Consider the following 219098-nt stretch of genomic DNA (forward strand, 5'->3'; position numbering starts at 1 on the left):
TCTTTGCTTCCCTGAGAGAGAGGAGGCAGAGAATGGATGGAAGAGAGTAAAAGCCTGGAACTAATGCTTATTCAGTGGGACACTTTGCCGCTAATTACGCTTCACTTGAATAACAATACGTGGGAGGTGGGCAGTTTGTTCCAGCTAATGGTGCACCATGGGACAGGTATTGCCTGATGCGGGGAGGGAGGCTGGAACAGCCACCCCAGGGGCCAATAAAACCAGTTTTATGGAAGAAGCCACCTTTGTTAAAAACCAACCCCAACCACATGTGGAATTCTCCGATGGTAGATTCGGCACTGACCACACTCTTCTCAAATTCATTCAGTACAAAAGGCCCATGGGCTCTGAGTCTAGAATGAACCAGAATGTCCTATCCTGTGTGTAGAATGTAGACTTCTGTGATTTAGGATGATCAGTGTTTTACACAAACAGCTGAGTATCTACTGAGACCTAGAGACCCTGATCCAAATCATTCCACATAGATGAGGGTCTGGTTTATACAAAAACAGAGGGGGTTGCTCACTATTTAAAACAATCCATTCCCTACTATAGGTTTGGTTTTTTTTTTATTATTATTATTAAATCTAACTCATGGTGCATTTAAAACACAATGCGGTTCACACTCAACGCGTCAAGGGTATAGCAATCATGTAAAGTGAGGCACCCTGTAACACTGTTAGCCCTCAGCAACTCCCTGGGCTCCAAGGCCCTGGGCAGCCCAGCTGTCACTGCCACAAACAGGTGGTGTAAAACAATAGCTCCACTGAGTCGACTCACTTTCCAAACCCTCCAGCAGCCAAGCTTCCAGCCAGAGAGTGCCTGCAAGCAGCACAAACCACCGCTCTGACCCCAGTCCACACCGGCGTCCACGGCCCATGGAGCCCTGGCCGCTCCTCCTGCTGCTTGGGCTCTGCTCAGGTAAGTGCCAGGGCTGAGGGGCTCTCCAGTGAAGCATCAGAAGTCCCCAGGCCAGTTTCTTGCTTCTTTGATGGGAACACAGAATGGCAGGGCTGTATCAGCCCGAGGCTCCTCTGTCGGTTTTTCACTCCTGCTGGCTTGATTCAGTTTGTGGATAAAGATTGCTAGTTGGTGTTATCCCATTAAAATAGGAGCTGCCGGGTCAAAGTCTATAAAGTGGACATGAAGATCTCTGCCTCCATCAGTGCCTGGCATCGACTCACCCAGCTGATCAGACTCAGCACCCCTTCCACCCTCCCAGAGCGGTTTTCATATTTGAACAACTATAGGGACTCAGAGTGGCATCTTTTAATTACAGACAATATGGTGAACAAGTCCTTTTGCTGCTCTGGGAGATTTCTGATCATGAAGAGGACTGATTGACAGCTACATGTGCCAGAGAGAGAAACCTATGAATAATTGCAACTAAACTCTTTCCATAAGAGATGAAATATTTGGTCATTTTTTTTTTAACTTCTGAAGCTTAAAAAAAAAGTTCGTATGAATGCACTTCTGCCTACTGTTTTACTCCATGTGGGTTTGGGTTTGAATTGAAACTATAAAACCTTGCACAGCCCTTGACCTGCATTCCCCTCTGGAATGTGTTACAACACAGCAGCTGAAATGCAATCCTTAATCCCAAACTTCCGGTAGGGGGAAGTAGGAGATGTTTGCTGATTGCTTCATATAAAAGTTTACTGGTGATATCATCCCACCTGAGAAACAAGGCGGCTGACATTCTGTGATTTCTCTAATATTGCTCTGACACAAACACAGGCCTTCTGGGCAAAAAAGGTAAAGAGCTTTATTATTAATGTTTTTCAAGAGTAGAGTTCAGGGAAATAATCTAAGCTCAGATAAATTACAGCCTGTGGGATTTGGACTTGAGCCAACCCAAACTGGCCTGGTGGTGGTAGTGTGTGTGCAAGAATGCGTGTGTGTCTACGTGTGTGTATGCATGTGTGTGTGAGCACATGCACGTGTGTGTCTACATACACATGCACCTGCAGACATTACACTCAATGAGAATTCTTCAGTGATATACTTACACATAAAAATCCTTAAGCAATCTCTTAGGACACCAAAGACCTCTGGAAAACGCATGTTTACCTATCTAAATAGGTATGTGAGATATATCTAGATCAAACCTAGAGTTTCCTGGAATCAATTCACATAGAGGATCACAGAAATTTTGAGCTGATGAGGCAGTCGCACAACTTTGATTTGTTATTACAGAGAAACCGAGGCTGAAAGACATGACCTGCCCGAGGTTACTTAGTTTATAAATGGTGGAATGTGATCAGTGGGAGACTCGGTTTATTACGTGCCTAGTCAGAAAACAGCCTGGAATTGCCAAAAGTAGCAAGAGATACAGCACCAGTTTGAGGTAAGAATGACCCAAAGTGACTGGTAAACATAAAATTCTTTTTGCCCAATCCAGCAGGCTGTTCCTCCATAAAAGTGCAAATCGAACCAGTATGGTACAGAAAGAACACTGTGAAACTGTGGCTGGGTTCCCCTAGTTAGAATCAGTTCTTTGTGGTCAAAATTCTCATTCACATCAAGGACACTTTTTCTTATGCTAGCTTACCATATAATGACCTCTGTTCTACTCACACACCACCTTTCATTACAACCTTTTCTTCTCTTTCCATCTCTGGAATCCTAAGGATCGCACTGCCATATTACTTTCCAGCTTGTTCCTAGCTATTTATGTAAATGACAAATGTCAATTTCCATGGGGTAGAAAGACAGGATCCATATCAGATTCACCTCTGAATATCTCAAAGCTCTTAAAGCAATGCTTTGTATACAGTAAAAGCTCAATAAATGCTCGATGAGTGAATTAACGTTACCACCACCTGAATCAAGATTACCCATATGATCTCGCTGAAAAGAAAGACTTTGACATTTTTATTTGTCTGTACGTTTATCAGTTTACACCCTGTCTTTAAGAAAGTATTTACTGTGATTCATTGACTCCATGGAGAATTGGTCCAACTTTCCAGACCACATTGGAGCTGAGGACAGAATCAAAGAATTCTTTTTTTTTTTTTTGAATCAAAGAATTCTGACCTCAAGTCCTGTATGTTTTCTCTCACTCTGCCCTTTGTCCTTTTTCCTCCCCCCAAAGAGGAAGAAAACAAAAACAAAACAAAAAAACCCCAAACACCACCAATGAATCCAATCTAAGAAATGGAGACTTCTCCAGAAATTCCTTAGAAATGCCTTAGGGAAGGAGCAATCTCCCTTGCTATTAGTGAGCCTGAGAGAGAAGACGTGAATGTCGTGAATGTCGTTGGAATGGAAGGCCTGTCTCCCCAGTCCTCCCCTGGTGGACCAGAGTTGGCCTGCACAGTTTCCCTGCTTCATAGTGTGGGCCATCTGCTCTATCTGATGCTCTCTAGTATGTTCTTCCTGTTAACAGGAAATAAACAGTTACTTAAAAATAAGCAGCCCAGGCAGTGTCAAAGCAATAGTTTCAAACTCAGTGGCCAAGGCACTTGGTGACCCAGGCCAGTACCCTGCCCCCCACCCTGGGCCAGGAAGGGCCTAGGGCGGACAGGTGTGGAGGACAGAGGATTGCCCTGTCCCAGGGGCTCAATAGGGTGACAGCAAAAACTGGATCTTTGAACAACATGGCCCCTTGAAGTGTCATCAAATGCAGGGGTTTGGGCGAGATGTTATGAGTAACTGCTGCGCATGGATGCTTTTGGGTTCAAAAAGCTTGGGAAACTAGAAATGAGGTAGGTTAGGTCAGGGATTACATGCATAGAGTCCCAGAAGGTCATAATGGAGACATCTAAATACTGAAAGTCTCAAAAATCCAGATGGAAATGATACATTTATCTTGAGGGAGGTAGGAAAGAGCACAGACCTGGGGTCAGACTGCCTGCATTTAGAGTCCCACCTCCAAATAGCTGGGAACCATGAACACAAGCAACTGTCCAAATATCAGTTTTCTCACTTGAAAACTAGCGGTAAAGACTTATCTTGTAGAATTATTATAAGGATTCCATAGAATAATACACATACAGGGCCATCAGTGAAGCTCGACCAACAAAATACACATTTCTTTGTGAGGATGAAAATGTTTCAACTCATTGCACAACACTGGTAACTTCAAGATGATCCAAAATTCTGGATGAGAAATAACGGCTGAGAGCAAGAGCTCTGGGCTTGAATCCTGGCTCCACCATTTATGAAATCTGGACAACTCACTCAACTTCTCTATGGGCCAATTTCCTCCTCTGCAAAGTGAGGACAAGAACAGTACCTACCCCACCCAGTTATGAGGATTGAAAATAGTACATATAAAGCACACAGAAGAGCGTCTGCTACGTTAAGCTGGATATGCTAATTATTTTCCTTAATTAATAAAAACAGGAAAAGTAATTACTTTTTACTTATTTTGTTGACCAACTCTCACACTTAGGATTCAAGGAGAAAAATTAAAAAAAAATAAAATAAAATAAAATAAAGGAGAAAAATAATAACCTGTCTTAGAGGCAATAGACTCACACTACAGGGGAAAAAAGGAAAGCATCTCACTCATTCCATTTTTAAAGTTGTCTTGGCTGGAGGAGAAGGTATGGTGGCTTCAGCAATAACCTGCGGAAAGGGGAGATCTGGTTACATGCATTAGGGCAACTGGATCGTGTGTCTGCTTCCTCTCCTAACCCCGAACAGGCAATCCCCAATCCGCGTAAGGCTTGAGTTACAAAGATCCTTCATAAGGCATTTGTTGGAATTTGGAACGCTTTTTCTCATGGGAATAATGCTAGGCGCAGTTGTGCAGTTTCCAGGACAGCCCACAACACACTCTTGGTTATCTCGAGTTAGTGCAGGAGCACAGAGCGAAAGGACAGGGCTCCCTCCAAGCTCTGCCCTAGCCACGGGACCTTGGAGACGTCTTCCAGCCTCTCAGATCTCAGGTGAGAATGCAGGTCTGCCTGCCTCACCAGAGGCTGATGAGAACCGTGTAACACTAGACATAAAAGGGCGGTGGGGTCTAAGAGGAGTAGGTGACATTGCTCACCATCCTGAAGGGAAATGCAGTAAAGATTCCTAGGAGTCACTCATGCTCCAGATAGTAGCCCCAGATCCAGGTCAGAAAAGCACATGGTTTTTACTCTATGCTCATTTAACATGGATGTATACTCACCAGCAGTGACTTTATTTTTTTAATTACAGAAAAATACACATTATATCGAATTTGCTGTGGTAAAATATACGTTACGTAAAATCAGCATTTTTATTTTATTTTTATTATTTTTATTTTTTTTAAAGATTTTATTTATTTATTCATAGAGACACACACAGAGAGAGAGAAGCAGAGACACAGGCAGAGGGAGAAGCAGGCTCCATGCAGGGAGCCCGACATGGGACTCGATCCCAGGTCTCCAGGATCACACCTGGGGCTGCAAGCGGCACTAAACTTCTGAGCCACCCAGGCTGCCCTAAAATCAGCATTTTTAAAAAGATTTATTTATTCACAAGAGGCACACACACACAGAGAAGCAGAGACACAGACAGAGGGAGAAGCAGGCTCCATTTAGGGAGCCTAATATGGGACTCGATCCAAGGACCCTGGGATTATGCCTTGAGCCGAAGGCAGACACTCAACCGCTGAGCCACCCGGGCGTCCCTAAAATTACCATTTTAAAGTGTATGATTCAGTGGCATTAAGTACATTCACAATGTTATGCGACCATCACTGCTATCTAATTCCAGAACATTTTCATCAGCCCAAAAGGAAACCCGTACCCATGTACCCAGTAACAGTTACCCCCCTCCCTGTTCCCTCAGTCCCTGCTAATGACTAATCTGCTATCTCTATGGATTTACCTATTCTGACTATTTCATATAAGTGGAATCCTCCAATATGTGCCCCTTTGTGTTTGATTTCTCTCACTTGGCATATGTTCTCAGGGCTCATCCACATTGTAGCATAAATCAAAACTTCATTCATTTTTATGGGTAATACCCACTGCACGGATATGCCACAATTTGCCCATCCATTATCTGCTGATGGACATTCGGATCGTCTCGATCTTTTTTAGCTCTTACGGACAGTGCTTCCGTGAACACGGGTGAACAAGTTTCCGTGTGGACAGTCCTTTGGGGGATACTCCTGGGAGTGGGATCGCTAGGTCAGATGATCACCCCGCATGGAAGCCGTGTGCCAACCTGTCTCCCACAGCGGCTGCACCGTTTCACATTCTCACCAGCAACACATGAGGGCCCCAGAATCTCACCAATATTTACTGTTTTTTGATTTTGTGAATTCTTGCCATCCTAGTGGGTATGAACCGGCATCAATTTTTGGCTGTTCAGAGCATTGTGAGAGCTGAGGCCAGCCAACCGGAGATTTCATTACCCCAAGACTAGACTCTGAAATACGGAGACTGGCTTTTGTGTGGACTCCTCTCCTTGTGTGTGTGCACCGAGCAAACCTGATTCCACCAGCAGCTGTATTAAGGAATGTCATCTGTTCAAAGCACAAGTGTCATGATAATCTGGCACACCCACTGGGAAGGGACCACACCAGCAGCTGCGACTGGAAAGGAACTTAGAACCAGAAAAGCTGCACTGGGAGCCCTTCAACACGGGGGCCTGCGTGCCTTCCATTAGCTGGTCACGCCTCCATTACTCATGTCAGGGTTTGTGGAGGGTGGGGAGCGGAATCTGACAGCATGTGTGTCATTTGCTGTCCCAGCTGGCGTCGTCGTGGGCTCTGAACATGAGACCCGCCTGGTGGCAAAGCTATTTGAAGATTACAACAGTGTGGTTCGGCCAGTGGAAGACCACCGCCAGGCCGTGGAGGTCACCGTGGGCCTGCAGCTGATACAGCTCATCAACGTGGTGAGACAGCAGCCCTCGGGGCTCCCCACGCCTCTCACCCTAGAGCACCCTCCCCTCTGCTCCCCTCCTTACCCCTAAATATGGGGTCTTATCTTTTTTCAGGATGAAGTCAATCAGATTGTGACAACCAATGTGCGGCTGAAACAGGTATGGAGCTAGATAAGTGCATTGATGTCATCTGTATTCAGTCTGGAATGTAACCTGGGCCCAGAGGGGATCAATCTGGGTAACGGGGATGCATACCAACATGATGGAAGTAAATATTTCCATGTCATGGGATTATGGGTCATATTTGCTGGTATCTGTGTGTGTGTGTGTGTGTGTGTGTGTGTGTGTTTTACTTTGTGCTTTGTGCGTGTTAGTTCGCTAGGCTACCGCAAACAAAGCCACAGATAAAGAACTTTATCTTCTTGCACTTCTTGGGGCCAGAAGTCCAGAATCAAGGTACTGGCAGGACTGGTTCCTTCTGAGGGTTGTGAGGGGGAATCTGCTGCAGGCTTTCCTTCTTTGCATATAGTTGGCCAAAGTCACGTTCGCATGGCATTCTTCCTGAATGTGTGTGTCTTCAAATGTCACCTTCTTTAGGGACATGACTCATGTTGGATGAGGGCCTACCTCAATGACCTAATTTTTTTTAAAGATTTTACTTATTTATTCATGAGAGACAGAGAGAGAGAGAGAGAGGCAGAGACACAGGCAGAGGGAGAAGCAGGCCCCATGCAGGGAGCCCGATGTGGGACTCGATCCCGGGACTCCAGGATCATGCCCTGAGCCAAAGGCAGACTCTCAACCACTGAGCCACCCAGGTGTCCCTCAATGACCTAATTTTAACCTAATTACCTTGATCAAGACCCTGTCTCCAAGTAAAGTTATATTCTGAGGTCCTGGGGATTAGGACTTCAATATACAAATTTGGGGGGAGACGGTTTAGTTCGTGACCTTGTGTCATCTGAATGTGCTGCACTGGACACACATTATTTTTATAATGTAGGAGAAAATAGAATTTTTTAAAAAGATTTTTTATTCATTTATGACAAACACAGAGAGAGGGGCAGAGACACAGGCAGAGGGAGAAGCAGGCTCCATGCAGGGAGTCCAACGTGGGACTCGATCCCGGGTCTCTAGGATCACGCCCTGGGCTGAAGGCGGCGCTAAACCGCTGAGCCACCAGGGCTGCCAGAAAATAGAATATTTTTAAAAGATGACATTGCCTCCTTGAGGGAAATGTTCACAATAGGGTCATTCTCCTATGGGCAGTGGTGGGTAGTGTGACATGGCAAGATGTGCCACCACCCAGGGGCATAACCTGGGGTACTTTGTTTTCCCATCTGTAAAATGGGGTCAATAATCACTCTTCTCTCATAGGATTGTTGTGAAGACTAAATCATGAATATATGTAAAATGTTCAGAACAGTGCCTGCATGGAGTCAGTACTATAGGAGTGTTGGCTGTTATCATTTATTAAAGTAAAGCTTTAGTTAAGCTGAATTCTGAATCAAATCTTTTTTACTGGAGCACAATTTTTGTCAATATCTGAACTATCATACCCATCAGGACTCTTGATAACTTTAGATTTTATTTATTTCTGAAAGTTTTATGTATCTTAGAGAGAGAGTGAGAGCGAGCGAGCGAGCGAGAGCAGGGAGGAGGGGCAGAGCAAGAGGGAGAAAGTCTCAAGCAGACTCTGCGCCAACCCAGGGCAACATCCCATCATGATGTGAACCAAAATCAAAAGTCGGACACCCAACTGACTAAGCCACCCAGGTGCCCCTTGATAACCTTAGATTTTTTTAAAATGTTTTTTAAGCTCTTTTTATTAGTGAAATATCTTCATTTCTAGCAATGGGTGGATTACAACCTAAAATGGAATCCAGAGGACTATGGTGGCGTGAAAAAAATTCACATTCCCTCGGAAAAGATCTGGCGCCCAGACCTCGTTCTCTATAACAAGTAAGCAAAGCACACAGGCTGCGGAGGGGGACATTCCTGGGGCAGGTGGAGCCCAAGTGCCCTATCGGAAGGGCTGCCACTCTCAGTATGCTTCTCACCAGCGTTCACATTAAATAACCCTTAAAAACCAAGAGCCAAGTTGACATGCTAGGGGTGCCATATGGTGTCTCGTGTTATGAATAGAAACAATTATCAGAGCCAAATTGAATCGGGGCTGTGGGGTGGGGGACATTTAATCCCCGAGAGCTCCTGAAGGGTGTATGGCAACTATCCAAGGAACCCAAATTCATATAATTGAGTTCCTTGGAATTAAATGTCCTTCCTACCAATAGGTCTGAACCTCCCGGGGTTGTTATCCATCACAGCCTCACGGCATCCCAAGACATCGTGTGCTGCTGATGGCCTGGGATGCCTGCGTAGCCCATCCACTGGGCTCCGTGACAGACTGCATGTTGTGAAATTATAATGTGATTCAAGACACTCTGGTTTAATGACAGGTTCATTATCATATGCCCTTCATTTGTCAGGGAATGTTCATTTCAAAGAGCATCCTTCCCAGGGAGGAGCATCGGCCGTCGGCCTAGAGGATTTGCAGTCTGACATTCTACAGCGGGTGTCGGTCGGTCCAAGCAGGCTGCGCCTTCTAGCAGAATGACCAGGGAGGGCGGCAAGGGCTTGGGAATGGAAATGACACCCTTTAAGGCCGTCCCTCCTACACTGATTTTCTACTACATATTTCCCAATTATACCTGCGATTCAAGCTTGAGTCAAATTAACCAATCATTTGTGTAACCTTTTTGGACAAATACGCTGAGAGAGCAGAGTGTCTTGTGTTAAGTTTCTCTTTCAGTAAGAATCTAAGAGAAGCAATTAAAATCCTCAGGTCCTCTTGACAAGCTCCCTTAGAAACACCCTGGTGTGGAGAGAACCGTGTTTTGCTTGCTTATAGAGACAGATCTAGATGATCCTGTGGCCCTCTGCTCTTTGGGGCTCTTTTGAGAAGGTTTAAAACCAGTTTTTTGGATAGAGCCTCACCTCTGTCCCAGGGAAAAATCAGTGGGAAGAAAATCTCTTGAATTATGAAGTGAGGCACCAATATATGCCATATGTCCCTGAAAGTCCCCCAGGGCAGACCCCACCCACCTGTTCAGCATCTATTCTAATACCTTTGGCCAAGGCTCCAAGACACAGACTGTTTGGAGTCAAGTGGACTGCCCACTGAATATGGCCTGCACAAGTGGCTTGTTATATTTTATTATCTACCACGGTAGATTATTTATTTATTTATTTTTAAATTTGAAAAAGATTTTATTTATTTGAGAGCGAGAGAGGGAGAGCGCACAAGCAGGGCGGGGGGTGGTCAGAAGGAGAGGGAGAAGCAGGCTCCTTGCTGAGTGGGGAGCCCAAACACATGGGGCTCGATCCCAGGATCCTAGGGTCATGACCTGAGCCAAAGGCAGTGCTTAACTGACTGAGCCACCCAGGTGCCCTTCTACTATGGTGGATTTAAAAAAATTTTTTTTTATTTATTTATGATAGTCACAGGGAGAGAGAGAGGCAGAGACAATATAGTCAGAGGGAGAAGCAGGCTCCATGCACTGGGAGCCCGACGTGGGATTCGATCCCGGGTCTCCAGGATCGTGCCCTGGGCCAAAGGCAGGCGCTAAACCGCTGCGCCACCCAGGGATCCCTATGGTGGATTTTTAAAATGAAACTTAGTGCCAACATCTGATAATTGAAAAATATCACATTAAACTCTGGAGTTTTGTCTCTCTAGAAAAATCCCTATTCACAAACATGGATATTTTGGATTTTTAAAAAACCTAGATTTCCAGCTTCCGAGGAAGAAACCAAGTATCTGGCAGTATTAGGCCTTCACTCACAAGAGGACACCACTGCAAAGCTGAGTGGTGCCCTCCTGAGAGGAGAGAAGGCTCTCCCCTCACCCCTCACACCTTCCTCAGCTGCCTGGCCCTGGAGGCATCTGAGTTTGTGTCTCCACCCTGAGTTCTAGATATTTCTGAAAAAGAAAACAGAACCCTTCTTTATCTCTTTACCATAGTCATGAGCCACTGGACGTGTTTTTATTAAAAATTCCTGGTTTTTTTCCCAATTAACTTTCCAAGTATATTGGGGAAGGGATAGATGGAGATCAACACTACAAATACTACTGAGAACTGGGAAAAACACATCTGGTATATAGTGTTACCTGTTATTTCTTTAAAACTGTAGATTCCCAGGTTCTTCCCCAGATATTCCAATTTAGTGCTTAGATGGTGCTCAGAAATCTATATTTTAAACAAACACCCCAGTGATTATCAGACAAATTTGGGAAATGCTGCCATGAATAAAAAGTGACACTGCACGAATGAAAGCATCTATAATTAGCACCTGAATAATTAACAGCTGTCTCCTGCTAACATCCCCAAGCAGAACCGAAGGCTCATCCGTCACTTAGAGTCATGTTCCTCTTTGATCCCAATTGCAGTGCAGATGGTGACTTTGCCATTGTCAAGTTCACCAAAGTGCTCCTGGACTACACGGGCCACATCACATGGACACCTCCGGCCATCTTCAAAAGCTACTGTGAGATCATTGTCACCCACTTTCCCTTTGATGAACAGAACTGCAGCATGAAGCTGGGCACCTGGACCTATGACGGCTCGGTGGTGGCCATTAACCCGGTAGGTGCCAACCTCACTTGATGAGGCTGGATGTGGAAGCGTAATCCAGGTGTCCACTCTGTCCCTCCAGAGTCGCAGGCTCTCAGCACCAGTTAGAACTTTGGGGATCATCTAATTCAGCGGTTCTCTCTCTCTTTTTTTTAATTCAGCGGTTCTCAATTGATGGGTGCGCATGGGAACACCCGGGAGCTTACAGAAATTCCTATACCCCGGCTCAGTCCCAGGAATTTTGGCTTCATCAGTCTGGGGTGGGACTAAAGCACAGATATGTTGTCAAGTTCCCATGTGACTTGAATGTGCAGTCAACGTGGAGGATCCCAGTAGTCCAAACTCCTCTTACCTTATAGAAAAAGACTCTAAGACCCAAATTGGAAGAGATCCTCCTGGGTTCCTTCCTGGATATGTGATGGCACTGGACTCCGTTGCTCTAGTGCAGCTGAGAGTGAAACCCAGCCCTCCTCAGGGTGACACAGCTTTTCAAAGTTTCATTTCATCTTCTCAGGAAAGCGACCAGCCCGACCTGAGCAACTTCATGGAAAGTGGAGAGTGGGTGATCAAGGAGTCCCGGGGCTGGAAGCACTGGGTGTTTTATGCCTGCTGCCCCTCCACCCCCTACCTGGACATCACCTACCACTTCGTCATGCAGCGCCTGCCTCTCTACTTCATCGTCAACGTCATCATTCCCTGCCTGCTCTTCTCCTTCTTAACCGGCCTGGTGTTCTACCTCCCTACGGACTCAGGTGGGTGTAGACGCCGTGGCCGCTATTTGTGGATGCCGCTGGGGTGTAGACGCTGCTGCCGCCGCTGACACATCCCATGCTGCTGTTTTGGGGGAAGCCATAAATAATCATGGGCTAATAAACAAATACAGGTGGACAGGCCCAAATCATCACCACTGGGAGGATGCACTTCCTGAGTGGCCACGTTCAGTGGCGAGTCACCGTGCGTAGCGCTCACAGCTGGAGCAGTCTACAAGGGTGGGCACAGGTGGACGTGACCCTGGAGGCGCACACACACAGTGCAGTCGAGTTAAAGTGCATAACCACCAGTACTTACTTGCTGAATACTTACGGTGTGCCCAGAAACGTGCCGGGTAAGGCTTGGGTCACAGGTCACTCCCGCTATGACACCACTTGCTATATGCTGATGAATCCAAGTCTTGCCTCTTTTGCCCACTGCTTGACACTTGAAAATAGCTTCTGCATGTCTGTTTTCCAGATGGCAGTATCTTTATCCACGAGACCATACTTCCCAAGTGGCAATTCTCTCTCACATATCAGCCCGGGCAACTTCCCTACCTCCTACCCGGTAATCACATCTGTGACATAATTTCATCGAAGACCAACAATCCACAGCAAAGGGGAAAAGGGGGCACGAGTACCTGCTTGAAGGCACTGCTCATAAACAATTTAGGGCAGACAAGTAGGGACAAAGAAAGGTGGTCCCAACAGTCATCAAACTTATGACAGGTAACAATTATATCAAAATGATAAACACAGACACAAGCCCAACTTTTTTTTTAAAGATTTCATTTATTTATTCATGAGATACAGAGAGAAAGAGGCAGAGACACAGGCAGAGGGAGAAGCAGGCTCCATGCAGGAAGCCCAATGCGAGACTCGATCCCGGGACTCCAGGATCAGGCCCTGGGCTGAAGGCGGGCGTTCAACTGCTGAGCCACCCAGGTGTCCCCCAAGTCCAACTTTCTAACAAGGAAAAAGGAAAAAAGATTCATATGCGCTCACTCATTCAACATATTTGCTGAACAATTATTATGTGGCAGGGCCACAGTAGAGAATAAGAGAGAATTTGCCCCACAAGGGGTGCCCGTCTGGCTCAATCAGTAAAACATGCAATTCTCGATCTCAGGGTTGTGAGTTCAAGCCCCATATTGGGTATAGAGATTACTTAAATAAATAAATACAATCTTAAAAAAAAAAGAATTTGCCCCACAGAATGCATGTTGTACTTACAATTGTATTTATCTTTAAACAAATGATCACAAACACAATCTTTGTTTTTTGACTTTCTAATCAAATGAAACTTCTTAAAGTGAAGAGAGAAAATGCCAGGCAGGGTAATATGGAAACCAATCAGAGTTTCTGTAAATGTGAAATGGTTTAGGCTTAAAAAGCATTTAGAACAGTGGGAATGCTTGATAAATGCTAGCTCTTATTATTATTAATTGAGAAATTTGGTATAACTTGATCAATATTTCATATTTATAATTCTGCCCCTTTTTTTCACTTTTAAAAACTTTCCTACCCACTAGGTAGACTTCTCCTCATTGGGTAGAATTCATTATTTCTTGTTTGCATCCACTCTGTATCCTGTAGATACTCCTAGCATCTGGAAGCATCCAGTATGGGAGGAGAGTAGGGCAACCCAAGGGTTTCCCAAAGTGAACGGCAAGATCAGCCCCAGGAAAGTCCCTTCCAAAGGCTCTTTAATGGGCACCTGGTTGGCTCAGTGGTTGAGTGTCTGCCTTTGGCTCAGGTCATGATCCTGGAGTCCTGGGATCGAGTTCCACATCGGGCTCCCTGCAGGGAGCCTTCTCCCTCTGCCTGTGTGTCTGCCTCTCTGTGTCTCTCATGAATAAATAAATAAAATCTTTAACAACAACAACAACAACTGCATCTAAGGTGGTCAGTCCCCACAAAAATACTCCAGTGCTATTTAGCCCCTCCCTCTTTGCTTGCCACACCAAGACCCTACCAACAACTCAACAGGGAGTTGTTCCCCTGAAAGTATACGGCCTGGTGAAAATATCTTGGGGCAGGGAAATCCCAAATTACCCTCTTAGATGAATTTGAAAAACTAAGTAGTTTATTGTTTTTGATCCTGTACCTTCCTTTCCTAATGACAAAATGACACGCCTACTTCTGGGTTGCCCATCCACTGGTGGGTACCAAGTAGATCAGGTTCAGTTTTGGAAGGTTTATGACATTCTGCTGTAGATGGAAAAACTGCCACCTGGAGTCTAGCTTGTCACTCAGCTTGGTGCACTTGGTTCCTGAGTTCTTCCAAGCAACAGAATTCTGGAATATCAAGGGTAGATCACTAACTGCTGGGCAGCCTCTAATGAGAAATGCCAAGTGTGCCATTGTCAGCACACTTAACGGTCCTTACGGTCTCATAGGACCAAATTCTGCTTAAGAGATTTCCCCAGCATCATGTGGGCCACATTGCTCTCACCCTTGGGTTCTGTGGTACATGAGTTTGCTAGAGCTGCCATAACACAGTACCCCGACTGGGTGGCTTAGGCAACAGGAATCTATTTCCACACAGTTCTAGAAGTCAAGATGTCAGCAGGTTTGGCTTCCTCTGAGGCTTCTCTCCTTGGCTTGCAGATGGCTGCCTTCTCCCTGTGTCTTCACCTGGTCTTTCCTCCGTGTGTGTCTGTGTCCTAATCTCTTCTTCCTAGAAGGACACCAGTCTTACTGGATCAGGGCCCTCCCTAACGAGCTCATTTTGACTTAATAACCTGTTTAAAGGCCTCGTCTCCAAATGCAGTCACTGAGGTGCTGAGACTGAGGGCTTCCACAGATAAAACTGGAGGGTACGACGATTCAGCCCATGAGTCAGCCCATAACAAACGCACGCTTGTATCTCTTCCTCATTTTGCCCAGGAGAGAAGATGACTCTAAGCATCTCTGTCCTGCTGTCTCTAACCGTGTTCCTCCTGGTCATCGTGGAGCTGATCCCTTCCACCTCCAGCGCCGTGCCCTTGATTGGGAAGTACATGCTGTTCACCATGGTGTTTGTCATCGCGTCCATCATCATCACCGTCATCGTCATCAACACACACCACCGCTCCCCCAGCACCCACGTCATGCCCGACTGGGTACGCAAGGTGAGTGAGCGAGGCCCTGCAAAGTCTCGCCCTCCAGAACGCGGCCCGTGGAATTCTGGCTAACACTCGTGGGTACTTAGGACCTGAGAGTCCTTTCTGGGGATTTTTAGGGGATTTCTGGAAGGAACTTCCTTTAGCCTCTTTCTAGGGATAAATAACTCGTAATCTCTCCAGACACAGAAGAAAAACAGAATTACCAGCCCCCTTCAAATTCAAGCTTAAATAATCTCTTCGATGAGAGAAAGTGAATAAATCACTTTTTCTTCAGATGCTGTGAAATTCTTGAGATTTCTGTTCATATGTCTTCCAATCTCTGAACAGACTGCTTATATTTTGCGGGGAAAATCATCTGCCGAGAATAGAATAAGGGCTAGAGATGGAGGGGGTGCTTGACAAGAAATTGTCAAAAAGTGAGTTTGGGTAAGGGACTTGGTCTCAAATATTTACATTATTGAAATTTAAAATGTGTTAACATTTCAAATATGCCAGTTTTTTAAATAAAACTTCACAGAGACGCTAACGTCCACGGTCTTTTCTGTGGAATGCAAAAGCTTTGTCATGAATTGACAGAGACACTGCTGCTTGCAACGTATCCTGTGGGGAAGATAATCAGGCCCTGCATCTATAGAGACTCTTAGGACCCCTGGCAACCCCTATGTTGCATTTCTTCAGGAACAAGAAATAGAAGAAAACAGTGTAGCTGTTAAGGAGGCCGGACCCTTATATATTCTTTTAGCCAGGAAGACCTTTTCTTTAATCATACTGTCCTGCTAACACATGGCTTTGAAAGAAGCCGGTACCTACAGGAGGGCTGGAAGCTCCAGCCTCACTGGCTTCTCATGGAGTCCAATAGCTGCACGCAGGCTCTCTCCAGTGGCGAACTGCTCACATTACAGAATCATCTCTATTAACTATAGTCATTTGACAGGCCACAGGGTATGCCTGCAGGAATCTTTGAGAAAATCTCGTGTAGTCCTTTTATTTTAAAGACAAAGAGGCTAAGGCCCAGAGAAGCCGAATGACTTGTCCAAAGTCACATTGCTAAGTTCAAAGTTAGAGTCTGATACTTGCCCTGCTGGCAGTAATTCTCATGCATGGATTTCTTTTTTATGTTAGGTTTTTATCGACACTATCCCAAATATCATGTTCTTCTCCACAATGAAAAGACCATCCAGAGAAAAACAAGACAAAAAGATTTTTACGGAAGACATTGACATTTCTGACATTTCTGGGAAGCCAGGGCCTCCACCCATGGGTTTCCACTCTCCCCTGATCAAACATCCCGAGGTAAAAAGTGCCATTGAAGGAGTCAAATACATCGCAGAGACGATGAAGTCAGACCAGGAGTCCAATAATGTAAGTTCTATGGTTTGAAACCCACACCTCCAGGTTTAGATGATCAAACACTTGACCACGGATGGGCGGGTTTGTCTTGATGGGTAGGCTGGCATGCAAGAGGCTGCTGCTGACCTGTGATGTGCATCAGTGACCATCTAGCTCTAAGCCGCTGAGCCATCCCATTGTGAACCATCTTTTGGAAAATAAAGATCACAATGCCAGCCAAGGGATGTCAAGGGCTTTGAGATCTACAGTTGAATGGGCCATAGACGATGCATAACATGAACACTGTGTGTCGAATGACCACCTTTAGGAAATTCTAACACTTTTCTCTCTCCCAGGCGGCTGAGGAATGGAAGTATGTTGCAATGGTGATGGACCACATCCTCCTTGGAGTCTTCATGCTCGTCTGTATCATTGGAACCCTGGCTGTGTTTGCAGGTCGGCTCATTGAATTAAATCAGCAAGGATGAGCAGAGCTGAGCACCGCACAGAGCAGAGAAAGGCGGGGAGGACAGAAAGATCTGTCTTCTTTGATACAAGCTCACTTACCAGACATTAATTTTCTGTATTTACGATTAATGCCAATGACTTATATTTACATAAGTTTATGGCCTCAAGTATTTGCACGTTGCTTCTCCTTCAATCCTGCTCTGTCTGCCTGGAGAATGAGCCCGTTTTAGTAAATGAAATAGATCACTAACAGGAACTATTCATTTCCAAAGGCATCTGGAAGAGTTTTGCCCAGAATAACCAGAATAACAGGTTTTCTATTGGTATGCTTTTTTTTTTTAAGTTTTTAAAGCAAAGAATGTACCCTTTGCTTAAAAGTCAGTTTTGCACCTACAAGTAAGCCCATCTGCCAGTCCCCAAAAGATAAAGCATTTCATTCAGAGAGAAACTTTAGAAAGGCAAGAGGTAAGTTCTAGAACAGCCACCAAGATGCAAACTGCATCAAAACCCCAAACTTTAAAGCAGATTTCTAGAACTGGGAGGTGAGGGAAGGGCTTCCCAGTCTAACACAGCACCTCAGTGTGATGCTCAGGACTTGAGGAACATAGCCAGCTAGTTTCCTGAGCTATACTGAGTGTGAGGGCCAGGCACTGTGAGAATCATCTCACAAATGTGGTTTTATTCCATCCTCCTGACTTTTCATGCTGTCCCCATTTTACAAGTGAGGCAACTGCACTTGAGAAGCTGAAGCTCATTGCCCAAGCTAGCAAGTAGAAGAACTGAGAGTTGAAACCAGACCAAATGTGGATTCAAAGCAGCTCACGGCTGGGTCAGCTCATCTGTTCACTAGCTCCTGTGGCCCCTTCCCACCTGACCTAGGCCAACCCTAGCTCTGCTCTGGGTTCTGAGAGCTTCAGTCTTAGTGTCAAGCACTTTCTGCCTTCCCAGTTAAACCTCCTGGCCTTTCCCCTCCCCAGTCCTCAGGCAGTCATGTTTGGGGTTTTAGTTCTATCAGTGAAATCAGAAATGTATGCACATATCACCACCATTTCTAAAATTCCAGACAAGTGAACAGGAGAGAAAATGATTTTTCTTCATAGCCACTTCCCAGCCACAACATAGTTCACTCCAGAAGTGGAAAGGGGGTAGCCCTGGGCTCTAGGTGGCCTCTCAGAACCCAGGTGGCTTCAAGCTGCTTCTCCAAGGAATTCTCAAGCACACACCCATGGCAGGGCACAGTGCCTTCGTTTTAGAGTAAAGTCAAGGGAAAACAGTTTGGTGGTTCCTCAAAACACTCAAAGAATTGTCATACGATCCAGTAACTACTCCTAGGGAGATAACCCACCAGAAGTGAAAGCAGGGACTTGAACACACCCTTGTATGCCAATGTTCACAGCAGCATTATTTATGATACTAAAAGGTTTCAGAAACAACCCGAGTGTCCATCAGTGGAAAAGCAGTATATACATACTATGGAGTATAATTCAGCCTTAAAGAGGAACGAAATCCTGATGTATATTACAATTTGGACCGACCTTGAAGACATGCTTGATGAAATAAGCCAGACGCAAAAGGACAAATCCCATGATTCCACTTAAATGGGGTACCTAGAAAAAGCAAATCCATAGAGAGAGAAAGTAGAATAGAGATTGCCAGGGTTTTAGGGGGAGGGGTGGGTTATTGATCAATGGTTAGAATTTCAGATTGGGATGATGGGAAAGTTCTGGAACAGACAGTGGCAACAGTTGCACGCCATTGTGAATGTACTTAATGCCACTGAATTGTACACTTAAAAATGGTTAAGATGGTAAATTTTAAGCATATTTTGACACAATTAGAAATAAAGAATGAAAATAATGGTAAAAACGTGTCACATTATATACATATGTTTACCACAGTTAGACGCCAAAAAAGATGGGATGCCTGGGTGGCTCAGTGGTTGAGTGTCTGCCATTGGCTCAGGTCATGATTCTGGGATCCTAGGATCGAGTTTCCTATGGGGCTCCCCACGTGAAGCCTGCTTCTCCCTCTGCCTATGTCTCTGCCCCCCACCCCCGTGAATAAATAAAATCTTTAAAAAAGAAAAAAAAGACAGATGACCAAAAAAGAATTTGCTCTTTGCCTAATCTGGTCTAGTCTCCCAGGACTGACTATTGATTTGGAGAAGGAACTGAAAAGTCACTTCCATTCTCCTTGTCTTAAGGATGAGGAAACAAAGTTTTAGGGAAGTGACCTCCCTCAGGTCACAGAGTGATGTGATAACAAACCAAATCTCCAAACTCTGTTCTTGCCCTATGTCGGTTACATCAAATAACCCCTCTTCCCCCACAAAGCAAAGCCCCTCAGCACATACCCCTTGGCCCAGCAGAGCCAGCCTAAGTGGATGCCACAGTGCTGCGGCATGTAGCTCCATCAGCCACTAAATATGTCCCATCAGTGTCACCATGTCAAAGGCTTTCATCTGGGGCACCAGGGTGGCTCAGTGGTTGGATGTCTGCCTTTGGCTCAGGGCGTGATCCTGGAGACCCGGGATCGAGTCCCGCATCGGGCTCCCGGCATGGAGCCTGCTTCTCCCTCTGCCTGTGTCTCTGCCTCTCTCTTTCTCTCATGAATAAATAAGTAAATAAATTTTTTAAAAAAGGTTTTCATCTTTGGAATCTCTTCCCTTAGTGTGGGCTTGGTCTCCAGAAGACCACTGACACAACGGGAAGGGAAGCAGGGGGTGCTGGGATCTGTCTCCCCACTGAGAGGCGAGAGGCGTTTGCTGAGGGCCTGGCCCCCCTGTGCCCACCCGTGCAGCTCTGTCGATGAGCAGCTCTGTCTGCATAGCAGGAGGCCTTCTTGGGAAGTAAGGAGCATCCTGGAACTGCGACGCAGGCAGGTAAGTGCTGATGGGGGTGCATTTATAGACTGAGGGTGGACGCAGAACTATCCAGAGCTCTGATCTCTAGGTCTTCTCTTTTTCTGCCCCTAGGTGTCAGAACTGGGAGGTTGTTTTTGTGTTGTTGTTGTTTTTTTAATCAGAAATTATGTTAACATTTAAACGAATCAGATGGGGTCATCAGGGAGCGATTTTGAGGCTGGGTGGCAGCTGGCAGTGTTGGCTTCGGCCACTAGGGACCACATGGCCATTGTATTCCTCCTGGGGGTAGTGGCGCCAGGCAGAGGGGCTCAGGCATCCTTGCCCGCTGCCCCCCTAAACCTACCCCACCCTAGGAACCGGGTCTTGTCTTCAAGCCTCAGTTTCTTCCCCTGGCTCTCAAACCACCATGTTCGAGGTCATTTCTCCCAGAGCTGCTACTTGAGTTCTAGGCCCACGCCTGTTCTTGGGCCGCCGCAGCCACCTGAGGTCTCTCCCTCCACCTCTACCCAAATTCCTCCAGTCCCACCACTCAGGGCTGTCCCTTGCCCAAGGGAGAGTCTCTGCTGCCCGGGTTTTCCAACTAAACCTCCTTGCTGCTGGCTAAGGGCTTCCCCCACCACCACCCACCTTCGGATCACTGCTGCCAGAGGTTATGCTCCTATTCCTACAGCCTGAGTTCTCCGACTCTTGCCCCCAAAGTCACCCAATGCTGCCACCTACCGCCGCCTGCGTATACCAGTCACCACAGCCATGGTCTCTCCTGCACCTGTGCCACTGCCTTAATTTCTTCCCACCACCCCTGCTGGGTCTGTCCTCACTGCAGCCCATGTTCTCCCTCTGTGGCAGCCCAAGGTCGGCCTCAAGGCTCCCCTTCATAGCTCTTCCCCCCTTTCCTGCCTGCTGATTTACCCCGGCCTCCCAGCTGGGTGGCTTGGTCTTTCCCCGACTCCTCATCCTGTCACTGTCACCACTGCGCTGCAAGAGCCAGGCAGGGGTGGGTTGGGGCCCAAGCATGGTGCCACCTGCTGGGGTGCGGCCACAGGTGGGGGGAGGGTAGCAGGCTCTGAGCCTGCTCGCGGGAGGATCTCCAGCAGCTCAGCCGTGTGGGGCTCCTGGAGTAACCAGACCGTGCCTGCCTCTTCGCGGATGGTGGCCACATGGCCTGGGCAGTGGTCCTTGTCATTTTCAGCCTGCAGCTTCCGGTCCTCCTCACTTTCCTCTAACTTCTCCAAGCTGGTTCTTGGGTCGCTGCTAAGGATGTGCTTGGGCCCTGAGTAGGGAGGGGTCGGGTGGGGACTGGAGCCATGCAGGCAGCAGGCCAGGAGCACACCGGGTGGCCCATGCTCTGCTGTGGAACCCAGTGTGTGCCACACAGAGCTTCTGCACCATGGATGCCTCTGCAGGCTGGCTGCTAAGTGCAGGGCTGTCTGGCCCAGCTCGTCCTGCAGGCCCAGGTACTCAGTGCCAGCTGCAGAGCCTAGCAAGAGACCCAGGAAGGGTCCGTGCCAATGAATCACCTTCAATTGTAGTACTGGGGCCCTATCTTCAGTGCTGTAGCCAAAGACAAAGTGTGTCCACAGCAGCAGCCCTGGCCCACTTCTGCCCAGCGCTGGTCCTCCCAGGGTCAGAGTCTGGATCCCATGAGCCCAGGTCACTGTCACACCATTCATGTGCATCCACAGCCTCCCCAAGCCAGTGCCCTTGCTGTGACCCCCAAACCATAGCCCCTAAGTCTTTTGTTCCGGTGGTTTCTGTGAGGAAAGGGTGCCACAAGCTGGGTGGCTTAAAACAGAAATTTATTCTCTCCCAGCTCTGAGGACTGCTATGGACTGAACGGCAAACTCCCCAAATTTGTACACTGAAGCCCTAACCCTCGGTGTGATGGTATTTGAAGATGGGGCGTTTGGGAATTTAGGCTTAGATGAGGATGACAGAGTAGGCTCCCCACAACAGGATCAGTGCTTTCGAAGGAGAAACACTTGTTCTCTTCCCCACTCGCTGCCATATGAAGACACGGCGCACAGGCGGCCACCTGCAAGCCAGGAGAGGGCCCTCACCAATGCCCAGCCACGCTGGCATCCTGACCTCAGATTCCCAGCCTCCAAGACTGTGGGAAAATAAATTTGTCGGTTAAGCCACCCACTCTGGTATCTGGTTATGGCAGCATGGCTAAGACAAGGCCTGAAGTCCAAAATTGTGGTGTTAACAGGCTGATTCCCTCTGGGGGTTCCGGGGAGAATTAGTTCCATGCCTCACTTGTGCTTCCGGTGGCTGCTGGCAGCCCTTGGGATCCCTTGGCTCATGGCAGGACTCCACCCTCTACCTCCATCTTCACGTGCTGTCTTCTCTGTATCTTCTCCTTTTTTTTTTTTTTTTTTTGAAGATTTATTTATTTATTCATTCATTCATTTATTTATGATAGACACAGAGAGAGAGAGAGAGAGAGAGACGCAGAGACACAGGAGGAGGGAGAAGTAGGCTCCATACTGGGAGCCCGACGTGGGACTTGATCCTGGGACTCCAGGATCACGCCCTGGGCCAAAGGCAGTCGCCAAACCGCTGAGCCACCCAGGGATCCCCATCCTTTTCTGTCCTTTATAAGAACACTTGTCATTGGATTTAAGACCTACCCTAAACCCAGGATGATCTCATCATAAGATCCTTCACTCGGTTACAACTGCAAAGACCCTATTTCCAAACAATATCACATTCACAGGTACCAGGGGTTGGGACTGAGACATACCTTTTGAGACCACTAGTCAACTATAAGCACTAAGAAAGCAGTGTTGGAGAGAGTGGCTGTGGGAAGATGGGAAATCCTTCCAGGAAACCCCAGAGGGAGCCAAGATTGGAGAACGCATGCCAAGCTAGACTCCTGCAACCTCCCAAAATAGACTCAGCATTTCACCCCTGTACCCTCAACCCACCACCCCTCCCCTTCCCCAACCAGGAGAGAATTGAAAAGCAGCTAAGCCAACTCATGGTGCTCTGTGGCCTGCTGGCACTGCACTGGTCATTTCAAAAGCCCAGGGGAGAGCAGAGTCGGTAACCTCCAACCTCCTCCACCCCAGCTTGAAGCTGGCAGCACCCAGAGGAGCTTTTCAAACACACAGGAAGCACTGGGAGGAGGCCCCCCAAAGCCCTTGGTCAATCAGGTGATATCCACCCCCCAATCAGCCTACAGGGCCTGGAGCACCAGGAGTCCCCCAGCTAGAGCAGGCCTGGTAGGAAAGTCTCCTTCCAAAGCCCATGCCAGCTAAGTCAGCAAGAGGCCTCAAACCCAGTGGCCAGTGGTGAAGAGAGGACCCTGCAGGCTTCAGTAAATCCTTTACACTGGTGTGAAGCTTTACAGCTCACAAAACGCTCTCCACTCTCCTACCCCCTTCAATCTTCACTGTGCCTGGTTAGGTGGAGACTGCACTAAAGTGGTTCCCACTGGACACATGAGACAGCTAAGGACTAGAGAGCAAAGTGCCAGGAGTGTCTCAGCAAATATAAAGCAGAGCTGCTAACTGCCATGTGTATTCTGGATTGGAATCTGGAACAGAAAAAGGACCTTGGTGGAAATGAGGGGAGATCTGAATAAAGTCTATTACTTAGTTAAGATTATTGTACCAATCTTAATTACTTAGTTTTGACAAATGTACCATGGCTCTATGAACACTGATGGATGCTGGGTGAAGGGCATTTGGGACCTCTTGGTTCTACTGGTATAGTTTGCAGGCTTGTATCTCCCCAAAACTCAAGTTGAAAACTCAGACCCAGTGTGATGGTATCAGGAGGTGGCGCCTTTGGGAGGTGACTAGTCATGAGGGTGGAGCTCTCATATGACATGGATGATCTTGTTAAAGATGCCCCAGGGAGCTAGCTCATCCCTTCCACCTCATGAGAACACAGCCAGAAGACAGCAGTCTGCAACTCTAAAGAGTGCAGTGGAACCAGAACCTAGTGAAGCCCACACCCTGATATTGGACTTCCAGCCTCCAGAACCGTGAGAAATAAATTCCTGTTTATTAGGCCACCTAGTCTGTGGTACTATGTTACAGCAGCTCAAACAGACTAAGACAACTATATCTGTAAATCTAAAACAGTTCCCAAAAACTGCAAGCCATAGACATTGTTTGGTGACACCAGGAGTGGGAGGAGGGGTGAGTTATTGCTTAATGGTATAGTTTTATTTTGGGGTAATGGAAAGTTGTGGAAGTGGAGAGTGGTGATGGTTGCAGCCTTGCAGATGTACTTAGTGCTGCTGAAATGTGCACTGCAAGATGGTTAAAGTGGTAACTGTTGTGTGTACTTTGCCACAATAGAGTTACTAGTTGCCTCTTGGAGGACTACTACCATCTCTCCCCACCAACATCCCAGGCTCCTAGCTCCCTCCTCCAACCAAGCCCCAGCCCAGGGGAAGTGTCCCACTTCAAATTTAAACCACTTTGTGGAAGTGGCCCACCCAGCACTCAGGGGGCCTACAACAAGGGGAGGGTGGTGAGCAGAATGAGGAGGGGTCTCCTTGTTCTCTCCTCCTCTTGGGGCACTTCCCCAAATCTTTCTTCTCCCACTATCAGCCCGTGAAGGCCCTCCTAAGATAGTCTGTCAAGGGTGTATTCTTTAGTTAGAAAAGTAAACCTCTTGAACAATCTTTATTTTTTGAACATCAACTTGACAAAATGTTTTTAAGCCTATGGTTCCATTTTCCTTTCTAGAGCCTGTTGCCAGAGACCATGTTTCATTTTACAGTATTTCCTCATGTACCTGTCTGCTTTCGACTTCTACACTTTGGAATCTTCCCAAAGAACAAAGATTGTAGTTTATTTATGTTTATACTCTCAGGTATTAAGTAGGTGCTCCAAAAATTTGTTGAATCAATGAAGAGATGAATGAATGGTTAAGCAACCTACATCGTCTTTAGAGTCCCCTTATTCTCCAACATCCTACCTTGGTATAATTGGTCCAAACAGTGCCTACAGCTTCCGGCTTCCGTTGTGTCACTGTGAATTCCTTACATATGCATGTTTGTGACTATGCACACCATAAGGCTTTCCAACCTGAGAATATGTATAGTTCTAGGAAAAACAGATCCATGAGCCCTTCTTACAACCCCTCTAAAGCCATCTACCTGGACTGCAACTGATCCGCATCACAAACACCAAATCCATCTGTAAAGGCCCTTCTCAAAGGCCTTTGACTCCAGAACTCCCCGCATCCCAACCCGGCCTGCACCCACCATCCCTTCTGGCAGGTCATGGCCTATATACTCTTATTTTTCTTATCACATATACGAGGCCTGATCTCCAGGATGTCTGCTTCACTGAGTACTTTATGGATGTACATTACCTGTCCTCAGTAAGACTTCCCTACCTGAAGAAGGCAGTTTGGGTTCCTGCTACCCACACTTCTTGGGGGACCTTGCCTGGGCAAGTTACTTAACCCTTTTGAGTCTCAGTAAAAAATGTGGATAGCAGTGTCTCCTCCAGGGTGCTAGAAGAATTGGGCAATGCTTTGGAGGTGCCCCTGAGATAATACCCTCCAGGGCAAAGGCTGTGTCCTAAACACAGCCTTTGGTATTTCCTCCCTGAAGCCCAGGAGAGGACAGGGTACATATATTCATTCAATTTTTGTTATATTTTTATTGAGGTATAATTTATATATAATAAAAATCACTATTTGAAAGTGTACAATTCAGTGTTTCTAAAAGTATATTCATGAGGCTGTGTAACCATCAATTCCAGATAATTCCAGAACATTTTCTTTTTAAAGATATTTATTTATTTATTTATTTATTTATTTATTTATTTATTTATTCATTCATTCATTCATTCATTCATTCATGAGAAACACAGAGAGAGAGGCAGAGACACAGGCAGAGGGAGAAGCACTCGACCCTGAGACTCTAGGATCATGCCCTGAACCGAAGGCAGACACTCAACTGCTGAGCCACCCAGGCGTCTCCCAGAACATTTTCATCAACCCAACTCTGATACATTTCTTTCAAGTTTTATTTGGCTTTTAATGAATCAAAGTATATTTTGACTACATCTCACTAAGTATAATTACTCTATTTTATAATTACTAATAGTATTTACTACATACCAGGCACTGTTTTGAGGACTTTACAAGTAATAAATCCAGCATGCTACGTTCTCATGAAGAAGCTGAGACATGGAAAGGACAGGAATCGTGCCCAAGACCACAGAGCTAGAAACAGCCCAGCTGCAATTTAAACCCAAGACACCTGAGTCCATGTTCTTCACCACACTTACTACCTCTTGACTAGAGCATTAAGATTTAACAACCAGCCAACCAAAAACAAGGAACAAACAACTTTTAAGTATTAAGACCCCAATTCTTCCTCCTTTTTTAGTTTATCTGTCACCCTTGGGTGTGATATTTTTTCTAAACACAAATGAATTGCCCCCTGACCTTGGACTAGGCTCTGCAGGGGACACAAAAATCAAGAAGGCCTGGTCCTGGAGCGCCTGGGTGGCTCAGTCCATTAAACATCCAACTCTTGATTTCTGCTCAGGTCATGATTTTAAGGTCATGAGACTGAGCTCCACGCTCAGCACCGAGTCTGCCTGAGATTCTCTCCTTCTCCCTGTGCTCCTCTCTGCCTCAAATAAATTAATCTTTTAAAAAAAGATCTTATTTATTTATTTGAGAGAGAGAGAGCAGCACGAGTGGAGGATAGGGGAGGAGCAGAGGAAGAGGGAGACGCAGGCTCCCCACTGAGCAGGAAGCCAAACATTGGTCTCTATCCCAGGACTCAGAGACCCAGGCACCCCCACACCACTAAGTTCTGATTACTATAAATACCATGTGTTCTTTCTTTTTTTTTTATTTTTTTTATTTTTTTATTTATTCATGATAGTCACAGAGAGAGAAAGAGAGAGGCAGAGACACAGGCAGAGGGAGAAGCAGGCTCCATGCACCGGGAGCCCGACGTGGGATTCGATCCCGAGTCTCCAGGATCGCGCCCTCGGCCAAAGGCAGGCGCCAAACCGCTGCGCCACCCAGGGATCCCCATGTGTTCTTATTCAAGATATACACTTGGGTTCTGGCTACCTCATTGTCTTTTTTTTTTTTTTTTTTTTTTTGCAGCTCCTGGTGAAAGAAACCATACATCCCAAGTTTGAAGGCCTGGACTCAGCCAACATCTCAGGTAGACTTTGTTTTTTTTTGTTTTTTTTTTTTTAAAGATTTTATTTATTTATTCATAGAGACACAGCTAGAGAGAGAGACAGAGACACAGGCAGAGGGAGAAGCAGGCTCCATGCAGGGAGCCCGATGTGGGACTCGATCCCGGGGTCTCCAGGATCACACCCTGGGCTGCAGGCGGCGCTAAACCGCTGCGCCACTGGGGCTGCCCTCAGGTAGACTTTGACCTTCATGAAAACTTGATGGAAATGGCTGTTATCTCAGGTTTGTGGCCAACATATGAGGCCTTGAGGCAATTTCCTTTTTTTTTCAACTTTTTTTTTAAGATTTTATTTATTTATTCATGAGAGACCCAGAGAGATAGAGAGAGGCAGAGACACAGGCAGAGGGAGAAGCAGGCCCCATGCAGGGAGCCTGACATGGGACTGATCCCCGGTCTCCAGGATCACACCTCACGTTGCAGGCAGCGCTAAACCGCTGCGCCACCGGGGCGGCTCTTGAGGCATTTTCCTAACAGAGCTTCCAATACTGGGAAACCCTGGATTTGTTTATGGCCCTGAAGAACCCCCTCCCCCCCCAGCCTGGTCTAAGGTGTTTATAATATATTTCAAATGCTACCTTTTCTTCCTACTAATCATATAATTTAGGAGAAATTCCTGTAGGAAAACAATGCACCACTGATAATAATGCTATTATATTGTAATAGGATTTTTCGGTTGGTGGGCCATTTTAGGGAGGGTGACACAATACACTGCACTGTAATTTGAGAAGATGGGCCAAACCTAGAGAAATACCATTTTAGTTAAATAAACTAGGCAGCAGCTCCCTCTTGTGCTGAAAAGTAAGTATCGCAGCCACTGAACTAATGGAAAATCATCCCTTAACGCACATAAAACTTGCTTAAACGAAGAGCTGTTCCCAAATATTTTAAGCCTAAGAAAAGCTCAGTAAGTAACCAGTAAGTAGTGCTCAGTAAGTCATTTTTAACCAGAACACCCATGCCAATAATGTTTGATTAATCCTTCAAACATTTATTGAGAAAAAAACAAAAACAAAAAAACAAACATTTATTGAGGACTTACTGGATACCAGATCCTCGGAACGCTAGAGCAATGTACACGGTCGCTGCTCCCAAATTGCGCACAAGGGCTGGTCCACCGAGCTGTCATCTTTCTCAGAATGCTTGTCCTGGCCCCCTGTCCACTAGCCCTCTATCTCCTCGGAACCTCCCCCTCGCACCCAAAGATAGGCTTCTCATGCCTCTCCCCTCTTCTTCCCGTTATCAAGCAGTTTCTTATCACCCTATTGGACTGGAACCTCTTTGAGGGCAGCAGCCACATCTGATTCACTCGGTTTCCCCACAGCCCCTCATTCTGACTTTGTCCAGTTGGTATCCAAATGCATATCTGTTCAATTTAATCTAATTCAAATCAGAAAGCAATAAAGCTCCTCAGCTAATTAAAAACAGATTCTAATGGAGAACAGTATTTTAGCAGCTTTGTGTACATAACTCTCAGAAATGGAGATGTAGCCATGTGTTTAGTTGCTGCCAAAATGGATGCTGAATTCTTCTAATCACATTTTTTTGTGGTATAAGGGTACAAAGGGAAACTAAGACTTATTTTACCCTAGAATCCATGATGTCAGAAAGAGCTTGCCCCACACCTTCCCTTCTGCCATGAAAGGATGCTGGACTGCACAGGTGCTCCCTGCAGGCACCATGTCAGATACCTGAATGCCTGCTCTGGCCTCGCCACCCGGGGCGGACAACATTCTGAACCCATGGTGCCCAGACTTGGGGATTTCACATTAAATATATTCTAAAAAATCTTTTTTCAGGGACTGACATATAGTTACCGATATCATATTCTGTTAACTATGAATAGAGCTTCAAGTCATCATTTATGATTCTTCATTTTATGGAAAAAAATGAATTTTAACACCAGGAAGTAAAAAAAAGTCATAATCTCAGAATACTTTTTTTTTAAAGATTTTATTTTTAAGTAATCTACACCCAATGTGGGGCTGGAACTCACAACCCTGAGATCAAGTGTCGCATGCTTGGACACTTGGGTGGCTCTGTGGTTGAGCGTCTGCCCCTACCTTTGGCTCTGGTTGTGATCCCCAAATCCTGGGATCCAGTCTCACAATGGGCTCTGTGTCTCTCATGAATAAATAAATAAAATCTTAAAAAAAAAAAAAAAAAAAAAGGAGTCGCACGCTCTACTGAGTTGGCCAGGCCAAGAATTTTTTTTTGTTGACTACATTGAACTCTAGATCGGAACCACACACTTGGATCAGGGAACTGGAGAAAGTGGAGGGTGCCTGGGGGCACCCACCTAACACATCTTCTGCCCACCTTTCTCCTCTATTGGATTCAAGAGTTTCTTTTTATGTGCTAATTCTCTCACTCAGCGGTGCCTTGTAGTATGTGAGAATGTTCAAGAAACCACCTCCTAGAGAAGAAATGGGTAGGAAATATCAGAAAGGGCGACAGAACATGGAAGACTCCTAACTCTGGGAAACGAACTAGGGGTGGTGGAAGGGGAGGAGGGTGGGGGGTGGGGGTGACTGGGTGGCAGGCACTGAGGGGGGCACTTGACGGGGTGAGCACTGGTGTTATTCTGTATGTTGGCAAATTGAACACCAATAAAAAATAAATTTATTATTAAAAAAAAAAGAAACCACTTCCTGGGGGACAGGAGCTGAAATGGAAATCAGCTGATGCCAAAACCCAAGCACGGAAAGAGGTAGGTGGCAGATGGGTGTTAGGTGGGTGCACTTCTGTCCACCCCTCACTTCCTCCCATGTTTGGGTCCAAGTGTGTGGCCTGGGTGGCCGGGCAGCAGGGGGTTTGTGGGAGAGCCTTGTACGGGTGAGGGGGAGGATGGGGAGAGAGAAACAAAGGAACTGACCCCACGTTGGGGAGTGGCCTTCTCTCCTCTCCCGACCACCAGGCGAACAGCACAGAGTAAGCGCTTGCAGCTGCACCAGCTTTGCTTTTTCAAAAAGCCTTTCAGATAGTTCTTTATCCTGATTGCAGCCACACAACCCCACCAGCTGATTTCAGGAAGGGGCTGAGGTTGGCTTTCTCTCCCTTCCACTCCAGGACTCAGATTAGAGAAGAAAAGGCTCTCGGTGGCTCCTCTCAGACAGAGCTACAGGGATGCTTGCACATGTGTGTGTAGGAGCTTAGACTGAAGGCCTGTGGGCAGCAATATGAAAGAAACCCACCAAGAAGTGCTAAAGGACCTTAAAATTTGCACCCCTCACGTCACTCCTTCCATCATGCTACATACACCACCCTCTCCCCAAAGAGAGTCCCTCTGTGAGGTGTCAGAAGGGGCTGACAGCCCCAGGCCCGACTGAGAGGCCAGCCCTCCCAGGGACAGCCCAGGTGCTCACATTAGTTAGTCATGGCTCTGCAGTGTCCCAGGAGAGCCCTGTCACAAAGGGCAGGTGTCCCTGTGAGTCAGGACTAAGGCCTTGGGGCAGCTGCCCCTCCCGAGGGGCCCATGGAAGCCCAGTGTCCACTCCTTCCTATAGCCTGAGGGTGTACTGCCAAGTGTGTGGGTGGCTGTGGCTCATCTCCCTCCTTTTCTCACACCAATAGGAGAGGGAAAGCTCTTAAATCCACTTTTGAGCTAAAGAAAAAGACCTGCTAGCCTTTTCTGGCCACACCAAGTCATTAACTTCAGCTGAGAAGGTTAGGTTCCAGATAGACAACCCCAAACCTTTGTATCAGTTGCCAGCCACTACCCTCCCACCTTCACGGCATTGAAAATACAAGTCATCACCTTGACCATTAGCTTTCCAATCGCCTCTTCACTCTTTCCCCCATAAGGGTCGTTCTGTCCTTAGTCTCTCTCTTTTTTTTTTTTTTAACTTATTTTTATTTATTTATGATAGACATAGAGAGAGAGAGAGAGAGGCAGAGACACAGAGGAGAGAGAGAAGCAGGCTCCATGCCAGAAGCCTGACGCGAGACTCGATCCCGGGACTCCAGGATCGCGTCCTGGGCCAAAGACAGGTGTGAAACCACTGAGCCACCCAGGGATCCCCTGTCCTTAGTCTCTTAAGAAAACCTCTAGGCCCTGAAATCAAAGGGGGTCCTCTTTTGGAGGACCTCATCCATCCTCAGCAGGATCTCTCAGTCACCCTTTTTTTTTTTTTTTTTTTAAAGATTCTATTTATTTGAAAGAGAGTGAGTGAGAGAGAGAGGGAGAAGCAGACTCCTTGCTGACCAGGGAGCTCAATTTGGGGTCATGACCTGAGCAGAAGGCAGACACTTAACCTATGGAGCCACCCAGGTGCCCTCTTCGTCACCTTCCATCCTTTCCATCACCTCCCTCGCCCTCATGCAGGTCCTCTTCCCCTTCTCCAAAGACCAGCCTCAAACTCCGGGGGAGAAAAACAGTAATGCAACAGTTTGCTTCCAGGAGGCAAGCCCTTCCCTGGCATTAGTTGCAACAGAGTTTTACTTTTACCATTTAACTTCCTGCGGCCCAATACTCAGACAAGAGTTGCCAGAGAAAGTACAGTATAGCCACTTAAGCTGGAATTTCAGATAAACAAATAATTTAGCATAAGTACATCCCATGCAGTATTTCAGACAGGCTTTCTTTTGGTAAACCTGGCAATCCTATCTTAAGCAGATGTAAAAATCAAAATGATTTGAAACTATCCCTCACCTCACAGCTCGCATGTGCTCTTTACTTGGGGAGACCGTGGGGCCCGCTTTGTGGGCACGCTGGTGGTCCTGGTGTACTTACTAACAGCACCCCCATTTATGCTCTCATGTGTCGACCTTACACACTTGCAACGCACCTTCCACTTTAACTCCCGCTACAGCCTTACGAGAAGAGGTTTTATTTTCTTCATTTTGCAGACAAACCAATAATTTTCAAAAGAAATAAACAAGTAGTCTAATGTCCTACGGGAAGCGAGGAAGCAGCAGTACCAGGATACGTGGGCAGGTATGGCCAACTCAAAGCCCTTCTTGGCACAGACCTCGCCTTTAAGAGAGAGGCTGTTGGAGCTGCTAGGAACAGAAGTCCCCACCTCCCGCAGTGGCTCACCCTCTAGACTAGTCACCATCCCTTCGGGACCTGGACCCAAAATGATGTGCAAGATTCTGCTCCTAGCAATGGCTTCTGCCCACAGGCCATGATTTAGCCGAAAATGATGACGGAGCCTCGCTCTGTGAGCAGAGCCCAGGCCGGGTGTGAAGACCCTTCATACCTTAAAAGGGAATGTTTCTCTAAGTGGGGGAGAGGGTTGGGGGCGATGAGGATCAAGGAGGGCGCTTGTTACAATGAGCGCTGGGTGGCTGGGTGTTGTATGAAGTGCTGAGTCACTACACTGTACACTTGAAACTAATGTTACAGTGCATGTTAACTGGAATTTTATTTTATTTTTTAAGATTTTATTTGTTCATGAGAGGGGGGGGGGGCAGAGACACAGGCAGAGGGAGAAGCAGGCTCCATGCAGGGAGCCTGATGTGGGACTCGATCCCAGGACTCCAGGATCAGGCCCTGGGCTGAAGGCAGCGCCAAACCACTGAGCCACCCGAGCTGCCCACTAACTAGATTTTAAATAAAAAATTTTTTAAAAGGATATGCTTCTTGTGGTGACACCAGAATTATCAGGAGGAACTGTGCAAGAGGGTGTCAGAGGCAACCATGAGATGGGGTGCACGCAGTCGTCTCTCTTTCAGTCCTAACATCGCAGTCTGGCTGCGCGGGAAAGACCCAAGACGGAGAGAGGGCGCCCCTTTGGCCATCACGCTTAGAACAATATTCTTCTTTCACCATCACCTGGCACACCTAGACTATGCACTCATCATGTGGCAGGCAAAACACTAGACACCCCATAAACCTGATGGCGAGCTCGGCAGAGGCGGCCCAGCCTCACGGGGCTTAGGGTCCCCTGGGGAACCAGGGGAGTCGCCCGGAGAGGGTCAGGCCCGTGTACTCACCTGGCCGGCCTGCACTCCCTCCTCTGCCTGTAACAGTGTGGGTCCTGTCCTCCGTGGTACCGACGTTGTAGCCCAGGAAGCTCCTGCCCTTGCTCGGTGGGCAGCAAGGGGCCCAGGGCTCCCGTGGGACAGGGACACACCTGAGCCTGAAGTGCGGCCTCCAATCAATACATGCGCACTGACAAAGCTAAAATGCGCCTGCAGCACCAGCCCCTTGGCTGCACATCCCACTCTACGCTCCAGCATCCGCAAGAGCTAGGCACGGTCATCGTTAAGCTAGAAGCACAGAGGAACCGGGGACTCGGGACACTGAAGTGACCGTCTAGGTTACACGGGCAGACCCCGCTCCAGGGGTGGCAGCTGGGATGTGACCCCGGCAGTCTGGCTCCCGCTGAACCTGGCCCACATGAGGCTCCGTGAGGGGCCAACGTGGCATAAGCGTGGGGCTGGAGAGCACAGACAGCAAACGCTGAAGGGCATTTCCACGTGCCGGGGCCATCCTGGCTCCCACCACGACCCTCGGCGCTAGGGTTTTACAGTTGACACACACACAGAGGCTAAGGAACTTACCCAAGTGACACGGTGAGCAAGTGGCAGATGTGTCAGTGCTTCTCAGTCAGATCCTCCTGACTTTTACTATGTGTATGAATCACCTGGGGAATCGCGTTAAACCACGGGTTCAGACTCAGTACGTCGGGGGCTGGGCCCCAAACTCTGCGTAACTAAGAAGCTCCCATGTGATGCCGATGCTGCTGGTCCATGGGTCATCTTTAAGCAGCGAGGCCTTATGCTATCTCGCCTCCTGGTCGTTCAGCTGTTTTATCCTCAACTGAGCATTTCCAAATGACTCAGCGTGTTAGCGGCATCATGTTAGCCAATTTTCATTGAGGGCTTCTCTGTACCAGGCCCTGTATGGAGAGCTTTCCATTAAATGAAGTAGGATACAATTAGTGTCCCCATCTTACACATGAGGAAACCGAGGCCCAGAAAGTCTAGAGAACCTGCCCAAGGTCACAGAGACAGCAAGTGGCAGAGCCGGCCCCACTGGTTCCGGCAAGATGCCTGCAAAGCAGAGAAGCGGAAGCGTTTCTAGCTCATGTCTGTGGAGAACACCCAGGTGGAGAGAGCGTTCAATGTTTTAAAGCAAGGCCTAGAATCCATCTGGTTCTCGTAACACAGAGTCCAGTGCCTCTTCCCTCTTCCCTTCCTGAACCTTGAGCAAAAAGATTTCAGTAAGAGATTTCTTCTTTCAGACAGAGCTGAAGGAGTCCTTAACCAAGCCATCATCATCCCTCAGGGACTTGAACTTGCCTAGCTCAGCTGTCTCCCTTTTCAAAGTCCATTATGCTGGTTAGAATCCCTGGAGGCCTGTAGCATCAGGGGAAGTAACCAGAGGCCTCCAGAGCTCCTGGGGAGCCCCTGCCATTGCAGACCAGAGTACACCTTCCCAGTTACTTATCACTAATTCAATTCAACAGCAGTGGTGACAGCTCCTCAAGCCCAAGACCTGCTGTGAACCTTCAAGGACTCTGTGGTTCTCCTGCCCTGAACCCTTGGGCCCCAGCTACTATCCCCTCTCCTCTCCCTGCTTTATTAGGTACTCATCTCTTCTTTCCTCAAACTGGCTTTCCAGAAAGGATCCTTTGAATTCTAAATTGATGCCAGATAATGCTCAAACAATTGCATCAGTTATGTCAGGTGCAGGGTGGGGGGTGGGATGGGGACAGAGGTCTCCGAGATTCCAAAGATTCCTGCCCTTGGGAAGTTCACAGCTTAGTGGGGGTAACAAATACAGGAGGAATTTCCTGAGAGAGGTAACTTCTCAGATGTAAGCACATCAAGGGCACTGCGGAGGCCCAGAGGCATCGGAGATGCTATCACAGGTGAATTCTGAAGACTGGGTCAGAGGCAGCCAGTGCAAAGGTATCTCCAGCAGAAGCAACAGCGTGAGCAAAAGCACAGAAGGACAGACAGCTCAGGTATTTTGTACTTTGGGGGCATAAAATACAAAACAAGGAGTGGCCAAAAACGAGACAGAAGAACAAAATAAGAGTAACGTCAAGGAAGTCCCCAGTTACCACATCAAGGAGCTTGGACCTGCTTCTCCAGGCAGCTGTTCTCAAATCATTCCTGAGGGTCCCATTTGGAAGGCTGAGCACAGACATGTGAGCGCCCACCCTGCGGTCTCCACCGCCACCAGGGCAGCTTTTTGCCCCCTTCTGCTTTACATATTCAGCGCTCTGCACACTCTGGTGTGAAGACAAAGTTCTGTTGCCAAAAGACATGGGCAACCAACTTCTGTACCTGATAGGACACTGAATCCTGATAGGATTTCAGGGATAAGGGATCCCTGGGTGGCTCAGTGGTTTAGCGCCTGCCTTCGGCCCAGGGTGTGATCCTGGAGTCCCGGGATCGAGTCCCACATCAGGCTCCCTGCATGGGGCCTGCTTCTCCCTCTGCCTGTGTCTCTGCCTCTCTCTCTCTCTCTGTGTCTGTCATGAATAAATAAATAAAATCTTTAAAAAAAAAAAAAAGGATTTCAGGGATAAGGAAGAGGATGCACTTGGGGTTTTGTCTAATTGGTGGACGCCTGGGAAACACCCTCTTGCCAGAGGCCAGGAAGTGGCTGTTTCGTTTTCTAGTTCGATTCTGTGATGAGTAAGGAAGCAGGAGCTGCTTCCTTCCTTCCTTCCTTCCTCGCTGGACCCCACAGTCCACAACGGCCCCCCACGCCCATTCTCTCCAGCCCAGCCTGCAGGGTCTTCTGACTCCAGTGACCCTGGATACGAAGCTGGCGCTTACAGGAAACGGCAGGCCCCACAGCACTGCTAGCACTGACCCTGCTGACAATATCTGTCCATCCTAAGGCTTTTCTGGTGTCGGCCACTGCTTACCTCGATTATTAACAGCACATTTAAGCTGGTCTCGTCTTCCCTTGCAGCCAGAGACTTGGCTCTTCCAGACTCCACGCCTCCCCCACCCCACACCCCATCACTTGGTCAGGTAATGATTATTCCAGTTCTCTTAAGCTTACCACATAGACCCAGTCTAGTCCCTCAGCCCCTAATCACGGCTGCTGCTCAGCCGGACGCCCCCCTCTTCATACCGCCTGGCTGGTGCTGCCTCGGCCCCAGAAGGCAGCCTCAGTAAATCATCCTCCAGCACCCCCCTCCGAGGGTGCTCATCAAGCCACCGCCAGGGAGTCCCTGAGCCAGCTGAAGCTTACTTTCTCCGTGGGAAAGCATCCCTCCAGACAGCAACAAACATTTTGAAGGTGCATGGTATCCATAAAAATGTCTGAGGATGCAAACCCCCAACAGATTGAGATTGATTTCCTTATAGATTATAATTATGTATTGCTGTACATATTTAATGTACACAAATACAAATTAAAGCAAGTGAGTTAAACAATATTTTTTAATATTTTATTAACGACACGTTTTTGCTCTCACTAAAAAATGGAAATGTTCTAAGAGGGTTAGACTTAAATATGCCTCACTTAAAGAAATCAATAGACTCTAGTTTGCAGAGCAGTTTTAGGTTTATAGAAAAACTGAGCAGAGAGTACAAAGAGTTCCAATGTATCCACTCAACACTTTCCCCTTCCCAGTGGCCCATATTAATAATATCTCATATTAGTGTGCTGCATTTTCTATAAAATTATAAGCCACTGTTGATACATTATTATTAACTAAGTCCACAGTTTACCTTAGGGTTTACTCTGTGTTGCACATTCCATGGGCCCTCATAAATGTGTAACATGTATCCACCATTACAGTATCATATAGAATAATTTCATTGCCTTAAAAATCCCCTATGCTCCACCTATCCATCCCTCTCCCCTCCCCTCAACCCCTAGCAGCCATGATCTTTTGTCTGCTATATTATTATCACACCCTGGGCTGCAGGCGGCGCTAACCGCTGAGCCACCCGGGCTGCCCCACGCCTTGCTTGTGAAGCACCTGACTGGCACAGCAGAAGTTGAGGTCTCACAGAGGTTAGTGGCTACAGACGGGGAAGGCCAGCATTGGGTGTACTGAGGAAATCACAATTAATTTTTCAGTCCCAGTGACCTGTTATGTAAAGATCTTTGTGAAATTTGGCTGGCAAATTTCTCTTCTCCTAAAGTCAATCATTTACTCATACAAGCTCATTAGAAGCAGATACATTTTATAATTTCAACAAAGGGCCCAGATCTCTCCCTTTCTAAAATACTTTGGAAGATGTCAAGCAGATTAAAAATTCCTCTACAAGCTTTTAAAGTATACAGATATAACAGTTTTAACGGGGGCACCTGGGTGGCTCAGTGATTCAGCGACTGCCTTTGGCTTAGGTCGTGGTCCTGGGGTCCTGGGATTGAGTCCCGCATCAGGTTCCCCACGGGGAACCTGCTTCTCCCTCTGCCTGTCTCCCTCTCTCTCTCTCTCTCTCTCTCTCTCTCTCTTTCTCTGTGTGTCTCTCATGAATAAATAAAAAATTTTTTAAAAAGTTTTTAACAAGTAGTAAACTTGCTTATTTTCTTTAAAACTAAACCACTGGATGATGGAAACATTTCTAAATGCTTGTTTTCAAAATTACTTTTGCCATAGTATAAATTTCTTTTCAAAGGCTATTTCTCTCTCATCATTAAAACGTCACTTTACATTAAAGGGACAGATTAAGGGAGCTTTATTATTTCTAAACTATTTGGATAGGGAGCACAGTGCTTAGTGCCACTTATGGAAAAGATCAAATTTAGAACCTTGCCTTTTTGAAAAAGAAGAGTGTATATAAATTTGAAGTTAAAAAAATTTTAAGTTTAATAATATCTTTAAGTACTTTCACGTAGATAATAAATTTTTGCAAATTAAAGATTTTCAGTCTTCTCCATCATGAGATGGAGAACCTATGAAGATTCTGTTTATTAATTTTAATACTCTTATTTCAACACATTTTATATATATTTAACTTTTGTGACTTTTAAGAGTTTTTTTTCCCCTAAAGATTTTTATTTCTTCATGGAGAACACAGAGAGAGAGAGGCAGAGACACAGGCAGAGGGAGAAGCAGGCTCCCTGTGGGAAACCTAATGTGAGACTCAATCCCAGGACCCGGGGATCACAACCTAAGCCAAAGGCAGATGCTGGACCACTGAGCCACCCAGGTGCCCAACTTTTAAGAGTTTATTGCAGAATGTTAAAATTCATTATTCTCTGGGGTCTGTGACACATCATCATTTTTTCAAAAACGCTCTTGGGGGGCGTCTGGGTGGCTCAGTCGGTTAAACGTCCAATTCTTGATTTCAGCTCAAGTCACGATCTCAGGTCCTGGGATCCAGCTTCATATCAGGTTCCATGCTTAGTGAGGAGTCTGCTGGAGCTCCTCTCCCTCTGCCCTCCCCCTAGTCTCTCTCTCCCTAATAAATAAATAAATCTTAAAAAAAAAAAAAAGATAAAAAAACACTTAGGATATTTTAGCAAGTACCTGTCACCTTTTATTTTTATTTTAAGATTTTATTTATTTATTCATTAGAGACAGAGAGAGAGAGGCAGAGACACAGGCAGAGGCAGAAGCAGGCTCCATGCAGGGTGCCTGACGTGGGACTCGATCCCGGGTCTCCAGGATCACACCCTGGGCCGACGGCGGCGCTAAACCCCTGAGCCACCCAGGCTACCCTACCTGTCACCTTTTAAAGAATTGTCTTCCAGGTCATATTTTGACAGCATCTTCATAAAGCACCTTTTTAAAAAAATAAAGAAATTAAATAAATTTAGCCTTTCCCAACCCTTCCGGTGTCCCTCACTTCAGCAGGCTGAAAGCATGGAAACAACAATTCACAACTGCCCACACTTCCCCAGGCACTCCTTGAGAATGCAGGGACAGGCCCACCCTGAGTCTCTGGGTTCACCCCATTGTCCTAGGTAAGGCATTAGTGTTCTAGTTCTCCAGCTGCACTGCCTTGTCTCACTAAAGTGAAATTCCTGGATCCTTGTTATGGAGGATAATGATGCTTGGAAAACCATTTGCCTCTGGAAGCACCTAAATCTTCACAGGTAACTGAGCTGGTACCTGACCAGTAAAGCAAGGTTTAAACATCCAGGTCATCAGACAGTGTGAGCAGAATAAACACCTTCCATGTCATTAAGTTCATTTCCTGAATGAGTAAAACCTACAGCCTGCATGAGCTTCCTGAAACACTTACTCTGAGCCCACCCACCAGCTATGAATGTAAATCCCTGTGTCTTCCTCACTGGCCCAAATGAAAGCTCCTCAAGGGTACCATAAAACAAAAAATGGAATCAAACCCCTCTGGAACCATGTTCCCTGCCACCACCCATCCCTGACTCCTATTCTGGAAACTCAAAATTAAGTAACTGCCTTTCAGTTACTCTTATGTGAAGAGATCATGTTCCAGGAACTATCCCATTGGTGACTAGCTGTACCTGCTGGATATTTTCACCTCTCCAGTCCTGGGGGCTGACCTGTATGGGATAAGATGGTGGGTTTCCTTGTCCTCTGGCTCCTGACTGGGCTCAAATGGTGGGCGGCACTGACAGGAGAGGAGTAAAGTCAGGTATTTATTCCTCCAGTCTCACCCCACTGGGTCACCGTGGCTTGGCACATTGTTCTTCTGAAGGTCACAACTCCTGCCAGGAGCTTTCTCCTGGAACTGAAGCTTCCCTCTCTTGGTTCTGGTTAATATTCTCTCCCCTTCAGGGTTAGGAGAAGCAAAGACTCTCTGCTCTTTCAGCCTTGGAAGCATGGCATCATCCCTTGTTCCTTTTTTTCAATAACTTTGCAAATAACTCCTTTATTATGCTTTCCTATATTATTTCATTTGAGAAGATACCTATTTTCCGAGAGGGCAACTGCCTGCCATACTGGCCAAACAGCAGCTTTAGTGTAAATGCCATTCTTTGGTTCTTGATGTGATACTAAGTCAAAAAGAAAAATGGATGTGAGTAGAGGATGCTGCTACTGCTTACAATAATGATAATCAGCTTTTCTTGCATGCTTACTAAGAGTCCAATATCATGTGTAATACTTTATACAAATTAATTCACTTTAACTTACAACACCTTCACGAGGAGAATAGTAGGTGAAGATGATCTTTAGATGAGCCCAGTGGCCACTGCCTACTGATATTAACACTCTGTTAACACTCTCACACTAAGTGTGGACTGGATTTACCAACTCGCTTCTAATGATTAGAATATGGAGAAGTGATGGGATGTCACCTCAACATAATAAAGGTCATACATGACAAACCCAAAGCTAACATCAAACTCAATGGTAAAATGCTAAAAGCTTTTCCTCTAAGATCGGGGACGAGATAAAGATACCCACCCTGGTCACTTTTATTCAACACAGTACTGGGAATCTTAGCTACAGCAATCAGACAAGAAAAAGAAAAAAGCATCCAAATTGCTAAGGAAGATGTAAAACTGTCAACATTTGCAAATTATATAACACTATATATATATAAAAAACTCTAAAGACTTCACCAAAAAACTATCAGAATAAATGAATTCAATAGTGTATTCAAGTTAATACATAGAAACCACTTGCATTTCTATACACTAAGAATGTAGAACAAAGGGAAATTAAGAAAACAATCCTATTTACAGTTGTATCTGTTAAGAATAAAATAGGAATAAATTTAACCAAGGAAATGAAAGACCTGTACTATGAAAAATACAGGGCACTGATGAAAGAAATTGAAGATGATACAAACAAATGGAAAGACATACTGTGTTCCTGGATTGGAAGAATACGGTTAAAATGTCTATATTACCCAAAGCAAGCAATCTACAGATTCAATGCAATCTCTATCAAAATACCAATGACATTTTCCATAGAACTAGAACAAATAATACTAAAATTTATATGGAGCCACAAATAATGCCAAATAGCCAAGGCAAAACTGAGAAAGAAGAACAAAACTGAGGTATCACATTTCCAGATTTTATTTATTTGGGGGTGGGGGAGAGAGAGAAAGCACACAGCAGTGGGGGTGAGGGAATGGGGTAACAGGGAGAGACAAGCGGACTCTGTGCAGAGCCTGGAGCCAGCTTGATCCCACGACCCTGAGACCATGACCTAAACCAAAAACAAGAGTTGGACACTCAACTAACTAAGCCACCCAGTGCCCTGCAATCTCATATTTTAAACTATACTACTAGGCTATAGTAATAACAACAGTATGGTATTAACTCAAAAAACAGACACATAAATCATTACAACAAAACAGAAAGCCCTGAAATAAACCCACATTTATGTGGTCAATTACTTTACAACAAAGAGGACAAGAATATACAATGAGGAAAAGACCATATCATCAATAAATGGTGCTGGGAAAACTGGACAGCTACACGTAAAAGAATGATACTGAACTCCTTTCTTATACCATGTACGGAAATAAACTCAAAATGGATTAAAGACGTAAATGTGAGACCTGAAACCATAAAACTCCTAAAAGAAAACATGGCAGTAAACTCTTAGACATCAGTATTAGCAATATTTTTTTTGGATCTGTCTCTCCAGGCAAACGCAACAACAGCAAAAATAACAGACAGGACTACATCAAACTAAAAAGCTTTTGCACAGCAAAGGAAACCACCAACAAAAGGAAAAGACAACCTACTGAATGGGAGAAGATATTTGCAAATGATATATCTGATAAGGAGTTAATATATAAAGAACTTACACAATTCAACAAAAAACAATTCAATCTAAAAAATGGACGGAGGACCTGAATAGACATTTTTCCAAAGACATCCAGATGGGCAACAAATACATGAAAAGATGACCCACATCACTAATCATCAGGGAAATGCACATCAGAACCAGAATGAGGTATCACCTCACACCTGTCAGAATGGGTATTATCAAAAAGATAAGAAATAATAAGTGTTGACCAGGATGTGAAAAAAAGGGAACCCTTGTGCACTATTGGTGAGAATATAAATTGGTACAGCCACTGTGGAAAAAATAAAGAAGATTCTCAAAAATTGAAAAAGAGAACGATGGGGCTCCTGGTTTAGTTGGTGGAGCATATGACTCTTGATCTAGGGTTATAAATTCAACCCCCATGTTAAGTGTAGAGATTAATAAAAGTAAAATCTCTAAATTTTTTAAATTTTATTTATTTATTTATTTTTATTTATGATAGTCACAGAGAGAGAGAGAGAGAGAGAGAGAGAGGCAGAGACACAGGCAGAAGCAGGCTCCATGCACCGGGAGCCCGACGTGGGATTTGATCCCGGGTCTCCAGAATCGCGCCCTGGGCCAAAGGCAGGCGCCAAACCACTGCGCCACCCAGGGATCCCAAGTAAAATCTCTAAAAAAAAAAAAAAAAAAAAAAAAAAAACAACCCAGAACTACAGTATGATCCAGCAATTCCACTTCCAGATATTTATCTGAACAAAAACACTAATTCAAAAAGATATATGCACTCCTATGTTCACTGTATCAGTATTTACAAGAGCTAAAATATGGAAGCAACCTAAGCGTCCATCGAGAGAGGAATAAAGAAGATGCGGTACGCACACACAGAGAAATATTACTCAGTCATAAAAAAGAATGGATCTGGCTATTTGTGACAACACCGGTGGACCTAGAAAGAATTATGCCAAGTAAAATAAGTCACAGAGAAAGACAAATGCCATATGATTTCACTTACATGTGGATTCTAAAAAACAAAACAAACCAAACAAAACAGAAGCAGATTCATAAATACAGAAAACAAATTTGTTGTTGCCAGAGGGTGGAGAGGTAGGAGGATAGGCAAAATAGGTGAAGGGGATTAAGAGGTACAAACTTTCAGTTTTAAAACAAGTCACAGGGATGTGAAGTACAGCATAGGGAATGTAGTTGATAATATTGTAATAACTTATACGGCGACAGATGGGAACTATACTTATGATCATTTTGTGATGTATATGTCAAATCACTGTGTTGTATACCTGAAGCTAATAAACTGTTCTATGTCAACTATATTTCAATTAAAAATAAAATAAAGGGATGCCTGGGGGGCTCAGTCGGTTAAGTGTCTGCCTTTAGTTCAGGTCATAATCTCAGGGTCCTGGGATAGAGCCCTGTGTCGGGCTCAGTGCTCAGCACAGAGTCTGTCTCTCTTGCTCGCACTCTCTTCCTTGCTTGCACTCTCTCTCTCTCAAATAAATAATATCTTTAAAATATAAGTAAATAAATAAAGATTGAAAATACTTAGTAAATTTGCTGTCCCAGATGAAGATCTAAATTTCATCAGTCGACTCTTTTTTAAGTTTTTTTTGGAATAAGGTATGGTACAAATAAATAAAATATTCAGCTTTTAAGAGCTGAGTCCTTTCAGTTTTAGAAATTAGTAAATCCATTAAATATGTACTGACCACCCACTGGGTGCAAAGCAATGGGCAAGACTTTTTCTCCCCACGCACACCCTAATTCTCAGTACCATCCCCTGGCCTACCGTGGAACTTTTGATGCACATAGCATTCCATTTCCTCCCTATTAATTCAGAACAGAAAGCCCAAAACATTTAGGGTAATATAAAGCCTTTAACCAGATCTAACTGAACCTCAATAATTCCCTACAAAAATAAATATAGTATTTTCTTCTTTTGATATTTGGCACCACCAAGTCTGGATGCTAGTCAATTCAAGCCATTCACACCAGCAGAAGCTCAGAGGTGGAATAAACACAGGAAGTCAAGTCAAGAGACAGTATGCATAATAGTTAGAGGGTGTCAGTGTCAAAATAATCTGGGTTCTAATGTTCACAAGCTGAGTGACCTTGGGCAGGTTTCCTAAGCTCTCCAACTCACAGTTCCCTCATCTGTTAAAATGGGGACAAATATCTATTTCACAAAGTTGCTGTGAGAACTAAAGGGGATTCTGTATGTACCAGGACCTAGCCTAGTCGTGGCGTTCATTTATTAAGTGGCAATGAGTACTAAGAACGTGTCAGGTGCTGGCAACACTGTGGTGAACCACATGTCTCTCCCCCAAAGGGAGCTACTGTCTACAGGGGAAGACAGGTATTAAAAGAGTACTTACAATAAACGAATAATTGCTGTAGGAGGAGAAGTTCTAAGTCACCAAAGCCTAGTTCAGAATTTTCCAAAATGAGAGCTATGAAATGGTAAGCAAATAAATATACGTATTAATAATCTTCTGCTCTGGTAAACTTGTCTTTGTCAATCTCAATGTCCTTCTCTCTCTCTCTCCCTCCCTCCTTCTTATTTCACAGTATCATGACAACATTTCTGGCCTAACTTCATCTTCAAACAGCATTTAACAAACCATTTTTTCTTATTAATTCATTTATATTAGTGTGCACGCCTGCAAAAGTTTAGCATAGTACCTCTGGCTGCCACTGCCTGCTTCTCGGTATCTTCATTTTCAGCTATTAATTTGGCATTACCCAAGGGAAGAGGGTATCTGTGACGGAATTTTAGGTTTTCATTTTTTTTTAAATTACAATCCATTTTTAGACTTTTTCAACTTCAGATTATTTCAAATTTATAATTAAGTTGCAAAAATAGTAAAAAAATGTTTCCAGAAACACTTTACTCATCTTCCCCAAATGTCACCATTTTACATAACTACAGCCCTCTTTTTGAAACTAGAAAAATTACCACTGATAAAATATTATGTAGGTTTTGACTTCAATGAGGGAAGCGCTGGGGTCTGAGGACAGACAGCCAGAGGCATGCTGTACAACTCATCACTGGCATCATGAGTGATTTACATCAGTGGACAATTCAGCTTATCATTTATTTTGGGCTCCCAATGATGAAATGATGGGAAGGGGCATGTACATTACCTTCCTAATTTCCTTTTGTGTATAATGCCAAAATTTACGTGGACTTTTGAAAGACTTAAACTCAGGAGAGTTGTTTTCCCAGCTAGTATTGAATCCATTCCCTATGAGGTCCCAGGAACTCTGCTGAACTTTGGGGAATCAAAGATAAGATTCCTGTTCTGCTTGTGTGCCACGCTCTGCTCATCTTTAGAGGGATTATCACATTTAATCTTTACAATAATCCAAGGAGGATTATGCCTGTTTGAAGCAAAAAAAAACCAAACCAAACCAAACCAAAACAAAACAAACAAAAAAAAAACGCTTAGAGACCTAGCCAGGAAACCAGCCAGCTCCTCTGCTTAACATCCACGCCACACTGTGATAAGCGTTATTGATACCTCTTCAAGTCTGGAATACTATATTGATACATGAAATCACTTGTCCTCGTTTGATATAAAACATAACCATGCGCATATTACCATAGAAACGGCTTCAAAAGAAAAGCAACTGTATGATAAATCTTAAGAAAGATGGGTACGTTTAGGAACATTTGCCAACAGGAAGGTTTTACACACATTACTTAACCTTTCTTGCAGAAGGGCTGTCGCCCCTGTTAGGAGTATGTCAAGATACAAATGTGCACATGACAAGGGTACAGGAAGACACAGCCTCAAGTCCAGGATGAAGCGTCTCCTCTGCCTAGGAGAGCAATACTCTAGGGCACATATTCCCACCTTTTCTGCTGTTACTCAAAGGGGCAGCCGGCCTTGGAATTCTAACTCGACTGAGTGGGTATGGGTATCGCATGGATCGTACCTTGCAGGTGTTTTTTCCAAGGCACACGTTCTACTATCTGTGTCGTCTCGGTGTTCCCTTGTCTTTGGGTCCCCAGGGCTTTCAGCACCGGTGCGAGCCTGCTAAGGAGAGAGTCCGCTTTGGCAACCGAGTAGAACTAAGACCCCTCGCTTTCTGCAAACTGGGACCGTGCGGTACCTGAGGACGAGGGGGGGCTGTCGGCACCATCCCTGGGGAGGCAAAACTGCTCAAGGAGTCGCCCCGGGGCGGCGGGGCGGGGAGGGGGCGCACATGCACGTGGGCTCCCGTGGGCTCCGGTGGGCCCCGCTGCAGGCTCCAGGAGGCGCCCGGGTGCTGCGGGGCGGGAGGCCGGTGCTGCGGGGGGGGGGCGCACATGCACGTGGGCTCCCGTGGGCTCCGGTGGGCCCCGCTGCAGGCTCCAGGAGGCGCCCGGGTGCTGCGGGGCGGGAGGCCGGTGCTGCGGGGGGGGGCGCACATGCACGTGGGCTCCCGTGGGCTCCCGTGGGCCCCGCTGCAGGCTCCAGGAGGCGCCCGGGTGCGGCGGGGCGGGGAGGGGGGAGGCCCGGGCTGCGGGGCGGGGCGGGGGGCGCACATGCACGTGGGCTCCCGTGGGCCCCGCTGCAGGCCGAGGTTCATCTTTAAAATGAATTTGGAGAACGGAGGAGAGAGAGAGAGAGGGCGAAGGGAAAAGGCTCTCCCTCGGGTGGGGGGCGCCCCGGCGGCGGGAAGGGGCCCCGGTGCACACCCCTCTGCAGACGCTCGAGCCGGGGAGGGGCGGGGGGGGGGCGGAGATGGGGGGACGGAGCCCCGCGGGCCGCAGCCTCCCGCTGCTCCGGGGGCTCCCGCGGCGGCCGGGCGGGCGGGGCGGGCGGGGCGCCCGAGGGCGAAGGGCCGGCGGCGCGTCCGCGTGTGGCGGGGCCGCGGGGGGAGGGGAGGGGAGGGGAGGGGAGGGGAGGGGAGGGGAGGGGGGAGGCCGGGGAGCCGAGGGGAGGGCTCACATCTCCGCGAAGTTCCCGGATGGTCGCAGCCTCCCGGCGCCGAGCGCTTTTCCTGCCGGGCGGGCTCAGCCCTGCCGACCCGGGAGAAGTTTCCCAGGAGGAAAGAAAAAAAAAAAAAAAAAAAATGCCCGGCGCGCGGCGGGGCCGTGGAGCCGCCCGGAGCTGCAGCAGCGCGGTAAGGGATGCGCGGGGCCCGGGGGCTGGGGCGGCGCCCCGGGGAGACCCCGCGGCCGGCGGGAGGGCAGGGCAGGGCTCCCCGCGGGGTGGGGGCGCCCCGGGACGGCGGGGGGGCGGGGCGGGGGGCCGCGGCGCCCCTGGTGCCCCCTGGTGCCCCCTGGTGCCCCCGCGGAGTCCCCGCCCCCCGGCTCCCCGAACGGGGCTCCCGCCTGCAGCCCGCGGCTCGTTCGGGGCTCGGGGCTCGGGGCCCGGGGCTGCCCTTCCAGGCGCTGCCACCCCCTCCCCGCGGGGGCGCTGTTGCCCCCGCCCCGGGGCCTTTCCCGAACTTTCCGGGCAGCCTCGCTGCAGCCTTTTTGTGCCCGCGCGTTTGTCTGTCTGGAACAGAACCGCCGAAGAAAGTTGCAAGCGTAAGGGAAACCAGCCCAGGGGACCCGAACCCGGGGCGGGGGTGCAGACCTTCACCCCCTGGGATGAACAGCGGGTGCGCCTGGGTCGCCTGGGTCTTCGGGCCCTGCAGGGTCCCTCTGGGGCCACGGGCTCCGGCCTGACGCCTTATCTCGGTTCTCGGGAAGCCTCTCAAGTTGTTGGCAGTGACTGGGTGCACTTGGTCCCTTTTTCTGAGAGTTCCGTGTCACTGCTGCCCGCCCCATAGTCACCCCACCCCCGGCCGCTGGCCCCGGATGGCCCCAGACTGCGGGCGATGCAGCCGCGGAGCCCCGGACACAGGCCCGCCCTGGGTCGGTTTTCCTTTGCCAGTTTCCCAAGGCAATTTCAAAACAATACTGTAGCTTCACTTTGAGTCATTGGCTCTTTTTTTTCCTGCTCAGAAATGCCTTTTCCTATAACGGGTAAGATAACTACCGGGAGGGTTTTCTTGTACTTTGCATAAAACACCTTGTGACTTTTTGAAATGAGAGAGAGCGAGCCCCGGAGGCCCTCAGCATTTTGCATCCTAACCCCTCCTTACAGTGCTCACAACAGGGCCTTCCACTCTTGCTGTGTATCTTTTACGCCTGTCGTCCCCATAGGGTTGAGTTTCTCAGGAACCAAACCCCTGTCCACCTGTAGGAGCCCATGACCCGTCACGGAGGTGTGCAGACTAGAGTCTGCAGATGTTATTCAACATTTTAGTCCCATCATCATCATCTTGGGACCTACCCAACCCTGCCATCACTTTGGCTCCCCTGGGAAACACATAAACTTTTTTTGGGTTTGCAGGGTACCTGGGTGGCTCGTTTGGTTCAGTGTGTGACTCTTGATACTGACTCAGGTCTTGATGCCACCGTCCTGAGGTCCGCAGTTCTAGCCCTGCGTGGGTCTCCACACTGGGCTGGGAGCCTACTTAAAAAACAAAACAACAGCTTCAGGTTTGTGTGATGTAGAGCAGGAGGGTTTGTGAGCGAGGTAAGATCACATTCTGGGACGTTGACAGACAGGGAGATTACTTCCAATTAGAGAGATGCGTGCCTCCTTCCGTGTGCTTGTTCACTTCACCAGGTAAGTCTCTAGTGGGAATTCAGCCACTTTCTTATGCCCTTAGGCAAATCATGGAACTTGAGACTTCCTTATCTCATCCAGGAAATGGGGTTGGCCATATTTGCTTTTTGTCCATCACATGGAAGGAGGATCAGGTGGGGTGATGGGAGCTCAGAACAGCAGGAAGCACAGCACAAGCATCAGAGGGCCACCCAGACACCGTGCAATGTGTAGCATCCATACAAAAGAGCGATAAAGAGCTGAAGTGGTGAAGGAGAGGAGTGGTGAGTGAAAAGAAGTTGGTATTCTCTTATCTTTCAACTTTGCTGTCTCAGGTGCTCTGGCCAGAGGTGAGCGTCCTTTTGTGGGAAGAATTCATTGCTGGGTCTGTGTCACTGTCTGATATTTCAGGGTGTTCCTAACTATTGGTTGTAATTTTAGGAAGTAGATACTTTCTGCAGTGCAGAAAAGCACCTTTTATTCTTTGCTATAACCCATTTGTTTTTATAGTATCTCATATTCAGGATTCCATCTCCCGGAGAGCCATGGTCTTCCTGAAACCTGCCTTCCAACGAGGTCTTCCAAATTCCTAATTTCCACACAGAGATCTCTCTGCCACTGTGTCCCAGCGGTCCACAGTTATGCCAGGTGTTGGAAGGTTGGTAGGCATAAGCCTTGAGAATAGCCAGGACCCACATCTGGGAAGCAGGTCTCAGTGGGACTCCAGCCAGATACTCATTTGGCATTGAGGGTCCCTGCTAGGGGTCGCTGCTGTGTACTGTGCCGTGGTAGAGTGGGAGGCCTTGCTCAGAAAGAGATGGGAGTTTGCCTCTGACCGCTTACCTTCTGGTAGAGGAGACAGGTTTCAAACAGTGGAATGCGAGGCAGAATGTGGTCAAGAAGGTAAAAAAAAAAAAAAAAAGATACGGATCAGATGCAAGGAATTTAGAGGAGATCGAAATTGCTTCCAGCTGGAGGGAGTCAGTCCTTCACTTATTTGTCCATTTAACCAATATTTAAGAGGTGTCTCCTGAGGGCCAGGCGTTGCAGGAGTAACAGGCCATTCACGTTGCCTTCTCCCTTCACTCCTCCAGTGAGGAGCGGTTCAGGTTCCAGCTCCCTGGACAGATGAATACTTCCTCTCTCAGCCTCATTGTGTCATCGAACCTAACACTTGTCAATTGTTCCTCACCCTGTAGGGATAATTGGCAGGTCAGAATAATTCTGTCTCTTGAATACTTCGGAATAATAAAAACTCTGGTCACACCAAAGCCCCCAGAATACCTTCAGTTAGTTGAGTAACGCTGTTCTGTTTAACACACTGTGACTGGGATTGAAGGATGCTGGGCCTTAGCCATGGGTGTGCCTGGAAGCTTATAAAGGCTTGATTCTGTAAGTCTGTGGGAGGCCCAGAAATCTATCATTTGAGAACTCCTCACCGCCTCCCAGGCAATACTGATGTGCTACGAGGTACAGAGTCCCCTAAGGATAAAGCATGGGTCAGGAAGTTGGGCAGATCTTGCTTCCCGTCCCAGTTTTGTCTTTTGCAAGTTCTTTGACCTCTGTTTCTGTGCCTTTAAAAATGAGAAAACTACCTCTTCCTACAAGGTTGTTGTGAGGGTCCAGTGAAGTCGTGGATGTGGATTGCTTAGCAGCTTATCCGGGCCGCTGCTTGGTATTTGTGGGCCATTATTATTACTATTGCTAATGTTAATATATGGTGTTAGTATATACAGAACGTTGTTGGTATTGGTCTTGTCGAATGGAGATTCAGGAAGAGCCTATACATGGGAACAGCAGCATTTTATATAAATGAACATATAATAATCCCTTTTAGCAGTCTGTAGTTTGTAGAGTGTTTCACCTCAGTCACCTCGTGCATTCTCTTAACAGCTGGAAAGGGAGGGATCCCACAGAGAAGAATCTCCGTATTTGGGGGCTACCAGTCCGTGATCTGCTTACCCAGTCAGGCCTACTCTGCTAAGGTTATCTGGGCAGATAAAGGGTAGGAAAAGCAAAGACAAGACATGCTGTACCTCCCTGGCCCCTTGGCACCAGGAAATGGTATGCTGTGACAGTCATGGTGGCCATCACCAAAGTGAGGGTGACCAGTGGACTCGACTGCCTGCCCCAGGCCGGGCTGCTCTGGTCACAGATAGAGCACCTAAGCCCCCTGGGGTAGGAGTGCCATGGCTTTTGCGTTATCCTTTTGCCAAGGATCAGGAAACTTTGATTCCTGAGAAGCATGCTCAGCATTAGTCTTCAGATCAGTCATAAATACTTGTTGAGAAGTCAAAAAATAGGCTTTGCTACTACTCAGCTAAAGACACACTTAGCTGAAATAGGAGACAGAATCACCTACAATTTTCATTAGTTTAGAAGCTTCAGTAAACATAGTTCTTATTGCTGTGGTGTTATATAACATTTTAGCATTACTTACTATGGATACATTTTTTTTCCTCTTCCAGTAAGCCATCTTTCCAGTATAACACAATTTCTTCTTTTTAATTTTCTTTTATCTCTTAGTTATATTACGGGAATCAGATTCTTCAAAGCTTTCTATGATCTGGCCTTGGTTTTAAAAATCTTTCCTCCCTCCCTTCCTCCTGTCTTCTCTCTGCTCTCCCTCCCTCTTTCACCTGCTTTCTTTGATGTTACCACTTACTACGTGTCATTTAATGGAATCATTTAATAGCTACACCACTGTGTGAGGTAGGTTCTGCTTATATACGTGGAACTGGAGGGTGAGAGAAAGGTAACTTGCCCAAGGTCACACAGCTGGTGACAGCATGCATTCAGACCTGCACCGTTCTGATTCCAACCTCTGCCCTTTTGACCCTTAATTTCACTTTCATTGATTATATACTACTTTGCATGTGCTGGGCTCCAGCTAAACTATTCTTATCCATCCCCATCTGTTTCCTTTGCCTTGCCATTTCTCCTCCACACTGCTGCCTCTCTTCACCTGATGTGGAATCCTATAGATTCCTCAGCTTGGCCACAAATGCTTCTTAAGAAGACAAATAGTAGGGCAGCCCTGGTGGCTCAGCGGTTTAGCGCCGCCTGTAGCCCAGGGCGTGATCCTGGGGTCCTGGGATCGAGTCCCCCATCGGGCTCCCTGCATGGAGCCTGCTTCTCCCTCTGCCTGTGTCTCTGCCTCTCTCTCTCTCTCTCTCTCTCTGCATCTCTATGAATAAATAAATAAAATCTTAAAAAAAAAAAAAAGACAAATAGTAGACCTTGCCAATAGTCAATAAGAGGAGACTACCCTAAAAAAAGAAGAGACCCGATCACCTACAAATTTCGCTAGTTTAGTAACTTCAGTAAACATGGGTCACATTGTAAAAATATGCTTCTTGATAAGAGCCATGAGCTGATTCCTGCCTCTTCTAGTAAATTCCTGTAGGTATTTGTTTGGGCCTCATCTGTGGCTTGAAATCCATTCTGTCCTGTATTGCAGTCACACATGTGTCTCTCTTCCCCCACTAGATGATAAACAGGGCAATAACTTTTTTTTTTTTTTGAGCATTTTATAGTCCCTCAGAAATAGTAGGTTCTTGTCTAGTAGGTTTTCAATTAATGTTTATTGAATGGTGGTTTATTTCTGCCACTCTGGTTGTAAGATTTGAGATGAGTAGATTTTTCATAAAGGCAAAGTAGATCTTGATGTTTTACTGAAGATTATCTGGGTTCTGAAGATGCAAAGAAACAAATTTCATTTTAAGAGTAAGTAGTCCTCTGGGACACCTGGGTGGCTCAGTGGTTGAGTGTCTGCCTTTGGCTCAGGGCGTGATCCCGGGGTCCTGGGATCGAGTCCCCCTGCAGGAGGCCTACTTCTCCTTCTGCCTGTGTCTCTGCCTCTCTTTCTCTGTGTGTCTCATGAATAAATAAATTTTTAAAAAAATTAAAAAGTAGTCCTTCACCATGATTGGTTTGTATCATATGTTTTTAATCATATGTGTAATTAGCTTTTACTGCTGTATATTTTTATGTCTTCTCAATTGAACAGTAATAATGATCCAATAATAAAAGAATGGAATTTTGAATTCTCATGGGGAAGGTGGGGATTAGTGTAAAACCTAAGAAGTGATATTTGCTCGTCTAATACCGGTATCTGGGTCACTTCCATGTAAATGAGGGTTTGGATTCTCCCACTCATGGATTTTCTACCTTTGTCTTCGGACTAAGAGGTGATGCACATCCTGATGAAGTTTAAGCAAAATTGCAGGCTACCACCCTCCCCATAAACTACCGCAGATTTCTTTGTATCTGGGGGATAAATCGTTCTCTCAGATAAGAGGTGTCCACAAGAGAAAGGACATGGTGAATAAATAGGAAAATTTAGAGCCAGCTAGTTTCTTGGGCCATTGGAGTCCATTACAACTTAAAGGTTTTTAAAATTTATTTTCTATTTTTTTACATAGGTAATACCTACTCCATTTAATACATTTCTGTATAGGTTTACATTATTCAAATGTATTTTTTCATAAGCAATACTTGATTAACTATGTGGAATATGTACACCTTACCTCATTATAACAGCTAAACGTGGTTACATTTCTCCTATTTTTCCCTCTTGTACTTCCCACCATTTATTTACATATTTAAGACTGTGTTACATGGATATTGTTTGCATTTTGCTTGTTTTCCCTTTTTGATATTTTTTGGACATACTACTACTTTATTTTTTTTAATATTTTTACATAATCTCTATACCTAATTGGGGGCTCAAACTCACAACTATGAGATCAAAAGTCATATACTCTTCAGACTGAGCCAGCCAGGTGCCCCACTACTACTGTGTTCTTAACAGTTGCATAGCGTTCTGCCGTAGCAAGCTGTATATAACATGACTGGTGCTTTATTGGTTGTCTGCAGTCTCCCATCAGAGTTTGCCCTGCTGGTTCAGGGACCATCAGCTCACCTGTTGGCTCTTGCTAATGGTGCCCAAACATATTAATTCATTGAGTCAAGTCAAACAACCAGTCATTCACTGACAGAATAAAGATACTCATTTAGTTGTCATACACAAACCAATGGGCAGTTGAATTTCTTGCGTGTCAACCACTTGTGTCTCCCCAGCCCATTTCTGAAAACTTCCATGCGTTTTTCTGTAGGCATATGAAGGACATTACGTCTGTGGAATGAAGAATTTAGGCGTGAGAAGGACCAAGAGAGAAATCTGGCCACATCTCAGAGTGATGCAATGTTGAAATGTTGAACATGTTACAAGTAATATTTCAGGAAACTCTGAGACTCGCTGCCCTCCTGCCCACCCCCGTCCTCCAGCAGAATAGATTCTTAAAGTAGGGAACCTTCGGACCTCAGAGAAGATCTTGAGAAAACATGTACCCAGCTATTTTTTTCTCTGACAATGTAAACAGTGAGATCAGTGTCTTAACCACAGTAGTCTTGTGTTATGGGGATGGATATTTAGATAATGGAGACAGTCAGATCGGCCTGAGATATAGGAGGGAAAAAATGGGCTGTTCTTGAACAGCCCCTGTCTTGAGCAGCACATGTACATGCTGAGGGAAGGACTTCAGGAAGGACCCTGGTGATGGATTTGAGAGAGGTGTGGGGAGGAGAATGAGAGAAGACAAAGAGCCCTTTGCTTTCCCTGGTCCCCAAAGGCCAGGCTGAGGGGACACTAAGACAAGATTTCAGATGGTACTGAAATTTCTAATCCAGTTTTTGGGAGCCTATAAAAAGGCAAAGTAGTTGAAGGCCCCTTAAAACCTTTTTAAAAAGTAGTATAGCAGTTTATTTTAAGCAGTACCTATTCTTATGTATTAGAGCTGGAATTTACCATGCATGGGTTAAGAAATAACCCAAAGTATCAGTTTTAAAAAAAAATCTCAGGTTTTGTGAGTAAAATTTCACATGTTCTTTTCTGTAGAGTTTTAGCACTGTATAAAAAAAAAGCCTCACATTTTATTTGAGATAAATTAAGAAGTTATTGTTAAAATTAAGGCAAGTCTTGAGTGACATTTTATTAGATGTTGGCGCTAGAACCTCATTAATTAAACATCTATCCTTGATTTTCTCTTTTTTTGATGAGGAATGGGAGAAGTAAAGGGAAATTCTCAATCGGTTAAAGGACTGTGCAGTGGTTATTATGGTATTACTTTAACCATAAAATTCCTTTCTGTGTAGAAGTTCTGTATGCATCATCTCTACTATGCTGTGATGAAACAGTATGTTTCATAGAGCTAAGAACCACCAGACCAAGTGTTCAGTCTTTATAATTTAGTCTTTGCTCCTTTCTTTTTGTTGAAAATGTGATTTTACCACTTTTTAAAAATTAAGTTGTTTTCACTTTGTTCAGGTTACAAAAGTATGTGCTTGCTATAGAGAAGACAAAAAAAGGAAGAAATGTGTAAAGAAAAAGTTAATAATTTTTCTCTTCTAGCTCTCAAATTCCAACTCCTCAAGGTGATCAATATTATCAGTTCAGGATGCACCCATCCTCAGCTTTGTCCTTATTATGTAACTATATCCAAATAGAAATGCCCATTTTTTTTCTATTAAAAAGAGAAACACATTGAGATGCAGTTGACATATAACATTGCGTAGATGTAAGGCATATAATGTACTGATTTGATACAGTTATATGTTGTAATATGATGACCACCATAGCTTTAATACCTCCATCACTGTCACATTATTATCATTTCTCTTTTATGGTGAGAACATTAAATATTTCAAGTATATAATTTCAAGTATTATAATTCACCGTTGTTACAGTCACAATGGTATGCGTTAGATTCCTAGAACTTACTCATCTAATTGCAAGTTTATATCCTTTGACCAACATCTCCCCATTTCCTCTACCCCTAGCTCCTGGTAACCACCACTCTATTCTCTGTTTCTACAAGTTTGGCTTTTTTAGATTCCACATATAAGCAAGATCCTACAGCATTTGTCTTTCTCGGTCTGACTTATTTCACTTTGCATGACGCCCTCAAGGTCTATCCATGTTGTCACAAATGGTAGAGTGTCCTTCTTTCTCTTGGCTGAATAGTAAATACTCCATTGTGTATGTATACGTCATTTTTATCTGTTCACCTACCAGTGGACATAGTTTGTTTTCATATCTTGGTAATTGTGAGCAATGCTGCAATGAACATGGGGGTACAGATATCTTTTCGAGAACCACAGTTTTAAAAAATATTTTATTTATTTATTTGACAGAGAGAGAGAGCACACAAGTAGGGGGAAGGGCAGAAGGAGAAGGAGAAGCAGGCTCCTTGATGTGGGGGTCGTTCTCCAGACCCTGGAATCTTGATCTAAGCTAACGGCAGACACTTAACTGACTGAGCCACCCAGGTGCCCTGCCACCGATTTTTTTTAACATAACAAAACATTATAGACCTCCTCTCCAAATTAAAAAACTCATTTAAAAAAAAATTAGAAAATTTAAAAAGATGAGATGCCTGGGTGGCTCAGTGGTTAAGCATCTGCCTTCAGCCCAGGGCGTGATCCTGGAGATCCAGGATCGAGTCCTGCATCGGGCTCCCTGCATGGAGCCTGCTTCTCCCTCTGTCTGTGTGTCTGTCTCTCTGTCTCTCATGAATAAATAAATAAAATCTTAAAAAAATAATTAACTCATTTATATCATGGCTGGTTAATATTCCATAAATTAATCATTCAAGTTGTTTCAAGTTTTGTGCTACAGCAGCAGTTTTTCTTTAAACATCCATGTGCATTAATTTGAACATGCTAACATACAGAAGCTTTTATTTTTGTCTGTCAGAGTCCCCAAAGTGGTATTACTTACCAAAAGTTGTAGTAATTCGCAGTCCCACTAACACTATTTGAAAATCTCTGTTTCCCCACATCCTTGCCAGCATAATTTATTTTAGAAGTATAAACTTTCTAATCTCTTTTTCCTGTTTTGTTTCAGATGATTTCATTAGGGAGCACTTGTCACTATCTTTTTAAAAAAACATTTATTTGAATTATTCATGTCTTGTCTTTCCTTCATTTTCTAAAGTGCATATGATTTGTCTTCTAGAGCTGGAGGAGAAAAGCTTGAGCCTAAGCTCCCTGAACTTGATTGTTCTGTATTGAAGCGAAACAAAACACTTGATTTCTCTTTATAGTAAAGCAAATCTAGACTTCTCAGTCCCAGTTTTCTCCTTCTAAAAGTATATTATATAAGAAATTGTCTCTGGAAATACCGATGTTTTAATAAAAACACACTTACAAAATACAAAGATGGGAAATTTTAAAGGAGCTTCAAGCTTGCACAGCTAACTGGCTTTCCCTCTCAAGTGCAGAAGTCTGAAGACAAAGGTTCTTTGAGAGCATTAGTTATAAGTTATACTGGATTACATCAAGAGGAAAAAGTGAATCACAGCAGATAGGAATTTAAACCTGGAGCGCTGTTGAAAGCCTCCGCGCTGTTGCTCCTGCTTGTTTTTCTGGGAGGTGGGACTAGATTCCACTTCTCCCGTTCTTATAGTTGCTGAGTTCATTATAAAATTATTTGTGTATAACTCCAGCAGTACATTGGTTAATCAGAAACATCTGTACAACTGGATTCGTTTATATGAACAGAATAACTAAATCAATCAGCAGAATTTCTTGTATTCGGGTAGGTCGGGCCAACATTGTGTCGTCCAGAATAATAACAGTCCTTTGTAGCTAACCTGACACAGATGGCAAAAGGATTGTGTCTGGGCAGCAGAAGTTGGAACTGAAAATGAAGAAATCCTGTGAGTCCTTGATATCTGCCTTCATGAAGTTTTACTCTGCTTTGAATGGTGGTGTTTTAAAGGCCCAGGCGCTTCAGAGAGGGATGTCCTTGTTCAAAGAAGGAGCACAGCCGAGTCCCACCTTTGGAAGGACGGAGGCTCCTGGATGAGGCTGAATTGTCCAGAACAGAGTCGCCTGAAAGAGAAGTGCGAACCTTCTTCCAAACTGCCAGGGGCCCTCGGCCGGGAACAGGCCGGGAACAGGTCCACACCGCGTGTCTGGCTGGAGGGAGCCGACCGGGGCAGAGGACGTGGGTCCCTGGGGGAGACTGAGGCTGGATCGCCGCCTGCCGGAGCCAGAGCAGCTCCCAGGGTGGCGTGTGCCTGTGCACAGCCCGAGGTCCACGGGGGCTGAGCGGGTCACAGGGCGCGGCCCCGGCCGTCTGGCTCTCGCCCCGGTTCCCCTGGACACCTCATACATGAACACGGCAGGGGGGGGGGGATCTGATGAGAACAGGGAAATCTCTAGACGCCGAGGCCCCCTGAACTCTCCACCACTTAAAACTCCCAAGTCCTTCCCAAGGCCAGAGGTCCGCGGCCCGGCTGGCCGAACCCCGAGGCGGGCTGCGTTGTGAGCGGCGCTGGCCTTCGGGAGGGCTGCGTGGCCCGCGGCCGCCTAGGTTTTAGCCGGTGGCGGTGTGGGTAGCGAACGAGGGGGTGGCCCAGGGCAGTGGCGGCTGCTTCTCTTGCCCGGTGCCAGAGCCCCAGCCCTGGGACCGGCGCACGTTGGCATCTCCTTGGGGCCCCCGTGTGCTGATGCTGGAGGGCACACGGCCCCCTGCTCTACCTTCCCTTCCACGCTGCCCTTGCCTTCGGATGCCCATCAATCCTCCGAGACTATGTAGACTCTTAAAAATTAAGTCACTCTGAGCTTGAGTCCTGATATCAACAGCTGATTTAGTTAATGCCTTTTGCATTGGATCCTTTGCTAAAAGTAGTGGGAGGGGTGCCTGGGTGGCTCAGGCGGTCAAGGGTCTGGCTTGGGCTCGGCTCATGATCCCAGAGTCCCTCTCCCTCTCCTTATTCTCTCCCCCGCACCCCGCCCCTTAAATAAAATCTTTAAAAAAAAAAAAAAAAAAAAAGTAGAGTAGGAAAGTGGAGAGAGCAGAAGGGTAGGAGCCCAACACACGTATTCTGGTTCCGGCTTTGCTGCCAGTAGTCATGTGACCTTGACAACAGTAAACACTATGTGGAAGTCGAGTGGAGAAATCTATTGGAAGGGGCAGCTTGTGCCAAGGAGGATGCCTGTGATCCCTGTGATGGGGCACACAGCATCTCCAAATTGGGCGCTATCTAAACAGTGCAGTTGTTAACATTTTAACGGATCAGTTAGATATCTGATGACACTGGAATTTCACCTGGCCTGTTTTTGACTCAGTATTTGATAAATGAGAGAAAGACGTCTATCACATCTCTCTCGTTTAGCTGCAATAGTATATGTGTGTTATGTGTAATATATATAATCAAATTCTATTTTGGCAAACTCTTCGAGTTCTTTTTTTGTTTTGATGATTTTATTTGTTTATTTATTTGAGAGACAGAGCATGAGCAGGAGGGAAGGAGGCCAAGGGAGAAGCAGACTGCACTGACCAGGCAGCCCAATGTGGGGCTCGATCCCAGGACGCTGAATCATGACCTGAGCCAAAGGCAGACACCCAATCAACTGAGCCACCTGGGTGCCCCCATTAAGTTCTTTATACTTGAATCCCATTGTATACTTGCTTAAGAAAGAACATTAGCTGTTACCGTGAGATTTTCTTTGTAATGTTATTTGTGGAGATGGGATTTGAGCCAGATGCTCTCCAGGTATGCTCAGAAGATCTTGTTTTATTTATATTTGCTGAAAATCACCTCACTAGGTGCATACACACATGCAGTATATTAACCTTTACTCTCTATTAGTACACTCATGGTCATAACCTTGAAACCGTCTGTCCTCACCATCTACTACACATAAGTGCGTGCGCGCGTGCATGTACATAACATCATTTGCTTGCTCTTTTTAAGAAGCACTTCAGATGTAACCAGGAAGCACCAATTCCAAACTTCACTGGGAAAGTCCATTGCTGGAGTTATATGCATTAGCCTTTGTGGCTTTTTAGAAGGCAGAGGCCACTGCTTACTAAAGTGCTTTTTGTGTAATCTCAGAGAAAACATCACATGCAGGTGACTGTAAGCACATGCTTTGGAAGCTGTTCACTGTGACTGTGGTGATTCCTGGGAGTAGATAAAAATACCCACATGGGGCTTCACTTCCAGAGTCCTGCCATGATCTTTGATTGGTAGTTGTGACCATAGCTGGGTGAGTCTCTTGTTTGTATTTCTTACTCGTGGTCTGAAGAACAACATGTTGCTATTTTGGCTCAGAGGCAGACCATCTTGGATGTCTTCCAAGAAACTGCGCTGCTTTTGCTTCTTGAGATTGGTGCTAACATTACAGGACCTCTAGTTATGCATGGAAAGATCCTGAGCCGACAGGCAGTAAATGGTGCCCCTGTGGACTTTTCTTACAGAGAGAGTAGACAAACTTGTCTATCTGGGAAGCCGAACCTGAGGTGCCCAAGAGAGCCCAACCACCATTAGTTAAGGTTGTGACTAGGAGAAGATGCTTTTGAGTTCTAACGCAGATGCCCAAGAAAGGATGAAGCCCTGGTAGAGAGTTCCCCTGTGCTCCCCCTTCAGCTCTGGCCCCAGCACCACGGAGGAGGAGAGAGTGCAGAGGTCAGCAGTGACATCAGGGGAAAGAATCTGGTGGTTCTGAGCTGCAGGAGAAGCCCCAGTGGTGGGGCAGGGAGGCAGGCAGTGAAGGAAGTGAGATCCTCAACCTCCTCTGCTCCCAAGAAGCCCCCATGCTCATGTGGTTGTTGTGCAGGGGGCGCTGCAGTGCAGGAAGCTTGTTGAGCTGGCCTAAGCTGTGATCTGCCCTTAGAAGGAACTCACGAGGATAAAGCAGAAATAAGAACATGCCATGTCCTCTCATGCTTACTCACAGAAGTCGAGAATGAATTATTCCTCCAGATTTCCAGTAGTCATTTTTGGACAAGTAACAATCATAATAGCATCTAGCATAGATGTTGCTTACTGTGGACCAAGTAATGTTCTAAATGCTCTAAATTAACTCACTGAGTCCATATAATGACCCTGTTATATGCAGAGCAGGCACTATTATCTTCATTTTGCAGATGAGGAATTTAAGGTTAATGAACTCGTCCAAGTTTACATGGTTAGCTTGGCAGAGTCGAGATTCAGCCCAGCCCGTGTGGTTTCCCAGCCCACTGTGAACCGTGATGCCCCCCACCTTCCCGCCAGCTCTTCAGTGAAGGGCATAAAATTGGAAAGGACCTAAGTGGCCCCAGCTTTTTTTAAGCAGATGACTGGTCCCTAGTACAGTGTTCTGAGGAAGTAACCTGGACTTTCTGTTCCTCTGTTTGGCCTGTGTGTCTGGGTTAGGGTCACCAACCCACTGGAAAGGACAGCCTGAAACAGTGAAGACCAGCCTGCTCTTTGACGGTGTTCTGGGTGCAGCATTAGCTTTGCTCTGAATCATCCACCCCCAACATCCATCACAGACATACGTTCTAAATGACCTAAGATTTTAGCCTCTAATGAGGAAGAAAATCATCCTAGAGTGTCACAGGTGCTGCCTGAGACTGGTGTCATTGACCAGTGTCACATTACACTCTCAAGAATAAATGAATAACACAAATTATATATAGCTGGTAGGCAAGGAGTGTACAACTCAATGATAAAACATAGAACCTCTCATAAAATCCCAGAATGTCGAGCTGGGAAGCAAACTAGAGATGAAGATTATTTTGCCCATCCTCCCCGGCTTCACAGGTGAAGAAACAGAACCTCATAGAAGTTAAGTGACTTTCCCAAGGCCAATGCTAGTTGGTAGCAGATTTGTTTCGACCCAAGAACTCAGGCCTGCCGACTTCCAGGCCAGCTCTTTGCCCTGTCCAAGACTGCGTAAAATAGTCCATAAATAAGTTTCTTAGTCAACTGCAGGTGAAACGGGAATGGTCTGTTTCCTTACTGGGCAACAATGAGGCCAGCATGGCCCTAAAGATATGAGGGGCACAGTTAGAAACCTCCTTTGGGTACAGACTGCAGCAAGCCCAGGTGAGGGAAAAGCCAGGCAGTGTTCAGAGGAGCTATTCCTGTGGAGCTGGCAAGGCCAGGACCAGGAGAGCAGTTACCTGTCCCGGTACCCTCTGCTCAAGTCTGTTGTTCTGAAGGTGAAGGAATTAAACTGGCTCGATTTATAGCAGACTTCAGTGACGGGGATGAGGAAGAAGAGGGAAATGGTCACTTCTTTATCATGAAGAAAAAGCTATTTCAAAACCCTGGTCCTGAGAGTAACTGTCAGGCCACCAGCCCTTGGTCAAGCCTTGGTCCAAGTGTCTGCAGGCTGCTGGGTTCTTGCTAGATTGCCAGGAGGGAGAATTTCAAGACCTTCCTGGTAGAGGCTCGGGCAGACCATGGAGGCCTCTCTGGGGACCTCTGCATCACCAGCGACCTGGCAGGGGCTGCTGGTGTCTGGGGTCAGAACCGCAGAGGCCCAGCAGACTTTTTTTTTTTTTTTTTTTGCTGACAAGGACAACCACAGGCAACCTTTGTACCTGCCGACCCATGGCCTGGGACTCTCCGCAGGCAAGAATGGAGAGGAAGTCAGCTCTACATCAGGAAGAGACAGAAGTCTAAGACCATAGCTCTGTTCCAGAGCTGGCATCCGGAACTGTGTTCCCCACTTCTGAGCTCTACTGCCCCCACGGGGGGAGCTGTAAATTAATAACTTTGTCTGGGGCTGATTTTGGCCCTGGTCTTGTGTGATCCCACCCACAGCAAGAGCATTTGGGGGGAATTAAAACTAAGGGTGGAGAGGAAGCTTGAGGAGCATTCACTACAACTCCTTAGAGACCTTGACCAGTAGTCCCCAAAAGCACCCTTTTGGTGGACCACCAAGGGGTGAGGGGCCATTTATTCCCTCCCTCCCTTCACGGGCTGCAGCTCTATCAGCCCCCTTGAGGATATCTCTGCCATTTATCTGGCCATCTTTTCAAGCCCAGGAAAAGACCAAATTAAAAAAGCTGTCCTGGGAACAAAAGGTAAAACAAAACCGAGTTCATTCTTAAGCCGGATCTGATCCGAACGGTTTTTAGGGAGGCACATTGGTCATGAGTCCCAACAGGGCTTTCCAGCCTCAAATCTATAGGTCATCATTCTTGGTTAGAGAGCTTTGGGATCTCTTTGTTTATCTAGAATTAAGCTAGAAGTCAGAGGCAGAGATAGATTTCAAAGTTAGAAATTTCTGACTCCGGTGTCTGTGGTCTCCCTGTCTTGTGCTTGATGAGAATGAGTTTTCGTGACTCGTCCTGCCTTTGTGCCAAGCCAGTGTCAGCCAGCCTCCTCTGACGCCAGACCCCTTGGGGGACTCCTGCCCCATTGCTGCTCCTCCCCCGCCCTAAGCCTAGATGTTGCAGAAAGTAGCTTCCAGCTCTCCCTCTGAATGGCCAAGGAGCATGGAGGGCACTGCTGTGGGAAGCGCCGGGCCTGGTACAAAACAGGCCCCACTTTCTCCAGAACTTACGGTCCCAGCGCCAGTGTAAACTGTTAAAGTCTCATGAGGCCAGTTCTGGCCTGCGTGCTTGGGGGAACTAGGGGGCAGAGCGTACTGTAACCGGCCCCATTGCACAAGTCAGCCCAAGGAGTTCCTCCTTTTGTCCCCCACAAGGTATGTCAGAAGGACCCAAAGCAGAAGAACTGCACGAATGAACTCAGTTCTAGTACAGAAGCCAGAGGCAAGGAACCTTGGCCAGTGTAGATTCTGGGGGCTGGGAAGGCAGAGCGTGACGGGTCCCTTCTTCCCAGACTCAAAATAGTTTTAAGAGATAAAGTTTAAGAGGCAACAAGTGGTGTTGAGTTTTAAAAACAGCAAGAAGAAACCTGCTCAGAGGGAAGCCCTGTTCTTAGACTCGAATAACAGATGTGAAGGGGACCCGGCATCCGGGCAGTATTTGACAGGGAGTCTCTCTGTGAACAGCGAGTACACCACATAAAGAAGCATTGTGTAAACCCGTGTTTTGAAACCTTTTTTGACCATGACTCACAGTAAGAAATGTATTTTTCATTGAGATCTAGGACGGATGGATAGATAATAGACACAAAAGTTTTATAAAATAACTCCCATTCTTACCAAATGCAGTACCATATATGTTCTTAAAGCTCGCTCAGCCTACTAAATTGACTGTCAGAGAATGGGCAACAATCTACAGTTTGAAAAACACTGATTTGAACAGAAACAGTTCAGACATGCAGCCTCATTGCAGTTCTGGAACATTCCGCAGAAGGAGCTCCAGTACACAGGCTTCATGGTCCCAGAAGAGGTTTTCCTCACTCTACAAATCACTAGAAGCTGGTGGAGCAGTGATGGCAAAGGTCAAGGAAGGGAGAGGAGGCCGTGGCTCGGGGAGGGAGCGGGAGGCTGAGTTACATCCTGTTCACACCGAGACACTTGAGTGCCCATGATGTGGTGTCCTGGCACAGAGAAGACCGACCCTGCTCACAGAGCAAGGGTACCCCTAATCGAGTGAGTGTGTAAAGATTTCCACCCACTAAGGTTTGTAGTGAAGGGGAAGCATAAACAATGACACACAGGGAACCGGAGCCCCTTTCATTCTGCATTCTCTAGATGAGCCCTAAACCATGTCACAGGGCTGGGTTCAGTGTTACACCCCTAGTTCTGTGTCTCATTTATATTAAGTTCTCAATAAATTGTTTATTGAAAGACCATGTTGGGGCTTCTGGGTGACTCAGTGGTTGAGCGTCTGTCTTTGGCTCGGGTCATGATCCCGGGGTCCTGGGATCGAGTCTTGCATCGGGCTCTCCACGGGGAGCCTGCTTCTCCACCTCTCTATCTCTGTTTTTCATGAATAAAGAAACTCTTCAAGAAAAAAAAAAATGTTATCTAGTTAGTACTTGCACCTAGACTAGCAATGATCCTAATTATACATGGTGCTATTAAAAAAGCATCATTTGAAAGGCACATCAACACACTTGATTCATAACCACACATAAATGAGACAGGAAAGATAAGAAAGACCCAGAAAAGTTTGGGTCGTATTGCAGAACTTCTAAACCCCAACTGAGTTTTAGGTCCTCCATGCAGCAAGCCTTTATAAAGTTGAGGTTTGTCTGGTTTGATTTTTAGGCGGTCCTTGGGACAGGTTGCTCCGGCTCTTCACTTTGAGAGGAGAGGTCCAGCGGGTGTAAGGGAAGCTGACCTTGGCTGGTCAGGGGAACTCAAGAGGGTGTGCTCAGACTTTCCACTGCTGTGAACCTGCACCTCCACTTAGTTTACCCACTTGGCTCAGGCAGTTCAAGATGATGTGACTTAGGCTTAAATCACCCAAGTTTCTGCAGAGAGCAAGGTGCCTGGGGACTGCTCTTTGTTGGATCCTAAATGGAGTCTGTGGTTTAAGCTCCGGGCCAGCCCGCACTGATGGAGCACCGAGCTGAGAAGTGGTCTGGGGCCCTGGGAAGCCCGACACGGGGCCTGGTGCGGAAAGCGCCAGAAGCCCCCCCAGCTGGTTTTCCCGTGAGCATCCAGCCCCAGGTGGGGGCCTTCCGTACCTGAACCTGGCGGTCCAGATCCCAACTTGCCATCCTTCTGCTACGCTATACCAGCCACGGGTCCTTCTTTCAAGCAGTTCTGGGAGGAAAGGGGGAGGACGCAGGGAAGCAGGACTTCGAAGAGAGGAGAGGCAAAGACATTACGTGATTTGAGAAAGATACTCCAATAGAATGGCTTCCCTCCTAAAAATGGACAAATAGAACTTCAAGATGATTGCTGTCAATTTTAGACAATGGGTTCAAGTTTCACATGGCCCAACCCCAGAGAAAATAGTTCGGAATGACTGGGAACTGAGGATACTTTTCACTCTTCAAAAGATCCCCTGGAATTCTGCTGTAAAGAACAGTAGCTCTTGGCCTCTGGGGCGTGCGCGTGGCATTGGGACCCTGGATGTGTGAGGGGCTCCGCAGGCTGGTGGGCCCACCTAGCAGATTCTGTGTGTTTAGGACATTGCTCTTTACACCTATTTGAGGTAAAGAGCACTCGGGTAAGGCCAAGTCTAAATGCAAAAGAGCATTCAAAATCACACAGCAGGCAGGGAGCCCCAGGTTCTCATTCCTCTTCCGTCATTGTCTCTGTGACCCTGGGCCTTGGTTTCCTCATCCATAATTTGGGGCAGGTCGGAGATGCTCCCTCTGACCTTCAGCTCAAACACCCTGTGACTCTCTTCAGCCTGAGAAACATTTTCTGGCAGGAAAGAGAAGCTGCCCAGAGCTTCCTTCTCAGGCAGCCAGTGAGTACATTCTTTCCTGTGCCCACATATGGAAGCAATTTCTAGATTATCCAAGGCACTTGTGCTGCTGAGCTCAACCGAAACAGAGGAGCTCGGTGGTGGAAAGTGGAAAAAAGAAAAAAACCTGCCCGTGTTTTCTTACCACCGTGCACTTTCTCTCTGCAACAGTCCGTGCAGACTGCCTTGCCCCTGTTATCTCAGGGGAGTGCCAGCGGGTTTGGGGGATTTCACAGATAGAATTCTGATTAAAAACACAAAATGGTTTACAATAAATGATTATGAATTTGAAAAAAAGATGGGCATTGAGCTCACTGCTTCTCCTCGGAGGCCAAAGGCCACTCTGCCTTTCTCCCCCGGAAGCTTTTAAGGCTGGGGGCTGGGGAGGAGCATGAATTCCTCAGTTTTGTTCCCACATTTATTGTAATCTTTCTCTCTGGTCCGTTAAAATGAGGACTATTAATGGCCGCCTTCAAGGTTTTTTTGTAAAGTTGAATTGGGGAACATCAGCCAAGTGCTCTGAAGGGGAAAATGTTTTATTAGTTCCTTCTCTGTCTAAGCGAACCCTTCACTACTGACGTTCCTCTTCTGAACTCCTGGGGGGTTTGGTAGCAGGGGAGTGGGAACTCTTGTCAACTGGAGGCACTGGGGCCCTGACTCCTAAATTCAGGCCGGGAAGGTGACTTTTCCTGGAGCATGGCCTCATTCACAAAGCCTCATCTCTGGCCCTAGTTTCCTCCCTCCCTCTCTTCACTCCTGACCTTAATTCTTGGGGAAGGAGATTACTGAACGGGACGTGTTTATAGAGAAATGCTTTTTGTTCCCCTTTCAATCTGTCCCTGACTTCTCCACCGCCTACTCCCCACTGACAGTAACATTTAAAAACTAATCTGTAAAGCAGAGATACTCTTCCTAGAAATGAGGTCCGAGTGATTAGGGATCTATGGATGGAAGCACCCACCCTTGTTCAAGCTGTCGTGTCATTGTTCTTATAAAGATCCGATGTACACCTTCCACGCACTTGCTGGAAAAATCTCTCAAAATCGGGGCACCTGGGTGGTTCAGTGGTTGAGCGTCTGCCTTTGGCTCAGGGTGTGATCCTGGGGTCGTGGGATCGAGTCCCGCATCGGCCTCCCTGCATGGAGCCTGCTTCTCCTTCTGCCTGTGTCTCTGCCTCTCTCTCTCTCTCTCTCTGTGTGTGTGTCTCCCATGAATAAATATAATACAATTAAAAATCTCTTGAAATCAAGATAATAGAGGAATGCCAAAAGACTTGTAGCGGGGATCACATTTTGTTTTGTTGCTGGGTCTCTGGTGCAGAGCCTTCTGGTTAAAGCAGCCCTCGCATTCCCTTTAGAGAACGTGTTGACTGGTTTGCTTCATGTGGGGCTGCCGGCATGGAGCTCTAGAAATCGAACATGACACGAAGATAGAAAACACTTATCACGACCTCACATGTCTGCCCGCCGTATTTCAGGACACTCAGATTAGCTCTGCTTGGCTGCGGTGTGGTTGTAATTCCATACATAGATCTCCCTCCATGAGGTCCTTGCCTGTTTCAAAGTAGCTCAACTCTGCAGAACCATAGTCGAGAATGTTGCAGCATCTCTGTAGGACTCTGTGCTAGATTTTCTTCAGTGCTGGTCAAAGAAAGTTCAACTGACCTGCTTCTATTTGCGAGATGCTAACAGTCTGAAGCACTGATCCAGGAGACAAGTTACTGAATGAGGGCCTGTTCCTGCCACAGTTATATATAGTATCAGCTCCAGCTCAGGGCCAGCTTGGGTGCTCTGCACCAGCCAGGGTGATACAGCTCCCAGCTCTGCTGAGCCATTCACGTCACCCCCACTCCCATCCAGACGCCAGGCTCCCACTGACCAGGAGGGTTCAACTCACCACTCCAGGGCAGTTGCCCCCAGACCTCACTCCTCTGCAACCTGTCCAAATGTGAAAACCTCTACTACCTGCCAGATAAGAGTCCGTAATAATAATAGGAACACATGTTTATGGAGCATTTACTATGTACCTGATTGTCTTTTTATTCTTATGTTCCCAGTGAAGAAACAAAAGTACAAAAGGTTAGACCAACCCTAACATTGCAGAACCAGGATTTGAATCCAGGCAGTCTGACTCTGGAGACCACTTAGAGTGTGTGTGTGTATATATATATTTTTTTTTTTTTTGTAAGGATTTTGTATTTATTTATTTGAGAGAGACAGCAGAGCAAGTGAGAACACAAATGGGGGGGCGGTGCAGAGGGAGAAGTAGGCTCCCCGATGTGGGGCTCAATCCCAGGACCCTGGGATCATGACCTGAGTCCCAGGCAGACGCTTAACTGACTGAGCCACCCAGACACTCGAGAACATATTTCTTTATACTGAAAAAGAATTCTGCCCTTGTGGCTTCCACATGGTGGTTCATGTTCTAATCCTTGTAGCCATAGAATGACCTAATTTTATTAACATAGGACAGACAGACCTGTAACATTTGAAGACCATTATCATCTCTCTCTTGCTTCTAAACTACCACTCCAAGCCCTCAGGGAGCAGTTCTACCCTGGGTCTCCCTCTTCCTCCCAGAAAAGCACAAAGGGTGCTTTATCATTGTCCATCCAAATCCAGACACTTGTGAGAGGCAAGGGAGCACTATTAATAATTAGGCTGGGACAACAGGCATAAATGGGGACTGTCCTGGGCAAACCAGGATGTGGGTCACCCTACCCCCGGGCCACGGCAGAGATGCCACCACTTGGTATGCCTTCTGAAGCCTGGCCAAGTGGATTATGGGAAAGTTGAGCTAACTGTACACAGACATACTATCGATGAGAGATTGGTTTCAGGAGTTCGCCATTAGTAGACTTCCTGTAGTGGAAAAGCTCTGGATGTCAGGTTGAGTCCCTAACTGCTAATGTGATCTTGGACGAGCCATCTCACCCCCCAAGTTCTCTATTTGTAAGTAGAGGTTGATAGTCTGGGAGTCCCTTCCGGTCCTGAGCCTCTGATAATGTGTCAGCCTTCCTGATCCAAGCAGTGGTCTCTATCCTCACTTTAAAGCCACCAACATGGAAGGTGAGGTTATTCATCCATTCTGTCCGTTGGATTTTGTCAATACAAGCATAGGAAACAGAAAATGCCATCCATTAAAAGTACCTGTTGACTTAGAAATGTCCACTTTTTTTTTAAAGATTACCTTTTATGTTTCCTAAAACCTTTTGCTGTGAAATAATTTCAAAATATTTTCACATAATTTATTTCATTAAACCCTCAAAATGGCCCTGTAAGATGTGTATGACCTTTGTCTTCCAGATGTTGAAACAGAGGCTCAAGGGGACAAACGGCCTTGTCTGAGGACTCATAGCTAGTTAGCTGTGGGACTGCAGCTGCGACCTGTGTCTGCAGGATCCTCATCCAAGCATCCTTGTGCTATACCAGTAGAGTTCATTTTGTTGGCCTTTTGTGAACTCATTTTTCTTCAAATAGAAGCAAAGCTTTTCTCGGGGACGTGACGTGTGCCACCTTATGTGGTGCTTGACATAGGAAAGACGTTGGGGTTCAAAGCCCTTTGCCAAGAAAGAATTCTTGAGATGTCTTCGATGCAAAATGTGTTTTTTTTTTAAAGATTGATTGATTGATTGATTGATTGATTCAGAGAGAGAGAGAGAGAGAGGCAGAGACAAAGGCAGAGGGAGAAGCAGGCTCCATGCAGGAAGCCCCGGGACCCCAGGATCACGCCCCGGGCTGCAGGCAGTGCTAAACCGCTGCGCCTCCCGGGCTGCCCCAACATGTGGTTTTATTAAAGCACAGGGACAGGACCTGCGGGCAGAAAGAGCTGCACGCACCCGGGTTATGAGTGGCCCATTGTATACTTTCAAGTTGGGAGGGGGTGAGGGAGAAGGTAAGTCTCTAAGGGATTTGGGATGCAAGGTTTCCAGGACCCAGAGGAGCTAGCTATTGTTGGGAAAAGGTCATTTACTACCGTCTAATAAGACCTTAGTCATGAGAACCATCAGATGTATGTTGTTGGGTCATATGCCTGGGAGATGACTGCCAACATGTATCTTGGGGGATAGAGATAAAGGAACTTTCCAAAAGAATTTTTATATATTCAAGTAGACTTACAGGAGCCTGAGGGTCCGGCTAAGATTGCTTGTTGCCCTTAGCAAAGTATTAACAGGGAGGCAGCAGCTGAGTTGCTAGAGGAATGTCGCTCTGCCTGTTTCAAGGACTTGTCAATGGGCTGTAGGTAGTAAGGAAGTGGAATACTTTTTCTTCTGCCTTTGCCCCATGAGTGCTCTCTGAGGGGCTCTGTGAACCTCTTCCAGAACGTGGTTTGAATAACCGTGCACTTTTCCAAGGTGCCTCCCGCTTGTCTTGCCCGTTTCAAGGATACAGGATACTCATAGGATTCTGCATAATTTTGTTCTGCATGAACTTGTTGCATTTAGTAAATTCCGTTGTGATTCGGAGTCACTTAGTCAAACCATCGTGGGACTTGTGTCGGTTGCATGAACACAGTCCTTGCTAGCAGCATAGTCTCTCTCCTTCTCTCTTCTCTTCCCTAACCTCTGAGACCCAGTTATGACCCTCTCCACCCTTGCCCTGCTGAATCCCAGTCCCACCTGTACCACTAACAGAATCATGTGTCTTTTCTGGATATTCCTTGGCTGCTTTCATCATTCACCCCTTAACCCAATAAACACTTACTAAATACCCGTTAAAGAAAATCATGGGGCAGCCCCGGTGGCTCAGAGGTTTAGTGTCTGCCTTTAGCCCAGGGCCTGATCCTGGAGACCTGGGATCGAGTCCCACATCGGGCTCCCTGCAGGGAGCCTGCTTCTCCCTCTGCCTGTGTCTCTGTCTCTCTCTCTCTCTCTCTCTCTGTGTGTGTCTCTCATGAATAAATAAATAAAATCTTAAAAAAAAAAAGAAAATCATGTGAACGGGCCTAGTCTAGCGACTCATGAGCCCCCATCTTTTCTACACAGCACAGTGTTCCTTCACTTCCTTGTGTCTGAGATGATTGGCCTTCACCAAGATCATGTCCCAGGTTCCTTCTATTGCAAAATCCTGTTGCTCTTATGCCAGACTTTTCCCTAGAAGGTAAAAAGGGGTTGCTCGGCTCATGTTCACTGCCTCTATATCCTCTCCTCTCTCCCACAATCAAAGCACAATCCAGTGCCTCCCCCCAAAGTTATTCTATGAAAGAAGAAAAGTTAGAGAACAAGATTTTCCATTCTCCGGGGGTGCTGGATCCCAGCGAGCAGTTGAGCAGCATCTATTTGAAGAGCTCTCTTATCTAGGAAAGAAAAAAAAAAAAAGAATGGGAAATATTTCCCATTATTTAGTTCTTGATTTTGTTCTCTCTCAGCAGTGTTTAAAAGGAGTTCATGGTCAGTCTCACCAGCTGACAGGACACTGACATTTATGCTTTGGGTTCTGTTTCTCTCGCTTAGTGTCAAGTTCTGCAAACACTGGGAACTGATCCTTCTCTTTCTAAACATATAACATTCACACTGCCAGATTTTTCCTAAATCCCCTTCTTTAACCTCCATCATGGAAGAATAATTAATTAGAGATAGTTTTGAAAGGCATGATGCATTCCAAAAATTACATTGATAGTTTTACCTACCAGAGATCGTTCAGAAAATGCAAAGTATTATTGCAATATAAACTGTTAGGAAATATTACTGGCATTCTGGTTTTTTTGATTTTTACAAAAGACCTACTTTGCTTACACCATAGTTCTTATATAATGATCTTTTTTCTTTCTGAAAGAGCAGCAGTTATTAGAAGTAGCAGTCCAAAATTCCACCAAGCCATTATACATTTAGTGGGTTTTTTTCCCTCATTCTGCAAATGTACGCGTGTTTTTTTTTTTAATAACCTAGCCATATCCTAGATTATGTAACAGTGTGCGTCAACTCTCTCCATGGGGCATCAATATTCTGTGTGTGTGTGTGTGTGTGTGTGTGTGCAATTGATTAGATGCCTAGACTAAAGACATGAGTAGCTGTTTATTTCTTCTAATTATATTAGCTTACTAGTCAACATTGGCTATTCTGTTCTTTGGGTGATTTTTTTCGCACTGAACATTTGATGCCCAGTCCAACTAAGCCAGGAGCCCCCACAACATTCCAGTCCCCCCAAACACAGCAGCCCCCCTGTACTCATCCACAGCTGTGGATCTGCACTTCTGGTGAGTAAGAGGAAATGGAACAGCGGGATGGGTTGGCCATGGGCTAGTTTCCATTCATGTGGTAATGCTCACGTTGCATCCTTGGTTGGACTCCTTAACTTTAATGTCAGACCAGGAATCCTTTAAAAAAAAAAAAAAAAAGTAGGAAAGTCTTTTCATTGGAAAATATCTTAAAACCAAAGAAAATGGTAGAGGAAAATTGTGATGTGCTAAAAATGGAGCTGGTGGTAGGAGTTCTATGTCTTTTAAATTCTTCTATGTCTGTTTTCTTGGATCTGCCTGTTAGAAACATTGACTTACCTTCACATGAAATGTATTTGTGAAATAATTCCTGATTCCCTTTTACTTATATATTTAGTTTATTACAATTACATGCTATAGTGTAATAAACCACCCCCAAGCATGGTAGCTTAAAACAATAAGCATTTAATTGCTTATAAGGCTGCAACATGGGTTGAGCTCAGCTGGGCAGCTTTTGTGCTACTCTTGGTTGTGGTCAGACTGGGGCTGCGTTTAGATGGCAGGTTAGTTGGGTCAGGACTTAGCTGGAAAGTGGAGATAGCAGGGCTTCTCTTTTTCTTCATGTAGTATCAAGACCTCTCACTCTCCAAGTGGCCTCTCCATGCGGTCTTTCCACATGGTTCCCTCAGCAGGGTCCCTGGACTTTTTATATGGAGGTTAGGATCACAGAAGTAGAAGCTTCCAGGCCTTCTTAAGGCTCAGGCCCAGTACTAGCAAGGTGTCACTTCCGTGGCTTTTTTTTTTTTCTTTTTTGGTTAAAGCAAGTCACAGGTACAGCCCAACTGAAGGGGAGGAGACTGTACAAGGTGTGAATACCAGAGGGCATGCTTCAATGGAGGCCACCAGCAGAACAGGCTACACCAGTTATTCTTAAGTCAAATGATACTTATCAAGTGCATGTCATGTACCAGACAGTGAGTATACAATGGTGAACAAGCAAAGCATGGTGCTTGCCTTTATGGAATTTATAGTCTACGGGGAGCACAGGAAAGCAAGCATCAGAAAAGTACCATGCAGAGTCATGAGCGCTGGGATAGGAGGAGTGCTGGGTGCCTTGGGAGCATGGCTGGAAGGATAGAGGAGTTCTACTGGAGCTGGGTGAAGAGGATTTTGATAGAAGAAACAGCATGCTCCCAGGCCAGGAGACAAGAGACAACATGGTTCTTGGAACCATGGAACTGAAAGAAGTTCTGTGTGTAGACAGTAGAGCTGCATGGGGTGTGTTTGGTAGGGGAGAGGAGGAGTCACACCTAGGGTTTACAAAATACAAGGCCTGGGAATTAAGCAGGAACCTCATCACATATTGAAGGCCCGGTAAGCATGTTAAGACGATTAGACTTGATCTCAGTCATGATGGGAAGAGGATTTTAAGCAGATCTGCCTTTCAGGGAGATCACAACTACAGCAGGCTGAGAATAGAGGTACCCGGGCTGGAGGCCCCCTGGGAAAATGTTTTGAGGCGAGGCAAGTGAGAATAGTAAGTGAGCAAGAGGATAGAACCCAGGGCATGGATTCCAGAGACACTAGAAGATAGAATCTCCACATCTGTTGGTTATTGGAGTGAGCGAAGGAAAGAGGCAGTGGTGACCCTCAGGATTCTGGCTTGGACTACTGATGATGGTCTCTTCCACTCCAGTAGGGAACCCTGGAAGGGGGGCAGTGTTGGGTCTCACCAGGGTGGGCAGGAAGTACCAAGGGGAGCCGATTAGAATGTGCCAAGTTTGACTCCTTTGGGCCCTCACCCACTGCAAACCTTTTTCAGACTAATACATTATGATATCCTAGGTGCTTCTTAATTTCTACTCAACTTCCATACCTCCCTGAGACTTTGTTCCTTTTTACTTCTTCTCTGCCTCCCACTAACCTGGTCTAAGGCAGGAGTGTCCAGGGCTGTCACCTTCTTGAACCTTTTACTTTGAGGGTGGTGCGTGGGAGACACTGATGATGGAAAGTCATAGGATTTGGGGTTGGAGGCCTGCAGAGGGCAATTCAGGTCACAGGGTTGAGAAGTGCAAAGGCAAGGGGATTTGAGAAGAAACTGGGAAGAAGGGAAGAGAGAAAGACTCAAGCCAGTTAGAAGAAAGTTGAGAAGTGACTAAGGACGTGATAAAGGCAAGGAAAATGAGTCATCTGAGGAGAAAAAAAAAAAAAAGGATTAGAATAGAAAAGGCAAAAAAAGGAAAAGGCCAAGAGAAAGAGATGGCTCCATAGGCTGTATCATGGAAGACTCTAGAATCTTTTTTTTTTTATGCCTCCTTTTTTACATCTGCATTCTACAAGTTAGAAAAGTAAAGTAAGCCTTTTTTTTATGAAAGTCTCAGTGGGCCTTCAGATAAGCTTTCTTGTTCTATAAAAAAGGTAATAAGCGTTAATACACTAAGGTTAACTAACCTCTGGCCCTTTTGTGGAAGAAAAGGAACGTTAAGAAAAGAAAGGGACATACAGACTGTTAAAGTGAATTTTTAAAAAAATTGTCTATTCCCAAATGATCTGACAGAGAGAAATATCTGTAGCCTAAGAGAATGGGGAGAGAGCATGTCCCCATGATCAATTTTTAATAAACATAAATGGTATAATAAATTATGCATGGAGGAATGGTATGAAGCATTAAACAATGAAGGATAAATAATTTAGATGATTAAAAACTGCCTCTGTCATATGTTTGATGTATTGAGAACTCCATTTGAATTTTCTCTTCGAGGAAATAGAAGAGGATTTTTTAAAGGGAATTTTTCAAACCAGAGTTTATTTTCCACTACTCCTTTAGTGGTTCCTTCAACCAACTTTTTTTTAAAGATTTATTATTTGAGAGAGAGAAAGAGACAGAGCGAGCACAGAGGAGGGGCAGAGAGAGAGAGGGAGTGTGAACCCCAAGCAGACTCAGCGCAGAGTGTGGAGCCTGACATGGGGCTCCATCCTGAGACCCCAAGATCATGACCTGAGCCAAAACCAAGAGTTAGCTGCTTAACCGACTATGCCACCCAGGCGCCCCTCAAAACAGACTTTATTTATTTATTTATTTATTTATTTATTTATTTATTTATTTATTTATTTATTTATTTTTAAACAGATTTTTTAAAAAGAGGAAATCATGTGGTGGTCTGCCAGGGGAGGCTGTCGAGCACAGAGATGCTGACTTCCAAGCCCCTGTGTCTTGTGCTTCTCTGATAAATGCACGCATAGTGCCTTGCTCATAGATGATATTCTCTTAGTCCATGGTGGAGGTACTTCCCATCTTTTAGAAGGCTGAGACTCGAGATCTCTCTTCAGGTATCCAGAGAAACTTTGTCAGGGCACGGGAGTACAGTGATCTCTCTCTTTCTTTCTTTCTTTCTTTCTTTCTTTCTTCCTTTCTTCCTTTCTTTCCTTTCTTTCCTTTCTTTCCTTTCTTTCCTTTCTTTCCTTTCTTTCTTTTTTTTTTTTTATCTCTGTTTCTAGATAGTCTCAAACTTCCCAGAGTCCTGGGTAAGAAGTACTGTCCCTGCATATCCACTGCCTCAGGTGGATATTTCTATCCCCAGATTAGAGTAACTGGATGGGTTACAACCAAAGAGGCATCTGCAAAGGCATGCCTCCTTCTTGTGGGCCACCCCTCTACGGTTGAGGGGAGCCCCATTCATCAAAAGCAGAAAATTATAACATGCAATGGCTAAGAGCATAGGTGTTGGGGTCAAACCTATGTAGGTATGAACCCGCTTTCTACCATTCACTAGCTTTATCACCTTTGTGCCTGAAGCTCAATTTCCTTATTAGTAAAATGCATTCAAGAATACCCCAAAGGACTGTTGAGCATTAAAGAAGATACAAACGTCAAGAGCTCAGTTCAGTGTCTGGAACGTAGTAAATGCTCAGTAAGTATTTATTATTAACTGCAGAATTATATATTGAGTGTTTATTTTCCAGTCTCAGAGGAGTGCAAAATAAACCAGTAGGACCAGGGCAAAAAAAATATATAAACCTGGGAAATAGCCACCCACCAAGCCTAAATCAGAGATCATAAGCTGTGGTCTAAGAGCCAATTCTGGAAATTTCAGTATTTTTTTTTTTAATGGAACTTAGACACCCTAAGGCAAGGGCATATGTGTTCCAGTTAAGCCCAGTCTCCAGTATTTCCACCGGCTTACCCCAGCTTCTTTTTCCTTCTCTACCTGCCCAGCTCTGATAGGAGTTTGAGTTTATCACCTCAAACTGAATAGTTAGTTTTGTAAAGTTAAATTGTTTCCCCTGAGTTTCCTAGCTCCTTAAATGCTCTAATTTAACTGGGACATCTGATTGCTATGTAGCCTTAATGGAGATGGGGGGAAAAATCTTTTTTATATACCACTGAATAATTTTCATAAGATTAAGGGCCAAACATGCCAACAGATCTTCTACCAGTTTTTTTTTTTCGTTGTTATTCCAAATTAATATTTATTTAACACCCATGTAGGCATTATATTGCCCTGGGACTATGACCTCTTCCAATTCAGAAGTTGGTTATCTACAAATTAATTGCAGCCATTTATGGTTGACATTCTGTAAATACACATGCTTATCAATAAAAGTTCAAGTTCAAAATGTTGAGGGACCAGACATGGGAAACTGAAGACTCATTGTGTTTGAGAACATGGCTATAAATGCATTGACACTTCTCTTGGTGAGAGGTGAGTTTATGTCCTTTTCCTTTGAATCTGGTGGGAGTAGGGGGTTGTGACTAATCAGACCAAGAGACTATGATAGAAGTGGCCTCATGTCACTTCCAAGGGTAGGTCCTAAAAGGCCATATCTCTGCCTTGTTCTTTGGGAATGCTTGCTTTTGGAAGCTTGAGCCACCATGTAAGAAGCCCAACTAGTTACTGGAGAGGCCACATGTAAGTTGCTCTGGTTGACTGTCTTGGTTGAGCCTTTCTATTAGCCTTCCCAGCCTTGTATGAGAAATAAATAAAGAGGGGTGCCTGGGTGGCTCAGTCGGTTGAGTGTCTGCCTTTGGCTCAGGTCACAGTCTTGGGATTAAGCCAATGTCAGGGTCCTGCTCAGTGGGGAGCCTGCTCCTCCCTCTTGCTCTGTTACTCCCCCTCTGCCCCTACCCCCACTCATGCTCTTGCTCTCTCTCTCTCTCTCTCTCTCTGTCAAATAAATAAATAAAATCTTGGAAGTGTTCTAGCCTCTAGTTTATCAATGATCCCGGCTAAGACCACAGGTATTCTGGAACAGAGAAGAGTTGTCTCCATCATGACACTTCTGAATTCTTGACCTACAGAATCCGTGAGGGTAATGAAATAGGAAATAATGTTTTATGCTGCTGAGTTTTGGAGTCATTTGTTACTCAGCAGTGGATAACTATTGTACTCACACAACAAGATCACCTGGCTTTATGTCTTGGGTAGTTACCATATAGCACATCGTGGTGTTCGTTAGAGCTTGACTTGTAAGAACCACCTGGTTCCCATCAAAATGTGCCATATTACTGCTGGGGTTTTTTTTTTTTTTTTCCATACAAGATAAACATGGGAGAGTTAGCTAATCAGTTAACAGATATTTATTGGTTCAAGGTGAAAGGTGACAAACCAAGCTCTTATGTGATTTTGTAGTTTGCTTGGAAATGTATACTCCTGTTGTTTTTCATTTAGCAGTAACTCCATGTCACCACCTCTAAAGTAGAAATAACAGCTTTCCTCAATGATGATGAATTAGACAATGCATTAAAAAGCACTTAGGGTTTTCTTTTAAGTTTATACTGTTGATACACATAAACACTTCACGTAATAATTACTTTCGGTTAATGGGTAACACTAATAGTTTGTGCTATTAAGAACATTTACAAAGCAATCTGAGCAAGTACAGGAAGACTGGATTGTTAGGGCCTGGGGTAGCTGATGCTTTAGAAGCAACTGTGAACTGTAGCGCAGTGGTCTTCGACTTCCATCTGGAAACAGTTTAGTGGGCTTTCAATGTACAGATAGGTCATCTGAATTTTGAAAATCAAGGTGTGGCAGTTCACGGGGCAGTTCCCTTTTAATCGGCTGTGTGAAGAGACCTTTATTCTTATTGCTGCTGTTTCAGCCCAGCCAGCAACAGTAAAAGCCAGCTCCCTGTGGTCAGAATTCAAGTTCCAGGGTTAAGGGTGACAAATTCACAGCACACATGACATCAATTAATTAGGCTGTCTCTGTACATGTAAGCTCACCGAGGTTTGGGGCTCTTCTAAGCCTTGTGGTAGTCACACACGAGTTCAACTCCCACGGCAGACACCTGCTTGGACATTTTTCACTGACCCATCCCTCTGAAAAGAGCCCATGGACATGTTGAACCCAGAACAAAAATCCCCAGCACAGTTATGACTGAAGATACATTGGATGCTTTCTTTTTTTTTTTTTTCAAAGATTTTATTTATGTATTCATGAGACATACAGAGAGAGGCAGAGACATAGGCAGAGGGAGAAGCAGGCTCCCCATAGGGAGCCTGATGCAAGACTCCATCCCTGGACCCCAGGATTATGACCTGAGCCAAAAGCAGACGCTCAACCACTGAGCCACCCAGGTGCCCCAGATTGAGTGCTTTCCATTTGTCAAACTTTCTCTCGTTTGGATGCCCATCTCTCTGTTAAAAATATTGTCATGAGGTGTACTGCTGTTTATGTTTAATCCTAAAAAAGAAAACTAAAAAGCTAGAGTCCCTCCTTTTTGAGAAGAGCAATCGGGATGGTGTTATGATTCAGTGGAAGTAGAAGGGCCAGGAAACAGTTCCACGTACAGGAGATTGAGGAAGGAGGGACAACAGGAGTTTTATATCCAGTTTCAGCCTTAAGATCTATAAATTACTAGACTAGTTAATGTAGAGTCTGAATTAGCATTTTGTATTTTGAAGCTCTTCGACTTTGCGCATATACAGAGTAAGCCCTTGATAAAGCTGGTGAGCTGGACTGTGGATGGGAGACGGAGGGATTCCTCAGCTCTTTATTGTTGGGAGGCAGTAGTCTCTCATTCATTCAATAAACACTGACAGGGTGCCAAGCCCCTTTCTCCCTCCCAGGAGGAGAGAGGCGTGTGAAAAGAGTATGTAGTAGATGACTACACAGTGGATTGAGGGTGCGTGGCTCTACCTGGGAGGGTCCAGAAGGAAGAGGACCTCTGACCCAAGGCCAAGATTGGCATCACAGTGCCATAAATGTCAATCTTTACTGCAGAGATGTACCGAGAGATGGAATGTAATTTATTTGTCTTGCTACATATTCTCCCATACTTTTTTAAAGAGATGATAAAACAGACTGTCTGTGGTGGGGAGCATGTCAAGGTGTAGGTTTGGTTGTTGGGGTAGCACAGTAATGCTGCCAAACTCTGTGCCAATAATGCTCCAGACTTCCTGTCTCCTTTAGAGCAACACGGAACTGTCACAGGTGATGGACAACAATAAAACGGTTTTGTTCCCCAACAGGGGGAAAGAAATACGTGTAAATCTTGACTTTATCAGCTTGGCAGAAGGAGATCATGGGGGTGGGACTGCCCAGAAGGAGTGGTGCTTATAACTGGGCCTTAAAGTCACTGCAGCAGCAGCGACTCTGTGCTACTGTTGTCAGAACCAGAGGAACCATGTGGAGATAAGGACTTCTCTGGCACAGCGCAGTTGAGTGAAGTCAGGGGGTACAGTTGTGGCTAAGGTAGAAATTACATCTGTTTGGAATTACTCTTGCCCACGCTTTCCTTGCTTGACCTTCAGATGCAGTGGCTGGCCGTCATTTATGGGCCCTGGCATGTGAAAAATATGTGTTTTTAAAGACTAGAATCACACCCACTGTGACATGCTGGTGACAACCCCAGATTCATGCCTCTCATCTCAGGATACTCAGGGGGCACACTCGGGTGGAATGGCAGATGAAATGGCTGTCACTGTGTAAATTATTTTCTAAATCTGTTTCTCCTTCAAGCATAAAGATTTGGATTTAGGTAAGTAAAATAGGCTGCTCTACAACTCCACAAATGAGAAATGTAATCCCAAGTGCATCAGTCCATAGTTTGCACAGTTTGGTTGGGAGTTCCTGGGTTTTATTCCTTTTTTTTTTTTTTTTTTACAATTCTGATAGCCTAAGGCAGTTTATCATTAATTAATGACAACACAGGGCAGTGGTGGTGTTGCTGTGCTTTCCTTCTTTGTTTTTGTAACCTTAAATCTAAGCTAAGTGAATTTTTTTTAAGATTTTATTTATTTATTCATGAGAGACACAGGCAGAGACACAGGCAGAGGGAGAAGCAGGTTTCATGCAGGGAGCCCAATGTGGGACTTGATCCTGGAACTCCAGGATCACGCCCTGAGCCAAAGGCAGACCCTCAACCCCAGAGCCACCCAGATGCCCGGCTAGGTGAATTTTTTTAAAGTTGAATTTATATATTTAGTTGCACATTAAGTGTTTTAATACTTGTCACAACCTCCCTTCTCCCTGCAGAATCCTTCTAGCTTAGGAAGGCTTCACACTGATAAAGTCTAGTCACTAAGAATATCAGCATACCTTGAGGAATATCACAGTTATGGTGGTAATTTTTCAGTAAAAAGGGAAATAAAACTTGTTTTTAAAAAGTCAGCTCCTTGGAATATATCATTTACTCCTGTTTTGCCTACGCTTCCATTAGTGTTATTAATGATTCACAGTGCCCAACGGTTAAAATGCAGTTTAAATAATATGTTAAGGAAACATATTTCAATCCACACTTGTGTTATTAAGAGAGATTTGATCATTTTTGTTTATAAATGTTGCTTTGGAAGTTAATTGGTGGATATTACGTTGCTTTTAGCACTATGAGTAAGTATATTATTAGGAGATAAGCAATGGTAATTTAGTAAATAGCATCTTGTTTTCTATTAGGTACTTCCCAGAGCACCAACTTCATTTCTAGAAGTTGCTCAAAGGCAAAGAAAATAATAGATACTGACATACAATATGTAGTGTTACCTGTTCAGAATGACTGTGAATAATTAAAGAAATTAATAAAATCTTGGGAGATGTTTATCTTTTGAAAGTTTACCTCCTTTACAGAATCCTGTAATTTAGCCTGTGTCTGCAGGCATTTTAGAATCCAAATCATAATCCAGAAAATATATGATAAATACATGTGGTTGAGTTTGATGTTGCTCAGCTGGATATTACCAACACTCTTCATTGTAACCTGAATAAATCTCAAGACCCCACTTGGTCCAAATTCTGCTTCAAGCTTCAGTCAAAGAAAACATCAGAAAGCCAGAAAGCCTTGAAGAATAACATCTCTCTTTAACTGAAGTTTTTCTAAAAGGCACAGCTTACAGGTTTTACACTTCACACCACATAAACAACTTCTCCAACATTCCATGTAAACACCTGTTCCTTTACCTGCACTTATAGCTACTGTGAAACCTCTCTTTGTGTCTCTCATCTACATAGCTTTTCCACTGGCCATGAAACTTACCTCATTTTTTAAAAATTACGGAGATAAAATTCACGTTCTATTTTCCCTCTTATTTTTGATCAGACACAAATACATCCAACTCTTTCAAAAAAATTTTTTTAAAGATTTTATTTATTCATGAGAGACACACAGAGAGAGGCAGAGACACAGGCAGAGGGAGAAGCAGGCTCCTTGCAGGGAGCCCAATGTGGGACTCGATCCCCGGACTCCAGGATCACACCTCGAGCCAAAGGCAGATGCTCAACCACTGAGCCACTCAGGCGCCCCAACTCTTTCAAATTTAGAAGCATAAATGCTACATCATGAGTCCAGGCTCAAAGTAATCATAGAGATTTTCTGTTCTACTTCCTGTATAGACTGTGCCTCTCTAGGATGACTGCATGGACCTGTTGCTTCACTGCCCCTGAATCCTGTATTTTATTTCCTGCATCACAGCACCCTCAGAAATAAAACTCATTGCTTGACTCCAATTGCATTCCTTATGAGAAATTCTTTAATTTTTTAAAGATTTTATTTATTCATGGAAGAGAGAGTGCAAGCATGTGGGTGAGGGGTCAGGGGGAGAGGGAGAAACAGAGTCCCTGGTCAGTAGGGAGCCGAACACGGGGCTCTATCCCAGGACCCTGGGACCAGGGCCCAAGCTGAACTCAGATGCTGAACCGACTAAGCCACCCAGGCGCTCCCTTGTGAGAAATTCTAATATAGAATCTCCTAATAATAAAATCTTCACTCACCAACAGTAATAGTAGCCACCATTTATGCACTGCACTGGCTAAGCTCTTTGAATACAGCATCACATTCAATACTCATTAAATTACCTCCAGGTTACAGATGAGAAAACTGGGATGCAAAAGCATAATTCACTGCAGCTAGTAAGTAATGGATCTGGGATTTGAACCCAGGTAGTTTGATTCCAGAATCCCTCCTTTTAGGAGTGACATGAGCTTGTTTACCAAGTCTGCCCTGTTCTGTGTGCTCTTAACTATAGAAGGGAGGGATGCCTCTGAATAGAAAGATTGTGTAAATAGGCAATTAATTAGGTGTCCCGTGATGTGTGTGTGTGTGTGTGTGTGTGTGTGTGTGTGTGTGTAAAACAACAGATCCTGGATCAGGGCCACAGATCTGTATAATACTCATTCATGATCTCTCCCAACACCCTTAGTACACTTTTGAATTGTTTATACTGCCTTGTATTCCTCTAGCTTCTATTCAACATAAAGCAAAGGAACAATGAAAGCATGAGAGTATCTTGGTTCTGTTAACTACCTCTGGAGTTCTATCTATGAGGCTTCTTGACATCCATCCTGGTGAATGGCAAGGCTTTCTGTGTGTCCCTAGTCTTTTTATGAAGAAGGGAATTTGCCAGATCCTTTCAGTGTTTTGATCAACAACAAAGATGAGTGAGGGGTTATTTGCAATTCAACTGCATGATGATGAAAGGGCCAGCTTAGTTTTTGGCATCAGACCCTGAAGTGTGCTAAAGAAGAATCACTATAATAGGTAGGGCTCTAGCTTTGAAGACAGCAGGCCAGGGGTCTTGATCATTCGGGCTTAGATTACATTACAATGGCATAAGCAAATATACCAAAGTGCGGTGTATCAGCAAGAGAACTTTCTTGACCTTTCATCTTCCTTTAGCTGCTCCAATGGCTCAGAAACGTGATGCATGATGTCCTTTTGCATGATTGCTAATGAGGAAAGCCTTTGGCATGACATAATGCTCCCCATGTCCCCCAGGGTCAGTGTAGAAACAATTGCTCTGGGGTCTGGCTGGACTGTTTGACCTACATTGTAAAGCACTGACAGCCAAGGGCGTGCCTCACTGCAGTTCCTCCCTGAACAACACACATGTGGCATGCATGGGGTCGAGTCTCTCTTGGAGACTGAACAACAAGGAGACCGTTTTGGTAGATACTGGAAGCAACACTGGGCTCGCAGTCATAAGCTATGGGTTTAAATCCCAGTTTTATCACCTATTTAACTTGTTTGAACAAGTCCTTTCAACTCTTGGAAGGGTAGTCTCTCCTTTTGTATTATGAAAACAATTAAAAATAATACTTAACTCATAAAATGTTTATGAAGCTAAATTAATTTTTAAGAATATGTTATAACAAGCATTTTTAAAAGATATTTTATTACTTTTTTGTGGTCCAAACCAGGATCTTAGTCCGGTTAATTGAGAGTTGCCAGCAGATATTCAAACAATTTGCTCCACCTTTATCCCTATTCCCTCTTTCACACTGTCCTGGGATTCTCTATGAAAAATTAAGTGTGGAATTTTAATGTTAACCTTCATTTGAACACATACACAAATACAAACAATACCTGCTTAGATATTTAGCTTTAAAAAAGTGGAAACTAGGGATCCCTGGGTGGCGCAGCGGTTTGGCGCCTGCCTTTGGCCCAGGGCACGATCCTGGAGACCCGGGATTGAATCCCACGTCGGGCTCTCGGTGCATGGAGCCTGTTTCTCCCTCTGCCTGTGTCTCTGCCTCTCTCTCTCTCTCTCTCTCTCTCTGTCTTTGTGTGTGACTATCATAAATAAATAAAAATTAAAAAAAAAAGTGGAAACTAAAATAATAATAATAAAAATTTTTAAAGTGGAAACTGCCTTATTTTTAGAGGAAAAAAAAGATTCTTGTTGATTACTGTGCTTTTTAACTAGACCTTAGGAAACTGAGAATTCTAGCCTCTAAGTGTGTCTAGTAACATTATAGTCTCATTTGAATTCCTCAGCTCTTGAGAGGATCTGTTTACATTCTTGTAATCATACTGTTGAGCTCTTACCTAATTCTAGAACAGATTCCTTAGCTGATGATGAAGTCCAGTGACTGGAAATAAGGAGGCTGGAAACCCACCCTGACAGCCTCCCTTCTATAGGTGCTTCTACAGATCTCCAAAGTGCCTGCATGTCTCAGAGGCCTACATTTGCAGAAGCGTTCCCTGAGATGTTCCTAACTGTCTCCCAGATGCTGGGTTCTTGGCTGCCCCTCTACCCCATATTTACCCACGATTTGGAAGAGCTACAACTAGCTAATCCTTCTTATAGGAAGGGTGGGAGGGAAGTGAATGGAGACCTAGCAGCACCCTCTTTTAGAAGGGTTTCTGATATCTGTGTAATGTCGTCTTCCTCCCAGACACACAATTTATTATTATTATCAACATGAACCTACCATGAAAGTTTCTAGAACAAGGGACTGGTCTTGCCAATAACAGGGTCCTTCTATGAGGTTCTCTAATGTTTATCAGGAAAGGTCACCTGTACCTGATTTTTAGAAGAAAGTATAGGTAGGATTCCTAACCCATTACACATTGAAACACACACATGTAGCCAGGGGTAGAGGTACAACAATAATAAAAAGCATGGTCAGTCAGCCAAAGTCAAGAAAAGGGGGGCGGGGTTGAGAAGAAAACAGTATAACAATATAAATGATAAGATGGCAATAATTAGACAAACATATAACAATAAATGTGCCTAGCTTAAATTCCTCTGTTAGCGACTCTCAGATTGATTAAAAAGATAATTGAGCTATATGCTTATGCTGTCTCCAGGAGTCATATGTATACCAATAGGCTGGTGAGTGCTAACTAACAAAAAAAAATCTTTTTGATTAAAACATGTAGGATTGGGGTGCCTGAGTGGCTGTCATTTGGTGTCTGACTCTTGGTTTCGGCTCCTGTTGTGGGATCAGGCCCCACATCAAGCTCTGTGCTCAATGAGGCATCTGCTTCTCTCTTTCTCCCTCTCCCTCTGCTCCTCCCATTGCTCATGCAAGCACTCTCTCTCTAAAATAAATACACCTTTTGGGCAGCCCGGGTGGCTCAGTGGTTTGGCGCAGCCCTTGGCACAGGGTGTGGTCCTGGAGACCCTGGATCAAGTCCTGCGTCGGGCTCCCTGTGTGGAGCCTGCTTCTTGCTCTGCTTGCGTCTCTGCCTCTCTCTCTCTCTCTCTCTGTGTCTCTCATGAATAAACAAATAAGATCTTTTAAAAATAAATAAATAAATACACCTTTAAAAAAACCCGTAAGATTAAATACAAAAAGAACTATTAAGACAAAAAAGAGCCAATAATAATGAACCTTTAGGCACTGAACATCTTAGCACTGAGATAAAACAAAATCTGTTAAAAAATACAAATAAAATAATACAAATAAAAATATAAGTAGATAAAAATTTAAAAACACAGTTTTCCATAATCATAATGGAGACTAACAAAATGCTTTTAGAATTTAATCACATAGGCAAAAATACATAGGAACAGAAGACTTTTTTTTTTTTTTTTAGAGAGAGAGAACATAAGCACACATACACAAGCAGGCTGGGGAAAGGGCAGAGGGTGAGGGAGAGAGAGAAAGAATCTTAAGTATGCCCAACAGAGAGCCTGACAGGAGGCTGGATCTCGTGACCCTGAGATCGTGACCTGAGCTGAAATCAAGAGTTGGACACTTAACCAACTGAGCCACCCAGATACCCCAGGAACAGAAGACTTTAATAACATCATTATCATTATTGCCCTAACCCAACAAATAGGAAATACATACAATTTTTTTTTAATTTCCACATCCAGTGAGTTTTTTTTCCTACTCTTTTTTTTGTTTTTGGAAATACAAAGAAATTTTTAAGAGAACATCAACCATTTACAAAAATTGATGAATTACACACCACAAAGAAACTTTTTAATTAACCAAAAAGTAGACATACTAGCCACATATAACAATAACATAGCATTGAAAATTAACACAAGATGCTTCCTGCCTCTCCCTCTATCCAAGTACTTGGAAACTAAAATATGATCCTTTTAGCTAATTCTTGGGTCAAAAAGGATATAACTACTGAAATTATAGACTATTCTAAAATTAACTGTAAGAGTATGATGCATCAGGGTGCCTAGTTGGCTCAGTCAGTTAAGTGTCCGACTCTTGATCTCAGCTCAGGTCTTGATTTCAGGGTCATGAGTTCAAGCCCCATGTCAGGCTCTATGCTGGGTGTGTAGCCTACTAGAGAAGAAAAAAGAATGTGATGCATTTAAATGTGTGAGAGGTAAGATTAAAACTATACTTAGATTAAAAGTTAAGGGTTTTTATTTAAAAGGACTGAAAATCAACAGGCTTGTTTTCTTTTTAAAAGATTTTATTTATTCATGAGAAACACACAGAGAGAGGCAGAGGGAGAAGCAGACTCCCTGCAGGGGATCCTGCTGTGGGACTCGATCCCAGGACCCCAGGATCATGACCTGAGCCAAAGGCAGACACTCAACCACTGAGCCACCCAGCAGACCTTATAGGGTTCTATTTTAAGAAGCCGATGAGTGAAAAATAAAGTAAAGCAAAGTAGGAGGAGGAAAAGAGTGAAGGGAAATTATTTACCTTTATTAGAAAAAGTCTGAATTTTCTGGGACACCTGGGTGACTCAGTCGGTTAAGCATCTGACTCTTGGTTTCGGCTTCAGTCGTGATCTCATGGGTCAAGAAATTGAGCCCCACGTCACGCTCCTTGCCGAGCAAGGAGTCTGCTTGAAGACTCTCTCCCTCTGCCCCTCTCCCCACTCGTCATCTCTCTCGAGCTCTCTCCCAAATAAACTGATCTTTTTTAAAAAGTTTGAATTTTCTAATAAATTAGAAAATAAAATAGATTGGCAGTATGGCAAAAGTACAGGGTTAACAGGAAAGCTGCTGGGGTGAGGCTGGAAAGCTGAGTTAATGAGATAGAAGACACTGTCCCTGCCCTCAATGCCACTTAATTTTGGTCAAGGTGAAAAGCATGTGCAGAAAATAATTGGGGAACAGAGCTGTGTTCAGCAAAGTGCCCATTTATGAGGTACATCTGTCTGCATCAAGAATAGCATTAGTCCCTGAGCCACTGGCATTGGGCAGATCTGAATTTGCATGTTGGCTTCAAATTTATCAAGGGTCTTTGGACAGATTATTTAGTCTCTCCCACTTAGTTAGCTTTTCTATAGAGCGGGGATCTGTAAAGTGGCAGGTGGCAAGGGCTTAGTCAGTGGCTGCCTAAAAAAGTCAGTGTGGCATCTCTTCCAGTTTCATCTGGATGTTGCTGAGATCACTGGGGCACTATCAGTATCTTAGTACATCTTGATTAATGTCTGTGGGACAGAAAATAGTGTTTAGAAAACCAAGTTGTGCCCACCCAGATGAAAAGACTGGGCACTTTTTCTGTGACTATTTGTGAGATACACCCATGGTGAAGGGTTGAACTAGTATCTATCCATTAAAAGAAAAAAATCTGTAAAGCATGATGCTGCCAAAGCAGTAGTGGTTCATGAGCTGGAGAGAAGATCCTGACCACAGAGAAAGCGGTCAGCTCTGCCATTCTGCAGTCAGTTGGCTTCCCTGAGTAGGAAAGGCAAAATCACCAGGTCCTTCCTGACCTGCCTCTGAGGAGTGAGCACCCATTACTCCTGATCAACATGAGTGAAACCTCATCCTCACAACCCTTCAGCATCAGCACTGGGCTCCTCAGAAATGATGATGGATTCAGGACATCTTGAAAAAACGGATGCAGTAAACATAAAAGGAGTCAGAGAGTAAACCCAGAAAAAAAATGGAGAGAATTGAACAACCCCTCCCCTTTTGTCTATATTTAGGACTTGAAGAGAATTTGTGGTTTGAGGTAATGTTAGAATGTATCCAGGAGTAGGTAAGGATACTGAGGTTTTTTTTTTAATGTCTGTAGATACTGCATATCAATTCACTTAATCAAAATATTTGTTCAGTAGGGGGAAAAATCAGTGAAAGTAGTTAAATGATGTCTGTGGTCCAAACAAGAACTGATTGATGGCTCTACTTCTCCACTCCCAAGACACTGTCAACTGTAAGGTGCACCATCAAATTAATGACAGGAAAGGGGTGGGGAGAAGTCATGATACTAAATGTACATTCTGATTCCAGGAATGTTAAAATATAAAGGAGAAAAACACAACCAACCAAACATGCATTTTGGGATTAAGGAAATGTAGAATTTCACTCAGTTGGTGTTTCAGTGTTTTCTTGCTAGTAGATGCTAAGACTAATTTTATGAAAGCAATTTTTTAAGACGATTTTTATGAATACATGAGGCAGAACTAGTGAAAATTGAAAGAAAATAATGTTTTTCAGGCCCGTGGATTTATCTTCTTCCATTCTCTTGTCAAGATGGGAAAAAAAAATTGTAGACAGTTGGAGAGGTGTGATACATGATGAGCCTAGAGCATCTTGTGATGCCGGGAAATAAAGAAGGCCTCAAAAACAAAATTCAAAAAATATTAATAGGAATATGTCAAAGGAGCAGAGGAACCAAGTGAGAGTACTCCCAGTAGTCAAAAATGGAGCACTTTGAACAGCAAAATAAGTCAGGTACTGTTAAAGTGTAACCCAAAGTATACAATAAATATCTATAAGGCTATACTGATATAAATAAATGATTGAATAAAGTAATAAATGGGGAGAAGAGATAAATCTTCCATGCAGAAGAATTCCAAATAATTTGTATAGATACTTTACCCTCGAGATTTTCCTTCCAGGGTATACAGTAAGAAAAGAGGAGAAACCTGACAAATAACCTGTAACTCCAGTCTTATGAGAAAAAAACATCAGATAAATCCCAATTGTGGGACATTCTACAAAAATAATAGTACTCCTCAAAACTGTCATAGTTATCAAAAATAAAGTCTAAAAAAATGTCTCAACCAAGAGGAGCCTAATAAGACTTTATGAGTAAATATAATGTGATGTCCTGGATGGGATCCTGGAACAGAAAAAGGACCTTCGAGAAAAAACTAACAAAATCCAAATAAACTGTGGACTTCAGTTAGTAACAGTGTATCAGTATTGGCTTATTAATTTACTTATATATCATACTAAATATAAGATTTTAATAGTGGGGAGACTGGGTGCAGATGGGTCGGAACTCTGTACTCTCTTCTGGAGTTTTCTGTAAATGCACACCTGTTCTAAAAAGAAAAGTCTGTTAAAATTTTTTAAATGCCAAAACAAATGGGAAAAACAATTTCACAGACAGGCCCAGTTACGGATTTGAAAGGAAAATGACAAAGCATTTTGTTAAGGCCTGTAAAAATTCCACACAGAACGTGGCTTAAGTTTGAACATATGTCACTGCGTAGTTGAAAAATGAAACTGGCAGTTTAACCCCAATTGTGACACTTCTAAATACATTCAAATGGAGTCATTATTATTCATCATCAGCGTAATATTTTGGTTTTCCAAGATAGCAAAATTGTACCATTATTCCTGTTTTAAAGCCAATGCCATGCTTACAGCCACCACCGCCACCTTGACTCAACTGGCTAATCCAGCTGTCCAGTTCAATCAGAAAACCATCCATCAGCTGTCAGACTGGTGAAACAGTTACGCATGTTTTCGGAGCCAGAAAGGCAATCATGTGGTGAGACTTCAGAGCTTCACTGTTGTCCAGAGTCCCGATCTCGGGACTCGTTCCCTTACTCAGTGTCCTCGCATGGAAAACTTCATGGGGGAATTATAGGGTAATATTTTCAAGACTTGGAACAGTGAGGTGGTCTACAATTACCTTTCTGAAAAACAAAACAAAAATCCCTTTAAAAGCATTTTTAAGAAAAGAATTATGCTAGGGTAGCCGAGTAGAGAGGACGCTGAGGTTTCTGCACTGAGTCAGGTTGTACAAATTGCGGAATGTTCCCCTCTGTTCAGGACATGGTTTTCCTCCCACACGCCACTTCCGACATCCACAGATTCTGTCTGTGGGGCCCTGCAGAGAACTAGAGGAATCGTGAAAGCAGAGAAGAAGGCCTGACCGCAGGAGAGTAGGGAGCAGCACCCTGCTCAGCTCTTCCCGTCTCCCCGCTGCTGGGCGCAGAGGGACACGCACCCCAGGGCCCTGCCGGTGCCCTTGCCCAGCCCGCGGCCAGGCCCCACTCACGGGCTCACATGCCTACGCAGACCCTGCACCATCCCGCACAAAACCCGACGCCTGGCTGTGTTGGAGACCACCGGGGGGTGGGATGGGGATAGCTGCCAGTGTATTTAGCCTGGAAGGCAGAGCGTGCCGTGGCTTCGCTGGCTGAACCAAGAAGCAGGCCCCACGTCTGACACGGAACCCAGCAGCCTGCGTGTGAACTTGAGACGGGCTGGGGCAATTCGGGGTGAGTGGCTCTCGTCACTGCGGGATCCACACGTGGGAGCTAAGGAAGCCCCGGGTGCCAGCCTGGGGACCGCCTGGGGACCCCCTGCGCGGCGGTGCCAGGGCCCGAGCACCCGGGGCTGTGCTGGGAGCAAGCTGCCTCCTCTCAGCTGCAGCCCCGGCCCTCGACGGGTGACCCCGGGGCTCCAGGGTCCCTCACGCCCCACCCCTGCGGGGTTCCACGCGCCAGGAGTCCAGACATTATTCTCCCCTGCCTTTCTCCCAGGCTCGTGGCCTCTTTCCCTGTGTCCTGGGGGTGCCTAAAACTAGCTGGGGGACCCCCAGGGGGTGACAAAGATGCCTTTAGAAGCAGGGCCACCCCGGCGTGAAGCAGGCGGCCGGAGGACCTTATCACATGCCTCTGGCCCTGAGAGGCCGTCAGAGACGGTGCACTGAGGAAGTGTAATGTCACATGCGACACTTACAGGAAGCCCTCAGAAGGGTGCAGGGGAACTCGAGAACTTGGCCCTTCGGCGGATTAAAACAACACAGGTCAGTGCTTTCTTCTCCCCCCAACCCCGAAACAAATTTCACAGCCGCTCTGAAGTACCTAACTGGCTCCTTCTCCTTGAACTGTGTTTTTTTTTTTTTTTTTTTTTTTTTAATCTATATAATGTGGAGAAACTGGCTCTGGCTTTGGATGTGGGAGGCCGGGCAGAGCCGGGAACTACGCTCGGTTAGGGGAACAAAGCTCGAGCCATTATTGTGAAAATGAAATTCTCAGAATCTCTTGCTTCCCTCTTTTGCCTTTAAAAAAAAAAAACAAAAAAAAAACCCAAACCTCCCGCCGTTCGCAAAGTAGTATTTCATGGAATTCAGCTTCGCCTGTCCTCGTGTCTACCGGTTAGCACAGATCCGAACAGGGCACATCAGCTTGCGTTCGCGGGGGTTGCGGGGCGGTCAGAGGGCGGGAGAGGGTCCTGGGATCCGGGTGGTGGTGAGATCCGGCCGCGAGCCCCGCCGCAACCGTGTGTTGTTTTTGTCTACTTTTCATCTGGTGGAACAAATCTTCTGGCTTGTGTTTCCTGTTAAAGCAATTTCTCATATTTCTATAAATTCTTAGTTCCCTTTTGTATTCTTTTTCTGCCCTCTCCCTTTCTTCCTTCCCTTCCTCCCCACCCCCCTTGCCTTCTTTTATGAACATAAAGTGGGAGTAAAGAAGAAGGGGTGGGGGGGCAGCTTGAATGTGAGAGGAGGAAGTCCCCCCCACACATACACACCACAAAACGCCCCCCAGCTGGGCAGGGCCTGCAGGAGCCATGCGGCGGGACCCGCACCGGAGCCTTGTGCCTCCAGCCCGTGCTTCCTGTCGGAAGGAAGGTTTGAAGAGTCTAGAGCGGGACCGGAGGGATGGTTAAAGCCTTGGAAATTAGAGCCAAGTGCTCCAAGGGTAATTCATCCAATGGCCAGCGAGGGACACCTTAATAAAGAACTGCAACTCAACAAGAAAGGCTTTTTACACAACGGCCTGCTCCCTTCAGACCTGTAGGAAAAAGAAGAATGTCTCAAATATGAGTTCAAGGGGGGCAGGGGGAGTTTCTACATCCTTGGACTGTTCTGGAGCACTAGAACAGGTAGTCAGAGAGCTTCCTCAGCCTTTTCCTGCATGTTTTTGAGAACATTCTAGATAGAGTTCTTCTGTGGCTGTGTGCCCATGTTGACAGAGGTGGCGGGGAGAGTAATGAAGAGGGGTTGGGCTGGGGGGCTTCTCGTTCCGGCCAGTGTGCCAGCCCAGTGTTGTCCAAAGGTCTGCACTGAGCAAACGGCAAGGGGGCGAGAGGTCAGTGGGGCCACGTGTTGTTTCTACCCCAGGAAGGCCAGATAACCAGGTCAGTGATGGAAGAGAAAGATCATTGTTGACGATATCCTCAGATGGCCACATTTTTTTCAATTTTTACGACCATGTTGTGCAAGAAAATGGAGGGGAAGTTGACAGAGTAAGGATGGATTCCAAGTCGGAGATCTCAGCCCAAGTGGTTTCAGAAACCCTGCCCTGGCTCTGAGAGGGGCAGCCGCATTTCCACCAGGGCTAGTGGTGGAGGGGAGGCTGGACTTTATTGGTGTTTGGAGCCCTTTGCACAAATCAATGCCTGGAGGACACACACACACACACACACACGCTGGGGAACCACAGCGGGAAAGTCTCTTGCACATGGCACTTGGGAGCGCCCCTGACACCAGAAAGAGGCTCACGATTTTGTGGTGGCTGGACATCCCTAGAAGGAGCACTTCTTTCAGTTTTGTTTTGCTTTTCTAGTTGGTCCTAGAGCTTTGTTGTTCAGGGAGTTTTGTAACCTGCTGCACATAGTAGAAAAGGGGCTTTTTATTTTGTTACAATACTTTCCAGATGGACCCGATGTCTCTTTTATTAACGCATCCTTTCAAAAGCTGTTTCCATTTATTCTGGGTGCATCTGTTCTCCCCCTAGCCATTTCTCACCTCTTTCTCCAGCTTTTCACATTCACTGTGTTCCTTTGTGTTTGAGATACAAGAAAAGGTTTATAAAGTGTCGTTATTTTGTGGTGAGCCCTAAACCTGGAAGCAGATCTGGGGAAAAAAAAAAAGGATATGGAATTATACCGGTTGGTCAATCATGTTGGATGGTCAAGGGCACCTGGAATATTAAACTAGCTTAAGATTTTTAGATAAGAATCACTGCCAAGTTGCACTGAGTTCACTTTGAAGGTCAAGAGCAAAGAGAGGTAAGTGGTCATCTTTTCTTTAGAGAGAAAATTGTGAATTATATGGAGAAGGAGGACTATGAGGGCATGTGCCTGAATTCTCTAAGTAAAAGGAAGGAGGCTGATTTTGCACAGTCCTCTTCTCCCAGGCCCCAACATCTAGGCAAGCCTCCTGTCCCCAGAATCCCAGGTTGCAAAGTGACACTTCCGAGGTAGCATCCACAGATATTGGGGTTGTCTGGGCTTCCAGAGGTTGATGTGCTGAGATATACAAAACATTCACGTTAGTAGGGAAAAAAGAAAATAAAAAATGAAACTTGGATGAGTGTAGCTTTTACCGTTGAATTCATCATTGGTCATCTTCTTGAGTTGTCATCACCGAGTCTGGCAGCCCAGTCCTCTGGGCCATCAGAGAGATGTTTCTGGGTGTGTGGAAGGTATTACTGTTGTCATCACCATCCTACAGGGAAGTACTGCGAGCCACAGGTTGTCGTTTGTTTTTAATTGTGTCAAAATAGACATAAAATTTGCCATCATAATCATTAAGCGTGTATGTAGTTTAGTAGATGGGAACTCTGTACCCATTAGGCAACTCCACCCTATTCCTATTTCCCTCCCCTACCCTAGCCCCTGGCAACCATCATTCTACTTTTCTGTTTCTGAGTTTGAACTCAGAAACTCTAAGTATCTTGTATAAGTGGAATCATATAGTATTTGTCTTCTTGGGACTGCTTTATTTCTCTTAACATCCTGTCCTCAAGGTTCACGTGTGTTGTAACGTGTGTCAGAATTTCCTTCCTTTTGGAGACAAATATCCTGTTATATGGATATACCACATTTCCTTTATCCATTCATCCATAGTTGACATTTGGGTTGCCTCCACCATTGGCTGATGTGAACCATGCTGCTGTGAATTAGATATGCAACAATCTCTTTGAAACCCTGCTTTTCAGTTTTTTTGTATATACACAAGTGGTATGGAGGGATCATATGGTAATTCTGTTTTAAAGTTTTTGATAAATTGCCTTACTGTTTTCCATAGCAGCTACGCCATTTTACATTCCCACCAACAGTGCACGGAGATTCTGCTTTCTCCACATCCTAGTCAATACTTGTTATTTTCTGGTTTGTTTGTTTTTTCACAGCAGCCATCCTAGTGGGTGTAAAATGATATCTCATAGTTTTGATTCACATTTTCCAAACAATTAGTGATGTGGAACATCTCTTTATATGCTTCTGACCATTGTATATCTTCGTTGGAGAAATGTTTGTTCAAATCCCTTACCCATTTTTAATGAGGTTATTTAGTTTTTGTTGTTGAGCTGTAGGAGTTCTTTATATAATATAGCTATTGGGGAACCATAGATTTTTAAAGTATTGTACGTGCAGGTTCTAATGTCCACCTCATCTGCTATGAGCCAGTTGCCTCCTGTGGTGTACACCCTTGGAAAAGACCATGAGTTTCAATAATATGATCTTTTTCAACAATATGACTTTTATCTTGATTCTGAAATGCTTTGCAGAATCTCAGTCATTTTCAACTGATAAGCAGTTCAGTTTTTAAGAGCTGACAAGGACGAAGGCAAGGAAAAGAAAGGGAAGAGAAGAGATAGCATGGGGTAGTGCTGTTTATTTCCCTCCATGATTTATATTTTTTGGCTACATAATCTCCAGGAAAAAGCCTTCTCCTCAATTCTGATGACTAAAACCAGATTTCATGCAGGAATAAACACACTTTCTGAGAATCATCCAGTAATTATGTCTTCTTATACCACCCTCCCTCCAAACCCACAGACTTGAAGATACCTCAGATTACAAGATCATTATCATTTTCCTTCATGAATGCCTCAAACAAAATGTTGTATTTTTCTTCTGAGTAGAGGACCCAAAGAGGACTTGGGCTGTTGTCCTGGAAAAGGAGCCAGAGCAGTAAGACTATTCTGGAGGCATGGTCATGCTGTTTATTTAGATTACAGATTTTCTGGAAGGAAATGGTAGGGAAGATGTGATGGACAGCATGACACATTGCTGTGTGGTTCTTTGGCTGGAGGTGCTGTCTTCTAAATAAAATATCATTAATGCTTATGTATACTCTGACACTTCTGATTGATTTTTCACTCTGCCCACCCCCCTTTAAAGATTTTTATTTATTTGAGAGTGTGCTTGAGCAGGGGAGACAAGCAGAGAGGGAAGAGGGGGGAGAGAATCTCAAGCAGACTTCACCCTAAGTGCAGAGCCTGAGAGAGGGAAGGGAGGGGCCTCGATCTCACGACTCCAAAACCATGACCTGAGCAGAAACCCTGAGTGGTCGGTCGCTCAACCAACTGAGTCACCCAGGCACCCCTCACTCTGTCCTTTCAATTTCCCTCCATTTTCTTCATCAGTTAGCAATTTGGTGCTGTTTCCCCCAAAGAGCTTCTTAGTGTCTCTCTTCCCACTAAAAAGGCATGAACACAAGAAAATGACAAGAACAGTTGCATTTATTTAAATAGTTTATGAAAGGACAGAGAAGGCTTTTCCTCAAACATAGCAAGCTGGGAAAAGATGAGTCCTTGAATGGAACCTTATATGGTACAACCAACACAATTGATGAGGCGCCCATTCTTGGCTTACGTGACTATGCCAATCCCACTAGGAGGTATTCATACATCACTAACACTGTAATTTCTCAATACTAATTAGAAGTTACGGCTTTGACAGTAACTAGCTAGATACTTAGCAGAGTCTGGTCTGTTTTGATACTTTCTGGTACGAATTAGGCTTCCTTTCTACTTTTGTTTGTGTCTGGATTTTAATAATATGTCATATTTTAAGCTCACACATTGTATTATTTTGTAATCCTAGCATGGCTTAAAAACAAAGAGGTTCGTTTTTTTTGTTTTTTTGTAATCGGATACATGTTTACGTACGCCCATGCATGTACACGTACAGATATATATATATGTATATATGTATATGTACATACACATATATATATATCTGTAACTTTTTTAAATAGGGTAAAAATTCTTTCAGGAACATGTTTTCCTCAGCTAAGTCATTAGATGATATCTTGGAACCTACAATTTTTTGGAATGTGCAGCTAACTCTAGGCGAGGAGGTTGTGCATGTGTTACGCCTCTAGATTCATTGGGAGGGCTTGCTAATGAAGTGCTACTCTTTCAGCAAATCACTGATTTAGTAAATGGTGGTTTGGGGCCTCTTCTTTGATTCCCAGGCCAGCTGTTGACAGGTTGGGTCTTCCTCAAAGGCTTGAAAGACCTGCAGCATGACCCTGAGTCCTGAAGCCTGGGTGTAGGACCCGCGGAGGGGCTGCTCAGTCCCCACCAGCTTGCTGCACAGAAGGCTACACGGGGAGCTGCTCGGGGAGGGGAACTGGGTTCCACTTCGCCTCCTCACTGCGGTGTGGCTTCCCAGGAAAGGCCCCGTTGCGTCAGTCAGCTAACTAAGTGAACATTCCTGAGGAACTGCCACCAGGGCTTGGCCTAAAGCCTCTCAGAACGCCAGCCACATGGGCCTTTGCTCTTTCTCTCCTCCGGCCAGTCTGTGCCCGTCACCCTGAGGGCCAGGCCTCTGCTCACCTGCGTGCATGACCCTTCCTCCTGCAGCCCTGGCTCTCGGCTTTTTGTTCCTCTTCCCCAGAGCGTTTAGTAACCGTCCTGCAAAACAGGGACAAATCAAGACTGCTGAGCACAGTTGCAGAGAAATAATGTTGGAGAGGTTTTATAGAGGAATAATAACTGGGGAAAGAAAAAAAAAGTAACGTTGCTACAGGATAAATCCTGACCACTCAGGAAGAGTCCACGGTTTACTTTTTTAAAATCTTCTCTTTAAAGATTCAGAAAGAGGGAGCAGGAGGGGAGAAGGAATTGAGAAGGCCAGGGGATAATTTGCTCTGAAAGACAAAAATGTTGGGTTATTCAAAAACTATTTCTTTTTTCCTCCTAATTCGGTGCCAGGAACATCTGGCCTGGGAGAAGTTTAAGGGAAAGAGGCTTTCAGATGCTGTTGCCGTTATTTAAAACTTAAAGGGGTAGGTAAGAAATAGAAGCCTAGGTTTTTCCCAGTGGAAAGGACCTTCAAGAGTCCAGTCTTCTCATTTTTAGGTTTGGAAGCTGAGGTCCCGAAAGGTGAGAGGTGGTTTGTCTTTGTCGAAATAGCTAATTAGTGAGCACTGTGAGCACAGACCAAGGCTCCGGACTCCAGCACAGGTGGGCAGCTGCAGTGCGGAGAGGCCCCAAGTGCTGGGAATCTGGATGTAGGAGCCCCTGTGGGGCACCATCTACAGGGGCCAGACTCAGGCTAAGTGGGAGCAGCTCGAGAAACGAGGGGGCTTGGGACACCTGGTGGCCCAGTGGTTGAGCGTCTGCCTTCGGCTCAGGGTGTGATCCCGGGGTCCGGGATCGAGTCCCGCATTGAGCTCCCGACAAAGAGCCTGCCTCTCCCTCTGCCTGTCTCTGCCTCCCTCTCTGTGTCTCTCATGAATAAGTAAAATCTTTTTTTTTAAAGGCCCTTTTGGATACTGGTTGTTTTATGGTGTTTTTTGGGGGGATTGTTTCCCTTTTTGTGGAGAAGGCATTTTCCCTTAATTCAGAAATATTATTGAGCACCTTCCTTGGGATCTGTCATTCTAGTTGGGGATATGGGCAAGAACAAGAAATTTAATAAAATACTATGTTATGTGGTATCCTCCAAGGTTAGAAAGTAGTGATTCCGTGGGAATAGAAGTAGAGTGGTGAGGAGAAGGAAGCAGGAGTGCAGTGGATGTGAGCGTGGTCAGGGTGGCCGTCGTGGAGAAGGTGGCCCCTGAGGGAAGACTTGGCAAAGGTGAGAGAGCGGGCCTTGCAGAAGGATCCCCGGGGCAGAGCACGAGGGCCTTGAGGCAGGGGCGCACCTGCCGTATTCAAGGAATACCAGGAGCCGCTGTGATGAGGCCAGAATAAGTGAGGAGGAAACAAGGGGAAGGTCAGATTCTGAAGGGCCGTGTAGCATGAAGAGCCTTGGGAGGACTTCAGCAAAGGGGAGGTGACGATCTGGCTTTACACTCAGCCTACCGTGTTGAGAATAAATGGTTGGAGAGCAAGAGTAGAAGGTGCAGACCAGGTGGGAGACTGCTGTGGGCCTCCCGTGAGAGCCGATGGTGCCTTTGACAGGGGTGGGGCCTTCGACACAGGCTGTGGTGAGGAGCAATTAGAATCTGGTTTGTTTTTTTTTTAGATTTTATTTATTTATTTATGAGAGACCCAGGGTTGGGGGTTGGGGCAGATACACAGGCAGAGAGAGAAGCAGGCTCCACACAGGGAGCCCAACGTGGGACTCGATCCCAGGACTCCAGGATCATACCCTGGGCCAAAGGCAGGCGCTAAACCACTGAGCCAACCAGAGATCCCCGAGTCTGATTATTTTGAAGATAGAATCACAAGATAACTCTGGGATTGAACAATAATGAGCATTAGAGAGGAGTCCAGGAAGACCCCAAAGAAGCAAAGGGAGAAGGAAAATGGCATCTGGCTGGTAGGCTCTCAGTCAAGCAGGTGGATTGGGGGAGGTGGGGAGATATCCAGGGTTTAGCTTGGGATTTGTTGGGTCCGAGCTGTCTATAGACAGACGCGCAGATGTGAAGTAGGCAGTTGGATATGATGTCTAAGCGTAGGGGTTAGAGTCCTAGAAGAATTTGTCTTTCTTAATAGTCTTAATGGTTTCAGATTACTCCTCAATGCATCCATAGCTTCTGAAACCCCTGTCGAAAACGCAGAGCGGGACTCTGCATAGGATTTCTGGGACTGAAACGAGAGAATGTTCACCTGGGTTCACCCAGGTGAACATGCATGGAAGTGTCAGGATTTTTGTTGTAGGATTTTAGCTGCTTAAGCCACAGTGATTCCACAATTATTTTGAAGGAAAAAAATAAAGTTAGCAAAGTGGGCAAAAATGAGGTTTATTTTTCCAAATGCTCACTGTCCAAACAAATCAAGCCTTTCTTTGCATATGTGCCAAGGCTATTGGAGAAAATATCATGGTTGTTTTCATCTTTTAATATTTATGTGAATATTATCCTGATAACTGAAACTACGTTAATTGTAATTGAGACAGATATCAGCTAGTTAGCCTGGGTAGCTCAGGTGGTTAAGCGTCTGCCTTCAGCTCGGGTCATGATCTCGGGGTCCTGGGTTGGAGCCCCTGTTGGGCTCTTTGCTCAGTGGGGAGCCTGCTTCTACCTCTCCCTCTGTCCCGCCCCCTGCTTGTGCTCTCTTTCTCTTTCTCTCTCTCTCAAATAAATAAGTAACCTTAAAAATAAATATGAATGAATGAATCTATGCTAGCTCTTTTCTGGGGGAAGGAGGTATATGCTATCTTCATTCAGTAGGGAGGATTCTGAGTTCTTAGGAGGTGGCTCTAAGTCTGTACAGAGCTTACATTTTGACCTCTAAATTCACTTTCTGTCTGCTTTTTAGTCAGCTTGAGAGAACAAAAAGGGTCTATTTTGAAAATACCTACACTGGCACACTGGAATAACGCTGGCCGTTCCTACCCCAAAAAGAGACTAAAAGGCTTTTATTCTCAATCTTGTGCTCAGTGTTTAAGAACATCGGTCAAACATGTCTTTGTCTCATTTGTCCCCTGACCAGCCTGTGAGGCCGGAGCTGTAGGAGATGGACATTGCCTCAGAGAGGTGAAATGACTGGTCCACAGCTCACAGAACCAGAATTCAGGACTGTCTGTATCCAAATCCTCCCCTGATCTACTCTCCAGAAACATGGGGCAAAGTAAAACCAACCAGAGCATTTTAGCCAAATAATACAGACCAAGAGACAATGCAGAATGACCTCTTTTGGATACACCTAAAACATGGGGCTCCTTTCAGGAATTTCAGGTAGTTGCTGAACCCATCCTTGAAATGAGAGTGTACATGGAAAAAAGTCTCTTTTTTTTTTTTTTGTCCTGTACCCCATACAGTGGTGTGGCTTCTTGGGTGGTATGACACAGATGGACAGAGAACATGCCTCTCCATCAAACCCACAGGGAAACACCCAACACTGTCTTTCATAAGAGGCCGTTGGTGCCAACTGGGCCTGAGAGTCAGGAGACTAGAGCCAGCCTTGAGGAGACCTGAGTGGGGGATTCCAGGAGCCTCCAAGACCTCAGCTCCAGGCTCAGAGAGGAGGGCTGGGCTCTGTACCCACAGTACGAGCCACCTGGAGTGCTGAAGGGTGACAGAGTCAGCTGCCACACAGTAATGCTCCATGGGGGCCCTGGGAGGAGCAACTCCCACCTCAGCGGTTCATATCCAGGCTGCTTGCACTGGTACAACCATGCTGGTTACTAAAATATTGAGAAGTTTCAACATCAGTTGGCGAATCACCAGCCTCAGACACTCGACACTTGTGTGTACCTTTAGACCCCAGGACCTATCTTGTTATTCAACAACTAATAACTAGTGTCTAGCACAGCATAGGGTGCTCCAAGACTGTGAGACATCTTTCCAGTTGGTTAGTGACAATGCCTTATGGGTTGGTAAATATTTTGAATATAACTCCTGTCCCACCCTCAATAAAATGGAACACTGAAGGCATTTCATTGAGTAGGTGATGCCAAATTTTATTTGGGGTACAAGAAGGCAAAATTTAAACCTGTAATTGAGTCCCGTGGTCACTGGTTCTCCAATATGGGCCTCTTGATAGCATCCCAGGCTATTCTTCACTACCTAGAAGGAAAATCCCTACAGTGGTTATGAATCGAAAGGTAATAATAAGCAGAGGTCAAGAAAATGGCACTGGAGACATAATTTTGATTCATGTTTTCCGAGGACCCCAAGCTTAAGAAGATTGAATTTTGCAGGAACACAGCATCTCCCTCTACTAGCTTTCTACTCAGTCCTACCTATCATTAGAAAAATGGTTATTACTTTAAAACATAGCTTGTTTGTTCCCATAGATCATTTGGTGACCACCTGCCCAGAGGAGGTGAAAGGTTCATTATATGAACCAAGCTCCACTAATCCTAATTTATTGGTGCCAAACACTTGCCTTTTGCAGCTGTGGAAACGGTTTTTAAAGTCAATTTATTCCTGAGCTGGACTAACAGTACCTCATGGTTTAAAAACAAACAAACAAAAATGGAATCTTCTTCAAACACAGTAAATGCCCACACATACTGGATTCCAGGGGTGTGTGAGGAATCCTTGTGCTCATCTGCAGAGCATCAAACTGATTTTTAGATGGTTCAAGATAGGCTTCATCCTTTAACACAGGAGTTTTTAACCTAGTCTGTGAGGTGAGTGGAAAAAATAATGCATCTTTATTTTTATCAACCTCTAACCAGTTTTGCATTCCCTTCTATTGTGAATGTAGCCCACAGACTGCAACAGTATTAGCAGCACTTGAGGTATCATCACCAATAAAAGTCATAGATACTTGATGTCATTAGGTGGTGGGCTGCTTCTAAGAGGGCCCCAATGATCCCTACCCCCTAGAATTCACACTCATATTAAATCCCTCCCTTTAAATGTGGGCTAGTTTTAGGGATTCATTTACAGTGAACAAGATGCAGCAGAGAGGGTAAGAAGTCACTTCTGAGATTTAGTTATAAAAAGGCTGGTGTCCATCTTGGGGACTTTCTGGCACTCTCTTGCTCGCTCTGGGGGAAGCCAACTACCATGTGATAAGCTGGCCTGTTGAGAGACCCACATGGCAAGGACCTGAGGGAGGCCTTTGACCAATAGCCAGCAAGGAACTGAGTCTTGCCAATACTTAAGTAAGCTTAGAAGCAGATTATCCCCTACCTGAACCTTCAGATGAGAACACAGCCCCACTTGCCACCTTGATTGCAGTCTTGTGATAGATCTTAAGCCAGAGATACTCAGCTAAGCTGTGCCCATATTCCTGACCCTCAGAAACTGTGACATAAATATATTTGTTGGTTTAAGCTGTTTAGTTCTGGGGTAATTTTGTTGCATAAGAATGGGTAACTTATACCACAAGTAGTAAATAGTCTTGAGACCTATACATAGTATGGTGAATATAGACAACAATATTGTATTATAATTATCAAACTTGCTAAAAGACTATAACTTAATTATTCCAGCTACTAAAAAAGAAAGGGAAATTATGTAATGTGATAGAAGTACTAATTATTGCTATAATGGTAGTCATATTACAACATATAAGCTAGTATATTGTATACCTTAAATTAATACAGTGTCATATGTCAAATATCACTCAACTCAAAATGAAGAAATAACTTATATACAGTTTAATTTCAGATATATTCAAATATTGTTTACCCTCATTTTTACTCCAAAATTATAGTAGTTATTAGACTGGCCACTAGATACTACTGTTTAGTGCATTAAAAAAAAATAACCACATGTATTAATTTATAATAAATCTGTTTTAGCCCTTTTGATGCCATGCATCCCAGTCTACCAATTCTTATCTCTCAAAGCCATCAGGCTTTTCAAATAGTTCATAATTTAACAAGAAATATAATGCCTCTTAGGAGGGCCCCACACTAGGTGTTAGAGTTGTTTCTGCCTTGTGATGTTTATAGGTAAAGCCCAAATCCCAAACTTCTCAGCTCTATAACCTCTGAAAAACTTAAGTGAAGATATAGCATCCTTAGAGGCAGGGCTGATATCAAAAATATCTAACAGCTGGTAGGCATGAGTGCTCACCAGTCAGAATAAACACCAGTCTAAGAAACATCCAGTGTCCGTCGGTCTGCTTGTGGGAGCACGGGGGTTTGATGAGTTGGGGTGTGCGGCCGGCATGTTTTGGCCCTCTCTCCGAGCAGCCTTGCTCTCTCACTGCCTGTGATGCTGGCCTCCCCACTCTTCCCAGGAGGCTGCTTCAAGCACAGGCCCAGCTCATGTGTCAGCCCCTCTGTGAAGTCATCCATGGCCATTGCTCTGCCACTGCCATAACACCTCGGGCACCCCGTGCCCGCCCAGTCACGTGGGTTAGGATTTGTTCACATGTCCTCCTGCCTGCTTCTCCCCAGGGTGAATCCCTCATTTCTTAACTTGGTTCTCTTCCCCCTGCTACCCCAGCACCTAGCACAGTGCCTGGCCACAGCAGTATATTCTTAGCAAATGTTGGCTGGAAGGGAGGATAATCGATCAATGCTAAGTATTTTAATGGTTCCAGGAAGAAAATATCTTTTCTAGACTGGAGCCAGGGATCTTCAGAGTAGAGCAGTACTCACTTGTGAGTTTTTGCCTTGGTCAATAAACCAGTTTATTCTCACTTGTGTCGTGAAGATAAAACAGAATTTAGAACGATCGTGTTTTCTTTCCCAAATATTTTCTTATGCTATTTTTCCCTGTAGGTGTTTACCCTGATAACAATGGTCTGTTGCTTCCATCAGGTTATCAGCCCATTCTACAGAAATGACTGTGGGTCAAGATAGCTAGTTCTAGTTCAAAGTCGAATACATTACCCGGGTCATTTAACCTCTCTTAGGTTTGGTTACCTTATTTATAAACTGAAACAGTTTGCTCAGTGATCTCTAAAGTACTTTCCATTTCTAAAATTCTGAGGTATTTTAAGGCTTCAAGGGCTTGAAGTAAGGGACTGCTGATCATAGGCTCATTTTGCTCTTGTTTGCAAGTGGCCCATCTGAAATTTTACTGAGGAACACAGTTTAAATTTAGGCTCCAATCTGTTCTGACCCACTGAAGAAACCAAATTGAGATAAGGATTTTCTCTCTCTCTCTCTCTTTAAAGATTTATTTCTTTATTTGACAGAGAGCACAAGTGGAAGGGGCAAAGGGGTGGAGAGAGAAACCCAAGCAGACTCCATACCGAGCATGGACCCAGATGCAGGGCTCAATTTCGTGACCCTGAGACCACGACTTGAGTCAAGACCAAGAGTTGGGGCAGCCCAGGTGGCTCAGCGGTTTAGCGCCGCCTTCAGCCCAGGGCGTGATCCTGGAGACCTGGGAGCGAATCCCACGTCAGGCTCCCTGCATGGAGCCTGCTTCTCCCTCTGCCTGTGTCTCTGCCTCTCTCTCTCTGTGTCTCTCATGAATAAATAAATAAAATCTTTAAAAAAAAAAAAGACCAAGATTTAGAAGCTTAACTGACTATACCACTCAAGTGTCCTGATAAAGATTTTCTTTTTTTAAAAGATTATTTATTTATTTATTTATTTATTTATTTATTTATTCATGCAAGACAGAGAGAGAGAGAGAGAGAGAGAGGCAGAGACACAGGCAGAGGGAGAAGCAGGCTCCATGCAGGGAGCCTGACGTGAGACTGGGTCCCAGAACTCCAGGATCATGCCCTGGGCCGAAGGCAGGCGCTAAACCACTGAGCCACCCAGGGATCCCCAGATTTTCTAAAACTATAATATTCAGTGTTGGTGAGAGTTTGGTGAAGGAAGCATTCTTTCTTGATGCCAGAAGGAGCATAAGCCTTCCCTGTGGACCACTTGCACTGTGTATCAAGAGGATTTAAATTTTTCAAACGCTGATCCAGTGCTTTTTCTATAATTTTTCTATTGCATAATCCTAGCTGAACATCTTATGTTCAATAGGTGTATAAGAATATTGGTAGCACATTTATAAAAACCAAAAGTGAGAGATAACTAAATGAGCAGCAATAGGAGAATGTTCAATAAATTTTGGTGTAGGAAATCACGCAGTCATTAAAAGCCATGTTCTCAGAGTATGGAGTGACATGAAAGGTTCACCAAAACTGGTTTCAGAAATACATACATTACATTCCTAATTTTAAAATGTTATATATGTATCAAGACTAGAAGGAAATATTCCAAAAAGTTAACAATGTGTATTTCTACCTAGTAGGATTATAGATAATTTATCTTCTTCAGACTTGAGTTCACCATTTCCCATGATACACTGGTACTATTGTAATACTGTCATAAAACAATCATTTAAAACGTATCAAAAATAAAATAAAATAAAACGTATCAAAAGCCTATCAGATGCAAAGCAGTGTGCTGGTGCTGTAGGTTTGGAAAGATGACAAGACGTGACACCTGGTGTCCGGGAGCACTATCTTGCAAGTGCTATAGACATAAATGAATACCTGTGTGGTGGGAATGAGGATCCATGCCAAGAACAAGTTGCCAACAGTGGAATATGGCGGAATGGAGGAAGAGGCCACAGTTCATGTTTCTGAGACGCCTTCCAGCTGTGCACAACACTGCAGTACCACCTGTAGGCAGATAATCTTGCAGAGCTGTTTCCAGCCAGTGTGAGCATGACTTGCTGACGTCCCCTTAGCCCAACTCTGATGAGGAATCCTGGGAAGGAAGCCATCTTTACCACATCTGTCATTGTTTTGGTGATTTTTAAAATGTGCTCTTAAGGCATTTTTTTAAATGATGAGCTTCAAATACAATCAGTATCTTATTATGCAAAAATAGAACACAGTGTGCACAAAGATGGTATATAATAATATATTATGCGTAAGGTCGTGGAGGTATGACCTGCCAGTATAACTACTGGTAGCACCTTCTGATAGGGTGGTATGTACAGACCCAGTCTTTCTCTACAAAGTAGAAGGTTCCTGAGAGCTAGAACAAGGCTGATTCTTCTTTAGCTTCCAAAGCTCATAGTAGTTCCTGGCACACAGTAAGCATTAAATAGTTCTTGAATTAATAAATATATACTTAAGTGATTATGATTCATAATGAGCAGAGCCAAGAAAAATGTTTGTGAGACAGTAGGGGAGCGAGAAATAGAACCCCTTCAGGCCACCCTAATAGGGGGTTTTTATTATAAGGACAGGAAACCCAGGACTGCCCCCACAGAGAGGCACACACTGTGTAGAAGCATGGGCTCTGGAGCCAAGCCATTTCAGTTCTGAATGTGTCTCTGCCACTTACGAGCTGTGTAGCCTTGGTCAAGTTAGTTAACTTCTCTGTGCTCCAGTGCCATCATCATCATCATCATCTACCTAATGGAGTTATTGTGAAAATTGAATGAATTAATACTTGCAAAGGTACCTAAAATGATCCTTAGCACATAGCAAGGGCACAATAAATGTTGGCTCTTCTTGTTACTGTTCGTATTGCCACTGTTAGAATTACAGAATTATATGGGGTAGTTTAGGTACCTAGGAAGCCACGATGTGCCCTCCCTCAGTCCCAAGAGATGGATCAGCTCCCCTCGTAGGTCCACCGCTTCACTGGCTCAGCTGTGCCTGTGTCCTCTCATTGCCCTGGTGTGACCGACAGCCTGCCTGTCCCCGCCATTCCCAGTTCCGAGACAAGGAGGAACCTGACGGCCTTGTCCGAGCAGAGCTTTGTGTGCGCGGCCAGGTCACAGAGTGCTGCTCTCCAGCAGGAGGAACTGGCCTCTCTGGGGCCGGGGCCTGCCCTTGTCCAGTCGGCCTTGGCTGGGGTGGCTGGTTCGGAGGCAGCTGATCTTGGAAGGGGAAGGTAGGCACAAAGGAAGCTCTGTGATCGTGGAATTTTAAATTATTCTTCCAAGGGAACTCAGAGAATAAAGAAAGGGTAAAAAAAGCAAAACACAAAAGCAATGTAACGCTTTTGGAGCGACAAGATGACTTTCAGTATTTTCCACCTGGCATGCGGATTCATTTTCTAAGGCCTGTTCATTACCGTTCAGAACCACAACGGACACCATGTGACTAGGAACTGTGAAAAACAGATGGAACCAGTGCCTTTCTAGGCCACGGCCTTTCCACCCCCTCAACACCTCATGTTGCACTTGCCTACTTCGTGGTATCTTATTCGATCCTTTCCATGGCATGGACCAGCAGACCTAGGATGGTGTCTAAACTACACACAGAAACGCCAATGGGCCTTCTAATTATTTTCTATCACTGAATGATCCCTTTGGGAGAGCTCAGAGTGGGGATATTACTGTCACATGGTGCAGTCCTCCTAGACCATACTTCTTTCACTCATACTTCGGTCACTGCCATGGATCTGCATCTCTTCACACCTGTCGTGTCCTCACGGTGATCAGGACAATGCTATGTCACTTCCTGCAGCAGTAATAGCAGCTGATGTTTATTGTGCCATTACTGTGTACTAAGGATCATTCTAGGCACTTTTACTTTCACTTCAAGACCACCCTAGCACTTGAGTTGAGCCAAGCCTGGTAGAAATGGCCATTTGCTCCAATGCCTATATAGCTCTGCGTGAAGCACACAGCAGGAAACAGGTAGATGAACCCTTAGGGGAGTCAGTGCTCATAGACTACGTAAGAGCATTGTTCTTACTGGGTCATCTCTCGTTTCCAGATGCCTATGATTTAGTATTTCTTTGGGCCAGAAAATAACACTGGAAACATTGAACAGAAAGCATTCTATCCCTTATTACCCAATGTGTTTTTTCCAGAGCAGCCCAAAAGGTTATGTTGGGTTTTATGAGCTGCAGAGGATTGCTAACTGGTGCCCCACCACAAAAACAGCAGAGCTTGGAGCTGCCCTTGTGAGTCGGCTACTGAGCTGAGACAAAATCTCTGCTTCCTGTGCCCAGCTTGAATATAAGAGCCAACACTTGAAGAAGGAAAAGCACCATTTAAAATATTTTAATTGTCACCACATGTGATCTGGGTACTGAATGTTTTGAACTAAAAATCTCACTACCCAGTTGAAGGTCAACAACACACACTTCTGATGTTAAAGATCATCACTCTTTCCTGTCTTGCCCCTCACAAAAATGGAAATAAAATGAAATAAATAGGTGTCCTGCTGTGAGGTGGATTTCCCCCAAATGAACCAAAGGGCTTTTGGGGCTTCCAATCCAATTAGTAATAAAGACTTCCAAATAGCAATACAAAATAGGGCTGAAAAAACAATTTAAGACTTCTGCTGACGCATCTAGTGATCTTCTCAGCTAAAGTTTTTTGAAAATAAAATAAGGATCCTTTTAAGATTTTGGTAGCAGTCATCACCTATCTTCTTAGAAAAGTAGCTGCTTTTACAGAAAACTCCAAATGGTTTTCAAAACCAAATATAGTGTGATCTTTGTTGATGATGTGCCCACTTAATTTGAAGAATATTTTTAAATGCCCCAAAGTTGCAAATTCAATATTGGTCATTTTAGGGATTGTAAATGAATTTCAGCCCAAAATTAATGTAGGAGACAAATGATTTAGATGTCCTTCTCCTCTCTTAGCTCTGTATAGACACCATTGTGGAGAGAGGAGCCATGGGAAGACTTCAGTGAGGGAGAGACCATGGCTCTCCCAGAGGCTCAGGATTAGCTTCCGATCTGCCAGTGGCTTCAGGAAGGGACATCAGGCTTGCCATGTCAGCCGAGGTCCAGGGATGTTGCATGGAGAGAACAGTGTGAAGTCCTTTTATATACATGTCATTCTGTGTCTGAAGCATGCTGGGGTGGGTTATCTTCTGTAATTCCATCCTGACCCCAGGATGGATAACCCTGCGCTTTCATCTCCTTTGGCACCACACAAAATCACTAGATAATCACCAACCTTCAGTTTTCCGGCATGCGTGTGTGGCTATGGCCAAGGTAAACTGGTCTCTTGGGTTTATTTTGAGTTGAAATTAGCTGAGCTGTTTGTTTCCTCTGAGCCATATACAGATGCTTTTTGAACTATCTTTGTGTTTGAGGGATTTTTTTTTCATGGTATCAGCACACCACTTCCTCCAAGTCATTATTTGAAATAGTTTTGCAGAGGAAGATATTCCTGCTGGCCACGAGCCCATGCAAGCAAAGCAATGACTGAGGGGATGGCAGCAAACCTTTACTAGTGTATTTCATGTTTGCGCATGACTTCATGAAACAGCTTCTGATCCCCTGAAATTTGGCCGAGAGGGTGGGCTGGCATCTGAGCTTACTAGTAGAAAACTGTGCTCTGTTAACATCAGCCATTGGCTCCCCCATTTGAATGATTCTCAAAGTTTAGACTAAAATAATGTCCTCAGATGACCCTTTGCCTGCTCTCTTCCTGAGAATTCCATGGAACTCTTTTGAATATGGATTTCTACTTAATCTTTGATACTTCCAGATTCTCTGGTCCTGACAAATTTTGGAAAATGCAAAGCCATGCTCAACTATCTTTTTACTAGACTTTAAAAATTTTTTTAATGAATGACCTTTGAATGTTGATACACAAATATATACAGTGCTTTCACTAACATGTTTTATAAATATTATCCCCTTTTCTAAAAAAGTCATGAATTTCTTCTGTCATGAAGATAGTAATATCTTATATTATCTCAAAAGTAAATCCTAAACCTTTAAGTACTATTATATTTATGTTAAGGAAAATGAAACTAGGGAATTCAAATATATCACCTTATTAATAATCTTACCAAGTTTATGGTGTTCTTTATACTCCCAGACTTATGCATTAAAAAACCGATTTGACTTTCATTAAATTCTGTTTTTTATATATATTTTTAAACTTTATTTGGTTAGTTTTGTAAAGATTTTATTTATTTATTTATTCATGAGAGATACAGAGAGAGGCAGAGACACAGGCAGAGGGAGAAGCAGGTTCCATGCAGGGAGCCCAGCATGGGACTCGATCCCAGGACCCTGGGATCATGCCCTGGGCTGAAGGCAGACACTCAACCGCTGAGCCACCCAGGTGTCCCTGATTTTGCATTTTTAAAAGTATACTTGCTTTTGGGGTCGGATGGGAGGAGGAGTTACACTTAAGGAAAATAACCACTGAGTTGACTTAGTCTTTCATGGACTTTTTTTTTTTTTTTTTAAGATTTACTTATTTATTTGAGAGAGAGAGCACATGAGCATGGAGGAGGGACTTGGGGGGAAGGGTAGAGTGAGAGAGAAGCCTCAAGCAGGTTCCTCGCTGAGTGCAGAGCCCCACAGGGTGCATCTCACGATCCATGAGATCATGACCTGAGCCAAAATCAGGAGTCAGATGCTTAACCAACTGAGCCAGCCAGGTGCCTCCTTTTTTTTTTTTCGTGGACTTTGTTTCTGTAAGAGTCCAAATTCTAGCAGCGCAGTAATGAGTACCACTTACTTCCCTCAGGAATATAGTGTACACTATCTTGAGCATTTTAGAATACAGTCATATTATAATTTAAAACTTTTTAAAAAGCTGCATTTTAATTTTTGATTTCAAGATTTTATTTTTACATAATCTCTGCACCCAGTGGGGGGCTTGAACCCACAACCCTGAGATCAAGGATCACATGTTCCACTGACTGAGCCAACCAGGTGCCCCTTAAAAGCTGCATTTTAAAAACTGATGTTACCCATATCACAGATAGTAATTTTTTTTTTATTATTTATAAGATTTTATTTATTCGTGAGAGACACAGAGAGAGGCAGAGACCCAGCAGAGGGAGAAGCAGGCTCCCTTGAGGAGCCTGATGTGAGACTCGATCCCAGGACTCCGGGATCAAGCCCTGAGCCAAAGGCAGACGCTCATCTGCTCGGCCACCCAGGCGTCCCATCACAGATAGTAATATTTAATGAATCTAGAGTAACACATGTGTTGCTCTTGTTCTCTATTGCTTAAACTTTTATATGATGCTTATGTCTATAAAGATTTTGAGATACTTCATCTTTTTTTATCTCTCAGCATTTTTTTTTAATATTTTTATTTATTTATTCATGATCGACAGAGAGGGAGGGAGAGAGAGAGAAAGGCAGAGACACAGGCAGAGGGAGAAGCAGGCTCCATGCACCGGAGCCCAACGTGGGATTCGATCCCGGGTCTCCAGGATCGCGCCCTGGGCCAAAGGCAGGCGCTAAACCGCTGCACCACCCAGGGATCCCTCTCTCAGCATTTTTAAGAGACTCTCATTTATATTTTCTAAGATATGAGGGGGGAGAAAGCAAAAGAAGAAAACCATATTGTTGTAATCAGAGGTTGAAGAGAATTCAGTAGACACCACTAGTGAATAATAGAAATGTGCCTCCCCAGAGCATTTTGCACGAGGTAGGAATAAGTCGTGGATGAATAGAAAGTTCTGTGTACAGAAGCCTTTGTATTTGGGAAAATGAACTTTCACATCAGTCATCTTCATACTGGTTTTCCATGAATTCCCTGCCGACAAGAGTTGGGTACTCAGTGTTTTCTGTGTGGCATTCAGTTTTGCTGAAACTTTGACTCTTGGCACGACTACGTTTCACGTCAGAGTGCCATCATCTTCTGGTGACTGAACTTGGGCATAATGATAGGAATCGTGGTTTTATTTTCTCACTTGCTTAGAGAAATCAGATCTTCCCTCAAGGCCTGTTTGCTCTTGGTTCGTTATGTGCCACCTCTGAAAACATTCACAGACTGTTACTGTTTTGTTTGCTCCTTAACCACTAGAATAAAGCAGCCTTGAAAATAAGCTCTGTCTTCCATTCCCCAGTTGGGTTAGACCACCCCAAAGGGCTTTTGGGCATCTTTTAAGTGCCCTGAAGAGAAGTTCTGCTCTCCGCAGTGGAGGATTTTGAGACAAGTGGCTTCCCATCCTTCTCTAGGAACGGATGACAAGCCAGTTGACTGGCAATGAGCCTCTCCAGGTGAATGAAAACAAAGCAGTGAGCATAAAATCTATTTCTCCCTATTCCCTAATCCTATTTCTCCTTAACTTTTAGGAGAAACTGTATTTTTAGGAGGTTTCTGGGGCACTTTTTTTTTCTGAATTTATATTCATCGAATCTAGTGATAATTGGAACTGCACAAAAATGCAGAGGTACTCATGATTGAGAATGAGACTAGCACAAATTGAGTGGACCAATGCCAGCTTTTTGACATAATCCTAAAGATATTTGAAAACTAATTGTGCGATACTATAAAACAGAGACTCTGAAATTGCTAGTACTTAGTTTTTCTCAGTTAGCACATAGGGTAAATTCTTCATTCTCACATTGTGTTCAGTTATCCCTCTATAAACAAAAAGAGCCACTTTACCTGCTATGCTTCCTCCTTTACCAAGTAGCACTAACAGAGGACAAGTTTGGTTTACTTAGTAATAGTAACAATAGCTGACGTGGGGGGCGCCTGGGTGACTCAGTGCTTGAGCATCTGCCTTTGGTTCAAGTTGTGACCCCGGGGTCCTGGGATCGAGTCTTGCATCGAGCTCCCTGCATGGAGCCTGCTTCTCTCTCTGCCTGTGTCTCTGCCTCTCTCTCTCTCTCTCTCTCTCTCTCTCTGTCTCTCTCATGAATACATTTTTTAAAATCCTTAAAAAAAAGAAAAAACCCAAGTTTACATTAAAAAAAAAAAAATTAGCTGACATGGTTGAGTGGTTAGTATGCTCCAGGCACCTTACCATCTTCTGAGTCCAGCAGAGAGAACTGTAGGAAGTGAAGGAGAGCCTTTGACTTGGGAAGACCCAGTGGAAAGGAGGCCAGGGGAGGTCATGCCAGCCCAGGTCCTCAGGTGAATCATCAAGTAGAGAACAGTAGTTCCTCTGAATGACCTATGCACAAAGCTGATTTTTATCACCAAGATTTTAATCATTAAAAAAAATTCTAAATTAGATTTTACTTTATCCAAAAAATTTGCTTAATGGCCAGTGAAGACAGCGAAGATAAAGGAAGCTTGGAGACTCATTGGGTCAGCCTACATTACTCCTCAGTTCCTGGGAACTTTAGTCTTGTGAAAGATGGAATGAAGTGACTCAGGGTCATGATGATTATTCTCGGTACTCAGACTTTAGGGGTATTCATGCATGCACGTGTGTAATAACAATCAGGACATTCCTACTTCTTCCTTTGAGGCAGGGAGAGAACTGTAGAAAGATGTGCCCAGATGTCCTGCCCCCTCCTTCTGATATGGGATGGAGACATTTCTTGAAATGGTGAAAATTCTCACAGGCCACACAAAATTGGCCACTGTTGCCTTCTCAGAGAATTCTTTTGTAAGCATCTATCTATTGGGAACAGAGGCCGTTCTTGATTTATGAAATTTGCTTTATCAACACACAGAAATAATCACTGCTTATCCACCTAGCCCCCTAATGATTAGAACTTTTTGTTTTGTCTATGAAAAGTCTTGGAGACTGGAGTAATCTTTAGAATCTTCAGAAGTAGAAGAAATAAGGAAAAGACTAATGCCTTATGATTTAAAAAATCCAAATAATAGTCGATGGAGAAAAGTATACTAATAATGGAGAAAACAATAGACATATGAAATACTGCCAACCTCACTAATAATAAAGGCAATGAAAATCAAAACTGTCCATACATACAATTTTCATCTATCAAATTGGCAAAGATTTTGAGAAGTAATAATAATAGCACATGTTGGAAAGAAATGAAGTAGGTACTAATGGGAAAAGAAATGCTACCACTTTGAGGAGATAGTTTAACAATATGTATCAAGATTGTTAGAAGAAAAAATGTCATATCTTCCTTTCTAGCAACTGTACTCTAAAACATGGGTCCTGAGGAAATAATCTGAAATGACCACAGATATTTAGATGCAAAGCTATTAACATGGTAGGATTTATAATAACGAAATTGGATGCAGTTTAAATGTTAAACAATGAAAAATAGTTACCTAGGTAATAGACTGCACATAAAATGAAATATTCAGTGATTAAAATTGCATTAGGAGGGGCACCTGAGTGGCTCAGTGGTTGAGCATCTGCCTTTGGCTCAGGGCGTGATCCCGGGATCCTGGGATTAAGTCCCACATCAGGCTTCCTGCAGGGAGCCTGCTTCTCCCTCTGCCTGTGTCTCTGCCTCTCTCTGTGTCTCTCATGAATAAATAAATAATATCTTTAAAAAATAAAAAATAATAAAATTGCATTAGGAGAATATTTAATAATATGAGGAAATGTGAAAAAAGTATATAAAACTACATGTATATGATGTCATATTAGATAAATACACAGAGAGGAAGAAAAGACTGGAAGGAAATTCCAAAATGTTAACTGGTTTTCTCTGAGTACTAATGGGTCATATTAAAAATTATTTCCATTTTTGGGGACGCCTGGGTGACTCAGCCATTGAGCATCTGCCTTCAGCTCAGGGCGTGATCCCCCGGTCTGGGGATCAAGTCCTACATTGGGCTCCCTGTGGGGCATCTGCTTTTCCCTCTGCATATGTCTCTACCTCTCTCTCTCTGTGTCTCTCATGAATAAATAAATAAAATATTTTAAAAATAAATAAGTAATTTGTATTTTCTGAACATTTCCATGTTTGAAGAAAATACTAAAGAAAAAGATATTGAAGTGAAAGAAGGAAACTATGAAAGGTAGGAGAGACTTAAGGAAGTTATGCCCAGACAGTGGGACCCTGCTACAGTGTCTCCCTCCAGCCAAATGTATTCTTTTATCTCAATACAAAGTCCACCAATTCAACATCATTTGAATTAATAGCTACTCTTTCTTTCAAAACAACCTGATTTCCTCCTTCTGTGTTGGTGAGATCATCTTATCCTGGGGAAGAGAATTATGACCTTGGGATAGGAGCCACTCAGGGTCCTGAGTGGGGTCAAGGGAAATTGCAGGGCAGCCTAGGGGAAGCGGGTAGAGGCCGAGCCGGGGGCACACCAGAGTAATGAGCCCCTCGCCCCCCCCCCTTCCCTACCCCACCACCTCTGTGTCCTTTCCTTTGAAGACTTGGAACTGAAGAATCAGTTTAGTCACATAATGAATTAAATAGACTTTTGTGGGCTGGCCTGGCAGCAGGCCCTCAAGTATGTGTGTATGGAAATGATTCTCAAATCGAAATGCCTACCCCCCTCCCCAAGGACTTTGGAGTGCTGTGCATTTACATTAGAGTTGGCCTGAGTTAGCCTTTCTTCAGTAGTGATCTTTTGTGAGGCTACTTTGTATAAGATGAACTGGGCCGAAATGAACACCTGCACTGCACAATACAGAGGATAAATTCACTTTCCTTTCTTTTTTTTTTCTTTTTTTTTTTTTTTCATTTTCCTTTCATCGTATCATCAACTCAGATATGAAGTAAACTCCACAAGGGTGGACACTTTCATCTGTTTGATCGCTGTCATGTCCCCCCAGCAGTACTTGGCACATGATGGATGATGGATAGATCATCATGTGCCATCCTAGGCGTAGGAGCCCTAGCAGTGGTCCTGCTCACTGGTTAGCCATGTGGTCAGAGACACACAGGTCGGGTAAGCAGGTAAAAAGATCATAGAAAATGTTTTTATTTCTAGAAAGCAATTCACTGTTTTGTGTTTTTCTTTTTGGCTGGAGCAGATTGGCCGAGAGGTTGAGTGGGGCCAGGTCAAGGGTAGAAAAGGTGGTGATGGCAGAGGATCAAGTTGGAGAAGCTAATCTGGAAGAAGTAGCCCTGGAGATGGAGAGGGGCCGTGCTCAGCGTGGCAGGGGCTGTTGGCCGAAGTGGACGTTATGCCAACAGCCTAGCCTATTCTTGACCTTAGCCACAGTCCCCAGACAGCTACTTATTTGCCTTGTCCAGGACACAACTGCCTCCTGAAAGCCAAGACTAACATGTCTGGGCTCTGTTTTCTTTAGTTTTTTTTTTTTTTTTTTTTTAATGGTGGTCAGGGTGTGGCAGGAAGAGGCTATTGAATTGTTGTTGTTTTTTTAAACTCTGTCCGTATATCTTCCTGAGGGTATTCCCTAAAACATAAACCACATATGGTTCTTATACCTCAAATCTTTTGGCTTGGTATTGCCAAACTAAATATTTATTTATTTAATTTTATTATTGAAGAATAATCGATGTGCAATATTGTATTAGTTTCGGGTGTACTAGTCAATATTTTTTCTATCATTTTTAAAATTTTTATTTAATTTTTTTACTTTTAAAAAAAACTTAAATTCAGTTTGCCAACATATAGCATAACACCCAGTGCTTTCCCATCAAGTGCCCTCCTCATTGCCTGTCACCCGGTTACCCCATCCTCCCTTGTCAATATTTAAATGTAGCCATGGAGTTGCTTTTTACATAAGCCACTAACTCATCATACTGTCAGATTGGTTCCGAAGCAGAATAAAATGGTCCAAGGCTGAATTAAGCAGTTTCCATGAAGCAGGGGAAGGAGTCATTTAGTCAGCAGTGAGCCAACAGAACAAAACCAAAAACCAAACACACACACACACACACACACCCCTTCTGATCATGCCCTTTCCTTGCATCCTATTGGCCCTGCGCCCATATTCGGAGTTGAGAGAACTATGTACATGCGCTTGGTCCAGTAGGAATCACTTTCTGTTGTCTTTCCTGTGTCCTAGTAGGGTAGCTATCCCATCAGGGACAACCTGAAAGTGTTTTTCCAACAGTCTGTTTTCCCAGGCAGTTGGAGAATCCAGAGCAAGCCAATGAGAGGCAGAAAGTTCTTGGAGTAACAGAATCCCCTGGGAATCTGGGGTCATTAAAGTAGAATAAATTCTGTTTCCACCACACCACTGAGAGAGAGAAGCAGGGTCTGCTAAGAAGCAAGAGAAAGAAGCACCACGAATCTGTGACCTGTTTGGAAAGGAAGTACAAAATCCCCTCCCAGGATTGTAGGTGAGCAGCTGTGGTCCCTAGGGCCCCCTCCTCCCCTTCCTGGGCTAGAGGAGCAGAACCATTAAACTGCATCCTGACTGCAAGCACAGAAGCAATGGCTCTCAGCCTGGTCTGACCTGCTCCCACTTTTCATACTATTTTCTGGTGCCCACTTCACAAACTTCAACAAAACTCCGTCAATGAAATAATGACTACACATAATTTCCCCCCACGTCTATATAATCTTTATCTATAATTTAAAAAAAGAAATAGGGCACCTGGGTGGTTCTGTTGGTTAAGCATCTGACTCTTGATTTGGGCTCAGGTCCTGGTCTCAGGGTTGTGGGATCGAGCTAAGCATGGAGCCTGCTTAAGATTCTCTCTTTCTCCTCTGCCCTCTGCACCTCCCCCCCAAAAAGAGAAAGAAATAAAAGGAACATAATTTATTATACAATAACTTCAATTTGTAAGTGATCAGTACAGCTCATTAGCAAACAATGAAGCAATTGGCTGAGTATTTGCATCTCCACGTGTAACCATGGTGAATGGGCAGGTGCCGGTTCACACCAACTTGGTTAAGAGGGAAATACATACCTGGAGTGGCAATGCCTTTGGGCACATGATCTTCCAGAAGGGGTGAAAAACTGTTAGGAAAAATCCGAGCAAAACAATATTTCATTTATGTGACAGTTGCATTACTGGAAAATTCAGGAGCTCGTACAACAGTGCAATAATTACTTTGACTTTATATTTAAAATGGAGCCAAGGACTGGGATTGATCATATAACCATCAATAGTTTTTTTCCTGTGTCAGTCTCTAATAGGACCTTTGAAAATCATGTGGGACAGTTCTTTACTGAGTGGGACAGTCTGGTACACTATAGATGTCTAGCATCTCCGGTCCCCGGGTCTGAATCCTAGGAGGGCCCCCACAAATGCCCCATTTCCTGTCTACATGCAGAGTGGTTGGGCCCCTCTCTTCCAGGTAGAAGCTGCACCAGCCAGGCCTGGCTTCTGTACAGTCAAGGGTCCCAGGGGAAGTCTTGAGTCACTGAGCCCTTCCTGCAGTGTTCAGGTAGGTGACGTCAGGCCCACAGGTACAGTGCTGTATAGGCTCTTGTCTCCTGAAAACCCCATGGAAGGATTCTCATATCCCCATGGCTTCTATCCTCCAGCGAGAGACTATCAAGTAACATATAGAGAAGTCTGGATAAGGAACAATATGGCTATTGTCCCCACCCCAGAAATAATTATAAAGGCCCCGTCCTGGGCTTTTACCTAATGATTTGCAACCTAAAGGAACACACGGCTATCCCTATACCAGGAGTGTCTCCCTATGTGTGTGCACAAGTGGATACATCGCAGGATGTGAAAATGGGGCTTTCCACCAGTTTTCCCCTTGAGTTGAAAGAAACTTCTCTCTGTATTTCATACGGGTTTTCCCCTGGGGGCAACTTGCGTTGGATGTTGGTGACCAACTGGGAAATTTTTGCATTTGAATTAAATTACCTAAGACTGGACCCTGCTTTCAAAGGAAACATGAAAGGTCTTTCCACACATAAACAGCATTGGTCCGCCCTGAGGACATAGTGAGTGATGTTCCAACTTCAGCATTTGTTGTCGTTTGTTGTTTGGTGAGTATACAACTGTCAAACTGTGTAGTGACACAGGGCTCTCCATTGTGTGCTCAGAACCCCGTGCACTGGACAGCTGGTCCCCGGGGATAAAATACAGGTTGGTTGAATATGAACCTACGAACCTGTTCTGGACTGTTCTTTCTGGGTAGTCCTGGGGTCTCTTTCTTCCCACTCTGGATGCGAGTCTCCTTTTCTCTTTCCAAGCGAATCACCTGCTCATTTCCCAACTTAAGAGGCCCTGACATATCCTCGACACTGGCAAATAACCCTGCCTGACAAAGAGTCGTTACATGTGTGGGCACGTCCTCCTGTTGTTCTAAATGGCTGTCCTGTGTCCACGACTGTCAGGAGGAGCAAGAGCCTCCCCTGCCCCTTTTGGAGGAACAAATCCAGCACATACCTCCTCCACCCTGGCACCCTCACCTCCCCCCCCCCCCGCAAAGCCTAGTGTGTGGCAACCTAATCCCAACCTCAGGTTAAATGAAGGATGAAACTAGACTTGGGGTTAGAAGCTTTTAAAATCCATTTATAGCTGTTTCTCAAGCCCTGGTGACATGTCATACTGACCTACAGCAGCTGGAGGACAACACTGAGCAACACTCTCTGCCCTCGTGGGGCTCCTTCTGTCGTGGGAAGAGCAGACCCTGCACAGACAGCCCGGAATGTGAACGAGTGAGGGGAGCAAGCCACGAAACCAGGGGAAAACTCTCATCACGAACACTCTAGAACCAAGGGATGGGCGAGGGGTGAGGAGAAGCGAGGCCGCGAGTAGATGAGTGGGAGAGGGTCAGACCCGGTGGGCTTTGCTAGTTACTGCGAGGACTTGAGATTTTACTAGGTGAACATTTGGCAAGCCAGTGAGGCTTCTGAGTCTGTGACTCTCTTCCGAGCCCCCGGTTTGCAGGTATTACATTCAGTTTATCTTGGCTTCGACTCAAGTCCTGTGCGCAGATTGTCAGCATGAAGACTCTGGAAGGAGAAGCCAGTTTGGGTCTTTAGTTCTACTGGCCACAAACCCAGAAATACCTAGCCAGGGAATGCCCTAGCCAGTGAATGCCCTGTTTTAAGACATGGCTCCAAGGGACACCTGGGTGGCTCAGTGGTTGAGCATCTGCCTTCAGCTCAGGGTGTGGTCCAGGGGTCCTGGGAACGAGTCCCACATCGGGCTCCCCTCAGGGAGCCCACTTCTCCCTCTATGTCTCTGCCTCTCTCTGTGTGTCTCTCATGAATAAATAAATAAAATTTTTAAAAAACAGGGACACAGAGAGAGATGGCTCCAAGCAGGACAAACTCCTTAGCCCTGAAGCTATGACACAGGTGCCTCTGGGCAGCCCAGAGACTTCAAGCATCATCTGTGCATCCCGCCAGAGAAGAGGATGAGTAGTAAGGTGGGGCTCCTTCCCACCAGGCCACACCATCTAGAGTTGTGTTGTCCGGTTTGGTAGTGACTCTTAAGCACTTGAAATGTTGCCAGTAGTAAAATACATACTTACCTCTGAAGGCTCCAGTGTGAAGGAAAGGATGCAAAGTGCCGAATTAATACCCTTTTATTGTGAGGACATGTTGTGATGAAATTTTTCATGCAGTGTGTTAAATAAAACATAATGCTATAATTTGACTTTTTAAACTCTTTATAATGCACCTAGTAGAAGCCATAGACCTGCATGTATGGCTCCAATATAGTTTGACACCCAGCCTACAATGGTAGAGGGAGAACAAAAGAGGAATTTTGTGACTGGACTCCCATTTGGAGAAGGAGAGGATGAGACATCGGTCACCAGTCTCTAGTTTGTTTTATAACCCACTGAACAAGTCTGTGGAGGGACGATGGGGTATCAGGCTTCTCCTGTGTTCCAAATGTATTTCCTGATGTGGTTCTTACCCTTGACCTTACTTTATCTAATGTTTTCTATGCATAGCATAGAAATTTTGACTTTTCCAAACCACAAGGTTCCAGGTTATTTGGCTCTCAGCCATCTTGGTTGCAGATCACAGGCAAAAAAAGCCCTCTAATAGTTGTATTCTCTCTCTCTCTCTCTCTCTCCCTCTCTCTCTCTGTGCTTCCAGTCAGTTTCAGCCCAAATTATCTCTTCTCTGTAGTTCTTACTGAAGGCCTCAAGAACTAGCCAACCCATGCCAACATTCTAAATGCTTGCTCCAGATCCTTTAATGATGGTGCACCATCCATCGGGCTCCCTGCAGGGAGCCTGCTTCTCCCTCTGCCTGTGTCTCTTCCTCTCTCTCTCTCTCTCTCTCTGGGTCTCTCATGAATAAATAAATAAAAACTTTAAAAAGGGGGGGGGGATCCCCGGGTGGCTCAGCAGTTTAGTGCCTACCTTTGGCCCAGGGCGTGATCCTGGAGTCCCAGGATCGAGTCCCACATCCCCTTCATGGAGCCTGCTTCTCCCTCTGCCTGTGTCTCTGCCCCTCTCCCTCTCTCTCTCTCATGAATAAATACATAAAATCTTAAAAAAAAAAATGATGGTGCACCATCATCTGTAGGACCATGGATTTATTAGGGCAAGGATTCAGTAGGTGGCAGCAGAAGCAGCAGTGTTGTCATCACATAACAAGGGCTCTAGTTTCCTATCCTGCACTAGCCTTCACTTGACCTTAAATCAGTCACTTGGACATTTTAGGGTTAGGCACATTCAGCACTCACTTCTAGGACAGATTTCTGTGTCCCAAGAGTGTTTGCATTGCCAGTGATAGAAAACCTGACTATACCAGCTCACACAACGTGGAGAATTTGTTTCTTAATGGAAATTAGAAGTCCAGAGATAGAGCCGACCTCAGGTACAGATGGATTCAGCCAACAAGGTTGGTCACTGGTTTTTCTCCACCTTTGACTCCCCACTTTGTTGATTTCAGTTTCAGACCCCATGGGGTCAGAGGATGAGTGCGGGCATTTCAGCCCCTTATCCTCAGAGGTCCCATGCCAGCCCATCTGGCGGAAATATCCTTGCCTCAGGCTGCAAGTTTCCCTGGCTCTAATGAGTTCACAGGCTGTCACTCAAAAAGTCTGTGGGGCCAAATGAATGCAAGACTCTGATTAGCCAGCCCTGAATCACATGCTCTTCCTGTGTCTGCAGTGGGAACACAAGGCTCTGGACCCACAGGTCTGAGCGTGAGGGAGAGATGGGGCTGCAAACAGAAACTGAAGGACGTCATCGTAAGTAGGATGAACTCATACTGAGCTGCCAAAACAAACAGATATTGCCGATATTTCCCCAAATAGGATGATACCGGTTTATACGAACAGGGCATTGCATAGTACACATTGTTTTCAATTTCTGTGTATTGCCGAGGTTACTAATTGTGTGTGTGTGAGAGAGAGAGAGAGAAAGAGCGCAAGGGAGAGGGAGAGAGAACCTCCCGCAGACACCCCACTAAGTGCAGAGCCCGACCTGGGGCTTGATTCCACAACCCGAGTTCATGACCTGAGCTGAAATCAGGAGTCAGCCGCCCAACTGACTGAGCCACCCAGGCACCCCTTTCTGAGATTATTTTTAAGTGACCGAACCTCTGTGTAACTGTACTGATTATTTGGTGGGGAAGAGGGAAATTACTTTGTTTCCGTTCTTTTAAATTACATAATCCCCACATTTAACGCTTTGAAAGTAGATTTCCTTGTACCATAAATGCATGTATTTCTCTTCCCCCCTAAAAAAGCTGCAAAGGAGGGCATTTTGCTATTGAAGGTGTGTTAGAATTGAGGAAACTGTATTCTAAAACATCTGTCTACAACCGGGGCAGGTAGTCATGGAAACACAACCTGGAAAACCAGAATCCTAAGCAAACAAATCTCATGTTTTACACGTGTTGCTGTTGCCCTGATTCCATCTATGTTGAGTCGGGGTCACCACAGGAGGGTCGTAGGCTGTGATCCTTTACCACTTTTCCCAGACTGGTGAGAACTGTGCTGCTGTTTTATACCAACATGCTCTAGGTTTGGTATTTATGTACATGAATATGGAGGATTCTCTACCTGATTGGTCCAGGAGCTTATTAATCACTGTGTTACTCTCCCAGTAAGCTCAGATTGGTCTGCCAAGCCCCACTGGGGGCTAATGGGCTTGCCTGCTGATCTGTGCCATCCTTCCTCTGGAAAAGTTCCCTTCAACTTAAACTTTCCCGAGAAGAGGGTTCAAGTCTAACCTTCGCATTCCTTATTCACTATTTGAGAGGAAACAATCTTTTTTTTTAAGTTTTTATTTATTTATTTTGAGAGAGAGAGAGAGAGACCGTGTGTCCACAAGCAGAGGGAGGGGCTGAAGGGGAAAGAGAGAGAATCTCAAGCAGACTCTTGACTAAACACAACACAGGACTCCATCTCGTGACGCTCAGATCACAACCTGAGCTGAACCAGGAGTCGGAAGCCTAACCGAGCCACCCAAGCACCCCAAGAGGAAACAATCTTAAGCTTTTAAGGGAATATTATATTATGGAAGAGTTTTTAGGAGATACTGATTTTCTTTTCCACTCAGCGTATTTATTGAGCACCTACCGAGTGTCACAGGCTGTTCTCAATGCTGAAACGACAGCGGAAAAGAAGGTCCCCGTCCTCACGGAGCTTGAATTCCAGTGGGGACGCACAAGTACACAAACAGTTCAGTAGATGAAAAGGATGTCGAGTGGTGACATGTGCTGTGCATAAAAGAGAACAGGCACAGAGATGGGGCATAAGGAGGGGCCTTTTTGCTGACAAGTGAAGAATGAGAAGGAACCAGATGAGTGTCGTGTGGGAGGGCTTACAAGTGTAAGGCCCCGAGATGCAAATGGGCTGGATGCATTTAAGGAACAGAAAGGGTTGGAAGGTAAATTACCAAGAAGGGGGTGTTACTTGAGATGAGGTCAGAGGGCTAGGGCGGAGCCAGATGTTGTGGGTTCTTGTGGGCTCCTGGCACAGTTTGGACCTTTTAAGTGGAATGAGAAACCACTGGGGATTTTTTTTTAATATTTTACTTACTTATTCATGAGAGACACAGAGAGAGAGAGAGAGGCAGAGACCCAGGCCGAGGGAGAAGCAGGCTCCATGCAGGGAGCCCGATGCGGGACTCGATCCTGGGTCTCCAGGACCAGGCCCTGGGCTGAAGGCAGGCGCTAAACTGCTAAGCCACCCAGGCATCCCACCACTGGGGATTTTAAGCAGGGGAGGAACATTATCTGATTTACGTCCAGTGGTGGCGAGTAGACACCTCATATATGTGTCCAAAGTCGGCTGTATTTATATGTCTTCAATAAAGGTGAAAATAGACCCAAACTCTGGACAAACGACCCCCTTGTATGTCTTGGGGGCTACAGCCTTTTAAGCAATTCTTCTCCTGATGGTTGGGAATGGACGGGTACTGCACGCGTACTGTACGGTGAGGGTGTATTTGTGTGCGTGCGTGTGTTTGCAGCCGTACTCAGAGACCTTCAAAATAACTCAGAAAATACTTAGAGAAATCATCATATTGCCCATGTTCCCTTTTTAGACCTGACTGTAGTTAGACTTCCCCAAAGGCTCACTCGGGCATTCACTTGGTAGTTGACCAGGTTTTCTATTTTCCCGAGGCTAGTGGAGGGGGAAGGAGATGCTAACAGCAGGCCTCCGCTTCTGTCTCGTGCCCCACACCTGCACGTCACATGGCTCCAAGCAAAGTGGAGGACTCTCCATTCCTAATCCCTCGGTGCTCTGCATCCAGGAATTTTGCCAAGGCCCTGCATCATAAAACTCTACTCGTGCAGCTTGATTCATATCTCAAAGAATTTAGAGCCTGAATGAGCCTTAGACCTTAACTCTCCCTCAGTCGGCGTGCTGTCGGTATTTTGGGTGAGACTATCCAACGCATCATAGGAAATTCCACGTTCCTGGCTTCACTCCTGGACCCTGCAGCACCCCCCATCCCAGCACACCGCTCCCTACCCCAAACCACAAATGAGTCCACGCATTTCCAGCCACCTCTGGAATTGAGAACCACCGGTCTCCCCAGTCCTGTCATTTTACAGGGTTGGGAATAGTAGGCAACTGGTGGGCTTCTCGTGCTTTTCCTTCTGAACCCAGCAGAATCAGGACCCAAAGTTTCTAATATTACAATGAGGTAGTTTCCGAAATGTGCCTTCGTTTTTCATTCTTCCGATGATACATTTTTGTTCTCGAAGTTTTTCCTCTCAGTTACACGCTATGTGTTGCAGATGGTAAGTCTGAACCTTTCAGATGGCTCAAGAGAAAAATTATGAGCATTTTCAGGATATCTGTATGTAACTCAAGGTTTTCTGCATGTAGTCCATCGCCTACCCATTTATTAGAGTTCTTTAATAATGAGAAATCTGCCTTTCCTCCTCCGGCGCTCATTATTTCTGTGCTTGTGTCAAGCATCTTCTGGGAGAGTCGTTATCTTGTTAAGTGTGGAGGGCAGAAACAAAACATCGTGGCACAGAAAGCTCTGGATCTTCATACGATGTGAGCTGTGCATTATTCCTGACTTGGGCACCCAAACCACATTTCAAACCTCATTTGCCTTCATACACCTGACCCGCTCTCTTCACCTGCATCTGCGACTTTCTCTCCACACACTTGAATGCTCTGTGCATGAGGAAGAATCACTACCCTAATTATTGGTGTAGCTGAGAGCTTCTAGTGCTTGGGCGACTCTTTTCCTTAACACTGAATGGTATAGTCAATATTGAGAGTGATACTTTCAAGTGGCATTTTCCTGAAGGAATCTCAGGCTCTCTGAACAATTATTTGTGTGCAGGTATCTAGAATAACGTTGACCTGCCAACTGGATGGCCATCCTGGTCTCCTCTTATCACTGTGCGGGAAGTATATGTTACACCTTGCGGAAAAGAGAAACATTTAATTTTTTAAATTTAGGCTCTTTTTTTTTTTTCCTTGCTGGCTTCTTAAGTAAAGCCAATCTAGTTTCTTTTTACTGCAGCAAAGGAGGAAGGAACAAACAACAAATTAATCAGACAGGAAGCGAATAACCACAGAAAGACGTCTGCCTCTGACTCAGTATGTCACATTTAACGAGAGGCCAGAGCTTGTCCAAAATGGCTGTCCAAAAAAGACCCCTCACTTGGGTTGGAAGATGATGCCTTTTTAAGGGACGGTTTTCTCTCTGGGCTCACATCTTGCTTGTCTGTCTACCTGTGTCCCCGATCATGCCTTCCTACGGTATCCTTTAACGGTAAGAAAAATTACGTTCGAGCTAAATGTATTTCCTTTATCAGCCAGAGGGAAGAGCTAAATGGCTTTTAATGGCCATACTTTGTTGAGATGGTTTGATTTTTTGGTAGAAGACCATGTAATCTGTTCCTGTTGTAGAGAATGCTAGTTTCAACAGTGTGGTGACTGTGGGCAATTCATAACTTGGGTTTTGTGCCAAAAAGTAAGCCAGATTTTCAGTAGAATTTTTCCTAACCACTGGACAAGTTTGTATCCACAGGAATTTCTTTTCTCCCCCCCCCCCATTTAAAATGAGGGTTTAGGGATCCCTGGGTGGCTCAGCGGTTGAGCATCTGCCTTTGGCTCAGGGCGTGATCCTGGAGACCCGGGATCAAGTCCCACGTCGGGCTCCCTGTGTGGAGCCTGCTTCTCCCTCTGCCTGTGCTTCTGCCTCTCTCTGTCTCTCTCATGAATAAATAAAATCTTTTTTAAAAAGTTTTTAAAAATAGGATAAAATGGGGGTTTATATCTGCAAGTGTAACCTTCCAGTGTGTGGTACAATTGTCCACACACTGCTTTTGAACTGCCGCTTTGGTGAGCGGTAGTAAGTAGTTTTAAAGTAAAAGGAGTCATTGGCAACTTCAAAGGAAAGTGCCAGGGAACTAAGCTCTTGTCATTCTCTTGCTACAGATATGTCACTTAAGTTCAGATCCCAAATTAAAGCATTTCTATGCAGAATATTTTAGGAAGAAGATCTTTCTGTTCAACTTGCTAACAATGCCATGCATAGCTCCTACTGCTAATCAAATCCTGTAGCATTCATTATAACTTTACAGTTGATGGGGTTAACATTTTGTCATAAAATATTATAATGTAAAATTTTCAAGCAGTGTCCCCAGAGACCTATGGATTAGGATTAAAGAAAGTTTTCGTGTCAAAAATTTTTTTTCTTTTTGACTCTGGAGCACATGTGAAGAAGTGACTTGACCTATTCCTTTTTCCCCCATGGAGAAATGTAAAATACAGCTCTAAAATATTAAGAGGGCACATACAACTTTAGCCAATGAGTACAAGTTCTTTTAAATAATTCAGTGGTATAAGTGGTGCATACAGTAGAAAATGGAGAAGTGGTAGAAATGGAGAAAAGACTTCAGGAAGATTCTGATTAAGAAAAGTAGAACAGTGTGGTAGAGAGGAAGACAGATGAGTGAAAAGGCAAGAGAAGGAATAAGACAGGATAGTGGGAGAGGAAGCGGAGAGGCTGGGAAAGGCGGGAGGTCAGTCCGTGTGGAAGCCGTGTCCTTCCTCGTCAGTGGCGTGGCTCTTAAGTATTACCCATTAACTTCATAAAGTTGTGTTGCTTTTGAACTGTAACTTCACCTAGCCAAAACTCTTAACCTTTATAGTCTAAAGAAGTTTAAATAATTCATCTAGAATCACAGTCAGGTTTTCGCTGTCCTTTGAAAAGTTCAGACACGAGTTAATTGTTCACAGCTCTTGATTACTCTAATATTTACACCTTCAAGGATTAAACAGATGCTGGATAAACTGCAATATTCAGAGAACTCCCCGTGATAAAAATGACTCTTTGGGGTCCAGCAGCAATTTCACCCTGTTCATTGATGAAATTAGATTCTAGATCTGGCCCATGGGCTAGAAGTTGCCCCACCCATGCTAAAATGTAAGAGGAAGTGAGCTCCCTAATTTCTGGACCTCCTAAGTTGTATGCCCTTTTGAAGTTTGATTCACGTTTCATGAACGTGGCTGCTTAAATTGTGGAATATTTCTGCTTTAAGGTTGGACTCACTTTTGTTTATCCAAGTTGCCGTACATTTATGTCTTGTTGATAAGAGCATTTCCCTTCAAATATCATAAATACTTCTGTCTGTATTTTGCAACCCTCTCTCCTGAAAATTAAAACTGAAAAAAACACTAGAATAAGGAATGTCTTAATATGCTTTTCCTAAGAAATTTAAAATGCACTTTATACACATCTCTCTTCATCCATCATTCATTTGTAATACGGAGGTTTGCATGGGTGTGTGCACGTGGGCCAAGGTTTAAATCAACTTATGGTTTCTTTCTCTTGATTAAATAGAGGGGAAAGACAATAACATTTATTGAGGACTTGCTACATGTTAGGCTCTTTACTTTTTACTTATTTAATTTTTTAAAAATGCCTAATACTTTTTAATCATTTGCCTCATTTAACTCTTGAATAACCCTATTGACTAGGCACCGATATCCTCATTTTATTGTGGGAACTGGATTTAGGCTATGTAATTTGCCCAAGGCCACTTAACAACTATAAAGAAGTCTTCTATCATTTCAAGAGCTTCTTTCAGGGATCCCTGGGTGGCGCAGCGGTTTGGCGCCTGCCTTTGGCCCAGGGCGCGATCCTGGAGACCCGGGATCGAATCCCACATCGGGTTCCCGGTGCATGGAGCCTGCTTCTCCCTCTGCCTGTGTCTCTGCCTCTCTCTCTCTCTCTGTGACTATCATGAATAAATAAATAAAATCTTTAAAAAAAAAAAAAGGAGCTTCTTTCATAAATTCAGTGTAGAGGCAACTAGATGTCCTTTTTCAGTCCTAAGATTCTGGAATTACAAATGCTTTTTTTTGAATGTCACAGCACCATTAAGTACGTATCTTTAAACCAAATTACCTTGAGGAGGACATTTTCCTTCCTAAGTCTTTTGGCCTTTTCAGAAATAGATTGGGTGACGCTTTTGCTTATCATTACAAGATTATACTTTCAATGATAAAATGAATAAAGTATACTGAGTATACTGACATGTATGCTGGGAGTGAGGGCACAGGGGTAGATCTTAATCCTCTGGTAAAATGAAATGTGGTGCTGAGGATTTAGGAAAGCTCTAGCTTTAAGAGTTGATCCCCTTCAAGAGAATACTTAGAAGAGATGAGAAATAGTGGGAGGAAATGCCATACTTTTTAGTCCTGTGGATAAGGGAGAAATGGGTTGCTTTCCTTTTGCCACAGCTAAGCAATGACAGGTAGGTGTGGCATTCAACTTACCTTCATTTTTCTCACTTTTAAAAGGATTTGGATGTGTATAAATTTGCTTTAACTTTTTTTTAAGATTTTGTTTATTCATTTTAGCGAGAGAGGGAGAGTGCGCTCATGAGTGGGGAAGAGCACAAGGAGAGGGAGGGAATCTCCAGCAGACACTCCCCCACCCCCCACCCCCGCTGCCCGCAGAGCCCAAATCTGGGCTCTATCTCACAATCTCAGGATCTCACGATCTTGAGATCAGGGCCTAAGCCAAAAATCAAGCGTCACTCAACCGAGTCACCCAGGCACCCCTATAAATTTGCATTAACTTTTATTTTTTTTTATTTTTTATTTTTAAAGATTTTATTTATTTATTCATGAGAGACACAGAGATAGAGAGAGGCAGAGACACAGGCAGAGGGAGAAGCAGGCTCCATGCAGGGAGCCCAATGTGGGACTCGATCCCGGGTTCCCAGGATCACGCCCTGGGCCGAAGATGGCGCCAAACCACTGAGCCACCCGGGGCTGCCCTGCATTAACTTTTAAATTGAACATGTTATGGCAGCGGATTTCAAAAAATCATTTTACTTCACAACCTTGATTTTCCCAACAGTTACAGTAAAATTGTGTATTTGTGTGCTACTAATCGCAATGACATTGTGGATGTTTCAAAATGTCTTCTCTAAAAAATGCATTTCCTGCCCCCCCCCAATTTAACCAACTGTTTATCTCAAAGAACTCTAAAAGAAGTATTTCTGAAATAGCCAAGGATGCTGTAAATACAGCAAGACACAAACCGTTACCGTTGAGAAGACAACCTACGAGCAGAATTCACTTCAGTTATTGTCTTAAATGATGATCAAGAAAAGAGCAAATACATTTTGAGACATGAGGGGTTCCATGCACAGAAAGGGTGTGCTCCAGCTCGGATTGAGAATAAGTGACAACTGGCTGGGTGAGGCTGCTGCTTTGCGTACAAAGGAGAGCTTGTTTCTTTTCTCTACCTTTTGCTTCCTCTTGGGGTGAGCAGTCTTTTGTTTTTCCTCAGAGCTGATTGCCTCATTGCTTGCAGCCCTCTGAGCCTCGGTCTGAGGAGGGGAAGAGTAAAAATAATAGAAGCAAACTTCATGCAAAGATATTAAAAGTTTCTGAAGTGGCCAAATGACAGGCCGGGGTGGTGGGGGCAGGGGCGGGGCACAGAGCTGTTGCACTGTGACTTATATCATAAAATAGAAACTACAGGCAAGTGCAGCTGCGAAAAGATTGTACTGAAGAAACAGGATGGCTGTGGTTTGCTGTGAGCATCAATTTTCCTGTTGAGCATTTTTACAGGAAGTTGAAGAACAAAGCCAACTTCATCTTAATTAGTTCTAATGGTTTTCTGATCTTAAACACATCCAACTAAGTTTGCATCGTACAGGAGTCTCTAAAGAAGAGAATCCATAAGAATTATGATCCCCAAACTATGGGCTTTTTAAAATTCAGGATTTTAGGAGCAATTTGAGTTTGCCAAATTATATTTTTACGGCGTAACTTGGAGTGGATTTATTGCCTTTATAGTGAATGCTTCTGCAATAACTTTATTTATTTAAAAAATAAATTTTTAATAAATTTTTAATTTTGTAATACAGTTGTAAGAACTCAGTAGGAATTTAAGAGCCTTCTCTTTTTAAAACACTGGTGAGTTATATAGAGAGATAAATTTCCTTCTGTTAATATTTATTGTTCAGACAAATGTGTGTGTCTATACATAAAGAGAGAGGGCTAGGGGTATGTGTATGTGTTTATAATCTGGAAGGCTATTCCTGAAAATGTCAAGAATATCTCTTATCTCTATTACTATTAAGCCCATCCCCTTTTCACCTAAAACTTAATTATCGAATGCTTCTTTTAGTGAGTAAATACAACTGTCATGTTTTAGTTTCATCTTTGTGTTACCGGTCTTGGAAATAAAACAGCAGTTATTTTACCAGTAAATTGGGTTTACCTGGGAATGGAAGAATTGAAATTCAGGGTACCCAGGCTATGGCAAAATCACAGGCAAACCCAGAGCTCAAAGGAGAGGAAGGTTACTTTAAGAGAAAAAGGAGGAAGTTAGGGAGGGACTGCTTTGAATGAGAGCCCATTGGATGAAAGTGAGTTCAGGTGGTGACAGTTTCTCCTCACCTGAATTGTGGTGGTTTCTCATTGGTGGGGCTGTTGCTGAGCAAGAGAAAATCTTCGTTCCTCCTGCTGGGATAGTAAGGTACGCTTCTTCCTGTTGGGGTCTACAATTGAGGACAAGTTAGTAGGGTCTGACAGCCCCCTTTTCTCGCCTCCTGACTTCATTTTAAATGAGGTTTCCATTGTCTTATTCCACATTTCCCCCCTTCTGATCAAGATTTTTCCTTAAAAGTATCACTGATCACAAGAGTTGACTCATCCGTATCCCTCCCTACCAGGAAGGACCTTTACTGGGCGTCCTGTCCAGAGGGTAAGCACAGAGCAGTTGGAAATTTAAGGCCACGTTTGAGTAACACGGAAGGTTGAGAGGGAGAACCCACAGGCATTTCCAATCTAAAAGTCTGTATCTTGTCGAGGTCGTACATATTGGAGATCATCTTAGCATCACTTTATTGGGTTTCGTTTCTACAAAGTTTTGACAGGCAACAGGTACAAAACTTTAAAATAATGATACACCGCATAATTAAAGGCAACATGACAATTCCAAATTGTATGGTGGTTCTGAAACCCTGATCCTGGGCCTGAAGATAGCCGCCCGAACCAATCAAACGAACACGGAGAATTAGATGAGACTTGTTGTAGCCTTGTTTCCTAATTCTGTGCCCCTGGGTTTTAACTTCGCTAAAGGAGTCTATCTCTGTATTTGCTATCCCACAGATGCCTCCTTGCTCAGCTAGTAGGTAATCGAGGGCTATGGGATTATCCAGAAGTACTTTAGCCGGTGAGTTATGTGATCATTGTTGGGGTGCTCCCGCTTTGGCTATGGAATCAGCCAGCTCTCCTAATGTTAGGGAGAGGTATCTAACCCCGGTTTGTTAGGACTTACTCCACTGAAGGATGAAAGCTCTCTATGGAGGCAAGCCCGAGTCACATGCGCCTCATTAGAGGTTCTCATTTAATGCAGCCATGAAGGTTTAGTGAGGTGGACCGTTGGTAAGCTGTTTTGTTATGAGGAGAAAATAGAGCGGTGAGTACGACATCCTCCAGCTGTCGGGACAGTGAGCTGCCCAAGCTAGAGGCCATTACCAAAGCCTCCATGTAGAGAAGAGCGCCCAAGAGCTGCACATAGGGCTCCCTCATAAGTATGAACATTTATGGACTCACTTGTCAGTGTGGGGAGGCGTTAGCATCATTCAGCTGTTATCACTTATGGGAAGTCTTCCTAAACATGTGGATATGGCAGCCAGCTTTCAAATGGTCTAACGTACACTGGCTGTCCACAGCGTCTTTTATATATGAGTACATTTAAGAGAGCTTATTTCTCCAACCAAAGGTTGGGTTAAATTGAGGCAATGAACAAGGGTGTGTGGTTATAGTATTCCCGCCTTATGAAAGGGACCTGAGGAACACTTTGGGCATGCAGTAGCATTTGGGATTCCAGCGAAATTACTTACAGGATAGGCAAAGGGGTCACTGTTGTCCTGGACAGATCAAGGTGTCTGGTGACAACAATCAGAGGGGTTTCCTCCATCTGTAATAGATTGGAAAATGTGGATAAGAGGATTATCTGTCCAAGAAGGAAAGGAAGAAAACAGAATAAGGAGTAACAATGAGAAAAGGATATATAGGCCTGGTCCAGCCATCTTGGGGAAGCTGTCTCTGTTAGATGTCACCTGCTCCCATGCCCCAAAATCTTTATTTTCAGGCCACCAATAGGTGTTTAGGTCCAGTCAGGGTTTGGTGTCTTCTTTGGATGTGACATGTGAATCTACGAGTCTATTCCCGGAGGTTTGGTGGCATAAGGGTTGGCTCACAGTACCTAGAGGGGCCTTTCAAATGAGTGTGAAAACACCTTCTGGAGGTGTCTTTTCCGATAGACAAAATCTCTGGGTTGCAAGGTGTGATAGTTAAGGTCTTCATCTCCTTGGGAGGTGTGAAAATATTGTTCTATGAAAACATGGTCCTTTTCAACAGAAGCAACTAGGCTTTTACAATAGTGGACTGTATCTGCTTTCATCAGCTGTCAAAAGAGGTGGGAGCCAGATGCATCAGGTGCCCTGTGAGAGTTTATGAGTTCCAAAGGGCTGGACCTGAGGTCTAGAAGAACCAACGGCAATGCTTTTTAGCCGGGTTATTTGAAAAGTCTCTACAGTTTTTGCCAATTGAGTCTTTTTTTTTTTAAGATTTATTTATTTATTTTGAGAGAGAGTGAGAGAGAAAGCAGGAAGGGGAAGGGCAGAGGGAGTGGGAGAGAATCTCAAGTGGACTCCCCACTGAGTGTAGAGCCACCCGGGGCACTCACAACCCTGAGATCATGACCCAAGCTGAAATCAAGAGTCAGAAGCTTCCTGAGCCAGCCAGGTGCCCCAGCAGTGGAGTCAATAATGCTGTTAGCGCATCGGGCTAGCCTGAGGATTGAAGGTGATGAGCACCGTGCAAGTGCCGTAGCACCGGGCCACGCAGCACAGCCCTTTGGAGGCACTTGATTGGTGAGTGAGTTCTGGATCACTGTGAAACTCCACAGGGGCTCCCTAGGCAGGAATAATCTTTTCTAATAGGATTTTAGCCACAAAAGAGGCTTTAGCCTGTCTACAGGGGAAAGCTTCCAGTCCAGTGAGAAAACATACAAACCATGACTAAAACATATTTTTATCCATGAGATGGGAGGAGCCGAATAAAACCTGCTTGCCCAAACTCTAATGGTCCATGGGGCAATTTAAAATGCCTGGGAGCAGTGTGGACGTGTTTCCCAAGATTGTATTTTAGACAGGTAGGATAAGCAAGGTGGGCACTTTCTGCAGCCTTATTACTATTTCCCCACCAGTATTGTTTCATACAGGCTCTCATTTTATCAGTAGACCAGTGCTAAAAGCATTTCATGCATGTACGGCAGTTAGTAATGGGAATTTTAGAGTCTTTGGCAGGACTGCATTGTTATTTGGTTCAAACCAGAGTTCTCTCTTTTTTATTGGATCAACACTTATTAGATTTCCAATATCGTTTTTTCCTCTCTGGGGCCAATTGTTGGGCATCTCCTGTCAATTTTTAGAGATTTTCTTTTGGAAGAACATCCTTTTGGATCATGCCAGAGGTATGGTTATTGGGTTCCTTTAAGAGCAGCACTTTTAACAGAAACATCAGCAAACGGGTTTTCTTTGGTCTCCAGGGAGTCAAGTGAAGCACGCCCGGGGACTTTGAACACTAGCTAGAGCAGCTGGCAAAAGAATGGCCATCGAATAAATTTTGGACATTTATTGGACGTCCAATAAATTTTGGATCTACTTGAATCCTAATCTAACCTTAATCTTTTTGTAAAGATTTTATTTATTTATTTGAGAGAGCGCGCAAGCAGGGGAAGCAGCAGGCAGAGGGGGAGGGAGAAGCAGGCCCCCTGCTGAGCAGAGAGCCTGGTGCAGGGCTCGATCCCAGGACCTAAGATCATGACCTGAGCCGAAGGCAGATGCTTAACTAACTGAACCACCCAGGTGCCCCCATAAGAGCCATTTTTAATTTTCTTCCCGTTAGAGGTCAGGGCACCCGGCTGTTTCCACACCATCCCGGGCTGCCCCCAAGTCATACCAACTATCAGCGTAGATGTTTGTGGTTTTCGCCATCGGCCAAGCGTCAAGACCAAGAAGGAGCCTACAATTCAGCCTGTTGGACTAAATGAAGGGAAAGGAACTCTTTTAAAAAGAGTTGTAGTAGTGTGCCCAGAATATTAACCATTTTCATCCTTTGAGTAAGACCCATCAGTAAACCAGGAAAGATGTGCATTGATTTGCGAAGTTTTCTGTAAATTATCCAGAGAATCAAAAGGTCCTGCGTCAGCATCAAGCAGTTGTGAGAGGCTTCATCAGTGGAGGCAGAGAGAAAATGGCTTGGTTAAGGATATTGCAGCGACAAAGGGTTGCGTGATGAGCAGTTAGTGGGGGATTTCACAGGAGGCGAAGCCACTGGATGAGAGGTGTTGAGTGTGGTGAGAATTCAGGAGGGCCTCTACTGCATGGGACACAGAGATGGTTGGGGGGGGGCCCACGATTGTTTCTTCGGTGGCCTCAACCAAAAAGGCAGCGGTGGGAATGGCTGTGAGACCAGGGGGATAGCCCTGTGCCTCAGGGTCCAGTTATTGGCTGTAATGATGCCCTGTGGCTTGGTGACAGTTTCCATACCGTCCCCTCTCACAAGAATGGGAAAAAGGAACATGGTAATTAGGATATCCAAGGGCTTTATTAAGCTTTCCTTGAAGGCCCCAGGTCTGTGTCATCCTGATCTTCCCAAATAATAGGGTCAGGTTTGTTGTTTCTTAGTAAAATATATAAGGGCTGGGCCAGGAGAGAGAAGTTTGGAATCCAATTTCGACGGTAGCCAGCTGGCCCGAGAAAAGTTCTAATTGGCGCTTCGTTTCAGGTTTGGGGAAGTTCGAGATACCACTCGGCCTTTCTGCATCTAAATGTAGCCTCTTCTGAGCTCAGGTGCCCTAAATATTGAACCTGAGTTTGAGCCAACTGCAGGTTTTCCCTGGAGACTTTATGTCCCTTTAAGGCTCAACGTTAACAGGTGGCTGCTGTCCTCCAGTGAAGGGGCTTGGGAAGAGGAGCAGAGAAGCGAGTCAGCTTCACGTGGTGACAGGGAAGAGACTCCAGAAAACTTGCGGTCATCTAAGTCAGCTCTTCAGGTTTTCAAGAAGGACTCTCAATAGAACCGTGGGGCATTACTGTCCTGGTTGGAGGAGGAAACAGGTATAGGCAGGTCTCCTCTACAGGGATGCTAAAGGCAGCACTATATAAATCCATGACGTGGAGAATTTTGCTCTCGGTGGGGATGGAGGTCAGTCAAGTATGAGGACTAGGGACAATGGGACAACAGGTGGGAAGGGATAACAATATTGTTTATGGCTCAGACGTTCTGGACAAGCCTCCATCCTCAGCCATTGGGCTTTCTCACAGGTAAAATAGGGGTGCTACTGGGACCGGTGCAGGGCATCATGAGGTACCGAGCCTTGGAATCTTCTAGTATGAGTCTAATACCCTGAAGGACTTCTTTATGAGTTATTAATTCTGGGGAGAGGTTTTGAAGGATCTACTTGAATCTTAATCTAACCTGAAGAAGCCAAGAGTATGTGAGAAATACATAAACATGATTTAAGAACATTAAATATAAAGTAAAACATAAATGAATCTAAATCTTAGATTTAGATTTTAGATTTTTATTAAATAAAATAAAATAAGATACAGAATAGAAAGTAACAGGGCAAGAGAACTTTTGGACCTTTTAGATCTGTCCAGTTTTATTTCTGTTATACTCCCCACCCTACAAACACAGCAAATAAAATAGTCTCCTATTGATTCCAATTTGGGGGGGGAAAGTTTACTTTTTTTCATTCATAGTATTTAAAGGTGACCACTGGCAAGATATATATAGAAAAATGCTTTATATTTTTGAATAATCCAAAATGGTAATAAAACATAACTAGACAAAACCTGCTTTTATCCACCTTAACAGAACTTGGCCAATTCACTTTCCACTCGGGGTTAAAGGTCAGCCTTCTGAGGATTATCAGATGTTCTCACTGGACAGCATTGGAAATCTTCCCCATCCTCATGTCATTCTGTAATGTAGGCCTCACATGGTATGATCTAGAATGACTTTTAAGTTGCCTCTAAGAAACTAGTAACTTAAATGACTTGCCAGTTCTCTTGATCGTAATCATTTTGCATTCAGAGATAATCACGTGTAATTATCATGTGTGGATGAACACACTGAAGAGGAAACCCTGTTTCCTGGGGCAAATCTTTACTGAACTGTGGGCTGTGGTTGAACCTTTAGCTGGCCATGGCACTGGGGAGAGTACGTCCACTGTAGGATGGGAAGTGGGATGAACAAGTCACCCTTGCTCACAAGGTGTCCACCATAGGTAATGTCACATCTTTAGCAAATGGCTCCTGGCCACGAGATGCCCTAGCTGGTCTAGGGTCATTGAGTGACGCTGTCTAATACAAGCATTAAACCATGATGTTGACCTAATAACATTATAGTAAAACCAACAAAGTCAACCATTTCTTTCATAGAACTAGGAAATTCCAGAATTTCTAAATAGTGGCATATGTTGTGTGTGTGTGCTTGTGGAGTCAATGAAGAACCAGTTAATGAATTATTAAAGCCATTTATGCAAAATATTCTGCTCTGTTCTCTTAATCCATACTGCCAATTCCCTTGTAAAGGGTTTATTGGTAGACCCTACCTTCACCCTAGTCGTTTCTCCAACTAAAATTCCGTGGTTTTTGAATGATCCATTCAGTTATTAAGTAAAACTTTGGCAATTAGTCACATACTCCAGGGTTCAGGTTAATTTTTAATTTCTTCAGTGCATCCAGAGATCCAGAGATATCTTGGGTGAGAATCGGTTGATGGATATTTTACTCAAAAGCCATTGTTTTGGGCACCTGGGTGGCTCAGTCAGTTAAGCATCTGACCCTTGATTTCCGCTCATGTTTTGATCTCAGGGTTGTGAGTTTTAAATAAGCCATGAGCTTCTCTTATAATGTCTGCAGTGGATAACAGATGGACGTGTACTGTTAAATCTGTGTTTATTAGTCTGCTAGGGTTGCTGTAACAAAAACAACAAAAATGCTGATCGGTTGGCTTAAACAGCAGAATTTTATTATCTGGTGGTTCTGGAGGCTAGAAGTCCAAGATCAAAGCATTGGCAAGTTTGGTTTCTCCCACGGCCTCTTCAGGCTTGCTGATGGCCACCCTCTCCTTGGGTCCTCACAGGCCTTTTCTCTGCGCTCACACATCCCTTGTGTCTCTTTTTCCTTCTTTTCCCTGGTCATATTGAATTAGGGCCCACCCCACTGGTCTCATTCTAACTCAGTCACCTCTTCAAAGCCCCTATCTCCGGGGGCGCCTGGGGGGCTCAGTCAGTTAAGCATCTGCCTCCAGCTCAGGTCATGATCTCAGGATCCTGGGATCAAGCCCCGCATCGGGCTCCCTGCTCAGCGGGGGCCTGCTTCTCCTTCTCACCCTGCTTGTTCTCTCTCTCTCTCTCTCTCTCTCTCAAATAAACAAATAAAAATAAAAAAAATAAAGGCCCTTTCTCTGAATATAGTCACCTTCTGAGGTACTGGGGTTAGGTTAGGGCTTCGATGCATGAATTTGGGAGGGACACAGTTACACAGTTCAGCCTATATGTGAAAACAAAAAAAGCCTTTTCCATCCCTGTGGTTGTGCTTGTGCACAGAAAGTTCAACACACAGTTTTAGAAAAGCCTGGCTTTAAAACCCTGAAATATTCTTTAAAAGAAACTAATTCTCATAAGTGTCTATTCTTAAACGTTCAGTGCCCGGGGTGGGGTTAGGGTAGGAGGGCAAGAGTCAGCAACTGGTGGGTTGATCCCTTCAACCTTAGGGAGCCTAACTAGGGTGGGAAGCAGAACACGTTGTTCTCAAAAAGTGCACGGCTGATTGTGATGCAAGAGATAACAACACCCATTTTGGGAACCCCTGCCCTGGTTATTTCCCTTGTTCTAGAGCCTGTCCTGGCCCCCGGACAAGGCTGTCTTTCCTGGCGTGCTCCTCCCAAGGGAATAACCAAGTGCAGCAAGGCCAAGTCTCCAAGCTGCCTCAGTCTCGCTCTGCACAGCTCTGTCCCCACGGGACGCTGGGCCACGCCGGGGCCTCGGCTCAGATGCCAGGTCAGTCCCTTCTGTGCCAGGTGCTCGAGCAGCACTCACACCAGCAGGACCCACGCTCACCTTCAAGGAAGACAGATCGTTGACCCATCTGAGGGCTTGGCGTGCACCATCCCACTCATCCTCCCACGGCCCCGTCCCACCGGCAGGAAACGGAGGCCCAGATGGGGTAGTTTCTCGTCCCAGGTTGTTAGGTATCACAGCAGAGATTCGACATCCTATTTGCCTGACCCTGGTCTCATGTTCTCACAGGGATTCTAACGTTTTTCATCCATAGACTACAATAGTGTCTGATAAAGCCCAAAGGACTCCCTTCTCTGACTGTTACTAAATACGTAAAGCAAAATACAGAGGATACAAAGGAAACTAGTTATATTGAAGTATGTAGGACAGGACCCAGCAACAGATCGAAACATTGTCATAGTTTCAAAGGAGATCTGTAAGCATCGTAATATGAAATGGAAATATCATGTGAAAAACTTCGTGAAAAGTTGCAAGTACTGTGGTTTTCAGCCTACATTTATAATTGAAGGAAATGCTAAATTCTAGTTGAACCTCAGGGGAACTAAATATGTCCCCCTTTTTTTTCCATTCAAGTTCATGAACCCTTGAATTCTGACCAGAGCCCCTGCAGAGGTAAGGATCCAGGCTAGGAACGCCTGGTCCAGTAGGGTCTCTGCTGCTGTGAGGTCCTTCCGGAAGCTCTGTTTCTGATTCTGATGCGGGCTGCTAACTGGCTCCCCCAAGGCTTTGGGTTCTACTTCCTGGTGGAGACAGACAGCCAGGAAAGCAGGTCCCAGTACTACAGCTAGCCAGCCCCTCGGACACAGCGCTGATTCTTTGCCCAAGCCTCAGAATGCACAAGGAGTGGGGCTGAGAGCTGTTCCGAAGGCCAGGACGTGGCCTGCCTGGGCGCTGCCTGGCTCTTCCACTGCACACGTCATTAGTGAGAGCCCTACTTTGAACCAGTTGTTAGGGAGAAACGGTGGAGTTCCCAGTCCAGTGGGAAGACAGCCAGGAGTGAGCCTAGCATGGGGGACATGAGTTGGTCGTCTTTGACCCCTGCCGCAACGTGGCAAGATTGAAGTCTGGGGTTTCTCAAGAGCTCCCCTCAAGGCCTCACCCTGGACAAGCCCAGACAAGTGGGAGGGAGCACTGGAGCCAGCACCTTTGAGCACTCAGGTGGGAGTAGTTTGCGTGGAGGAGGAGGAGAGATGGCTGCTGCTGCCACTTCCTCAGCCCCCGAGAGGAGAGAATGGTGAGGGCGCTCACCCACAGATCCTCCCCCCGTTGTTGAGCTGGGGCAGCTGGGGTGGGGAAGGCCCAGCCTCTGCGGTCCACAGGTTTATTTATAAGTCAGTTGGTGCACATGCAGAACCATGAGGGCGGCAGCACAACGCTGCGTAACAACTAGATTAAAGAGGCCTGACAGGGTGGCAGGCCCCCGGAAGGGTCTCCAGGCCACAGTCTGGGCCCTGAGATCCATCAGACAGTTCAATCTGGTCTTTGCAACCAGGGACTAACTCGTGAGAACCAGGCCCATCAGAGGTTCCTGGTAGTCGACCAGGATCCACTCCTTCCTGGCTCAATGCTAGGACGATGGGATGACGGGTTAGCCGGTCAGCGGGGGAATCGGACACGGTGAGTTAGAGGGTTGGGCGCATTTCATAACCGCCAGGCACATGGATGATCTGTTCCATGGAGCACACCTGGGGGGACTTGGCCACCCCTTCGTGGGAAGCTGCTTTCTCCAGCTCCCCCATGAACATCACTGCTTTGGCTGCAGTGTCTTTCACAGTTAGTTGGGCCTCAATCCAGTTTCTGATCCTCATCCGTCCTCCTCGTCCTAGGACACATGTGACACGTGTGACAGTGAGGCCTCAGGTGCCTTCTGCCCCGATGCAGGCTTCACAGCACAGGACCCCGCCCACCTGACCCCGCAAGCAACAAACTGGGGTCATGCAGGAAAAGGCCAATTTAAGGAACACATTGTAAAGGAAACTCTGACACAGTCTCTTACTGAAAAACAGATTCTGGCCTAGTTTACGGTGAGCTGTAGCACTCGTTCGCTCTTTACCTGCCTAAAAATGCTTATCAAAAAAGAGCAGGGATTGAAAGGACTTGATTTTTTTTAAATTTAATTTTATTTATTTATTCATGAGAGACACACAGAGAGAGGCAGAGACACAGGCAGAGGGAGAAGCAGGCTCCATGCAGGGAGCCCGATGTGGGACTTGATCCCAGGACCCCAGGATCATGCCCTGAGCCAAAGGCAGACGCCCCACCACTGAGCCACCCAGGCGCCCCAAAAGGACTTGATTTGAATGAATCACAGTCTTTTAGTGAGTTCCTCAGTTTCTCCGAGTCTCGGCGCCCTCTGTAAAACCAACCGAATCGAGCTGGTTTGCGATGTCACTGTAAGAGTTAGAGACGGAAGCGCCCTCCGTCCAATCGATTGTCAATAAGTGACAGCTGCTGTTGCTGCTGTGGCGTTTTTAAAATCTCATCTTCCCAGCGGTCCACTTGCAATGGAATTGCTCCAAACTATCCTGATTCCTGTCTTCCAGCAGCCTTGACAAGTCCAGCCACATCCTTTTACATTTTGCATTCCCTTTCCGTTCACAGAGCGCAAGCCATCTAGCAATACTTTCTTGTTTCAAGGTGTAAGTTTTCCACATTAACCGTTAGTGGTTGAACTGAGTTAATTTTTATTTATTTATTTATTTATTTATTTATTTATTTATTTATTTATGAACTGAGTTAATTTTTAAAATTCTAAATGTATGGTTTCTTTCCATCAAGAGACATGGGGAACAAAAGAAAGCTAATGCTGCTGTTTGAAATTCAGGACACATGTTCCGTGTGGCTCGGGTGGTGAGTGTCCCAGGCTGCCCACTGGTTCAAGGCTCAGATTCCACAACAGGTGTCTCAGATTTTAGTGCCTGCGAGTCACCTCGGGATCTTGTTAAGGTGCTGAAACAAATTCGGTGGGTGGAGAGAAGGGCTAGAGATTTGACATTTCTAGCAGCTCGGGGTGACGCCCTCACTGCTGACCTGGGACCTCACTTGAGTGACAAGATCTGGGTGGGAGGAGCCAGGATTCCTTAGGGGTGAGAACGCCTGGCCCTGCGCTGGGGCCTGAGGCTTCGGATTGGGACTCTGAGGACTGGCGGGGAGAAGGGCTCGTGTCCGGTGGAAGTGCTGGGAAGCTTCCTTGCCCCGTTGTTCCTCAGCCCCTGATAGTTGCCAGGCTGCCCCCCTTCCCACTCCCACGGCCGGGTTTTCCCTGCACTGCCTACCTCGCCGCAGCCTGGCTTCCCCTGGTTCCCAGAGCCGTCACTACGCAGAAAGCTTTCCTCACGACGTGTATTTCTAGTAAACAGTCTGGGATTCAGAGGTTTGGGCCTCATCTCTTTTTCCCCCTCTTTAAAAAAAACTTAGATCCTATAAGGAAATGCCAAGTAGCGCAAAGACGGAATCCAGCCCCCTTGCCCGTCTTACCTGCCTGCCTGACCTCATTCCTGTCTTCTCCCTCTGGGGGACTGTAAGACCTTTGAGGGCAAGACCAGAAAAATACTCGTCTTTGCGTTCATACAGGGTGTGTCCAGACCCAGGCGAATGCCAGGCATTTGCAAGAAGACAACCAGTGGACGCAGTGGCAGTGGGAGAGCAAGAAAGGATGTCATGGTGGCAGTGAGTGAGGATGAGAAGCCCGTTGAACGTCAGATTTGCCAGGATGCGTTTCCGGCAGTTTTATGACCACCTTCCAGCGGACACAGGCTCTAGGCCTAGGTCCTTCCGGGCGTCATTCCCCGGACCTGCTTTGGGGGTTAGGGGAATTAGGCTGTGTGAGGCACCAGTTTTGCTTCTAATACCTTAGGGCAGGGCAGCCCGGGGGGGCCCAGCAGTTTAGCGCCACCTTCGGCCCAGGGCCTGGTCCTGGAGACCCAGGATCGAGTCCCACGTCGGGCTTCCTGCATGGAGCCTGCTTCTCCCTCTGCCTGTGTCTCTGCCTCTCTCTCTCTCATGAATAAATAAATAAAATCTTTTTAAAAAATAATAATAATACCTTAGGGCATTTTGGCCCAGAAACCTCCCCTGCTAGGATACTTCTTCCAGAAGAGTTACATCTTGACAGTGTTGTAAAGGTGATTACACCCCTTTGGCCTAGGGGCGCCTGGGTGGCTCAGTGGGCTAAGCCTCAGACTCTTAGTTTTGACTCCGGGTCATGATTTCAGGGTCCCGAGATCGAGCCCTGTGACAGGCTCTACACTCAGCAGGAACTCTGCTGGAGATTCTCGCCCTGTCCCCCAACCTGAAAAAAATAAATCTAGGGGCATCTGGGTGGCTCAGTGGCTGAGCATCTGCTTTTCGTTCAGGTCATGGTCCCGGGATCGAGTCCCACATCGGGCTCCCCGCGGGGAACCTGCTTCTCTCTCTGCCTCTCTCTGTGTCTCCCATGAAAAAATAACATCTTTCAAAAATATACAAATAAAAATGTAAAAAATAGTTGGCCTGTGTGCATAGCCGTTCATTCGGTGGGAGGGGGTTAGGAGGTCAGGACTGAGTTTTACTAAAAACCCTAGTGTATGACGGGCCATCTCTCTTCTGTCTCCGCAGGTCGGTCAGCAGGACTGCTGAAAGCGTAGCTGTGCAGGATGCCCGTGCCGCCCCCGCCGGCGCCCCCGCCGCCGCCCACCTTCGCCCTGGTGAGTGGCTCCTGGGCCGCCGTGGCTTGCAGCAGGCCTGGTGAGGTGGGACCTGGCGCACGTGCATCTGCTTTGACGACAGGTGCATTCTGGCCTGGGCCCCGGGGTGCGAGGCCCGGGCAGGGCAGAGAGGGCGCGGATGTGCGCTCTGGCGTTTCCTCCGGCAGGTGCAGCATGGGGGCCCCGGCTGCGGGGGTTCTGACTGGCACCGTCCAGGGGGACCCAACCTCTAGCCTTTGCTGCTGGACCCAGGCCTCTGTGTGCAGCGCTGCATTCAGGCTTCCTGCAGACTCACTCTTTTCTTTTTCTCTGACTTTTCCCTTATTATTATTATTTTTTTTTTTGGCAAATATCCTCCACCAACCCCCCCCATCCCCACTTCCCCCACACTCACATCCTTCTTTAAATCTCTCCTTTCAGGGGCCCTTGGGTGGCTCAGTCTGTTAAGCTTCCATCTCTTGGTTTCAGCTCAGGTCCTGATCTCAGGGTCATGAGATGGAGCCCAGTCTGGGGCTCCATGTGGAGTCTGCTTGCGATTCTCTCTCCCTCTCCTTCTACCCCTCCTGCTCATTCTCTCTCTCTCCCTCTGTCTCTGTCTCTCTCTTTTCAGTAAATAAATAAATCTTTAAATCTGCCCTTATATTTAGAGGTCTACTTTCCAAAGGAATTTTCTTCACTGGTGTCCTCCTCATATCACTAGACCTGTCCCCAGAAATTAGTGCACCCCCGCTCGGGAAGCTGCAGCCCTCCACGTGGTGATGCAGGAAGGCTCCCACATGCACCCCATTGCCCCATTACCTCCCTCAGTGTGTGAAGGTTCCACTGCTGAGGAGCCTCCTAGTGATGGGTCCTTCAGTTTTCACTTGGGGAAACTGAGGCTCAGAGAGGCAATGTCTCTTGCCCAGGCTTCCACAGGACACATTTTATAGCCCATCTGAGGTTGGAACCTAGTTGGAAGAACAGACAATTAATTAGCTTGCTGCTACTCAGTGTGGTCCTCTAGCTGCCTAGGGTTAGCAGCCCCAAGAGACAGGTGCAGAAATTAAGAGTGAGTGTTACCACTTACAGTAATTTGATGATAGTGTTATGACAGTTGTTTCTAAGAATGTATTTTCTGTGTCTCTTTTTTTAACTAATTCATTATTTTAAAAAATACTTATTTTTAGAGAGAGAGTGCGTGTGCAGGCAGGATAGGGGTGGGGCAGGGAGAGAGAGAGAGAGAGAATCTTAAGCAGACTCCTCCCGAGGTGGGCCTGCTGTGATCACAACCCTGAGATCATGACCTGAGATCAAGAGTCAGATGCTTATCCCATTGAGCCACCAGGAGCCCCCAAATTCATTTTTCTAATAATTGTTATTTTACAAAAATACCAGTCCAAGATGAATTGAAACAAATTTTTTTTTAAGATTTTATTTATTTATTCATAGAGACCGAGAGAGAGAGAGGCAGAGACACAGGCAGAGGGAGAACAGGCTCCATGCAGGGAGCCTGATGTGGGACTCGATCCAGGGTCTCCAGGATCATGCCCTGGGCTGCAGGCGGCGCTAAACCGCTGCGCCACCGGGGCTGCCTGAATTGAAACAAATTTTTAAAAAACTGATCCTTCACTTAGATACGTTTAAAAAGTTCTGATCCGGGGGTGCCTGGGTGGCTCCGTCAGTTGAGTGTCTGCCTTCAGCTCAAGTCATGATCTCAGGGTGCTGGGATTGAGCCCCATGGTTGGGTTCCCTGCTCAGCAGGGAATCTGCTTTTCCCTCTCCCTCTGCCCCTCCCCCCACTCATGCTCACTCTCTTGCTCTCTCTCTCTCAAATAAATAAAATCTAAAAAAAAAAAAGAAAAGAAAGAAAAGTTCTGATCTGGCTAACAGCGGGATTTGTTTATTTCTACAAAAGTGGTTTTATACCACTAGCTGGGTAGTATGTGAATTAATTTTTTTTTTAATTTTAATGCTCATTTATTGATTTTAACATGTGTCCTAAAATTTATAACTAGCACATCAAACTAAAGATTTAATAGTGAGTTAGTTTAAAAAGAAAATATTCACTGAAAAATAGTATAAATAATATAGTGAACTGGCTTAATGAAAAATATTAAATGGATAATAATAATAATACAGGTAGCTGAGAAGACATCCAGGTCATTCAAGTGGTACCAGAATGACTGAAATTTATCCCATCAGCTCATTTGTATCCATTGTTATGTGACCAAGAGCAAGAACCTAGTGAAACAGGATACAGAGATGAGCAAAGGGAACGGTGGCTTGGTGGCCATCCTAGGGCACTGTCTAGTGGAAGAGCTCAGTTAAGGACTCTGTCTGGACTGCCACCTGAGAGGAATTAGCACCCACGGAGGCCAGGCCTCAAAATAAATTTGAAGGCATAACAGGAGCCCAGTGAAAATTGCTGACCTCAAGCTGTTAAGAGAGCCAGGGTGGACAGTAGCTTAACTTCTCTGGGCCTCAGAGAAGGTTTCATCCTTAAAATGAAGACAGGAGGTATTTTAAAAGTTCTTTCCAAGATGTCCAACCTGTGTTGTGAGGTTGAAAAAACAAATTTCAGAGCAATAGAAGATGACTCCATTAGCAAAAGTGAACTATACAGCTAAGTCACAGGGCACTTTTGGAACTGACTGCTGAGAAGCCGCTAGTATTAACAGGCTTGCTCAGGGGAGTGTTGGAGACTGGTGGGGAGGGGGCATTTTGTCACTTTTTTTTTTTTTCAACTGAGATATAATTGACATTTAACATTGCAGACGTTTAAGTTACACGTGTTGATTTGGTACATTTTTATATTGCAGTGTAATGACAACCTTGGCTTTAGCTAACGCCTCTTTCACATCACATAATTAGCATTCCATTCTTCTGGTGAAAACATTTAAGATCTAGTCTCTTAGCAGCTTTGAAGTTTATAATACAATATTGTTAACTGTAATCACCAGGCTGTGCAGCAGACCTCCAGGACTTACTCATCTTCTGGTTGTACCCTTTAACAGAGCTCCCCAGTTTGGGCAAGGGGCATTCTAGACTCCACATTTACCCTTCTCTCAAGTGGCAGGGAAGGCTCTGGAATCGGACGGCCAGGGTTTGGATCCTAGCTCCTCCTCTGACTAGCTGGGTCACTGGGGCAAGTGGATTTACCTCCCTGTGCCTCTATGGCCTTGTCTCGGAATGGAAAGAGTGACTCACAGGGCTGATGCGGACTGAAGAAATGAATCCACATAGAGGTGCTAGAGCCTGGCCCACAGTAAAAGCTATAGAAATGTTAACTGCTGTTATTAGGAGCAAGTAATACTTTCTAATTATTCCAGGACCCTTTCGGCCTAACACAGAGCTTCTGTGTACCCTGCTTCGGGGTTTTTCTTAGCTTTCCCTCTGCCTCTAACTGATAATAAACCTCTGGGGGAGGTATCAAGCTCACCTGCCTCAGCTTTACCTCCTGTGGCCCTCACCAGCCTCTGGAATCAGACCCTTTCCGGAGGGCTGGGGCCCTAGAAGGCCACCCAGGTCTGCTGGAGGGAGTCCTGGGTTTGGGGAAGCCAACTCTCCCTGGGGCCAGGCCAGACCAAGCCCGTTTCTATATGTGACAAACACTGGCATATGTCTACATCCAGGTCCTGTGTGCTGGGCTTGTAGTATCCCCACTCCCTAAAATAACCCTGAGGAAGTGAGATCCCAATTTCATAGTATGGATCTTTCCCCAGAAATCTGGAAAAATGAGAAACTACCTAAGCATTTTAAAGCAGCACACCTTCATCCACTCCACGGTCTCTGTGAGCTAAGCTTTCAAAGGAATTAAATATGAGAAACAAGGTAGGCAAGGGTGTGTGGGAACTTTGGGGGTTGTAGACGTTTCTAGATCTTGACTGTGGTGGTGGTGGTGACATGACTGTATGTTTTTCAAAACTTGTAGAACCATACACTCATGTAGTGGTTTTACTATACGTAAATTATACCTCAGATGTCCCTTAAATTAAAAGAAGAAATCTGGGCAGCCCCGGTGGCTCAGCGGTTTAGCGCCGCCTTCGGCCCAGGGCCTGATCCTGCAGACCCAGGATCGAGTCCCACGTCGGGCTCCCTGCATGGGGCCTGCTTCTCCCTCTGCCTGTGTTTCTGCCTCTCTCTCTCTCTCTCTCTCTCTCTCATGAATAAATAAAATCTTTAAAAAATAAAAAAATAAGCAGCATACAGCTGACCTTTGTTCCTAGAGACCATTTTCCCCTGGCTCCGGGTTAGCTCTAAAAGACAGGAGAGAGAAGCTGTTCTTCGGGGCACATTCTGGCGTATGAAGCTTTGTAATATTCGGGAGAATCTTCTCAGACTTAAAATTCCCTTCTCGTTTCTAGCCATCCAACCCTGGCTCTGTTGGTTACGGGCAGATTGTGGTCTGAATTTTTAGAGACTTTTATCAGGGACTGACTCTTCCTGCATTAAAAATGAACGTAATTTATTGCCGCATCTGTTCCCAAATGTCTGGGTCTTAAAAAGAATGACATCGGATCTAAAACTTGCAGAGAATTTACAGCCTATTGCCAAGAAGCTCGGTAACAAGCCTCCGATACCCTGGCTGTCCCTGCTAAATGCTGTAGGACGTGATTTTAATTCGGGAGATGAACTAAGTCTTCACGGTTTTCTTTTAGGCCAATACGGAAAAGCCTACCTTGAATAAGTCAGAACAGGCTGGGAGAAATGCTCTTCTCTCTGACATCAGCAAGGGGAAGAAACTGAAGAAGACCGTCACCAATGACAGAAGTGCACCAATATTGGACAGTAAGTGCAAAGAGCTGTTTTCCATCGAGAGAAGTGATCTGTGGCCTCATAATCAACCCTGTCCTTCCAAAAAGAATTTTTATCTTTTCCGTTTTCCTTTCTTCTCCTTTTTTTTTCTTTTTTTTTTTTTTCTTTTTTTTTGGTTAACAACAGCTGCAAAGCTAGCAAAATAAGGGACTGTATCACTCATTGTAGCCACAGCTCCGGCTTGGGTTCCCTCTAATGCTGCAGGAAGCCAGTATAATAATTCTTTGTCCAAGACACACACAGCAGCGATTCTCTGAATTATTCACAACACTTTCGGGAAGTTAACCCATTACTCTTTGCACCACAGATCAAAAGGCAGCGTGAAATATGGAAAGGGCCCCAGCCTTGGAATCAAAGGATGTAGGTTCGAGTTCGGGCACATCTGTCACTTGCCATCTCCAAGCCTTACTGTCTTCACATGTAAAATGGAGAGAATGCCTGTTCTGCTGCCTTCGCAGTTTGCTGTGAGCACCAGACGAGACAATGCAAAAGTGTTTTGTGGTCTGGAATGTGTCAGTCAGGTGTGAGATGTGATTTTCAGGAGCTGGGAGAGAGGAAATGAGATCACAACTTTGCTTATCTACCCATCGTAAATCTGAGATACGTTCTAGAACAAGGCAGGGTATGTATAAACAAACAGGTACCCGCAACACAGGACTCCTGTTAACATTTACAACAGAGTGAAAATGTATCCACGACTAGACCTTAATAACCAGGCCTTCAGACTGTCTCCTCATGTTCCTAGACCATTCCACTGCCAGCCAGGTGCCCCGAAGTACATCCTACACACAGATCTCATTTGAACTCAGTAGAAAATAGACTGACTTTCCAAAATCACAGAGGGAGTTTTGGAGACGGTGAACAGTGCTGCTGGATTTTAGCCAGGTCGAGGAGTAGAAATGTTTAGGACGAATTTCCAGGAGAATGGAGAAGAGAGAAGGCTCAGAGTTAGGTGAGAACATTGGTGTGGGAGGGAAATGGAAAAGAGGAAGACCCAGACAAAGGCCTTTGCCTGGTGCTCTGCTACCAAGCTCTGTGTTGCAGAGGAGGGTACAGCAAGCCTCCAAAAAAGAACTGTGGGGTCTTTTACCCTCAACTTGACACAGTGACATCTTAGTCAAAATGCCCGTGAAACCGATATGGTTATTTTATAATCCCATAGTCATCCTGATTGGTGTCACAGAATTCTCTCCCTGAGGGGAGCCCAGCACCCCTTATCTCTGGAGAGCCTTGGTCCCAAGCTGTGTGAGTCCTGGTGCCTGGCATGGGGCCAGAGGAGCTCCACAAACTGCTGAGTGCCGGGACAGAGCTCGGTTGTCCTTTCCATTAGGAGAAGGAGCTGGGGGCTTGAGAGAGGTCGATGTGAAGTCCCCACTGATAGTGAAGGACACTGGACAGTCGGTGGCCTCTTCCTAAAGCCACTATTAGAAACTCACTGTATTCTTCAAGGTCCACTTCTTCGCCCATTAAATGGAAATAAATATTCATGCTTCTCCCTTCCAGCTGTTCCATGATGTCTATGAATGCACTTTGCTTCGTGGACACAAAATGCCACCCAGTGAATGCTCATGTTGTCCATGCACCTAACGGACATACTATTGTCACAGGCTCTTTGCAAGGGCAAAGTCCACCCGTGGTTTTGTATTTGTTTGCAACTGAAGCCTCCCTGGATTCTATGTCAAAACATTGACCATACAGAAGTATCCTGTTTAAATGCAGTATTCCAAAATCTATCATTGATTAATGAATAATATTTGACTGTCAAGGGCATTATTAATATTATTGGTAGTAATTAAAATTAGTAAAAAAATTGTAATTTTTTTATAGAAGCAATTTTACATATAATTCTGGAAATTGTTATCATAATCTGATTTGTTAGGTGAGGTAATCCTTGTCATTTCACTATTAGATTATTTCTTCTGTCAGCAGAGCTCCCATAGGCTCCACACCTACAAAAAAGCAGCGCTAACAAGGATGTGGGATCAATCCAATCAAGAAAAAAATAAAAAACAAATGAATAAAATTAGAACTCAGAATGTAGATTAGTAAGAGATTCAAAGCAGATTTCTTTTAATGTTTTTATTTATTTTTATTTTTTATTTAAATTCAATTTGCCAACATATAGTGTAACGCCCAGTTCATCTCATCATGTGCCTTCCTTAGCACCCATCACCCAGTTCCCCCATCCCTCCACTACCCCCCTTTTGCAACGCCCTTTTTGTTTCTCAGAGTTTCTCACAGTTTGTCTTCCTCTCTAAACTTTCTCCACTCAGTTCCCCCCGCCCCCGCTTGCCCCATGGTCCCTTTCACTATTTCTTATATTCCACATATGAATGACACCATATGATAATTGTCTTTCTCCGACTGACTTATTTTACTCAGCGTAATATCCTCCAGTTCCATCCAGGACGATGTAAATGGTAGGTATCCATCCTTTCTGATGGCTAATATTCCATTGTATATATAGACCACATCTTCTTTATCCATTCAACTGTGAAACAACATTGTGGTTCCTTCCACAGTTTGGCCATTGTGGGCATAAAAGCAGACTTTTTTCAAATAAGAATGCTGTGATGAATTTATATGCTGAAACATGTTAAAATCTTCAAGAAATTAATTTTTTACAAAACGCATAAATTTACCAAAATCCACTCATGCAGCTTTAATGAGCAAGGAAAAAGTTGAAAACTTTATCAAGCTACTTCCTCTCTGAAAAAGCTTTAGAGCCAGACGATTGTATTCTTTCAGATTTTAAGAACGTGCCAATTCAAATGCTATACAGATCATTCCCAAAGATAGGAAGAGATGGAATGCTATCTGATAGATGTAATGAGACTCGCGTGATCCTGACCTCAAACTCGACCAAGGCAGCACAAGCACAAAAAGCAAGCTCTATACCAGTGTCCCAGGGGACATGTGGCGATGTGTGGAGGCATTTCTAACTGTCACAACTTGGCCACAGAGGGGTTCCTACTGACATCTAGTGGGTAGAGGCCACTACATTCTACAGAGAACAAGACAGCTCCCCACGCACAAAAAATTATCTGACCTAAAGTATCAGTAGTTCCAGGGTTAAAGGTGTGCCCGTTAAAATCAAACTATGGTTGCCTTTAGAAATATGAATAATTTATATTGTATAGAAGTTCAGTCATCAAAGTAATTACTTACAAAACTAGAAATACAATAAGATATACAACTATGAGACAAGAGGAAGCAAAACCTTTATTATCTGCATACCATATGTCTAGTAGAAAACCCAAGATAATAAATTTTTTATAAATTTTAATTTAGAAATTATAGCAGAACCAGGACGCCTGGGTGGCTCAGCAGTTGAGCACCTGCCTTCAGCTCAGGGTGTGATCCTGGGGTCCTGGGATCAAATCCCACATCAGGCTCCCTGCATGGAGCCTGCTTCTCCCTCTGCCTGTGTCTCTGCCTCTCTCTGTGTGTCTCTCATGAATAAATAAATAAAATATTTAAAAAAAAATTATAGCAGAATGGTTTATTAGATGTCAAATGAAATTTACTGATGCCAATGATAACCAGTTACAAAAGGGGAAAAACACCCCTTTCACAATTTTAACAAACAAAAATCTATCAAAGTAACCTTAACAAAAAAGAGCATGTGACCCATGTCACGGAAATTCTAAAACTTGACTGAATGAACCAGAAAAACTGTGAGAATATGCCATGTTTCCGTATAGTCTAAGTATCATAAAAGTGTCCATTTCTCCCCTGTTGATTTGTAGATTTCGTGCACTGCTTATCAAAGACTTTAGAAGACTTTTCAGGGGTAAAACTTTTTTTTTTTTTTAAGGTTTTATTTAATTATTTGACAGAGCATAAGCAGGGGGAGCAGGAGGGAGAGGGAGAAGCAGGCTCCTCGCTGAGCAAGGAGCTGGACCCGAGCCCAAGGCAGACACTTAACTGACTGAGCCACCTGGGTGCCCCTCCAGGGGTAGAACTTTAAACAGTGTTTAACCTTATAAAAACAGACGTGCATACATCATAAATTATATGAGACACTTTTCTAAAGAGAGTTATAATCATGGCTCTCATATAGATATAAAATGAATATATGTCAAATATTTTATTTGAGTCATTAATTACTGAGGGAAGCAGTATAATGTTACCAGTGAAAAGGAGAAAAGTACTACACATATCAGAGCTAAAGTTAATTTACAGGTAGGTACAAAACCCATCTGTAATCAATTGCATCCCACTGAACACTACTAATTTACATTTCTGTGGACAATTATTATCAGTTTTCTACAACTTACATAGTTGTAAAATAACTCAAAGACAAGGGAAATAACCCAAAAGGCTAGACAGGATACTTAGTAATCTTTTTCTTTTTTCTTTCTCTCTCTCTCTTTTTTTTTTTGTCGTTGTTTATTTGTTCATCTCAGAATCTTCCACAGTTTTGGGGAAATAAATGCAAAATAAAACAGTATCTTTGTACCATCTTCAAGTACAGGGAGTCTTTTTAAATGTTTAAGCTTACCGTTGGCCTTTATATTAAAAAATTGAAATCAAAACATAAGGCCATTGAATAAGTAGATGATCAAAAGAACTACAGTATATTCATGTTCTAAAACACAATGTGGTCCCTTAAACTCATGTTTTCAAAAAATATTTGATGACCTGGAAAATGCTAACAATAAAGTGGTACATGAAAAGAATAGGCTTAAAACTGTTTAGTGAATTTGATCTTAATTTTGAGAAAAAATATATAAAATGAAAAAGTACTAGCAGGAAAAAAGTATGCCAAAATAGTGCATATTTCCAAGTAATAAAATGATGGAATGTTTTCTTTTCTTCCCCTTATTTTTACCATTTCCTTTCTTCTCACCTTTTACTGCATCTCCCCCTCCCTTGGGACTTACTTTCTTTGAAGATTCTTTTATTTGCCAGATCTTAGATATTAACTCGGACGCAGCTAGCCAAGTAGGGAGCGTGGGGGCAAGGCATCATCTATTACTGATTCTCCTGCCTGTGACTGCCCTGGAGTGAAAAAAAAGAAAAAAGAAAAAGAAAAAAAGCTTTTCTGACTGGGGGTAGGGTGAATTGTTAAAATCCTGCATTTTAATGAAATCCCAGTAGTCCCCCATAAACCCAGTCTGAGCCAGCTCCCTGTTTGACTGTCATTGTTTATTGTTTACTTGGGCTAGGGCTGGACTCTGGTGATGTTTTCATACATGGTGAAGAGATTGTGTTTCCTTCCTTCTGCAGAACCTAAAGGAGCCGGTGCTGGTGGTGGCGGTGGCTTCGGTGGAGGTGGCGGTGGTGGCGGTGGTGGAGGCGGTGGCGGTGGTTTTGGAGGAGGTGGACCACCTGGCTTGGGAGGACTGTTCCAGGCTGGGATGCCGAAGCTGAGATCCACAGCCAACAGGGACAGTGGTAAGGAGAGTTTCTTTCTCTTAGTAACAAGATGAGGCGCACAGTTCAGTGGTTTGGAGGCTTGGCGTCTCCTCTAAGGCACTGTGCCCTTTCACACATTTTAGATTGCTTGAAATGTTAACACCGTTTTTATAAGAAAGAATCTATTTAGCATCTTTTTCTTTTTTAATTAAAATCAGACTGAGCTGTTAAATATTTGCCCGATCTCCCTGGGGTAACTTGTACTTTTTTGTACTGTTCTAAAGGGTGAGCTAGAGTGGGAAGAAAAAGGAGCAAATGGAACTTGCCACCCCTGGAAAGTCTGCCTGATGACCTGGCAAATTCGCTTTTCTTTGTGAGGTAGCCTAACCCCGCTGTCTACTATAGTAAATACTTGTGAACCACTTTTCCAACACACTATGGAGCATGTTTTACGGAATATAATGACATATCTCACTAAGTCTAAAAAGGTGTTTTGCATGACAGACATCTGGCATTTGAGGGCCAGTGATTCTAAATATTCTCTGCAGGAACACATGGAAATGAGTCCTATGGGATTGTCTCCAAACCTAACGGCAGAGAGAAAAATTGAACTTGGTCATGCCTAAATAAAAACCCTACAAAGTGCATGAGGCTCAATAAGATTTACCATAAAACTTTCAGTATTAATGTTTGTTGTGTTAGAAAAATTTTATTTCTAATTCTGTGATCGTTTAATATGCCTGCTGGGATAGTATGAAATGCTCACAGTCACATGAAGGTGAAACCACTGAATCCTCAGGGTTGGATGGTCAAATGTAAAAAGATAAACTCCATAAAATGAGAGATTCTATCTTGCCAAACCTGCATTTACATTTAAATTTACTTATTTAAAACCCACCAGAAGGATGGTGGCATTAGTCAATGCAGATGTTTAGTAGTTTGACAATAGGTGAAGAAATTAAGGCAAAGACAACTGGAAATAAAATCCTAAAATGAAGATGGAATTTAAGTTAGTGCACAAAATGGTATACAGATGTATACGTCACCCTAGTGTACCATCCGCATCATGAACACCGTCCGTGTGACGTGCACATGGCTGATAACTGCAGCTTCGATCTGAACTTGGGAGATATAATTTATCATAAGTTGGTGGACATAGAAATATACCACACAGTCAAGGGAAATACAGCTTTTTTTCTAATACTAAAGTTGAAATTAAAAATTCTCTCTAGAGTTCATGTTACTCCGCTACATAAATCCATCCAGATGTCTCTCATTGTGCCTTGGATGAACTCTAAAGTCGTCTGATTTACAAGGCTCCTTATGACCTGTTTGCTAGGTTCTCCATGCTCACTGTGCCCCAGGCACACAGGCCTTAGCTTTTCAACTTGAAGCTCATTCCCACCCCAGGACCTTTGCCCCTGCTGGCCCTCTGCCTAAAGCACCTTCTTTCCGTCTTTCTGTGGCTGGCCTCAGCTCAAACGTCACATCTTCAGAAAAGCCATCCCCAGCCAACCACCCTATCTGTCCTGGTCTCCCCCATTTCATCAACATTTTTGTTTCTTTTTAGTACTTCTAACTATCTGAAAATATTTCTATGTTTGCCAGTTTATTATTTATCTCCCCCATGAGAATGTAAACCACAAGAGAGCAGGATCTTTTCTATATAGTTTACCCTTCTGTTTTTAGCATCTAGAATGATGGCTGGTATACGGCAGGTACTCAATAAATACTTGGTACATTAATTAGCTTATGGTTGAAGTGGTAGGAGTTTTCAGGCTAACCAATTTTTTGAGAATTACCTTGGGTTCTAAGAGATTCTGGGGTGGTTGTTGGAATTTTTCCATAACTTTGGTTCCTTTTGTTGAACCAGAGTAGTTTAATATTAATTATGTAATAGAGTCGTTCTGTCCTGCCAACGTTGAAGTGAAAATTGACTCAGTAAGGAAAAACAGTCGCATAGTTCCTTGCTTCTTGCAGATTAAGACCAACCACTGGTGTCCAGTCTTTCTTTTTTTTTTTTTTTTTTTTTTTTTTTTTTTTTTAAGATTTTTTATTTATTTATTCATAGAGATGCAGAGAGAGAGAGAGAGAGAGGCAGAGACACAGGCAGAGGGAGAAGCAGGCTCCATGCAGAGAGCCTGACGTGGGACTCGATCCCGGGTCTCCAGGATCACGCCCTGGGCTGCAGGCGGCGCTAAACCGCTGCGCCACCGGGGCTGCCCGGTGTCCAGTCTTTCAATTGAACTCTGACAGTTGCCTTTTCCTTTGTTGGTTTTTTTCTTATTTCAGTTATGATTCTCCCATTAAAGAAAAATTTTCCACTTTTCTCCTGGGAATTTTTTTCAGAGGGACTAGGGAAGCCGTCCCATATGGAGATTCATGTTGGGATAACTAATTTTTCACCAAACATGGCTAAATCATTTTTCAGACTGGAGAGGTACAGGCACAGGAGGACAGGGATGGTGAGAGGGAGAAAGAAAACCCCTAGCAGAAACCCCATGAACCAACACTATCCTGCTCTTCTCCTCTCGTGATGGATAGGGATTTCTCCAGAACCCTTCCCAGCTTCGCCTGGTGCTTGTCCACATGGACTGCCAGGAGGGCGCTCTCAAATCCTTTTGCAAGCTGACAGGTAGTGGGACCTGGAACTAGCAGGTACACAGGGATCCGTGATCTATTTTTTGGCCTCCAGGAAGGACCACCCAGAACCCGATTGACAGAAGTAATAGTTACCTATACTTTATGGCATCTAGGAGAGGACTGGCAGTGGCTGAGAATACACTCTCGTTCTCTGATTTCCTGAGGGGCTCCTCATTTTCTAACTGGACTTTTCCCCCCTGTTCTTCAGATTCAGGAGGAGGCCGACCCCCAATGTTGCCACCAGGAGGAAGATCCACATCTGCCAAGCCGTTCCCACCGGCAGGTGGCCCGGGCCGGTTTCCAGTGCCTTCTCCAGGCCACAGAAGTGGTCCCCCAGAGCCTCAGAGGAACCGGATGCCTCCCCCGAGGCCCGACGTGGGCTCAAAGCCTGAGAGCATCCCCCCACCAGTACCCAATACGCCCAGACCCGTTCAGTCAAGTCTGCACAACCGGGGGGCCCTACCAGTGCCCGGGGCCCCCAGGCAGCCCAGCCCTGGGCCAACCCCCCCGCCCTTCCCTGGAAGCCGAGGTGCAGCTTTTGCAGGAGGCTCCCCCCGCCAGACATCCTCAAGCTCCTCATCATCCTTCTCCAGCAGGCCTCCCCTGCCCCCCACGCCCAGCAGGGCCTTGGATGACAAGCCTCCCCCTCCACCGCCCCCGGTGGGCAACAGGCCCTCCATCCACAGGGAAGGGGTCCCACTCCCACCCCCTCAGAACAGCAAGCCCCCAGTGCCTTCTACCCCCAGGCCTTCCTCCTCCTCCTCCTCACAGGCCCCACCCCCGCCACCTCCACCCAGCAGGCCCGGCCCTCCTCCCCTGCCTCCGGGTTCCAGTGGTTCCGATGAAACCCCAAGACTCCCACAGAGGAATCTGTCCCTCACTTCGTCTACACCGCCTTTGCCTTCGCCGGGGCGATCAGGCCCTCTTCCGCCCCCACCCACTGAGAGACCCCCTCCTCCGGTGAGGGACCCACCCGGCAGATCAGGTAAGGCACCACCCGGGCTGAGTGGCTAACTTTTTTTTTTTTTTTTTTTTTAACGATTTAATCATTCATGAGAGACACAGAGACACAGGCTCTCTGCGGGGAGCCCGGTGCGGGACTCGATCCCGGGACCCCCAGCCAAAGGCAGATGCTCAACCGCTGAGCCCTGGGTGCCCCTGCGCGGCCCTCCTACAGCCCAGCCTTCCCCATGTCCCTCGGCATCTAGGAGCCAAGGGTGTCCAACAGCAGCTCTGCTCCTTTCAGTGACACCCAGTGTCTGACTCACCCTGACGTCCTGGGCGCCTCTGGGGAATGTGGGACCTAGTATTTCTGTCTGCGTTTTAGAGATGAGGAGACTGGGTAACCTATAAAGTCCTCACCGGCTAGTTACGAAGAGGCTAGAACTTTCACCTCCCGTTCTCACATGTGCTCACCACCACTCTATGGCCCTGCCCTCCCTAAAGAGGATTGCAGCTTTCCTACTTGGGGAGCTAGCTAGATTCCCATCTCCAGCAAGAGCGATCCATGATCAAAGAGCGATTCGGGGCAGCCCCTGTGGCGCAGCGGTTTAGTGCCGCCTGCGGCCTGGGGTGTGATCCTGGAGACCCGGGATCGAGTCCCACGTTGGGGTCCCTGCATGGAGCCTGCTTCTCCCTCTGCCTGTGTCTCTGCCTCTCTCTCTCTCTCTGTCTCTATGAATAAATAAAATCTTAAGGGAAAAAAAAAAAAAAACAGAGCGATCCATGATCGCAACAAGGGCAGCGATTTAGGAGCTAATGAACTCTTCCTGTGCTGCTGTCTTCAGCTGTCAAGCCTAGAGGCCACTTCCCTGCCCACTAAAAACAAGTATGAGAGCCCGTTTTGTTGTTAACATCTCTGGCACATAGATGCCTTGGAGAATCAGATAAAGGTAGAGGCCTTTTGTTCATAAAAATGCTCCTAAGCATAAACTCTTTCAGGGATCGCAGGCCCTTGCTGAAGCTCATCTGTGCTCCTGCCTCGGGTGGAGAAAGCTGGATCTCAGGGAGGAACTTTGAGACTAAATGAAATGAAGTGAGGGTTCCCTAGAGCTTACACTCTGTCCTAATTATAATAGGTGCTTTTTATTTCACAGTGGTTATTGATGGGTTCAGTAGAACCATCTACGTTTTTAATTTAACCTTATTATATATACAAGATGCCTGGAAATGGGGCATTTTTTCCTTTAGGAGAAGTTAAGCTTTTGCTCTGTGACCTCAAGCACCTAATAAACACTACTCTTTTTTTTTTTTTTCCTAAGATTTTATTTACTTGAGAGAGAGAGTGAGAGTAAGCACACAAGCGGGGGGAGGGGCAGAGGGAGGAACAGGCTCCCCACAGAGCAGGGAGCCCGATAGGTAGATGCTTAACCAACTGAGCCACCCAGGCGCCCCTAAACACCACTCTTTAAACCAATAGTCCTTGAAGGTGACCATGGGCTGAAATCACCCATAGAATTTTAAAAACTGTGATCACTGGGTCCCTGCCCCAGGGTCTCTGGTTTCATTGGTCTGGGTTAAGATTGGGCATCAGGATATCTGGAGGCAGGCTCCCCGGTGATTATAAGGTGCTGCAAGGTTTGAGAAGCGTTACTTCAAACCACTGTGCCACAGAGAGTAGGGTACAAACATAAGAAGCTACTACTAGTCCCTTCAATGCAATCCCTACCCACCGTGACATCTCATTAAGCATTCTCCAAAGAACAAACAAGAACAGATAGATGAATAAAATGCAGGGTTTTCTTCTAATTCAACAGCTATGGTTTTCCCCTAGACTGAGGAGCTTGTTTGCATGGCTTTCCCACATGGACAAATCAACAGATTAAATCTTCCTCCAAAATAGGATAGGCTGTGACATATATAATATTTATTATTTCTTTTAGTTACATAAGTCATGTCTGTTTATTATGGAAAATACACAAAAGTATAAAGAAAACATAAATGATCTATATTCCTGTCACCACCCAGAAATAATCATAACATTTTTTATTATCCTTTTAGTCTTTTTTAAAATATATGTTTTGAGGGGTGGGTGCCTGGCTGGCTCAGTCAGTAGAGCATGCAATTCCTGATCTTGTAGTCATGGGTTCAAGCCCCACATTGGGCATAGAGTTCACTTAAAAAAAAAAAAAAAAACTCAAGACGTGTGTGTGTGTATGTATATATATACATATATAAACATTTATGTCTTATATAGGTTTACAAAATCAGTATCGCACTATACATACCATTGGTTATTTGCTTTTTATTTAACAATATCAGCATCATCTGATATAATTATAAACTATTCTTGTACAACCTGACTTCTAATGGCTGCATATTAGATCCTACAAATATACCGTTATTTAATCATTCAAACCATCTCTAGATTTTTGCTGATGCAGATAATGCAGGGAATACATTCTTGTAGCTAAATATTTCTGCACATTTTTATATATTTCCTTTGGATTAGTTCCTCAAAATGGAATATCTTGGTCAGTAAGTATGCAGCTAGTAAGCCATAAATTTCATAGCTACTTCCAAATTGACCTCTAGAAAATTCCTACCAACTTACATTCCCACAAGGATCCTATGAGAGGTGATCAAGGGCCATCTCTAGTGTGCGAGGTGGCTTGGCTTCATTGTAGGGGCATGAGCTTCAGATTTTGACATATTTGGAGTCTTGAAAAAACCTAATTGAGGTTTTTAACTTTACAGTACCAGAGGCCTCCCCTGTGTCCCTACACCCCTCAAGGTTGCTGTAAGAATTAAACAAGGCAAATCTGTATAGTGGTTATCTTAATTCCTAGCATGTAGTGGCATTCAATAAATGATGGCTTATTAGTATTATTATAAGACATTGAAGGGCAGCCCAGGTGGCTCAGCGGTTTAGCGCCGCTTTCAGCCCAGGGCGTGATCCTGGAGACCCAGGATCGAGTCCCGCATCGGGCTCCCTGCATGGAGCCTCCTTCTCCCTCTGCCTGTGTCTCTGCCTCTCTCTCTCTCTTTCTCTGTGTCTCTCATGAATAAATGGTCTTAAAAAAAAAAAACATTGAAATATGGGGTGCCTGGGTGGCTCAGTCGGGTTAAGCGTGACTTTTGGTTTCAAGCTTGTGAGATCAAGGCCTACATTAGTCTCTGTGCTCAGCCCAGAGTCTGCTTAAGAATCTCCCCCTCTCCTTCTCCCCCTCCCCCAGCCTAGCCCCTGCTCGCACTCGTATTCTCTCTCTTAAAAAAAAAATGTAATCTGTTTTCTATTATGCTTGCCTAGGTTTGGAGCAAGAGAACTGTAAGGTTGGAGTTAGGAACATGAACATTTATTTTAAAAGAAAGAGATAGATCAAGTTGATCAGGTTATAGAATACCATGCCCCATAATATTGTTTGCATTCAGTGACAGTTATGTGGTAGTACCAGTGGAGTTACCCTACAGCATGTGAGACACTCCCCTCCCCACCCCCCCCAATAAATCAACTCCTCCTGACTGGGACTCCAGCCATGGCAAACAGATGGGGCAATAAACCCTACCAGCAGAAGCACTGAAGACTCCTTGAGAGACGCATCAGGGCTGGCCATGCCTCTCGCCTCCACCGGGGGTTGGGGGTAGGATTTCCAGGCAGGGATTTCCGCAAATGGGTGGCTTGTTCATTTAAAGTCTTTTATCTGGATTCTGAATCTGCAGTTAATAAACGATATTTATATTTATAAACCATAAGATGTGATAGTTACATAAAATGGCAGCATCTTGCAAGCAAAGCCACATTGCTGAAGGGCAGGAATAATTACAAGGCCATTTTGATTTGCCTGGGAATGCTAAAGTTTGTTTTGTTTTGTTTTTTTTAATTTGCTCATAATCCAAATAGCCTCTGAATTTGGAAGATGAGTCAAGCAAAATAGATTTTTGGGGTTTGTGTGTGTGTGTGTGTGTGTCATCAAAAAAGTATTTTTTAGGAACTTAAAAATTTCTGGTTATACCATACCACTGCATTTTTTAAAAAATTGGCTTCAAATACTTATGTAGTGCTTTTTATTAGCTTTTTGGCTACTTATTCTTGGCAGGAGTGCTGTGAGACGACTATCTGGTGCTCTCCTGTATATAGAAAATTAAGTTCCATGTGGTAACCAGTTTGCTCAGTCTGGATTTTGCACCAGCATGCACAACCATGCACATTGACTAGCTGTTTGTTGCTCTCTGCTAATTTGTCTGCCCAAAGAAGAATAACCAGAAGAAACTCCTGCCAATCTCAGGATGGTTGATAATTGGGTTTCCAGGTGCCACTGCTGCCTAGGAACAGATCATATGCATCACAGAAGCATGCCTGTGGAATTAGCAATACTACTGTGCATTTAAAGGACCTAGTCCCTCTGAAGACCTAAAATAACCTCATAACTGTCGTCTTTTTTCAATTCTTTTTTTAATGGCATTTATTTCACAAGTATCATGTCATATTAATTAGTTCAGTAGCTATTTAAAAGGATTATAAAATGTTTTTTAAAGTATATAGTTGCCCATGTAAACAGATTATCAACTGTATCATCTCTCATCTCAGTACTAACTCAAATCCAAAACAGCCAGTTGGCTATCAGTATGCACTCTTTGCACATATACATGGGTACATCTGTGCAGTTCTGTGTTCATATGCACCTGTTCATTGCTTGGCTAAATCTCCTAGAAAGTCTCCACTATTTCTCCATAAGCTCTAGTAAATAGGGCATGCATCCAGTAGGTGCTCAAACTGCACATCGACAGTGATGTAGGATGTAAGGTATTGCGCTGAATGTTGTCCTTTTTGTTGTTGTTCCAGGCCCTCTCCCACCACCCCCTCCAATAAACAGAAATGGCAGCACATCTCGGGCCCTGCCTGCCACCCCCCAGTTGCCGTCCAGGAGTGGAGTAGATAGTCCCAGGAGTGGACCCCGGCCTCCTCTTCCTCCCGACAGGCCTGGCACTGGGGCACCTCCCCCTCCTCCACCATCAACATCAATTAGAAATGGCTTCCAAGACTCTTCAGGTGAAGGTGAGGCGGGGTCCCTATTCTGCCCAAAGAAGGGCACCTAATAACGTGCTATTCTGGGGGGAGGGACCTTGGAAACATTTACAGGCTACAGGGCAACAACCAAATGGTAAATGTGTGTGTGTGTGTTGTGTGTCTGCATTAACATTTCTTTTTCCTGTGATCCTCATTGTTAGCACACTGCTCTGCTCTAAGTACTTCAAATGAATAGTAGTAATCCTCCTTCCTCTACTTCTCAAAAAGGCTGATCATTTTTCTCTCTCATTTTTGGAGTCTCATTTTGGTTAAAATTTTAGAAGATCTTCATTTGCTAGAAGATTCTAGAACTCTTAAAAAAAAAACCACTTTTTGTAATTTATCCTCTTATTACCTGCCTTTCTCAGCAGTTTACTGGGGCAAGAGGCCCAGTGATCTGCAAGTATTAAGCAGCTTTCCTCTGCCTTTGTTATGAGAAGGTCTCAGTTATTTCTGGGCCCACTGGCAGGAAAAAAGTGATCTTGAACTTTAGCCCCCAGCTCCTGAGAGGAACTGGCTGGTCCTAATCACTCATTTGAGTCACTTGGATCTGTCTGTGCTTTGATTTGCAGACCAGTGTATGTCATTGATGGGCTAATCAGCGACATTTGTATCATTTTTGAGTTCTCTCTAAACTTCTAGGCATAAACTAATAGTGATCTCTGCAATTCTCTCTGGTCTTTCATTATGTAAGTCTTATAGCAGGTTGCTACTGACGATACTGTTTGTTTCTCTCCCTCAGATGAGTGGGAAAGCAGATTCTACTTCCATCCGATTTCTGATTTGCCACCTCCAGAGCCATATGTACCAATGGCCAGAACTTATCCCAGTAAACTGGCAAGAAGTGAAACCCGGAGTGAGTATTTCTGCAAGGGATTTTAGTAGCTTCATACTTGAATGGCCTGGGTTATATACAACTGAGGATTATATAGGAAATCCAGGCCTTTTGCCTGGAGCAGGACAGGGAACCTCATGTGGAGCCATCAAAATTCTGGTAAACTCCCCATCCACAAGTGATGGAGACAATGGAGGTATCCAGAATGCATATAAGAAACGATTATTTAAATGTGTCATTACAAGCTCAAAATAACTTTGGTTTGCTAATAGGTTAAATTTTGTTGTTTTGCTTGTTTGGACAACCTTCCCTCTTTCGGGTTTTCCTAAGATAGAACAAATAGTGACATCTTCTATTCCTACTAGTTTTGTTACTGATCATAACAAAAACTTATGGTAACTGCTTTGGTATTTTAAATATGTTATGATTAGGGGCATGTGGCTGGATCAGTCAGTGGAGCATGCAACTCTAGTTCCAGGGTTGTGAGTTCAAGCCCCACATAGAGTATAGAGAGCACTTAAAAAAAATCGTAAAAAAATAATGAAAAAGTAATAAAATAAATATGATTATAGCTTTTAGAGATTATGGGTATATTATGGGTATCTCTCGATACATAATCTCAATAAAAAAATCACCACATAACATTTATTATGAGCAGTTTCTCTGCTCATTTTTATCTATATGATTCTGATTGATTTATCATTATAATTATAGAGTATAGTCTTTTGGTGGTGGGGTTTACATAACTTTGCTTAGTAAAACACTTTCCCGTTTTATCACATGGTTTTTTATTTTATAGAATTCCATCAAATTGGCATAGAATAATTTAGCTTACCATTATTGGACATTTAGATTGTTTTTGGGTTTTGCTAAAATATATGATGCAACCACAGAGAAGTGAATCATTTTTCCTCTATTGAAATAAAAATGTGAACAAGAAGAGGAAATAGAGAAACTGATATTTTACAATAAATGGTTAGAACAAAGAATCAGCACAGAATGTACACAGATCACTGAGGCGGGTCAGACTTACAACAGCTTTATTTACCTTTTTAAAGATTTTTTATTCATTTATTCATGAGACACAGAGAGAGACTGAGAGAGAGTCAGAGACATATGCAGAGGGAGAAGCAGGCTCCATGCTGGGAGCCTGATGTTGGACTTGATCCCGGGTCTCCAGGATCACGCCCTGGGCTGAAGGCGGCGCTAATCTGCTGAGCCACCTGGGCGTCCCATTACAACAGCTTTAGATTTAGAACCAAACTCCCAAACCAGAAATGAGTGGAGACAAAGTGTTTGAGCCTTTCAGATAACTGCCACAGCACCCCTAGCCTGTCCTCACTCCTTAGGCAAAGCTCTTACACATACTCAGAGCCTACTGACTCTTTAACACACGGTTCTTAAATAATTTTTGGTTGGATGTTTCCCAACCGGAGAGCAGGTTCATAGCTGCTTAAGTTAACATTGGTTAGAAGCAAAATCAGGGGGATCCCTGGGTGGTTCAGCGGTTTGGCGCCTGCCTTTGGCCCAGGGCGCCATCCTGGAGTCCCGGGATCGAGTCCCGCGTCGGGCTCCCGACATGGAGCCTGCTTCTCCCTCCTCCTGTGTCTCTGCCTCTCTCTCTCTCTCTCTCTATCATAATAAATAAATCTTTAAAAAAAAAAAAAATCAGTGGCTTCAGCGAGATGTGTTAGGTGGCAGTCTCGGGTCAAAGGAAGAGACAGGGACACAGAGTTGTACTTTGTGTCACAGGACAGTACTGTTGGATTGTGAAGAACACGTCAAACTGTGCTCTGTGCCACTGCTGAAGAATTTGAAAAATTAGGTGTTTGAAGAAAATTTCCACGAACAAATGCCAGAAGTAAATAGAATATTGCTGCTTGAAAGGAAAAGTGTAATTACTAGAAAAACTCATTTATTTATGTGGAATACTCCATTCCTAGATGGTGCCTAATAAAAAAAGGTATAAATAGGCCAGCCTGGGTGGCTCAGTGGTTTAGCGCTGCCTTCAGCCCAGGGCGTGATCCTGGAGACCTGGGATCGAGTCCCATGTCAGGCTCCCTGCATGGAGCGTGCTTCTCCTTCTGCCTCTCTCTGTCTCTGATTCTCATGAATAAATAAATAAAATCTTTAAAAGAAAAGATATAAATATAATAAAATTATACAAGAGTGGAAAAGAAGTCTTCACGTGGGACAGATACCTTTGAGCTCTGTGTGTGTGTAGCATGAAGAGGGGCTTCTTTCTGATAAGAGCAGAGCCTGTATCTCTTCCTTTTGGAGCACTACCAAACCAATTCGCTTTAAGGAGTTATTCATATTGACTAAGTATTTTTCCTGGTTTCCTGTAAGCATCCTTAATCTAATAGAAGTTCTCTTTGTATATTTAAGTCAGTAACAGAACCATCCCCCCTCCGCTAGATTTTTAATTTCATAGCTGAACACATTCCTTTCCCCGTCCTGCTGTCTCTAAGACTATATGTGACTTGAGGACTGGAACTGCCTTGCTCACTACTGCATCTTCCTCAAGTGCACCAAACCGGAAATATAATAGGCATTTTAAAATATTTCTGAAATTGATGAATTAATGCCCACTGCCCCCAAAAAATGTTTTTGTAGATTTGCTTTAAATATTTCTAGTATTCTGTGTGTTTAATGGATCATCTCTCTGACAAAACTAACGTGCTATCGAGCAGTTTTGGCTCTGTGCCTGTAGCTGCCTTGGCCTCTAGATGGGGCACCGCCTGGAGGGCCCCCAGGCAGCCCTGAACAGTGCCATCTAACTGCAGCTCTGTACAGGCCAGGCCGCATTGTACGAACCACTTACAGTATGTCAGCTGATGGTCAGGGCTCTACAACACATGACTGCTTTACATCCAGATGAGTCTTTTCCTCAGGAATGGGCCCAAGACAAGACATGGTTGAGATGGCAAGAGGAAGAGGCAAGGTAAACAGGCTGCCAGTGTCTTCCTCTGACTCAGAGTTGGTTCTATCTCGGAAGTCCCTGTCGAGATGCCTACTAAAGAATCTGTCAGTGACCACTCACCTCGGAGTCCCCCCAGAGCAGACCTACTCAACAGACATGGGCCCCCCCACTAGATCTGCTCACAGCATCTGAGCACCTGGCTTCATGCCTAAAACCTGTTAGGTCCTCGGAAAAACGTACATGGATTTACAAAACGGTGAATGGATTATAAACCTGGTACTCTTATCCATGAATATGCATAGTTTTTCAAAGAACACAGTCAATGGTGAAGAGGCAAACCGTGAAATGGGATAAAATATTTGTAAATTATGTATCTAATAAAAAAAAATCAGGATATATAAAGAATTCCTGTGATTCAACAACAAAAACCCAATTTTTAAAATGGTTTTAATACTGGGATGCCTGGGTGGCTCAGCAGTTGAGCGACTGCCTTCAGCTCAGGGCGTGATCCCAGGGTCTGGGATCGAGTCCCGCATCAAGCTTCTTGCGGGGATCCTGCTTCTCCCTCTGTATGTGTCTCTGCCTCCATCTCTGTGTCTCTCATGAATAAATAAGATCTTTTTTTAAAAAAATGAGTTGAATACTTGCATAGGCATTTCTCTGAGGAAGATATCCACATTGCCAAAAAAGCACATGAAAAGATGCTCGATATCACCAATCATTAGGGAAATGCAAATAAAGCTACAGTGAAATACAACTTCACACCTATTAGGATGGTTACTATAAAAAAAAAACATTTTAGAAATTAGAGAATACCTAAGTGTCCAACAAAAGGGAACTGATTAGATAAATATAGTAAACCTATATAATAGAATGTGATGTGTCACTTAGAATTATATGTATAAACAGTAACGGCTCTGAAAAATGTCCATACCAACTATACATGATCTTATTTGACAAAGGAAAAAGGGAGCTGTTTATATACAGAAAATAAATGGAAAGTATTTATATAACGTTATGGTTATCCCTGGGTAGGACAGGCATTGGTTAGTTTTCATTTTGTTTTAGCTCATCCATATTTTCTAAATCTCTAATAAACACGTACTATGTGATAAGAAGAAAAGTAATTTTTAAAAATGTTCTTAACTTTGCAAGTACTTGGTAGCCAGCATTGGGTCATCCCTCTCTCGTAATGTTCACACAGATGTTTGCTTGCTTCCCCTCACCTCTTCTCGACCATGGGTGCCAGTTACATACAGCCTTGGTCGTAGAGGGTGAGGTGTGGGTACTTCTGCAACCACCCTTTAGTTTGTACAGGGAGATCATAGCTTCCTAACTAAAATTTCTACTTTGTCTGTTCTTCCATCAAGGTGGATCCAACCGGAGAGAAAGGGGTGCCCCACCACTTCCTCCCACCTCAAGGTGATCTTTGCCTGCTCTTCTCCACCGGAGTCCAAGAGCTCCATCTGTTGTTGCTGTCCGAGGGCTGCAAGCGCCCCTCCCCTTGTCTTCCCTGGCTCCCTTCATACTGGCAGCAAGGAAGAAGGGAGGGTGATATGGGAATATGGGGGGGGGGGGGGGGGGTAGGAATGCAGTAAAGAAATGCACCTAGCTTTTTATATTTTGTATATTCTCAAAGTTATTGCTTGCTTCAGCTACAGCCCGCCAAGTGTTGGCTGCTTAGGGGTCAGTGGGCTTTTGTGGCAAGGTAGCGGAGATGAGTTGTGTCCTAGCTTTCAACCAACCAATTCAAACATTCACTGCTTATTTGCTACAGACTATAATATTAAAGTCCCTGAGATCTATTTGCTTCCATGCTTTTTTTGCATGCTTGGCTTTCTGTCTGCTTCCATGAACCACAGACCATCTAAGCAAGTTGCTGCATCAGGGCTCACATAAAATTTTTCAATTATAGGCTGTCCAATCTTGGCAGTCTGATAAGCTCAAGTTAGACCTGTCCAACAGAAGTACAATGTTAGCCACATACACAGTTTTTAAATTTCTAGTAGCTACATTAAAAAAAGGAAAACAGGTGAAGTTAATTTTAATATATTTAACCCTAATGCCCAAATTATTATTATTTCAACCTGCAATCTGTATGACAGTTATTAATGAGATATGTCACATTATGTTTTGGTACTGTCTTCATAATCCAGTGTGTGTTCTACATTGAAAGCACACCTCCATTCAGACTAGTCACATCTCAGGTGCTCGACCATCACATGTGGCTGGTGGCTGTCGTATTGGACAGCACAGGTCTAGGAGATGGAGTCTAGTGCAAAAACCTAGTTTCAAAAACAAAAAAGGCAAGATGAACTTTAGCAATTCAAAAAGTAAAGTTAGGGCCTAACACCTTATTCAGCAGACAGCTTGACCTTAGATTTTGCTCCCTTATTTCCCATCTTTCCTAAATGTGTGTATACAAGCATTGCTTCACAATACCAAGGTCAGAAATTGATCTAACAGGGTTTACAGTCACGTGGAACAAAGCCATTAGAAACAAGGTGAAAGCCAGCCACGGTTTAGGGGCTCAGAGCCAACTGCCCTGAGCTCACCTGCCCTTTGGACCCTTACCTTGCACTTCATTCCTCTGCCGCCCAGCATCCACCTCCAGATGGGTAGGCTCGGAGGCTCTGTAGCTATGGTGAGGGAAAGTCAGGAAAAGGTAGCCAGTTGGAAATGTGGAAGAAGAAAGTAGGTTCAAGTTGATGGGCAAAACTCTAAAAGTCTAAATCTGATGTTTATGGAGGTTGAGAGAGATTGCTACTATAAATGAAGAGAATTTGTCTTGACTCTGTTGGGGGAATCATTTGCCTTGGATCTATGCAAACAAAGCTCCGTGAAAGGACCACAGGGATGAGCCAGGCTTGCCCTTTTTTTGTATGATTTTGTTTACAAAACTTACTGGGACTTTTAAATCCAGCTATAGATTTGGAAAAGAAAATATTTCCATTTAGATGTTTTATATGGTTGATTATGTTTGAAATTACCATTACTTATTTTTTAAAAGCGCACGGTCACATATGTGTATGTATACCTAAACTTTGTATCATGGTTTCAGTGTATTGTTCATGTATTACTGGGAAGTGCTAACAAGAAATCAATCCAAAGAAAAATTTGAAAGAAGCATTCCTATTTATAGAATAAATGTTTCATTTATATAAAAGCAAAAGAACTTAGAGTTCTAATAAATGGGATATCTAATAAATTATGAAGTTGCCCATTTGAATATATTGTATTTTTATAACTTTCCTTGCCAAAGTCCTGGGCTTAGCATATTAGAGAACTTTGTTTTGACCCCCCTTCTCTACCATCCATCAGTCTTTCATATATAGTCATTTGGGACCCTTTACCCAAAAAGAATAAAAAAATACAAAGTTGTAACAAACTTGGCAAAGTATTTTCAAAAGGAATTTTTCAGGTAGTAGCAGCATCATTTTATTTTGGATTCTTTGATCATATATCAACAGTTGATACAAATCCCTATGAAAAAGCCTAGTGATGCACTTCAGAAAATACGAAATCTGGCCTTACTAGCAAATATGGCAGAAAATGTCTGATCCAAACAATTCTGGATCTAAATTTTATTAGGGATAATAAGAATGGCCAATTTCCTTGTATATCCCAACTTTGTAGGTACCGTCCTAAAGTCTGAGTCACAACTCAAAGTTGCAATTCATCCAGGATAGAGAAGTTTAAGAATGTATTTAAATAAATGTTTCATTAGTACACCTATACCCTTTCTTTGAAAGTTGACAACCTAATTGGACCCAAAACTGAATAATCTCTATGCTAAAATCTTGAACTATGGCAAATCACAAAAATGAATATTTTCTTCCCTGAAATCAGGGCTTACATTTGGGTTTTTTTTCCCATAATATTTCCAGATAAATGTATTCAAGATGCAATACAGTATTTTAACATTCACATATCATTTTATATTGAAATGTATTACAGTATTAAAATTCAGTGTTCAGTATTTATTTCACTATGCATTTTATTTAGTAGAAGCTGAAAGAAACTTTTAATCCAATGGTGCCTTACTTTGTGATTTGAAGAAATCAACTTTTTATGTCTAAGTAGCAGATTATTTGCAGATCTGTAAAAACTGGTAGGCCTTTATAGTTTAACGTGTAATACCAATTTTGTTATTTTAGTAGCAGAAATGGGATGATTGTTAAAGTGCCCCAAATTTTTTGGTATGAAATTAATTTTTCCCTGTTTGTAGTCAGGGACAGTAAAGGAAAGCAAATGTTTTTCATACCACTGCACTATGTAAACATGCACATTTTGGAATCTGTGTCACCAGGACAGTTTAAATGGTGGGGTAGCGTCTACCCTAGACATCTGTGTCTTTGTCAGTTAGCCAGACAATAAATAAAAGCAGAATAAGAGTGTCAACTGGTGGTTTTTATTTAAGTATTGTCTATGTAAATACAAATGAAAAGGCAAGTGTCTGTTTTGTACTCTGGTAAAGAAATACAAGCTTAGAGGAAAGAAAAAGAGGGGGGTGGTGGCAGCGGTCTATAGTGTGTGCTCCTCACATCCACTTCCTGATTCCTTGTTTGTTGTTCCTGAGAAACCTGCATCTTACTCAGTCTGCTGTCTCCTTGAGGCAGATGCTTCTACACTACGGTAAAGATGAATGATGGAACCAATGAGCAATAAACCTACAAGGACTAGCACTAACACTGAGAAATACAGGAAAGGCCAATGGGAATTTAGGAGGCCTGATAATTTTTTAAATTATCTGCTGTGCGTGCACGTGTGTGTACATACCTTAATATCGCATAATGGCTAAAAGATTAGGAAGACCTGCCTCCATCTCTTACTTGCAGGTTGTGAACTTCTCTGAGCTTCAACTTCCTTATCTCCAGGGTAGGTAACTACCTCACAGCATTAATGAGTGCATGAAATGAGATAATCCAACAAATGGCCAGCAGACACGTGAAAACAGACACATCGCTCAGCATCAGGGAAATACAAATCAAAACCACAATGAGATACCACCTCACACCAGTCAGAATGGCCAAGATTAACAAGTCAGGAAATGACAGGTGTTGGCAAGGATGCGGAGAAAGGGAAAGCCTGTTATACTGTTGGTGGGAATGCAAGCTGGTGCAGCCACTGTGGAAAACAGGATGGAGGCTCCTCAAAAAGTTGAAAATAGAGCTGCCCTACATATATAGATGTATATTGGAATACTACTCAGCCATCAGAAAAATGAAATCTTACCATTTGCAATGATGTGAGTGGAACTAGAGGGTATTATGCTAAGTGAAATAAGTCAATCAGAGAAAGATCATTATCATCCAAGCTCATATGGAATTTAAGAAGACAAAAGATCACAGGGGAAGGGAGGGGAAAATAAGATGAAATCAGAGAGGGAGACAAATCATAAGAGACTCACTACACTACAGGAAACAAACTAAGGGTTGCTGGAGGGGAGGGAATCGAGAGGATGGGGTAACTGGGTGAAGGGCATTAAGGAGGACATTTGATGTAATAAGCACTGGGTGTTATACACAACTGATGAATCACTAAACTACATCTGAAACTAAGATGTATGCTAATTAATTGAATTTAAATAAAATGCCAAAAAAACAAATATTTTTAAGTGTGCAGGAAAACTAGGGGGGGGTAGTATTTAGAAAAAGTTTTGATGGCCAATAAATAATACATTTTTGTCTTTTGATTAATTTGTAAAATAAACTCAAGGACTCCCCCAGTTCCCTGATGTTCCAACTATAATTGATTGCTTCTTGGATGCTTAATTTAGAGTGGCCCTTTCTCTGCTGTCTTCCCCACAGCCTCACTTCTCTGCACTCTGAGCCCTTGGTACTCCGAGTCTATCCCTGCAGCTGCAGTTAGCTGCCGGTTTCCCCCACTACCCGAAAGTAAAGCACGCGAATGAAAATGTTCCTAAGCTGAAATGGCATAAATCAAAGACGCAATTACCATTAAGTTACATGGAAAAATTTTTAAGCATTCTCAGACCCCCGAAAATAACCTCTCTCAGGTTTTCTCATGCCTTAGGACACATCTTGCTAATGGATGCACAAAATAAATTAAGAAAGGCACAGATGCTCTCAGACACCGTTCAGAAAAAAACTACAGTGGCTTGATGCTAAGATGCGGAGTGTGGTTTCAGGGGAAGGGACTTGGCGGGGCCGTTCTCACTGTTTTGGGGTGTGCACTGCTTCTATAAGCAGTTGCTGCAAAACAAACACCGAACACTATTTTTACTTTTTGCCTTTTTTCCTAAAAGCAAAAATCATCTTCAGGTTTCTTTCAGTTAGCAAAAACAGGTACTAATGTAGGTCTTTCGTAAAAGTGAAGTGGCCTAATGCAAACTTTTGAAAATCAGGGGATGCCTGTACATGTTTCTCTTACTGGTAAATATTTGGAAATGTCTCATCTATCAACATTCTAGCACAAATTCCTTAGCCTTAAAATTCTGCTTCTGGTATTACAGAGGCACATTTACAGGAAACTAATGAAGCTCAGGCTTTGGGACTCCATTTGCAAGGATTGCTTCTAATAAGCACTCATTTTTACATCAAAATTTTTATTTATGATTTTATGCCAATTTCCTTAATATAGCACCAAAATTATCTAAAGCTTCAGGGCCCATAGAACCTGTCCTTGTATTATTGCCCTTCCAGTTTCTGATACGGAAATCAACCAAAGTGGGTATCTGAAAAACTTTCTTCAGCCGTCAGGTTTCCACAGTGTGACAGGAAAGTCCCAGACCAATATAAGAGAGCAAAAGTGCTCCCAGAGTGGCCTACAGATATTTCTGAAATGATCCAGTCATTGCATTGCCTACATTGCATTAGAGTAAGTTAAAGGCCCCACAACGTGACCCACCCAAATAACACATTTGCCCTGTGGGGGGCCTGAGATGCAAGTCCAGATGTTATTAGACATCAAACTCAAATTTAGCTTAAATCTTGACCGGGAAGATGCCTGCCAGGGCACCTGGCATATCCATCAACATAAATGTGTTTTAGTCACGAGGGACAACCGCCCTTTTCCTGTTTTCTGTTTCCAAACAATTTAGGAAGTTAAAGGTCACCTATCAAAATGCAACCCTATTTTGGACGCCTGGGTGCCTCAGTGAGGGTCTGCCTTCAGCTCAGGTCCTGATCCCAGGGTTCTGGGATCAAGTCCCGCATCCGGCTCCCCACAGGAAGCCTGCTTCTCCCTCTGCCTGTGTCCCTGCCTTTCTCTGTGTGTCTCATGAATAAATAACATCTTAAAAAAAAAAAAAAAAAAACTATTTAAGATAGGTAAAAAAAAAAAGCAAAAAGCAGCAGCAGACAACTGCAAAAAGCAGCAGCAGACAACTGGGAAATCCTAATGCTTTACGGAGCTATTGTATTCCTACAGCTCAATTTTTACATTTATTCATTGAAATAATCAGCAAACACTAATTTAGTAACTACAATTTATTAGGCATTGGAAATACGAAGATACATATTATACAATAGGAAGTGCTAGTCCTAGAACCAAGGGTCTGGATTCTAGATCTAACAAGAACTTCAGCCAGTAGGCACAACCCTGCTCTCCCACTGGTTCTAGAATGCTCCCCAGCACCAACACAAGCTGGTTGGCTGTGTGCCTGAATGGGAATTCTCCCTTGGTTCTTCTGCTCAGGCTTACTCTTAGAGCAAAGGCATAAATGGGTCCCAAGTGGGACCACCAAAGAAAAATAGAAAAACATATCTAATATAGTAGTGTCAACACAAGACCCATTACCTAATTTATATATCTAGATTATAACATAAATATCTTCATTTTTCATGTAACTATGACCAATTCTTGGTCAATCCGTACTAAAAATTGTGCTAAGCTCTTTGCAAATATGATTGTATATGTTATTGTTGATCTTTGTGACTTTACATGTGGAGAAATCAAGGCCTGAATAGGTTAGAAATTTGCCTCAAATGAATCCGGAATTCAGACTTGAGACTGAGTAAATAAATTTGAATAGAAAGTCATTGTATTGTTAACTTTCCATTTGCCTAGTTTAAAAAATACTAACATTTCAGAAAAACAAGGACATTTTATTTATTTATTTATTCATTCATTCATTCATGAAAAACGGAGAGAGAGGCAGAGACATAGGCAGAGGGAGAAGCAGGTTCCATGCAAGGAGCCTGATGTGAGACTCGATCCAGGACCCCGGGATCATGCCCTGAGTCGAAGGCAGAAAGAAGCTCAACCACTGAGCCACCCAGGCGTCCCAAAACAAGGACATTTTGACAAGCAAAAACAAGGGGAGACCTAATCTTAGAATTAAAGATAGTAGATTCGATGGAATAAACAGAACTTCATGGAACACTTAACACACTGCCTTTATTTACCTCATTGAGCTATGGACTGGCTCTAGTCCCAGACCCAGGATTTACCAGCTGGGGCACATTGCCTCCTGTAAGTGATCTAACTTCCTTCAGGTCTTTGGTTCTTTACAGCTGGAGGTCTGTAACTACCTCCAGCTGGTGGTCATAACCACTATTTTTACGTTTTTAAAAGGATGTACATGTTCTTTTCAGCTCATCAGACACTTGCTACCTTTTCAGAGGATCTCAGTGGAACCACTAAAATTCAGACATCATTTCACTAAGCACAGATTTCTGAAAGTCCCAAACTGCAGTGCGATAATTCATTTGCTTTCCAGTGTATCTCCCTTCCATCCTACTGTTGATTATTTGTGGAGCATTTCTTCCATCCATATTATAAACTTTTGGTATTGATTTTTTTACTCTCCTTAATGTTGGAAAAATGATGGGGTTCTTTTAAATTCCAAATCATAGGGCAGTCTGGGTCGCTCGGTGGTTTGGCACTAACTTCAGCCCAGGCTGTGATCCTGGAGACCCAGGATGGAGTCCCACGTCGGGCTCCCTGCATGGAGCCTGCTTCTCCCTCTGCCTGTGTCTCTGCCTCTCTCTCTCTGAGTCTCTCACGAATAAATAAATAAAATCTTTAAAAATAAATAAATAAAATAAATTCCAAATCATAGAATTTGCTTTCCCTCAATGGCCAGAGGTAAACTTCCTGTCCTCAGTCACACAACCCAGCACCCATTCGTAGGGGAAATAGAGCAAAATGAGCATCGTGTTTAAAAAAGGTGAAATAAGTAGCTCTGGAATTTTAAAGCATTTCCATAGATAGTCCCTCAAGTTCAGCCCACGGCAGCCCCACGACAGAGAGACTGATCTGTGTTGCAAATGTGGGGCTGAGACCCTGAGGGAGGAAGTGACCCCAAGGTCTGACCACTGGTGGGTGAAGGAGGCCAAGACTAACCCCCTAAACTATTTCAGTCACACTCTGCGAACTGCATTTTGACCTTTCTAGTCTTCATTCATCTGAGAGTATTATTGAACACCTCAGTAATGAGAAGGCATGGGTGGGTGGGGGAGTCCAGCTGAAGATGCAAAGATCCCTACCACCTAATTCCCATGTTTCAGGGAGCTCACAGACCTTTGGGCAAGTATACAAAGAACTTTAGAAGCAGGTGGGATCCATGTCCTACTTGAAAGCCTGAAGCAATGTATCACAAGGACCCAAAGAAGGTACAACTCCCGTGACTTGGTTGGGCCTTACTGCGCCACACTCATGTGTGTTTTCTACATCTTCTGAGTTAGGTTTGCAGCGTTTCTCAACATGAAAGCTACGGATCACTTAAGCACTTAAGGGGTGCTTGTTAAATACAGATTCCTGGGCACCACCTCAGACCTACCCACATAAAACTATCTGGATTTTTAAAAACCCAGGAGTTTTTTTTTTAACATGAAATACTTGACGAATGTGCGTGTCATCCTTGCACAGGGATCGTGCCAATCTTCTCTGTATCACTCAAGTTTCAGGACGTGTACTGCTGAACCAAGCATGAGAATTTGTATTTTAAATAAGCTTCAAGGTCATTCTGATGCACATTCCAGATTCAGAATCTCTGTTCTAATGTCTTACTCCTGCCCTTGGGCTTTTGAAAGAATCAAGTCATATATGTATATCACTTATATATATAAAGTAAAATGAAGATTAAATCATAAGATGGCATCCCCTTTTTGTACACTGAATACTCCACTTATACTACCCCATGCACATGGATGCACTGGACTATTTATCTCTAAAATACTTTCCTTAAAAATTTAGGAAGATAGCTTGTCTATTACAAAACTCTGTGATACATCTCCCTCCCAAGAGCTGCCTCATCCTCTCAGCCAAAGAAAAACTGTAACAACAGCACTACATAGTCCTGACAAGTGAGCATCAGCACACTTTACTGAACATATGTTCGAAAAAAACATTTTTTAAAAAATAAATAAACATATGTTCGACTATGTTTTCTTGAATTAAGTATGCTTGCAATGTGTGTCATCTTTCCATACAGTTTTCTGGTGAATTCCAGTTACTAATTTTGATCGAGAGTGCTATCAAAAGATGATAGCACAAGTAGTGCCATCAAGATATACAAAAGAACATCGTGTTGGATGCCAATTTTTTTTTAAGTAGCTCAAGGTGACTTTAGGGAAGTGGTTGTAATACAGCAAAAAGATTAGCAAGGATTCAGGGTGATGGAAATCTTTTGACATTACAAAAGGTATCATACACAACTCTTCTATCAGGGAGGATAAACTAACAATTATGACGGGTAATGGGAAGACACTATGGCTTGTGACCTCTGGAGATTTAAAGAGAAGATTAAAAGACACTTAAGAGGAACCCCTGGACTCACGAACTTGACCAAAACAGGGTGTTCACTTAAACTCCCCTGGAGCACACACCCCTGACGTGAAGGGGGATGCCTACCCTGATGCTGGCCCAGGCTTGTACCCTCCAACATGCCAGTGTTTCACTGTAGCCAATGGAAATAGCTACCACATGCTAGAACAGTGGTTTCAAACCTCAGAGAATCACCTGGAGGACTTACTGAGACATGGTCCTATGCCCCACCGCTATGGATTCTGATTCAGCAAGCCTAAGGTAGGGCCTGAGAATCTGCATTTCTAACAGGCTTCTAGGTGATGCTTTACTGTACTTGTTCTCAGACCACACATTTTAATGGGCCCTGATCACCATCTGTAATAATGGAACACTTATCTCTGCATTAAACTAATATGTATATATAGCATCAAACTAAATACTGCATCCATTACTTGCATCATGGCTTAGGAAACTTAACTAGGTAGAAAACCAGTCAGCATGGCACCGTCATACCTGAAACATAATTAGGTCTTACAACTTCCCAATGGGGAAGTCTTTCTTTGACTATTAATCATGTCCATTAATCTTTTGTGGTTACTGCCATTGTTGCTTTGCCCACAATACTGTAGAGGGTGGGGGTGGAATCCAAATGTTAATAAGTGTTAATTATGGAGTTTTAAAAATCAAATCAAAACAGCAAAAATCATGAAAAAAATAATTCATGAAAGCTGACAAGCCTTCACCCTTAATCATCATCTCAAGGTTAAATAATGATCAGAATTCTTTCAGTCAAAGTACTTATGTTGCATCTTGATGTTTAACTATCATATAAATATAACTGTGCTATTAGGCTCTATTTTTCATTGCAGATGAAATTGATGCATCTTTGTGTGGTGCAGTCTGACATAGTAAAATTGTTACTCTCTAGGTAGGATATTCATAAAAATGTAATTATCGTAATCAGAACGGTCTTTAAGCTCATGAGAGGGGATTGCCAGATTTGTGATTGGCAGTTTTCAATCACCTCACCTATAATAAATAAAGAAACTTCTTAAAGCAGCCATGGGAATCACTAATATCTTACAGAGGGAAGCTATTCTGATCCGATAACAAAGGGTGTTGGGAGATGGTGATGGGAACTCAAGTTGACCTCCTCTGTCTGGCTTTGGGCAGAACTGGATGGAACTCTTAACAGATTTCACTTGGTTTACTCACCAATAGCTGTAATTAACATTTGCTGGGAGAGTGCTTCGAGGAGAAAGAGATCACAGGAAGACTACGGTGACTGATTTATCAATCGCTTCTCGGCTTTTTGGCTGAGATCAAGTGCATTTATCATTTTCCCTCTGGAGTTCATAACTTGCTGCACGTAGCCCAGGAGTGGCTATGCACCCAGCATGCCACCAGGGGGAAATATAGCAAAGCCATCAGGGGACTTGGCCTTCCTTTAGATGGGAGTTTCCAGTGTTCTTAACATCCCTGGTCCTGGTTTAGGCGGCACACTTCATAAAGGCAGAGATACCACAAATGAGCTCAGCTTGGTGGGCTAGAGAAATAAAAACCAACAAAGTCAAGTCAACAAGCTGTTAATCTGAAGATGAAAATAACCTATTCAAATAGGACAGCAACTTTGTTTTGATCCCCACGGTCTCTATCAGAATTACTCAGTGGGGGCAAGCTAGTTAGTCCCTGCCCCTGCACAAAAACCTCCATAATCCTCTGACTTAAAAAAAAAACAAACAAAAAAAACCTCTGACTTGATTTTAATCATTCTTTGGTAATAACAAGTCCTACAGCCACTTTAGGTCTCCAACACAGTCCCAATTAAGAAGTTAGAATATCCAGTCCTGTACAGTAACCGACTCCTAGAATCAGGTGTAAAGGTGACACTGTCCCCTTCACCCCTCTGGGGCCTTCTGCAGCCAAGAAGCTGGGGCAGGGCGCAGGGTCCACCAACTGCTCCTTTCCTCCACCAACGGCTTCCAGCTGTCTGCCGCCATTTCACTAGCCACGGTTTGTTTCTGGGTCAAAGCAGGCAGAGGGAAGAGAAGAGGGTGGAGTAGGGGGAGAGGGAGAGACTTCTTCCCGGACTGGTCACCTCGTAGGTAGCTTCTCTCTTTATAAGCGAGGCTGTGAAATCGAGAGCCGCCCGTGCCCGGGGTGGGGCGCTCTCTCGGGGCCTCAGGGACCCACCATCCCCCACGCCGGGGCCTCTCACCTGAAGTCCCTTCATCAGCTGAAACTAGCCTCAGCTCCGCGTCACCGCTCCAGCCGCTCCCTGCTGAAGCCTAAGAGCTCCTCTAGGTGGCCCTATTGGACAGGAGCTCGGTTCCTTCCTCTTCCCCCACCTCCTGTCTCTCCCTCTCCCTCAGGCCTCCCCGTGCTGGCCCAGTCCCAAGCCCGCGCCAAGCTGCAGGAGATGTGCGTGAAGCTCTCTGAATGAAGACTTTGCAGTGAGAAAACAACTTGGAGGTGACAGGAGCTTCTAGACGGCCCTCCAGAGAAAAACTCTCTTCACATATCTTCCCTCCCAATCCTCGCCCCCCTGATATTTTGTTGTAAGACCCTGGTGCCATTTCCTGACACTATTCAGTCACTGGGAAAGCTTAGCCTGGGCCCTCTTCTGCCTCTGGCACGGATCCTACCCTCAGCCATGGATCCGTCCTGCTCAGGTCAGCCTGGGGTCGGTGAGCAGCTGCACTTGGTGCCATACTAAAGCCCTAGCCTCCAGCTCAGTGTCTCTTAGTAACAAAGGAGGCATTTTGGCCTCTCTGCTACCTTTCATTTTGTTTCCCAATTTATTCAGAACCTGGGTGGGAAAGACAGGTGCTATTTATTGAGCCCCTCTTTCTATCTTGAACGTAGGCGAAGGATCTGAAGCCTGTTACCACTTTTTAGATAATCCTTTTGAAGATCTCTATCCTCTTATGGCTTCTTTCTCTTGTTTGTCATATATTTTATCTTGATGTCTCAGCGACAACTTCTTATTTAACATCTTGAAATGTGGGCACCCCAGGTGGCTCAGCGGTTTAGTGCTGCCTTTGGCCTAGGGTGTGATCCTGGAGACCCGGGATCAAGTCCCATATTGGGCTCTCTGCATGGAGCCTGCTTCTCCCTCTGCCTGTGTCTGTGTGTCTCTCTCATGAATAAATAAATAAAATCTTAAAAAAAAAAAAATCTTGAGGGCAGCCCCGGTGGCTCAGCGGCTTAGCGCCGCCTGCAGCCCAGGGCATGATCCTGGAGACCCTGGATGGAGTCCCATGTTGGGCTCTCTGCATGGAGCCTGCTTCTCCCTCTGCCTGTGTCTCTGCTTCTCTCTCTGTGTGTCTCTATGAATAAATAAATAAAATCTTTAAAAAAATACTTTTAAAAAACAAATAAAAATAAAAAATAAAAAAATATTGAAATGTGTCATATGGGGGAGGGGCACCTAGGTGGCTCAGCCAGTTGGGTGTCTGCCTTTGGCTCAGGTCATGATCCCAGAGTCCTAAGATTGAGCCCGGCATTGAGCTCCCTGCTCAGCGGGGAGTCTACTCCTCCTTCTGCCCCTCACCCCTCTTGTGCTCATTCACTCTCTCTCAGATAAATAAAATCTTTTTAAAAATATATCAGGGATCCCTGGGTGGCGCAGCGGTTTGGCACCTGCCTTTGGGCCAGGGCGCGATCCTGGAGACCCGGGATCGAATCCCACATCGGGCTCCCGATGCATGGAGCCTGCTTCTCCCTCTGCCTGTGTCTCTGCCTCTCTCTCTCTCTCTCTCTGTGTGTGTGTGTGTGTGTGTGTGACTATCACAAATAAATTAATTAATTAAATATATATATATATATATCATGGGAAATAACTAGCTAAAAGCTTTTAGGGTTTTCTTGGGGAGTAACTGATTAAAACTATTTGAGGATGTTTATACAGCTCAGAAATGAAAATCTTTTAGATAAAACTTTAAAATACTTCAGAAAGGGGTCACCTGGGTGGTTCAGTTGATTAAGTGTCACACATCCAATGTCCAACCCTTGATTTCGGCTCAGGTCATGATCTCAGGGGCATGAGATTGAGCCCCATGTCAGGCTCTAGGCTGAACGTGAAGCCTGCTTAAGATTCTCCCTCCCCCTCTCCCTTTGCCCCTCCCCCCTGCTCGTTCGCACACATGCATGCTCTCTCACTCTTAAAAATATATATAATACATTTTTAAAAAATAAAATACTTCAGAAAGAAAAATAGCTTTTAGGGAGACTTGAAATTTTTCTTGACTTTGCCAAAGACTAGCTATATGACCTTAGGAAAGTTGTTCCATCTCTCCAAACCTAATTTTTTCATTTATGAAATTAAGAGTCTGGCCTAAAAGTCTCTCAGGTCCTTTTCCAACTCTTACCATGAATCTCTGAGACTCTGAAAGGAACTGAGAGAATATTTCTTTTGCTAAGTAGATACCTGCTGATATGGCATGAAGGTTAACACACAGGCTCCCGCGGTATTCATGAATATGACCCTTCCTCTACTCACTCAGACACAAACACTGAGTGCATACATCTTTAGACCAATAGATAGTTGCGTGCATAAAATTTAATCCTCGACCCAAGAAACTTATGAATATAAAGGAGAAGCAAGATTGTTTACAAACATTGTTAAATAATACATGATGCCTTATTTAGCCAAGAAACATTTACGGAGCACCTACCATTGTATGTACACAACACTGTGGGATGGTGCTTGGAGTGCATGGGTGCAGTTTCCTCCCAGAGCACCACCTTTACATATGCGGGATGTACCCACACAGAACCCATAATCAAGACCAGATGAAAGCAGAGCTATGGCCATATGACAGTCCCCAGCCCCAAATCCTCCCTCACACCCTTGGTCTTGTGCTTCCAAAGACAAAAACAAAGATCTTTCTTTTAGTAAAATGGTGGTGGTGCTTCTCTTCTCTTCTCTCTCTTTTTAAAGACGTGATAATCAGTCAGGATTCACTCTGTTTATAGTTTGACTACTTCATAGAAAAATGTGTCTATAAAACACCTGGTAGTTGTAAAAAGGCTTGGGTAAGGCCCAGGGAGCTGGATAAATATATGTTATTTACTCAGCTGTCCCAAGCCATCACCAATCTCCTTACACCCAAGGACTTTCTGACCTCTCCTAAATTTCATTTCTAATGTTCTTGCTACAAAGTTAGGTGCAAAAAAAAAAAAAGAAAAAAAAATCAGGAAAATCAAAGCCATACTTGCCTGAAAAACTATCAAGTACAAACATTCTTCATGCCATTTCAGGCATGCTTTGATATTCTGAACTAGAAAAGATGGTTGCAAATCCTTTTATCTGATATAGCAAACATACTAAATCCAAGTAAATGTTATTTGTGGATACAGTTCACCAAGTATCTCCTAAGCACCTGTGGTGTACCTGCTTCATTCAGTGCATAGAACACACCAGAGATTCTAGCATGTTCTCGAAGCCACACTGTCAGAGCAAACAGTGAGTTCCTCCCCTGGTCCTCACCTGCAGACAGTACTTGGTGGACTTTGATGTTGCTCTTTGCTGTTATCTCTAAGACTGAACCCTAACCCTGACTTCTTCCATTCAGTGACTTTTCCAAAATAAGTTATGTTCACCTGCTCAAATGCATCACCTTGTGCATTTTTAAAGGTTTTGACCTTTATTGTAGTAATAAACATTTAACTCACTCAGAATTAGTGTCAGGCAGGTTTCCACAGAGGTAGGCTCCTGCCTTACTAATTTTAGTCTAATTTTAGTATGGACTGAGTTGAAATCCCTTGTAGGCAGGATCCCTAAAGAGAGGATATTTCCATTGGAGACACATGTGGGAATATTGCTTATTGGGCAAAAGAGAAGGAACACAACCCAGAGAGGTATCCGAAACAGTAAGACAAGTGGGGGAAAGGTTCCAAATGGGCACAAAAGTTAGAAGGGGTGGTGCCATACTTAAAGTGATGATATTTTTCTAATCAAACACCAGGGCAGATAGCCTGACACATCATCTGAAAACAGAACAGATTACTTGAAATCTGGAATGTATGATCATCATCTTCACAGTAAATGAAGCCAGCAGCTGTTCAGAGTGAAAGTCATTAACAATAAGTCTCTATACATTGAGGGATCCAGAGGAGTGGGTGGGAAGCCCGCTGATGTCATCCATTTACAAGCCAGGGCTTCCTCACACAAAACAAAGAGGATTTGTTATGGAGGGTTTCCTGGAACCACTTGCTTTCAGCACCTAACAAAGGTGTAATCTACTTAACCAAAAAACAATGAAGCTTTGCTTCCGAACAGTCTGGGAATGCAAAATACCAGAAGTCAGAGCAAGCACAGGACAGACTGTCAGCTGTCCTTTACTTGTTCAGTTCTATGACTGCTTCCTCAACAGAATTCAAACATCATACTATTGTTTTTAATTAAATCCTCATTACTCTGCCTTCTCATCTTGTGCTTTCAATTTGAAACTTGGGAATTGTTTTGTTGCAAAGGAGGAGATTCAGAAATTCCAATTCTCCTACTTCATAAGAATGTTATGTTCAGCATAACGTAATAGGAGAAAAGCTTCCCTTTGTTGCCAACGCTAGAAGTCAACTCTTAGTTACGTACTTTGAGAATAATGCCTGGAAAATATTTTAACTCCAATTCCTAGCACCAATAGAGAAGTTTTCCATCTCTACTTTTAAGTTGTGTGCTTTTTCAACTCATATCCTATCAAAAGCTGATTTTACTTAAAATATGACATCCTAAGTTTATTTTAACCATTCAATATCTTGTGCTGTTTCATCATTTTAGTGCTAGGTGTATAGTTTTTTTTCTTTCTTTCTATATCTGGGCTTTAAATAGAAAACAGAAACTTAAAAGATCCATTTGAATATAACTAATATCAGTTATTTACAGCTGCAAATGATTAACTAAAAGTGGACTGAATTTACAACTTCACATAATAAGAAGTCCAGAGGTGTGGCATCTGCTAGTGGTCGGCTATTTCAGTCGCTGAATAACTTGTTGAGGACCTGGACTCTTCCCACATTTCTAGCCCATCATCCTTGGTGCACAGGTGCCCAACTACAAATTTGGCTAACACTCAGCTTTAGGAAGTACACGAAACAGAGGAACTTGTTAAATACCACCATAGGGGAGTAGTCAGCAAAATCCAGAAGTGATAGAGGAAATTTAAATGTGACTGGATATTTGATGATATTAAGGAATTTTTGTCAATATTTTTGGGAGTGATGAAAGTATTGTAGTTATATTTTGTTAAAAGAATGCACATCTTGGGATCCCTGGGTGGCGCAGCGGTTTGGCGCCTGCCTTTGGCCCAGGGCGCGATCCTGGAGACCCGGGATCGAATCCCACATCGGGCTCCCGGTGCATGGAGCCTGCTTCTCCCTCTGCCTGTGTCTCTGCCTCTCTCTCTCTCTCTGTGTGTGTGACTATCATAAATAAATAAAAATTAAAAAAAAAAAAATTAAAAAAAAAAAGAATGCACATCTTTTAGAGACACATGCTGACATACTTATAGCAGAAATGATATATCTGAGATTTTCCCCAAATGCCTCAAAATAATCCAGTGAGAGTGGGGAGTGAGGATGGGGGAATGACAGGCTATAAATAATAATAAATGGGAAGCTAAGTGATGAGTACATGGGGACTCATTATATAGTTCTGTTTTTTAATAGCAATTTTTAAAGATTTTATTTTATTAAAAAAAAAAAAAGAAATGACAAGAGTAAAAGGAAGAAAAAAGGAAGGGTCAGGTAAAGAATTCTCCTAACTTGGTCACCATTTGGGCCAATGAAACTCTACTGGGCTTTCACAGTCTGGGGCAGGAACTGACTGACAGTGACATCCACCTAGGTCTCCCCGGAATGGACCATCTGCTTCTTCAGAATGGCCTTGCTAAGGATGTCTCAGGAAATACTACCAACAACAGTCTAAGGGTAAGTACTCCCGCTATCTGCATTATTATGAGAAAATGGGGAAAAGCCTTCCTGACTTTTCTAAACTAAGACTCACCCCAAAAGCAACGTAATCCCACTGAAATAGTGTCATCAGGTCACAGAGTGTTAATCCTAGCCATATGGTCCTAAACAAAACATTTAGACAAAAATAAAATTCTAGTGATGTTCATTGCTATTTTAGTTGGTGTCTGAAGCCATACGATCATATAATCATGTTCAGTAAAATCTCTATTCATTTTGAGAAGATATAAATCTAATGCACTTAGAGCCAAGAAACTTTTATTTTAACCTTCATTTGCTTACTATAAATGACAGCAAAAACAGAAATCAAACCTCTTAACAGCTGTAAACCAGTTTTGCTCCAGCGTGACTTCATTATCCCAACCCTCCAAAGAAACAAATGCAAAACACACACACACACACACACACCCCATACACATAAAACAGCACAGGCCAGTATTCAAACTTCCTAAAAATAATAAATAATAAATAAATAATGAAGTCATGTCCAAGCTCCAGACTACTTCAGAAAGATCCATGAGCATGGCTCCCACTAAGGCATCTAAACAACACAGGACAAAACTGTAGTCTGATACAAATAGCTATTTTCCTGGCTATATCTAAGCAGCAACTAGACTTCTACTTGAGTCATTTTGAAATCAGCTCAAAAAAAAAAAAAAAACCAAAACAAAATAAATCAAAACACAACCCTAGTTTGATTCTCACTTCAACCAGATGAAATAATGACCAGAGGTGGAGAAAAGTTATGATGATGTGAATTGCCCAGCAAGACCTATGAGGGGTGAAAGGAAATAAATACTGTTTATTTTTTATATCTTTTCTACCTGCACGATCTTCTTACTTTCTGGCTTTGTCTTTCATCCCCTAACCTGGCTTAACTATGCTCAGGTCCCTCTGGCTTCCCTGAGTCTTTCTCAGTTCTGTCCTCTCTCTAAATTCTTAGTGTCGGGCTGCCCTGGTGGCTCAGCGGTTTAGCGCCGCCTTCAGCCCAGGGCCTGATCCTGGAGACCTGGGATCTAGTCCCACATCGGGCTCCCTGCATGGAGCCTGCTTCTCCCTCTGCCTGTGTCTCTGACCCTCTCTCTATCTCTGTGTCTCTCATGAATAAATAAATCTTAAAAAATAAATAAATAAATAAATAAATAAATAAATAAATAAATAAATAAATTCTTAGTGTCCCCAAATTCAATCACAAATTCCCAAATCAAGCTTTCAATTATAGCAGTAGGTAATAAAACATTACTAGAATGGTAGATTGTTCGGTATCCCCCCACTCACACCAGCTTCCATCAAAATTCTAATTCCCATACTCTCCATGTGCTGATCTAATCTAGCAGCTAGGAAAGCAATCTGATTGCAACTACTCCTTCTGATAAACATCCTCAGTTACCAGCTCATTGTTCTAAGGGTCTATCATCCTCGTATTTTCTCTCATCAGAATATTCAGAGGACACATCTTAGAGAGGTAGGTATTAAGGTGCCTTCAATAACAGAAACTAAGGAGGTGATGCAGAAAAGAGAAAGGTTTCAAGTATGCCTGGACCATTCTAATTTACTTTAATGTAATAAAAATTCCCAATTAAAGGTATAGCCTAGTAAAAGTGTTTCAGAATGAGAGTGGTATCAATTACTCAAACAAGGCACTCAAAAATTTTTTCTTCCTTGATGAAAATTTTGTAATGGAAAAAAATTTCAAAAAAAAAAAAGAAAAAAATTTCAAGCTTTATGCTTTACAATCTATAGGACAAGGTTCATTTAATCTAGATAGTTCCACAGAAGTTTTTTTTTTCCTTCTCTGTAGCCATGGTGACTCATGAATTTGCTTGGCCTCTTTTTATAGCCCCATTGAGATAATATGGAAATATTTAACCTATTGGAATTTCAGACAGAAATATATCTTAGAACGGTAGCCTCTAAACCTTATTGATCATTAGGAACACTTTCCTTTAATAAACATTTTCATCTCCCCCTACCCCATTTTCATCTCACTGAATTAGATCCTTAGCCAGGGTAGGAGAAAGTAAGGGGCTGAAGTAGGAATGTTTTCATCCTGTGTATGTAATTTTAATGATAAGTCAGATTCAGAGACTACTGTTGAGAGCACAAAGGTATCACCCAGGACCTGCTAAGTCATACCGCTTACCTCCTCAGAACCATAGGAGGGGCCCTACCCTGCTTCCCACTTACCTGGCAAAGTGCATCACTTCCCTGTTCTCAGAGACCTATAATCTGGGCCACCCAATTTAAGATATTCATACTTCCGTGTAAGCAATTCCTCCTACAGACAAAAAGTATCAACACCCTAAGTATCAAGCTTCAAAGACCTAATTCCATTTACCAATGACAATGTCCTTGTAAGGGTGGCATCAGCACCATCTTGTAGTTGAAGAAATGAACTGAGACTGTGTAATTTTGCCAGGTTCTCCGTGTTTAGTCACAGAGAGCAGATTATTCTTATTTCTGTTGGAGATTTATTTGATAGAAAAGGTGATAGTCCCCTTCTTTCCTTCTTTGGAAGGAAACCTAGCTTTTTTGTTCTGAGGCTCAGAGTACTCTTATCCTTAGGTGTAAGAGCCTTAAGAACTTCTTTGTGTTTCAAAAGCGATCCTAGAAAAAGCCCCAACCAGGACTTTGAGAATTTTGGGCTCTTCAAGGAAAGAAGCTGAAAATATCCTAAAAAGGGAAAAGATAGAAGGCAATGTTTCTCAGAGAAGACAGATAGGGCCCTACCCTGAGAAGACGGCTTCCCTAGAGGCTAGAGGGAGGTGTGGACATTCACAGTCCCCAAGTGTATAGAGCAATTCAAAGTTTGCCATGCCACTACAGCTGCAAAAGGGCAAAGAATGTGCCACTCTCAACCAAATTAAGGCAGCTGTCCCATCTTAAAATTTGACTCATGGGGAATCCCAGAAAGAGAAAAGGAACTAACATTCACTTTACATCTGTAGCATACCAAGGATGTTTACCCCAGGGGTCCAGGGAGTCCTGAGAGCCTTCACAAAAGCAGATGGCTTATCTACCAGGGCAAGTTTTTTCTCTTCTTCCTCATAGCCCACAGCTGGCTACCAAGATGCACAGAAAACTGTACTTGCATAGAGTCCTTTGGGGTCACGCTTGGAGATCTTAGCTATCTGCCCACAGACTGCAGTCATCTGCTCACAAATTCATGGCCTATAATGCACCTGGTTCTTAAAACCAAACAGAATGAGTAAAAGGAACCAGACATGAGAGAGCACCAACTGTATATTCCATTTACACGAGGTTCAAAAATAGACTACACTTGCTAGTAAAACAGTTACCTCTGGCCAGGTACTGACTGGGAGTGGGCACACGGGAGCCTTTTAGAGTGCTAGAAATTTTCTATATCCTGATCCCAATGGTGATTACACAGGTGTATACATATGTGAAAATTCATTGAGCTGTACACTTAAAATATGCATACTTTACTGTTATGTAAATATTACCTTTGTAAAATAAATAAATAATAAAAGCAAATAAGCCACCAGACACAGATACTAAACAATGACCTACAAAGGGCTGCTGGCTCCAGCTTGCCTATTACTGGGGCCACTTAGTCCCCTCTTACTCAATCCTTTCCCAATTCCTAAAATTAATCTGGCTCCCTACTCCATAAATGCACAGGAAATTTAAAGAGCCAGAGAAGAGCATTCAGCCAAGAGTCCTGACCCATAGGGTAAGCTGCAGCATTGTGTTTAGGTGCAGAGAGGACAGAGCCAGACTGTCCAAGTCCCTGCTCTGCCACTTAATGATTAAAGCCTTAAGCACCTCACTTGAATTCGCTATTCCTCAGTTTCCTGATCTGTATATAGGTGTTATAATGAGGATTACACAAGATTAATCTATATAAAAGCACTCAATAAATACCCAATATTATTATATGCCAAGCCTACAGTAAGCGTTTTACCAATATTATCTTCATTTAATCCTTGCAGCAACCCTATCTGATAGATGGTGCTGTCTCTCATTTTACAAGTGCAGAAATTGAAGCTCACAGAGGCTAAACCTGCCTAGGTTACACAGTTGGCAATGAGCAAATCGGGGTTTGAACCCAGGTCTGTCTTTTCTTTTTCTATTAAGAAGCTTTCCTAATGTCCACCTGGATCCTCCAACCTCCATGCTCCATCTGCTCCCTCTTGGATTTCCCTAGGGCTGACTCGTCATGAATCTGCCTTTCTACCACTGCATGCTGCTGAGACTGGACTACATAGCCCACTCTTCAGGGAACTTTCTGGTCTTTTGGATTCTTTCTGAGCCCCCAAGTACAGCATAATCAACCTACATTATAGGCAACAATTCAATCAAGATGGTGAACTGAGTTCAAAAGACCATGTTCCCTCCCATCCCAATTTTCTTACAATGACAGGGGGGAGAATGTTTTTAAAGAAGAAATCCACACAACTCTGGTAAACAAGAAAGGGTACTATTATCAGGAAATTTTGAAATATCTGGAGGATAGAAGTTAAATGAAATCAACATTGACAGGCATAAAGCAAAATCACATCTCGAAACTGGCTATAGAATATGAACCAAATAAATTATTAAAATGGGAATGGGGAGATAAGAGCAAATCCAGAGAGATTCCAAATTCAGAGGGACATTTACAATAATAGAAGAAAAGGCTCTGCATCAACCATGAGGATAATTTACTAAAGAACTGTATCCAAAACAAAGGGCCTATTGCCTTCCTATGCCCCAAAACTGTGGCAGAAAGAAAACATTAGTGATGTTTGGCCTGGGGAGGAGACAGAAAGGCAGGAGGAAGTGTTAGGAGGTGACAAGGTAACTCCACAAGGAAGAAAATGTGCTCAGAGTAAAGCCTTCCTTACTGTAGCATCATGGCAGGGAAATACCAAAAATGGGGGGGAGGGGTTGGTTTTCTATTGCTGTTGTAACAAATGTCCACGAGCTTAGTGGCTTAAAACAAAACAAATTCATTATTTAAACTTCTGTAGGTCAGAAATCCCAGACTAAACTCAAGGTGTCCGCATTCCTTTTGGCAGACGAGGAGAGAATTTGTTTTTTGCATTTTCCAGCTATTAGGGGCCACCATATTCTTTAGCTTATGCCCCCTTCTTCATCCTCAAAGACGGCAGTATCTCTCCAACTCTTCTTCCATAGTAACAGCTCCCTCAGATCACATCTGCAAAAGCTTCTCTACTTTTAAGGAATCACACTATAGGGCCCACTTCGATAATCCAAGACGATCACCCTTTCTCAAATTACTTAACTTAATCACATCTGCAAAATTGCTTTTGCCATGTAAGGGAACATGTACATAGTTTCCAGTGATTAGGCCATGGGCATCTCAGGAGCTATTTTTCTGCCCACCATATGTGGTTACTGTATACTTGGCAAATGACCCTGCTTTCTGACTTGGCAGTTGGAGTACTGGTCGTTCCACCTAGAACCCAAATCTGGAAGGATACCCACAAAGACTGGCAGCTATGACCTAACCAGACTATTCCAGCAGAATATCCTTAGCTGTGGCCTGTCTGGTTCCCGCTGATTCTCTAAGCCTGGTTGGTGTTCAGCCTTCAGGTCAATTCTGCAAGCTACTCAATAGTCAGCCAATAAATTATTTTTCTGCATAAATTATCCAGAGCAAGTTTCTGTTACTTATATTCAAGAGTTCTGACTGATAGACTCTTAAATATAGAGAACAAACTGGTAGTGACCAGGGAGGAAATGGGGGGGGGGGGGAGGAATGGGTGAAATAGATGAAGTAGATTAAGAGGTATAAACTTCCAGTTGTGAAACAAGTAAGTAATGAAGAAGAAAAGTATACTACAGAGAATATAATCAATAATATTCTTTTTTTGTCAATAATATTCTAATATTATTGTATGATGACTACATTTACTGTGTGGTATGCATTGAGTAATTGCTGAATCACTATGTTGTATACCTGAAATTAATGTAACATCGTATGTTAATTATACTTCAATTAAAGAGAAAATAAACTAAGGCAATATGTTCTTTTCTGAAGCTAGAATTTTACTTATAATACATTTCAAGAGATCTACACAAAATTTGGAAGGAACAAATTCAAAGTAGTTATTAAAAACTTTCTGGTGGTGCCTGGGTGGCTCAATTGGTTATGTGTCTAACTCTTGGTTCAGCTCTCTCCCTTTCCCTCTGCCCCTCCCCATCCTGCTTGCTCTTTCTCTCAAAAAACAAAACAAAACAAAACAAAACAAAATGGCTTTCTGAATGTTTCTTTTTTTTTAAGATTTTATTTTTTTATTCAGGAAAGACACAGAGAGATAGGCAGAGACACAGGCGGAGGTAGAAGCCTCCCGTGGGGAGCTTAATGTGGGACTTGATCCCAGGACCCGGGGATCACACCCTGAGCCAAAGGCAGATGCTCAACCATTGAGCCACACAGGCATTCCTGAATATTTCCTATAAATATAATACAAATATCATTTATTCATAACACTATATAATGACTTTTGGATTTGCAATTTTATTTTTTTTAAGGATTTCATCTATTTATCAGAGAGAGAGAGCACATGCGCATGCACAAGCAGAGAGTGGGGAGCAGAGAGAGAGGGATAAGCAGATTCCCTCATGATGGCAGAGCCTGACATGGGCTCCATCCCAGGATCCCAAGATGATGGCCTGAGCTGAAGTTAGACACTTAATGGACTGAGCCACCCAGGCGCCCCTAGATTTGTAAATTTAAAGTGATATGATTCAATAAAGGTGTTCATGTTAAAACATTTAAATGCAGAGAACAAACTGGTGGTGGCCAGAGGGAAGGTGGGTGGGAGATGGGTGAAATAGATGAAGGAGATTAAGAGGTACAAAATTTCAGTTATTTATTTTTATTTATTTTATTATTTTTTAAAGACTTTATTTATTCATGAGAGAGAGAGAGAAAGAAAGAGAGAGAAGCAGAGACACGCAGGCTCCATGCAGGGAGCCTGACGTGGAACTCGATCCCAGGTCTCCAGGATCACACCCTGGGCTGCAAGCAGCACTAAACCGCTGAGCCACCCAGGCTGCCCCAAAATAATAAAAAACAAAATAAAAATTTGTAATCTGAAAAAAAAGAAAAAAGATTACTGACTGATAAAAAATATCCTACCTGCCTACTCCACACCCATTTATCTTTAAGCAGATGCTTCCTGGGGACAGTCCCTACATACCTATGTAGAGTTCATATCAGATCTTGCATTCAGAGGAAAGCCTGCCAGCACACTCACAGAAAAGCAGATAAAATCCATGGCACTTACATATAATAATCAACCTAGTTCTTTATTTGTAAAAGAAAAGTATAACACAGGATCAACAGACATTAAGGAAAACCAACATCATGTGAGTCAAATAGACAAAAAGAAGAACAAATAGACTTGACTTGAAAGAAAAGGAGATCAGAATAAAATTTTCATCTTAAGGAAAAGGGATGGTGATTCCTTTGGTATATTCAGGAATATTTGGGAATATTTTGCCTATATACTGCAAGAGCATTCAGAGAGTAAGAGCTATTGGGAAATAAAATTCCAGTATCAAACTTCATTCACCACTGAATCTCAGCACTTAAAACAATGCCTGGACAGTAGGAACTCAACTCCCTAAAATCTTTGTAGAATGAATGATCAAGGGAACTTATACATAACATTTGCCACTGTAACCATTTGGAAGTGTAGAATTCCATAGCATTTAGTACATTCCCAATGTTGTGCAACCACCTCAACTGTCTAGCTCCAGAACTTTTTTGTTGCCCCAAATGGAAACCTCCATTATGAAGCAGTCACTCCCTCCTTCCCTTTCCCTATCCTGGTAAATGCTAACCTACTTCCTGACCCTATAGATGTGCTTATTCTGGATATTTCATACAAATGGAATACTACATGTGGCCTTTTGTATTTCATACAAATGGAATACTACAACATGTGTCCTGGCTTCTTTCATTTAGCACGTTTTCAAGGTTCAGCCATGTTACAGCATGTCATTCCTTTTCATAGCTCAATACTATTTCATTGAATGTTGGTGGACACTAGGCTGTTGCACTTACACCATTTTTTCCACTGCCTCCATTGTATTCCTCCCCAGCCATCTCTACCTCAGCTGGTGCCACCACTATTTACCTAGTTGTTTAGGCCCCAAAACTAGGAATCATCCTTGATCCTCTTCTTTAGCCCCACCCCACTGTGACATTCAAAAGATCAGCAAATCCTATTCTATCATCCAGATGCACCCCAATTTTGGTTGCATTTCATTGCTTCTCCAGCTAACACCTAACCCAAGCTACTATCCCTCTGATCACAACTAAATGTCATTTTGCTTCCTTTCTCCCCACTGCTATCATTCATTTCCCCACAATAATCAAAATTATCTTTTATAAGTATGAATCATTACAATGTAACAAAATCTAGATGGCTTGCTATAAGCAACAGGCCGGCATGGTCTAGACCCTGCCTACCTCTCTAAGCATCAATCCTACACTCTGCAGTCATGCTGGCCCATCTCTGAGTCTCTCCCACAACAACCACTTTCCTGACCCAAAGCCTTCACACTCCCTGAGCTACTACCTAGGACATACGTTTCTCTCAAATTCTGCTTGGCTTCCTCCTTCTCATCATGCAGGTCACCTCTGCAGAAAGGCTACCTTGATTCTCCCATGTGAACTAGAGCCCTCATCCTTAGTCTCTCTCTGATCCCTTATCTTCCTGGGTTTTTCCTTCATACAATTTATAAAATATATTATTTTATAATAAAATTATATTAAAAGAAAATTTAAAATATGCTATAAAATTATATTATCTTTCTGTTTATTATTTGTCTCCCCCCCAAGGATGTAAGCTCCAAGAAAGTAGATACTTTGCCTTCAGCCAAATCCCAAGGGCCCAGAGCAATATCTAAAATATATGAGGCATTCAGTAAATACTTGTTGCTTGAATAATGAATGCTTTGCATTATATACACACATAGAAAGAGGACTCTGTGCTCAACAAACAGAATATCCATTCTTTTCAAACATCCTTGAACATTTACATGAATAGTCCACGAAGTGCTCTTGAACCACGTTAGTGACAGCATAAATTAGTGTAAGTTTTTATAACTTGATAATGTCTATCCAATTTTAAAATGCAAACATCCTCTGAACCTGTATCATATACTGGCATCCTCGTGATAAATCAAGCGGTCCTCTATTTCTGGATTCTATTCTGTTCTATTTATCCATTGTCTATTTGATCACTGTCAGTGATGATATGGATGTTCATACGGATCTGAGGAAAGCTTCCTTTCCACAGTATTATTTTTTCTATTGTTCTATGTCCTAGAACTGATTACTCTTATAGCAATGGATGTAGTACAGATTTAATACTATGGTAATATAGAAAATATTTTTGGTAGTGGCAGGAAGATTTTCACCATCATTAAAAGAATATTCTGCAACATTGTTCTCCTGGACCTTTGTGTGTCTGGAAGGGGAAGTAAGATTTTTTTTAATTAAAGGAACTACCACTTTGCCTTTTTATACAGTTATCAAATATTCTTCTGCCCTCCCAAAGTTCCTGAAGTACAATAAAATGATAGATGTTACAAATTACTGATAAGGTGACATGTTTTGAATAGCCCCCAGGTATTAGAAATGAAATATTTGAGACACCTGGGTGGCTCAGTGGTTGTCAGCCTTTGGTTCAGGTCATGATCCTGGGGTCCTGGGATCGAGTCCTACATCAGGCTCCCCAGGGGGGTGCCTGCTTCTCCCTCTACCTGTGTCTCTGTGTCTCTGATGAATAAATAAATAAATCTTTAAAAAATAGAAATGAAACATAAAACCAACTACTATTGATTTGAGAAATTGTCACTTTAGTCCGCGGTGCTGTAACTGGATATCCATGTGGAAATGTAAAAGACATAAAACTTAAACACTGTGTTACATAAAACTTAAACACTCTAGCACAGTAGACTTTTATTTGTCCATTATGCAAACAGGAGGAGCTGAGAGCCAGGGCTCCTCTTCTGATTTGACAGAGTAACTCTGACAACATTTATACCACTTGGGAACATAAGTGTCAACTACAACTTTAGCACCAGGGCAACAAATAAGACCATCTTAACAGGTCTTAACAAGTCTTAAAAAGTAAGACAGAATTACAAGTGTCATTAAAAGTTATGTTCACATAACATGGCAACAATTTCTGAGATGTCTAACATCTATAGGACTCCTTTGTTCAAATAATAATTCCAATAATAGATTTGTATTGGAGGGGACAGAATGAGGTGATAGCAACTGTGAATATTTGTGCAAGATTCATATCACATAAGAAACAAGACTGGTGTCCTTGGGAGAGTTCACATTTAACACCGTATCTCACTGGACCCTTTGACCAAGTTTCAACATGAGGAAGGTCATCTCTCCCTTTGCTGCAGCAGAGAAGAAGCATCTTTTCATCTCTTTGTTAGAGTTTTTTAAAAATTATGAAGTTCTGTATTTTCAGAGCCAGGCTCTGAAATTTCATTAGTTAGCATTAAGAGCAGAACACACAGACCTGTGGGATTCAGTTTCACTATGGAAAAATGAATTGTTCGGATTTGACTTGACACCAATCAAATAGGAACAATTTATCTTCTACATTACAAAAGAAAAAGAGTCAAACTGACATCAGATTTCTCTTCAGCAACCCAGGTACTAAAACACAATTTTTTTAAACATAGTTATAAACTAGAATATTGTGCCTAGCCAAACACAATTAAGTGTGTAGAGATGGAATAAAGACATTTTCAGAAATGAAGGACTTGGAACATTTACCTGGTATGTGCTCATTTTTGGAAAGTTACTTGAAAACATTCTGCAGCAAAACAAGGAGAAAAGAAGGGAAGATCAGTGACCCAGGAAACAAAAAAAAATAAACACAAAGAGCAAGAAAGGGAAGTTCCAATGTAACTTGCTTTAGAGCAGGATAAAAGCACACCCCGAGATACTGGAGGAGAATGTGATGGCCATGCCCATGAAAGACACCATCAGGAAAAAAAGGTGTGTGGAGGAAAGGAATGATCATAAGTGATACGGTAACTAATATCATAAAAGCAAATAGCACAGGAGACCAAAAAAAGGGGGGGGGGGCAAATAGAAATACCAGAAAAAAAGCCCCACATTTTAAAAAAGGAAATGAAAGTATGGCCTGACCTTTGTTTCCAAAGTAAACAGAGACCTGCCCTTTGGGATGGAAATTTAGCATTGGAGTGTATATCCAATAGATGAAGTCCCCTTAAGTTACTGAAGGCTTTCAAAGCTAGGCTCAGAGAGTTAAGCCTGTGGTCTGGTGAGCACAGACAGCCATAATTGGTTCTTGAGGAAAAGAATGAAAAGTTAAAGTCAGCAGTTTAGTAATGTTAGCTTGGCAGTAGGAGAAGCAGGAAACCAAAGGATAAGTCTGTTGCAATTTTCCAGGCATGAGGTGGAGGACTAAACAGATAATAGAGAAGGAAAAGAGAACACATCAGAAAGGCATTTCAAAAGAGGACTGCAAGACTCAGATATCAGGAGTGGGTAAAGGGTGGGGATGGTGTATGAACTGGAAAAAGGGTGATAGCTTTTCATTAGTACTGCTGTTTCATTATTACACACACACACACTCTTCCTCCTCCTCTTCTATTTCTCATCCTCCCTCCAAATTAATATTAAGGTTCTTGATGGTGGAGATTAACGCTTGTGTTTGTTTCCTTGACACCAGCACTGGGTTCTACAACAATGGTCCCTCAGCTAGTGCTTGTGATGGTGACTGTGGGTGGTGGTGGTGGTGGTGTTATGAGGACAATGATGATGACCATGTTTCAATGCCTTAAGTATAGGAACATTGGAAATAAGAAATAAGGGGTATAAAATAATGATAATGGAATTAGAGCTTTGGTAGGATGTCAGAGACCATTGGGATTGGAAGAAATACTTTTTGAAAATATTGCTGCTGCTACTTCTTTAATGAAATGCCTTTAGTTTCCCCTTCTTTAGCATCTTTTACTTAACTCCATCTATACCTATGCAAAATTAAAACCAAACAGTATTGGGTGATCTGACTGCTATCAAAGAAACTCATTTCCAAATTCTTATTTCAAAGCCCTTTTTGACTGAAAACAAACTCTTTAAAAATTAGAGCTATTTAAACTAACTCTGTCCTGAGAGTTCAGGACTTCTACATCTTGTTTTATTGTTTCTGAAATTTTTAAAAAAATGTTATTTTCAAAGAAAGCACTAGGTGGCACTTGTGATGTGTTTAATATTTACTTAGGATTCTTTTTGGAAAAGATTTGGTAGGGGGGAAAATGTAATAAATATTAAAACGGGAAAATCTTCATTACAGTAACGAAGATCACTATCTTATGATTGTGTTTACTATGTTACTATATCTTTATGCAGTGTTTGCATTTAAAATCTAGGCCTCACTTCCTTATAAAAACTCCATGAGGGGAAAAAAACAAAAAACAAAAAAACCTCCACGAGGGGAACCAACATTTCTATAACCCACAGTGCTAAAATAAGAAAAAAAAAAAAAAGTAATGTTTTTTTTTTTTAAAGTAATGTTTGATTTGCAGAAAAATTGACTATATATGTTCTTTTAAGCGGCGAATTCCTCTATTCTATTTTAAATATTTCAATTTGGGAGGGTGCCTGGCTGGCTCAGTTGGTAGGCTGTACAATTCTTGTTCTTGGAGCCATTAGTTCAAAGACCCACATTGAGTCTAGACTTTACTTTAAAAAAAAATTTTTTTTCAACCTAACATTTCAACTTGTAAAAATAAATTTATTTTTATAAAATAAAGCTTTCCAAGGCTCAACTTGTATAAATCAAAGTAAGTTATTAGTTTTTAAAAAGATACTATAGCTTAAAATATTTTTTAGTAATATTAAAAAAAAGAAAGAAAGATATGGAAAGCAGATGTCTTAGCAGATTTCTGCCATCTTTAAAGTGGTAACATAATGACTTTAAGCAAGTATATTCTCTTTTCTGGCATTTGGTTGGGCAGTTCCTATTTGGCAAGTTGCTTAATTATCTCATGACCTCACTTTACTATAGAGAGACTGCAAGCACTTTTAACAGAAATGCAGATTGATAGAGTATTATTTCAAGTAGAAAATATTGTTGCCAAATACCATGGCAACCGTAGCCTGTCATATTGTTGCATCTTTCTTCTACCTATTGTCTGGACCTTCACTGTAGCCATTCTAGGGATTAGGTTCACTCATGGCTCCATCTCACTTTTCTACCCTTATTCTCCTTTGTCTCATTTTCACTTCTTAGGTTTTTTTGTTTGTTTGTTTTTGGTTGTTGTTTTTTTTTGTTTTTTTTTTTTTTGTTTTTGTTTTTTTTATTCATGAGAGACATAGGCAGAGAGAGAAGCAGGCTCCATGCAGGGAGCTCGATGTGGGACTCAATCCCGGGACTCCAAAATAATCCCTGGGCCAAAGGCAGGTGCTCAACCCCTGAGCCACCCAGGCGTCCCTCACTTCTATTTTGAGTGTATTTTTTTTTTCTTCCTTTACCTTGTAGGATAATTTAATACAATAAAGTCCTTTTGAAACAAGATGAGTTATAAATAAGTTAATAAAAATGCTAATATGCTGTCTTTTAATTGCACTAATTTGTAGGGCTGGGATGAAATTGACATTTTGAAGGTAGTATCTCACATAGTAGTAAACTCAGCATGTCAGAACTCAGAGCTAAATATGCAAAATTGCACCAGTACTGAAAAAATCTTGGATCTCAGCTTAACAACTGAGTTTCTTTGATTGAGAATGATAGTAATGGATTCTGGCTAACTTAAGCAAAAAGAGACTTTAATAGAGTGCTAGCCAGCAACTCACAGAATAGATGGTAGAATAGAGGGCCAGGCCTGGCCACAAGATAAGAATTAAGACAGCTCTTAGAATCCAGGAAGTAAGAATAACTTCTAGATTTTTACAAGGCACTGCTGCTCCAATGTATGTACTCCCTTTATTTCCCATCCCTGTGTACCTCTACTGAAGATTACAAGTTCTAAGAGTCCAGGCAGGGTTTCTGGGTGGCTCAGTGGGTTAAGTGTCTGCCTTCCGCTCAGGTCATGATCCTAGGGTCCTGGGATCAAAACTCCCATGGGGCTCTCTATTTAGTTGGGAATCTGCTTCTCCCTACCCCCTCCCCTCTCCCCTGGCTCGTGCTCCCTTTCAAATAAACAAATAAAATCTAAAAAAAAAAAAAAAAAATTCCAAGAATCCAGATTGCTTAATGTGCTCTGTGCATTCACAGATTTCTAGTGCTAAAATCAAGAGGAACTTACAGCAGAGTAAAAGTACATCTTGAAAGGTTGCCAAAATATAAAGAAATATAAATTTGAAAAAAATAAAATATTCCAGGAGTCTAGCTGAGTTCCCTTGTGTCTGTCACTTGTGGTTCCTCAATTTACATTCAAATCAAGATTTGTCAACAGGGGGAGAGAGGGAATTCCCCAGGAGGAAACTGGGCTGTTCCTGGTAAGGGAGGTGATGCTCGTTACCACAAAACAACCTATGTACACTATACTAAGCAAGAGTAGACTATTAGTTTCTGTACTGTACTGTAAGCACCTAATGAATAGTGTCTCCCCAAAATTCATGTCCATGCAGAACCTCAGAATGTGACCTCACTTGGAAACAAGATCACTGCAGATGTAAGTAGTTGAGCATCAAGATGAGCTCTTACTGGATTAGGGTGGGCATGGCAAAAGAGGGCAGCCCAGGTGGCTCAGCGGTTTGGTGCAGCCTTCGGCCCAGGGCCTGATCCTGGAGACCGGGATCAAGTCCCGCATCAGGCTTCCTGCATGGAGCCTGCTTCTCCCTCGGCCTGTGTCTCTGCCCCTCTCTCTCTCTCTCCCTGTGTCTCTCATGAATAAATAAATAAAATTTTTAAAAAGGGCGGCAGGGCGGGGGGGGGGGGGAGAAGAAAACACTTTCTCCCGAAGAGAAGGTGATGTGAAGATGGAAGCAGAGACTGGAGTGCTATATCTACAAGTCACAGAATGTCAAGGATTACTAACAACCACCACAAGCTAGGAGAAGGCATGGATGGTTTTTCCCCTCAGACACTCCAGACAGAATTAACCCTGCCAACACTTTGATTTCAGACTTCTGGCCTCCCAAATAGTGAAATAATACATTTCTGTTGTTTTAAGCCATTCAGTTTGTGGTAATTTGTTATGGCAGCTCTAGGAAATTAATATAACCCCTAAAAACAATTCCTTTGTACAAAACCCTAAGTGGTGATACCATGAAAGAAGATGGTTAGTAAATGCATTTTTATGGAAGTGAATAAAAGTTCTCTTTTTCTATATCAAAAGGAAATACATCTATGAATGGTTTTGTTCATTTATTCCACAAAGAGCTACTGAATACCTTTTATGCACTGGGCATTGCTCTAGGGGCTGGAAATATAGTGGTGAACAAATTAGGTAAAATTAACAGAGCTTGCATTCAGAGGGGAAACAGTTACACAAGTAAACAGGACAAGACATAGTCTGCTGAGTTAGGGCTATAAAGAAGGTGAAACTGGATGATGTAATCTAAAGTGACAATAAAGGAGACAGGAGGTAGTGGGTGGTCAGGCAAGGAGAGAGAACTGAGACCAGAATTCTGAGAAGCCAACACTTGTGAACTAGAGGGAAAATATTCTAGACAAGAAGAACTGAGAAAATGGGAACTGAGTGACTACTACCAAGTGAGAGAGATGGATGGGGAGATTTAGGCAGAGGCAGATCACAACTTCTATTCTGAGATATGTCACGCAGGTAGAAGAGTTTAAGTAGGAGAATAACATCACCTGATTTAAACACTTAGGGCAGCCCGGGTGGCTCAGGGGTTTAGTGCCGCCTTCAGCCCAGGGCATGATCTTGGAGACCTGGGATCGAGTCCCACATCGGGCTCCCTGCATGGAGCCTGCTTCTCCCTCTGCCTGTGTCTTTGCCTCTCTCTCTCTCTCTGTCTCTCATGAATAAATAAAATCTTTTAAAAATGATAATAATAAATAAATAAACATTTAAAGTCAGTGTGCTCATGTGGGGAGATGATTGTAGAGAGCCAGAAGGAGCAACAGACACTTGGGAGACTGTAGCATTAGGCTGGATGGGAGCAGATGGAGCTTGGATTAGGGTGGTATTGTGGGGGTGCAAAGAAGTGGACTAATTCTGGCTATAAGGTAATTTGACAGGACTAGTAAGTATTACTTAAGTGCCTTCCTGGTCTAGCATCACTTGAAATTCTGTAAGAGCTACAAAAGATATCATATTACCAAGACGCTCCTATCCAGGAGTTTCACATTCAATCAGGCAGATAAGACATACATATATTTATAAAACATATGTAGACTCAAATGTATTATAATGTGATAGAAACAATAAATGCAGGAAAGAAGGCTCCAGAGAGGGTAGAGGTAACATGAGAAAGTCTGTAAACTTGAGGTGGGCCTTCAAAGATATGTGAAGATTGAAGGAGAGCATCCCAGGTTAGACAAAGCATGAACAAACAAGAAAAGTAGAGGTTGAATGTGCACTGTTTGCAGTGGGTGAATAAATTAATCTGACTGGATTAGAGTTTGTATACAGTGAATAATGACAACTAAATTAGATCAGTAAAGTGAAGAGAGACGATAGAGGGCTTTGAAATCCAGGTTGAATTTACATTTAATATTCTAGGCCAGAGGTCAGCAAGCATTTTCTGAAAGGACCAAATAATAAATATTTTAGGTTCTGTAGGTTGTATGGTCTCTGTTACAACTACTTAACTCTTCCACTGTGGTCTGAAAGCAGCCATAGATAATACTTTTTAAATGGGTGTGGCGGTTTTTCAATAAACTTTATTTATAAAAACAGGTGGCAGGCCAGATTTGGTCCTTGGATTATAGCAGCAGAGCAATAAAATAAAAATGGTGTTTTATGAATTTTTGAAGTAACCATGTGCAGGGGTAGGGAGCATTTCTTTGTTACCTGGCATCCATTTCCCCTATCCTCCTTCCTCATAGTTTCTGTGCTTCCAGCTAGATGTCATCTCCTCTCACATGTTTAGGAAGAAGCCAGCTGAATTCCTAGCTCTAGGAGTGGTCTCAGATTGGTTTAAATTCATCAGGTCATCCCATTCCCTATTCCATAAGGGTCTTATCATGTTACCCACACCTAAGCCACACAGTGCATGCCATTTCTGGGGCACAGAGGGTAGTTCAGGAAGGACATCTGAACCAAATTTGTGCAGGAACATGCAATGTTTCCTTTATAGTAATGGGGCTTCTAGGAAAGCAGCCTTCTGACTTCTCTGGAAGAGCCAACAAAAGGACACTCTCTTCCTTTCTTCTATATAGACATAAACCTTGGATTTCTGGATTTGGTTTGTTTTTCTGCTTGTGTGTTTGTTTTTAAAGAGAAGCCAAGTCTGGAACCATGCTGACAAGACTGAAGGCAGAACAGAGAAAGGTAAAGAAGAAAGATCTTTGATGACATGGTTAGGCCATTAAATCAAATCAACCCTCCAGCCTATCCTACCTTTGTCTTTTTAGTATTATTAACCAATAAATCACTTTCATTGCCTAAATCTGTTTTGAGTTTTTTATTACTTGAGATTAAAAGTAGGGACACCTGGGTGGCTCAGTCAGTTAAGCATCTGACTCTTGATCTCAGCTGCAGTCTTAATCTCAGGATCATGAGTTCCAGCTCCATGTTGTGCTCCACATCCAGCAGAGCCTACTTTAAAAAAAATAGTATTCCAGGGCAGCCCGGGTGGCTCAGCAGTTTAGTGCCACCACCAGCCCAGGGCGTGATCCTGGAGACCCGGGATCGAGTCCCACGTTGGGCTCCCTGCATGGAGCCTGCTTCTCCCTCTGCCTGTCTCTCTCTTTCTGTTTCTAATAAATAAATAAAATCTAAAAAAAAAAAAATAGCATTCCACTATCATAGAAAAATAATATGGAATGGGGAGATATGACAGGAGTTAGGCTAGATAGAAGACTAGGTATGAAGTGGTAAGGTACAAAGTGGCAGTGAGAAGGTCATTGAAAAAAGAGAATTAATATGTGAGGCTAGCTTATCTGCTCACATTTTTTAAAGATTTTATTTATTTATTCATGAGAGACACAGAGAGAGGCAGAGACATAGGCAGAGGGAGAAGCAGACTCCCTGCAGGACCCCTCCCAGGACCCTGGCATCATGCCCTGAGCAGAAGGCAGACACTCAACCACTGAGCCACCCAGGTGGTGGTCTGCTGGTCTGCTCACATTTTAAATCCAGCTCCACACAATGCTCTACCACCACTGCTGCCAGGGCTGGACTGCACTGCAGCAACTCCCGCATCCTCCCACCCCCAACTCCTACCCTCCCACCTACAACTCTGCCACCATTGAGGGCACGAACAAGTACAGCAATATAGAGAAATTTGAAGAGGGATTCAAGATCAATGCAAGCAAAAATCAGCAGAATGATGGGTTTTAGAACCAAAAGAACAACTGGATGGCAAATTGATAGACCCCAAAAGGGCCAAAGCTTTAAAAGGAAAAGAACCCCCAAAGAAGGTTTCTATGGGTGGACTGAGCCCAGATGCTTCTGAAGAACAAATTAAAGAATATTTTGGAGCCCTTTGAAGAGAATGAAAATATTGAACTTCCCATGGATACAAAAACAAATGAAAGAAGAGGATTTTGTTTTATCACATATACAGATGAAGAGCCAGGACAGAAACTGTTAAAGAACAGATTATCAGGGGATCCCTGGGTGGCTCAGCAGTTTAGCACCTGCCTTTGGCCCAGGGTGTGATCCTGGAGTCCCGGGATCGAGTCCCACATCAGGCTCCCTGCATGGAGCCTGCTTCTCTGCCTGTGTCTCTGCCTCTGTGTGTGTGTGTCTCTCATGAATAAATAAATAAATAAAACCTTAAAAAAAATAAAAAAGAACAGATTATCATTAAACTGGTTCTGGGGAGTGTGAAACCAAAGTTGCGCAACCCAAAGATGTGTATAGGCAGCAACAGCAACAACAAAAAGGAGGAAGAGGGGCTGCAGCTGGTGAACCAGGTGGTACTAGGGGTTGTGGACAAAGTTGGGGCCAAAACTGGAACCAAGGATTTAAAAACTACTATGATCAAGGGTATGGAAATTACAATAGTGCCTATGGTGGTGATCAAAACTATAGTGGCTATAACAGCTACGATTATAGTGGGTATAACTAGGGGAACTATGAGTATGGACACGGATATGCAGACTCTAGTAGACAACAGAGCACTTATGACAAGGTGTCTTAAGGGGGTGGCAATCACCAAAATAATTACCAGCCACAGGAGGATGTTGGAGAAAACAGTGGGAACTTCATTGCAGGCTGTGTATCACCTTGACCACATCTATCTCTGGGGGTCACACATTGCAGGCAAGCACAAGGCATACATCAGAAAACTATGTCCTGTGGAGATTGCTAAACTAACCCATCTTGCAAGATGACATTGAAGATTGGTCTTCTGTTGACCTAAGATGATTATTTTGGTTTTCTTTTTGAAATATTTATTTATTTTTTTATTCATTCATTCATGATAGACAGAGAGAGAGAGAGAGAGAGAGAGAGGCAGAGACACAGGCAGAGGGAGAAGCAAGCTCCATGCCGGGAGCCCAATGTGGGACTCGATCCCGGGACTCCAGGATTGCGCCCTGGGCCAAAGGCAGCGCCAAACCACTAAGCCACTCAGGGATCCCCGATTATTTTGTAAAAGACTTTCTAGTGTACAAGACACAACTGTATCCAACTGTATATAACCACCAGTTAGTTTTCTTTGTTTTTACTTTGTCTTTTGCTGTGTTAAGACTTGATGTAGATGTGTGTTTATAAAAATTTCATTTGTATAAACATACTATTTATTTGTATAACATGATTTCATGTTAAACCTCAAATAAATGCTTCTTTATGTGGAAAAAAAATATATATGAGGCTATCTATATTGATTTGCACAGAATTCCCACATAGAATAAAAGGCTAAGGGAAATAAATTAAGGAGTATGGGAAGTGAGGAGTTTGAGCCCACTCACAAGAAAAGACATGTAAAACAAGGTTAAAGGTTAAAGAGGCATTGATTTTTATGGCAGCCCGGGTGGCTCAGTGGTTTAGCGCCGCCTTCAGCCCAGGGTGTGATTCTGGAGACCTGGGATCGAGTCCTATGAGTCCCATGTCGGGCTCCCTGCATGGAGCCTGTTTCTCCCTCTGCCTGTCTCTGCCTCTCTCTCTCTCTCTCTCTCTTTCTCTCTCTCTCTCTGTGCCTCTCATGAATAAATTAAATCTTTAAAAAAGAAAAAGAGAGACATTGATTTAAATCCTTAGCCTAATCATAGTCCAAAAGATGATATCATCCTAAAAACAGAGATGTAGGGCAACAAGTATTTAAAACCTATAAAGTGAAAAAAAAAAAAAAAAAAAAAAAAAAAAAAAAAAATAAAACCTATAAAGTGAAAAATAAATAAATAAATAAATAAATAATAAAAAACCTATAAAGCGCTCACTACAAAAGGTACAATCAGGGTCCATAAAACAGTGTGCAAAACTATAAGTATGGTGAAAAGAAAAAAATCTGCAAAAATAAGATAAATTAATGAGAATTTTTTGGCTATATCTTGGAATGGAAAAGGGGTCAGATTAAGAACTAAAGGGCAGCCCGGGTGGCTCAGCGGTTTGCCGCCGCCTTCAGCCCAGGGCGTGATTCTGGAGACCCGGGATCAAGTCCCACGTCAGGCTCCCTGCATGGAGCCTGCTTCTCCCTCTGCCTGTGTCTCTGCCTCTCTCTGTGTCTCTCTCATGAATAAATAAATAAAATCTATTAAAAAAAAAAAGATTAAGAACTAAAGGCACAAGGGGAAAGGTAATGGAAACTCTCATTAGAAAGGGCAGGACTACATAAAAAACAAAAAAGAAAAGAAAGGGCAGGACTGAGATGCCTGGGTGGCTTCAGCAGTTTGGCACCTGCCTGGAGACCCGGGATTGAGTCCCACATCCGGCTCCCTGCATGGAGCCTGCTTCTCCCTCTGCCTGTGTCTCTGCCTCTCTCTCTTTCTGTGTGTCTCTCATAAATAAATAAATAAATAAATAAATAAATAAATAAATAAATAAATAAATAAATAAATAAGGAAAAGGCAGGTCTGATCAAGCCATCCCACTTCTTCATATTTTCATATTTTTCATACATACCAGGACACATTCTGTTAATAGAACATGTAGTCATTGATGTATTAACTCCTATAAGCTCCTATAGAGTAAACAAGGCAAACAGATGGGAACAACTAGAAGAAAAAGGCTCAGGTACAGTTCACACCAAATCACTGAATCTTCATATTTCAGTAATGTAAAGGTAAATAAAACACCACTGGGTTCCCAGTCCAACTTGTAAGAAGCTGAAAGTTGGGGCATCTGGGTGGCTCCGTTGGTTAAGTGTCTGCCTTGGGCTCAGGTCATCATCTCAGGATCCTGGGATCAAGCCCTGCATCAGGCTCCCTTCAATGGAGAGCCTGCTTCTCTCTCTCCCTCTGCTCCTCCCCTTTCTTTGTACACCCTCTGTTCTCTCAAATAAATAAATAAAATCTAAAAAAAAAAAAAAGCTGAAAGTTGTCACTCCAAGTTAATAACAAATAAAAAAATGAACAAACTGAAAAATCAGATCCAAAAGAGAAGTGAAGTCATAGGGCAAACTGTTGCTCCTCAAACTGGAGGGACCAACAGCAAATACAGAGAACCACAACTTCCCAGAGCAACAAACTCTGCAGAAACCAATACCAGGGTGGGGAAACCTGAACTGTAATTTATGAATTGTGGGGTACTCAATGTGGATAACTCTGAGAGTTAAAAACTCCAGGGCAACCCAGTCACTGGAGGCTCCCACACACTTGTGAATTTTAACTCTTGGATCTCTATTATATTCTCACAGTGAATATCACAGAAAAATCCACACCTCTCCTTCTCCACCATGTTTTTGGCAGGGGAAAGGGAAAAGGAACCACTTAAAAATACACCAGAGCATTCTGTTCTTAACAAGGTCTGTCTTTAGAAGGTTACTATTTAATCACAGCCTCACCTGCTAGGGTTTTAGCAGAGCCTACCTAACTAGCCTGGGGGAAGGGAAAGTCCCACGTCCAGCCCCCTCTAACCATCCTGTCTCACTTAAGGTATGGAGGGAGGAGGACTGGGCAGCACATTTGAGGTTCACAGTCCAAAGGCACAGGTACACTAAAAGACTGAATCCAGATCATAAGATTATAAAATACTTCCCTTCTCCTCCACCCTACCATCACAGTACTAGAGGCCTACTCACAGCAGGTCCTTTTACCTTGTACATCATGCCCAGCTACCAAGAAAAAATTACAAGGTACACTAAAAAGCAAAAAACATAGGTGGAAGAGACACAGAGAGCCTCAGAACCAGACTCAGATACAGAATGGATGTTGGAATTATCAGATCAGGAATTTAAAATAGCTATCATTAATATGCTAAGAGCTCTGATAAGTAGACAGCATGCAAGAACAGATGGGCAATGTAAGCAGAGAGATGGAAATTCTAGGAAAGCACCAAAAAGAAATGCCAGAGATTAAAAAAAAAAACAACAACCCTGAACAGGGTTTTGTAACAAAAATGAACAATGCCTTTGTTGGACTTATTAGTAGACTGGACACAGCTGAAACAAGAATCTCTAAGTTTAAAGATACTTTAATAGAAACCTCCAAAACTGAAAAGCAAAGAGAAAATAAGACTGAAAAAATAAAAAGAACAAAATATCCAAGAACTGGGCACAAAAGATGTAACATATGCATAATGCGAATACCAGAAGAAATAAACAGAAGAAATATCTGAAACCATAATGATCAAGAATTTGCCCCCAAATTAATATCAGACACTAAATCATATATCCAGGATGCTCAGAGATTACCAAACAGGATAAATCCCCCCCAAAAAACTACACCTAGTCATATCATTTTTAAACTACAGAAAATAAGCCAGAGGATAAAAATATATTACCTACAGAGGAGCAAAGATGAGGAGGACATGTGACTTCTCAGAAACCATGAAAGTAAGAATAAAGTGGAGTGAAATGTTGAGTGTTGACAGAAAAACCCACCAACCTAAAATTCTGTAGCTTACAAAATTATCTTTAAAAAATGAAGAAGAAATACTTTCTCAGACAGACAAAAACTAAGGGAATTCATTGCCAGTAGACCAGCCTTGCAAGAAAATTTAAGAGGATCTTGAGAGAGAGGGAAAATGATACATACCAGATACTTGTATCTATACAAAGAAAGGAAGAGCACTGGAAAAGTGAAGGCAAAATAAAACTTTTCATTTTTCTTTTTCTGATCCAACAGATAACAGTTTGTTCACAATAATAACAACACTAGAGGGGCACTTAAGTGGCTCAGTTGGTTAAGCATCTGCCTTCACCTCAGGTCATGATCTCAGGGTCCCGGGATCAAGCTCCATGTCAGGCTCCCTGCTCAGCAAGGAGTCTGCTTCTCCTCTGCCTCTCCCCACTGTTCATGCATGCTCTTTCCCTCAAATAAGTAAATAAAATCTTTTAAAATAATAACAACAATAACACTGGATTCAACTATATATGCTTACATATGTATATATGTATAATTCTATATAAATAAAATTAATGGTAAGAATGATATAAGGGACAGGAGGGAAAATCAGGCTTATTTTGTTATGATAAAGCATTGTACTACCCATGAAGAAATATAGTATGAAAGTGGACTTGGATTAGATGTAAATGTATACTATAATTTCTAATGCAAACACTGAAAAATGAAGCAAAATAGACGTATACCTGATATGCTAAGAAGGAGTGAAAATGGAATCATAAAGCAATCAATTAAAGCCACAAAAGGCAGAAAAGGGATCACAAATAGAAAATAATAACAAATGTGGTAGCTATTAATCTAACTATATCAATAATCATTTTGAATGTCAACAGTCTGAATGCACCAATTAAAACAGAGATTGGGCAGCCCTGGTGGCGAAGCAGTTTAGCGCCGCCTGCAGCCCAGGGCATGATCCTGGAGACCCGAGATCGAGTCTCACATCGGGCTCCCTGCATGGAGCCTGCTTCTCCCTCTGCCCGTGTCTCTGCCTCTCTTTCTCTCGGTGTGTCTCTATGAATGAATAAATAAAATCTTAAAAAAAAAAAAAAACACAGAGATTGTCAGAGTGGATCAAAAAAAAAAAAAAAAAAAAAAAAAAAACATGACCCAGGAGAGAGGAGTGATGGCAGCAAAATGGCAGTAGAGGAATTTCGTTTCCTCCCAAAAGCACCAATCTGAACAGCTATGCATGTATGAAAACACTTTCTCAAGAGTCAAAGATTCCAGGTGATAGAACACAGAATCTGGGTGAAGCACAGAGGTAGGAAAAGATGCAGAGGATGATAGAAAATAAATTCACATTGTTCCTATCACCCATCCTCTAAGCCTGGATAGCTTAGGCCAAGAGAGAGACTTTCCCCATATCAGAAGATAAGTAAAGTGACTACACAGTTTCACTGTGGACCCCAGAGCTAACCAGTCCCAGTCAATCCTGCAGCCTTAGGTGGCTCTCTACAGTCTCTGTCCTACAAACCCAAGTCTCCAGATCACCCCAGTACCTTTAGGCTTCCAAGGCCCAGGGCTCCTGAAAGGATCCTGAGAACCCAGATTCTTGGCACAACCCAGCACTAGTCACCACCCATGGCCCTGGGTAGTTCCTAATAGTTTCCACAAACCCAGGCTCCAGGTGGGTACCCACAAACCCAGGGTCCTGGCTGGGCCCAGTACAAGGCTGACTACCATAGACCCAGGCTTTCTGCCCATTCCAGCACCAGGCCAGCCCCGGTGACTCCAGGCCCCATACTAACCCCCAGTGTCATGCTGGCCCCAATGGATCTAGACTCCAGACAAGGTGCCACAGACCCAGGCTCCTAGCGTACCCCATCACCAGGCCAGCTTCCATGGTCCTACCCTTAACACTGGCTCCCAAGACCCAGGCTCATGCTCCATACTAGCACCAGTCTGGGCCTGCAGACCTAACCTCTAGGCTGGCCCCCAAGGCCCCAGGTAATAGGATGACTCCTCCAACCCTAGTGCCAGGCTGGCCCCAGTGGTCACAGCCTCCAGGCTGGCTCCATGGAATCAGAAGGACTTTGGGTTTCAGATCTCCAGAAATATAAGATAGTAAGCCACTGTTTTAAGCCACTAAATGTGTGGTGATTTGTTACAGCAACAATAGAAACTAATATAACATGCATATTTCCCTGGTAGTGCAGGACCCAAAAAGCCCACCAATCTGAATTTCCTCTCAAGAGGAACATCACCTAGGGAGCCTCAGTGAATGCCTCTCTACTAGAGCTGGAGAATTTCTGAGGAGGGAGAAGGTTCACTCACACTATGCCTCATCTGGGTCATGAGCACATCCTGACTTCTGGCAAGGATGGAGAGAGCTACTGAGGATGTCCCAAATGGTATGACAGTACCACTACTAAGTGATCTGGTCTGTATGCCCAAGACAGAACTGTAAACTCTAAGCAACTACAATATTTTGTGGGGCTTACAGAGAAACTGTAACTCAAGGGTGGGTCAGGTTGCAGTTTACCAGCAGAGAGGGAACATCAGAAGTGGTAATAACTAACCTGGGACTGTGGAGAAAGTGAAAATAAACTCCAGGCATGCAATTCTTGAACTTAAGCTAAGTAGGCAAGTAGACTTCTGTAGGGACTTTGGTGACAGATGAGATATATGTGGCCTACGAGCTCCCCAGGCACAAACCCTGCTTCTGTTTAGAGTGCTAATAAATGGGGGCTTCATGGCATGGCACAGATGAGAGCCCTCAGGCAGTGATTGTAGGAGAGAAGAGTATTTGGGGGGAATCCCACATGGCAAGGCCTCAGATTTGGGGGCTATCCAGGCAGAGAGAATTTGAAAATGGCAGAATTTCAAGAAGGTCAGGCTGTGCCTTTTTATTGAAAAGGCAGAGTTGAGGGGTGGTACACAATATAGTGAGAAAGGAAAAAGCCATCTGCCTAGCCAGCTAAGGCAACTGAACCTATCCTTTAGGTTCTCCCTCCCATGCACAGGTCCATCCTAACCTGGGCAAGGTTACAGTGACAACAATAACACTTCTTAGAGTGGATGGAAGGGAAAGCTGATACTGGTGAGAAGTGGAATCATCCCTCAGGCCCACCTAACTATCCGATTCACTTGGTGAGAGGAAAACAGGTTCTCATTAAAGGTGGTCCTTTTCAGCCTGGGCTAGCCTAACACGCAGGTCATACCTCTGAAAACATTACACTTGACACTTGAACAACAGGGGTTTTAGGGGCACCAACCCTTCACACAGTTGAAAATCTTGTTTAACTTCTGACTCCCTCAAAATATAACTATTAGTAGCCTACTGCTGACTAGAAGCCTTAATGATAATATAAGCAGTCAATAATGCATACTTCATAGGTTACATGTATTGTAAGCTGTATTCTTATAATAAAGTAAGCTAGAGAAAAGAACATGTTATTAAGAAAATCATAAGATACATTTACAGTATTAATCAAAAAATTTATCAAAAAAAATCTGCATGTAAGTGGACCCCCATAGTTCAAATCCATGTTCCTTAAGGGTCAACGATATTTTATATCAATAGAAATGCCTCCTTTGCTGGGATGATTGCTAATGAAACCCTTTGAGAACATGGAAGTATCCAAAAGGTTTGGATTTGCCAGTGTAAGTAATAGTCTCCAATGGGTAATAGTTGGAATGTTATGGGTAGAAGCTTATTCTCATCAGCTTGAAATGCTATTAAGGATCCTATATGAAGGCCCAATGATTTTCATTAGATAGAGCAGAGTATACAAACGAGCCAAATCAATCACAGGTGGGCACAACTGGGTGTCTGATCCAATCCTGGAGCAGGCAAAAGAGAGTAGATAATAGATAGAGGACTGCAAGGGGATCCCTGGGTGGCGCAGCGGTTTGGCGCCTGCCTTTGGCCCAGGGCGCGATCCTGGAGACCCGGGATCGAATCCCACGTCGGGCTCCCGGTGCATGGAGCCTGCTTCTCCCTCTGCCTGTGTCTCTGCCTCTCTCTCTCTCTCTGTATGACTATCATAAATAAAATAAAAAAAGAGAAGAAAAAAAAAAAAAAGAGGACTGCAAGAGTCAGAGCCCAAATTCCAACAACCAGTTCTGAAGTTGAACCAAGGGCCTGAGGAAGTAGGTAGGTACAGGAGGCCAGAGCAGGGTTCAGATGTGGAACACCTTCTAGGAATGTAATCACAAGATTACTTTCTTCTAAATCGTTGGTTTTTTGATATAGCTGGCATGGAACTATAAAGTGACTTTTGCTCAAGGACTTCCTAAAGGCCCTGCCAGACATTTGACAAACAGATGATAAGTATATCCCTTCTAGACATTTGACAAACATGTGATAAGCATATCCACAGTATGATTAGTGGCCATTAGCTCACACGTTCTGCATTTGCTTACTCCTCTCAAACTGTAAGGCCTCATCTCTTCTCTATCTCTAGGAGAAATACACGTTGACCCTAAGATCATTTATATTTCCACGAGCTGATAGTGCTTTGCTATCTACAGATTTTGATCTCTTTGTACATTCCTATCTCATTTTATTCTCCCTTGGGAGTTTTTTTTTTTAATATTTTATTTATTCATTCATGAGAGAAAGGCAGAGACACAGGCAGAGGGAGAAGCAGGCTCCATGCAGGGAGCCTGACATGGGACTTGATCCCGGGTCCCCAGGATCACATCCTGGGCCAAAGGTGGCGCTAAACTGCTGAGCCATCCAAGCTGCCCTCCCTTGAGAGTTTTTTTTATCTAGATTCTACAGCAGGAGCTACAGAAGTAGTTTTCTCTGATTTGGGCAGGAACTTTCTACACTTTGAATCTAGAGTGGGGCTTTAATAATATATGAGAATTTGAAAAATGGTCCAAAGGGAGCACTAGGGTGGCTCAGTGGATTAAGCATCTGACTTTGGGTCAGGTCATGATTGCAGGGTCCTGGGATCTGCCTGGTATTGGCCTTGTGTCAGCCTTGCATCAGTCCCACATGGGCCCATGTGGCTCTAAACTCAACAGCAAGTCTGCTTCTCCCTCCCTCTGCCCCTCTCCCAACTCCTGCATGCACATACTGTCAAATAAATCAATAAAATCTTAAAAAAAAAAAAAGAATGACATAAAGAATAACAACTTTAAAAGACTTTTAACTTTTAGAAGAAAATAACCTTGATGCAAGGGAGAATTTTTTAAATAAGACCCCAAACATACAAACTATAAAGTAAAAAGATTAGTAAAAAGCCATATTTAAGAAAATAACATCTCTACAGAAAAATAAGAGAAATTATGATTGTTTCTCAAAAACCAAATTTTCAGAGACTGTGAAATGACTGCACCAGGGTGGCTACAAAATCCACAACACAGTAAATGTACTGGCTTTGTTACTGAGTGTGCTATGAAATTACTTTATCCATTTTCACCAGCAACTTTTTGACTGGGATTTGATAATGGCACTATAGTGAAGAAATGGTGTGTATACACAAGACACAATGATAGTGGTCAGTTTTGCTTTGTTTTGCTTTTCTCTACAAAGGACAAACCAAAAAATAGGTTTCACGTGAGGAACAACGTTCTGATAGGAAAACAGCTATCGAAATGGCTTTCTGAAGAAAATTGCCAGATTTACTGTGCTCTTTTTCTTATCATGAGAACATACTCCCCCCTGCCCCCATAGAGCATTGAGGCTCTAGAAAAATCTTCTGCTCTCCTCTAAGACAAATATTCTTGCCTGCTCTTGAAACAGATGTGTAACTTCTAGTTTATTCCCTAAATGAGTAGCTCTTAAATAGTGATTTGCATGAGAATCATCTGCAGAGGGGATCCCTGGGTGGCTCAGCGGTTTAGCGCCTGCCTTTGGCCCAGGGCGCAATCCTGGAGTCCCAGGATGAGTCCCACGTCAGGCTCCCGGCATGATGGAGCCTGCTTCTCCCTCTTCCTGTCTCTGCCCCTCTCTCTATGTATATCATAAATAAGTAAATCTTTTTTTTTTTTTTTTTTTTTTTTTTTAAAGAATCATCTGCAGAATCTAGAAAAAAAGTTCACATCTTGGACCCAATCCCAGGGACGTTGATTTAGTGGGTTTGGCTGCGGCCCTGGCATCTACATTTTTAAAATTTATATTCCCCAAGTGATTCTGGTATGAAGCCCTGATTGAAAACAACTCCTACAGACCTTTGGACTCCTATGATTAAGCATTTTGTTTTTTACCACTCTGTACCTCAGTCCTTATGACTGATCCCCGCCCTTATGTTTTTCACCTATTTGCTCACTTGACTCTCCCATGTCCTCGATCAGTAACCCAATACTTATATGTAAATCAGATTAACAAATAATGTGTACAGCAAGCAGGCAGCCTGTTAGCACCAACTTGCTGGCTTATAATAATGAAATGGAAAGACTGAGAAGATGAGAAAATGCTAAGAGAAAGAATGACAGAGTGCTTGAAAGCATATGAAGAAGAGAGACCTAAAAGAGGAGACAATGAAACAGCGCTTGTCAGATGGGAAGAAGTGTCTAAAATCTAGCCCTCCTCCCTTTATCTTTTTGTAGAATATCATTTATAGCATAATCTCTGCACCAGCTGTCTCCTTCCCAACAGCTTCCCTGTTGGTTGTCTAATCTCAGTGGAACTGATACAAAATTTCTCTTATTTCTCTTTCTGGGAGCAAAGAAGACAAACTCCTCTTTCTCAGATTACTTTGTAATTACTTCCACTAATGCACTGCATTTTTTGAAATGTCTAGCTATGCCCCTGAAAGTTTTTTTCCTCCAACCTCTCTCACCGGCTAAACTCCTTGAAGCGTAAATCACCTTCCTTTCCTGCTTACCACCTTCTCAAGTTAGCACAGGAATTTTAGACATATCATACTCTAATTTTTGACACACATGATTGGATAAGCAAGATTACAGTGTTGAAAAGAGATATTCAGGGAGATGTTTCTTCATTGGGATCACTGGTTATGGTTCCAAGATGTCTAAAAACTGTTTCAATTGCCCTCAAGGATAATCTTCTTTTGCCTCTAAAATATACAACTCCATTCACTAGGGCAAACATTGGGCTTGAATTCTTGATACTTATTCTTGGTTTGACAAAGACCTTTATGTCTATTAAAAAAAAAAAAAAAAAGGCCTTAACTAGCTATGGGCAACACATGAAAGAAATTTCTAAGAACCTTCTAAGAATTTTATCAAATTTTAACATTACTATGAACATCTTGTCTCCAAAATATTTGAGTATAATAAATCCATGTGAGTGGGTTTGAGTTAGGCCATTAAAATGAATAAGTCAGACTTAAGGATATAGGTAACCATCCTACTAGCTATAGAAGCCTAGGTTGCAAGTAAGGCTGTATGGAAAAGCCTACTTATATCAACTTTAATCTCTAAGAAAAATCATCTCCAACTTTAGTGTCTAGGCCTCTTTCCAACTTGGTTCTTAAATAAGTTTTGGAATTCTGGGGACATATAAATATTTGTAGAATTAACTACTGGGACACTATTTATCCTACTTAGTCTATATCACAACCAAAGATGATACTCCCATGAGTGATTGTGTTTCAATCATTGTCAATCAATCATGATCTAGTTCCTCTGTTGCCACACAGAGACTTGAGTTCTTATCCTTCTTCTCTGTCAGTTATTTTGGTTAATAGTTGAAAGAAGTAGAATAAGAGTAGGTATTTCCCTTCTAAGCGATTCTCTAAATACAGAAACTTCACAAACTTGCTTAGCCGGCATTCCAAGAGTTAGTAGGTCAACATATATTTATCAAGTGTCTACTATGTGCCAAGCACTGAGGATTCTATGGAAATTAACACAGATAGAACACCTGCCCATCCAAAGAGGGAAGGAGGCTAGAACTCCTGGTGTACATATTCTACTGGAAGAATGCTTCTGTGGTCTGTGCTTACTTGTTTGCTGAGGATGTGTTAGACTTCTTTTGAGCTATTTACTCAAAAAATTCTACTCATACATTACCTAGAGTAATAATTTCTTACTGCAAAGTCAAATCTAAATCTGCAGTTTTCTCCACTTCCTCTTTATATATATATAAAAAAATTTATATATAACATCTTACATATATAATATATATAAATATATATACAACATTGGTTAGTTTTATAGGTTTTCATCATAGAGATTACTTAAATTACAGAATCCTTACACATTTATGACTCTTTCTTTAATAACAGACTATAAAATAAATTTTGTCTGTGAGCACATTTTTAAGTGAGCAAACCAGCAGTAAAACCAGGAGTATTTTTTTGTTTTTCATTTTCATGTTTCTGATCTCCAACTCTTTTCCAAAAAAAAAAAAAAAAAAGTAGTCAACACAAAACCACAGATATAAAGAAGCTAAGTCCTGAAACAAATTGGATGGGCCCCCAATGCCATCATACTTCTATTATGTGACTTCTGTACCCTATCTTACCTAAGTCATTTAACTTTCAGTTTCATAATCTAATAATTCTGGTTTCATTGTTCTTCTTAACTTCTTAAATGCTTGCCCAGAAAAGCCTCTGCCTATTTAAGCACATTTGAGCCTTACCCAACATTAATAAGTTCAATAACAAGGTGAGATGTTTAGATTCCACTTTTCCTCACTGCTTTTGTAAAAATACACACACATATATATATACAATACATATATACACATATATATTGCATTTACCAGTTCATTATAAAGGAATATGATAAAGGATACAGATGGAACAGATGTAGATGAGGTGTGTGGGAAAGGGCGCTGAGCTTCCATGCCCTCTCCGGGAATGCCAGTCTTGTAGCACCTCCAAGTGTTCACCAACCTGGAATCTCTGTAAGAATATTTTAAGAGTAGATTGAAAAGGGGGTAGTAATTATGTATTTAAAAAAAATACAAACAGGGCAGCCCGTGTGGCTCAGGAGTTTAGCGTCGCCTTCAGCTCAGTGCATGATCCTGGAGACCCAGGATCCAGTCCCACGCTGGGCTCCCTGCATGAAGCCTGCTTCTCCCTCTGCCTGTGTCTCTGCCTCTCTCTCTCTGTCTCTAATGAATAAATAAATAAAATCTTAAAAAAACAACAACCATAAGCAGACATCCATGCATATGTGTATATATTTTTTATATGTGTATATTAAAAGGTAAGTTTCAGGGTTTTATCTTGACAGACCAGAAATTAAATTATTTAATTATAGCATTTAAAGTAACCAAACACCTCCCCACAAGCATAATTTGGGAGAATATTTAAATAAGGCTATAAACCTGGGCCAAGTTAAATGCTGGAAAAAATAAGAAATACGGCTACTCTAAAAAAGCTATGCCACAGTTGCTTATATCAGTTAGTTCCAATTGAATAAAACGTAAGTTTTAACAGCCTGATAGCTTGTAGGCAATTCTGTTTTAGTCAATTATTCAAAAACCATTTACAGGGGCCCCTGGGTGGCTCACCGGTTGAGCATCTGCCTTCAGCTCAGGTCTTGATCCTGGGCTCCTGGGATGGAGTCCCTCATCAGGCTCCCTACAGGGAGCCTGCTTCTCCCTCTGCCTATGTCTCTGCCTCTCTGTATAAAATCTTAAAACACACACACACACACACACACACACACATTTATGGAACACCTAAGAATACAAAGATTAACTTTGTAAAGAATTAGCCTTAACCTTGTATAAATTCATATATTACATGGTTATCAATGCTCTTAAATTGTTCTATTTTACGGATGGATTTTATATACCTACATAGTTTAATATACAGTAGTGACTTTTAAATTTTAGAAAAATACTATATTATTCACCATTTGCACATAACCAAAATATATACTTTATGACTTATTTCATGCTTTTTCTTGATAACATTAATGTATTTTTTATAGAAATTCTGAGAACTATTCTACAAAGAAAAAAATCATGTGTATTTTTACCACTCAGATATACTCTTGGCATTTTCTTTTCTTTTTAAAGATTTTATTATAATGGAGAGGATGATGACAACTCCTTCAAGAAGATAGATTGAGGGATGCCTGGGTGGCTCAGTGGTTGAGCGTCTCTGCCTCTGGCTCAGAGTCTGATCCTGGAGTCCTGGGATTGAGTCCCACATCAGGCTCCCTGCATGGAGCTTGCTTCTCCCTCTGCCTGTGTCTCTGCTTCTCTCTCTCTGTCTCTCATGAATAATAAATAGAAAAAGAAAGAAAGAAAGAAAGAAAGAAAGAAAGAAAGAAAGAAAGAAAGAAAGAAAGAAAGAAAGAAAGAAAGAACTAGATAATTTGTTAGGGCTTTAGATTTTAGACCTATAATCAAATTATTTTCTTGTAGCTACTTCTCTCATTTGAAATATTTCTTCATCTTCAGATAATAGAATGGTAGAAAATAATGGAACTTTAGAACTAGGAAGGCTGTTAGAGGCTGTCTGACTCAATTCCTCTTCCTTATTGTAATGGAGTAAGGACTTCTGTTCACTGTCTTATCCCTCTTCTTTGGCCCTATAAGTAATCCAGTCCCATCAGCACTTCCTTTGTAATGTCTCTCAGGCTGTTCCTACTTTTTTCATTATCATCGCTCCAAAGTACATGTTTTCATTTCCTAGTGTGTAGGTTCTTTCCAAAGTCATCTGCTTTTCTTGCCTTCAGTCTCTTTCTCAACTAATCCTGGGAAAGCTTCCAGGTTACATATACAAAAACAATGTGATCATTATGACACATTCCCGTCAAAACATATTTAATGGTTTTACTGTGGTCAGAGGATAAGGCAAGACCCAAACTCTAAGCCTAACCTAAAGAACCTCTTAGGGATGCCTGGGTGGCTCAGCCGTTGAGCATCTGCCTTTGGCCCAGGGTGTGATCCCAGGGTTCTGGGATTGACTCCCATGTTGGGCTCCCTGCAGGGAGCCTGCTTCTCCCTCTGCCTGTGTCTCTGCTTCTCTCTCTCTCTTTCTGTGTGTGTCTCTCATGAATAGATAAATAAAATATTAAAAAAAAAAATAAAGAACCTCTTAGAGGCTGGCTTTAACTTCCCTTTCCAGGTATATCTTCAAGTATTCTCCTAAAAATCAAAACGCCATATTTACCTAGTTGAATCTTTATACTTTCTAAACAAATATCCTTTTAGCCTTGAGATAATATATTCAGAAGATTAAAAAAAAATAGCCAGGTTCAAGGGGAAAAAAAGAAGGCAGTTAAGAGTGAAGATGGAGAACAAAGGTGAAGCGAGAACAGGAAGAGAATGTATGGCTTTTCTATGGTTTCTTTCTGCTCATTTTTCTCCTTAGTTTTCAGAACCTTTAACGAATCCTTAGCTTACTGTGACTTTTCAAATCATACATTTTTGTATCTTTACACAAAGACTACTAAGATGATGGGAAGGCATCTAAAGTTGCCAGACCAAAAAAAAAACAAAACAAAACAGTTAAATGCAAGGCAAAATCAAGGCTTTACAAAGGACAGGTGCCTGTCATATTCAGTGGAATATCATATATATATATAAAGATTTTATGTATTTATTCATGAGAGACACACACAGAGAGAGGCAGAGACACAGGCAGAGGGAGAAGCAGGCTCCACGCAGGGAGGCCCAGGCGGGACTTGACCCCGGGTCTCCAGGGTCACGCCCTGGGGCTGAAGGCAGGCGCTCAACCTTGAGCCACCGGGACTGCCCCGGAATATCCTAAACATCTTAGACTTGAAGAGAATGTTGACTCCAAAAGATTAATACAAATACAGGGTTTCTTCGAGTTTCAAAATGGAGCTCTGCACGCGCGACGCCTTCATTGCAAGCTCAGCAAGTTTCCCAGCCACCGAAGGGGTTTCTTCCCAGCACCCGGGGGATGGACACGTGGTCTCCCCCACAGCGGGGCCGCAGGTGTCCCTCTCCATGTGGGCGCACGTTCTATCCAGATCCAGCCCAGGCCCCGACTTGGGAAGGTCAAGGGCACACACAGGCCTCGGCGAACGGGGAAAGCAGGATTCTGACCCGGATCTGATTTTTAAACTCTTTGCTATAAAATGACTAGTCACACCGACGTATGAACTAGCGGATCACAAGACGCTGGGCGTCAGGCTGAAAAAAAACCAGAGGCTTCCAATTCCGTCTGAATTTACGGCGAGGAAGACG

At 43.7% G+C, this 219098-nt stretch overlaps 2 protein-coding genes, 1 long non-coding RNA gene, 1 other non-coding gene and 1 pseudogene across 7 annotated transcripts; 4 read left to right on the top strand and 1 right to left on the bottom strand.

Annotated features, from left to right (window-relative positions):
• Window positions 1-654: 654 nt before the first annotated feature.
• On the top strand, window positions 655-19063 carry CHRNA1 (cholinergic receptor nicotinic alpha 1 subunit). The gene is made up of 9 exons (XM_072811022.1): window positions 655-921; window positions 6680-6825; window positions 6928-6972; window positions 8666-8775; window positions 11264-11459; window positions 11962-12199; window positions 15089-15312; window positions 16429-16668; window positions 16992-19063. Exons 1-9 carry the CDS (start codon window positions 879-881, stop codon window positions 17121-17123), a joined length of 1374 nt encoding a protein of 457 aa, XP_072667123.1. The 5' UTR covers window positions 655-878; the 3' UTR covers window positions 17124-19063.
• A 27608-nt stretch (window positions 19064-46671) lies between these two features.
• WIPF1 (WAS/WASL interacting protein family member 1) lies at window positions 46672-169655 on the top strand. Of its 4 annotated transcripts, none has more exons than XM_072811003.1 (8): window positions 46672-46870; window positions 142603-142691; window positions 147329-147458; window positions 152718-152885; window positions 155698-156474; window positions 161272-161484; window positions 162239-162352; window positions 166625-169655. In XM_072811003.1, the coding sequence occupies exons 2-8, from the start codon at window positions 142641-142643 to the stop codon at window positions 166678-166680; spliced, it is 1509 nt and encodes a 502-aa protein (XP_072667104.1). In that variant the 5' UTR covers window positions 46672-46870; window positions 142603-142640; the 3' UTR covers window positions 166681-169655. The 4 variants fall into 4 exon arrangements, with proteins under 4 accessions (XP_072667104.1, XP_072667106.1, XP_072667107.1 ...); XM_072811005.1 differs by lacking the exon at window positions 46672-46870 and adding an exon at window positions 90644-90768; XM_072811006.1 differs by lacking the exon at window positions 46672-46870 and adding an exon at window positions 117313-117402.
• A 5388-nt stretch (window positions 169656-175043) lies between these two features.
• LOC140624634 (U6 spliceosomal RNA) lies at window positions 175044-175150 on the bottom strand. Its single transcript, XR_012024092.1, has one exon. It is a non-coding gene; the product is annotated as a U6 spliceosomal RNA (small nuclear RNA).
• A 2587-nt stretch (window positions 175151-177737) lies between these two features.
• LOC140624266 (uncharacterized) lies at window positions 177738-178459 on the top strand. The gene is made up of 2 exons (XR_012023756.1): window positions 177738-177980; window positions 178340-178459. It is a non-coding gene; the product is annotated as an uncharacterized lncRNA (long non-coding RNA).
• Window positions 178460-202202: 23743 nt separating this feature from the next.
• On the top strand, window positions 202203-203289 carry LOC140624556 (heterogeneous nuclear ribonucleoprotein D-like pseudogene; annotated as a pseudogene).
• Window positions 203290-219098: the final 15809 nt, after the last annotated feature.

This window comes from Canis lupus, chromosome 34 (assembly GCF_048164855.1).
Source record: "Canis lupus baileyi chromosome 34, mCanLup2.hap1, whole genome shotgun sequence".
Lineage (NCBI taxonomy): Eukaryota > Metazoa > Chordata > Mammalia > Carnivora > Canidae > Canis > Canis lupus.

Coding starts and splice junctions, on each gene's coding strand:
- CHRNA1 (XM_072811022.1), top strand. CDS start 879: ATGGAGCCCTGGCCGCTCCTCCTGCTGCTTGGGCTCTGCTCAG. Junction 6,826..6,927: donor TGATACAGCTCATCAACGTG/GTGAGACAGCAG, acceptor ATCTTTTTTCAG/GATGAAGTCAATCAGATTGT. Junction 8,776..11,263: donor GACCTCGTTCTCTATAACAA/GTAAGCAAAGCA, acceptor TCCCAATTGCAG/TGCAGATGGTGACTTTGCCA.
- WIPF1 (XM_072811003.1), top strand. CDS start 142,641: ATGCCCGTGCCGCCCCCGCCGGCGCCCCCGCCGCCGCCCACCTTCGCC. Junction 147,459..152,717: donor AAGTGCACCAATATTGGACA/GTAAGTGCAAAG, acceptor TTCCTTCTGCAG/AACCTAAAGGAGCCGGTGCT. Junction 156,475..161,271: donor GGACCCACCCGGCAGATCAG/GTAAGGCACCAC, acceptor TTGTTGTTCCAG/GCCCTCTCCCACCACCCCCT.